Source organism: Triturus cristatus, chromosome 7, assembly GCF_964204655.1.
Source record: "Triturus cristatus chromosome 7, aTriCri1.1, whole genome shotgun sequence".
Taxonomy (NCBI): domain Eukaryota; kingdom Metazoa; phylum Chordata; class Amphibia; order Caudata; family Salamandridae; genus Triturus; species Triturus cristatus.
The window spans coordinates 531,996,499-532,284,856 of NC_140590.1; the positions used below are offsets into that span (position 1 = coordinate 531,996,499).

The 288,358-nt window shown below is 45.5% G+C and overlaps 1 protein-coding gene across 1 annotated transcript; it reads right to left on the minus strand.

Moving 5' to 3' along the window:
* Nucleotides 1-37,814: 37,814 nt before the first annotated feature.
* On the minus strand, nt 37,815-198,178 carry CYGB (cytoglobin). Its single transcript, XM_085616910.1, has 3 exons — nt 196,991-198,178; nt 80,732-80,963; nt 37,815-39,800 (listed from the first exon to the last, which is right to left on the minus strand). The coding sequence occupies exons 1-3, from the start codon at nt 197,134-197,136 to the stop codon at nt 39,636-39,638; spliced, it is 543 nt and encodes a 180-aa protein (XP_085473036.1). The 5' UTR covers nt 197,137-198,178; the 3' UTR covers nt 37,815-39,635.
* Between the last annotated feature and the right edge of the window lie 90,180 nt (nt 198,179-288,358).

Below are 288,358 nucleotides of genomic sequence, written 5' to 3' on the forward strand. Positions count from 1 at the left end.
TTTCCCCAAAAAACTCCTTATCTGCAGATAATTAAAAAAATCACCCCTGGAGAGATCGTATTTTTCCTGCAGTTTTGCAAATGTTAGTAATTGCCCATCTTTATGAAGGTCCCTCAGCGACCAGATACCTTTATTAGCGCATTTAAAGGTAACCCGATACCGAAATATTGATGGAAGTAGCTCTGTAGCTGCAAATGGAGTATATGCATTGAGATTGGATATATTAAATTTCCTCCGGATCTGTTTCCACACCTTATATGCTGTTTTTACAATTTTAAACCTAGTCTTTTTATAATAGCTAGCCTAGGCTTGAGGATCGACACTAAGCAGCCATTAACTTGACTCCCGAACCCAAATTCATATATAGACGGGTTATTCTCCATAGATATATCAGCCTTAGCTCCAACTAATAAAACCCCCATATGTTGTAGAATGGCGGCCCAGTAATACAGTAGGAAACTAGGAATAGCCAGACCCCACGTTGTCTTGGAAGCATCATCCATTTGGCCGCTCTTCTGGACCTGCGATAGCCCTACAGAAACCTAGAGCATACCCTTTCTAATTTTATAAAACAAGAAGAAGGAAACTCAAGAGGGATAGTCCTAAAAAGGTACAAAAATTTGAGTAAGATCGACATCTTGATGACATTGCTTTGCCCATAAAGAGAAATATGTAGGTGGTCCAATCTCTCTAGTTTCTTATTAGTGCTTTCGATTATTGGGCAAATATTTAAATCAGGTATTCTATCGAACGTGGCTGTAATTGTAATACCCAAATAGGTGGCTGTTGAGACAACTGGAAAATCCGGGGGGCAAATTAGCCCTGAACTGATGATTTGGGTCTTGTCCACATTTAGCTTATACCATGACAGGGCGCCGAATTTAACTGCTAGATCTTTCACCACTGGGAAGGCAGAGACGACATCACTTGTAAGAACTGCAATGTCGTCTGCGTGTGCCAATGCCCTGTACTCGAGCTCCCCAATCCTAACTGCTTTGATATAGGTACATAGCTCAAATTTTCTTAAAAAGGAATCTATATACTGGGCAAAAAGCAGGGGTGAACAAGGAAATCCCTGCCTCGTGCCTCTGCTAATAGTAAATGGCTTGGATTCCTGCCCTGCAATCCAGATTATCGCTTCTGGAAATAAATACATTGCCTTAACTGCCTGTATAAAACCTCTGCCTAACCCCTTCCAGCATAGGACAGACCACAGGAACCACCAGGATACCCTGTCGGGCGCTTTCTTGGCGTCCAAGAGGAGAACCCCCAGCGGTGACCCCGTGGCCTGTGCCCAGTCCAGAAGGGCAATCACCCTATGGACATGATCCGCCGTGTCCCTTCCTGGGATGAACCCATGTTGGCGTAGTGATACCAAAGGGGTGATGACATTGCCCAGTCTTACTGCTAAAAGCTTCGAATAGATTTTACTGTCGCAGTTGATCAGGGTGATAGGCCTATAAGAAGCTGGATTAAGTCCTGGCTTGTTTTTTCCTAAAGACAATAATTGTTGTCTTACGCAAGGAATCCGGAATAAGATTACTTTCCTGTGCATGTTTAAATAAAAGTATAAGGTTATGTTTAAGCACTTGTCGGAATGTTCTATAGAATTTCAGAGGAATACCATCTGGCCCAGTAGCTTTACCCATGGCTAGAGATGTTATTGCCAAGTCTATCTCCTCTCATGTAAACTGGGCTTCAAGTATCTCATTTTGATCCTGAGTGACTTTGCCTGTTTCCAGGCCATCAAAAAAGCCTTCCTGGGGATCTGTCTCTGTAACTTCAGGTACTCCAGCATATAATAGAACATCTGAAATGCATTCAGAATTCCTGCCGAAGAATCCTGGACCTGTCCTGCATGAGCCTTAATTTTGCAAATACGGTTGGCTATCTCACGCTGGTGCAGGCGTTTAGCTAAAACCCTACCGGTATTTTCCCCCAATTCATATGACTCAATCCTTTGCTGCATATATTTGGCTGCCACCTCTGTACCAAAATGGCGATGAATTTTAGATTTTATAATGGCAATGTGCTGGTGAGATTCCTCTATGCTTGTACCCTTCTGAATTTTGTTCATTAATTCATACTCTGCTATCTTTAGTTGTTCTACCAAGTTACTAATTTCTTTCTGTAAGGTTTTTTGACGAGTTATGGAAAAGCTCAAAGTTTCCCCTCAGACAGCTGCTTTAAAAGCATCCCACACAATGCAGACTGAGGCTGTATTCTGATTAATAGAAAAAAATTCCTGTAACCGTTTAGCCATATGAGTACAGTATGCTTCATCAAGCAGAAGTTTCCTTTCAAAGGTCCACGGCCGCTGGACCCTTGACATACCACTTAGAGGAATTTTAATCATTAAAGGATTATGATCTGATATGATTCTTGGAAAGGCCTCAACCAATTGATTAGACAAAAGAAAATAATCTAACCAAACTAATTTATTGTGGGGAGCAGAATAAAACGTGAAGCCAGGATCAGGTGATCTAAGTTTGTGCCAGCAGTCTAATAATCCAAGTTCCTTCATCATTCTTTGAAGTGCTTTGAAAACTCTGGCTTTCCTGCCTTGATATAGAAGGGTATCATATATATCAAATTTACTATCTAAATTAATATTAAAATCACTGCAGCATATAAAGGGGTGCGGCCATAAAGCAAGTTCGTCACTTAAAAAGTTTAAGATATCAGGGTCATCTAAATTAGATCCATAAATTGAGCAGAGTGTCATAGAGATCTTTTCCGCTATGATTTCAGCAATAGCCCAGCGACGCAGATTATCTGCTTTAGCTCGTTTACATAGGCCCACCCCATGCCTAGCTAAAATCGCCACCCCCTTAATTGTCGTCCCCTGTCGGGTGCAGACCAACACTTCCAACCCGAGATCCCTCAACCACCCCTGCTTACACCACGCAATATGGATCTCCTGAATGCATAGAAAATCGATCTGCATATATTGGATCTGCTTAGCTAGCATACCCCGCTTTCTCCTGTCATTGAGACCACATATGTTAAGAGAGCAAATCCGCAAGCTACCCATCATCCTTGTAGGTTATGTACTCTAAATCACACACTACGCAATAGAACAGGCTGTTAGGCACAATGATAGAACATGCTTCAAGTTTCCACATAGTAGCAAGATAACAAAAGCAAGCGAACACAAAACAAAGCCCCCACACCACTCCCCCTCCCCTACCCTCCCACACCCTAAGCCCCTGACCCCCCTCCACCAAACCCCGTCCCTTCCACCCATCTCATGAGGCGTAAGGACCATCGGTCCTCTGTGACAGAGAACTGACTACACCCCCCCTCTCCCCTGAACTCTCACCCCCCCTATCCCTAAAAAAAAAAGTGAGAAGGAATCATCTTCATTATTGTGGATCAAGACCAAATGTGACAAGGGTTTTCATTAAACCATTATATGCTTAAACCAGCGTCAGTATACATTTAAATAAATCAGAACAGACCCCCTGCCTACCCTATAATGTATGTCAAAATTCCTTTGCTGCAGCTTCAGACAAAAAAAAATCACCTCCCCCTCAACCACTACTTTCAGCTTAACAGAGTTGAGCAAAAACATCTGAACCCCTTTTTCCTGGAATCGTGGAATTAATTGGCGGCCCTGCCATCTTTTCTCAATTGTTGCTGGGCAATAATCAGGTCTCACAAAAAAATCACATCTTTTCCCTACTCTTTTCCTGTTTGGTCTAGCTAGATCATACAGCACCTCTCTAGCCAAAAAGTTGTTAAGACAAATAAGAATAGCACTGGGTTTTTCAGCAGATAGACCAGTCTTTTTACGTTGATTAAACGGGAACCGGTGGGCTCTCTGGAGTTCCGTTTTCCAGTCCCATTGCTTCAGTTCTGGAAATGCTTCTGTAAAGAGTTCTGTAACAAACTGACGAGCATCTGTGCCTTCCTTGCCTTCTGGTATTCCCAGTATCCGGAGGTTATTTCTCCTTGAGCGATTTTCAACGTCAGTCAGTTTCCATAGTGTATCTGCTTTCTGGGCTTCCAAGGAGTGAGTAATAGCCTTTTGTGTTGTTAATTCGTCCTCCAAAGTGGAAATTCTTGTTTCGGCTTCTCCGATCCTAGCAGCAAAGTCAGAGCAGGTCTTAGCTACCCTGCATATTGAGTTCTGTAATTTCCAGTATGCCCCTTGGGTACGTGAACTTTCCACACGGGTCTCCTCCCTTTGGGCAAGGATGCTCTGATAAATGGTAGAGAGAGTTATTTCAGTAGGTATGTCTTGAAGTGAGCTTGAGGCTCCTAAAGCTGTTGCTCCATTGCTTACACCATTTCCACCCAGTTGAGAGGAAAAAGAATAATCCCAAATCATTGAACCAGCTAAATCAGAAGCCTTATCTAGAGCAGGAGTGTCATGTTCTCTTTTTCGAACGGTTGCAGAGATATGGGTAGAATTCTCCCCTAGCTCCTTCTCGCCCAGGTTGATACTACTTGTATCACTCTCATTCTCGGCAAAGTCCCCTCTAAAGCTTTCGTCCCCTGAAGAAAGTGATGGGTTGGAGATAGAGTAAAATTTGTTCCATGAATCCTCCTTCTTCACGAGTCTCACAGCACAGACTTCTTCATCTTGGGAATCGAAGGGAAGTTTCTTTACTGTTGGATCTAAACTTAATCCATTTGAAGCATCCCCCTGGCCGCCACTTGAAAAGACTACATTGCCCATAAGGCATTGTTCCTGTACTCTAGCTCTTGTCCCAGCAGTTCCTAGCTCATTATTCATAACCAAACCAGCATGGTTTATTCCAGATTCAGCAGATTTAAATACACCGAGTACTTCAGCCTGTCTCATCGCCCCCCGATGTTATCTACAGTTAGATTACTGAATTCTGTCCCATCAGTGATCAAAATACCTGGGTTCAGAACTTCTTCTGTTGATTCCAGTGTTTCTGCCGGTAAGACAGGGGGCAGTGCTTGTTTTGCTAAAAATGTATCCCCCGAAAGCGTTTCTTCAGTATTTTTTTATTTTTATTGTGCGCCTTAAACATTGAGGAAACTGTTTGGCGGGCGCACGCAGAGGTGCCTCCTCTGCCCGTGCGGCCCGCAACCCGATCTGCTGTTCCTCCTGCTCCCAACCGGACAGCTGTTGTCCCTGTGGCCGGTCAGGCTGTCTCGGCATCCTTATCGGCTTTTCCAGGACTTCCAGCACCCGCCGGGGTGCTTCGGGTTTTCGATCTCTTTCCCGTAGTTTTAGGCACCATCGCGACTGTCATGCAACGCCGAGTCGCATCCACCGCTATACGAAAAAGCAGACTGACAGAAGCCAGGCATGAAGGTGCTGGCAGCTCGAGACACCACAACCACGAGCGCCAGATCATGTCAAAGCGATTCCTTCTCTTCTGTTATCTCACCGCCTCAAGCCACACACATAGAGGGGGAGCGTTTAGTCAGGAGAGCACGGAGAGTCAACTCACTCGGACAGCAGCGCGGCCGCCATCTTGCCTCAGCCGGGTCTTTGGGGATTCCCAAGCCAGAATGGGATTGATCTTGGCCCAGAGGGGTTGCACCTTGCCTCCTCCCACTTGGTGTACCAAGTAGACCACTGAACCTCCGGCACTTACTGGCCTTGATAGTCAGGCCTCCCCTCTGCAAAGCCTAAAGCACTTCCTTGAGAAGGTACAGGTGGTCATCCAAGGTAGAATTGAGGATCGCAATGTTGACTAGGTAGGCAGCACTGAGGTTCTCCAATCCAGCCCAGACCTGGTTGACTGACCTCTGGAAGGTGGTAGGCGAGGTCTTCAACCCAAAGGGCATTACCTTCTTGGGTTGAAAATGCAGACCTCTCTTTGTCCCCCTCAGTCAAGGCAATCTGCCAGGACCCAGGCGCCAAGTCAAACGTACTAAGGAACCTAACAGCTTCAAACCAATGTATGAGCACAGCAGCTCCGGATGGAGTGCACATCAGTCTTGGTGACTGCACTGAGCTCCTCGATAATCCATGCAGAACAGAGGTTCTGGGTACCTGGAGGAGTAGGCATGGGGCCCAGCACCACTGGTCTGGACCAGAGACTGTTTGAGGGCTCAATGACCGTAGCGCCAGCATTTTGGAGACGTCTTATCAGACAGCCTGCAATTTTACTTTTCACAGGCATACTGTCCACAGTATCAATACCGTGGGTGCACAATGTACTGAGTCCTGGGGTAAGGGAGAAGAAAGAGGCAAACTTCCCAAGCAACTGACGGCAGCCCCTCTTTTGCTCCAGGGTCAGGGTAGGGGAGAGGCTGACACCCTCCACTGACCCATCCTGTTACTTGGAAGAAAGGAGGTCAGGGAGAGGTTCACTCTCCTCCTCCACTCCATAATTCTTGACCAGGAGCATGATTACTTTGGGCCTCTCAAAGTGGGATTGAGGTGATTGATGTTCAAAACTCTTATAGGGCTCCTGGGAGTCTTGAGGTCCAGCAGGTAGGTGACCTTACTCTTGTGCTCTTTCACCTCATAGGGCCTAGACCAGCAGTCTTGCAGGGCCCTGGGCTCCACAGGCTCCATCAACCACACTTTTTGGCCAGGCTGAAACTCAACCCGAGTGGCCTGCTGGTCATGCCATCACTTCAGGACCACCTGGCAGGCTTCTAGATTCACTTTGGCCTTCTTGCAGAATCACTTCCAATAGGTACAGAGTGCCACCATGCAGCTGACCACATCCTGGAGGGCTTTCTTTAGAGATTGTTCCCAACCTTCCTTTACCAGACTGAGAGGTCTTCACACATAGTGCCTGTACAGAAGCTTAGAGGGGCTCAATCCAACCACCTTGTGGGGTATCTCCCTCTTCGCAAACAACATGCATGGTAAGAGGACATCCCACTTCTGCCTCAAGGGCTCCATTAGGCCTATGATCATCCCCTTCAGGGTCTTGTTGAAAATCTCAAAAAATCCCATTCATCTGGGGATGGTAGGGTGTGGAGAACTTGTACTTCACACTCCTTCCAAATGGACTTTATATACTCAGGCATCAAGTTGGTAGCTCGGTCAGTTATGAGCCCTTTAGGGAAACCCACACAAGTAAAGATCCCCACCACAGCCCTGTCCACGGAGTTGGGGACCAACGCGTCGCTCTGATCCGCTGCCCGCCCTCCACCCCCTTAGTAAGAATTAAAGGAATATACATTATAAGTAAAATAATAAACATTCACCTTGCCTGCGGCATTCCCGGGCTGCCGTCCTCCTCTTCCTCGGCGTTTCCCGGTAATCTACGCATGCGCCGGCGCATGTGCATTTCTCAGCGTTTCACAGTGCTCTGCGCATGCTTGCGAGCCCGCGCATGCACATTTCTCGCAAGGAATGCGGGGGCCGCACGGGCATGCGCAGATCACCGTAAAACGCCAAGGAAGAGGAGGACGGCAGCCCGGGGATGCCGCAGGTAAGGAAAGTGATTATTATTTTACTTATATTGTAAATTTGTTTAATTCTTACTTGAGAGGTTGGAGGCGGGGGCTGGTCAACTCCGCTCCGCCACGGAGTGTGCAGAGATTTGCCTACTCCGCGTTCTTCACAGAACATGGAGTAGGCAAATCTCCACATACTCCGTGGGCGGAGCGGAGTTCTCTGCCCACGCTTAGTAGGAAGGCCCTGTAGCACTGGGAAACCACCAACACATAGGTTGCACTAGGCTCACGAACCTTAGGCCTGCTATACAGAAGACCATTCTCCCAATAGATCAAGTGATGATCAGAGGTGTCACTAGCTGCCTGGGCCTTAGCAGCCGACGTAGTAGATTACCGTAGATGTTGATGTCATCAATGATGTAATTTAAGATGTCATCAGTAATGTCATAAATGATGTCGTAGACCATGTCATGAGTAATGTAATATGAGATCATAAGAAGTGCATGGGGCCGGCGCAGGTCATAGCTCTGCAAACTATCACTGAACTCATTACATTGTGCACCCATGATATTGATACTGGATACAGTATGCCTATGAAAAGTAAAATCTACAGAGTGTCTGATAAAGTGAGAGCCAGCATAAACGAAGACATTTCCAAAATGCTGGTGAATTTCTGTGTTTTTATTTGTTCAAAACGTTGATGTTGTCACTGAAGTATTCAGTATAATATTTTATCAACATACCTAAAGCCAACCCCCTTCCGCCGCGGCCTGTGGTCAGACCCTTCAGTATAACCCCCACAGGCAGCCAACCACACACTGTGCATGACCTTTGGCTATGCACAGCAGGGAGTTGGCTACAAGGCCAGAGGCCTCCCCACTTGGAGGCATCTTTCCCCTGCAGGTAGTCAACCCCATGCTGCACATTGCCTTTCGTTGCATGTGGCGTGGGGCTGGCCGCAGGGCCTGGCTTGCAACCAGACCTTGTGTCCAACTCCATACAGGCAGCTACTCGGACGCAGCCAACCCCATGCCCCGCATGGCCTTTGGAGTTAGGACAAAAACCATGACCTCGCAGACAACAGGTCACAAATAGGTGCCATCTTTAGTCATGCATGGCATGGAGTTAGCTGCAGGGCTTGGCTTTCAGCTACCCACCTTACAAATACCAACCATCCGACACACATGCACACACACACTTTCACACAGACACAAAACAGTGAGATACACAGTATATACTAATGCAACATCCATACATACACATTAACATACACATAATTACAGAAACATATTAATACCCACAGGCACAAACAAATCCCCTCACACCCTCACACAGACACCAAAACAGATACACTATCAAAAACTCACACATCTCAAACTTCCACTCACAAATAAAACATTACGCCCACACACACGCACACACACACAGCAGTACTCATGCACACACACAAACACTCACTCACAGATCTGCATGCCCATTAACCATAACAGATATATCTATGCCCACACATTTACATCCTTACGCACATACATCTGTACTCACACACACACTTACAGACACACAAAATTTAATTTATTTTTCTTTGAACCAGAATAGGTGGTTCTAAAAATAATCTTTTTTTCTTTTGGAACATTTTAAAATGTTTTGGTTTATATTTTGTGATTTTTATAATGGGATTAAAAATAACTAAAATGAGGACAATGCAACTTAGATGTCTTCGGAATAGAAAAAAATACTGCTTCCCACAGTTGTGGTTAATCACCATCTTCGCAAATGCAGGGATTGGCTTCTCCCCAAAACTGATGATCTTGCTGCCCTTTGAGCAGTATGTTTTCATTATCTTCAGCTGTGGAACCGTCTGGGGTATTCCTTGCACAACTACTGTTTGCCGGTATCTCTGGATGCTACTCATGTTCCTGCAGATGACGAGGACGCTTCTGCTGTTGCTGTGTCCCCTACAAGTTCAGCTCTGGCAAGGTGTGTAGGGCGGATAGTACATAAATGCTTTCACATTCTGCTTGTCCCATGAGAATATTTTTTTCCTGTGCCTGGGGGGAGTTGATTTTTTGAAGATGTTACACTTCACACATTTTACTTCTGCCTTTTATTTTTACCAGATGATAAGGAAAAGAAATTCCATGCCAATGATTCCTTCTTAGGTGATGGAGTGTCTTCTTCTTCTTCTACTTAATGTTCTCTTTGATCTCCTGAAGCCATTTTTAATCCCCTTAAAACAATTACAAAAATAATGTCAGGAAAAACGTGGCAGGGTTCACCACACCGACTGATTTCAGCTCAAATTAGTTTAAAAGGGTGTGAACTTCCCGCCCCTAATGAAGTCAGTGATTTCAAACAAACGGAAGTCTTTTCTATGTGTCATTAGCTTCTCAGTAGCTCCATGATTCCATTGCGACTCTAGCATGGCGCTGAAAAAAGTAAATAAAGCAGTGTTGCATTAGAACACACAATGAATGTTCTTAAAATGATCTAGTTAGTAAACATTAGCATCAGCTACATTAAAAATACATTTTTCATATCAAAAACAACGTATTTAAATTTTTGCCCGAGTTGTGGTGCCGTCGCAACACCTGGAACAGGAAGTACAACCCACTCAGAATTCCTACAGGGGCTTGCTATTGGCTCTTTCAGACTTGCCATAATACCACTGAACTTAAAAAGGAGCAACTTAAAGAGTTGAAAACATAAATGTAATACATATTAAAAGTATGATTTGTTATTTGGCTCTAAAAATACAGAGAAAAGTTAATTGTTTGAAATACAAATTTCTTTTTTTTGAAATCCTAGAAATTCACTGAAAAAACTAATGTTAAAATGATGTTATATTTAGGAAAACAGTTAATAGTGTAATATAACTGAAAGAAAAAAGCATTCACTGAAAAAAACAAAAGGTTAAAATGATGTAATAGCCAATATCCATTATAACATCAATTTTTAAATCTGAAAAACCACAGATATTTGCCAGTAATAGTTCTGCAGTTTAACTGTAACTCATACCCTTGCCGCATTCTGCTTATGACCTCACATATTACAGCACTCATGAAATGTTTAATGACATCATTGATGACATCTAAAATTACATCAATAATGACATCATCCACCACACTACTCCTCAAATTGCAGTATAAATGGCTGAAACAAAAGGTGTCAGCTGAGGTGCAAGACCCTTACCAGATCCTACTAGGCACAGCCGCTACCGTCCCCTAAGGAGGTCTAACAGGAGATATCAGTCTTTTGCCACACCCTATTAAGCACAGCCATTGGGTTGCTAAAACCTCAAAGTAGAAAGACCATCCCTTCATCACGCCCAACTACTCACAGCCATCACCCTTATTGCAGGACTTAGCACAGCGACCAGTCCCTTACCACACCCTGCTAGACATAGCAATCACTGTGCAGCAGTGCTTTAAATGGGGGAAAAATAGTGCAGGTACTCATTTAAATGTGGCGAGTGTGCGGGGCTTGGGGGCGGGGCTTATAAGTCATGCCCATACTTCTCGACTTCTATATTACTTGCAGCACATACCAAAACACATGAGAAATGTCTTTCACTAAACAAAGAAGGTTTGTTTACTCATTACACAAGGAAAGCCAAACGCTGTGATATTTTAACATTTCCTTGTTTTTTAATATGTGCAACATCAATACTGTCAATTGCTGTTGCTTGGCACAATACTATATATTCTCCAGCGACACAGAAAGAAACAAGCAGACGTGCACACACAAGCATTCCACACATTTCCTCTGATATGCCTTCCATAAGTGTTTCTATTCTCTCCCCCTTTCTCTCGTATTTCTCTCACACAAAACAATCACAGGCAAGCAGACAGGCATAAGCAGACACTTAACAAAAGAATCAGGTGGGATTAAAGCTATTTGAGCCTGGTTACCTCCCACGGCTTTCTTAATAGCGCTGTCACCGGCTGCCTCGATTTCTGTGTTTACAACACGGCGTGATGGTGAACACCCCGACGGTATGGAGATGAGCCCAAGCTGAATAGATCAGCGGGGGCTTGGCTCAGGTCTACAGAAGTGCCTGGGCTGTCAGAGACAGACCGCCAGCACCAGCGTTTCATGAGTACCGGTACTCTCCTCGGCAGTAGAGAAGTGCCGGTACTCGGAGAGATAAAACTAAGAAGTGCCGGTACTCAGTACCGGTGAGTACCTGCCCATTTAAAGCACTGCTGTGCAGCCAAGTCTGGGTAAACAGGTCAGTCCCTCACCTGAACCTACTGCACACAGTTGTGTCTCTGTGAGGCGATCTCAGTAGACAGAGCAGTCCATCACACTATACTATTATGCAAATTCATCATCCGAGAAAGATGTTTCAGCGCTAACACCACTCTGTCACCACACTCTACTATGCACAACCTTCATCCTATACAGTACTCTTTAAAATAGCCCACTCCCTCAAATCAGCCAAGCCCCATTACCTGGGGAAGCAACTAATGTGCACAGCATTTGACTTCTGCACACCTTATTTCAAAAAGTCATCTACCTCCAGACAGAGATGCACCGTTAGGTGGGCAAACTTCTACTACACTCAGCTTTTAACCTGGTCAAAGGTCTTGATGGACAGGCTAGGTTTTCCAGAATCCCAAGCTCAATTATGTGGCCAAGCATCTACTGTGGACAGCATTTGCCTGTATATAACTCGACACAAAGTAACCACTTCTTCCAGACCTTGAATCCTCTTTAGGAGGCCTACAATTTTGGTAAAACGTAAACACATTCCCACTAGAAATCATACCCAAACAAGCATTTGCAATGCAATAGGTCTCGCATTTATTAGAGTTTCAGCTATTGGCATTGTAAATCACAAAGCCATTTATTTATGTGTTGACCTAAAAAGGAGAAAAAAAAGCCTAAAACTCAGCCAGGCACGTCACTTTAATGGAGGAGACGCACAGTAGAGCTGTAAGATGTGGGAACCAGAAAAGGACAAGCTAAAGCCTGGCATGCCGATATTGCTACATAAGTATACAAATGGGAAAGAAATGCGGCAACTGCCTGCTTTTTTTTAATGTATTTACTTTTTTTTTAATAGAAATGCAGCCCCACGTTCTTGGCTGCCCTTCCACCTTGCATGACACGTTGTGCTTTCACCCTAAGAGTTACAAATGAGAATAAATCTGCGTCTGCAAACTTGACGCTCAAGAGAGACTGTCCCCTTCAGCAACCCAAGCACAACAACCCATGCACGAAATAAAACAAGGAAATAGTTTTAACCTTCTGTTTTGTACACGCTAAAGTGCTCCACCCAGACAAAAAACGGACTCGTGTATTTCTGTCAAGTGTTCAACAAGCGGCGCCAAAGGACGGGCTGAGCCGTGGCATCAGGGTATTTACACCATGGTTGGAGGATAGCGCCTGACTGGGAGGGAGGCACAAAGGGCAGCTGCAGCGCTTGTTTGCCTTTTTCGTTTCCCCTCCTCCCCCTGGAGACTTGGCATCTGTGAGAGAGGAGGTGGGGTAAATGCGGAGGCAGCGCGGACCTGGGAGTGGCTTCACCACGAATGAAAACACATGAAACAAGGCAGCATCGGCAGCCTCACGACACGCACCGCAGGGGAGATAAAGAGTAAACGACGGGGAGGGAGGGATGTGCGTCGCACTGAAATAAAGTAAACCTAAAAACACTCCCTTCATTGCTTAGTCTGCAACTTTCCAGCACTCCCATCCCCGAGTGTGTACAGAACACATTAACCAATGTTACTTTAGTTTCCAGACACTCAGTAAAGGAGGCCGGGAGGGAACACATGATACAGATGTGAGCATCGACCCCAGAGCATACAATGCAGGCCACGGTGCAGTTTAGATGAAAGGCTGCGCCCCTCACTCCTTTTAGTGAGTGATGAGGTGTAACACAACGGACCTCGAACTGCTCCCTTTAGTTCAGATGCTTTGAACCTACGGAAGGAGGGTCACAACACTGACCCAAGGTGCAGCCAGCGTTACCTGAATCAAAGCCAGCTCATGGCCAACTCAGGAGAAAGTCTACCGCACGTGGGGTCTCACACTGACAGCCGGGACAGTCTGCGCTCCAAGAGAAAGGTCCATATTAAAGCGAACGACGCAGCAAGAGAGTGAAAGGCTCGTAGACCCCAGTGCTCAAGGACGTGTGATGATCCCGATGAAGGAGGCCGCCCGGCTGTGCCGGCTGTCACCCTGGGACGGATCAAAGACTCACAAGCAACTGTTAACGCGTATAAACAAGCGCGCACTGAAGCTGAGGGAGTGGGAGGGGGAGTGGGGGCGGGCACGCAGGCTGCCAAATGGTGCGATGAATCACGGCTAAAGTGAAAGCAAACAAGTGGTTGCAGGACTCCAAATGGTGCGCGCGCCCGGACGGGTCACATGCACTGTAGTTGGAGGCCTGCAAAGCCACTGTTTGCACTTCCAAAACGCGCTTACTATAAGTCTCGCCAGAGCAGCGCTAAAGCGCTGGTCAGGCGAGACCTAAAAATTGTCCTATACGAAGCTCGTTAATTAGCCTACAGTACATAGGCCCCGCACAGCAGGTATATGCAGCTCAATAATTACTTTACAGTGAATCGGTCAATCAATCAATCAGGATTTGTAGATTGCAGCTGCTTCACCCGTGAGGGTCTTGAGGCACAGCTGTGAATGGGCTGAGACACTGTGAATAGGTTGAGCCAAGCAATTGCATAGGCCCAGCCCTGACCTAACATGAGACCAGTCCCCTGACCGGTCAATGTCCTTGCAGAACCGGCTCCAGAGACTCAAGGCACCCACCTCACCTCTCTCCCTCCCTTTCACCTCAATCTCTCTCTCTGTGACGTTTGTGCCACTTCTCACACTTTTTCTGCCTTTTCTCTCACTATTACTGCAACTTTTCCGTATGGTTTTTCTTGCTCTTTGTGCCACTTCTCTCACTCTTTTCTCACTCTGTGACCTTCCTGTGCCAATTCTCTTGCTCTTTTTGCACCATTACTCTCAGTCTTTTCTCACTCTTTCTGTGACTTTCCTGTGCCGTTTCGCTTGCTCTTTCTGCACCATTTCCCTCACTTTTTCTCATTCTTTTTTTAATTTTCTGTGCCATTTCTCACTCTCTTTTTGTCTCTTTGCGGCATTTCTCTCATTATTTGTGCCTTTCTCTTTGTACCTTTTAGTCACACTTGCTATGGCTTTCAGTGCCGTTTCTCTCACTCTTTTTGCCTTAGTGTGCCATTTCTCACACTCTTTCAGTGGCTTTTCTGTACAGTTTATCTTGCTGGTTTTGTACATTTCTCAATTTCTTTTCTTTTCAATTTCTTTTCTGACTTTTTGTGTGACTTTTCTGTGTTGCTTTCCTAGCTCTTTTTGCCACTTTGTGCCATTTCTTGTACCCCATTTCTGGCCATTGCCGTCTCTCCAGCTCCTTTGCACCCCTTTCTCGCGCTTTCTATGCCCCATCCCTCACCCCCTGTCACCCGGACCTCCTCTTCCATATGGAAACAGTTGTGACTACACCTTTAATACCAGACATTGCCACCTTTATCACCTCCGAATAAAAGATCACCTGGCAAGCATGCCTACACATGCCTGGAGGGGGAATCGCCATTGTCTACAAAGACACCTTCATCTCTGCCACTAACAAAATACAAAGGGCACTTCAAATCATAGCAAATTTCACCCCAGGTGAAACCCTAGTCTACCACCCCACAGCCCCCTGAGCAAACTTCTTAAACTACATCACGGACTTCGTTGCCCCCTAGTCCGTGACTCAAGCGCTTTCATTCTCTTAGAAGATTTCAGTTTCAATCTTGAATATCAGACCGACCCCTTTTTGACAACCTCTGAAACCTCGGGTTTAGGAAACGTGCCGCGGAGCCCACCCTCAGCGGTGGACACATCCTAGACCCTGTCTTTACATCTTTTGATAACATTACAATCAGCACACCAAGACCTACCAACTGGACAGCCCACGCCATGATTAGCTTTACAATCAACATCCATTAACCCTGAGTGGGGCCAATATGCTGACACTGGAAAAATCTAAGAGAGGCAGACTGAAAACCACCCTCCTAGAGAACAAACCGGAACCAACAGGCACCCTGGCACACAACTTCAAGAACTTCAGCAATTGGATTACTAACTGTGTCAACACTCTGGACTTCATGATACAAAGCATCACAGCTAAAAACAGACCACAAGCCAGCTGGTACAAAGAAGTTCTCAAAATGAGAGAAGGCGTTACTGCAAACAACTGGAATCGAAAAGGAAAACTAACAGATGTGAGGTGGAGAAAGACACCTTCAAAGCCGCCCAGAGGAGATACCTCCAGCTCATCCAAGAAACCAAGAGGAAGGCCCTAGTCAAATAAATAAATGCCATCTCCAACAGCAGCACAGTAATCTTTGCATTTGTCAAAGATTTCACCACATTCAAAGTTGATACCAGAAACATCAACCCATCACAAGATCGGTGCATCCACCTCTCAAACTTCTTTTGCAGCACAATCACAACCATATACCACAACTTCCTCCCAAAATCGGACCCCTGGCCCTCTCCTAAAGTCTCCAAGTGATCAACACAATCACCACATGGGACAACATTTCACAGCGGTAACCACTGCAATCATGAAGACCATTTCCTTCGAGGTCCCATCGGACCCCTGCCACCACCACTCCTTTGACAAAAAGAGCAGTCCCATCAAGGCCCTCACCCCTATCCTCAACACCTCCATTAGTACAGCAAGCTTTCCAGAATGATGGAAACACACAGCCGTCAATGCCCTTCTAAAGAAACCCTCACCAACTAATGACCAATGTGCCTCCTTCCCTGCCCAGCAAAAGATCTGCAAAAAGCAATCAACAAGCACCTACCTGACCACCTCAGCAAACACTCGCTTCTCAACACCACACAATCAGAATTCAGACCCAACCACAGCATGGGAACTGCCCTTACAGCAGCAACATATGACATCCGTATGATCCTCGACTGGAGGGAAACTGCAGGCCTCATCCTTCTAGACCAATTAACAGCCTTCAGCACCGTCTCCAACCCCATCTTAAACGTACAGCTATTCAAAGCAGGCATCCAGGACATTGCCCTTGAATGGATCTGCTCCTACCTCACAAGAAGGCCCTAAACCATCAATACTCCCCCTACGCCTCTGAAGCACAAGATCTTATTTGCTGAGTCCCGCAGGGTTCCTGACTCAGCCCAGTGCTCTTCAACATCAACGTGACCCCGCTGGCCAACGTCATACGATCTCATAACATAAACATTCTCACATTCGCTGATGACACGCAACTGATACTGTCCCTCTCGGACGAACCACTCACCACCAGAAAAACTCCCCATATGAATGTAGACCTTGGACCCACCCCTTCATCCTGTTCACAAGCGAGAAACCTCTAAATCATCATAGACAGCAAACTGGACATGACCGCCGAAGTAAAAACAGTGGTCTTGTCCAGCTTCAACATGCTAAGGAAAATCTTCAGGTGGCTACCAGACAACACCAGGAAAACAATCAAAAAAGATCTCATCAGCACAGACTAGACCATGGAAACACCAGCGCAGACACTTCAAATTCCTCACCTACAGCTGCAAAGAACTCCACAACACTGGCCCTGCCTACCTAAAGAGCTGCATTCACTTCCATGAACATTCCAGACACTTTCGCTCTCACTGGCACACACCCTAGGCATACACAAAAGCAGAGCAGTGGGTTGTGCCTCCTTATACCTGGCGCCTACGGCCTGGAATGGCCTCCACAACAGATCAAGGTCTCCTCTCTTCTTGACTTTTTTCAAGAAGCTGGAGACCTGGCTTTTTGAGTAAGCTCCCAGGACTAGCCTTGCCTGCTACTGACCATCTGGATACCCTCACTATTGATTAGTGTGCTATAAAAACATAAAAAATATAATATGTGAGGTCATAAACAGATTACTAAACTGCAACTGCCGAATATCTTTGTTTTTTTGTTTCAAATTCAAAACATCATGTTCTAATTGATATTGTCTCCAAATTTCTAAGTTTTTTTCTTTAAGTTATAGTATACTATTTACTGTTTTCCTAACTACGTCACTTTATAGTACACTATTTCTGTTTTCCTAAGTATAACGTCACTTTAACCTTTGTTTTTTCGGGTCTTTTCCAGCTGACTCTGATACATATAATTATATGAATATCATGAGTGATGTCGTTTGACATGTCATTAGTGATGGCATAAATGATGTCATAGAGCATATCATGAGTGATGTAATATGTGAGGTCATAAGTGGTGCACAGCGTGCGCAAGGTATAGTTAGCTGTGTTAACTATAAGTAGTGAATTTCTGTGTTTTATTTTAAAGTTCAAAATGTTAATGTAGTCACTGACATATTCACCTAACTATAATGTTACTTTAATCTTTGCTTTTTCAGTGAATTTCAAAGTTTAAAAAAAACCATAACAGATCTTATCACAACTAACCATACTGTTACTTAAAACTTTGTTTTTCCAGTAAATATAAATATCTTTATATCTGCCTATCTATATATCAATCTATATAACTGTCTATCTATATATCAATCGATATATCAGTCTATATCTACAATAAATATATATCAATATAAATATATATGTATATATATATATATATATATACATATATATCGCTATAGCGATAGATAGATAGATAGATAGATAGATAGATAGATAGATAGATAGATAGATAGATAGATAGATAGATAGATAGATAGATAGATTGATTGATTGATTCAGGGGTGTGGATTTTAATAAAATATATACTTGTCCATGGGACAGTTGGCTTCATTAATCTACTTGTCCTATAACAAAACCCAAATGTCCATTTGGTGTCATGTAGTGGAGCTGCAATTAATGGCAGTAATCTCATTATATAAGAGAGCTCTGATAAAAGTATCTCTGATTATGTCGAGGCGAATAGTATAGAAGGGCTTGAATACCAGTAATTCCCTTATTTTGCCACCTTTCCGCAGATCTACTTACTGGGGTTGGAGCTAGTGGTAAGCAATAGTTCCAGGGTTGGATTGCCCTTTACACTCTGTGCAAACCTACTAACTAGCATGTTGTACGGGTTTTCACCAGCTCTTCTCTAATCTTTTCCCATACTGAGAAAGTTTGGAAATTTACTCCTGACCTACAGAAGTAAAATTTCTTTCAGGGCTGGGAAAAATGTGGCTGGAAATAAAGTGAACTTGCAAACGCTCAACAGGTGCAAAACTACACATTCAGATTTGCGTGTGCTAAAACATAGTTCACAAATATTTTCTAGGAGTACGATTTACTGGCCTACTGAAGGAAATGCATGTGACTTCAAGAAAGCCGTAAATCTGCACTAATGCAAGGGCATATACAATTGATGCACTTTTGTGGTTTTCTTTATGAATTGGGCCTCTAATTAGGTCAATATTAATCAAGACCTTATTAAAACTCTAGCTATCTATCAGTTCGCTTCACTGTGAGTGATCGCATTTGACTCTTTTACACAGAGCATATCAGCACCCTAAGTAGTTTTGATCAGTGCCGGGAACTACTGTGGCAATGTGTGCTTTTTGAGCCTAAAAACTATTTTTCCAATGTTTATTGTAATGGTTAAGGCCCAGCAGCTCCCACAACAATAAAGTTTTACAAAAACCCTGTCAAACCAAGACATACATTGACAAAACCACAAGACTGACCACCAATGTCAGACCTATTCGCTTTGCCAATAATGTTTTATTTTCATGTTCCCATAATCTTTTTGAAACTGGTTACACTGATTTTCCATTATGAATATTTTTTGGGAAATATTAGCATGCATCAACACATTTTACTCAATGATCCTTCACAGAAATGGTACCTAAAATGTTACTGCCTTTTTATCAAAATGTTTTTTTTTCAGTTGTATGCTTTTGTGAATATTTGTCCCAAGAACAAAATAAACATAAAAAGTTGTTGCCCTTGACCCAGACAATATGTCCTGGGCATCTGGCTATACAAATACTACACGATCCCAAGCCCACGGGACCAGGCGAACTACAAAGGGGTAATCCAGAGGAGTCCTGGATCCCTTCATGAGGCCAGTAGACTATTCTCCCATCCCCAATCCCCCAGGAGGTCCTTCTATATATTGGGGCTCTCCGCACTCCATTGTGCCACATATTGAAGGAGAGCCACGAGATAATAAAGACAGGACCGGGAGGCCTAGTCCCCCCAGATCTGCATCCAACTTAAGAATCAGAAGTTTTACTCTGCTATGTTTCCCGGCCCACACCAGAGAGACAAGGAGCCTGTTAAGGGTCTCAAAAGCCGACCTGGGAATAGCGCAGAAAGAATTCTGAAGGACATATAGGCAATGTAGTAGCAGGGCCATTGGGTAACGGCCACACAACTCATAATAGATAGGGGATGCTGATTCCAGAAGTTGATAGAGGACTGCAAATCCGTGAGGACTGTGCCCATATTCAAGAGGTATTGAGCATCAGTTGAGTGAGCCACTTGAATTCCTAGGTACCGGAAATTATCGCATTCCCATCGAAACTCCTTTGGGAGGAGGTCTGCTACCTCTTTACCAACCAATGCGGCAAGTGGGAACATAACCAATTTCTGATTATTAACCTTCCAGGGCCGGACTGGCCATAGCAGGCACCGGGCGTTTCCCCGGTAAGCCGCTAGGGTGGGGGCCGGTTTGGGGCCCTGGGGGGCCGTTTTTGTTACCGGGGGTCAGCATATCGGCCCCCTTTAACAAAATTGGCTGAAACCTGCCCTCACAAACTGCTCAGCTGCACTCTCCCTCACCCCAGGGGGTGGCGGCTGAGCAGTTTGCCAGGGCCGGTTTCTGTTCCCAGTCCGGCCCTGTAACCTTCAGTCCAGATAACGCACCAAATCCTGATAGGACATCCAGACGAACAGGCAATGACTCCTCAGGGTGAGTTATATAAAGCAAGGCATCAGCTGCGTATAGGGATATGACGTGAACCCAGACGGTCACTCCGACGCCACAGTGAGCCATGCTCTGTCGCAATCGGATCGCCAAGGGCTCCATTGACAGGGGACGTAGCCAGGAAATAATTTCCTGGCTCAGGCTCCTTCGTGCAAGCGCCTTCCACAAATAGTCCCATCTCAGAGTATTAAAGGCCTTTTCGATGTCTAGGGCCAAGGCGACAGCGCTGATGTCCATAGCCTTCATGGCATGCAGGACATTGTGAAGATGTAAGGTGTGGCAACATTATGATGTCACATGGAAGGATAAGAGAAGAATGTTCTGGGATAGAAGGAAGGGGGTCTTTCAAGGAAATACAGTTCAGTTAAGATTAGGGACTAGGAAGGTGATGAAGGAGAGCGTGGTAAGCTCTACTAAACCAGTTTATAACCTCCTGACTGACTCTGTTACAATGGCGACGAGTGGAAGAACCTGAACAGAGAAGTGGAACTGAAATTAATGTAAAGGGAGCTGACCGTCTCTGACATCTTCTGATCTGTGCTGCTAGTAACCACCTTTGGATCTTTACCAGTTCCGATGTTACCTGACGCGCTCATGTTCCTGAGGAGAAACTGAGAGGAGCGGTGAGTGAAACGCTGAAATTATGCGTATGCTGATCTGTGTTGCCTGAGAGCATCTTTGTATCTGCGCCAGTTCCGATGTTGCCCGAGCAACACCGATGCCTCCTGACTGACTCTGTTACAGACATGGGACAACCTACGTAGGTTCATGTGTGTACCGCGACCTGACATGAAACCGCATTGATCTGTGTGGGCTAAATGGATTACTACTCTGCTCAAACGGAGTGCTAATACTTTGGCCAGTATCTTGGTGTCGACGTCCAGCATTGATAAGGGCTTATAGGAGTCTGGCATACACGGGTCCTTACACGGTTTAAGGAGCATCACGATTTGAGCCTCTCTCATCGATGGTGGTAGAAATCCCACCTGCCTGGCCTCTCACAGGGTCCTGAGTAAAATGTCCTCTGGGAATATTATTGATAAATCTAATTTACGTGAAATTCCTACACAGACAACAACGCCACTCATAAATCCATAATTTATATTGACCTCATAGAGCTCCTACAGGGAGCTGGGCAGTCTTCGATTTACCGAACAGATAGTCAACTATTGACCTTTGAGAACTATAGGATTAAATATATAAACTGGACTTAAGGACCCGTTTTCAAAAAAAAAAAAAATAGTAAACCATTATACATGAAGGGAGTCCGGCTAATGGTCAAACTATACTAGCAGACCTTGGCGTTGCAAGAGGAGAAATAAATCCCTATTTGCGGACACGAGCAATTGGATCCATGTAGCAGTGATCCATTAGTCCCTAATTTACAAAGAATCAGGAAATGATAGATATTGTATGCATCGAGAGTATTATTTTTGTTGTCTGGAAAAAGAAGGTTCTACCATTATTATACCTTCGAAACGCATCGACGCCTGTTTTCCACAAACTCACCACTCTCAAGGCACCCTAAATATTGATGAACTTGGAATTATTGGGGTGTATCTTGATATAGACAGTGGTTGTGGTACCTAATGACAAAACATTTTAATGTCTTGGTCATCTCTCGGTTTATGTTTGTAATATCAACTGTGTCCTTTTCTTTTTCTTTTTCTTCTCCTTCCTTATGTCCCACATTTGTGGTTATATGGAATGTTTTATATTGTGTTTTATAATTTTAATAAAGTCAGTACATTAATACAGCAACTGTAAGTCTTTGTGCCACCACTTACGTGTTTGGTATTCACAGTGCTACCCAAGAATGAATGTGGAATAATGGATTTATGAGTGGCGTTGTTGTCTGTGTAGGAATTTCACGTAAATTAGATTTATCAATAATATTCCCAGAGGACATTTTACTCAGAATTTCTGTTTGAATCCTAGTCCTTTGGGTCACAAAGGGTTCCTCTCGTGTTTAAGAACTCTCACAGGGTCTCCAGTAGGTGATTGAGCTGGAGTTCTGAGTCTAAAAATACTCCACCGGCAGACCATCAAGGCTATGAGATTTGCACCGAGCCATTTTGGTCACTCCTTCTTTCAGATCTTCCAAGCAGATTTCTTCACCTAGACCTTTGTGTTGGCCTTCAGTGAGGCTGGGGAGATTCAGATCATCTAAGAAACCCTCCAATACTTCTGGGGTTACTCCCACCTCTTCACTGTACACCAACGATAGGTGAGCATGCTTGAGAGAATTAATACCATGCTGTGTAGATACATGGCTACCATCCGCCTGCTGGAGCAAAAGAATAATCGGGAGGGGGGCGTTCCCGCTTAATATGCCATGGCAGTATCCTACCTGATTTGTCTCTGTCCAGTGGAGCAGTTGCTGATATTCATGCCATACCAGGCAGTCCACCCTATCTTATATTTCTCATACCCTATGTTGGGCATGCAGCAGTGCCTCTCACTGCACTTCCCTGCCGGGCTCTGCTTCCTGCACATTAGCCAGACCCGCTAGAGATCGCATCGCGGTCCCTACTTGAGGAGTATAGGTGCATGGTCCGAGAGGTATCGTCCCAACACCTGTGAATGTACTGCCATCACTGCTGCCTCCCCTGAGAGTAGGAAACGGTCCAATCTACTATAAACTGGATGTGCTGGGGTGTAGTAGGTGTAGCAGAGAACATCTGACCTCTTTTTTTATAGAGCTTAGAAACCTCTGATTATGTTAAGTGTGTTTCCTGAGGCATAGCTATATCAATGCCGTGTCTATGAAGGTAGGTGTGTACCCTGTAGCTCTTTAAAAGGAGTAATGGCCCCATACATTCCATGTTACAATTTTAAACTGTGCCATCAGTCAGGCTGTAGTTTTGCACCATCCTATCACATATGCCCTGCCAATGCTGACAACTAAAGCATCCCCGAGGATAACCCATCCCTCCCACCACCCGGGCTAACACTATAATACCAAATGGGGCCTCCCCAATCATACGTCTGATCCTCCCAACTTTAACTAAGACAGGTTATGATCTGTCACAACAAAACTGATTCACAGGTCAAATTGTTATCGAACTATATACCTACTAGTCACACAGCAGATAAGCAAACACCAAGACTGTTGCGAGTACAGGAAGAGCCCCAGTACAGCACCAGAGGCGGTAGCTCGAGCCTACCCTCCCCCTCAGCCACACAAGCACATGAACACTTACTCAATGCCCTACGCACTCAAGCCCACAGCATGGGAAGAGGGGAATAAGGGTAAAGGGGAGAAGGAAAGAAAGAGGGGGCCCTCCTATGCAACCATTCGTGCCCCTTCCTCACCAGCGTGCGAACCACAGATCACTCCCAGCACACATACTCCACATATGCCCTCAGTGAACTCAACATTATGCACACTGGCCGAACCACGCGCCTACTACGGCGCCATCCAAAACAGTGCAAATGTCCACAATGAATCTGCAACAGGTCAGGGTACCGCATCATGAAAGGTATCCTCCATGAAGTCTCCAGTACTAGTGTCCCAATTTGAGGCTGTCACCACCTCCACTGGAGCCCTGGCTTCCTCCCATTTAATTTGCAATCATGCCGGATCAATGTGAGGCATACGTTCATCTTCATTGTCTGAGTTCCAGTGCACCAAATCCAAAGAACCATCCTGTCGCACTACTACCCTCTGAGAGGAACGGGATGATTGACTATTATACTTTCATCATCTGCTAGATCTATTTGAGCGCTGCAAACCTCAAGACTGGGCAGCCGCCCCTCTTGAGGCCAGAGGTCGCCCCTTGCCTTGCACCTCCAGCCAATCCAACGCGGGAGTCGGGAACAAATGGGAGCAACCATCATGTATAACTTTAAGCTTGGCTGGATAGAGTAGCATATATTGTAGCTGCATTGCTTTCAGTTTCTGTTTCACACTAGTGAAGGACATTGTTTGCTGTTAAACCATCTGTGTGTAGCCGGCAAATATGCGGCTCATGTGATTTTAAAAGACAGATTCTCCCATCCGCCTGACCTACCGATGAATACAGTTGCATTCCCTATAATTCAGGATTTTTGCAATAAGAGTGCAGGGAACAGCGCCAACCAGAGCAGCTGGAGTCAGTGTCCCGTGCTCACACTCAATCATGAACAAGAAGGATAGGGAGGCCTCCGGGAATGTATCCGTAATCCATTTTTTAAGGAACAATTCAGGGGTCGTACCCTCAATTCCCTCAGGGAAACCAACAAATCGCAAATTACATCTGCGGGATCGACCTTCCGCATCTTTGCCCCTGCACTCTAGGAGCGCGGTCTTTCCAGAAAGTTCTGAAAGCATGGTTTTCAATGTTGAGACATTTGACTGCAGCTCAGTGAAGGTTTGCTCCGTGGCTAAGGACCTCTCCGCCACTGCCCAGAGGTTCACTCTCAGCAGGCCCACATCGAGAGATACAGCTTCTGTGCTGTATCTGTATCTGTATTTAGATGGGGGTCTTGTGGCAATTCCATCCACGGCGGTGCACCCTGTGGCGTGTATTGATCCATTGTAGTCTGTTGCATCCTATCTTTCCCCATGGCTCCACTCAAAGAGTCACACACGACCTCCCAAGCACAGGTTACCCCCACTGCAGCCAATGTTTTGGACACTTCCACTGCCACCTGTATGTGGCAGCCGAATCTCAGGGCAGCATCGCCCCCAGGTGCAACACAGGAGATCTGCGTGACTTCCTCCCATGAAGAGGAGATCAAGCGCAGGCACCTCGGGCCACAAGGGGAACTACCCACCTGTGAAACTGGGGTTGCACACCCTGCTCCAGACACTATATACCACCGGCCAACAGGGTCCCCCTTGCGGCGATCCACTGTACCCAGTGAGTGCATCAAAGAGGGGGCACAGGTGAAGCCAGGTAGGCGGAACGGCACAGTAACAATTTTGGGGGATGGCAGGTAAACAATCGCCCAGCAGCTCACCCTCTGTGGTGCAAGGCCCTCACCAGCACACCGACTGCGGAAGCCGGTGGTGTCCCCCAGCCTCAGCCATGTTCAGGTCTAGCACGAGCCAGCTAACGAGACATGGGGCTGGTGACAATCGTGTCGGTGCTACACTGCGCCGCCTGGACCCTCCACAGCTCTTATGGTACAAATTTAGTCCCTGGGCGAACCCCTATGACTTCAGTGCATGCTGGGTAGGGGTGCAATCCAGGGTCTCCCACACGTCAGGAAGGCCAGAACAGGCTCCATCGCTGCAGCATATTTAGTCCAGGGTGCGGTCCCGCGACAGGGTGTCTGAGTAGCTGGGACTGCCGTTGTGCCCTCCTAGCGGACCGCCCCTTAGTGTATCTTGAAGTCCTCAACACGAGGACGGGGAGCACGCCAGCACCTTGGGCACGTCAATAGTGATATCACCTCTGCCAGCCTCTAGTTCATGTGGGGCCCATGGCACAGGACAGACGTCCCACAGCTGGGGTGTCAGCGCGACTGGGGCTGCAGCTTTGCCCTACTTGCGGGCAGCCCTGCAGCTTGGCGTTAAGTCCTCAATACGAGGACGGGGTCCCACACCCAGCACCTTGGTAGCGTGGGTGAGATCCAACTCCTGCACCGTAGCGGCACCAATGATGACACATCAGCCGCCGGCCATCAGGCTACGCAAGGCCAGGGATCCGCAGTCCCAGCAGGCCGACGACGACCAGGTTTGCCACCCCTGTGGAAAAACAACCTTTGACCTCGGCTAATGGCACAACAGCGTCTCCAGGACCTCCACCCAACTAGAGAGGTAGTTGTCCGGCTAGAGGAGAGATGCAGGCACTATTGCGGGCCGGCACAGAGCTTCCTAGAGTGCGTCCGCCACAGCCACCATCTTGGCCATGCTCACCAAAAAGAGATCTTACAGTTAACACAAGTCTCACCTTTGCCCTGAGGTTTTTATGGGATGGTTACACCAATACCTAATCTATAACAAGCATTGAAAATGCAATTGATCTCGCCTTTGATAAAGTTAAAGCCATTTGCTTTGTTAATGGTATTGTATAGCAAAGCAAATGGCTTTACCTTAATAAAAGGCGAGACCTATTGCATTTTATTATGCTTGTTACTCTTTGTTACTTTTTTGTCTTCCATCTTTGCCAGTACCGCTGGTGCCCCGCCCCCTGTCTGAATGCAGTTGATACCCTATCAACTGCCTGAGTGTTGCTGGTGACCCTGCCTGCGTGCTGTTGGTGCCCCGCACCCACCTGAGTATTGTTGGTGCCCCGTGCCCTGCCTGAATGTTGTTGGTGACCCCCTCTCAGTGTTGTTTGTGCCCCACCCCCTGCCTGAGTGCTATTGATACCCCGCCCCCTGACTGGGTGCTGCCGGTGCCCCGTCCACCCTGCCTGCCTCCTGCTGGTGACCCCAGCCCTGTGTCTGACCCGCCCTCTCAGCGTCCCCTTGGCCGCGGTGTCCCAGCACACTGAGTTGCCTCCCAGTGATATAATGACTCGTATAGCTGTGGGATGACAGCTGAGCCCCCAGACCCAGCTGGCTTTGATCACAGACACATTCTGCCCTCCACTTGCTGCAGGTCGGAGAGACGGCTCCCTGCCTGAAAGAGCCAGCACGGGAGGGTGGAGAGTGTCTGCGAGTATTCAGGGACCGAGGGCAGAGAGAGACAACGGAGATCAGAGCAGTGAGCTTTGTGGTGCTTGAACTCAGAGCAGCGAGAGAACGTGGAGAGAGAGAGAGAACTGGGCAGAGAGCCCTACCTCGGACAGATCCTTCAGAGGAGTAGAAAGGGCAGAGACCTGACCAGAGGAGCACGCAGCACCAAGGACACACGGAGTCTCCAAAGTGCTTCCTTGTTGAACCCCTGACGTCAGGGGCCCGCCGCGCTGGTATTGGACCCAAAAGTGGGCGTTGCCTGGTAACGAAGGGGCTCGTCTGGCCGAAGCAACGCTGGGAGTGGAGGAGGCGCAGGGCGTCTTTTGGCAACCAGGCCTCTGCGCTTCGCCCCCTGTCACCGCCGAACACCGTATCTGCAGCCGGAGAGCAGCGAAGGAAGAAAGCTGCTTAGCCCAGGGCCGGCGCCGACAACAGAGACTCCCTTTCAAACGTAATTGGAGCCGAGTGGCATTTCAGGGGCTGACAGTAAAGAAGTAACAGTCACGAAGCGCACTCGTGCATGGGGGCTAAAAGAGTTTTTGGTCAGCGCAGTGGGGAGCGCACGCTTGCAGTCGAGCGCCATAATTATTCCTCCACGTTGGGGCAGTGGTTTGCGATCTGTTAAGTGGGCCAGTTTACTCAGTCCCCACGCGCTGGTTGCCATGACAATGGCACAGCAAAACAAGATGGCGTCGGACTGTCCACTGTCCATACGTACGTGTGCACGTACGTGTGCATGTTTACCTTTGGCTGAATGGTGAGAGCAGCCATCTTTGTCCATCCGTACGAGCTTTGGCTGAATCGATTACAAAAGGCACTTGCAAGGGCGAGAGCAGCGCATGCGCGCTGCTAACGCCAGGCAAGACCCAAAAACTGATAGGGAGCCCAAGGGTTACAACGTGAGACAGTTATGGTCTCTTACATAATACAGTTTAACATGGAAGAGGTGTTCAATGAGGATCCATTGATGGCTTGAAGGAAGAGATACATGTGGACCTAGGGGTTAGGCGGACATTTTCAGAAAAAAGGGGTATTGCTGGGGTTGGGCACTGAAAAAGGATGTGAGTAAGACAGACCTAGAGGGATGATAAGTGACAGTAAATCATGCACATAGATGGATGGTGGGAATGTTACACTGGAAGTTAGAGGTGTGACAGCTGATGGAGTCAAGGCACACATTATAGGGCCACACAAAGGGGTCACAGGGGTCCCATTGGAGGGAGACACCAGGCACAGTCCTCAAGTGGGGGGAGACAGAGCCAGGAGTGGGGCAACCTGGGCCCGGCACCTGACAATGCCAGGGGTCTACCATTACCCATTGCAGTGTGGGGTGGTAAAGCAGGTAGCAGGGCATCAAGGTCAAGGAACCCAGCCTTAGTGGGGCAAGCACCAGAGGTTTACATGAGGCCCTAACCAGGGCAGCCATCAATGGTCACAAAGACAACCGGTTTGGCGAGTCTCATCCCATTGGCAGTGACAGAAATGATTTGAAGGAAGGAGTTTATTGACATCTTTACATTATTGGAGGTCCAGCTAGAGGGTTTAGACGTGAAAATGTGTGACAAGAAAGAGGAAGACAGGAGAGAAAGAGGGTAATAAAGCAAAGAAAGTCTGAGAACTGGATTCATGCATTCAGGATAATGGCAAGCATTATTGTAGAAATGTTCCCGCAGTGCGCACGCAGGAGACCTCTGGCTTTATAAGTCCAAAATACATGAAGCGCACAGGCAATTCCCTGGGGAAGCCTGGTTGGATTATGACAAGGGCTTTAAAATAAATATGCAGACACACCCTGACATTGAGTGGGATGAATAGGATATATCCGGTTTCATCCATAAGATGATGGTGGCAAAAGAGGCCAAGGGTTGAGCTGGTAAAGGAGAGAAGCCCTTTCAGAGCACCCCTTTTGGGGAAGGCAGGATAAACAGAAGTCATTTTACAAGGCAAAGTCATACCATGGCTGGAAACAAGTAGCAGACAAAGGGACCGCAGAAATATGCTGGAAGTACGATTTAGATGAGTGCATATGGGTGTGTAAGGGGGCTCTGACCTCAGAATGTAAGGCCACAGCAACAAAAAAGAGAAGAAAAAGAAGCAGGAGCAGAAGCAGTTGGGTGGACCATGAGGGATGGGCAGATTTCCAGCAAGCCAGGTCCCACATTAACACACCAGCTCAGGAAGCTAGTCAGCTGGTACAACAATAGAAAGAATGTCGCCCTACCGGTGAAAGGTTTTGAGGAGGGTTTTAAAATTCTGTTTGAGGGATCCATCTCCACAGACATAGTGAGGAATCTGAAAGCTGCACAGGAGCTCCCAGAGTTAGTCCAGCAAGAGATTTAAAAAAAGGGTAAGGACCTGTGGCTAATAGAGGGCCCCCTATCCCCCAAAAAAGAGGTAGGCCAGTTCTGACTCATATACCACCTGTCTTTTCTGGAGGGAGCATCTGTAAGCGGTAGGATCAGCATAGAGGCATGTACAGTGGGGTACTCAACAGTGGGGGATGCTATCAACTTGGTAAGGGCAACAGGCAAAGGGTCCCTCATGGCAAAGGCAGACATTGAATCCAGTTTCTGGCTCCTCCCTGTACACCCAGATAGCTTCCACCTCCTAGGTTTTCAGTGAGAGAGAAAACCGTATTTTGACACAGCAATGCCAAAGGGTTGCTATGTATCTTGCTCATATTTTCATCGTTTTAGCACGTTTCTAGAATGAGCACTTTAGAAATGACACCCCTAAGGAGGCAAGCTGCACTACCTTGATGATTTCCTATTCGTAGGGCAAGCAGGAAAATGGGGAGTGTGTGGATACACTTAGGGCAATCCAGGAGCTAGCCACAGAGCTGAGCATGTGACAGGCAGCAGAGAAGACAGTGGGCCCAGCAGCAAAGCTGGTTTTCCTCAGGACTGAGCTAGATTCTGTGGCAGGGACATCCAGGTTACCAGATGGCAAGGTACTTGAGATGAGGGAGACGATAAGGGTGATGTGCAGCAGAGAATAGGCTATGCTCCGTGAGCTACAAGACTGAATGCCAAGCTCAACTTCACGGCAGAAGCATCATCACACTAGGCTGGGGGTAGGATTGAAAGGAGATCTGGTCATGTGTTACTCCTTTCTGGACGATTTTAATGGGCTCTTTATATGGAGAAAAGGATGGGTGATGGCCAGACAAATAGCCCTCCTCATGGACACAGCAGGCAGCAATGGGTTTGGGGTAATATTAGGAAGGGAATGGTGCACAGGAAAATAGCCTAGAAGACAGGAGTTGGGCATCACCAAGAACATCACCTTCCTGAAACTGTTACCCATGTTGTTGCCCTGATGGTTTGGAAAGGAAGGCTTAGGGACATGAAACTCACACTGTGGCCAAACAACCAGGGGGTGGTGCAGGCAATAAATAAAGCGACAGCCAGGTTCCCAAACATATTAAGGCTAATGAAGCACATGGCAAAATTACAGTAAGAGGGAAACCTCGACATAAAGGCAAGACACGTCCCTGAGATGGAGAACTCACTGGCAGATGAGCTCTCTCATACCCAGATGAGCAAATTCAGGAATTTAGCACCAGAAGCAGAGCAGCAGATGACCCCTTTCCCGTAGGAGTTGTGTGAGCTGGCAGAACAGATCTGTGAAGTCTGATTGATCATGCACTCAAGCCCGGCACAGCAAGATGATATAAAAAAATATGCAGGCCTAGTTATGCAGGTGGGGGGGGGATGCTCCAGACGCTGGGGGAACCCTGAGCCACAGCTAGGGCAGTGGGACGCTTAATCAAGGGGGAATACCTACAGAAGGAGTAAATATCTTGGGCACAGGCCCACTTAGCGGCAGTGGCCCAATTCTCAAAACTAAGCATGGGAAAGGACCCCATGGCCTCACATTATATCAGGGCAGCCATGAAAGCCTGGAAGCACTTAGAAGGGAAGAAAGAAGACACAAGATGACCCATAGATTTCACAAAACTGACACAGATAATGGATGCACTGGAGGGGGTGGCAGTTGACACTTTCGAGGATTCCCTGTTTATGGCAGCACTCCAACCAGCATTTTGGGGGGCATTCAGTGTGAGGGGAGCTCATGGAACCAGCAAGAAAGGAGTCAGGCACAGCATGTTTGCAAGCATAGGATGTCAAGCCAAGCATGTCCAGGGTGGAGCTGCTAGTAAGGAATTCAACAAAATACTGGCAAGGCAAGGGGTCCTGAGTACAGCTACATTGCATAGAAGACCCCACATACTTCCCAGTGTGCTGCTTGTACACCTACATGGCACCATGACCCGCAGGGGAGGGCCCACTCTTTAGGCACAAGAACGGGGACCTGTTTTTTCAGTTCTGCGAAAACATGCACAAAGCCCTGGGTGGACAGACCTCCCATCCGCCACATGTGGTCCCACTCAATCAGGATAGGGGCTGCAATAACTGCCACACAGCATGGGATGCCGGAGGCTGGGATCAAAGTTGTGGGAAGGTGGTGCTTCAATGCGTCCAAATTCTATTCTATTCTATTCTATTCTATTCTATTCAGTGGGATTTCTTGAGCACTTGCCCACCCAGAAGAGCCTTCCAGTGCTATAAATGGTTTACCATATAGAAGTTTGTAGTGGAAAAAAGGAATGTTTTTAACAGTTTCCTAAATGCTAGTTCCGATTAGGTTTGCCTTAGATTCTGAAGGAGTGTGTTCCAAAGTTATGGTACTAGGAAGGATCTTCCTCTACTCCTAGTCTTCGTTATCCTGGGGGCTGCAAACAGTTGCTGAGTTTTAGAATGCTGCATTCTAGTAGGATTATATGGGCAAGTAGATTTTGAATTAGTCTAGGGCCCTTTAAAGCATCGCCTTGTGGAGCCATACACAGTACCATAAAGTGCATCCTTTTTTGCACTGGCAGGCAATGAAGGCTTACCAGGGCGGTGGTGGTAGAGTGACGGCTTGGAATTTTCAGTAGGATACGTGCTGCAGCCTTTTGAATGACTGGGAGTCTTTTTTATAACAGATTTTGGAATGCCTAGGGGTACAAGGAATTCACATAGTCAAGTCTGTAAATGACCAAACCTTGTGCCACTAACCTGCACAATGCCTCTGGTAACCATCTGAGCAGTTTTCTCAAAGTTCTTAGTGTGCCGAAGCATTTGCTGGTAATTTTTTGGCTTGTGTTTCCATTGTCAGCTTATCATCAGGTTTTTGATTTCTGATTTTGAAATAGGATGATTACCAAGGGATTCAGGCCAGTTCAGTTCCTTCCATCTGCAGGGGTTGTTTCCAACCATCACCTCAGTTTTCTCTCCGTTAACTTTAAGGCTGTTTGCTGCCATCCACTCCACGACATGCTTAATGCAGGTGTTTGGGGGGTAGGGGTCAAGGTTATTTCTGTTTGGTTGGAAAGGGAGATGACAATCTGAGTGTCATCAGCAGCATAGGATATTGAAGAGAAACCATGACGTTTATGATTTCTGCCAATGCGATGACACACAGATTAAACAGTGTAGGGCTCAGTGAGGACCCGTGAGAGACCGCACAGTTAAGAGATTAGGTATTTGACAGAATGGTCTCCACACAAACTTGAAAGGTTCTATTATGCAGGAACAAAGTTAGCCGCAGGAGTGCGGATCTGGAGATTCCGATTTCCTTTTTACCTTGTGATAAGCACCTGGTGTCAAACGCTGCACTCAAATCCAAAAGGATCAGAGCTGCAGTTCCACCCTTCCGTGGCTGCCAGCAAGGCTGTTTCTGTGCTACTGCTTGGACGGAAACTGGTCTGTGACTGATGTAGGATATCATCAGTTTCCAGGTATAGTGAGAGATTATTATTAACATATTTCCCCAGGACTTTACTGGATCCTGGCAGAAGAGGTATTGGCTGGTAGTATTCACATTTTTCCAGGTCTGACTATTGTTTTTTCAATAGCGGCTTTACAATGGCATCTTTCCATTCTCTTGGCACAGTTCCGGAGCTAAGTGAACAATTAAACATATCTGTCAATGCAGAGATTATTGCTTTCCCTCCTTTTAACATGATATCAGGGGGCTCCGGGGCTGAGGGGAGCCCAATTTTAGGGATTTCAGAATCTCTTCAGAAATCATACAAGAGGCCCCAACTGTCATGAAAAGTGAGGGGCCGTGCCACAAATGAATTGACAATTGTTCTCGTAGCCTTGGCAGAGGCCTGTCCCATAGCGGTTTTGGTGGTCAGGCACTCCTTCATTCACCGGATGCAGGCATGGTGGACCCACTTTGACAGCAGACGGGCAGGCCCACCAGAAGCCACAAACACTATGGGCCTGATTGGGATCTTGGCGGAACTAGTCCTGCCATAAACGTTTTCAACAGTTTCATTGCCCGCCTACTTGGTGGTCTGTCCACTCTATTTAGATGTTGACGGGTCTATGGACAAAAGACCGTCCAAGTGTCACCTACTATGGCAGGTATCTTCACCCGCATCAAAGGCGTCATAGGGAGAAGTGGCTGTCAGCGGGAATCCAGCCAAGATTACTGCTGGGGCAATCACAATGTGCCTTTCCATCAAGGAAACAGTGGCGAGAATACCTCCTACTTTGAGATGGCCGAATTAAAGGAAATGAGGTAGAAACGTACCTTTTTTATATTTGCCACTTCCATTTCCGTCTTGAACCCCATTGTCCGAGTCCTTCCTTTGCTGAGTCTACTTGACCACGCAGGTCATCAACTCCGTTGTCACCAGAATTTACCGTAAGCGTCTTTTACACTTGTCTTACTATGAATGTTTTGACAATTGCTTTGGCCTCATTTATTTTAACATTGCTTTTTACATGAATTGTTTTATGTGTAATGCATTTGTGTTTATTTTACAACTTATCGAGGAAAAATTAACACACCGGTATTGACACAAATAATTATATGTTGTTGTGGTGGTTGTGGGTGTTCTACTTGTGGTGCCTTTGGGTGTGCATTAAATAGTGTATGTGTTGTTTGCATTCAAAGCCATGTGTAAAATAGGGACATAACAAATTACCTAAATATATTTTACAAGCAAACACAACATATATGTGTATTGACACATTAATCAGTAGTCCTTACCAGTCTCCACTCCACCAGGGACTCACTCCATCAGGAATCCGCTGCTAGAACAACGCCAGCACAACGGAGACATTTAAATAGGCTCATGAACACCCACCAGCTTGTCGGTGACGGAGTGCTGTCAGCCAGCAGAGGAGTCCACTGCATCGAAAGAGGTGTGCAGCTTACATGACGGTAAACAGTCTGTTGATGCGTACGGTGGTTCAGCCAGCCCACATCTAACTTTGGTGGGCAGTACTCTGTCAGCTCGACGCAATTCTTGAAACCGCTGCCACAGAGGGGTTACAGGGGTACCGCCAAAATCAAAAATAGCCCCTAGATGATGAGGCACCCCGGGGATGAGATGGGGGAAACTATTGGCAACCTTGGCACAACTATAGTCAAAGGTAGCCAGTTACCCAGATGTCCTGATAATACACCTGGACGGCAACAACCTCACTCAGCTTGGGAGGAAGGACATCCTCTCCTCCACGACATCTGGCTCGGCTGACGGAGGCAGCAGGGTCAATTGGCAGCACCACCATCATATGGTCAGACACCATCCCCAGGCAAACATGGTGTGGGACCTTGTCAAATGGGGGCAGTGTATATGGCCAGACACCATCCCCAGGCAAACTTGGTGTGGGACCTTGTCAAATGGGGCAGTGGATAACTCCTGGAGGAAATTAAATATCGCAGTGAACAAGTTCTGCAAGCCAAATGGCTATGAGAGTGTCAGACATGGAATGATGAATCCAAGGTGCCCAGAATTGTACGTAAACGATGCAGTGCACTTGACAAAAGAATCAAGGTGTTCTGGGCCAACCTATGGGCAGCCATGTCAATAGCGGGCTGTGCTTAAAGGAGCCAGGGGTGTCCCTCTATTCAAAGGGGGGAGCCGCCTGGAGACGTGAGCCCCACAGGTGGCATGGCAGAAAAAGGGGAACATTTGTCGGTAAAGGGTGCACACCAGCAGGTGACGGGCCTCTTACCTGGGTATGCCTCACGGCAGGGGGAGTCAGCTGATGGGGGAGTAAGCAGAGCATGGTACTTGAAGCCCAGACCCGCTGTGTGGCAGGGCACAAAATGGACAGGCAAGGTAGAGAGTTGAGCCTAACAGCGGTGAGAGTATACCCCCCTCACGGTCAGAGAAAAACCAAACACTAAACTTTATTACCCCCCAAAAGTGGTGTATATGGTTGATTTCATATCAACATTATTGCAGGTAAATGACAGGCCGTGATTGATTATTGGCAAATATGATTTATGACCGGTCACCTGTTTATGACCCTGTCCGAAGGATTTATTTATGATACAGTCAAAATGTTATCGGGATTTATAACTGGCCAACATAATTTATGAATGCAACGACATGAAGCACCAATCATACTTTTTAATAAAACTGCGGCCAAGAATTCCCAAGAAACACAACCCATGCCGTGTGTGTTTTATGCATGAGCTATTTGTACTGTTTGGAGTAAGCCAAGTGTGGGGGTTAACCAGTTATCAAACAGTGCATGGGTTAACCTGTTATCAAACAGTGCGGGGGTTAACCAGTTATCAAACATTACCTAAAGCAAATGTATATTGCTAAACAGCACAGGAGCACTGGGTTTAACCAGAACTTTATTAGCATTTGCAGGGATGATGAAGAGTTTTCAAGGCTTACTTATCATTGCTGTAAATCAGAAACAGGTGCAGCATACTGGGATACTGGTGGGTGTGTTTTTTTTTAGTTTGACAGGATGTCCTCTTTCAATGAGAACTGAGTTAACCACGCTGCAGTCCCTGTGAAAGCCTCCATTCACCTATCCTGCTGCAGATGTAGTCTTTTGCCCTGGCACTTGAAGAGATCACCCTCCGTTTAGCACCCCAACGTTTCCTTGAAGCCATGCTTGGCAGTGCACCGAAAAGCATATACATTCACTCGGTTCGAAGACAAGGTTTTGGTAACACCAGGTAATTGAAATTAAGATTTACCCTGGGTGCCTTTCGTACACATATCATCAAAGAACAACTCTGGGGTGGAAGAGAGTGGACCGAGTCCCTTACTAATCAGAGGGGAGGCTGTCCTGCTTTGTCCAAGGCAGAAGGAAGCTCGGATGTGTCCCTATTGCAACTATATGAAGACCCATGAAATTACTTTGCATTTTCATTACAGTTCCCAATGGGAAAAGTATGCCTTTGTGTTTATTTTCGATGTGGCTCACAGTATTTCATTGCTACCAGACAATATCTCCCTTCTCCTCTAGAGGAGCCCAGGATGGGGTTAACTGGTTGGGGTACTGATCAAGATTGGCCCATTTGTTTCTTAACGATGTTGGGAATATGGTGTTTTGCGGTTTTATGGTGGTATAAATTACAGCAGAACACCAAACAATTGTTTCTTTACAAAATATTCACCTAATACCTTTTATGTACTCACTGAAAACTGCAGTTTTTGGCTTTATCTAAGAAGAGTCATTAAAAATGTTGTCACATTGTGTACCATTTTTACAGTGGTGTCTGGTAGGGGACAGTGGCGGGAGCGCAGGGAAGGTGGGGGGGGTTAGGAAATAAAAATAAAAGTAAAACTTACCTGATCGCCGCCACCGCCGTCGCCAGCCGCCGCCTCCCTGCCACAGAAACCAGGAACTGGAAGCACCCAGGTTTCCAGACGCCCCCAGACAGTCAAGACGCTGCTGATAGCAGCGTCATGATTGATCTGATCGCTGTGGTTCGATGCTCAGACAGGGGCTGGGACCCTGGGCATATTCTTCCCCCCGGCTTTAATGCAGCCTGGGTGGAGAACATACAAAGTACGCATGACTGTTTGGCTGGCCGGATACGGCCAGCCAAACAGTCATCTGCACTTTAGGTGCAGCAATAGCCTCTCCTGCTCCCTCTGGTCAAGGCGCCCAGCCTCACCCTAATCTGGTGGCAATAGGAATACAAAAAGGAAAATGATAATAACTGTTTTTATCATTTTATTGTTTCCATTGCACTGCTTCAGCGCAGTGGGGCGATGCTCCTCTGCCTTAGCGGAGGAGCCCCGCCTCTGTGTTTTTGTAGTGTCTTGTAAATTAACAATAAGGGAACCCTTTTGGCTCCTGATGAACTCCATAGAGCTATGACATAATGAAAAGTGTGTATTGCCATGAAGGCTGCTTTAGAATGCTGATTTTGCAGTTACACAGAGACAAATACATTTGTAAACCACTAAGCTCTGTGAGTGGGGTAGTCAATGGTGGGCACCCCAGCTAGGGAGACATTACAAAAGGCTACGAGGTAGGGGATAAGTAACCCAAAGATTACCAGTGTTTTCTCAGAGAATTTGCCGAGGTCCAAGCAAACTGCTCGTGCGTGCCACGTGTTCCGTCATATACAAGAATAATACAAACTGAGTTTCTAAGCGTCCATTTCTATCATTGCTCTTTCCACTTATTTTCTCTTTGTCTTATATGTATTTTGAAATCACCTTCAAATGTCCTAGGCATGCTGCAGGTAGGCACATTTACATATGTCTCTTTATTGCCTTTGGCACTTATTTTCAGTAACTCCTTTCATATTTGGCAAGTATCTTAGGATACACTTTAAGACATCTTACAACCCTCTTTGCAATTACTATTTATGTGATAAACTTTATTGATGGTTCTCTATATTCACACATCCTCAGAGATACTCTGATTTTATCAAAAAGATCAAATTAATACCTTTTTTTGGCCAAGTCATTCTTATATTCTGTGTGCAGCGAATGCGAAATAAGGAGAATTTACATTTACGACGAATTTTCACGAGGTAGCCCTAAATGTGTTGGTATGAAAATAGGTATGCAGTGGTTTACCTAATGTGTTTTAACAGTGAGGAACCGAACTATTCCAGAGCATTTCAATGAGCACTTCATTAGCCACATTACAGAGTCATTAACTGGGTCATTGCAGACAGTAACACATATGCATCTTTAATGACAGTATAACATACACATTTAGCCGTTAAAAAATACATGAATATATGCACTGGAAACGTACAGCAATATAGACCTATAACTATGTATAAAGTAGTATCTATAAACTAAAGAATGCAATTGGTTAGACAGGGTCATGTGATGATACAGCACAAATGCGCAATTATAATGTCCATTGCCTGTGGTAAAGGATTTATATGCACCTCCCAGAGGCTGAAGATACAATAAAAGTAGGGTTGAAGCAAGAATCCACCACTACTAGCTGTGCTGCGCACTATTGCTCACAACTTTAGTATTCATGTGTCCAGCTCCTGCACATTTCGAATCCCTGTGATTTAATTGAATCAGGTGAGAGAACTATAAATGCAGATATATACTCCTAATATTCTTAATCCATGAAATTCATTGATGCCCAACTCAAGTGGGATCTCCCTTTACACGTCACATCTTAATCTTGGTTCCCTTTTTCTTTTTTAAAAGAGACCACTGGAACCCTCATTTAGATGATTGCTTTTCCGCAGAAACACTCCCTTGGGAAAATGTTTTGGCTTTTATATTAGCTCTCCATATTTTTTATTCCTGAATCCAGACTCCACTATGGCTTCCCGATTTAAGATCACATTTTCACAGTTCTAAATCATGGACAAGGAGCTGATATGCAGGTGTGTGGGGCAGATATCATGGAATTTGATTAAGTCTCCTGCAAGTGAGGATCACTGGATGGGAATTTTATAACCATTGCCCAGGTTGGCTAAAGTATTTTTTGTGTTCTACTCATTCATACTCTAGCTTTGTCTTTTGGTGCTACAAATTCCCTATTTTTTTCACTTTTGTGATCAATTCACAGGTAATGAGCAATGTGAAGAACCCGAAGGGAAAAGTGCAAACATCTTACTTACCTTGGTATCTATCTCATGCGGTGGTGTCTCATAGACTTATTGATATCAACTTTTCCCACTAGTCATCCTTTACTGAAATCTGGACTTATTTGATTATTCACACTGGCTACAGCTACGACTTGCAGAATGGATGGAGGAATTGAAAACTGTATGGAGTACTACCAATGAGATGTCCGCCAGGGACATGAACCTTAAACCTTTACTTGAGATTTGTTGTCCGGTCACAAAGGTAGATGGAAACCAATCTGTTTGCAATGTGAAGAAGCCCACAGACTAAAGTTTCTGAGTACGTTTTGCCTTCTATAGGAATACATATATAGCAAATGGGAAATATAGATATATTTGGAATTAGTGTTACATACTTTTATGCCACCAAGCACTTCTGACTGAGGGAGACTAGGCATTGTTGTAAGGGATCCATTGTTCCAAATTCAAGTTACAGACCAAATAAGTATATTTCAACCCCACCAACAGTCTTTTTACTGTGTATTTCACAGAGGACTATACAACATCTGGTGTGGACAGAACACGACACAGCACACAAAGCATGATGCTTCCCAGACGTGATATGCAGCATCCTTGCTTGGGCCTTCATCCCTCAGCATCGAGATAGAACCTGGAAGTGAAAAATCCATCTCCCAGAAGATGGATGGCCCACAACTTGGGTCAGGAGGCAGGTCATCTGCCAGTCTCTAAACTAAATGGTGTCACCAAGTGAAAATGACCCACCCCTTGTTTTATTTGCCACAGTGCAACAAAAATATTTGACCCCAGCCAACCCACTCCCTGACTCTGATATGACAGCTCTAAATCTAGCAGGCTACTTTGAGATGTGGGTCTTCTGTGGCAAAATGCAATGGCGTCCTATGGTGTCCTCTGACCACCAGTGTCCTTTGGATCACATGGTCGAGTTTGGGTATTGGGGCCATCCAACCTCCTTGTAGGCAGCGGTCACTTGAATGTAGATTAGACTCTTCAGCTTGGTCCATGCTCTTTGCACCTCAGGAGTAAAGTCGTTGGTGTACTCCTCGATGAGAATTTCCAGAATAACTCCAGTGATGATCTAAGAAAAATGCAAGGAGACATGAATATGGAGAGAAACATGGGTAGAAGCCAAGCAAAACTGTAAATCAAGTCATTAGGCAGGTTCATTCAAAGTCTAAGGGCCCGATTCACAAAAGTAATCTGAGACAAAATCCTAACTTTACGACTTTCGTTATTCACAAATGGCATTTAGTAGTAGTAAAGTTAGGATTCCTAACTTTACTATTACTAAACTGAGAAAATCCTAACTTTACGACTTTCGGTATCCACAAAAGGCATTTAGTAGTAGTAAAGTTAAGATTCCTAATTTTACCACTACTAAACAGAAAAAAATCCTAGCTTTACGACTTTCGGTATTCACAAAAGGCATTTAGTAGTAGTAAAGTTAGGAATGCCTTTTGTGAAATTTTCGGTATTCACAACAGGCATTTAGTAGTAGTAAAGTTAGGATCCTACTACTACTAAATGCCTTTTGTGAATACCAAAAGTCGTAAAGTTAGGATTTTTCTCAGTTTAGTAGCAGTAAAGTTAGGAATCCTAGCTTTAGTACTAGTAAATGCCTTTTGTGAATACCAAAAGTCGTAAAGTTAGGATTTTGTCTCAGTTTAGTAGTAGTGAAGTTAGGAATCCTAACTTTACTACTACTAAATGCCTGTTGTGGATACCGAAAGCCATAAAGTTAGGATTTTGTCTCAGAATACTTTTGTGAATCGGGCCCTAAGACTGTGCTAGGTATGTCTGCTACAATAAATTAAAAAACCTGTGTCCCTCTGTAGATCAGAGCAACAACATATAGCTGGTCTCCACCGCTGAGCTACCCTTCTTATTCCACTGTAATCTATTTTATCAGCATGCTATGTTTGGCATGTTCAGTGGCAAGATCTGCCAGACAAGAGACCTTTTTAAATTGTCCCTGCTGAGTCCTCCATGTCGTGAAAGGAGAATCCACTCACACCTCCATATGACTTGAGGGTCTTTGATGTTTTCAACTTCATTAAGAATGATTGATTGTATTCCACAGTCAACTGATAAATCCATCCAATATGTATGCCTTGTAGCATTTCCTTTTATATATTATCATATCATTTCACATATTTCACCAGGCTTCTTTAATAACTGTAATGCATTTCAGACTGGTAGAGTCGTTCTTTTGGAGTGGGTTGCCAACAATGCGACACATAAGTCATCTTAGAATTGTTAAGCAAATACAATTTCAATATAATTACATTGTTATAACTATAAAAAGTGATCAAACTAACATTAGAAGGTCCCTTTGCATTAATTTGCTATATTCTGTGCTCACTGGTTAACGTTGCGACCTATGGCATCTTTGGGAGCCATTTTGGAAAAGCATCTTTCGAATTGGATATGAAGGCCACACTATATTGAGTCCTTTATTGCTGTTGACATGTAGACCCGCCTTGTTGGAAGTGATGTTTTTAGTAAACAATGGCTGTCTTCATAGACTCTAGAGCGGTATACATAAGTCTTGTTTACATGTCGTCTGGCTAGTTAAAAAAAATGTGCAGCATTCAAAGGTCCTTTCTCTAAAATCCTAAAACTCTAATGCTCTTGAGATGTACCTTGTGTAAGGTACACACCACTGTTGTTTGTTTTTATTGTCTATTTCTAGAACAATGTATGTGTTTCTGATTTATCAAATCCCCGCTTGAAGAAGGACCCCTGGGGTCCGAAATGCATTGAGGTTGTCAAAACATGTAAAATGATAATCCGCATATGGAAATAATATGAGACATATGAGTTGCATAGAATGGTCAATTGACTGAGGAAAAAAAATAATGCATTTCCTAATGTTGTTAGAGCTCAGACAGTTTTCTTAGAAATAATTAGATTTTACAAGAATATGCAGATTGTTATACTTCCGAAAAAAATATTGACGACCAAGGGTCATAAGGCCGCACGAGTGGGAACACCTTTCAAGATATGGAGGGCACAATGAGAACACTAATAGACCAGACTCATGTTAGAAATGAAAAAAAATAGGTAGTAGTGTCCCTAAGAATAGGGAAGAACGGCACACCACACTAATTATGCGTAATAACTAAGGCACATAAAGTTAAGGCGTCAAAAATATATAGAAAGATAAGTAATGATTGTAGGGTGCTCAAAGCTTCAATTGATGTCCACTACCTGGGGACATCATCCATATGTGCAAGACATACATACACTAATTCTTGCAAAATTAGAAGACTAAAGTAGCACTCCCACACAATATACGGGTTGAATACCCAACTAATATAAGTTGTCAGTTCTTATTCAGGTCACATATGCCTGTCCTGTTGCAAAGAAAGATAGGGTCAATTCCTTCAAATAATTAAGCTGTCACGTGATAAATCCAGGACCCCTTGGATATTAGCTGTTTTTCATCATTTCTTTATTGATGCAGGATTGTAAGTTCCAAATACACGGACCAGCCGACACGTGTTTCGTCTTACAAAATACTTTTTCAAGGCTGGAAAAAGTAAATACAAAGAATAAAATGCATCCATTTCTTGTACAAAATCTTAAAATCGGTTTGACAAATCACTATATAAAAAAAGATCACAACTAAGTGTTCACCCATATCGGTGATAGTCTGAAAAAAGATGTGCATAAGATCCCTTAGATGGTGTGATCGTACATATGATGTTTATACTTTGGACCTCGCGTTTATGAACTACAGGACTGGATACATTATCAACTACCATATTGAATTTATTGGTGGGTTGAGATATCAATCTTTTTTTAATGTATGTCTTGAGCACTTCAGGTTGTATAACACATGTCTATTATTCTTTATTATGGCTTTGTCCATATTGACTTACTAGAGCGATTTGATTTGGGCATTACTAGTGGTGCATTTACTTATTTCAACTAAAGTTTTCATATCTTCTGCTTGTTTTTAACATCAATAATATATTTTGGGAAGTTTGGTTCTCTTCTTATGCACATCTTTTTTCAGACTATCACCGATATGGGTGAACACTTAGTTGTGATCTTTTTTTATATAGTGATTTGTCAAACCGATTTTAAGATTTTGTACAAGAAATGGATGCATTTAGTCTTTGTATTTACTTTTTCCAGCCTTGAAAAAGTCTTTTGTAAGACGAAACACGTGTCGGCTGGTCCGTGTATTTGGAACTTACAACCCTGCATCAATAAAGAAATGATGAAAAACAGCTAATATCCATGGGGTCCTGGATTTATCACGTGACAGCTTAATTATTTGAAGGAATTGACCCTATCTTTCTTTGCAACAGGACAGGCATATGTGACCTGAATAAGAACTGACAACTTATATTAGTTGGGTACTCAACCCGTATATTGTGTGGGAGTGCTACTTTAGTCTTCTAATTTTGCAATAATTAGTGTATGTATGTCTTGCACATATGGATGATGTCCCCAGGTAGTGGACATCAATTGAAGCTTTGAGCACCCTACAATCATTACTTATCTTTCTATATATTTTTGACGCCTTAACTTTATGTGCCTTAGTTATTACGCATAATTAGTGTGGTGTGCCGTTCTTCCCTATTCTTAGGGACAATACTACCTTTTTTTTTTCTTTGTATGTATTGAAGTGTTACGTGCACCCGAAGTTCTTCTGTAGGCGTGTCCTGATACTATATCAAAATCAGGATAGTTACTTTTCAATAGTAATAATCACAATGGCAAGTTTTGAAGATGACCGAGATAAGATGTTTAACGAAATTTTCCTTGGACAGGGATTACAGTCTAAAAAAGTGATTAATGTGGATAATAAACCCCTTGGATTAAAACAACTGTTTAACAAACTAGAGAGATTGCGAAAATCTGACCTCTCCCGTTGGTGGGACTATACTACACTGAAGAAGTATATTGAGATCAAACAAGTCCCTAGGGGATTAAGGGTTATTATTTTTCCCACGTTTGAGGACTTAGATCCAGATCTTCTCTCTGAATGGGAGAAGCTGATTTCCTCATCCTCATTTGGTATGATGGATCTGTTAATTAGACATGCTGAAAGAAAAAGAACTAAACTACTAGAAGAAATTGAACAAGTGGAAGATGAAATAAAAAAACTTAACCTGACAGAAGCAACTGAAAAAAACTTCAAAATATTGAAGGAAGTGCTTAACTCGCATCAGGCATATATCAGAGAAAAGAAAGTACGCAAACTAAAGTGAGATGCCAATGATTACAGTAGTGGCAGGCTATTTACTTTTACCAAAAAATTTGATGAGGTCAAACCCCGGGGTGGTGTGAATGCTTCAAATAAAAGAACAGAAAGAGATGCATCTATCAGTGGGTCAGATATTTCAAGCTTCACAAGTGAAACTAGTGAGGTGAGAAGTGAGAATGTTTCAGATAGAGGGTCAGTAGAGAATAATCCCTCAGGTTCATCTTTTTTATCGGAATTGGAGAGATACCGAAAGGGAACGAGATTGGGGTACAACAAACAGAACCCGGTAGAAAGAGAACAAGGAGGGGTGGCAGAAAGAACAGATACAGAACCAAACAAAAGAGTCACAAGGTCGGTGACACGTGTACAGAAGAACTGAGGGCTCTTAAATGTATGGATCCCAATGATTTACCTGTATTAGATGCCAATCATGGAAACGATTTGAGTGTTATCAATTTATCCAATAAAGTACTTAGTACTGCTGAAAATAATGTTCTGAAAAGGGGCTTGGGTTTTTGCCCTATGGCAAAACCGAATTTCACACAAATTCATGTGGATCTTTTTCGATGTACGCGTAAATTGATATTAAAGAAATTCTTTGAAAACAATGAAAGAATGTGCCCAATTTCCGTATATACAACTGGTCCTAGTGGACAAACGATTAAAGATATTTAAAACATAAGAATGTTACTGTCAATGGACGACAGCATTGAGTGTGTACCAAGTATGAATGATCTATTACAGGACTTGAACATTGATACCAATACAGCTACTGATAGTGGTTTGAGGTCAAAGTCCACTTTTACTCCAGTCTTGTCACCCAATAACATGATCGATTGCTTTTACAAAGCTGTCACTAAAGATCTATACAAACTGGAAGATAGGATGTCCGATAAACCACGCAAGTTTAAGGACAATCTAAGTATGAATGAAAGGAAAGCTCTACGAGAACTGTCTGATTGCCCCAACCTTGTCATAAAAGAAGCAGATAAGGGGGGCAACATTGTCATCATGACACAAGAGTACTATATTGGGGAAATTGATAAACAACTATCTGATATCAATTCATATACTAAGGTATCCACTAGTCCAATGAAGGATGTCAATAAACTCATTGAGAAAACGCTTGGTTATTGGCAGAATGCTGGCATTCTTTCAGACGCTGAGGTCAAATATCTGTATAACCCTGCACCCAAGGCAGCATATATTTACATGCTGCCTAAAATTCATAAGAACTCCAATACTCCCCCTGGTAGGCCCATTATATCTGGGATAGGGGGGCCTACTGAACGTATTTCTGAATTCATTGATATTTATCTTCAGCCGATAGTAAGGAATCTTCCTGCTTTCATTGAAGACACTAAGGACCTCCTTAATAAACTAGAGGAAGTATTATGGTCTAGGGATTTGACCTTTGTCACTTTGGATGTGAGCGCTGTATACACGAGTATCCCGTTTACTAAGGGTATGGAAGCTCTTACCTATTTTTTATCTAAACGAGATGCTACTTTGTATGAACATACTGCGATGCTTCTTGAACTTACTCGTCTTGCATTAGATAACAACTATTTCATGCACAACAACCACTGGTACAAACAACACTCTGGGGTGGCAATGGGCGCAAAATTTTCTCCATCATTCGCCAATATTTACATGGGCTTCTATGAAGAACACCACATTTGGAAACAATGTCCCCATGAACTTACCGACTGCATTGTCTATTGGGGAAGATTCATTGATGATGTTATCATGATATGGGGTGGGAATGGAGTAACATTGGAACGCTTCATTAATCACCTTAACATCAATGAATATAACCTAAGTTTCACACACGAGATTGACACCAAGCAGATTAACTTTTTAGATGTTACACTCTACATCGAGGATGGTAAACTAGAAAGTAAACTGTTTCGAAAAAACACAGCATGTAATTCTGTGCTTCATGCCAGCAGTGCCCATCCTAAATCTCAAATCTGTGCAATACCTTTTGGTGAGATGACCCGTATTAAACGTAACTGCAGCAAAGAGGACATATTACAGAGAGAGGTTAAGAATCTTAAAGATCGCTTCAAAAGTAGGGGTTATGACCATGATACTCTTGAAAAAGCACATACCAGAATTAATCATACTGAACGCAAGAAACTGCTCAAATTTCAGCATAAAGTCAAGAACAAGAAAGGTGAGACGCGTTCTAAACAATTGACACTCATAACAGAATACAACTCACATAGCAATTTGATTTTCAAACTAATGTCCAAGCATTGGCACATACTTAAGTTAGACTCGGATATAGTCCCCTACATTGCGGATAAACCAAGAATCACCTATAAAAGGTGTAGAACTTTACGCAACTGGCTTAGTCCTTCCATTATTAAGGACAGCAAGGTAGAATTGAAAAATACTTGGCTACCGGAACAACCCAAGGGTTTCTACAAATGCACTATGTGCAGTGTGTGCCAATTTGCGGAAAACAAACTAAAGAGCTTCAGCTACAATAATGGGCAGACACATACACTTTATCAGTTCATGAACTGTAACACCAAGTTCACAGTGTATTGCATTATTTGCCAATGCAAACTGATTTATGTGGGGAGTACCATCAGGCCACTTAAGGAGCGGATTCAGAAACATATCAGAGCTATCCGCAACAATAACAGGGATTATCCACTAGCAGCACATTATAGCACCATACACAAGGATTCTGAAGTTCAAGGAATTAGATTCCATGGGATCGCGGCACTTAAAGATGATCCCAGAGGTGGTGATAAAACTTTGGCCTTGAGGAAACTGGAAGCCAGATGGTTGATAAAGTTACGATTGGTTGATTTGGGTTTAAATACAGATAGAGAACTTCATGTATTTCTAAAAGATTAAAGGAAGATAAGGGAAACGAATCTCCATTTACTTTGTGACTCCTGTTCTAATTATTACATGATTGGTTGCATTGTGTTTCAACACTCAAGTCATGTTAATCTTTATCTACTATCTGATAGGTCCTCTCTGCTGATGACGTTTGTCAAATTAGAAGTGTGTTCACACTTGACGTTACACATATACTGTGTTTTGTTGTCAACTGTTCAAGTAATGCATTCATAATCGACTGTATGCGTTAACTGTGTCAATTTTTGTCAATTGCTTGTACGGTCACCTCTGTTGATAACTCTTGTCAATTTAGAAGTGTGACCATATTGTAATGTACGTGGAAATTCATTGCATTATATTTTTTGAGTTGTCTAATGAAATCATTGAACAAGATTATAAATGATATGCAAAATGTAGGTGGTGTTTAATATTCTAACACTTTCAAGATGAGCACCAAAACTAACCACCATGACACTTGATATAGATTTCTCTACTTCTGTTTTTTCTTCTTTTTTGACTTTTTCTTAATCTATCAGTGCTCCATTTTTGATATTATCAAGTATTATTGATTCTAACTATAGAAATAATGCACCTGTTTTTTATGCTGTATATGCGTTAGGGCTTACATTATCCCCAAAAGCTGACCCCTATAATATGACCCTTGCATTTTGGTGTCTGTGATATTCGATTACGAGTAATCATTTACTAATTGGTCAACCTTCGTGGTATGTGGCCTTGTTATATTGGCTCGATTTATTTTATTAGGAATTTATCCAACAGGACAAGGGCATAAGGTGATTTTTCGTGTTGACTTTATTTTTATAATTGACCCCAACGCAATTCGAATTATTTTTTATATATTTGTTACATACCCTCATGTACATACATTAAACTGTGCATCGTTATTATTTTATTGCGTCAGTATGTTTTCAGTATATAACATATTGGGAGTATTTATCACTCCAATATGGCGGCGATGTTTCTATGCAGTCCTTTTTTCCTTTCCGCACTCTGTTTTATGAAATCCGAGTACATGTGACTCTATGGTGTATCACGTGATACCGGCATTCTTACATTTTTAACGGATGCGCTTTTCGGCGTTCACTGAGTAGTTGAACGGTGCGGGAGGTGACCAGATCTTCTCTTCAGGCTGTGACAAGTAAGAATCATTGACCAGTTTGTCAAAACTTAAGGATATTGTTTCACTGTTAACTTAAAAAGTTACGGGATGACTTTGCTTTCGTTTATTGTGTTTGATCCTAGGTAGTGAGTGCACCCTTATCAAGGAGGTAGCACGTCACGCATATTGAGCAGTACATTGGCGAAATTAACTGTTGAGTGTGTACTTACTTTTCATCTTGAAGATACGACAGCGCATACATTTTTTCTGGGTATGTTTATTTATATAATTCTTTATTACGGGACGACTTTGCTCTCGTTTATTGTGTTTGATCCTAGGTAGTGAGTACACTCTTATCAAGGAGGTAGCACGTTACACATATCGATCAGTACATTGGAGAAATTAACTGTTGAGTTTGTACTTACTTTTCACTTGAAGATACGACAGTGCATATATTTTTTCTGGGTATGTTTATTTATATAATTCTCTAGAATGGGTCATTTATATCGCTACTTTCCTTGGCATTGTTGGTTTATTAACTTTACACTAATTCTTATGCGCTAGACTATTAAACACTAGTCGAATCTCCTCTGTCTTTATGCGCACTTATGTATATGTGGCAAGTTACTTCTTTTGTTGTTTATTTATGGATGACAGATTGCTACATAATAAACAGCAGTTCTTATGTTCGTCGCGTATAGTTAATACAACCTATGTTGTGACATCACTTAGTTTATGTATAATCGGGCCATACAACATGACTTTTTACTGAGAGTGATTAGCTATTACTTATTGCTTTGTCCATCCCTTAGATGGTGTGATCGTACATATGATGTTTTTACTTTGGACCTCGCGTTTATGAACTACAGGACTGGATACATTATCAACTACCGTATTGAATTTATTGGTGGGTTGACATATCAATCTTTTTTTAATGTATGTCTTGAGCACTTCAGGTTGTACAACACATGTCTATTATTCTTTATTATGGCTTTGTCCATATTGACTTACTAGAGCGATTTGATTTGGGTGTTTCTAGTGGTGCATTTACTTATTTCAACTAAAGTTTTCATATCTTCTGCTTGTTTTTAACATCAATAATATATTTTGGGAAGTTTGGTTCTCTTCTTATGCACATCTTTTTTCAGACTATCACCGATATGGGTGAACACTTAGTTGTGATCTTTTTTTATATAATGATTTGTCAAACCGATTTTAAGATTTTGTACAAGAAATGGATGCATTTAGTCTTTGTATTTACTTTTTCCAGCCTTGAAAAAGTCTTTTGTAAGACGAAACACGTGTTGGCTGGTCCATGTATTTGGAACTTACAATCCTGCATCAATAAAGAAATTATGAAAAACAGCTAATATCCAAGGGGTCATGGATTTATCACGTGACAGCTTAATTATTTGAAGGAATTGACCCTATCTTTCTTTGCAACAGGACAGGCATATGTGACCTGAATAAGAACTGTCAACTTATATTAGTTGGGTACTCAACCCGTATATTGTGTGGGAGTGCTACTTTAGTCTTCTAATTTTGCAATAATTCATGTTAGAAATGCTCAAGCTGTTACAATAATATACAAGATGTCATTTAGACCTGTACAATACCACTGTGCCTTCTCTGATATAAGATCATGCTAATTCTGTCCTTACCTATACAAAGACGATTCTGCAAGTACGCATGCCAATGTAAGAACTTACCTAATGTATTAACCATGACCTATAAGATATTTTCAGCTCTCAATGTACAGCTATGCACAGTGTGTCATGGCTGATTTTAGGTTATACTGATATGTCAATACTTCTACCAGGACAAGCCTAGGCAAGTGTGTGAGAAGTTGGCCTGATATGTAGTGCTCACTATTCTAGTGATCACTGTGTATCATTCCAAACGTCCCTTATTGATGATTGGTTGTAAGTCAACCTTATAGACCAGCTATCCTAGTAGCGTGGATATGAGCAGTCTTAGGCTAAACTCTAGAGGGCGTGTTAAGCCAGCTGTTTACCATCACATATACCCCTTGAACACCAAGTGAAAGGACACCACACAAGTTGTTATGAAAATAAAAGGGTATTTATTTATAACAAGACTACCCTGGCTCTTTATGAGTCAGGGAGCTAAGCACACTACAAAACTCTTGGGAAAATACTTCAGTTGCACAATTTACACAAATGCCCGAGGGGCACGAGAAACCATCTACACTAACAGTGAAATGCGAATGGTTAGAGTCTGGAGGTACTGATTCCGGAGGGTTCCGATCAGTGGGACTAAACGAAAAAGGAACTGGACACTTGTAGAGCGAACCTGCGATGGAGCACCGAGATGCTCGATTTACCTAGCCCGGAGGCTGCGGCTGCGTGAAGGTCGTCAAGATGTCGGGAGTCCTCGTGTAGTCTCAGGAGCCTGAAAGAAGAAGTTGCTGGCAGGCGACCAGTGACGATGTTCAGAGCGATCCAAGCCTGGATCGGTGATGAAGGAAAACCTGAAAGCAGAGGGGACTCAGTTCTCAACCGCTAGCCAGCGATCGTGTGGGTACCAGGAGGGTACCGGCTGAAGTCACCTCGACCAGGTGAGTGGGTGACGTCGGACTCGGCTGTTCCTCGGACCAGGAGGCGCGGCGGCGACCAGGATGGAGGGCGAGCTGTCCCACGAAGGTGTCTGCTGTCGATGATGCTGGGCCCAGGAAGGGGCAGCGGATCTTGGCAGTGGCCACCCAAGCGGGGGAGTCAAGATGGCGTCGGGAGTGGACCAGGAGGGTCCAGGGTACTCCTCTGTTGAAGGGGAGCAAGTGTCAGTCTGGAGCAACCAGACTAGTGATGAAAAATAATCTTGGAGCGTCGTGAAGAGGGCCACAAGCCGGACGGCAAGTGGTCGGACAACGCGGTGAACAGCAAGGAGCGGAAGGGCCCCCCACGCAGATCTCGCGGATGCTGGGGAGACAGACTTCGATGCTGGAGCTGCTCAGGGTTTAGGGCTTCTCAAACCCTAGGTGCACTCACTCGAGGGTCCCTCGGTGGGCGTGCTAGATAAGCGTCGTGCAGGTTCTGAAGATAGCCGGTCCCGCAGGTCTCGTCACACCTACGGCTCTCAGCTGGGCTGATGAGGGAGGTAAAAGGTCAGAGATGGCAGGGAACTCGGGTCTCGTCGAGCTGGGCAGTCTTGATCCGTAGGAGAGACTTACAGCAAACCGCAAGCGCTTAGTTGGTGCCTGCTGGAGCAGGGTGGCTACTCCTTAGCCACAAGGGAGAGTCTTCAGAAATAGTCAAGAGTTCCTTTCGTGGAAAGTGGTTCGTGATTCGGAGGTATCCGATTATCTGATTATCCAAATTGGGAAGGGGACTCGCTCCTACCTTTATTCTAAGAAAAAGGGGTTGGCCCGTGACTAGGTTCTACCTATGGGTGGAGCCAGGAGGGGGGTGGTTACACCCCTATCCTTTGTCCGGCTTCGCGCCAGCTCAGGGGCTGGTGTGCCCCCGAAACTGGTTTGAGCCGGGCTATGCACAGTGAGCACCGGGGTGCCACTGGCAATCACCTTCCTTTCAGCCCTGCCTACCTGGGATACACAACCCTGTCTGGGACGGTGCTAACACCGCCCTCGACAGGAAACCCTTTGTCCAAACTCCCTTCGCTGGAAGGTCCCCCAGCAGCAGGAGGTCAGACTTGTGTCTGGTGGCAGCATCCATTTTGTGATGCTGAGGCTTGAGTCAACTTTAACCGGGGTTCAGGGTTACTTCCATGTCGTGCCCCTCTAGAAGGGGGGAATGCTAACCCCGTCGCCAGAACTAGCGAGGGGTTCGTATTCCAATTCGTATGACACCTTACGCGACATGTGTAGGTGATGCGATGCCAAAGTTAGCAAATAGTTGGCCCGCGTCACCATGGAACGGCTATTAGGACTTGGTTCCGCAAGCCGTCGACGGGCTCGGCTCGCGCCAGAGCACCATCCCACATGACTCCCCGCACTCTGCCTTCAGGATTGATAAGGCCTGCCATAGGAGTGACTGATAGGAATCCATGTGTCCATTTTAGGGTTAGGTGTAGGAATACTACACCTACAGCAACGGGTGATTACACCACGTGGCCCCAGCTGTCGTGCAGCCAGTTGTGTCAGATTTGGGCGGCCATTCCAGGAGTGGCATAATACATGCTGCAGCCCCTGGTAGGCCCTGGGTACACCGATGCCCTGGATACCTGTGGTATGCTGAGACAGGGACTGACAAGGCGGCCCAGTTCCAATTAGTGGATGCCCCTAACGTACATGTGTGTTAATTTCGAGAGAGAACAGCTAGGCTGTGGGTCTGATTGGCAGGCCCACAGCCGGAGAAAGTCGTAAACCAATGAAGCAAAAGCAAAAAAAATCTGGGTGATCATAGGATTGCAGACCCTACTCTCCTACATGACCCCCCCCCCAAACTTTGGGACAATAAGCTAACCTTGACCAGGTGAGTCTTCTTGCTCTAAGTGGAAATACCTGGAGAGCCCATCTGCATTGCCATGATCAGTGCCAGGTCTATGCTCCACTGTGAAGTCCATCCCCTGTAGGGAAATGGACCACCTAAGTAGTTTGGGGTTTTCACCCTTCATTTGATTTAGCCACAAGAGGGGCTTATGGTCGGTCTGAATCTTGAAGTGAGTGCCAAACAAGTATGGCCTCAACTTCTTCAGGGCCCAAACCACAGCAAAGGCCTCCCTCTCAATAGCTGACCAATTCTTCTCTCTGGGGGTCAGCCTCCTGCTAATAAAAGCTATGGGCTGGTCATGACCATCAAAATTCAGTTGCGATAGAACAGCTCCCACACCCAGCTCCGAAGCGTCTGTTTGGACAATGAATGGTTTGGAGTAGTCTGGACTCTTTAGGATAGGTGCTGTGCACATGGCCTGCTTTAGGTCATCGAATGCCTTCTGACAGCTTGCTGTCCACTGAACTTTTTTTGGCATCTTTTTACTTGTCAGGTCGTTTAGCGGGGTCACAATGGATCCATAATTTCTGACAAATTTCCGGTAATAACCAGTCAGGCCCAAGAAAGCTCGAACCTGAGTCTGGGTGGTTGGAGGAGCCCAGTCCTGTATGGCCTGTATTTTGCTCTCCAACGGTTGAACCTGACCCCCTCCTACAAGGTGGCCCAGGTATACAACCTGTGTCTGCCCTATCTGGCACTTGGTGGCCTTGATAGTGAGGCCTGCCTTCTGCAGGGCCTCTAACACTTTCCTCAGGTGGACCAGGTGATCCTCCCAGGTGGAGCTAAAGACAGCGATATCGTCCAGATACGCCGCACAGAAGTCGTCCAACCCAGTGAGAACTTGATTCACCAGCCTTTGGAAGGTGGCAGGTGCATTTTTCAAACCAAAGGGCATTACCACGAACTGATAATGCCCACCCGGGGTAGAAAATGCTGTTTTGGGCTTGGCCTCCTCAGCTAACCTGATTTGCCAATACCCAGCTGTCAGGTCAAACGTACTTAAGTAGTTGGCCGAGGCCAACCGGTCGATAAGTTCGTCTGCTCTTGGTATCGGGTGGGCGTCAGTCTTAGTGACTGCATTGAGACCTCTGTAGTCCACGCAGAACCTCATCTCTTTCTTACCGCCCTGGGTGTGAGGTTTCGGCACGAGCACTACGGGACTAGCCCAGGGGCTGTCCGAGGGTTCAATGACTCCCAGCTCCAACATTTTCTGCACCTCTGTCTTGATGCAGTCTCTGACGTGATCAGGTTGCCGATAGATTTTACTCTTTACGGGTAGACTGTCCCCAGTGTCGACCTCGTGGGTACACCAATTGGTCTGACTGGGTGTCAGAGAGAACATACGTCGAAAGGATTGAAGAACCTGCTTGCAATCCTTTTGTTGATGTCCAGAGAGGCTGCCACAAAAGACAACACCATCTACTGATCCATCGTCAGGGTTCTGAGAGAGCAGGTCCGGGAGAGGGTCACTCTCCTCCTCCTGTCCCTCATCTGTGGCCATGAGCAAGCCCATGCCCTCCCTGTCGACATATGCCTTGAGCCGGTTTACATGGAGCACCCTGTGGGGGCTCCGGGGAGTTCCCAGGTCTACCAGGTAGGTGACCTCTCCCTTCTGCTCAATGATCGTGTGGGGCCCAGACCATTTGTCTTTGAGTGCTGCTGGGGCCACTGGCTCCAGCACCCACACCTTCTGTCCGGGCTGGTACACAGTCAGGACAGCCTTTTGGTCGTGCCAAGCTTTCTGTAATTCTTGGCTCGCCTCAAGGTTTTTAGACGCCTTTTCCATGTACTCCGCCATCCGCGAGCGGAGACCGAGCACATAGTCCACAATGTTTGATGCCGGCTTTCTGAGAGGTCTCTCCCATCCTTCCTTTACCAAACAAAGGGGTCCCCTTACAGGATGTCCGAACAGAAGCTCGAAAGGGCTGTAGCCAACCCCCTTCTGCGGGACCTCTCTGTAGGCGAACAAGAGGCAGGGTATCAGGACATCCCATCTCCGCCGAAGCTTTTCAGGTAGTCCGTGAATCATCCCTTTTAGGGTCCGGTTGAATCTCTCAACCAGCCCATTGCATTGTGGGTGATAGGGTGTGGTGAACTTGTAGTTGACACCACATTCCTTCCACATAGCAGTCAGATATCCCGACATGAAGTTTGCACCTCTGTCTGAGACGACCTCCTTAGGGAAGCCCACTCTGGAGAACACTCCAAGTAGGGCCCGTGCCACCACAGGTGCTGTAGTGGTCCTAAGGGGAATAGCTTCAGGATACCTGGTGGCGTGGTCCACCACCACCAGTATAAACTTGTGCCCTGATGCTGTCTGGGGTTCCATTGGTCTGACAATGTCGATCCCCACTCGCTCGAAGGGTACCCCCACCACTGGTAGTGGTATCAGGGGGGCCTTTGTCGTGCCACCTGACTTACCACTGGCTTGGCAAGTGACACAGGAGCGGCAAAACTCCTTCGTATCCTCGGACATGTGGGGCCAGTGAAAGTGTGGGACAATTCTGTCCCAAGTCTTATTCTGGCCTAAGTGACCTGCAAGGGGAATCTCGTGGGCCAAGGTGAGAAGGAAACCTCTCAGAGACAAGGGGATGACCAGCCTCCTGGTCGCACCAGGTTTGGGGTCTCTTGCCTCAGAGTACAGGAGTCCATAGTCCCAGTACACTTTGTGGGTACCTGTGGCGTTCCCTGCAGCCTCAGCAGCAGCCTGCTGTCTGAGGGGTTCAAGTGAGGGGCAGTCTAACTGTGCCTTTCCCAGGTCTTCCCTGGAGGGTCCCCCTGAGCCCAGAAACTCAACCTGACCAGGTTCAAGCTCTTGCGGCTCAGTTTCCCTCAGTTCCTTAAGGTCAGCCTCCTCGGAGACTTGATCCACGACCTGGGGCAAGGGGGAAGGCGAAGCCTTACCCTTACTGCTCCTTTTCTTGGAAGGTGTCTGGTCCGTTCTTCCAGGATCCAGCACCTGTTCAGTGGGGCATCTTTTGGCCTGTGACCTGGTCACAGCAAGGACATGTGCTGGCAAGCCTAACATCTCCATGTGAGTCCTCTGCTCCACTTCTGACCATTGTGACGTTTCCAAATCATTGCCCAACAGACATTCTACGGGGAGGTCTGAACTAACCACAACCTTTTTCGGGCCACTTACCCCTCCCCAGGAGAAATCAACAACTGCCATACTGTGATTGGTAGTGACGTTGCTGGCATTGGTCACTAGGTAACTGGTACCTAGCATGATCTGTCCAGGGTCCACGAAGTTAGGCGTCACCATGGTGACACTGGCACACGTGTCCCTGTAGGCCTGAGCCACTTTTCCATTGATCAAAGGTGTCTGTCTGTATTTGCCCAAAGTATTGGGACTGGCATCAGGGGACATATCCATATCCCCTGTACAGACAAGGACGGCCTGAGTGAGCGTGCCGACTAAGTCGTCACTCCCCTCGGTTCCCAAGGTTAACCCAACTAATGCCTTGGGAGGCGCACTACCACTGCTGACTGTACTAGGGGGCGCAGGTGCCTTAGGGGCTGCAGTGGTAGGAGTTTGCCCTCCTTTCTTGGTGCACTCACTAAACCAGTGAGTCTTACTTTTACAGTACTGGCACCACCTTTTTGACTGGCCTTCTTGAGTCTTCTTCTTCTGTGAAGCCTGACCCCCACCCTCTTTGGTTTGTTGGGGACCTGTCGAAGACTTCTGGTCATTTTGTTCGTTCTTGTTACCCTTTTGGTCTGCTTTCTTCTGACCACCCTGGTTCTGATTCTGGTTCTGCTTGACCCTTGTTCTGACCCATCGGTCTGCCTTCTTTCCCAATTCTTGGGGAGAGGTCAGATCCGAGTCGACAAGGTGCTGATGCAACAATTGGTTCTGACAGTTGTTTAAAATCTGTTCTCGCATGATAAGATTGTACAATCCTGTGTAATCAGTAACCTTGCTACCCAGCAACCAGCCTTCCAAAGCCTTAGTGGCACAATCAACAAAGTCAGTCCAATCCTGAGACTGAATTTTCTGGGTGTCCCGGAACAGCACCCGGTACTGTTCCGTGGTTAAGCCGAACCCATCAATCAGTGTGTTCTTCAGGACTTGGTAGTTGTTAGCATCCTCAGCTCTAGTAGTGAGGAGCTTGTCCCTTCCTTTACCTTCAAAGGAAAGCCACAGTATAGCTGCCCACTGACTTGGGGGGACGCACTGGACAGTGCAGGCCCTCTCCAAAGCAGTTATCCACTTGTGGATGTCGTCCCCTTGTTTAAAGGGGGGCACTATTTTACTCAGGTGTCTAGTGTCTATACCCCTGTCTTTCTCTCTATTGAGACTGCTGCCACCAGTGGGATCTAACCCACTTAATTTCTGCTCTCGGGCCAGGGCAAGTCTTTCTTTGGCGAGGGCAAGTTCTTCCCGCTCGATCCTCAGATTGACTTCCCGCATCTTCGCTTCATGCTCCCTCCTCTGAGGGGAAGTCATTCCTCTCTGAGAGGATGCCTGAGAGACATGTGTATGAACCGATCTGCCGGAGCCTCTGGAGAGAGACCTAGCTCGTCCGTTCCCAAGGTTAAGCCTGCTTGAGCGTGGGCCCGGGGCTCCCCCAGTTCCATTCTCATGCCTGCTTAAGTTGGTCCTTGTAAGCCTGCCGACTACCGCTGGACCTTTGTCTGCCTCGTCTCCCGATAACTCGTCCTCGTCCTCCTCCTCTGTGTGGAGGTCGAGGTCGGGGTCACCGAGGGTTCCCTCTAAGGGAGGCATGTTCCCATCTGCACTGGGGGGACCTGTGTTAGAGGACCTCCTAGCATCGTACGCCTCTAAGAGACCTATCAGAATTGCGATGGTAGGGTTAGAACCCTGGTTTAGCTTCCTGGAGGCACATAGTTGTCGCATCTCCTTGAAGCTAAGGGTTGCATATCGTGACACGACCTGTGGAGGGTCACTGACCACTAAGGGAGTCTGCGAGGACTCTCCGTGGACCGACATGCTTGTCTAGTGCGGTGTAAGTGTTGCACCTACCTACACTATGTGTTTACCTACTGATCCCTTGCTAGGAGTTGTAGTCAGGGTGTGCTAAGCCCTGTTACACTACAACAGCCGGTTCAGTAGAACTCGGAGTATTCTAAGTTAAGTTATATGTACCTGGGTACTTATGTGATCTTTCACTGCGATATTCTTAGGATACGTGTGTGGTAAAACAACAGCAAGCTCAAATCCCAACCGCTGCTCACCAATGTGAGAAGTTGGCCTGATATGTAGTGCTCACTATTCTAGTGATCACTGTGTATCATTCCAAACGTCCCTTATTGATGATTGGTTGTAAGTCAACCTTATAGACCAGCTATCCTAGTAGCGTGGATACGAGCAGTCTTAGGCTAAACTCTAGAGGGCGTGTTAAGCCAGCTGTTTACCATCACATATACCCCTTGAACACCAAGTGAAAGGACACCACACAAGTTGTTATGAAAATAAAAGGGTATTTATTTATAACAAGACTACCCTGGCTCTTTATGAGTCAGGGAGCTAAGCACACTACAAAACTCTTGGGAAAATACTTCAGTTGCACAATTTACACAAATGCCCGAGGGGCACGAGAAACCATCTACACTAACAGTGAAATGCGAATGGTTAGAGTCTGGAGGTACTGATTCCGGAGGGTTCCGATCAGTGGGACTAAACGAAAAAGGAACTGGACACTTGTAGAGCGAACCTGCGATGGAGCACCGAGATGCTCGATTTACCTAGCCCGGAGGCTGCGGCTGCGTGAAGGTCGTCAAGATGTCGGGAGTCCTCGTGTAGTCTCAGGAGCCTGAAAGAAGAAGTTGCTGGCAGGCGACCAGTGACGATGTTCAGAGCGATCCAAGCCTGGATCGGTGATGAAGGAAAACCTGAAAGCAGAGGGGACTCAGTTCTCAACCGCTAGCCAGCGATCGTGTGGGTACCAGGAGGGTACCGGCTGAAGTCACCTCGACCAGGTGAGTGGGTGACGTCGGACTCGGCTGTTCCTCGGACCAGGAGGCGCGGCGGCGACCAGGATGGAGGGCGAGCTGTCCCACGAAGGTGTCTGCTGTCGATGATGCTGGGCCCAGGAAGGGGCAGCGGATCTTGGCAGTGGCCACCCAAGCGGGGGAGTCAAGATGGCGTCGGGAGTGGACCAGGAGGGTCCGGGGTACTCCTCTGTTGAAGGGGAGCAAGTGTCAGTCTGGAGCAACCAGACTAGTGATGAAAAATAATCTTGGAGCGTCGTGAAGAGGGCCACAAGCCGGACGGCAAGTGGTCGGACAACGCGGTGAACAGCAAGGAGCGGAAGGGCCCCCCACGCAGATCTCGCGGATGCTGGGGAGACAGACTTCGATGCTGGAGCTGCTCAGGGTTTAGGGCTTCTCAAACCCTAGGTGCACTCACTCGAGGGTCCCTCGGTGGGCGTGCTAGATAAGCGTCGTGCAGGTTCTGAAGATAGCCGGTCCCGCAGGTCTCGTCACACCTACGGCTCTCAGCTGGGCTGATGAGGGAGGTAAAAGGTCAGAGATGGCAGGGAACTCGGGTCTCGTCGAGCTGGGCAGTCTTGATCCGTAGGAGAGACTTACAGCAAACCGCAAGCGCTTAGTTGGTGCCTGCTGGAGCAGGGTGGCTACTCCTTAGCCACAAGGGAGAGTCTTCAGAAATAGTCAAGAGTTCCTTTCGTGGAAAGTGGTTCGTGATTCGGAGGTATCCGATTATCTGATTATCCAAATTGGGAAGGGGACTCGCTCCTACCTTTATTCTAAGAAAAAGGGGTTGGCCCGTGACTAGGTTCTACCTATGGGTGGAGCCAGGAGGGGGGTGGTTACACCCCTATCCTTTGTCCGGCTTCGCGCCAGCTCAGGGGCTGGTGTGCCCCCGAAACTGGTTTGAGCCGGGCTATGCACAGTGAGCACCGGGGTGCCACTGGCAATCACCTTCCTTTCAGCCCTGCCTACCTGGGATACACAACCCTGTCTGGGACGGTGCTAACACCGCCCTCGACAGGAAACCCTTTGTCCAAACTCCCTTCGCTGGAAGGTCCCCCAGCAGCAGGAGGTCAGACTTGTGTCTGGTGGCAGCATCCATTTTGTGATGCTGAGGCTTGAGTCAACTTTAACCGGGGTTCAGGGTTACTTCCATGTCGTGCCCCTCTAGAAGGGGGGAATGCTAACCCCGTCGCCAGAACTAGCGAGGGGTTCGTATTCCAATTCGTATGACACCTTACGCGACATGTGTAGGTGATGCGATGCCAAAGTTAGCAAATAGTTGGCCCGCGTCACCATGGAACGGCTATTAGGACTTGGTTCCGCAAGCCGTCGACGGGCTCGGCTCGCGCCAGAGCACCATCCCACATGACTCCCCGCACTCTGCCTTCAGGATTGATAAGGCCTGCCATAGGAGTGACTGATAGGAATCCATGTGTCCATTTTAGGGTTAGGTGTAGGAATACTACACCTACAGCAACGGGTGATTACACCACGTGGCCCCAGCTGTCGTGCAGCCAGTTGTGTCAGATTTGGGCGGCCATTCCAGGAGTGGCATAATACATGCTGCAGCCCCTGGTAGGCCCTGGGTACACCGATGCCCTGGATACCTGTGGTATGCTGAGACAGGGACTGACAAGGCGGCCCAGTTCCAATTAGTGGATGCACCTAACGTACATGTGTGTTAATTTCGAGAGAGAACAGCTAGGCTGTGGGTCTGATTGGCAGGCCCACAGCCGGAGAAAGTCGTAAACCAATGAAGCAAAAGCAAAAAAAATCTGGGTGATCATAGGATTGCAGACCCTACTCTCCTACAAAGTGCATAACAAATTATTAGTTTTGCCAGTCTTAGGGCCCTGCGCTGGTGCTCAAATCCTCTAATGCAGGTAACCCCACTGGATCACCATCCACAATATACTATTAAGGGAGTATATTTTTAAATTAAATTATTCCGGCATAATGTCGATTTATATACAAAATTGCTCTATTCCTAACTATCAAAGTATTACATCTTAAAATTTGTCATAAAATATACCCTCATTCTCTTGTGGGATAATTTGCTTTCCAAATTCGTTTTTGGTTCAACCTTTTTCAGTCTTGCATTTCATACATTTCCTTTATTTTTCTTATGGTTGAGTAGTTTTTAGTTGCGGATATTTTATCTGTGCCAGAATGTGGAGAATTGATAGCATGACCAGACCTTTTTATCTGTGTTATGTGCGTGGGCCTATTGCTTCCTCTTGTGTAAAGTTCCTCAATGATGAGTGTGCCTAGAACTTAGCGTTGACACACTGTGTGTATGTTGAGTAAGTATGTGTGTTTAGTCGGGGGCATGGCTTGGCTGAGCAGTAAGATGGTCACTCCCTGAGAGGGCTCTGCCGGCCGGGTTTACAATCTGACATTAATCCTGCTACTATGGGGCTCTCAGAAATTCGTGAGACCGGTCCAGCGAACCCAGCGGGATGCGGTGAGCTGTTCATATCTGCCTGAGGCTGATCTGTGCAACGGTGGTGGTATGCACGGCCTAGATTCAACGTGCCGTGCAACCCTACCTGTGATGGCGGACAGAGCTGTGGTCTCCTGCTGAGCCCCGGGATGGAAAGATCCATTGGTGCTGCATGGAGTCGTGGACCGGGTGGCGGCGGCAGTGGTGTCAATTGTGGTGCCCCAGGCCCAGAGGAAAGACCCGGTGGCGCTGCGCGCTGTGAAGAAGCGTGGGCGGTGCCGTAACAATACACTGCCTGCAGCTGCCCCTAACCCCATGACGTACAAGCCGGGGTGAGTGGAGGCCATCGCAGCTTCCCAAGTGCCAGAAGGTGTGGGAAGCCCTTGGCTGTGCCGCAATCTGTAGGAGGCGGCCCCCTGAACCGCATATTGCCGGGTTACGACGGGGGCATAATGAAACTCCTGACTGCTACCTGCTGCTGCCCCAGGCCGGTCCCGTGCCGGCTGTATTTGTATCGCGGCCACCTGGTCACTTCACCTGGGCTGGGGCCGAGGTCAATGCACCCTGTGGGGGGTACGGCGTGTCGCCGCTGCAGCCTGCCAGTGCGGACTCGAGCCGCGTTTGATGCTGGGGCACGGAGCGGACCGGCTCCTCATCAGACCATGGATTGCTGCTGCCCTCGCCACTACAGACTTGAGGCGGCCGACACTGCCCATCTGCCGGGGCGAGGTGAACAACCATTACAACGCAACTTTTACAACGCACTGCCATTACAATGAAACTGTTACAACACAAATGCTGTGACATTACAACGCAAGTCTTTACATCGACTTGCACTAGATGGCGTGCTAACATTAAAAATAGTGTAGTTTACTATCCAAACACCTTCCCTACTGCAACGTGGACTGGAGTTAGAATAGTAAATTACCCTTTTATAATGTTAGCACGCCATCTACTGCAAGTCGATGTAAAGACTTGCGTTGTAAAGACTTGCGTTGTCACAGCATTTGCGTTGTAAAACATTTGTTGTAACAGCATGCGTTGTAAAAGCATGCGTTGTAACATCATACATCCCTGGGGTGAACGTGATCTGCCCACCCTGCGGCTGCAGCCGAAGGCCATAAACAAAAAGGCGTGAGGAGGAAAACAGCACTGCTGGCGTGCAACATTGCTCAGGCTCCTTGATCTTCACTGACACCGTGAGGCGGAGGATCTGTTGAAGCCCTGGTGTGACTGTGAGTAGGCCATTAGGCCCTGGGGTGCGGTTGGCTTGGGGCGCACCTCCCCCGCCATTGGGGCGCAGTCTCTAGATCTCCCCTGACTGCTGGGTGGTCCGCGGCCTGTGAGCTGGGTCGACGGCCCCGTAGGGCATGTGGAGCTGAGTGGGGTGGCGGCGGCCGGCGCTGACGTGGGCTAGGGATTTCATGGGGCACCGGGCACCCAGTCAAGATGGCCTTCCACTTGTGCTGGGGCTGGGGTGTGACTGAGTCTTCCCCCCGCTGGGCGCTGGGGTCTGGCCATCACCCTCCCCTCTGGCCAGACGGAATGCGCAGTGAGCCGCCTGGGACTACACCATGCTGTGTGGTGACATTGTTGAGAAGAAGACCGCTGAGACCCTGTGCCTGGGTGGCAATTATTGATCGCATCATGGGGAAGACCGACCCAAAACAGTCCAAACTCCCGTTTGAGAACAAACGTCATACCCGCACTGCAGATACGAGCTCTGAACCCGAAAAAGAATCCACAAATTCAGGAGACAGGCAGGAGGAGGACTTACGTACAATAATGCTGGTGGTCCGCTCAAATTTGAAGTCTAGACACCAAGCTGCAGGTGGACACGCATGAGTCAAGAATCGACGCACTGGAAAACCGCGCCTCGGAAGACCACAAATTTCAAGTGGACTCAAAAGAACATCTCCTCAACATGGAAAAAGTTCGAACAGTAATTACGGCGAAGAATGAAGATCTGGAGGCATGGTCTCGGTGCAACAACCACTGCCATACCCGAGATGGAACCATACGTCTAGTCCCAGCTACGTGAACTTTTTCCTGCTGTTCTCTCGACTGTCTTTGTAGTGGAGGGCGCGCATAGATCTTTGGGGCCGAAACCGCCTGTCGACGGCACACCAAGACCCATCATTGCGAGACTCTTAAAATACCGCGACAGAGACTCTATAGTAAAGCTGCCAGAGAACACGGCCCCATTAACCATCAAGGAAACAATATTTCCATCTTCCCGGACTTCACTCCCTTGGTACAGGCTGCACGAAAGGAGTTCCTCCCCACAAAATGCCTTCTGCAATGTGCCGAAATTCCGTACGCTATGCTCTACACGGCAAAACTGAGAAGTTCGTACGAGGGTGAGTCCCATTTTTTCATGGATGCAAAATCTGCCCACAAGTTTGCTAAACACGTCTGCTCTAAGAGACAACCTTCCGACTCACCCGTGTGCACCAGGGCAGAGAATAGACTGAGTGACAATGACTAATTATAAGACGGCTGCTGGGCGTGGATCTGTGTGCCACATCTATCATGACCGCCTTTGCTGGAACTCACTATATCTCCTTGCTCTGTTGCCCCGTGTTATTGTACAACCTGGCCACCCTGCCATCCATGCAGGGCAGTTCGCCGGTGACCCATGACCCCAAAGGGAAATCTCCCACGGTTTGATAAGTTTTTTTTTTTCCTGGGTTGTTTGGGTGGGGTTGGGAAAACACAACCCAATTGGGGGGTTGTGTGGGCGGGGGGTAGGGTAGGGCGGTTGGGGTTGGGAGAGGTATCACAGTAAGCAAGTAGTTTATTGCATTCACTATGGTATGCATGCGAAGCACCAGAGGGCACAAATTGACAGCGATGCCTTATTTTGTGAAGAGCGGTACTCACCTATTGGAGCACATACAACCAACAATTCACTTCAAGCACGCAAGCAGCACTACTAATCACACAAGATGACAGCAGTTCCATTTCTAACGTGGAACAAGCGTGGTCTAAATGATCAAAGGAAGGCGAGATTAGTTCACGCCTATCTAATTAGGCACAAGATTGATATTTGCTACCTTCGCGATGGCACTGACCCTAAGCTACACTACAGGTACTGGGGGAGGCATTCTCAGCAGCGTATTCTAACTACGCGAGAGGCACGGCAATCCTGATCAGACGCAATGTGGGTTGGGTCACTATCAACTCAGCTGTTGACCCCGAGGGCCGTTATGTCCTATTGAGAGGCAATCTACACTCAACTCCGTTAACACTGGCTGCTGCGTATGGCCCTAACACTGACGACCCACCTTCTTTGAATTCATCTGGTCTAAAGTTACACTGCTGGGCACTGAGACAGTGATATGGGAGGGGGACCTCAATGCTGTCATGCAGGACTCTCTAAACCGGGTGGGAGCATCCTGACAATAGCATCCCAAGGCTACTAACGTTCTTGCTACCATATCCCAATAATACGGGTTGACAGATATCTGGCGTGCCTGGAACCCGGAGCTCAGAGAGGGCACTTGCATATCCACATGCCACAATGCGTGGTCTCGCCTAGACTTTTGGTTGGTTTCCAAGGATGCTGTGTCTTAGTCTACGGCCATAAAGCAAATGCCACGCACTCTCTCCGATCATACCCCTGTCCTGTTTTGCTGGACTATTCTGATGACTATACCACAGGCTTTCAGTTGGCGTCTCCCGCCGCATGCGTTGAATGATACAGCATTCAGAGAAGAGATAAGAGCAGAGATATTGCAATATTTCGCCACTAATAAAAAATAGGTAGAATCCCCCTCAACCTTTTGGGACGCCTTTAAGGCCGTTACAAGAGGGGCCTGCATTGCTAAACAATCTGGTGTATTAAAATTAATCAGGAATACAACAAAGAGGGTCCCTGAAGCAATAATTAGGAGGGGAAGATAGTCAGGGAATAATCAATACAAAGAACAGAAATACATTCCCCCCACTGACACAATATATGTAGGCAATAAGTCCATAAATTAACTTGTGTCCACAGACCAAACAAACAAATTTTTTTAAATTATTTTTTTCACATTTTCATTTATTTTCCTAAAATGATGCTGTACATACTACTGTAACTGTAGTAGCAAAATTGCTACTGATGTTCAATTATTACATATACATCAAATGCATTATAAAATAGACTTTTACACAATAAATTTTATGAAAACAAAACAATCATATGCACAAACCCAACTGTAATTAGATAGCCAAACAATATTTAGAGTGGATTCAGACATATCAAAACAACAACAAAGCATAAAGAAATATTGAGAAAATACAACATAACCAAGACAGTAAAGCGCTGACGCGCGTTTCGGAGATCCCAAGCTTTGTAAATGAGCTCCTTCTTCAGGGCGCAAATACCTTTAACAGTCTCAGAGAGTAAAACCAGGTAATTTCTTTCAACACTGAATAATAATTTACATGTCGGGTATGAAGCACAAAGTACGTTGATGGTTTAGAAACTAGGGGTCTTCCCGTCGGAGAGTATAAGTCCAAAATGTAAACGTGACTTAAAAGTCTGGCATATCTCTCAAGAAAGAAGGTTGTAGCCGGAAGGTCAGTTCTTAGCTGATGAACACCCCATGAGCGGCGTCAGATGATAATGATATATGAGTAGAAATATAAAAAATCGGGATAGTATAAAGTGCCCCGAAACGCTCTATGTTCCAAAAGGACAATGAATTTGTGACCTCAATTCTGAGGCAAGCACGCACAGTTGGTAGATCCACAAAGATGGAAAATGCAGGGTAGTATGATATATCCTCCCGTGTCCTTAGGGGTCAAGTGTGGTTTCAAAAATAAATCAAGCGTGGCGATACGAATGCTTCCAGGGTCCTTCGAATAGCTTCAAGATCGCAGGTGTCATCCAATAGCCAAAAAGCGGGGTCCCTCAATCAAGCAACGGCTGTGTGAACCAGCCGTTGCTTGATTGAGGGACCCTGCATTTTCCATCTTTGTGGATCTACCAACTGTGCGTGCTTGCCTCAGAATTGGTCTGTGGACACAAGTAAATTTATGGACTTATTGCCTACATATATTGTGTCAGTGGGGGGAATGTTTTTCTGTTCTTTGTATTAAAATTAATCAGGACCACAATGGAAAAGATAGAGAGAGAGATACGTCAGGCGGAAACCCTGTATTTTCAGAGTGAACTGCCCACGCACTTGCCGACTATACACACTAAAATCTCCGAATATGATACTGAGGCAGTTTGTGAAACACAGTTCTTAGGGAAGAAGAATTCCCGAGCCCCCAGGTACGGGTAGGGAGACCGTCCTGGTAGAGCCCTTGCTCTCACACTCAGGCAACCTCGCACCTTGTCTTATGTCACTGAACTCCTCGACGATCACTCTTGCCCAGATCGGGGACAGGTCGACACGCTGGGAAGAATGAAGGAATTTTATGCATCCCTCTACACTGCCACACAGAGCAGCCCGCACCCGGAGCTGCAGACATACCTAGAATCTATTAAACTGCTGTGGCTGAGCGATACTCACTGTAAATACCTGGATATGCCCTTTACAGTGGAAGACATTACGCAGGTTATTAAAAGTCTGCCTGGGGACAACGCTCCTGGTCTGGACGGACTGTCGGCCTCCTTCTATAAGATGTACATGGAGGTGCTCACTCCTTATCTACTAGTGGTCTATCAGGAGTCCCTTGAAAAAGGCAACCTTCCGCCAACAATGCGAGAGGCCGTGATCATTACAATTTTAATACCAGATAAGCCAGCTAATAAGTGCGACTCCTACCGCTCGCTCTCCCTCATTAATATAGATGCAAAGATACTATCTAAGCTACTTGCTAAGAGACTGCAGCCCCTACTCCCGATTATTGCCAGGGCCGGATCAATCCGGCTACATCCCGGGGAGATCGACCACACATACCTTACAAACTTTCTTTTCCATCCTCCACCAACTGCCTCCTGATTTACCTGCACTCTCGGCCTTCCTGGACGCAACTAAGGCGTTCGAGTCCCTCGAATGCCCATATCTTTTTGCGATATTGTCCAGAATAGGCATTAGTGCCAATTTCCTGAAACTGATACAACTGCTTTACACCCTCCCTAATGCCAGACTCAGGGTCAACGGCCTGGTATCCGGCTCGTTTCATATACTGCGAGGCACCAGACATGGGTGCCCTTTGTCGCCCCTATTATTCACGATAGCGATTGAGTCTCTCGCCGCTAGGATTCGCCAACACCACATGGCTAGGGGTCTGGGCCTCCTGGACAGAGGACTAATTATCTCAATGTACGTCGACGACATCACGCTGTACATACGCGAGCCGGAACTAAACCTTAATCCTGTGCTGAGGGAGATTTCCTGTTTGGCGGCATGTCTGGTGTACAGGTAAACTGGTCTAAGTCAATCAACGTTGTTATCCCTGACATCTGCCCCAATTACGCTTGACATGGATTTCCTTTGACCTGGGCTGAAGGGGCAGTTAAATTCTTAGGGATCTGGCTCAGTAGAGAGGTGCAGGAGATCTGGTGAATGAACTACGGCCGGCTAATCACCTGGTTGGAGAGTAAAATAACCCTTTGGGCCAAATTACCACTCTCACTGGCTGGCAGAATAGCCATTGCTAAGACGATCATTCTGCCCAAATTCTATATCTCTTTGTCAACATTCCTCTTCCTATCACACAAGCCTTTTTTAAGAAGCTACGCTCCCTTCTGGTGACACACGTTTGGGCGGGAAAACAACCACGCATCAACTGGGAGGTGCTGACTCTGCCACTAGCGCAGGTAGGACTGGGGGTGCCGGATCTCGATCTCTATGCTTTAAACGCACAGGCCCAATACCTCCATTACTGGGCCCACCATATTCCTTTCCAGCCCCATGTTGTGGTCGAGAAGATGTTGACTCATCTGCCCCTCTACCATCTGCCGTCTACTATATCTACAAAAGACCAAACAAAGAGATAAACATGGTGGAGGCCTTGCGATGGACATGGGAGGATATTAGATGGTGCGCCAGGGCCCCCTCGCTGTACGCACCATCAATGCCACTGGCACACCACCTGAGGTTACCCCCATTGCATGACACTGGCTCTATCCAATGCGCACACCGGATGGGACTTGCCACTTTTGACAACCTTTATCCTGAGGGGGTGTTTCTGGTTAGGGGTCCTGACGGTGCCCGGATACCCGGGCTGGAACGCCTTCTATATTACCAGCTTAGACCCAATTGTAGAAAAGCCCACACTCCCTTCCCCTCGGCACCACCAACGGTACCTGCGCTGGAAAATATTCTGGCGAACCCGTCGCCTAAGAAACTGATTACACACATTTACAACGCCACACAAAAAATATCTCCGATTGTCACTCCTGTGGTGCTGGAGCAATGGAGTGCTGAGCTAGACCCACCAGCCACAGCGGATCAATGGGCCTTCTGCTGCGCACAGCTCCAATACCTCTCCCCTAACTACAAACTGAGACTCATTTACTTCAACTATCTCCATAGACTTTACTGCACGCCCCTCCAACTATTTAACATGGGTCTGAGACCTGACACCAAATGTTGGAGATGCGCCCACGCCCAAACATCCTTCCTCCACCTTCCGTGGTCTTGCCCACCTATCTCGTGCTTCTGGAGCGCAGTATTTGACACTATACTTGCGGTAACGGGCAACAGGTTAGACTGCTTCCCGCTGATTGCCTTACAGGGGTATGTGGCGGACGCTTCCTTGGGCACTAGCCGGTTATTGGCCATGATGCTCCTCCTGGTCCAGCGCCACATTACGATGCACTGGGGCACACACAGGGTTCCCACTGAAGATGTTATTACGTACTGTCAGGAAATGCTCTCGGCATATTGGGATCTCATGCGTACGGCGTCAAGACCCAAAGATATATGTGAACCATTTGTGACATGGGCTAACGCACGCACAATGGGGGCACCCCCTGAACCATCGCAAGATACGAGGACATTCCCTTCTTTTGCTGAGGTACCACCCCCCACTGTCCCAACACTGATGCAAGATGGTTAGAGAGGATATGATATGATCACAAACACATCACTCCCAGGTTACCATGAACATATCATGACAGGATTTAGCTTTAAGCAGGCGCTGTATATGCCTTGCTGTGTTATTACTGCCTACTACTTGTTGTCATTTCTGTAAGTCGACCGCTATATGCTGCTTGAATCTTTGTAATACTCAACGTGCTGTGCACCTTTGCTCAATGGTCATATAGACATTTAACTTGCCCGCAATCGCTTATGCTCATTGTGATGGCTGCAGATTGCTCTGTCATTCGCTGTAAACTGTCGCTAGCTGCAAAATCAATAAATAAAAATTAAAAGTAAAGAAAAAATTATGTGTGTGTAGTCTGCAAGTAGCACATATATAATAGTGATGCCTGTGTGTGAGTGAGTGTGTGAGCGAGCCTGAATAAAGAAACAAGTGGAATCCATTTTGTATACCCCTAGCTTGGAGCAGCACAAGATGGAGGATGAGGACACCTTCCCCTAGCAGTGGCTGGCTGGAAGGTGCACTGAAGTGAGACAGGGCTACCTGTAGAAATCCCATGACTACTTTTGTTATTTTTTTATTTAAAGTTTTATATAGCGCGAACATGATACAAGACTGGGTATCAGAGCACTTTACAAATCGTCATGAACAAATGAGAAGGAGACAAATATGGCCAAACAACATTGTCGTGTTAGATACAGGCAGTCACCTCAGAGCTGGTGGAGGAGGACCAGTTTAACGTAAAGTCCATAGGTCTATATACAATAGTATAAGTAACAAATAAAACATGTGTGTTGAATACAACAAAATGTTCAGGAACGATACAGGATGTAGTTACGCCAAGCTGCGTATGGAGGCCCATACAGAGCCAGGCTGACAAGACAATAGACACTGGCTAATTTCCAGCAAGTGACTGCTTATTGGTTTTTTCTGAGCTCTACCATTTGATAGAGGGGGAAGGTGAAGGGTTGGCCTGCAGTTTCTATTGCGTTCGGTGAGGAGATTTTCAGGCCAGGTCTGTCCTTTTATCTATCCCTGACTACAGCATCAGATAGGCTGATTGTAGCCAGATGCTGGGAGATGCCTCACACTTCTTTGCACCTGTATTCTGTGTTCTTCCGTTTTTCTAGACAGCCCCTCCTACCTGCTCTGTGAAGCATCAGGCTGTGTCTAGTGATCAGCCTGAGGACACTTGAAGAGAGAACACTCTGATGTGTTTCTAAAGTTGGAGACAGTAGATACACATTCCATCTCTAGAAAATGTGTATAAATGTGGGAACCAGCTGCCCCACATTTTCCGGTTCCAAGTTCTTCATAACCAAGGACGGGATTGCTTCATATAGTACTCCAAGGACTGCACTGCTGTGGAACCACGGCTAACATCAATCTGACAGCCAGTTTCCCAGAGATGAAAGGGCATCATCTGAAGTCTACACTTTCTGCTAGAGGACTTGGCAGCCTCCAAATGGCCTGGAAGTCTGCCTGCTGAGTGAGTGAAGGGGTGGAAGGACAGCAAAGCAAGTGAATTTGCTATGGAGATTAAACCCATCACCCGCTACATGCCCACGATAAGAATCTTGAGAAACGTGACCTAAGTGCTCATTTTACTTTCCGAGGTAAGTGACACAGCTAACCTAGCTGCTGGTAGTGGAAGCTGTAAAGGGGTGACCCGGTTGGGATTAGCATGAGGGGAATCAGCAGATGTAGCACCACAATGAGAATCATAACAAGGATGACTGTCCTGTATACTGGATTGAATTGAGTACTATTTAGTACTGCTGTGCGTTTAAAATAGTTCTTGTTTTTTCTTAAAAAGATGAGCTCTGGGCTCTACATTGAAGTTATAGTATATATTGATTTATTGTTGAGTTCTAAGCTCAATACTACCTCTCTGAGAAGCCTGTGATTGCTCAACCTCGCTAACCTGAGGGACAAGTGTGGAAAGGGTTGTACTTGGCCTAGATTGTAGAGCTATAGTTGGGGCCCAGTAGCTCCTAGCTGCCATCTAAAGCCCCCCTACTCTAAGTGAGTCTGTCATTCATTATGGCATGATTCAATTTTTGGAATGCAGTTAAAACTGTGCATATCTGCAGACTGTAATAACTGCAAGCCAAGTGGCTAGACTAGCCCTTGAGGACCACTTCATATTGCCTTGTAAGTACTACATTGGCACCCAAGGGAGCCTAGACTTATATTCATATGCAGTAAGTGTTCTGCATTTTAAAACAAGGAGTGAGAATGCCTGCTGGCATCCCAAGAGTATCCCTCAATTCTTTGAAGTGGCCTACATATAGCAAGCAGTCTATACAAGCATACAATAGCTTTCTGATATCAAAGACATGTCTTACTCTTTCTAAAACTCTTGAAAACTGGCCTATTTAAACATCACTTAAAATGCAAACTGGGATTGTGACCTGGAAAGTAGTAGGACTACTAGACTTGCCATTCTGTAACTTCTACATTCCACATTATAGAGTCCTCTTTCTATTCCCGAATCACCACTGCTTTGTGCACTACAAATGATCCTCAATTCAAGGATGTCACAACAAGGAGCCAAAATGAATAGGCTTAACTACTACATCCTGAGTCTTTCCCGCTCTCAGTCTGGGGGTACCCTAATCTCTCTAGCCAATGCAAAAGCCATCCAGCGATCAACACCCTGGTGAAGATGGAGAGCGGAGGAGATCCCATGCTGTAGGAGATGTCTGATTTACTTTTAAAGAAGAGGAAGCAAGATGTACATGTGGATGTTTATCAACAATAGCACAGTATCAAACATGTCTACAATCAGTGAGGAAGCAGGGCACCCTATCCAAGGACCTTCCTTGTGGAGGTCACGTTCACTAGTCAAATGTAATGAGTGCTAGTAAATCAGAGAGAGTGAATGCCATCTTCAGATTTCCAACCAGTCATTACACAAAAGATCAGGACCTTCCTCTTTGGAAAAGCAGTACTTTGTAGTAGGAGATCAAGCCCTCTTTCATCCATTGGCACAGTTTGGACAACCTAGTTGCATTTTACCCGATTGCTCTAGGTTTTTGACCCATGGAGACACGCCTCCCATGTGAGTGTACTTTAGGTCAGTCACAGTCTAAAAATGACGTTCATTCCAGACCTCTTCTTCCCAGTGTTGATGTTCCTCTCTTACTTAGTGCTGCACATATTTGAACGCTGTGAGTGGGTGAATGCCTGGCACAAGAAAACGTGGATGAAGCAACAGTTTCTATGGTGTCAGTCAACTTAGTAGTTCTCAGGCACCATCTAAAGTAGTGCAGGAGGCTGCTCAGATTGTATCAGCCTAGCCCCCCTACCGACATGCCAACCAGTCGTGCTGGAAGGTGATACATATCTCTGACCCACATTCACAACCTTGGGAATACATGTCCCAACATCCTCTCTTACTCACTATATCATAAAGAGTAACATTGAAGCTTGTGTGTCTTCCCCCAATGCTGTGGTGCTGGAGTAGAGCAGCACTTCACTGTTCTCTGTGCACTGCCTCTGTCAGGCTTCTTTGGTTCTCCTTAGGCTTTGCCCATGCACTGAAAGGTCTGACTAGAGAGAAAGTTTCAGGTTGTTCTGAGGACTTCAACACACATAACACTGAAAATTAAGTAGATCTGAAGTACAGACTTCACTAAGCCAGTGTACGTTTGCCAGCTTTTAGTCATTCCTGGTTCGGATCAGATTCCTTCCTGGATGCAGTGAGCACCAGTTGAGGGCCAGTAATGTGAAGATGTCTTCAACACCTTTCCTGATCATTCGAGCACTTGTGCCTTCCCTGCAATGACAGTTCCAGTAGCTTGGCTAATATCCATGTGTCAGTGCTACATGCCTGGGTACTCATGCACCCAGCCCTGACCCCCATGTCAGTCCCCAATCTGGTTTACGAATTCTCTGGTAGGGTCTTTTCCACATGGGAATCACTAAAACAGACCCAGTAGTAACCCAGTTCTGTACTACAAAAAGCCAAGCTTAGCAAATCTGAAAACAGAACACAGAAACTGATATTACCAGTAACAATGAGCCATAGACTTGCACTTTAAGAAAAGGCAGTAGCTTTCAGATAGTGCAAAAACGATCTAGGTGCCATTCATTGTCCCTTGCTGGAGAATGAAGGCATCTATGCCCTGGATCTAGCCTTGGTGCACCAACCACAGAATTTTCTCTGTTTGGGACAGGAGCCACAGACATGGAAGAAATCAAATTCTGAACCAGCTGTGTCCACATCTCTGGACAATAAATATGGGGCCTTTTTATGTCAAGGATTAATCATCCAACTCAGCCCCTTGAGGTTATGGCAGCCTCATTGAAGGTAAATGTATTCTCCCTCCATATAGATGAGGAGGCCAAATACCTCAAAAGCTAAAGTAGGTCTGATAGAGACTTCTAGGCACAGATTCCTTACCTTAGAATATTCCCCAGGCATCAGACTGGATCTGGAAATTTTCAAGCTGTACCCTTGCGCTCGGGTAGATGGCATTGTTTGGCTCCATGTCGGCATCACATTTTAATGTGCACAGTGACTATATAGGTTCTCCTGTCAGAGCTTTAAACATACTATCCATCCAAGTACATGCAATTTCTTGCCAATACAATTAGCTTGTTTGGTAACCTCTACGACAATCTGAGTGTCGTCAGTGTATGATGTTATGGCAAAACCAAAAGATTTGATAATCAGTGCTAAGGCTGCAATATAAACATTAAAGAGGGTTGGACTGATAGAGGATCCCTGTGGCACTCCACAAGGGAGAAAGAAAGACTATGGCTTAAACAGTTCTCAGGCTACGAACTGCATCATGTTTTCCAAGAAAGACTTCAGCAAATTCAGCGCTGCCGGAAAAAAGAAACGGGAAGGTGCACTCGAAATGAAGTCAGTCAATCCAGTCCAATATAATCCAAGAGGTTCCTTCATTTATTGGGTTCAATTTAGAGAAACAGCACACAGCCAACGTGTTTCGTCACAAAAGTGACTTCGTCAGAGCACTCGCACATCCAATCAATATGTTGAAAAGAATAAGTAGATCTAAATAGATAATTAACGCGCTTCACAATCTGGCAAAATAGGTCATGAATCAGTCAAAAGCGAAAATTTAAAAGCATAATGTCCGAGACATTTTTATATGTATATTCAGTGGGCAATGGTCTTGTAATCACTTTCCAATTGTGAAGTATAGTTCCATAAATTCGAGAACTAAAATCAAATCTGGTATTCTTACCGGAGATGCCACCTGAGGTATTATGCCGTAATGCGCCACACTCTACAGATTTGATTTTAGTTCTCGAATTCACAGAATTAACTTAAGACAAAATCCTAAACTTCCTACTTTTGGTATTCACAGAATGCACTTCCTACTTTTGGTATTCACAGAATGCACTTACTACTTTTGGTAGTCACAGAATGGATTTACGACTACTAACTTTACGTCCGCACTCGGGCTGGATATTCCGGCCCGGAGGCGGAGCTTCCGGCCTGGAGGCGGAGCTTTCGGCCCAGAGGTAGAGATTTCGGTCATGGCTAAATCTCTGCCACCGGCCGGAATCCTCACCTCTGGCCCAGAAGCTCCGCCTCTGGGCCGGAAGCTCCACCTCCGGGCCGGAAGCTCCGCCTCTGGGCCGGAATTTCCGGCCCGAGTGCAGACGTAAAGTTAGTAGTCAAATCAAATCAAATCAAATCAATCTTTATTCGGACGCCTGAGAGGCAACCATAAAAGCACATAAAAACACATTTAGCAATGACATCTTCAAAGTTTACGGCGTAGAAGAAGCAGGAATACTAATACAAACATATGTATAAAAGGTGCGTTGCCAGTGGAATAGTCTGGAATAATATAGGTGTATTAGCATGTAGTTTGTAAAGACTGAAGAATAAAATAACATGTCACAAATTCTGCCTGTGCCTCACTATCAATTTTAAGAAAATGACAATCTGTTTGGCAAACAGTTCTGTGTCCAATAGTTGAATAACAAGGAAAGCAGGGCGACATCTATGTAAGCCCCAGATTTTCAAAATCGGGATTAACCACTGCTTTCTCAATTCCAGTTAGTAGTCGTAAATCCATTCTGTGAATACCAAAAGTAGTAAGTGCATTCTGTGAATAGCAAAAGTAGTAAAGTTTAGGATTTTGTCTTAAGTTAATTCTGTGAATCGGGCCCATTGATCCCCTTTCTGCACGTTATTCACATGTTCTTCTATTTGTTCTTTCTTTGTCCCAGGAGGACTTTGCCATAGGCACTGTTAAAGGTTATCTCTCTGCCATTTCGGAATTCTTGGGGCTGTTGGACCAACCTTCTCTGTTCAAGACATCCGTTGTGACTAGGTTCCTGAGAGGATTACGGCACTTTTCTGCCTAGGCTATTCATCATGCCCCAGTAGGATCTTAACCAGGTTCTTACATTCCTCAAGTTCTCTCCCTTTGGGCAGTTACACAACCACCTACTTTGCTTGCTACTATTAAAATAGCTGTTCTAGTAGCCATACTATGGGCCAGGAGGGTCAAAGAACTGCAGGCCATCTCTGAACAACCTCCTTCTACCATCTTTTACCCAGACAAACTGGTTATGAGGAGCAGTGCTTTCCTCCTCCCAAAAGCTGTGACACTCTTTCATGTAGGCTGAACCTTCACCTTGCCTACCTTCTTTCCTCTGCCTCACCGTTCTAAAGAAGAGAGAGACTCCACCATCTGGACTCAATAAACTTCTATATTGATCGCACAAGAGAGTTCCGGGTGGACAAGCAATGCTTTGTAGGCTGTGTTGGAGCTAAGAAAGGGAAGGCAATGCAGAAACTGACCATCTCATGATGGATAGTGCTCTGCATAAAAATCTGCTAGGCACTGGCCAAAAATCAACCCCTTGAGGGCTTGCGTGTGCATTCTACCAGAGCCGTGGCTGTGACCATGTGCGGAGTCCCTGTCCTGGACACTATTAGGCAGCATCGCAGACATCATTGCACACGTTCACAAGCACTACTGTTTGTATGGTAAAGTCCGTTGTGATGGGCACTTTGCCTGTTTGATCCTGCAGGACTTTTCAGTCTAACCTGTAAGCAGACCCACCTCCTCAGAGGTATTATTTGGGTATCTATTCTAAGGTAAGAAATCTGAGGCTAGAAGTCTCTATCAGATGAACAAGTTACTTGCCTCCTTCGGTAACGTCTTATCTGGTAGAGACTACATGTAGCTGAAGATTCCATGCCTCCCCACTTTGCGAACTGAATCATTATGGTCACCCTTCTGAGGGCCTTAGTAATGAAAACCAGTATGTCAGCATTCTCCGTGGATCCACACTTCTGGTGTGGAAATCAATGAAAAGAAACTGACGTCAGCATGCTGGAGCGGCACCTATAGGCACTGTGGACGTCACATCTGGTGCGAATGACTCCACCTACCAGCACGCAGGGGTACTTCTTGAAAATGTCCACTGATGCCAGGGGAGTATTGTATGGCAAGGAATCTGCGGCTAGATAGTCTCTACTAGGTAAGGTATTACCGAAGGTAAGTAACTTGTTCTTCATGCTTAGAGTTGCTATGGTTGTCACTAAGACAAGCCAACTCTGTCATGACAAGTTAGGGTTTGTACTTCAGTTACACATTTGACCAATATCTCACTATGTGCCCCAAACATGCTCAGAATGAGTATAAGTCATATGCATCTTTGGAAACTAGGTGGCTGGGTTAAAGCTGATGATGTCTGTGGCCCTCATGAATGTAAATCGAGTAATGTTAAACATAATGAACGTTTTTGGACTATATAAACAGTGCATGCCCAGGACAAGGTCATTGGCTTGCCATTTGATGCAAAAATCCTTCTCATCCACCCCAGCAGCATAGAATTGCTGCAATCAAATCCCTGAGCTCTATCAAGCTAGTCTGGCTGGTCCCCAGACTCTTCACCAGACCAAGATATTTTAGGGCTATTGTTCATCGCAAGCTTTCGGCCAGCACCTCTTCCTGCTCTGCCTTTGGCTCCCTTTTGCCCAAAGAGAGACATAGGGAAATGCATACAGCACCAGCGGCCTCGAGACATGTCCTCACTGCTTCATAGCACAAGACACATATCTTTTAGTGAGAGACGCTCTACTTCTTCAACCATCACTAGACCCAGATTACTAATGAATTCTTGGTGGTCAGACGTAATTATTCTGTCTACCCTCTACAGCTGCTGCTTTCTAGGCCACATCTTCTTCAGAATACTTCCTCTGCCCGAGGAGGCAGTGGGGTGTAGGGGATCATCCGCTCCCTTTTAGGGACAACAAAGTCTTCCACGCTGTCAGCAAAGTGGCAGGGCTACCACTAGTTACTTGTGTAAAAGAAGATACAACTGCTATCCCTCATAAATGGTTCATATGTGGTAAACCAGTCCCAACAGTGACTGACTATTCTCAGTAGACCTCCAGGATGCAATTTTTCATGTGCCTTGCATTACCACAACAGAATGTGTACCAGTAACCCCAAGGCAACTGTGTAATTAGTTACAAACCGTTTAGCCTTTCCATGGCTGCAAAAGGTCCATTGTCTAACTTTGTGTCTGCCTGGTAATGTCATCCTCCAGAATGCTGGCAGCGATCAATCGAATTAGTTCTCTGAACCCCTTTGATCACAGTAAACTTTAAAAACGGACACTCTAATACCATAATAATGTTTAAGTTCGCAGCAGCAATAGATGTGGCGACATACTTCCCTTGTTCCCTTGCCTAATGGAGCTAACATCCACCAAGGAGACATGGATACTGGCTTAGAGAACAGCTTCACAGGACTGCATACACAACCTTAGGGGGACTCTTCACAACAAGATGAAAATGATACATCCACAAAGAACACTGGAATGAGCGCTGAAACTAAATTATTAAATAATAGTTCACTTACTGTGTTAATTAAATAGGGCACCAATCTCTGACGATCCTCTGTTGTACCAAGGTTTGCATAAAGCTGCCTACAGCTGATGGAGGGTTAGGCTGGGGGCTGAACAAGTTTGAACAAGCCCACTGCAGAAGTGTGCATCTCCTATCCCTGCAATGGAGCATTTAGCAGGCATGGGGAGGTTTGGTTTTGATGCTGCTGATGAACTGGGATATGCGCACTGTTTCGCGGACGATACCATAACACGCCATTAATTGTCACAAGAGGAAACACAGGGTCAAGAAGCTAGGATCACTGTTGATGGGGATGGAGCTCAACATGCAAGACTTGACAGCTAAAGAATAAAGGATGCGCTCCCACAAGCCCCTTCAACCAAAGCTAATGATAAAGGTACAATTTCACCGCATACGGATGGACCTTGTTAGTTCCCTGAATCACTTTTGAAGAGGGAGTTTCCATATTCATTTACTCATAGACAGAGCCACCAGTTACCCAAAGATGTTTCCAGTGTGAGGAGTCACAGCAGTACATATATGTGATTTGCTGATTCAGTGTTTTTTTTCAAGACTGCCATCGGTTATCATTACGGACTCAGGGGCCCCATCGGGCCTTTGCCCCCAGCATGACTTCTCCAAAGGACTCCTACTGATCAGTGAAGCATTAACACCCATCCTCAACACCTCCATCGACTCAGCCTCATTCCCGAACACCTGGTAACACACCTCCGTCGCACCCCTGCTCAAGAGACCATCCACCTACCCAGCCACTCTCTCTTTACTGTTACTAGTTAGTTGGTCTTGGTATGTACAATAAGCGATCCTCCTTCAGCATATAGCAGTTGTGTGTTTGGCCATCTGGTGTATATATGGGCTAATTGTTCTCCCTCCTTTAGTGTGTAACCATTACAACACTCCCTCCCTTAGTTCAGGGTAGTTGTGAAGTCCCCGATTCATATAGAATGGTTGGATAGCTAGTCTACTTGTATAGATGAAGTTGGTTGCCGAGATATATTTTGATGTTCTGATATGTTTGATGGGCGCTCTCTCCCTTATATTATGCCTTTGTATTAGATCACATTTGTGACCTTTCTCTTTTATCATAGAAAGCCTCAGGGGATCTAAATTTGTGGCATAGATTCTCTCGGTAGGGACGGCTTAATTCAGAGCCCATCTTCAGCACCAAGTATTTAAGTGGTCACCCTCATTTACCCATGAAAAGTCACCTAGGAATAGCCTGGGGTCACAGCTGCTACACCTTTCTGCTCCTATGCTCTTGGACGTTAATGAAAGCAGCAGTAAAAATGGAGAATGTAAATGAGGCTTGAAAAGCCATGTTTACTTACTGTAGTTTTCACTCATTGCTTTTCCCTTAGATCCTTAGCAACAAATGGACTGCTGGGTATTTCAAGATATGAAGGAAATCACTTTCACTACCCTTTGTATTTTTGGTTAATCAACATTCATGCCATACCTTTTGTAAGGGTGGGTTATATGGCTTCCATCCCATGCCTTAAGGAGTTAGGAGGATAACATACTATAACTGAGATTTGGTTCAGGTTAAAATGCCTTCCACACAGGTTAAGGTGTAGTTAGGGATCCTCTCCAAACATAAAGTGTAGAGGTAGCCAATTTCCCCCCACGTGGTAGGATAGTTTGGATAACTCCCTTTGCGTGGAATAACTGTTTTTCCCTCCTGAAGCTAATGGCAAAAGGTAAAGTTTCCATTAGGCCTGGACGGAGTTCGTGGAGTTGCGCTATGCGGAAGTTCGCGAAGGGACCAAGAAACTCTGCCGCACTATGCAGAGTTCTGCAAGTGGCAGAGAGCGTTAGCTCACGCCGTTCGCGCTGATTTTTAACACTGGGTGCTTGTCCTATGCTGGGAAATCAGGGCGAACGGCACCATATGCAGCGCAAGAGGGCGCTGCTTCTTTCTGCCGCTCGAGTAGATGTTCTGCTATCGTGGCAGCTTTCTCAACGTGAACGGGCTTCTCAATGCGAACGGTCGTGACCATTCGCGATCAACAGCATTGAGAAATCTCATTTGGAGAATGGTCTAGCGTTTGATTCTCCATGCTCACCCTCGCCAACGTAATGTTGGCGAGTGAGGAAAAAACGTGGCTCCGCTTCGTGGAGTGGAGTTTTTCTGAACTCAGCATGCTCCACGGAGTACGGAAAACTCCAGAAACTCTGGGAACGGAGTGGAGCTCACTGCTCGGGCATAGCTTCCATTCATTTAATGTGAAAAGGTTTGGCTAGATCTGTAAAATGGAATGCTGTTTGGCCACCCGCTAGAATAGAAGGAGGAAGTAATTTATAGCTCTTATTATGAAAGACTTGCGTGTTCTTTCTTTAGCATTTTGTGTTATAGTGGTTTGCCTTCTTACTATTAAAGTGTAGGTGATGTCCCCCTTGCTATAGTGGCATTATATGCACTCTTCTTTAGCATGAGAAAACAATGTTGTCTCATTTGTTCAGTATTCAGTGGTGTGGTAGTCTGTCTACAGCTCTCATAAAATCAGTGAGGTAGGTGGTCTACCACATATTTTTCATTTGGTGGGCATCCTTACTTGGCATCCCTCATCTTTAATGAGAAATGTTTGTAGAGCCCCTCCTTAAGTATTTGAAAAGCCAGGGTTAATGTACAGTTTATAAAGCACAAACAGTGCCTCCTCCTAGAAGAGGGGCGACTTTACCTTTTCATCTCTATGAGGGGGTTGTACAAAGCTCACTTATTGCTTCAGGTCTTGCCCAAGGTTTTATTATTCTTGTTTTATCTTGACTCAAAAAAAACTGTTTTATTGTTTCTTTCTTGCAAGGAATTATGATGGCCTCTGGGATAGCAGTGAATGTTTGAAAACAAATTATTATTTTTGTATTGGATGAGGGGTCAACTCCTCAGCACAGTGCAACTGCAAGTCTTGCCTCTTGTTGAGAAAGATTAAGGCAAATACATATCTTTTCATGCATAGGAGGAAGATGCATTCAGTCCTTTAGCCTCCGATATATAGTGTATGTCACAGTTCCAACTCATGCTCACATTTTGGAAGACAGCGCTCTGTGGCCTACGCCAACTAACCATATGCTTACCTGGAAGTACACAGGCTCCACCTTATGTTTCAGGGCATGGCTCCTGCCCACCAGGGATAGGATGGTAGAAACCTTATCCATGTCATCAAGGTTTTCTACGACATTGTTGATAGCGCCCATGACTCGTCGAGCATGCTTCCTTAGCTGCACGCTCCTCTCCATCTCCAGTGTGTCTTCCATGTGCTTGAACTGGCTGAAGTACTGCTTGGCCGATGGGAAGTTGACAAAAAACCTGGTCAGGGCAGAAAATATAATTAATTAATTTTTTATAGCACTGTCACTTTATACCCTTTTAGCTCCTAGCACTCCGCACAACACAGATTTTGATCAATTTAGGTGCACATAGATGATATATGACACATGAGTATGCAAACGCATTATACAATTAGGATTCAGTAGAGACAGGTTCATGCCATTGGTACACGGTACATCTAGTAGAAAGTGTTACCCTTTTTGTTCATCTAAGGTCATATATGTTACGGTTGATTAGTGCGACAGTCCATTAGCATTATTAGCACCAACTCTACTGTATGATGGACACATGTGGCTAGAGTTAGTGTTGGGAAAATGTGGATTAGGTTCTTAATCAGCTTGAAATGTTAATGTACCAATTTAGGAATGTTGTCATCACGTTTTAGAAATATTCATTTCAGGGAATAACTACAGCTGAGTGCTTTTTACTATACTTGGTGCTGATTCACATGCGGAACCGTACATCTGCACATATAAATGGGTACTTGTTAGAAATTGGGTAACTGGTTGACTGGGGTGTGAGCCCTGGCCATGCCGCAACCACAATCCTAGTCCAGGTAAGAGTCAGGCAAACCATAAATTGACCTGTGACACCCTCATAACTGGGCATAGAGCAGTCAGGCTTAATTTAAAAGCAGTGTATAAAGTATTTGTGCAGCACTTCAAACAGTGAAAACACCACACAAAAAGATCCCACACCAAGTTAGAAGAATAGATCTGACTTTATTAAATAAAACAATCGCAAAATAACAAACATCCAATTAATAGAAGCGTAGATATTAATTTTTAAAGTTCATAGAGACAAATAGTGCCACAAAGCACGATTGGGGATATCTGGTCTTGCCAGACTGGGACACAGTCCCAATGAAGCGCGAATCAGCTAAAGGGACCCAGTTAGGCGCGCTGAACAACTATCTTAAATACTGGTTGCAGAGCGTTGCGTGGATCGGTGCCGAAGATGTGTTGCGCAGCAGAGGCGATGCATCAGTTCCGAGATAACGGCACTTATTCCTGTGTAATTGTATGCAGTTGTGGCATATAGTTTTGAAGGAACTGGACTGATGGACTAGAAAACTTAATCAGATATTCCCCTCTTTAAGGTCTTCTATAAAGTGTGCGTCACAGGGTGTGGTTCGTGACTCACATGTTGGGACAGTTCTCCCAATGCCAAAGAAGATCAGTTTACTCACGATTCATTTATTTTTGCAGTTTATCTTACTCGAAATTCTGTTATTTTTGCAGTATATGCTATTCTACAGAGGAGAGGGTTCCTTCCATTCAGGGGTAATTTCCTGTTGCTTGCTTGATACTGGAGTGAAAAACCAAACAAAGCATGATGAGTTCCGCTTGTTCAGATGGGGCCCTTAATATAGCCTTAGAGTCTGCCGTAGCGGGCTCTATCAGCCATTAAAGGCCCGCTCTAGCGTTAAAGGCCTGAGTGATGCCCTTTAACAAGGGAGCAGGCCTTTAATGGCTGATAGAGCCTGCTATGGAGGGCTCTAAGGCTATTACAACATTACGCCCCTAGAGAGCAGTATGTTCTCATTTGTAAAACAAAGGCCTCACGGAGCCCGAGGGGATTGAATTCTCCTCAGGCTCCTATCAGGCCTTTTGTTCACAGCAGCAGCTGTGAACAAACATTGGAATGTTGGAGCTCCGGGCTTCTACCGGCCATTACAAGCCCAGAGCACTCCATTGTCTTCAATGGACCTCCCATCACTCCAATGTTCGAATACCTTCTCAAAATGCTTGATTCGTAGTCCCACGTTTCACCAGTCCCCCCTGTGAAGCATGTGATTTCAAGAAGGCACCAATCAGAAGGGACTTTGAAAGGCTGCAAGGACTGGAAGAGAATAGGTCACATGTTGATCTGACTCATAACAAGTCTTGGTTCATCTGAAAGGGGCACAGATCTGGGGTTTAGTCAACTCCCACTAAATCTCCCACTTCTCCTAACTGGAAAGGCCTGTTGTGGGTGGGTGAGCACTGACGTACGTGAGCGCCACCTCCAGTTTATACTGTAATCAATCTAGTCATTCTAGCGCCTTTCCCAAAACCTACATGCACTTCCTGTCTACTTTTCAGAGTATTAAGACATATATAGAATGAGGTTATGCAGCATCCGGATTAGGCTGGCTGAAGGCCTTCATTCCATCTTTATGTGCCCAATTAACCTCGGGCCATTTTATTCCACATTAAAGGAATACTTCTTGCCAGAGTGTACACATCTCTGTATAATCTGCTCATAAAACAAGGATGTAATGCGAGAAGGGAGACATGGGTCTTAAAGGGAGTGGGAAGTGAATACTGGCAGCTGGCGAGGTAAAAAAGAAAGAAAGGAGCAGAGACAGGGGAAGAGAAACGCGGTAGAATGAGGGAAAACGTGCAGAGGTCCGATGGAGAGAATAAAGAGGGCTCTAAAAACAGAGTTAGAAGGAGAAGTAAGAGTAAAAATGCAAAAAGGAGGGAAGGAGGGAAGAGAAGTGGAAAGAGGGGAGAAACGGAGGAGGTAGAAGAGGAAAGAGGAATAGCAAGGGCGAGAAAGAATGAGTAAAGAGGAGTTATTTAGATAGTAAAGAAAGGAGGAGGAGTGAAAAGATGTGAAAAGATGTTGGTGATAAAGATGCAGATAAAAGGGGAGCTTACAAAATAGGGATGATAGAGGATTAAAGTATATGATAAAGGAAAGAAGAAACACGCGAGGAAGAAAGTGATAAAAGGAAGAAATTAGATGTGTATAGTATCATCACACGACTGCTTTTTCACATAACAACTGTAATAAAGTTGGCCGAGGCACGCAGAGAAGGTTAAAAGGTTGTTCTTTACTTGAAGTTAGGCATTTACAAGGTGAAACTTCCCATCCTCGCAGAGCCAGCAGCAACTGGCCCGCTGGAGGTCCAATCCTAGCACTCAGAATGTAATCCATGACATGCTGGTCATTGCAACAACCTTTATTCAACCCAGTAGAGAAAGGATCTGCCTGCTCCACAGTTGTCCTCCTGCTTCTGTAGTACCCTCCTTCAATACATTCTAGAAGGGAATACAACAGTGCAGTAAGGTAGCCTTTCCCCTCACATAATTACAAAAAATAAAATAAATAACAGAGAGTCCCAACGAAAAAACTATAGGAAAACATTTTCATAGGGATGCTGTACCATTTGTTTAATCACAAATAATTTGCCCATACGTCCTGTCCACCAGAAAAAGTGGTTTCTGGGTTATCTAACCATTCAAAAGTACTCTTCGCATGCTCCCAGGATAGCAAGTTACTTCCCATTCTCACATCACTCTTTTTGCACCCGGAGAACTTTGACATGGGCCATACCTTATTTAGCACCACTGAAAAAGGCAGAATTGTATTTCACTTCCTTGACACATAGAAGCTCAGTGTGTTTACTTTCTCCTTTCTTTACTCTTTTATCTTTCTAAACCTTGACCCAGCTTCCTTCCTATGATTTGACTTCCTCAAGCCAAGATTTATATGCTGCCTGCGCCTTACTTATTCTTTCCCTCACCTCTTCAGGTGGTCATTCTGTTGGTCTAAATCTAGACAGCCAATCAAAATTGGGTTTAGTTAATGGAATCCTTAATTTTACCAATTTAAAAGGGCTGTGATCTGTAATTTCATTGATTAATTATATATGCCCACAGCAACCACCTAATCTCCTTCTCCCACTTAAGTTTGTTATTGTTAGCCAATTGGATGATACCTTTTAAAAATCTGTTGCATTATTCCACACATCTATTCCCTGTAGGATGATATACAGAAGTGGCAATAATGTTAATGGTGTTCCTCTTCAAGTCATTTTGAAATACTTTGGATGTAACTTGCAGGCCATTGTTGCTGATCAAAGTTTTGGTTAACCCCAGGCAAACATACCACATCCAAAAACATCACAACCGCTTCACTCTCTGCGTTATAAACTATCTTGACACATGGCCACTAAGAAAAAAGATCAGAAAACACATTAAATTGCATTCTGCCTTCTTGTCCGGGAACATAATTAGGAGCTTACAAAACCCAGCATTTGAATTGGTACCCTGTGAAGCTTTCAGGTCTGATCTTTGATGCTTCTGAATCATTTTCTAAAACTTTTACAAATTTGCTCACCCAAACTTACAATGTATAATAGTGCATGCTATTCCCATGAAACAAATTAATATGTGAGGTTCTGGGTCTCAGAGTATGTCAATTCCAAACCACTGTTCAGAAAAGCAGTTTCTGTAATGGAAAAATGGACGCGACTCTTGCTTTCTTTTATTGGCACAATTGCATTGGTTAAGATGTCTATGCTACCCCATTCATGTTTGCATTTTCTACGGTGTCCTGCTATTTGCAGGCTAGTTATTTCACCAGGATTAACAGCACCACTGGGGATTTAATCTGGTCTAACAAGAGACCCAGGATAAATTCAGTAATGCTACAAAAACAGTGCATAGTGGAAGGCGGTCTAGATCTACCTCATTTTAGAAGTTATTATGCGGCAGCTACCTCTCAATACAAGAATACAAGGTTTTTTTCTCCCTAATAATCAACATTGTTTCGCTATTCATCTATTAGATAGAATACTAGCAAAATGTGTTTTGCTACAAGATTTTAGAAGAAGCTTGGAAGTGATGAAGATCTGTACATAAGGCCAATACGAGACCTATGATCCATGCTGAGAAACGGTTAGATCAGAGGAAGAAGGGGCACTAAGAATTTGGTAACGAGTTAACATACGACTCATTAAGCACTTTTCTCTTCACAATAAGACCACATGGGATTTTGTGAAAAAACCTAAAAAACTAATTGGATAAAGGGGATCATAGAAACATTTCTTTCCTATAGTCAAATAGCTTTTTGAGAACCCATCCAACAAGTGAAAACAACGTTTCCGCTGACTATGTTTCAAAACTATTTTCTGAAACAATTAATGTGTGGTATTGGACAGTGATAAAAATGTGTTAATGCTATTAGACAGTCACCTGGGAAAGGGCCTGATGGAATCCTGACAAACTAGTATGATCCGAGACTAGTAAATTTACTTTTTCCTTTCTGAGAGGTACTAATCTCAGAGGCGTGCAGGGACTTTCTAGTTGGATATTATGTTACACAGCCTAAAAAACTAAATACATTTCAGAGCACAATTTCAGATAAGTGCAGCTAGTATTGCAAAAAACAATTTCGGATGCTAGTTCCACATGATCTGGACATTTCAGCAGCTTAATACATATTATGTGGAAGTTTATAACTTTATTTCTGCATTTTAATTCTAAAAATCAAACCCTATCCACTGATCAATATGCTGGGGTGTACTTTTCAGGGAATTAGACTGGATAAGGGTTAGTGCAGATGATTCTCATTAGCATGCTAATTGCTCAATCCCTAATTGCACAGCGATGAATGGTGTGAGATCCCTACGTTTTTCCATTGCTTTAAAAATGTTACCCCAACCATAAAATTTGAATACAGCTATGACAAACAGAATGGGGCCACTAATAAGTTTAAAGCAATGTGGAATACGTTAGAAATGTATTATGATCTACCAATTTAGGCTGATTCAAATTGTGGGGCAAGATTTTCTTGTGGGGTAGAATTCCTTTGCATGAGACTGCGGCAGAGTGCCGTCCAGTATCGCACTTTCATATTTTTTCCCTTTGAAATAAATAAATGATAGTTTTTTTTGTATTTGCTTTTCTTGAATTTTTCAACACCAAATTTTATTTATTACATTTTTACTTCTTAAATCATTTTTTTTTTTTTTAAAGGCAGAAATGAGCCGTTATACAGAGAAAGAAACTTTATATCGGCAAGGAGGTTTAAACATGAAACCTTCATAGAGAGAATGGCAGTGTAGAGAAATACCATGGGAAGCAGTGTAAGGAAAGTAAAATGTTACATACCCTGTAAGCATCTGTTCGCTGCATGTAGTGCTGTAGATTCACATGCTGTGCATACTTCTGCCTTCTAGTGTTGGGCTCGGACATGTACATCTTGTTTTTCTTCAAAGGAAGCAGCATATTTATGAGCCCCTATAGCCACAGGAATGTCACTTTTTGCCACGAGAGGGTACCCCAACAGACTTGTAAAAAAGTCTCTCAAATGTGCCTGGCACTGCCCCAGGGAAGAATTTCTCAAGCCAAAAGAGAAACCCAATCTTAACAAGATTGTATGTGTCACCACCTTTGGCACACACACCAATCAAGTCCGCAACCTGATCACGAAAAATTGGAATGTTATCCAGAGTATTGATCCTACAATAGACACCTCTGTTTGCCTGCAAATGAGGAAAAAATATAAAAGATCACCTGGTCAGGTCATCGACAGACTTAATCACCGACAGGACAAACACATTGGTTACTGCATGGGGCCTCCCCAAAATGAAAGGACACCACAAATGTGGCAATTGTGTTTCCTGCAATTTCACGTTCAATACCAACACATTTGAACATGGTAGTGTAAAACACGATTTACAATTATTCTCTGACTGCAATACAAAGAATGTTGTTTATTGCATATGGTGTCCGTGTGGCCTCCCCTATATTGGACAAACGCAACAACCGGTCAAGGCTCGCATTGGTCAACATCACAGCCGTATACGCAGATCAGTGAAAAACGCACCACTTGTGTCTCATTACAATGTAGAAGTTCATACTGCTGATGAAATAAAGTGGCAAGTAATTGAGATCGCCACTCTTCCAGAAAGAGGACGTGACATCCTTCAGATACTCCAACGGAATGAATGCCGCTGGATAGATAAGGTGAATTCAATAAATGAAGGGCTTAACTCTGCTGAGGAATGGAGAGGATATGTCACTACCCTTCGCTAAACAACTGCATGTGATATAACAATTGTGGCCTGAAAACACTTGTATGTCATCAGACATCCGACTATGCTTGCTCCAACAGCTTTATTTACTTCATATTTGCTGTAACACTTGAACTGTATACATTAGAATCACTCTTATGCAATATCTGTTCACTAACTAAGAATTACAGTTGTGAAATGTCTGCCCTTATACAATGTCCACACTCCATGAAGTGCCCAGCATGCGAGTTTGCATATTATGAACATTGGCGAAATTCGAATTTTGTAAATATATAAAGTGTATATGTCATTTTATCTGCTCTTCCCTATTTAATGCCTTAACAGAGAATTCACCACTGTCATTAGTGCAAAAGCCCCACCTTTGTGCCATACATTCTATCTCTTCACCTCCCACTGAGGTCTTTTTTCACTCTTTACCGATCACGGAAACAGAGCACCGGATTGATCGGTGCAGCGATTTTCCCTAGTTAGATCTGCCGGTTTCCCTTGGCAAAAAGAGCGGGAAGCCCTGTATATAACAATCGTCTCTGGATGAGGATCTCTGTCATTGTACCTGATCAAGCTGACTGACGCGGCTTTTTCTGAATCTACACGCGGAGCGCTGTCCCGCTTTTCCATTCTTCTACCGAGGTAAGAATTGGCACATCCAGGCTGCTTAGCCCTTGCGCTCAGCCCTTAATTCAGTAATCTGACCCCTTCATTATTTTTAATTTTCAGAAATACTCTCAGTGCATTGTTACGGCTGTGGCGTAGAATTAATTGAGCCCCTCTGGCCCACATACATACCCCATTGGATTGACAGCCTGTCTTCAACCTCGGTGAAACTTGTAATTGATTATACATGGGCTCTGGATTCAAGAGATGCACACAGATTTTGGTCTCTAATTAACACAGGGGAACCAAAGGCTGCGGTAGAATCAAACATTGATGCCTTAATTTGGGAGTCCCATTTTAAGGCTCTTTACTGCGAAGAACCCTGTGTACAAACTGCTACTGGTTCAATAGATTTAAATGTTCAATACGACCCCTTGGAGTTTACTTTGGGTGAAGTGCACAAGGCGATAGGGAGACTCGCGATGGGTAAGGCTCCAGGTTTAGATAGACTTCCTGGGGACTTATTTAAGCACGAACCCGAGATTTGGGCTCCTTACCTACTCATCCTTTTTGGTGCAATTGTAAAGGGTATGGAGGTTCCTTGCACTTGGCTGGGGGCGGAGATAGTCCCAGTTTTTAAAAAGGGTTCTCCTCTGCTCCCAGCCAACTACAGGCCAATAAGCCTGATCGATGTCCCCCAAAAACTCTTTGCATGCCTTGTATTGGATTATACATAGCGCATTGTCCAACTATCAGTAATTGCATCATTCTTCTTTACGTCTTTTCTCACAATCACAGTACCCCGACGGGTCTTCATGTGAGTAAACCTTTTTCCTCTTTTCTTCACGTGTGGCGCATCATTTTCACAAGGCTGCGCAACCATATATTCAGGTACCTTTTATCCAACTGCCTTATTCTATTTATTTTTCCTATTTTTCGCATTTGTGACGGTATATGGGCCTTATGCTCTCTTTATATTTCAATCCCATTTAGATGTCCCTTCATCAATAGTCCTGAAGAGACCCCACATTGTTTTGAGGGTCGAAACGCCGTCGACATACAGAAGAAGCAAACCATTTCCCCAGCACATATCACTGTATATAGCTGCTGTTCACATTGAATTATTATGATAATGGTCGACTTGTACAAACTGTGGAAAACTTGTATTTAATATCCACATTGTCACTTAGGTTTAGGTTCCCTTTGTCACTTGGGACACTATGCACAAATGTTGTTTTGATGTATAATGTTTATTCCTAACTCCAGCCCCAGCTGCGTTGCTGTGGCTGGAGAGAGCAGGCACAGGCTCCCAGTCTGCCTGGGAGTGCATTATTCCAGCACTCAGGACAATCCTGATGCTGCTGCTTTCAAGCAGCGTCAGGATTGGCCGTAGTGCAGTCTGGGAGCCAGTACCCAGAAGCAGGAAGAGCGCGATGCGTCGAGAGGCAGCAGCATTGCGGCTGAGTTCAGGTAAATATTTTTCATTTGGTTTTTATCCCCACAACCTCCCCCCCCCCCACCCCCCCACCTCCCTTCCTCCTCAGGCACACCCAGCCACTTTGGCAGGGGATGGGCTGCTCCTGCACCGGTGTACATCACCGTATTGGCTATTGAATTGTCAAGTCGATAATAAAATGCGACTACTCTGCCACATCAATTTTCTTGCTCTTCCAGTCGGGAGGAGGTGCATCACCTGTTCCCTGAGTGTTGGCATGCTTTCTGGCTGTATAAACAATCTTAGAATCTAGAGGTAGTAGGCCACAAATGTATACAGGGTAATTGGGGGAGGCGTTATACTTCCTAACCACCCTAGATGTGATCACTCTCGCCTTGACGGGGTACATTAAAATCTCCGTGGCAGGCTTGAGGCCACCCTTAAGCTTGGGGGGATATTGAAGAGAGCATTGGGTGGAGTAGAGGGCTTCCACAAGGAAATCAACCTTCTCTGGCTGCATATGGAGTTCTACATTATGGAGAGTGGCACCTCATGGTACGAAGTGACATCATCACCCTTCTTTAAGCCCCCTGTGAGCCTTCTCTCCCACATCTCCTGCCCACTCCTCCCATTTCTTTCAAGTGCCATCAGGCTAGTATAAAGTGCTATTCAAATAAGCAACTTGACAATCTGCGCGCTCAGACACCTATGGACCACGTGAGAGCCAGAAGCTTCTTTTGCCCCCTTTGATGCTGTATCCATCGATCGATAAGTGGGTTTGTCTGGAGACTCAGGAGCTATTTATTGGCTTATCACCTCTGATCGCATGATGAGGGTGCTCGAGGCCTGTGTAGATGTGCATCCCTCCCAGGTATCAGTGTTCTCTGCTTGGACTCAGGTGTCGGAGACTACCAGGCTGAAGATGCTTCATTGAAAGTTGGGAGAGTGACAAATGGGCTCATGATAGTGAAGTGCAGCATTCGCAGCCTTGGGAAAATGTTGAAGAAGGCACAGCAGCGATGAAAATGCATTGTCTACCGCATCTCAGCCACGGGGAGGAACCAGCAAGTGTGCATATGATGACTAGACTACTGTAAACCTGTCCGCAACTGAGTAGAAGAAAATAATGTATCAAGTGTCGAAAATACAGAACATCATTGGAATGGAAAAAAACTCTTTAAGCCAGACCTAAAATCGGTACACTCCAGATGGAGCCATACTTTCTACGGCCAAAACACTTATTGGGGCACCGAGCACCGCTCAAGACCTAAACACCCCTCTTAACCTCCATCACACTGCTCTTCCCAAGGAATCTACGACCAATCACAAGCAACACATCTGTGACGAGGGCATGAATCACGCCATGTTTGGCTACTTAGCAGCAGCGCCCCCATGCCATGTTTCGTCCAATCTGGACTTTTTAGCCAATTGAACATTGAATTCTGAGAAATGTGTGTGTGTGTTTTAAAGAAAACAGTTATGAGCAACGCAGCATGCAAAGTGCTGCTGGCTGTAGCAAGGACAGAGTGAAAGTGCCTCTCAAGAGACGGGGCCTCTGGGCAGCACGCTGCTGCTCGTGGAGTGGGCTGTGCCCGCCAAGAGACTTGTTCTCTGCCAAATCAAACCGCAGGCTGGGGGGAAGTTCTCCTACCCCGTGCGAGGCAGCTAGTCCCCCAGCACTGGTGCCTTCGGGCCTGTTTCACCCTCGCTGCAGGCTGGCCTGACTCTGGGATTGTATGTCACTGCACATATTTAACATATTCTGTACACAGCTGACTATTCCATGTTACCCGCGGGCCATTAAAAGGCAGGAATGCGCAGGAATAAGTAACGAGTGGTGCGCTACAGTTTGCTAAGTGAAGTTCAAAGGTCAATCCCACATTAAACCCCATGTTCCCCAGAAGCCTGGCTGCTGCAGTGATTTTTAACTAACAGTTTTACCACAAATGCTGCATGGCCTGTGCCCCAGCAAATAATATCTTGAAGTGGCTCTGAAGGGGTAACAGCGTCACAGAGATATCACCCCAATGCAGAGCTCTTGACCTCTCCAAGCACCTGCAGTGGCTTCCTTGGTTCAGAAAATAAAGTAGAAGTCCTGTTTCTTGATATTGGACACGAATGCTACCTCGTATCTTTCACAAATGAATTAAATAACGACCCCCCCCCCCCAACTCTGACCCTTCGCCCCCCCCCCCTTCCACCACACACTCTCATCACAGCAGAGCCGTTCCAAGATCAGTTTATGTTTTTTAACAAGATTAGCCAGCGGAGGAGGTTTGGTTGTAAATTGGCCTTAAATCAAGCACGGTGGTTATCTTTCAAACACAAAAGTGAGTTAAGTGGTAGAACCCGGCCCCAGTGCGCGCGGCTGTGAGGAATGCCGCGCGCGCTCCCTTCCAACCCTGCATTTAGGGCCTTGTTAAGGGCTGTGTAATAGCGCTTAAGGTTTACTAGATTCTTATTTCCGGGGCGCTTAGCATATCCAGCTCTATTCTTCTCCTTCTATAACAGCTTTATCCATGTAAAATTATGCCACGTGCTGGAACTTTGATGGAAAGTAGCTACGCAGAGGCAGCAAAAATGCAGCGAGACGCATTTGATCCCAAACCCGGACTGAGACGAGGAGAAACTATTCAGGAAATGTTAAAAAAGGTGAAAATCAGAGGAGTTCTAATGGCTCTTCCCACACAGGGGCTCTCTCTGGATATTCACACAGAGCGCACGTGACCCTGGCTTTTTCAACATTTACAGACTACGGGGCAGATTTACAAGCCCCTTGCGCCTCTTTTACGCCGCCGTTGCGTCAGCAGCGGCGCAAAGCCAGCGCCATGATGCGGGTACTTACAACATGACGCATCTGGGAGATGCGTCACGTTGTAAAGCCCTGCGCCACAAGTAGGCGTTCCGGCGCAGGGGGGGCGTTCCGGCGCAGGAACGCCTCCTAAAAGTGGCTGAGTGAAATCTACAAGATTTCACTCAGCCACTTTTAAGGCCATGCTGCGTCAAAACCCTGCACCTGCTTGAAGCAGACGTAAGGGTTGATGCAGCATTTTAAAGTTAGAGCACTCCCGAGCCTTGCTGGAGCTGCGTCGCACTTGCGATGCAACTCCAGCAATGCGCCGCCTTTACGGCAGCAGATGCGTCACGCATCTGTCCATTTTTGCCCCATGGTGCACCACATTGTAAATGCGGCGCATCCATGGTGGCGGAGCCGTGACGCACAATAACTGGCGCATCCCTGCTGATATGCAGGGATGCGCCAGTTATTGTAAATCTGCCCCTTCAACTCTTTCAGAGCATTGCAGCTGAAAAACGGCTTGTTCTTTTTCTGTTTTATATCATCCACTTGCCCTCGCAGCAAGGAAAACCTGAGCCTTTCCCCTACATCTTTCATCCATTTGTTTGTTCGCTTTCCCCTTTCCACTGCATGCTTCTCTTTATCCAGATGTGTCCCCGATGTGCAGCAGTTAGTCTTAATAGCAGTGTCCTATGCGATAGCCTGCTCTTTCAAGGTTCGTGTTTAAATAGAATGGAGCTGCATTGCAAGGTCTGCACTGCATTGAGCCCTAAATGTGTGCGTGCGTGGGTGCCTGCGCCCGTGGGCCTCCATGTGGGCACGTGCGCGCTTCTGCGCATGTGTACCGTCGCGCACGTGGATGAGGGCGTCTGAGGTGACATTTACCTTTAATTTAAGAATAAAACAACTCTCCCATTCTCTTGTATGGTGCCGTTCTGCATATAAAAGACTGCTGCCCCCACCTTGCTATCTCCCGCACTAAGACAGCAGTGAAAGCGGATCCGTTTGTTTTTAAAAACAAGCACGCGAGTGGTGTGCACGCGTGCCACAGTGAGACTTCTGTTTTGCATTATCGCGCACACATCTGTGCATGATAATTCAAACAGACGTGGCCCATGCGGGTAACCGCAAGCAATAGGCCGTGGGCGGAGCAAAGGCGGGACATGCACCCGCCTTTGCCCAATTGCGTGCTGTCTTTCTCAGAAAGACGCACGTAAAGGCGAATAGTCTCTGAAGGAAACAAACCACACGCACAAGCGTGTGGTGAGCTTTCCAAAGCCCTTTTACTATTTACATAAAGTCTCGCCAGAGGAGCGCATGCGCGCTGCTACAGGCTCGACCTAAAAACAAAAGCTTCCAACACTATTAAAGGCCCTTTCCTGGCTTGGAAATTCATCAAGTGACGTTTCCATTTAAACTGCATCACTTCATTCTCACACAGAGTTCCCAAAAGAACTAATGGAACACTGCTGTTTCCACACATGAAACTGGCACGTGGAAGGATAAATTCCCGCGTTAGGTCAAAACGCGGCTGTCAGAAACTCAAGCCCCAAAAAGCATATCTGTAGGTATCCGTCAACTACTTTTGATTTGTGTATAGCTCCAACTCTTAATGTGAGTCATGGATAGGAATCCAAGCCTGGGCACGTGGAAGAGACGCATGCACTTCACTCCTTGTGAAAAATGTGCGCACACCATCTTTTCAATAAAGTTTTTTTGGGTGTATACCTTCACAGAAGTGGTGTAGCCAGTGTGTCATGGCCCTTTGGGAAAAAAAAAGGAAATAGGATTGCATATAAGCCTCTTCATTCATTAAATAGTGTGAGCAAGCCCGGGCCCCAGAGAGGCTCTTCATTATAAGTAAGATAACATACATCTCCACACTATTTTCCTTTTCTTTCCTCATTGGGTCTTCCTATTATACCCCATCCTTACTGGCGCTCATCATCATCTTTCTCCCCACTACCTGCACTGCTCACTTGTGTCATTGTTGTTACCTTCTCACCCCTTTTCTCCTTTTCATCTTCTAGGCTCTTCCATCATTTCAGTCCATTCACAACCACTCTTCAAGATCCCCTCATCTGGTTCTTCTTTTCTCCTCCAAGTTCTCATTCTTTCTCTCCCTAGTGATTCCCCTTCATCTCTTAACCCCTTCGCTGCCAGGCCTTTTGCCCTCATGTGCCACGCCCTTTTTTGGCTATTTGGGGTAGTGCGCGCTGAGGCCCCTGTAACTTTTTGACCACATAAGGTATCCACGCCAAATTTGCGTCCTTTTCTTCCAACTTCATGGGGATTCTGAAGGTACTCAGGGTTTGTGGATTCCCCTGGAGGAGTCACAGAAATGAGCCAAAATACAGCAAAATTTAGTTTTTTGGGGGGAAAATTGGAAAAACGGGCTGCAAATGAAAGCATCTGGGGTTTTCCCTGCAAGTGTTATCAAAAAAGGGTTTGTGGGGCTGAAATCATCATTTTCCCAGCTTTTAGGGGATACCAGACTTTTGTCAGAAACCCAACATTTTTTACACAGTTTTGGCATTTTTCTGGGACATAGCCTATTTTTGTTATTTTTTGTGCTTTTGACCTCCTTCCAGTTAATGGTAGAAATGGGTACAAAAGCAATAATGGATCCTGGAAAGCTATACATTTTAGAGAAGTAGACAAAATTCTGAATTCAGCAAGGGGTCATTTGTGTAGATCCATCAAGGTTTCTTTATAGAAACTAACAGTTAAATATAGGATAAATTGAAAATTTGTTTAAAAAAAGTGCCTTTTGTGTCAACGTTTTCACCTGTAACTTCTTCTAATTTTGACAGCTCTTTGAAAGCAATATACCGTTACATCCGCTGGACATTACTGGTTGTGGGGATATATAGGACTTGTAGGTTCACCTAGAACCCGACAAACCGAGAGCCAAAAACTGCCATGGTTTTTTATTATGTACCGGGTATATAGTAATTATTCTGTAAAAATGTGTACATGGAAAATCGGTATGAAAGACACCTATGTATTTCTGAAATGGGAACAAAATATAGAGTTTAGAAACAGTAGATATTTGCACATTTCCGAAATTGGGAATACTCATACTAGCATGAGAATTATCAGTCATTTTTTAGAATGACTTCTTTTTTACACAATGTCTTTCATTTGGAAGGCAGAAATGCATCGAAAGTCAATAGGTAATAACAGTTCCTTTACAAATCTGAATTACCCTAAGTCTCCCTATAAAAATGGTACCTCACTTGTAGGGGTAGGCATAGTGCCCACGACAGGAAATGGCTCAAAACCCAACGTGAACACACCACATTTTCACAATGCAAAATTACCCTTTTTTAGCAAAGTGCCTAGCTGTAGTTTTTTAACCCTAGATCTGCCGGCACCTAGGGAAACCTAGCAAACCTATACATTTTTGAAAACTAGACACCCAGGGGAATCCAGGATGGGGTGACTTGACTGCCTCCCACCAGGTTCTGTTACCCAGAATCCCTTGCAAACCTAAAAAAAATGCCAAAAAAACACATTTCCCCACATTTCTCTGGTGGAAAGTTCTGGAATCTGCATGGATCCACAAATTTCCACCCACCCCGCGTTCCCCAAAATCTTACGAGAAAAATGGTACCTCACTTGTGTGGGTCAGCCTAGTGCCCGCGACAGGAAACGGCGCAAAACGCAATGTGAACACACCTCAATTTCGCTGTGAAAAATGACCCTTTTTTGGCAAAGTGCCTAGCTGTAGTTTTTTAACCATTGCTCTGCCGGCACCTAGGGAAACCTAGCAAACCTATACATTTTTGAAAACTAGACACCCAGGGGAATCCAGGATGGGGTGACTTGACTGCCTCCCACCAGGTTCTGTTACCCAGAATCCCTTGCAAACCTAAAACATTGCCAAAAAAAAACACATTTTCTCCACATTTCTCTGGTGGAAAGTTTTGGAATCTGCATGGATCCACAAATTTCCACCCACCCCGCGTTCCCCAAAGTCTTCCGAGAAAAATGGTACCTCACTTGTGTGGGTCGGCCTAGTGCCCGCGACAGGAAACGGCGCAAAACGCAACGTGGAAACACCTCAATTTCGCTGTGAAAAATGACCGTTTTTTGGCAAAGTGCCTAGCTGTAGTTTTTGAACCATAGCTCTGCCGGCACCTAGGGAAACCTAGCAAACCTATACATTTTTGAAAACTAGACACCCAGAGGAATTCAGGATGGGGTGACTTGACTGCATCCCACCAGGTTCTGCTACCCAGAATCCCTTGCAAGCCTAAACAATTGCCAAAAAAAAACACATTTTCCCCACATTTCTGTGGCGGAAAGTTCTGGAATCTGTATGGATCCACAAATTTTCACCCACCCCGTGTTCCCCAAAGTCTTCCGATAAAAATGGGACCTCACTTGTGTGGGTCGGCCTAGTGCACGCAACAGAAAACGGCGCAAAACGCATCGTGGACACACCTCAATTTCGCAGTGAAAAATGAACCTTTTTTGGCAAAGTGCCTAGCTGTAGTTTTTGAACCCTAGCTCTGCCGGAACATAGGGGAGCCTACCAAACCCACACATTTCTGAAAACTAGACACCCGGGGGATTCCAGGGAGGTATGGCTTGCGTGGATCCCCCAACGTTTCCCTACCCAGAATGCCCTGCAAACCTCAAATTTAGCTGAAAAAATCACGTTTTTCACACATTTTTGTGTGGGAAAGTTGTGACAGAAAGACTGTCATTTTTGTGGGGGGGAGGGTGGGGGCATTGGCGTGCCCATTTCGGGCAGCCCACACCCTAAAAACAATTGCGCAAAAAAAATCCCTTGGGTTTAGTGGGCTTTCTGCCCCCCGAAGGGGCAGATTAGGGGCCAATGCCCCATCTGCCCCCCAGGGGGGCAGAAAGACTGTAATGGTGGTGGGTGGGTGGGGGCATTGGCGTGCCCGTTTCGGGCAGCCCCGACCCTAAAAAAACCTGAAAAGAAATCCCTGGTGTATAGTGGGCTTTCTGCCCCCCCGAAGGGGCAGATTAGGGGTCAATGCCCCATCTGCCCCCCGGGGGGGGCAGAAAGACTGTGATTATTGGGGGGTGGGGTGGGGGCATGGGCCTGCCCGTTTTGGGCAGCCCCCACCCCTATTGGTATTTATGAAATTCCCTGGTGTCTAGTGGGCTTTTTGCCCCCCGGGGGGGGCAGATTGGGGGCTACTGCCGGGGGGGCAAAAAGACTAAATAATGCCCAAATAATTTGGGGGGAGCAAAGGCCCTTGCCCAAAGGGCCGCTCCCCCCACCCTGGTGTCTAGTGGGTGGATCCCTGCTTGGGGATCGCCCTCCTGTGGCTATCCCTAAGCACTGGGGAGGGGTACCATTGGAAAGGGGAGATTCTCCCCTTTCCAACGATACCTCTCCCGTCTTTCTACGTGCTCAGGGGGCTGAGATAGCCACCTGAGCATGTAGAAAGTGAAACTGAAATGAGCCTCTTGGCTCATTTCAGTTTCACTTTCACTGTAATGACATTGGCGCGCCGTGCGCGCCGATCGTCATTACAGTGAAAGGGGGGGGCCTCGGGAGCTGGGGAAGCTCTTCCCCAGCTCCCGAGGCTATTTTGCATGAAAGGGAATCCCTCTGGTGCCCGCACCAGAGGGATTCCCCTGGGAATGCCTCATGACGAGCTGGACTCGTCATGGGCACAGTGCGACTGTGCTCCATGACGAGTCCAGCTCGTCATGGGCATACAAGGGGTTAAAAATCGTTGTTTGTATGTAGTGTTTACGACTGCAGGTGCGTCTTTTCATATCAACAACAGATTTAACAATGCACAGTTTTAGTATAATAAAGGGCTACTCAGTGACCACAAGGTAATGTGTTGTGCAATAGAAAACTGGTCCTCTGATTACATACTAACTGAAAGTTACTATAAGTAATATGTCACAGTGTTTTGATCCCAGAGAGATGAGAGGCCAAGTAGGCCCCGTTAAGATTTAAGTTGGTAACTTGTTTGCTGAGGAGCACAGAATGCACAGGATGCAATATTTACCTTATGCACAGCACCGACTTCTCATTATGTAATGCACCACGGCATACCTTTGTAATCTGATTACAGAGGCTTAGTTTTTTTCTGGTTCCAGGCAGTGCCCCCGGGCCTATTCCGTACATTTGAAAATTACATTTACTGCTGTAGTGTGAGAAGGCATTTCATGAAAGGGAATATAAAGTAGGGTTGCCAAAAGAAAAATGCCAGCAATGTGTTGTTTAAAGACACTGAAAGACCTCGTCTTGACCCTAAATAGGGTTATAAATTAAAATGTATGTATTCATTTGTAATGTGACTTTTCTGTCTTTGTTCCCTTTAATTATCAGTCATGGATCATTCAGGCGGCCCTAAAACACAATTAAAAGTGTTTTCTATTTATAATTGCTGTTCGAAGTATGCACAGATAAGTGCTGAAAATATGGCTTCAGGTGATCCTTATTTTTGTCCTGTAGGGGCAAATACTAGATTTGTGGGTGGTAGGGCAAAGTGGTAGGTGGTGGGCCGACCCACCGGGTTGGGGGCCCCCCCTCCATCTGCTTTGCACATTTTTTTTGCAGCAGTAAAACATATTCTTGCCCTGCTGTATTCGATGGCAAGGCTTTTAAGATGGTGCAGTTGGTGACGAAAGACAGGATGATGGAAAAGAAATAATCGACAGTCTGTTTAACTTGCACATCATGATTACATTGGGCAACTCATGCAGTAAGAGTAGAAGTAATAGTCCTTCAATTCAATCTTTATTCAGATTTATAAACAAATCCATAAAAGAACAACATAAAAGTCAAAATTGTATATAAAATCATTCAATAATATAAAAAGATAAAAAATAAACATTTCTTATGAAAACACAGTTGATTACTCATACAAGTACTAGTCAAATATTAAAATAGGTTGGCAAAACAGCAAATCAGAATGAACCACGTCACAGAATTGCAAACACAATTCTTAAAGGCCATGCCCCTCGGTTTTTAGCAGACAATTTAATTTGCCAATAAAAGACAGGTATACAGATTCTCAGATATCCTCATTGGTTACTTCGAAATGCAAATCATCCAAGTAAGTTAAGGAATGTCATCTGCGAAGGGCCTTCTTGATGTATTCAAGAATAGCACAACAGATATGTTGATTTGTCAAATCTTTTAAAAAGGTGAGAGCTAACGCTGCCGGCCTCAGGGTTGTAGGCATACAGCTGTGTAACTTTGCAAGATGTACGCTCTGTCGGCCTTTGGATGTAGGCAGGAAGCTGTGTTCTTTTGCTGTGACTCTTTACCAATAACAAGATTGGTTCCATAAAAAAGGTGAGAGCCTTCTCATGGTATATTATGTAAACCTTGGGATAAAAAAGAGGGTGCCGGCCCCAGGGTTGTAGGCATACAGCTGTGCAACTTTGCAAGATGTACGCTCTGTCGGCCTTTGGATGTAGGCAAGAAGCTGTGTTCTTTTGCTGTGACTCTTTACCAATAAAAAGACTGGTTCCATAAAAAGGTGAGAGCCTTCTCATGGTATATTACATAAACCTTGGGATAAAAAGAGGGTGCGCAATGTTGACGACCTAATATCCCTATAAAATCTACAAAACATAAAAGTGTGTGGTTGTCTGTTTCGCCTGTCCATTACACGGACACCTGGGCAGATTCGGGAGCCATGCATGTGTTTTGGGGAAAACCACTAAATGATGGTTCATCTCGAGGCGAAGCCTCCTTAAAATAAATCTGTCATAAGTGTTCTTCACTTAGAGCAAGTAACCCTGAACACCCTCATGGATTGTGCCTATGCAATATCTATCAACTGTAGGTTTCTTTTTCTCTTGAAATTCCCTAAGGACAACCCTTTTTCAAACATGATTTCATTTCACTTTTGCTAAATTGCAAAATGCTATAGGGTCTTAGGGGGTTAAATCTATTCCCATCTCAAATACCAAAGATTTTAGTACTGGAGCCAAGGTATTTTTCCAGAGTGGTCCAAACCCAAACAATCCTTAATAATTTCCCTAGTGAACTTAACGTCCTGTTTTGAAAGACATACAATACCACTTTGTAAGTGATTTAAGGTCAATAGTATCCTCCAAAAACTCTAAACCTAGTTCTTTATGAGCAGTGAATGTTGAGATTGATTTCGTCACTGCCAAAAGCCTACGTAAGTAGATGTTTTCCCGCGATTGTAATGCTTTTCTCTGTTCCCTGCCCCATGCTGGTGAATCATAAGGGGGCATTGAGAGGCATCTGTATAGTTTGGTGATCTCTCTCAGGAGGTTATTACCTACTGTTTTTAGCAAAGCTAGATACTGCAGGCATGGCCCTTATAAATTTGGACCTGGCCGATTTCAAGTGGGGTGACCAATCCCCTTTCTGAGAAAAGACAATAACCAGGTAAATTCAATTTTAGATCTCTACTCTCCATAAAAACAATAACATTTATTATTAGTCGCTGGAGGCCAATTGCCATCCTAGATACAAGTACTGCATTGTCTGCATAGAGTAAAATCGGGGCAATTGGGGGCCTACCTTGAAGGCATCTGTATTTATATTTTACAGGAAGCGGTCCACACCATTCATGTAAAGTGAAAATAAAAATGGTGTGAGTACGCACCCCTGCCAAACCCCCCCCCCCTCCCGAGTCACTCGAAAATTACTTGTATTCTCAAACATCATTTTGTTTAGGGAGCTTAGTGGCTCACCAATTGCCAGGTTGTCTGGATTAAAAATACTTCCGAAACGCGTATATCAGGCACCTGGCAAAACCGATGAATCCATACTAGGAGTGGTACTTTTTTAAGAAAGGGGGAATTGACTGTTTTCCAAAACTGAATATTATTTTCAGTTCCAGCTGCCAAGCAATAGTCTGTTTTTCTTTCAGCAGTAAAAGAACAGACTTTTACAAAGGGTAAAATCACATTAATAGTCCTACCACTCACTGAATTGTATTAATTGCTGTGATTAATGGGTATATGTCCTCTAAACACATCGGCACCACCTACACCAACAATTGCATAAAGTTCACATACCTATCCAACACCTATGCTCTGCTGGACTCCTACTTAGACACATCTCCTGCATACGCAGAACCAAATCCCGCGGCAGGGCCTTCTCTTCTTCTACTTTGGTCTAAAAGCCTGGAAAGACCTACACTAAAGAGCTGCCTCCTTAGTTCTTGAATTTCACAAGAAACTGAAGACCTGGCTTTTCACCTTGTCTTGACCTTAGCTCAGCCAACGCCAAGCCTGCTTTCAGTGCCAGGTACAGGTGAGTCGTGCACTATACAAATACGCAATATGCATAGCGTAGCATTGCGGAGCACCAAACCTACTTTAGTAGGGACTTTCATTTACAGAATGTCGAAGGGCTACCTCATCTGTGCATGTTTCATCTTTAAATTCTGTGCAATTGCTTTTGTTGTAGGGGTGGGATTGCTGTACCTGCTGCAAGATAAACACATGCTTGATGGGAAAGTGGTTTATTTTCAGACCTTCTCAAAGCATTGAGTTAAAAATATAAACACTGGATTTCTTAGGGGCAAATACTGCCCTTCCTATGACCCCCTCCCCTTCTCTTTTTTTACAGGTTTATATAGCACAAACTAGACCCGAAGGTATCGGAGCGCTTTAAACAAACACCAGTTACATTCCTATTTTAGGCACCTGGAGATTAAGTGATTTGCCCAGAATGACAGGATGTTGAGCCGAAGCTAAGACTTGAACCAGTTCTAAAGTCGGCAGCTCTGACCTATTGACACATCCTCTTCTCCTTCTTCCCTCTGGAGACCCCACTTTTTAGGTCTCGCCTAGCGTTGCAGCACGAATACGCTGCCATCGCTTTGCGAGGCATGCAGTATACACTATAGTGTGGAAGCTCCGGCCCATCTTCTTCATTTGGCTTAGGTTATAAATGCTGCCTTCCGATTGGTTTTAAGCTTGTTAGTCCCTCCCCATGACAGCCATGTCAGTCATTTGTATCCTTCCATAGTTACTGGCCCCGTGACTTCTTGGGGCCTCCCCGCCCCCCTGCCGCTCACTCCCGGTCATGCTTGTGCCTTCTCGCGCCTGCCCGCACTCCCGTTTTAAATGCAATAGGTCTCGTGTAAATGCGAGTCCTATTGCATCTTCACCTCAGGGCTTGGATGTCAGTGCAGTGAAGTGCTTTGTAACCCTTTGAGGGAAGGCTGAGCTATGATCCACACACCTCCTCCGGATGCGAACAATTGCTTTTTTGGACTTCTTTCAATGTAGTATTCTTGATTTAATCGCAAGAAGTGCTGGAGAAACAGCCTTATTCCTACAATGGAAATAGATTGTGTTTCGCCACTGAGTGGAGATGTTGCTTATGGTTGTAAGGAAGCCGTTTGTTATTCTTGCGTCCCTTATCTCATAATGCTGCCACACAGAGCTTAGTTCTAGCGAGGAGACAACTACTACGTGCCCGTTGAAAAGTCTGTTTCTAGGCACAGACGAAAAATGTGTTGAAGGTGATCCGTGACTGAGCTATGCCGGGTTCCGTTGTTCTCTAGTGCTTTGCCCTGTGCATATTGACGCGCACATGCCATTGGGTATATGCCACGCATTACAAAATATCAAATAGCACGCATGGTACGTATGCACAGACTGGATGCAGCTGTCCAATACGGGATAAGAAATCGGGGGATGTATGTAGCTGGATTTCTACTTTTCTTGTGATGGCGAAGGTCTGCATTCTGAGACAGGTCACAGTCTGCTCTGTCTTGCAAAGAATGGCAGTCGAAGCACCACCCATGGCCACTTCTGAAATAGTCATCTCTAGGAGGCAGGTGCCAGTTTCTAATCGTATTTGGGCTCTCGTGCTTGAATGCTCAGGGGATTAGCTGAATACCTGGAAACAGTCTAGGCCTGCACTGGCCCACTTACATTTATTATACTATCTTTGTAGGCCAATGCACTGGTTTTACCCCCACCGTTTTCTTGACTGTTGTATGGCAAATGAGAGTGCGAGAATAAATAACCCCTGTCACGAGATCTCGGTCCCAATATGATGGACGCTGACAACGAAATGCACCGAAGTTTTACTTAATTTATACATCACCAGTAGAGGCTTGCTTAGCTGCCCAGTTTTCCGATTGCTTATATACTGGGCTTTAAGTGGGATGAAAAAACTGGGGGGTCTCTCAAAGGGGCATGTCCAATGTAATTAAGGGTGTGGCTTAAAACACGCAAGCTAAACATCTGTGCTTAGCATAGTGTGCCGCCCGACTTGTATTTTGCTGCTCCTGTCATTGCATCCAGATAAATGATACAACAAGTAACATCATACCTACAACAAGTCAGGACTATTGTCTTTGTCACTGGTTGTTAGTTGTATAACATAAATAAGCAGCAACTATGGCTTGTATATAATATTGGAAAAGTTTCCACTTAAAGCCCTGGTGACACCATGACAATGTTGCTGCTCCTGAGTTTCAAAAAGAGAAGGGAAATCCAGAGAGAAAATGACTCTCCTTAGAGGATTTCCCTTCCCCTACAATGCTCACCTGGCATGACGTCATGCCATAACATCTCCACTAGTAAGAAGTGATCAGTGTGAGTAGCGCACGTCGATGTGCCCGCTGTCACTGCAGTCTGCCTGTGCCAGGGCACAAAACAGAGCCCGATAGAGACCCGTTTTGAGGCCTCCTTTAAACAAGCATTGGCATAGCCAATAGGTCTCGCCTTTGGGACCTTACAAGTATTTAATTATGCAGCACAATATCCTTGGTGCAACATCAACTGTTTCATTGCTAAACACTTATAATGTCCCAAAGGCGAGACCTATTGGCTATGCTTGTCTTACCAGGCCACAAATTTCTGCCAAGTGTTTCCACTAGCTGTAAAAATGCTATGCTTACCCCTCAAGCTCTTACCCCAGGGACTGGCAAGGGGATGCAACAAATTTTGTACGACATCTCATTGCAAGCACGCAACACATACCTTTTATTTGAGGGAATGGTTTAATAAGGAGTTATGTTGTAATCCCTTATTTCAAGAACAAAGAACTTGCTACCATTAACCCTTCTATTGTTTAAGGAACTGCAAATGTGAAGTTAAGTGCTTTTTGAGGTAGATAAAGAACACCAGCAAGAAACAGACATACTTTAACAGCAAGTTTAATGTTAAAAATATACCTAGCACGTTTTGATTACTCCCTAGAAGCAGTTTAAGAATGAAGTGCACATGCTTCACATGGCTGCTTTAAATATATTTTCCTTTTAGTCAAACCAGAGCTCAGTAACACCTTTGATATATGGAAAATAAATGTAACTTAAAAAAAGGAAAATCAAAAAAGTGCTATTTTCATATTTCTTTTTGCTTGTTAGTTTGCGGTTTCTGGAAAATGGGCCCTAGACCTAGTAAGTAAGGATTATTAAAAATGCAAGGCGTCACTTCTTGTGACCTCACTTCCTGTGTCGTCATTTGTGATTTGCATATCATAATTAAACCATCCACTGTTTGCTCAGCCTGTGGGCTGTCTTCAACATTGTTTTCATGAGCTTGTCTTCATCATCCTTCAAACATGTTCAGCACATAAGGGCACTTGGACGTATGATGCTGTGACAGAGTGAACCTCACACCGCTCAAGTCACCCCCATCTCGTGCTGCCAGAGCGCGCGGCTGTAAATAATGGTAAGTATGCAAACTGTTTAGTAGGCATTGAGAAAAGGCTTCCATTAGTGTGAATGAAGTTCCTAAGTGGGTACTTTAGACGCGAACAAGCGGCATAGCAATGAGAACAACGCCACTGCCGAGGTCACTGTTATCAACTTACAAGACTAGGAAAGGAATGGGCCCGCAACGAAAATGTATGGCGTAGAACAGAGTGGCGGTGTTGGCCGAGCAACGCTGGATACGTTTACATATAGCCGTGTTTGTTTTTGCTCTGAGCACCGGGTTGGGGTCGGGATTAATTTTATGAGGAAGACAACTGGAAGGAGGGGTCCCCCTGAGAAAGGAGCGAAGCTTCTTTCCTGGAAATTCCAAAGGAAGGCAAACGCGCTAACACTGCATTCTTGCTCAGGGGGAAAATATTAGAATCTAACAGATACTTACTGTCTGGGTATTTGCTCTCAGTCATTGCTGGGGCAGATTTATGTGCACAAATGGAAATAATTTAGCATGCATGGCCACCATACCTCAGCGGTGCAGATGAAACTGCCGGAGTGCTTGAAACGCTGTCATCACCGTTTCCTAGACGCTGTTTGGTTCAGTGTAAATACTACTACCAATGCTTACAACGAAGAAATGGAAGGGGGGGTGGGGGGTGGGGGGCGGTGAGTGCTAAAGCATTCAGGGAAGGCTGGCATATGGTGAGCACTTTCGCGGCCGCTTTGATGTTCTCAGTGGCCGCGCTGCTCACTGAGAACATCAAAGCGGCCGCGAAAGTGATCAGCAGGCAAATGGTGTGCCTCCATTCACAACTTTTTCTCACATATAAAAACCACCCCCCCCCCCCCTCTTTACTTCCTGTTCCTTTTATTGCTGCAAACAATCCATGGGCAGTCGCGGTGTGCATGCTCCACTGACTTTTAGCTGCTCTGTTCCCTAGAGAAGTATGCACGCCTCGGTTTGCACGGCTGTAGGGCAGCATGTTCATGGTGAGTGGATCGTTGGCCATGTGGCATTCAGTGGGAGCGAGCAATTCAGGTGAGTGAAGGGGGAGTGTATCTGCCTGCTGTGCGGCAGCCAGGTCCGTGCTCCTGCCTGCACACGTATCATATGGCTGTGCCATAGGTCTGCGGTGCTTGCCTCTGGCCAACTGGGGGCGTTTCCTTGTTGCCAGGAAGACTGAGTTTCTTCCGAAATTGTCTGTTGGCTGGACCCGCCTCCAGAGGAGGATGGTGGATGCAATGACAGGCTGGCTTATGGCCCTGTTGCTTTCTGCTGAGGGACTTTCTTTTTTTAATTTTCCTGGCAACTGCCTCTATTTAACTTTCTTGATACAAAACGACCAGCAGAGGTCAGTAAAATACCAGAATCACTTTAGCATTCTCTAGATTCCAGTTCATAGAAATTGTCTTCCAGGAGCACCTGTAGACAATACTATTTTTTTTAAATCTTGTATTTTCAGTGATATGACCTCCGAAGGCCCTGACAGAGCTTCGGACTATACCATTTCCTGCTGAAAGGCAATATTTCTCTCCATGTGTTCCCATACCTGCTGTGTCACACAGTTTGGTGCTTACTTTCCCTCCATGTTAAAGAACAGTAGATGTTTCAGCACCCAGGCTAATGTGCTGCATAGCTAAATACATATAAGGTCCCAAAGGCGAGACCGATTGCACTGCAAATGCTTGTTGTGTCTGGTCTGACATCTGGGAAGAGCTGGATACCCACATGGCACAGAAAAGTGAAAATCGAAAAGTCAAATGGGAAAGATAAAACCATGTCCATTCGTTGAGCCTTGTAAATAAAGCTGTACATTTACGGCTGCCACGGCTTAAAGCTGTGAGACTTGTGGTGAGAGAAATGCACTTATTTCCTGTTTAATGCAACGCATTAATCCAATCATGTTTTTATGGTCACCAACTTTATATTCTTGGACTGTTATCATGTTTTTTTAATAATATCAAAGTACCTCCACAAACTGAAACACGAGTCATTATGTGACGGAGACATCTGAAATGTTTGGACAGCTATCAAAAGACTACTTACAGTAGTCATATTGTGATCTATAAAATGCTTATTAATAATAAATGTAGGCATAATAATAAAATAAGAAAAGTCCCAGCATCCACTAATAGTAAGACAAGCATTGGCAAAGCCAATAGCTCTCGCCTATGTGAGAGCTATTGGTTTGTTAATGTGTATTAGCCATGTTGTACACCAGCGTGGCTGCTGTGCAGCTTCTCTGAAAGTAAAGAACAAGCATTTATAATGCAATAGGTCTCGCATTGACATTATTTTGAGCTATTAACATTGTAAATGACATTGTTTTTTATATTGTTTTTCTGTTGTAAAACATAAATAAAAGGCATTGAAATTTAAAATGCAAATAGTCAAAAGTTTTGTAAATGCAAAACATATTGCATTGCATTTACATGAGTGTGAGATTGTCCTTTAATTTGGCCGGTATGTGTTTATTAATTTAGATAGCATGTTGTTTATAGAGCGGTGGCGACTTAGCACTTTACCCTGTGCATGTTATATTTCCACCTTACAAGAGTGGACAATGTATATACACCAGTGAGTGCATGTCTAGTGAGACTTGCAATCCAGCGGAGGCGGGAAGCGGCGCCCATGTTTATTGTGTACATGACGGCCTGTAAAGCGTATGCCGTGTCTACAGGAAGAGAAACGCTTTCACTTTCAAGAAAAAATATGCTGCTTCCATTCAGTACATATCTGTAGGAGACACAGTGGACGCGTTAGAAATATACAGGGGCTAAACTTGTGCGGGCTGTGCACAAGGTAGAGTGGCAGCTTTACTTAGTTTATGGTTGGTGTGGGCCAGCTGGGGTGCAGACTGGAGGACTGTTTTTACGCAGCTCGATGCAGACTGGCGCAGTGACTCACTGTTTGAACATGCTTTCCATGCTCTTGATCTGCTTCCTGCTGAACTCCTTGAACTCGGTGTAAGGGTTGAGGACCCGCAAACTCGGCTGCTGCTGATCGCCTAACTCCTTGTTCAGGCCATTGCATCACTGCAACTTAGTGCTGAACTCCGGTCCAGCACGTGTCGGGGGTTCCCTGTTCTGCCGCTCCGACTCTGGTTCTCCGCCATTCCCGAGTCCCGGAGGCTCTCCGCCGGCTTTCTCCACCTTCAGCCTCCGGTTCAGCTTGGAAGCCAGCTCATCAGTAGCCATGACTGAATGCGGAGGATCAACACTTGTTGCTGTTGATGACACCTGTAGCTCGCGCATTTCGCCGAACACGAAAACAACTGGCAGCCAGCCCGAGCTGTAAATAACAAGAAAGGACGGTGTGACGTAAGACGCCACGCGCTGAAGCCACACGCCCAGTCTGCAGTGGTGTGTTGCATTAAAAAATATATATATTTAAAGTTAAATCAAGCATAGGGGAGCGCGCAAAAGTGCTGAGATCACCAGAGAAGAGAAGAGACGCTGCGGGTGCACATCGACTGTCTGAAAGCGACGCCGTGAGCATGCACATGGGCTGTCCAGGCGCCATGTGCACATGTCATGTCCTGCCGCTTCAGCTAACGCCGCCGTACGCGTTCACAGCTGATGTCTTTCAAGCGCGTGCACCTATCCTGTCCCGCATTGCAAAGCAAGTCAGCGAAAATAGATCTCGCTAGCGAGCAGCTTCGCTGCGTCGCTAACCGAGACCTAAAAAAGAGCTATGATGACCTCGGCACTGACAGCATTGTATCCCTTTTTTAGGATCGAGCCTACGATAGCATAATCTAGCGCATGCATCTCTCTTGAGAGACTCTATTATTAAGAAAAAGGGCTTAAAGCCCACCCATTGCTTACCATTTGTTGGCATTGTGTGGCATTTTCTTTACGTCCTCGTAATTGGTCACTGCAGGCCAAACATTATTTCCGTTCCTTTGTATTTTTAACTTCTAGTGTCCTGCAAACAAAAGACAACGGACTGGGGAGTCTGACCCCATGTATAATGCACATAATGGGACCAGAACTGTACTTAACCCAGGATTCAGGATTAGTGAACTCGCTTTTAGCTGCAGGTCAGCATTATTGGCAAGCCAGGGAGCTAAATTGGCACATTCAAGGAGGGTCCCCAAATTATTTTTGAAGATCAGTGTGAAAGGCAAAAAAATTCCAAGCAGGAAAAGCAAAATTGCAAACTTTTATTTTCTGTAGTTAACTTTCTTTCATTTTGCCAAGTCTTCTTTTCTCACTTCTCACTTGTTTTGTTTTTGCTGGTGGGCACTGTTCTCAAAGATGAAGATTATTTTGTTCAAATATTGCAAAGCAACATTGTTTCTTTCTTATGTGTAATTTATGAAATTACACCTGAACACAATTCTCCCCACGCCAATCCTACCCACCTCAATCCACCTCCACCCCAATCCACCCCATCCCAATTCACCCCACCTCCGATCCAATCCACTCCACCCCTCTCCAATCCACCCAAATCCAATCCACTCCACTTCAGACCAATCCACTGCAATACTAGCCACCCTAATCCAATCCAATCTGCCCCAATCCAATCCACCCTACACCCACCCAATCCACCCCAGTTTCCAGTCCACCCACTATCGAATACAACACACTCCTATACAACCCACTACAGCCCAGCCCAATCCAATCCAATCCACTTCACTTCAATCTACTCATGCAAATCCACTCACCCCAATCCACCACACTCCAATCCAAACTACCACAATCCACTCAACTCCAACCCACCATATACCAATACAATCGACCCTACACCAATACAATCCACCCCACTCAAGTCCAATCTACGATTCTCCATTCCACCCCAATCAAACCCATCCCACCCCACTGCAATCCAATCTCCCCACCCCAATCCAATCCACCACAATCCACTCCACTCATTAAAATCCACCCCACACAATCCAATCCACCCCACCCCTATCCGATGCACCCCTCTCCAATCCAATCCAACCGGCTCCAATCCAATCTAACCCACACCACCCCAATCCAATCCTTCCCACTCTAAACCAATCCACCCCACTACAATCCACGCACCCCACTATAATCCCCCCCACTCCAATCCACCCAACCCCAGCCCGGTCCACTGTACTCCAACCCACCCAGCCCTATTCATTCCACCCCATTCCAATCCACTCCATTCCAAATCAATACTCCTCCTCCAATCCAGTCCACCCCACTCCAATCCACCCCACTCTAATCCAATGGATCTCACTCCAGTCCAATCCACTGCAATCCAATCAACCCACTCCATTCCAATCCACCCACCCACCCCACTCCAATCCAATCCACACCAATCAACCCACCCCAGTGCAATCAAAACACCTATCCAACCACTCCAATCAACCACACTCCAATCCAACCACCCCAATCCAATCCACCACAATCCACACACTCAGTCAAATCCACCCCACACAATCCAATCCACCCCACTTCAATCCATTTCACCACTTTGCAATCCAATGCACCCTACACCAATCCAATCCACCCCTCTCCAATCCAATCCAACCCACAACCACCCCAATCCAATCATTCACACTCTAAACCAAGCCACCCCACTACAATCTATGCACCCCATTCTAATACCCCCATTCCATTTCAATCCAATGAACCTACTCCAATCCAATCCACCCCACTCCAGTCCGGTCCACTGTACTCCAACCCACCAAGCCCTATTCATTCCACCCACTTCTGATCCACTCCACTCCATTCCAATTCAATCCACCCCCTCCTATCCAGTCCTCCCCACTCCAATCCACCCCACTCTAATCCAATCCATCTCACTCTAGTTCAATCCACTGCAATCCAATCCACCCACTCTATTCCAATCCACCCACCCCACTCCAATCCAATTCACACCAATCAACCCACCCCAATTCAATCAAAACACCTATCCAACCACCCCAATCAACCCCACCCCAAACCCCCACCCCAATCCAATCCACCACAATCCACTCCACTCAGTCAAATCCACCCCACACAATCCAATCCACCCCACTTCAATCCAATTCACCACTTTGCAATCCAATGCACCCCACACCAATGCACCCCACCCCAATCCAATCCACCCATCTCCAATCCAATCCACCCGGCTCCAATCGAACCCACCCTATTCCAACCCAATCCATTCCATCCCACTCCAGTACAATCCACCCCATACCACTCAAATCAACAATTCACTTCACTTCAATCCACTCCACCTCACTCCGATCCACTCCACTCCAAACCACCAACTCCCAATCCATGTCACATCACTCTAATACACCTACCCTAAAGCACCCCAACCCAGTCCAATCAACCCCTCTCCAATCCATCCCACACCAATCCAATCCACCCCACACCAATCCACACTATTCCACACACCCAATCCAATCCACATCAATCCACCCACCCCAATCCATCCCTCCAATCCACTCCACTCCACCCCAATCCAACACAATCCACCCCACCCCACTCCAGTCAAATCCAACACACACCAATCCAGACCACCAATTCCAAACCAATACACCCCTCTCCAACCCACCTCACTCCAATCCAATCCACCCCTCTCCAATCCAATCCCCCTCACTCAAAATCCACCCCCACCCTACTCCAGTCCAATACACCCCACTCCAATCCAATCCACCTCACTCAAATCCAATTCAGCCCATTCCAATCCACCCAACCCAATCCAAGGGCGGTAGAACGGGGCAGGGCGGGGCGATGTCTACAGACGAAGGAATAAAATCAATTTATTTATTTAATTTTCCCTATTCTTTTGTCCAGCCCACTTAACCTGCAGGTGCCGCGACTGCTCCAGTCCAATTCACCTCACACCAATCCAGTCCACCCTACTCCAATCCACACCTCCCTAATCCAATCTCCCTGCACTCCAAGCTAATCCACCCCTCTCCAATCCAATACACCTCACTCAAAATCCACTCCACTCTAGTCCAATCCACTCTAACCCACTTCAATCCAATCCTTCCCACACCAATTCAATCCACCTACCCTAATCCACCCCACTCCCATTCAATCTACCTCACCTTTCTGCTCCAGCCAACACCAATCCAATCCACCCCAATCTAATCCACACCAATCCAATCCACTCCACCCACCCCACCCCAAGCCCCCCAACCCAATCCAATCCTTCACAATCCACCCCACTCCAGTCCAGTTGTGGCTCCTGCAGGTAAGCACGGTGGGGCCGTGGGACGGGGTGGGACGGTGGGGGATGTTGACGGAATAGGATCTACTTATTTATTTAATTTTCCCTATTCTGTCATCCCACTCCACTGAATTTACCTGCAAGAGCCGTGACTGCTCAAGTCCAATCCACCCGACACCAATTCATTCCACCACACTCCAATCCACTCCTCTCTAATCCAATCCAATCCACCCTTCTCCAGTCCAATCCACCTCACTCAAAATCCACCCCACTCTAGTCCAATCCACCCCACCCCACCCAACTCCACTCCAATCTACCACACTCCAAACCAGCCCACTCCAATCCATCCCACTCTGACCAACCCACACCAAGTCAATCCACCTACCCTAATCTACCCCACACCAATCCAATCCACCTCACCCCCACATCAATCCAGACCAATCCACCCACCCCAATCCAGTCCACCCCACTCCAATCCTATCCACCCCTCTCCAATTCACCCCACTCCAATCCACTTCACTCCAATCCCACCCACTCCAATCAATCCCACTACAATCCACCCGCCCCAATCCAATCCACGCCACACCAATCCAATCCATCTACTCTAATCCACCTCACTCCAATCCAATATACACTACTCCAATCCAATCCACCCCATCCCAATCCAATCCACCACAACCCACCCCACACTAGTCCAATCCAATCAACACCACCCCAAACCAATCCACCCCCTCCAATAAAATCCCCCTCTCCAATCCAATCTACCCCACTCCACTCAAATATACTCCAATCCACCCCACTTACTTTCATCCCACTCCAATCCACCCACCCCAAACCACACCACTCCAATCCAATCCACCTAGCCTGAGCCACCGTACTCCAATCCAAGCTACCCCACTCCAATCCAATACAACCCACACCAATCCAATCCATCCCACACCAATTCTCACTCCAACGTAATAAAAAACACCACAATTCACACCACTAAATCCAATCGACCCCTCCCAATCAAATACACTCTAAAAAGACACCCCAGTCCTATCCAATTCGCCCCATTCCAATCCCCACTCCAGTCCAATATAATCCACCACAATCCACTCACTCCAATTCACCCAAATCCAAACCACCACAATCCAAATCCACCCACCCCAATCAACCCCACACCACCTCACTCCAATCCACCCCACCCCAATCCAATCCATCCCAACCCAATCCACCCTACTCCAATCCACCCCACTTCAATCCAATCCCCCACTTCAATCCAGCACAGTCTAATACAATTCACCCCACCCCACTTCAATCCAATCCACCATAGTCCAGTCCTCCTGACTGTGCTTATCGCACTCCAACCCTCTCTACTCCAATCCACCCGACTACCCTCCAATTCACCTCTCTCAAAAACCTCCACTCCAGTCCAATCCACCCCCTCCAGTCCAATTCACCCCACCCACCCCACTCCAGCCCAATCCACCCCACTCCAGTTCAATCCACCCCAATCCACTCCAGTTCAATCTACCCCACTATAATCCTACACACTCCAATATATCCCACCCACCCCACTCTAATCTGCCCACCCCAATCTAATCTACCCCACCCCAACCCACCCATTCCACCCACTCCAATCCACCCAACTCTACCTCAATTCAAGCCAACCCACTCCACCCCACTCTACGCCACTCCACTCCACACAACTCCACGCTATGATACAACAGTCTCAACCACAGATCTCTACTCCACTCTACGGCACTCTACTCCCCCTACTCCACTTTACTCCAACAACTCCACTCTATGACACTCAAATTCCCTTACTCCCCTCTATGACACTCTTCTACACTCTACAACGCTCTGCGCCACTAATTTTCAGCCATGCTGAAGAGCAGCCACACAGGTGTACAACATGGCTAAAACACATTGCCAATAGCACCTTGCATAGGCGAGACCTATTGGATTTGTCAATGCATGTATGTTTTGATAGGTTACTATAAACAGAGGTCTTGTCTGCATCCGCCCTTGCACACACTGTATTGAGTAAAGTAATTAGCAGAGGTCAGATAAGCTGTAGCAGAGTGCTTTGGTCAGCGTACTTTCCAGACACACATGAATGGGCATACCCACGCACGCTCACAGCCTGGCAGGCATGCCCCCTTACCAGCCGGCGTGCAATTCCAATTTAATGAGCAGACGCTAATTAACTACTTAATTATACCATCCGCCTTGAGCTGGTTCACAAAGCGTCCCTGGAATGCCAAGACAGCAGCAGGATTCCGCCTGCGGAGAAGGAGAGAGAGGCAGGAGGGAGTGGAGAGAAGAGAGGGGGCGGTGAAGGAGGGTAAATGATACAATGCAGAAGAGAGGCATGATAAGCCATTCCAAACGAGGAAAGTGATAGAAAGAGAAGAGATACAGGGTGCTTTCAAATTAAGTGAATGTCAGGGGGAGAGAAAAGACCATCAACCACAGCTAAGGGGAATCTGGGGCAGCAGCTGCTAACAGTGGATCCTGATGCCCCTGGGGTCAAAGATCATGAAGGTAGTGACAGGAACAGAAAGATAACAGTGTACCATTCTGCAGCTTCCATTCTGTAACTTCTCCCAAGCCCATAAGCATCAAAAGGGAGATTACTGAAAGGTCAAGGTTGGCATCCATGAAAAAGACAGTATTAAAGAAATAACTAAGTTTCCAGGAAGGGATAGAAAATGTACAAGTAAGGGGGTTGGAGTTTGCAAGTGGCCAATCTTCACAAAGCGATAACCAGATCTTTCTAGGAGACTTTAACCGTCACTGGGGCACCTTGGAACACTCAGCTGCCAACCAGCTTGCCACATTTCTCTACAGAAATTATCTTTTACAACACAACTCTAATCCAACGCACTCCAGAGGCTCCAACTTGAATTTATTATTTCCAAAGATGACCTGCTCATACTAGGTGATCCTATACCAGTAGACTGGTCCGATCACATCCTCATCCCTTTCTCTCTTCACCTGATTGCAAGTTGCATTCCACGGGCCAACCTAAATGGAGAACTACTTGGTTTTGCAACACAAAGAACATCAATCTCAACACTCTCAGCAACACCGCTAAGAAGTTAGTACCAGACCCAACTCTGACATCAATGACTTGAATACTCACTGTTTCACCAGATTATCTGTCTTGATAGACAATGTAGCTCCACTACAAAGCAATTCAATAAATCCCTCTATCATGAAAGGAAACATCTAAGAATCCTGGAGATGAAATGGAGACAGTCACTGTCTGTCAATAATCTTGTATATCTCTGATATGCAAGATTGCGTTATCACAAACATATCATGTTTGAAAAATCAAATCACTTTAGAACCCTTCTCGACTCTGCCAAGAACATACTAAAGAAACCCTTTGACCTGATCAAAACCACCAGCAACCCCCCTCATTTTCAACCATCACATTTGACGACCCACCCAAGAAAGCAGAAGAATTTGCACTATTCTTCAATGCGAAAGTTAAATCCTCCCCTTGATCATGATACACATTTAACCCACCATGAGGTATGCAAATCCATATTCTCCTGGAACAGTTTTGACGTCATCACTGAGGCAGCCCACATCAAGAAAATCTTGAAAACCAAACCTTCTAACCACTCTCTAGACCCTATCCCAGGTGACATTGTATCAGACCTCTAAACTCACACGTTCCCCTACTGGACAAATCCGTTCAACCTCTTTTTCAGCCAAAGATCCTTTCCTTAAGCCCTCAAAACTGGTCAGGTTACCCCACTACTAGAAACCGTACGCTGATGTGAATGACCTTAATAACTTCTGCCATATCATCGAACTCCCTTTCCTCAACACATTCACTGAAAGATGTGTAGCGGAACAACTCAACCAAAACATCAAAGATAACAATCTTCTAGACAAGTTTTAGACTCAGGCAGCTCCTGCTTCCGGATCCTTCTTGACCTTTCTGCAGCCTTTGATACTGTAAACAATCTAGGGGTGGGCGGAATTTGCAAAATCCACTTTCGCAAATTATCGCGAAAATGTTAAAAATTATCGCAAACACGCGGAAATATCGCGAAGATGCGGAAGTTCTTTTCTCGCATGTTCGCGAGATTTTCTGCATGGTTGCGGCTCGCCAACTTACCCATGTGGTTGTTCGCGGGCGCGGCCATCTTGTTTTCAGTTGTCTCGCGGTGCATGATCGCGAGAAGAAAGACGTGATCGCGCGACGCATGACGTCACTGCGGGCGCGAACTGTCGCGAGACAGCGCAAATGGCTAAAAACAATACAACATCTCATGGAGAACGCGACCGGATCAAGAAAACTTGTCGGCGAACGCAGGGATTCAGGTAAGGCGATCGCGCACGTGCGAGAATGTATTATTTTACAGCGCGAGCAAGAACCAAATTATCGCTAAGCTGCGGAATGCGGAAATTTTGACATTTTCGTGCTTTCCGCGGAACACGAAAATGTCAAATTATTGCAATTTCCGCGAACGCAACAAAATTTTCGCCCAGGCCTAAAACCATCACATACTTCTCAACACACTAAAACAAAGAATAGGAATTGAAGGCATAGTACTTCAATGTTTTCAATCTTACCTCAAAGGGAGATCTCAGATTATTCAAATTAAAAACGATCTCTCAACTACAAAGGCTTTGGAACAAGGTGTCCTTCAAGGCTCTAATGTTGCTCTGACCCTATTTAATCTTTACATTGAACTGCTAGGAGTCCTATTTTAATAGGCCAGGATCCTTTGTCACCTCTATGCTGATGACACCCAACTCTACCTCAAAGTATCCTAAGCACACAACATCTTACTTCCCGCTACCACCCTCAACTCCATCCAAGAATGAATGATGTCTCATCACCTAAAACTGAATTTCTGTAAAACTGAATTCCTTCTTATCTCTGCCTCAAACACTCCACCTCATGTTCAATCATGGATGGATAATCTAAATAGTCATAACAGTAAACCTGCCATTGTTTACAGTGCCAAATCCCTAAGTGTCACTTTGGACAACAAACTTAACCTCCAATCCCAAATCAGCGGCACGGCCAAGGATGCACCCTTCCAGCTGCGCCTTTTCCGGGGGATGCAACATTACATTGCTTAGCAAGACCTCAAAACTCTTATCCAATCTTTAATACTCTCCTGACTGGATTCCTGTAATTCTCTCTTTTTGGGAATCCTCAAGACCCACACATCTCTTTTAAAATCCATCCTCCACTCAGCCGCGTGCTTCGGCTACAGGGCTAAAAGGAATGACCATATCACACCAATACTGCTAACGCTCCACTAGCTTCCTATTGAAGTCAGGTCTATATACAAGACTGCTTGTATCACCCACAAAGGCATTCACACTTCCATCCCTTGCTAACTAGCAAACAATCTCAAGAAATCAGGTGGCTCTACACATCGTGAAATGCTGAAAATCTGCTGCTCAAACCTCCAACCTTCAAAAGGACAAGACTCATGGCAGAATCTTTCTCAGGTAATGGCACTAGAATTTGGAATTCGCTACCTTCAAACCTTCGCACCACCACCTCTTTTCGGATATTCAAAACGGACCTTAAAGCTCTTCTCTTCGAAAGACATTTTTCTCAATAACACTCTTCACCAAGCTCAACACCAGGTATATGCCCTCACATTTATGGTGTAACCCTGACTGTAACATGACACCTTCTAGAGCTCTAATGAGTTTTCCACTACAACTCTGTGAATATGCATTTAGGTAACCTTAAGTGATTTACCTTTTCTAAATATATCATTTGCATTGATTATGCAATATGTAAATATGTAGCTCTCACCTTGAGTAACCGTAGTAGCTACACGTCTTATCATCTACTACCATGTTGCTCTAAATTTCTCATGTAACGTTCTTTCACTCTATTGAAAAGTGCTCTGACACCTCTGGGTAATGTTCACGCTATATAAAAATGCATCAATAAATACATTGGGGAGAAGAAGGAAAAGTAAAGAAGTAGGAAAAAAGACAACCAATAAGGGAACAATGAAAGTTAAAAAAAATTCTAAAAACCGCACAATCAACCCTAGATCACTATTCCATTACACATCTTGAAAAAACTGACAAGACAGGAGGCCGTCATCCACAGTCACCCGCAGAGAGTCCTAAGAATGCAGAAAGCTCCCGAAAAAACTGTTCACTTCATGTGAATGTCTAGCAATCAAGATTCATTGATTATCTCCAATGCCATCAGGTTTTATGCCATCTGTCATCCCCCTGGCAACTGAACTTTCACTGAACAACTAAATGAACTGTTCATGTAAAGTGAAATCAAGACAAACTGTGGCATTTTAATTTGCGAATTCAACCTGCACTCGGTCAATCAGACGGGGACAACAGTTTCAGTGGCGGCACGCAAAATGATGGCTCTGCCCCCACAGAATGTTCTGAGGGGTCTTTCAGTCTCTCTTATCTCACAAATATTCATTGGTCTTGGAATCAGTAGGAGCCCCCCTGAAGGATAGCCCCCCCGCCCCCACAAAGTGTTGAGGACCCCGATATGCCGCAGGGGCTGCAGGGCCCTGTGCTACACATTTGTACAGTATCCCTACAATCCACCTGCCTAACCATCAACAACAACAGTCTCAGGGGCTTATTTACAAGCCTCTTGCGCCACTTTTGCGTCATTTTTAACATGGGAAAAATGACGTACGGGCGAAGCAAAAGGTTTCAATGCACAACCTTCTCAACTCTAAACAGGCAAACTATCTAACTCCAGTGAACTTGCCAATCACTCCCTCAACATCCTCTTCATGAAAACCATAACCTCAGGCCAACCAATTAGACCCAAACCCTGGGACAAAAACATAAGAAATTTGACCTGGGACACCGTTTCTTGGAAATAATAATCTGTTCTCCAAAACATTCCCACGTGGCTGGATCTCAAGGAACTTGCAAACAGATATAATGAAATCTTGAAGGGATCATAGATTTACTTGCTCCAAATGACTCTGAAAAATACAAATAACAAAGAAATCAGCCTTGTGTTTCTCCAAGGAACTGAATTAAGATAGGAAGACACTTTGAGTGAACGAAGATGGCGGCAAAATTCCACGCTAATGAACTTGGATTTTCTTTGCTCAGACAGGTCTTCAAAAAGCAAATTTTGTCTGCAAAATCCTTGTTTATACATATGGAAATCGACCAGACAAAAACTGTCCAATAAAATCCTTCCAACTCCTTTCACAATGGCAAATGGTTCTAAAGAAAAATGCAAGCAGTTCTTCAACGTCCTCTTGACAAGGGTATATATTGATAGAGCTCACTTTTGTGGATGTATCAAAAGAGCAGAAACACAAAGCTCTAACACAGAAATCGAAAGGCAGCTGCTCCTCATCAAAGAAATTATCCATGATTAATTGATTAGCACCAGTGGTTAATTTGTAAAAACAAAATAAGTGCTGGGGCGCTCATCAGGAGGCAGCTTGCACCAGCTCATTTCTCCTGTTAGTGTGCCTAAAACATAACCCACTACTAACCATGAAAGTGGGGAGAGAATGTGGCATAATGGCCAGAGCTGCCAACTTAGGAGCCAGAGAACCAGGTATGCCTCTCTGCATCGGCCATGTGGTTCTGGGCAAATGACTTAATCGCCCTGTGTCCCATACCAAAATGAATGTATTGTACCTGGTGCTCATGAAAAGCGCCAGTGTTGATGATTTGGTGCTGAGCAACGATTACGACCGGACCAAATTAAGCACTGATTAGCGCCATTGCTAGGACCTGACTGTCTTCTCAGTTCCTGGTCACCTCACTTTAACAGGCACAATGCATGCCTCCCACTGCAGTACTTTAGGAGCCAGTGATGCATTATATGATGCTGCATGACAGCATGCATCGATCAACTATATAGAGCTATATTAGAGCATGCAGCGATGAAGTATATGAAGTATATGAAGTTTGCAGCCTGCCTTTCTCAAGGCTCCGTGTCATACTCAGAGAGTATAATCCACAGGCAGGCTGCACTTAAGGGAATGTGTAGAGTAGTTATGCTGTATTAAAACAGTAATAAAATCAAAACACCAAAAACGAAAATTCCAAAACAAATTAGAAAATAGAGTAACATTTAATACACTAAATGACACCAAAATGACAAAAAATCTAATAAAGGGAACCAGAAAAAGGATTTTTTTATAAAGTGTTAAGTAGGAATAGCACCAATGATAGTCTATGCTGGTTGTAAACTGAGACCTAAGCACGAGTTGAGGCTGACCGTCATGGAGTGCAGGTCGGATACATGAACCAGGTTCTTTCTGGTCAAAGATTTCACCTTCTGACTTATGTTATTTTTTTTTAATTATTTTTTTTATTATTTATCCATGAAATAACAACAGAAAAGTAGAGATTAAACAATACCCGCTAGGGCCACAACAACCGCTTTTTCCCCAGACCGTTTAAGCCTACATAATGCTGTCTCCATCTGATATATAGCCAGAATCCGATTTTGCCATTCCGCAAAGGTCGGGGGATCAGAGTCTATCCATTTAGAAGTGATACATAATCTAGCAATGGCCATACAAATAAACAAGAAACAAACTTCAGGATTACATATCTGACCTTCATCAAAATTTGAAGTAACCCCCAACAATATTACCTCTGCAGTCAGGTTGCAATTTAAACCCAGCGAGACATTTACAAAATATTGAACCTCAGATATGAAATAAGCCAATTTAGGACAATCAAAAAACATATGTACAGAATCGGCCGCATAAAAATTGCATCTAGGACATTTACCACCCCTTCCAGTTTTCCACTTGGCTATTTTTGATGGTGTATAATACAAATTGAAAACGGACATGTAGTGCTGGCTTTTCAAATTCCCCGCCAAGAGAACAGAATTAGCCAATGCAAACAATGCTTGTAAATTGATCGAACACCCAACTCTACGATTCCAGTTATTTTGCTGAATATCTAGATCGTCTGCTTGTATAGAAATAAAGCATCTATAAAGCAGACTGATCTTTGCCTTAATTTTTATTAATTTAAGAAAATCACCATTCCCTTCCGAGAACAAGCCTTTCAATCTAGCTTGATCCAGAAAGCTATAGATTTGCAAAAGTTTAAAAAAATCTCCTCTAGGAAGATGAAATTTATCCTGGAGCTGGGTAAAAGATAAACGTCGTCCAGATTCGTACAGATGCCCAATATTCTGAATACCTAATAGGCCCCACCTGCGAGCGACCATGTCTTGAAAAATGTCGGGGAGTACCCCAAAAGAATCAAAAGGGGTAGATAATACGATTTTAGGAATCTTGTACATAATTCGAATCCTTTTCCAAATCATGAACGCCGACTCCAACACCTTAAATCGAGTCTTTTTATAGTAACTAGGTTCAAAAATCCTTAATAACAGATTTCGGGCATGATTACCCAGAATCATTCTATATATTGAAGGGGTGTGCGCAAGATCATACACTTCCTCTTCTCCAAAGATTAAGTCCCCAAAAAACCGCAGTTGAGAAGACCAGTAATAGAACCTAAAGTTAGGAACATCCCAGCCACCCCATACTCTGGGCAAGTACAACCACATAATTGCCCGCCTCGATCGCCTATATCCCCACATAAAGCGTGCACACATATGTTCAATACGTCCGAAAAAGACATTGCTAAAAAAAAGAGGAATCGACCGAAAAAGAAAGAGAAATTTCGGAAGTACAACCATTTTCAAAACATTCGATCGACCAAATAATGATAAATGTAACCTATCAAAATTATTGAGGATTTTGTTCGATGCATCAATGATCGGATCAATGTTGGCCTCTGGGATCACACTAACATTAGCTGAAATACTGATGCCTAAGTAAACCGCCGCTGGAACCGTGATAATCTGTTGGGGACAGCCGACCGCAGAGTGTAAAACTTGTGTCTTACCCATATTGAGTTTGTACCCTGACACCCTTCCGAATTCATAGGTAATATCTTCAATTCTACTTAAAGTATCTTTGATATTAGAGGAGATAACAGCCAAATCATCCGCATAAGCTAACACCCTGGGAGCCCCGATCAGAGAAACTACCGGGGGAATCCCAGAGTCAGACTCTAGTTTTGAAATCAAAGGTTCTAAATATAATGCAAATAAAAGAGGGGAGCAGGGGCAACCCTGTCGGGTTCCCCTGTTCACCCCAAATTCCTCGGATTCATCACCAAGTAGCCGAATAGTAGCTGTAGCATCTTTATAAAGGGCCTGTATTGCTTCGATAAAAGCTAATGGGAAACCCTTCCAAACAAGGACAGCCCATAAAAATTCCCAAGAGACCCTATCGAAGGCCTTCTCAGCATCTAATAAAGCGAGCCCCATTACAGATTCCGTCGCTTGAGCCCAATCAAAAAGGGCAATAACCCTTCTTATATGATCGACCGTACTGCGGCCCCCGATAAAGCAATGCTGTCTAGGAGAGACCAACGGAGTAATAAACTTCCCCAAACGATTAGCAATGATTTTAGAATAGATCTTGCTATCCGAATTAATTAAGGAGATAGGGCGATAAGATGACAATTCCATAGGATCTTTACCTTTTTTCCTGAAAACAACAATCGTATTCTTAGACCAGGATCTTGGTGGCAATCCAGAGAAAGCACTCTGAACTATAGAATACAGTTCACTTTTAAGGGTATTACGAAAAGTAATATAAAATTCTAAAGGAATTCTATCTGGACCCATTGCTTTACCCCTTGAAAGGGAAAGGAGTGCCAGTTCCACTTCTTCCCAAGTAATTAAAGAACCTAAATATTCCTTATTGATTTGAGAAAGAACCGGCCCCCCAATCCCCGCTAAATAGGCTTCGGGTACATCAGTTCCTTCATTTATATAGAGCCTCTGATAAAACTCCCTAAATGCCAATATAATTTTCAAGGGAGATGCCTGTCGGTGACCATAAATATCATTGACCTCCGAAATATTATTCTGAGACTCCCTCTGACGTAATCTAATAGCAAGCACTTTACCAACTTGCTCCCAAAATTCATAACAATCCCTCTTATAGGTCTCAAATTTAAGGGCAGCCTCTTCTGCAAAGTACTGATAAACCAATGATCGTTTGGCTGCAAGTTTATTTTGAGATTCAACCAAATCTATATTATTCTTTATTTTTTCTATCAGTTCTGCCTCTGCCTCCGCAAGAATTCTAAGAGACCGATCCATTTCTGCTTACGTTTTTTTCGCTTTTGCCCTACATAGCTCAATGTCTCCCCACGGACCCCTGCCTTGAAAGCGTCCCATACTATTGGCTCCGAAGCAGATCCCTTGTTCGATAAAAAAAACATTGGGATCCATTTTTCCATATGCTTGCAATACTCCGAATCCAAGAGTAATTTTCGATCATATGACCAATTATTCATTAAAGGAGGGGAATCAAAACCCGAGATATCCAATATTAAAGGGTTATGATCAGAAATAATTCTCGGTAGCATCCGTACATCTATCCTAGCCAACAAAGAATAAGAAACCAAAACATAATCTAAACGAACCAGCTTCCTATGTGGTGCAGAAAAAAAAGTAAACCCAGGCTGATCAGACCTTAATTTAGCCCAGACATCAAAGAGCCCTTGATCCTGCTTCAACAGGTGTAAGCTTTTGAAAACCCTAGGTTTCTTCCCCACATACGGTTGCCCAGTAAAAACATCATCCCCAGTTCCCAAGTGTATATTTAAATCACCACATAAAATGATGGGCTGAGGCCATTGTGCTAGTTCATTAATGATTGAATCCAGGAGTTCAGAGTCGTCTAAATTAGAACCATACAGACTACAGATTGTAAAACACTCCCCCTTCAGCCTCAATTCCGCTATTACCAACCTACCCCAAGAGTCCTCTTTTTTCCTTATGCATTTACCCAAACCTTTTTTCGCTAAAATAGCTACCCCCATAGTGTTTGTGTTTTGTCTTGAGCAGCCCAAAAGCTCCATACCAAGCATGCCCAACCAACCTCTATGAGCCCATGAAATATGAGTCTCCTGGAGACACAACAAGTCCCAACTCTGAGACCGGATCAATCTGGCTAATACCCTCCGTTTATTAGGATTGTTTAGCCCTGAAATATTCAGTGTGCACAGAGTTAACTTCCCCATTCGGAAAAAAATATTTTTACAGTCACTACCCCCGTAACACTAAATCTACATAATAGCAATAGCAGTAGGGTACCCTCTGTCAAACAATATTGCGACTCCTGGCCCCAATTATACAGCAAAAATAAAACCAACCAACACATAATATTCTTGAAAAAAAGATTCATGGATAAACATTGCCCCCCCCCCTGAACCCCACCCTACCCCCCCACCTGTGCAACCCACCCCCCAACAGTGGACACACCTTACCCCCCCCCCACTCCCTCCTCCACCACCACCATAGAGCCCGGGGACAAAAGTCCCCTTTGATATGGAATCGATTTCCAGCACTCCCTCCTTAATGAGTCAGCGCAGCCCCCACAAAGTTATGCATAGAAGCAAATCAAAAAAAAAGATTCAACCCCCTATAGCTCACAAGATCCCTGCTATCCTTTTCAATCAGGTTGACTAATACCATACCAAAGCTAAGTTTGACTAAACAAAAGAGGAGACATTAAGGTCCTAAAGTTTGAAGAAACTCCTGAGCTTTAACCTCAGAATAAAAGATGAGCGTAACCTTCTGACGTTTGACCCAATTTATTTCTTGGTGGTAAGGATACTTCATCACAATGGTGACAAAGTATCCTCACCTCCAAGAATATAGTCTGTCCACCGCATTTAGGTGCGGGTGGACCTTCGGGTTAATCGCGGTGGAGACTACTCGGTTTCTGCCAGGATTAACCCCTCTAAAGGTCCTGGGGAGAAATGGCCGTTGGAAAAATGACTGCATATCCATCCATCCAATTTGGATGAGCAACATGTAGTAATTTTTTCCTGTTTCTAAATGCCAGGTAAAACCTGGATATAAGGAACAGTAAAAACATGTTAATGCTCTCCCCGCAATGGGAGAAGCCTCCTTTGGTGAGGGGAGCATCAATGTTTCTTTACAAAAAGAAAATCCAGTTTTGAAATTTTCTTTTTGGAAAGAAAAAAAGATTACTGTTTGTTACAGGGATATAACAAACAGTAGAACACATTGACAGGAACTGCCGTGACGATGGTTCCTGAGAATGCCTTTATAAATGCCCTCCTGCTAGGCGGCCCTTTATAAATTTGGCAGGTGCAGTAGTCTCGGTCTGGCAGACATAAAGTCTTCTGCCAGGCCAATGGTGACTACTCCAGCCACCAATAATTAAATAGGGCCCTTGGTATTTTAAGTACTAACTGACTACACAAGTACATTTCTAAGGTGTTCAGGACCTCAGGGGAAGCACTCAAAGACACAGAATGTCAGGCAGAGGACAACAGCAGGGTCTAGTTGCCACTGGTCAACTGGATCATGCTAGGAAAAGGCCACTAGGAGCTTTGTGTCTCTCCGTTGCAGCAAAGGAGGTCAGCTAACTGACCCTTGGAGTCCAAATCTTTGATATCAGAGGGAGCAGACTCACTCCTTCAGGGCTCCTCTCAGGTCACAGACAGTATGTTCAGCCTTCTTTTGATCTACTGCAGGTCCAGAAAATGATTGAAGAGGCTGCCTCGGGGTGCCACATTTATGCCTGGTACCAACCAGTGTGTGAGAGTGACCCTGGGGCACATCCTAACTAAATGGGTTAAAAGTTCTTGGCCCAGCCCTAACCACTTTACAGTATTTCCTGTTTTCTTTACTGCAAACAGGTAAAACATGCCATGTGTCAGGGCATTTTCAAGATGGCAAAAGCATTTGGTCACACTAGCCTTAGGCTCAGAAGGCTGTGTGTGGGGGAGAGAGAGGATTGTACTATGGTAATCCTAGTGTCCACACACATCGAACACTAAAATCTAGTTTAAAGAAGGTACTGCACCCACAGCAAGTACTGATGGACAGAAGTTTAGTAGGACAAAAGCAGGGTCCTTCAGCATCCTAAAAGGGGATCAACAAAACTTGTGTTGGCATACTGTTCTGTCCCTTTCAAGTGTGCCCCAACAGACCTTTCAAGCTGGATTTGACCTTGTGGTGTCACAGAATGCCCACGATCACCACTCTGAAATACTCTGCTAATCTCTGCTCATTCTTGTGAGCCTATTGTTTGCTTCAGGGAGGCATATGACACCTCGTTCCTACTTATTCAAGACTGAGCACTGACTTAGAGCTGTTAGAGGCTTATGCTAATTCACATTCTGACAGCAAAAACAGGTAAGAGGTAACTTTCCTAAAGTTACTTTTACCGAAAAAAAAATTACATTCAACTTTAAATAGATTTTTATTAACTATTAACAATAGTGATTTAATTACTTTTCTATCAGGAACCATTCCCGAGATGCAGTGTTAGTATTTTAATCTGTACTCAGTCTTCTATGTACAGCTACAGCAAAAATACATTCTAGGGCCTAGTCACTGTAGGGACATGATAATATTACTTTTCTGCATGTCTATCTTTCAAAAACAATGCACCCTACCTTTTTAGGTACAAGGGCATCATATGGGTTACTTACTAATATTTAAAAGGGGAGGTTGATTGTCAAAAAGCGTTATTTTAACAGGTTGCACTGCAGGTTTTATACTGCTGTGGTCAGGCTAAAATGGTAGTCTTGAAGCCGTGTTTTCTTTTCTCACACTCTTGGATGGCACAATAAGTGCTGCAGTCCACAGACCACAGTTACATTTTCACCCCCTCCTCTCCATGGTGTGCAGTGGATGAGATACCTTTAAAACTGGGATAAAGTCAGTCACTAATAAGGCATGTTGGTGTGGGAGGCCAGTAATTATGAAACTGAGTCCCACTTCATACTCCTGCCTCTGAAGAGTCATTAGGGCTGGGGTAGACAAGCATTTCTGACATGTGGCCAACTCGTATTACTTTCTCCCTGCTCGCCCTTGAGAAACATGACTTATTGAGTAATGTACTATTTCCTTTGGGGTTGATCACCATTGACAAGCCCCTCCATTCAGAAAGGGCACCCAGGTGGTGAAGTCTGCTGGAGACATGGCTCTGCAGCTTTCTGCCTTAAAGGGTGCCTTTAAGATGGATGAGCATGATTAGACTGGACGGAGGCCTTATTCTGCAGTCTGCGATCACACAGAGGCACAGCGGGAAGCATTAGTGCAGCATGATGGACCCCAGCGTCTGCCTTAGAAGGGTTAATTATCTCAGATGTCAAGCTTCATCATTTTCCACCTGAAATATATTGCTTTTTAAAATTCAAATTTCTGGAAAGAGTTGGATGTCTCAGTTATTCACAGCATTGCAGAGCCTTTTGCATCTAGGTCACTGCTATAAACGTAACCATGGTGCCTGACGTAACATTTCTTCACCAAAATGGTTTTAAAGGGCTACAGGGTTCAAACAGCTGGCCCTTAAAACTGCTCCACTATCCTGGCTCTTTTCAGATGTATGGAAAGGCTCTTTTCAGATTTATTGTGTGTCTGAACTTCGTGCTGCGATCCCTCAGAACCAGTTTTAGGATCAGACAAAGGGGTGTCCCCCACTCACAGGCTGGCAATGAGCAGAAAAGGGGCATCCCCAGAGCCTGAAAACAGAACATGCCTGGACCTATGGAGATCAGAAGAAGGACTATCCTGCTGTCTGACACCTGAAGGGACACTGGGCCTGCTTACCTTGAACCCAGGACAGCAGAAGTGACTCTAGGGATCGGTTTGAGGACCTCCTGTTTGAGCTACACAACAAGTTTCCAGAGACCTTTCACTGCAACTACCCAGGTGGCCAGATACAACTGAATCTGGCCTGGTCCCTACCCTCTGCTGCCCTCTCTAAAACTGAGTCCTGACTTCAAGGGCTGCCCTCAAAATCCTGGGCCCTTAGCTGAAGTCAGAGCGCACTTCTCCCTGCCTAACTGTAGGTTTCAACGGATCTGAGACAGAGTCCCACAGAGCTGTGCAGTTCCCAACTGAAGGGTTACCGGATCTGACTCTGAACAACGCAGAAACCTGCGGAGGCACATAGCACACCTCCTGACTAAAAAGTACACCTGAACCGACGCAGAGCTGCTCAACTGTCAACTGAAGCCTCACCTGATCCAACACCGAGCTCCACAAAGCAGTGCAGCACCGTAGTCAGAAGGTAAAACTTCCAGCAGGATCGCATAGTCCTGTATCTGTCCCGTGCTCCACCACAGTCGGCCTAAACTTGTAACTTTGTCCTGGTTCTGTGCGACCAGTTGTGTTTTACCTAAAACAGTTGTGTTTACCTAAAATGTTTTAAAAAACTCATGTATCCGATTCTACTTGTTGAATTTTTTCAGTTTGGTGTCATTTTATTTATAAAAATATACTCTATTTTTCATAAATTCTTTGAGATTTTTCTTATGATGTGTTTGACTTTATAACTGTTTGAGCAGTGCATAGATACTTCACACATTACTTCTAAATTAAGCCAGCCTGCTTGTGTGCCAAACTACCATAGTGTTAAGCACAGATTCATTTAGTGCCTTTTTTGGTTCACCTTGACAAGGATTTCAAATATTATTTGAGGTGAGTTCTCACCCTTATCAGCTAATACTCCCAATTCATACAGACTTTATTACTGTTTTGATACTGCATAAATACTTCACACACTCCCCTAAGTGTAACCTGCCTACTCTGTGCCATAGCTATCAGAGTTGGGACTCTGATGTGTGAATATTCCTTGAGGTGGGCAGTCGCACACCCCAAATAATATTCCAATATCTAACAATCATCAACAGTCAGCTAGAATTTATAAAAGTAATTTGTGTTGCTCTCACTTGCCTGTGTGCCTCTTGTCCACCCTTTCTGTTTTGTGCTCTCTTTCTTGTGCTTCTCCTCCATTGCTTTCTCACTCGTGTGCTTCTACCCCATCTCTGCAATCCACGTCTCTCTCTTTCGCCCCTTTACAGAGACAATATTGTTATGACCTAACACGTTAGAAGAGAGAGGTTGAGATAGGACCTTTCATATGGGTTCTTTCCAGACGCTGAGAAAAATTCAAAAGCTGTGCTGCTTTCAGGCAGCATCATATAGTTAATTACTGGCACCTAAAGTATTGAAGTGTCAGGCATTGTGCCTGGTAATGTGTGTGTTCACCAGAAACTAAGACACACCTTCCTGAATGACACACTTATGTCAAGAACACGCTAGTGGTCCACGACTGCTTTAAGGTAGGCGGAAATGTGCACATCTGGGTAGGAGCTACTTCCCAAATGCCATAGGCCAGTGTGGTTTTACGCTATGGCTTGTATGCTGCAGGTGGCACAGGCAAAGGATGTTGGATAGAGGACCAGGCTGCACCGCCTGGGGTCCAGGGAAGCATCACTGAATGCAAGTCATCGAATAAAACATTGCAGGATACTTATGAAGCGCTATCTAGAATTATATGAAAGACCTCCCTTCAGCACAACGGCATAACGATGAAGTTCTAACGCCAAGAAGAATTGATTCAGGCTGTGCGACAAAGGTCAGCTTTGCTACTCATTCCTTCAACAGCTCGATTTTCTCCTTTTGACAGTTCAATCGGAACCTGTATTTGTTGTACTATGTTTTGGGTTTGTTAAGTAATCAAACAGCTATTTAATCAAAAGAAATCACAGGTGTGGACATTGTTACTGTATTGACTACTGTACTGCTGTTTGATGCAGCTTTTTAGTCGTGGATCACTACTACCTCAGATAGTAGTATTGAGAATTTACAATGACTATCAGGCTGCAGAAAAAACAGCCTTTTCCCTTTTTGCCAAGTACACACCGGAGAAAAATGTGCATTCCCAGGGAGCGCTCATACTGGTGCCCACCATTTTTACTTGTAATCCCCATTTCCTCATCTTTCCTCTCATTTTGGTGTCAAAACCTTCCATCTTCCACAACTTCCAGAAAATAACTCTTCCACAGTGTTTGAGCACACCGTTATCCTGTAGCGACCATTTACCATGTATGATGTCATGTATATCATGATGGTTTAGAAAGACTAACCAAGCTTTACCAATTAATGCTTTAGAGATTGAATTAAAATACACATGTAAGTTGTTTTTTATTTTGCGAATCATCTCTTTCGGAGACGGGGCTATCATCACCTCACTGATGCGCATCTATTCTGGTTCACTGACAAGATTTCAAGTTATTTATTTTGGAAAAGCTGCAAGTGGCCTTTCCTTCAACTGGCCAGCTGATCAGTGGCAACTGGACCTGGACAACACTCTGCCTGCCATCCTGTGAGTCTCTAAGTGCCTCCCCTGTAGTCCGGGGGCTTTAGAAGTGTACTCTTGTAGGGGATTTGGACTTAAGGGACTAGAGTCAGGAGGCAACAGCTTTGGCCTGGACAAACCTGATTAGTGTATCCAACCCACACTCCATTGCAGTCAGCGTCAAATTGCGCCTAGGTTGTGATCTACAGCGACCACTGACTATCATTGGCACTTTGGGCTTCTTTGTGAAATTTGTACTCAAGCCTTTAAGCATTCATATCTCTGGTTCCCTATATCATTTTGTTGTCATTTTGATGTCATTTTGGTTATTAAATGTCCCTTTATTTTCCAATTTGTTTGGCGATTTTTATTGCATTGCAATGTTATTGCTGTTTTGGTACTGCATACATACCTTTTGCATTGCCTCCAAGGTAGGCCTGCCTGCTGTGTGCCATAGCTAGCAGGAAGTTGAACTCGGATTCATTTAGTGACTTTGAGGGTTCACCCTGACAAGCATTGTGGGTATTGCCTGAAGTGGATACCTACCCCCCTCAGTAACCAGATTTCTTACAATTTTTGAATGGACACACACTTTCCAATTTTACAAAGTCTATCACCATCACAAAACTTGCAAGTGAGGTTCTTGGCGTGAGTGGTGAGGGTGTATGTAGGTCCTAACTCTGCTGGCCACCAGGTGAAGTCTCAAAATGTTGTGTTGTTCCAAAGATCATGATTTCGGTCTTGTCGATGTTTAGGTTTACACAGCTGGTCTTCATCCATTGGGCGATTTCAGTCATGAAGGCATTGAACTTGATCTGGGTACTAGGGGCCATATGTAGGTAGCATCACATTTACCGATTCATAAATACCGAATTTTACCGATTTGGTATTTATGAATCGGTAAATGTGATGTAGGTAATGAATCGGTAAAGTTTACCGAATCGGAAAAATTCGGTCATTATGAATCGGTATTTACCGATTCGGTAAGGAAGCATACCTTCCCATTGATTCCTATGGGCCTGGAGGCCCATAGGAATCAATGGGAAGGTATGCCTCATTACCGATTCGGTAAATACCGATTCAGTAATGGGGGGAGCATATTCAAGGGTGGCAGGGTGTCACATTGACACCCTGTTGCACCCCTGAATCTTGCATGTGTGCACATGTGGCGCACATACATGCCCGAAGGGCATGTATGTCTGCCACATGGCACTCTTAAATCTGCGTAGATATGAAAGTATGCTGTTCCTAGAAAGAGCTACTAGTGAGTAAAAAGATGTACGTGTCCCCGAAGTCAGGAGGAGAGTCCTCCTTCAGGAAAAAGACCCTCACACATCCGGCAAACTAGCTGTCATATGTCGTCAGCATGTGGCCCAGATGTTAAGTGTCATCATCGGGTCTGCTCCGAATCGGGGCGGCGCTGCAATCCCCGATCGGCGACCCCAGTGGCGCCTTTTGGTGGAGATCTTTATTCCATAGTTGCCGGTGGGTGAATGCAGGTGAGGGCCTTGAAGTGAGGAAGTGTGTGGTGAAAGGAGTGTATTAAAAATAAGTAGTGGGGAACCTAAATAACGTTTATTAAATGACGGGGGTCCCACTCTTATCCTAAAAACAATAAAGTGCGTAATATTACAGTTAAAATGACTGTTTTACGCTGTGGTCATAAATGGTCAACATGTTTCTTGCTTTAGTAAAGTAACCGCAATTCTTCAGGACCAGGTGATTCACACACTTATTGGTAGTGGTAGTGGCTACTGTGGCACTTACCACACGTACAGCACCCTAATAAGTGGTGACTAGTGGAGGTGAGGTACAACGCCCTTAACTGCAGGGCTACGATATCCAACGAGCTGGCGCAAAATATTACTTTTTGCAAGGTATTCGTTATTGATCACCAACCTCCATTTGGTGGTAAATAACGAATTCTTAATACTAATTTTCACTCTTTAGAGTGCTCCCTACATTGCATTTCTGGATTCGGTATTTACCGAATCGGTATTTTACCGATTTCTTAATTTCCGATTCGGTAAATACCGAATCCAGAAAATCAGCCCCCTACATCGCAAATGCCTAAATACCAGTCGGTAACGGGATATTTACCGAATTTCGGCCGTTACCGACCGGTATTTGGCTTCCTACATGAGGCCCATAGTGTCTTATGAGGGACAGAATGAGTTAGGTTTCATCCGCGTAGAAGAGGAACGCCATCACAGAGGATACTTTGTAAATCTTTCCTAACCAATCTTCTTGTAACTGCATAGATTGCTTTTTTCAGCTCTCCAAGCTGACTACCCCAGTCGAAATCTTACAGCTGGTCTTTTAGAGTTCATTTTCCCTGTTAATCATAAACATTCTCAATATGTCTATGTAACTATCTCAGGATGCACAGTCATCTTTAGATGCCATATGCTTTGTTTATGAAGAGGCATCAAGACAGTGGGTAGCTCTAAGTTTATAAAGTTATTCTCGCTGCATGAAGCGTCTCCTTTTTCAGTGTGAGTGTTGATGTCCTGGCATTGTTCAAAGTCCACGACTGCTGAATAAAGGGGCCAGCCAATCTAGCTCTGACCTATACATGCTCCATTTGCCTACATCACACGACTGCACAGTATACAGCACGTGCTAGCATAATAAATCTGATTCATGAGGTCTTGGGCGACTTATGGATAACCAAGTGAAAAAGACAAGGTGGAAACCATTGATGCAGGGAGTGACAACACCATTATAACTTCACATGGATAACTAGTGTTAGAACAGATTTCCTGGGTAATGAGACTCCCAAGAAAACAGGTAACAGTAAAAAATGTAGTCTGTCTCTTTCTTATTTTTTTATTTCAGAACTGTTGGGGCAAAATAGTAAGTACATTGAGTGGCGATATTGTGAGTCAAGGTAACAAACTGCAGACTAGAATTAAATGTGTATTAACAAATGCATGGAGAAAAGATATTCAACAGCAGACTTGGATTGGTTTAAAAGAGTGGAATATATGGAGGCGAAACTAACAGAAATAAAAACTTCGCGAAACAGCATAATAAATGCCTAAGTAGATTCAAGTCCACTCCGATGAAGTCTTACATCCGTAAAGCCAACTGAAATAAGAAAGCAAGGTTTAGAGGGGGAAGAGTAGAAGAGGGAGTATGCACCAAAGCACCAGCATCTATAAGCAAGAAAATGTTGGTACCGAAGGTGGATTAAGGGATACCTGTTTCTGCAATAAATCTCTCCAGGGGTTCCCATATGTTGGGTTATGGAAGATCCCGGCTGACACGGGGTGTGATTGGTGTGGATTCAGCAGAGGTATGTCACCGAAGCCCAAAATCAGAGGAATGAAATGTGGATAAATGATTTCCAGTCCAAAATAATCTGCTTAACCGCCAAGAGTGCATATTTGGTGCGATTTCGTGAAAGTGGGTGTGCGGAGGATAGTTCACCTAGGATCACTATGGGGAAATCCTGGGGAACTGGTTGTTTGAAAATATAGATAGACAGACGAATACCGGGCTCCAAAAATTACTCAGTAGTTTGCAGGTGGGAAACATATGTTCCTGGTCCCCTGGTTCTTTGCAATTCCAACATGTGTTTGATTCAATTCATTTCAGCTTCGCTAATTTACAAGGGGTCCAGTGGGTTAAATGCAGTGTGAATAATTTATTTTGTGTCCAGTGGGGTGGGGAGGAGGGAGGGGGTTAAACTTGTACATTGCATAGCTTTGGAGAGCATTTTGGACCAAAAGGATTCATCGGGGGCGGGGGGGAAGGGGATTTGTGTATTCAAGGATTTAAAGTATTTTCCCCATTTAGTTGGTAGGGGAGGGGAGAGTGAGGTCTACTAACAGGGAAATTTATGATTTATTAATTTCTGCAACCGCCCATTTTAGAAGTAGGGGGCTTATGTCTGCTGTCTTAAGTGGACCAAGTTTGCTGATTAGCACTTTGTTTCTTTTAAATTTCCGGTATGTGGCAAGTGCTTTACCCACATTATTAGGGTGAAGGAGTGTGTTTTAGCTTTCTGGGTCTGAATCTAGAAATCTGCTAGTTTTACTAACTATCAAATTGTAGTCATGCCTCAAAGGTTTGTTCATATACCGGAATTTTGAGTGTGTCTGTGTTGTTCTTCCAGTGCTTTGATTTCAGCATCTCAAGGCGAGCTTCATTTCCTGATTTTTCTTGGCCATTCTACTGATGGCTAGGACTCCAGTGTAGCATTTTCAGGTGTCCCATAATGTGAAATGGGAAGAAACCAAATAAATGTTCTCCTCAATGAATACTTTTATCCCTTTAGAAAGGAGTGTAAGCTCTCATTTTTGTGTTTAAGCACCAAGAATTGAATTTGATTGATCTTGAGAATATATGTAAGTCATTGTGACTTCTGAGTAATCAGAGATGATTATTGGTTCAATCGATGCTTCAGTTACGGATTCTAAAAGGGAAGAGTCTACAAGTAAACAATTTATGTGTGAATAGTTTAAATGTGTCGCGAGAAGAAAGTGAAATCATTTTCCGTAGGGTTTAATAGTCTTGATACATCATTAACCTTATGGTTCTTGCAGAAGTTGAGCATGGCTTTATGGGATTTGGGGGGATTAAATTTAGCCATTGAGTGAAAATTCAACTCTGGGTCCAAAGGGAGATTATCGCCCCCACATAGGATGGGTGCATTGATAGGGAGAAGTGCAAGTCTTAAGTTTAGTGACGTCCAAAATTACGGGGATGGGCATTAAAGGCATAAATATTTCAAACATGGAGATCTTTATCACCATGTTTTAGTCGGTTTAAAAAGCAACGGCCGTCATTGTCTTGCTCAGCAGAAATGACTGATAAGGCAGACAGGCAGACTTTTTGGAACTGAGACCAATGACTCTGTTCTTCCCAACCCACAGCAATGTCTTCCACCCAGCCCGATGTCACGAGGGCCATCCTTATACATATAATGCAACAAAACTGTAGCCCCCTTGAGTCTGCGGCGATATTCGCTAATTTTCCGCTCGTTGACGGGTGGGTTAGATTTTTCACGTTAAATGATATAACCTTGATGGTCGGCAGACCACAAGATTAGTGACTAGGGAAAATAAATCGGTTTTGGTTGTTGGAATGCTGAGAAACAAGTTTCTTACCACGGATATCTGCGCGTCAGCAAGTGTGTCCATAGTAGGCAGACCTATATAAACATCATAAAAGGCTTTGGCATTGGTACATAGATGATGCCCTGATTATTTGGTGAGAGGACACCACCGCTGCCCTTGAATTCATCACCTGGGTAAATGCAAAGGATTCATTACTGAGAGTCTCTGAAACTGAGTTCTCATTCCTTAATTTTGTAACAAATATTAGGATTGGTCGATTTAAAACAAAGATTTACCCCAAACCAGCTGACGAAAATGGACTTTGTTTTTGACTGTTACCCACCACACGCTGTTAGGGAGAAATATTCTCTACAGGCTGGTCCTGCATATTCGACGCAACTATGCAGATATAAACACATATGATAAAGAGAGCAAGAAAAATGACTCAGAATTACAATAGGGGGCACTACTGGAAAATCTTCATAAACCAACTTCAGACAGAATCACTTACATTACCACCTTTGCTTCTGTCTCCAACCAAGTCAAGAAGATTACCCCAAAACACTGGAAAATACTTCATACAAATGGCAACCACTGGTGACAACCCCTCATCTCCTTCAAACAGGCAGCAACATTGGGGGCAGGCTAGTCCTCACCAAACTAAAGAGACCCATCCCAGCTGTAAACAAGACGCTATAGGGTACACCATCAGTTATTTTTTTTAACTCTTTTTATTAAAGCATTCCTCATTATACAGTTTATAGAGGAGATGAACACAGCTTTCCACAAATTGAAGACAGCACTGGAAGGCCTTACAGTTCCAATAGTAGGTTCTGAGTTCAGATCACAAATGGCACTTTTAAGGCCTAGTATTTTACATGGGACATGCATTACTTTTAACACAGCAACATTGCAATGCCCTGTCTCTTGCACCCCTAGCAGAGCCCTGTATTGATGTCCCTGAAGTCTCGCCACGCCCCTACACTATCTCCCATTACTTAGGGCAGCCCCAGCTCCGATAGACCAGCTCTTCTGACCTCAGTTAAAGCCTGACTCCCATTCTGCAATGCTTGGGGGAGTATGAGTGCCCCATTTTCTTGCTATATTGCACTTCGCCACTCCAGTTGCCATCATTAACCGAACAGTTTTTCTGCTCTGTCACCATCAGTCACAGATATTTTGCATCTAGGGGCACATTTAAGGAAATAACTTGGGACATTACCTCTGCCACCTTGCCCCAAAACTCTTGTATCACTGGGCAAGCCCTTGGGATGTGAAGGAATGGTTGCTGCCTCTGAGGCACTATGGGGTGTCGGCCATACCTATCTTATGTAAGAGGGTCCTCGGGTAATATGTCCTTTGCAAGATCTAAAGTTGGACTAATCTGAACCTGGCCCAAATGGCTATTTCCAGTGGGCCCTGGAGAGCCTCTGTCCAGTCTTGGTCATCCATGTTTCCCCAGATTCTTAGTCCAAGCATTTCTCAGGGTTCCTAACAGGTTAGGGAAATTATTAACTAGTTTCTTGTAGATTGTGGAGATCCCTTTGTCAGGTATATGCTCTGTGATCAAACGATCTTCCAGAGATGAAGTCTCTGGCAATTGCTCCACTTCGAGGATATGTCACTGCAAAACATGCTCCAGTTGGAGATACCGATATTATTCAGTCTTCACGATCTCGAATTCTTGGTGGAGGATCTTAAACATTATCAAGGACTGATCTCTCCATACATGCCCCAGATGTTCTATGCCAATAATCACCTGGAGAAGCCCATCAGGGTTCCACCTTCATGGAGCAAGTCACTGTGCCATAGAGGAGTCAGAGCTGTGAATATGTCCCAAATAGCCCCGGGCTTTCCTCCATATCTTGGCAACTGTCCTAGTGTTTGGTGGTAGTCTTCTTTCCGTTCTCTTACAGTAGAAAATCGCATTGTGCCCACGACACTCATTGCATCTCTGTCGACGCGGTAGGCTTGTTTCTGCCTGTCTGGGAAGACCCAGTCATTGAACACCAACAGCTGTGATGGCCAGTAGTATTTCCTTTTGCCTGGGATTGCTAGTCCCCCATTGTATACTTTCCTCTACAATTTATCCATCTCTATGCACGGGGCAACTCCTTTCCATAGGAGCGTGCGGAGCTCCTGGTCTTCCTTTCTGAAGTTATCTGATGGAACCTGGAATGGTGTATTTTGAAGCACATAGTGGAGACGTGGGAGGGCCATCATCTTATGGAGAGCGGCTCTGCCCATCAAGGACAGAGGCAGGGGATGCCAGGGCACCACATCATCACGGTATCTATCAAGTTAGGGGACTATGTTCCTGCGCATAAATGTTTGTGGGTCACGGGTGACATAAATGCCCAGATATTGGAATACCTCCATCTCCACTGGTGCCGAGCATTCGTCAGTGAGCCATGGCACTGGCCCCGACAAGGGGAAGATTATGGACTTGGACCAGTTTATTCAGTAGCGCGAGTAGCTGCTGAAGAGATCAAAGTTTGTCAATATTCTGGCCAGAGAAATATGGTTGTGTGACGTACAGTAGAACGTCATTGGAATAGAGGAGACATGCTCCTCCCAACTTCTGTCCACCCTGATTCCCCATATCAGTGGGTCCTAGTGAACCCAAGATGCAAGTGGTTCAAGCGCCAGAGCAAAAACCATGGGCAAGCTTCTTTTTGCAGGGTGAACACACAGAACGCAGTTTAGTTGACTCATACCTGGGCCAAGGTGACTTGATATAAAAGTTTGGGGAAGGGGCAGAAGCAGCTGCTCCTCCGGGCACAGTCCCCCTCGACCCTCCCTCCCCCCCACTGAGGGCCCACTTACTTCAATTGGCCGAGGTGCCGCAAGTCTTCAGGGCTCTCCCCCTTGTCTCTGCGGCTCTATGGCAGAGCACGGCAGGCCCGTCAGCTGGTCCCAGCACGGCCCGGCAACACACCCAAAATGCTGCAGCCATGACCACTCACGTCCCTGGTCTCATTACTCCTCTCCCCTCAGTGCTTATGTGCACGCGGCTCTTCATGTGCCGTGTCAAACAACGGTCAACTCTGGGCCTCACCACAGGCCTCTGCCATGCTCATCCGGCCGTGCAACACCTGGACCATGAGCCTGCTCTCCGCCCCTCCTCCCCAGTGTCTCTGGTAACCGGGAAGTCCGCAGTAGCAAGCCAGGGTCACCACAACAGCAGGAAGACATTTTATTTCTGGTCACTGTTTGGATTGGTAACGGATGTCGTGGGATTAATCACTGGTGGCTGAGGAGCCTATTCAGTGTGCGGCCATCTTAGTTGGTGGTTAGCCACGCCTCCCTACACCACCAGTTATTGGTAATCAAGCCTGTAGCAGATGCTATATCAGTCCATTCACGAGTACTACTAAAGAGGTTGTCATCGGTACTGATAAACCTTGGAAGATAGTGACACACAGTGAAAACGTTAGTTATATGATCACTTGCCCCTTTAATTTAAAATACATGGCTGTGACCTCCCAGAAAATACTAGCATCTGCATAGGGGAGTACCACAGCAACACATATTTCAAAAGGTGTTTAGTGAAAATGACCGATCACTTCCTACAAAGACAGCATACAGAAGACCACATGAAATGGGTTCTCTTGGAAAAAGTGAGGCAAAGATCAACGATTAACACCCAACATACACTAATGAATAAAGAGCAGAGATGGGTGCACCGACTGAGAACACATATAGAAGGATTGAACAATGACATCCCACTGTTCAAGTCATTGCCTCTTGCTAACAACTACACAGCAGCATTCACGTTGTGCAGATGTGTGTCAAGGGCAATTGCAACGAATGACATTTATCATCTACAGGAACGCCAGAGGCCATCTTCATGCCCTCATGAGTCTGTGACACTCAATCCATGTGTCAGCAATACAGCTCTGTGACACTCTGTGATGCCTATTTCATTAGTATGTAAAACACAGCACTAACTACCATTTCAATACATTAATCCTTACCGTGGTTAGTCAATCAAGGTAGATATATCGGCCCTTAGCCGCATGACGTTGATCATTTACATTAGCTTCAGAAGTCAGGTTCACATACTAATGTTTTCAAGACACTCCATTTATGTGTCTGCAATACAATCCAACGAGATTCTGTGTTGCGTAAAATTAATGAAATTCTACTGGGGCATATTTACAAGGAAATCGCAGCGCTGCGCCAAATTTGACACCATTTCCAATACGCACCGATGTGCCGTATTTACAACAATACGGCGCACCCCAGTGTTTGTATTATTTATAATAATGATTGTTTATGTGCAGGAAGGTCTTCCTTCCTGCACATAAACAGTCAATGATGGCGATTTGTTACTTCTATGTGTGCTGCATTCTGCAACACACATGGAAGTAGCAAATCGGCATTATTAAATGATTGTTTATGTGCAGGAAGGGCAGGACGTGACACCTTCCTGCACATAAACAATCATTAATGGCACAAAAATAAAAAGCAAACACGAGGAGAAATCAAAGTATTTCTCCTCGTTGCGCCATTGTAATGCCTGCTATTGCATGGAGTCCATTTTTTGGCGCTGCCTGAGATTTACACATCTTTGTAAATCTGGGGCAGCGTCAAAAAGCCATGGGTGTTGTGGTGGAACGCTCACAGCAACACCCAGTGCATGCCCCTTTCACGCAAAGTGATGCATGTAAAGGGGCCGTATTTACAGGCAGCGATAAGCCACTCAAGGTGGCTTGGCGCTGCTTTGTAAATATGGAGAAGGGCACATCGCTAAAAGTGACGTTTTGATGGCACCATCTCCTTGTAAATATACCCCATTGTGTTCAAATATTCAAGGTAGAATTCAAGCTCTAGACCCATTTCTACCCACTTAATAGCTATAATATTGGTTTGCAGAATTGTTTTCAATGCGGGTGTATCAATGTACCAGCCGGTTATGTACACACTATATCTGCCATGATTCACTACCAGTGTGAAGATGTTTCACACATGCAAACACATCACACATGGAGTACAGCAACTCACATGGGCTCCCTTCCTCCATAAAATACAAAGCACGGCATAACAGGTTCCAGGCAGGGAGAATGCTTTGCCGAAGTGAGCATTAGGATGAATTTGTTCTCAGGGGATAACATAAGTCCCGGATTTTGTGTTTTTTACAAATCTATACTCAATGTCCTTAACAGTGTTTGACTAAGAGGGCCCCCTCAGGTGTTTCTCAATGGGGCATAGATCCCCTCTATATAGGGTTAGAGTGATTGCTATGGTTAGATGCCAAGTATGGCCCAACGACCACATATAGTCATGCTTCTCTGGTTTGTTGTGTTGTTTGCTGTGGACTCTTAACATGTGGGGTTTGCAGTGGAGAACACAGACATACAGCGATGTGACGGTATGCATTTCGCTACATGTGAGTTTAAGTTTTGTCTTATATATATGTTAATTTCAACATTTTGCAGAAATTCTCATTTCAATTACGCAAGTAAATTCAGTACTTGGGACATGAATGTAAAAAGAGTGATTTCTGTATGCTATACGAATGATAACTAATAGATGCATAGGGGTCCTGATGAAAGCTGGTGACCCCCTTTGGGGCTATACAATGGCTGAAACATGTTGACATACTTGATCCTGGAGGAATAGCGCTTCTATGCACCCCCATTCCGTTTTAATAATCTCCTTGGACCTCCAGTAATAATGTATTCTCTTGTGGAAGGAGCCCAAGATGTTTAGCTTGCAACTTTGGATCCTGCACTATCCCTACACAAAGTACTCACTGTAACCCGGGAGCCCATTCCTCATTATAATCCTTCTGAAGAAGGAGACAGCGTCTTGATGAAGCATAATAAGCAGGTAAGTATGCCAACAAGGGATTTGTTTATGTAAATAATATGAATTCTTTTTACTATTTTAATTAAAACAAGCTTTTATGATATGCTTGCAAATTAATTTCATTTGGAATAACTATCTGTGTATAAACAGCTCATACAGTTTCATTTCCTAAAAATATGAAAACATCTGCATATGTCAAATATGGAAAGAGTTTACCAAAAAATAATATATCAAATATATCAAAACACGGGTGTATAGTCAAAAAAGATTTTATCATAATTAAAAAATACTCAGGGGTACTAGAAAATTGAACACACAATGTAGCAGGAAGTTGTATACATGAATTGTTGTTTTTTGTACTTCTCAGTAACAATTGTGTACACTTTTTTCAAAGTAGAGATAAGGCAGACCCACAAGTAAAACAAATGATTATTGCCTATATTGACATTATACAGAAAATAAGTGTGGTCGTCGACATTTCGGTCGATGGGCTGTCGTCTATTCGACCATCTACAGGACTGTAGGAGTTTGCAATGGTTGACCCTCCAAAATCTGGAAAATCAGGTATTTGTTGAATTACAAATCATGTTTGAAGGATTGGAACCAAGTCTGAATAATATCGTAGCGGTTTTACTGAAAAATCTGTGATCGCCCATGTAGTCGGCGCGTGTTAGTATTCTTATAGTTAAATAGCACTCGTAGCAATCGATGCACGCTGGAAATAAATCTGAATAGTATTGTGGCAATGCGCTTCAAGGTCTGTGCTCACTCGTCGAAGTCTACGCTCGCTTGCAAACTCTTCCCATATTTGACATATGCTGATGATTTCATATTTTTAGGAAACAAAACTATATGAGCTGTTTATACACAGATAATTATTCCAAAAGAAATTAAGTTGCAAGCATATCATAAAAGCTTGTTTTAAGTAAAAAAGTAAAAATAATTCAATTTATTTACATAAACAAATCCCTTGTTGGCATACTTACCTGCTTATTTTGAACTACCCAAGCGGTCCAGGGTTTATTGGGTTACCCGTTATATTTTGTGTTTCCTTGATGAAGCATGGAGAAAATACATCCTTCTGTTAAAACCCTTTGGGGCAGATTTACAAGCCCGTTGCGCCACTTTTGCGTTGTTTTTAACAGTTACTGCCATAGAGTGTTCACTGCAGCCGATGCAAAGTTAAGTGGAGTGTTTTTTTGTATTATTCATAGCTCATGGGCCTCTGTCCCTCTTGGTTCTTAGGTCCACCTTTAGTAAAACACAGAGCAAGGAATCTTTGTCAGCACAAATGCATAAACATTTCTAGTTTTTCACGCCCTGGCTGTCACTAAACTCTCTTTCTCTGGCTGGTATAAACGCAGGCGCTCATTGTCATTCCTGCTGTCCCTCGTGGCTTCTCACTGTTCCGTGGCTGCCAAGACTTTCAGAATAAAACCAAATCTTTAGCTGGCCGGTGGGCACTATATCTCCCCGAAACTGTTCCAATGGAAAGTGAACATGTTTGCTCGGTTCGCTGACAAATAAAAATAACCCAAGCACTCTCCCTTAGGCTTCTGTATGCAGTGTCTGGAAATGGGTAGTCTGTAATAACTAGTCCAGAAATGTGTCACTTGTTTAAAAATACCACTATTATCCACAAACAGTTCCCCAGACATACTGTTTCCAATGGAACATAAAAACGCTTCTGTGAAAAGTTAAATAACTATATTGTTGCTTGGGGTTTAAACAGGTTTTGTGCAACGCAGGATTCTTGCCCCCTCTTGGGTTATACTCTTTGGTACCCAGGCAGAGCCCCTCCTAGGAGTCCTACTTACACCCTTTATGAGACCTCCACCTACCTTTTCCCATCCCACTTAAAGCAGTGGTGAAGTGGTTCAGAGAAGGAGGTCATACCAAACATGGTGCAGACCATAGATTCAAATGTACACACAATGGGAATGCCCCTGTGCCCCCAGTCAGGTTATGCTTTAGACCAAATAGATGGCACAGGTATAGCAGGTTCAAAGTAGCTGCACCATTGCCATGTGCACTGTTCTGCCTCACCAGGGTCTGGCACCCTAACTGTGAGCTTAGGACAGTGACCTGACTTCTGGCGGTGTCTCTGCTGCTGGGGCAACAGACTGCAGTGACTGAAGGCTGGGGGCTGATGTGTCCTGCATACTGTTAGAAGAGCAATCAGCGAGACTAGGGGCTTGCGGTATAGTGTGGCTCCATCCCTAGATCTGTGGCTAAAGAGCCCATAGATGCCACTATCCCTCACTGGCAAAATGGCATCAGTGCTACACTGCTGGGTGCTGGCTCTCAAAGCTGGCCATGTACAGCCTCTGCTCAAGTAAGGTGACTCAAAATCCAACCTACCAGAAAGCTTTATAACCATCACTGTCCTCCCTGACCTGGTAATGTTTCTTCAGACCAGATGGAAAGCCAGCTAAATGCATATATCATCACTCATTGTCTCAGAGAGCTCTCATTTAGAGTCGACCGGAGCAGTATACCCAGGGGAATTCTGTCCTGGCAGATTATAAGTGGGCTGGTACTTCTGAACCTAAAATTACCAGGCTCAGTTTTACCAGGTGCTTATTCGTACGTGTACCGTGCAAGACCCAAAACCCCTCCTACAGCATGACAAAGCATGCTGAGGTCCCCCAATACCCTTTGGGCCAGCCCTAACCCTGACACCCTTCAAACTCTTACCCCATGACCATCATTGGCTCCTCCCACTCCCATTAACTACCTGCTCAGGGAGAGTAAAAAGTTCCCAAAATCTGGGATACCATATGGAAAGGGTCCCTCTGATGTCTGCATGGTCATTTTCAATTTTGCCAACTTGAACTTGCAATGCCCTGAATTTGGGGTAAGGGAATATTAGCCGGAATCAGTATTTCTGACCCAGTATTCCCCCTGCCCCTTCTAATCAACTCGTAATAAGGTCCAAGGTCATTTTCATTCAAGTTTTAGATCCGACCATATACAGAAATAAGCATCCTCAGAATTGTCGAAATGCTTCTGCAGGTCTTTGATAAAGAAAACTAATTCCTACTAGTAGCACCATTGCTCAGATGCCTATGGCCAGTTCACCCCTCTCAAATAGTCTTTTGACTACCCCACATCCATGGCTTTACTATAAGTAAACGTGTAACTCTGGGTCAAACCCACTGCTATACTTTTCTCCCCGACAGTCTGTGTGCTGTCTCAGATGAGGCCTAAAAACACCAAGCATAAACTGAAAAATCATACAAAATATTCTACAATTCTTCCTGGATCTAATCAAAATATTAAACACTTTCTTCCTGAATTAGTTCAAGGACCAATCAGAGCATTTCTACAATCGCGTGTCTAACTAATCTCTAAAACAAAGACATTTGATCAGTAGTGGCTGCTACGGGGCAGTAGTGGAGGGCGGTGGTCTGGGGAAAGGTGCGGGGTTAAGAAAAAAATAAACATCCTACTGCTAGCCGTCGCTTCTCGTCCATCCTCTTCGATCCAGCAGGATGCAGATTCCCCTAGCCAATCACAGTGCTGCTTTCACCATGACAGCAGCATTGTGATTGGTCTGAGAGCCGGGGTTCGGCGCTTAGACAGGCAGTGAGAGCCTGTGCATCTTCTCCACCCAGGTTGTGCATTACAGCCTGGTGGAGAATATGCTAAGTGCGCATGACTGTTTAGCAGGCCCAAGATGGCCGGGCCAAACCTTCATGTGCACTTAGAAAGTGCTCACCACTCCTCCCCCTGCTCTGCGGGCAGCCCCACACCTTCAGAGCCTTCTGAAAAATAAAATGATAATAATGTGGAATTATTATCATTTTATTTTTCCTGTGGGGCGGCGCTCCTCCGCCTTAGTGGAGGAGCCGCTGCGGCATTTGATCTCATTAAACAACTACTGGCCTTATTGACATTTTTTCCAATAGATAAATCCAGCACTAGCAGGACCGCCCGCATAATATAATAAGCTTTAGCATAGCTAATAGGTCTCACCTTTGGGACCTTACAAGTGTTTATCCAGAACTATTGGCTTTGGCAATGTTTTTAAGCTATGTTACCCAAGCGGACAGATATGCCTAAGTAGAGAAGAGAGCTTTGATGTGCACAATGATTGAAGATCTTGTTAGTGTGGATTGATATGATCAGCTGTGGTCCATGCAGGTAACAGCGGTGGGGCCGGGTGGGGGGGATTTCAAGGGACAATGCTGAGGGAAAATTAATTATTTATTTAATTTTCCCTCTGCATCGTCCCTCTAAATACCCTCCCACTCACCAACCGGCCTCACCACCCCACTGCTGTTACCTGCTCGGACTGTGGCTGAAAACAATACACAGACTCTAGCTTGCAAACTTAGTTTGATGTGGGTGCAAATCATGCATTGCCGATTCCAGGTGAGTTGCGCTACTACTGCTGAAACAAGGCTAATTGAGGTACCAATGGGTGAGGCAGACTGACCTCAAGGGTCCTGTGATGGCAGTGACAGAGTCACTGTTGCAATAGGGAGTGCTGTTTTGCAGGTGAACTTCAGTATGGATTGTGGTGGAGAGGCCTTCAAGGATAACCCACACTTGCCACCGCAAGGGTCCACCTGCTGGTGCTAAGACACTGGGGCTTTTAAGGTCTAGCGGGCCTTCTATGGTCTAGCATGGAAATATGCTCCCTCAGGAGAGTTGTCTGGTGTACTGATCATGAATGCTGAACCTGGTTCCCCAGTTCCAAATTTGGCTGCTCTGGCCATAGTGTCACATACTCCCCCCCCCCCACTGCACACCATACTGCCCCACTGAGATAAACTCGCACTGCCTTCAGCTACAACCCAATTGTGCCCCGCTATAAACACCTAGATGCAACTCGATTCAAATTATGCACTAGACAAGAATAATATGCTGCCTGAAAGAAAAAAAAAAACATCATGGAAAAAGCAAACACTTATAGGAAATGCAAGATTAAGTAAAGCATGTGAAGTGTGAGCAGGAACAAAGTGGTTACCTTAACTCTTTTACACTCATCATTCAGAAACCAAGGAGTGTTTTTGGCTGAAAAGTCAAGGACATGACTACAGGACCCTGAAGGAGCCTGTTTCAATGTCCATTTCTTATATCCTCACAGCACATAAGCAATATGGTTTAAAAAGACCACATCCCTGAACACAGGGCCATGGTACACATGTTCCATATGTGAGTATTCATGGTCTATTGTGTCCACTTTTGTGGTTTGTCTGCATGTTGGACTGTCCAGATTTTAAGCTTTTGTATTTCTCAATAGGAAAAACATGTTTATGCTTATGGAACCCTCTAGTCCTACACCCTTACGGAATATGGTAGTGTTCTGTTTCTTTCACACCGTAGAATGTTTCTTAAGGCCTCAGGTACAAAGACTTGTTATACTTGCAGAGCATGCAGCAAGCAAAAAAACAGCATTTGTAAATGCGAAAAAGTCCTTAGCGGTCTGCAAAAGTATGTACGACTCTCATTTTTCACATTGTGTCACAATCTGAATCAGTAGGAAATGGGGCGTGAAATACTCTCTAATTCCTAGTGATTTGCGATAAAACGTGTCAGCGTTTCGTGGCCACTATTAGTTCACTAACCATTAACAAGATGCCAACACCTCAGAGGAGGAGGGCAGCAAAGCGGAAACTGTCTGTGAAGGGCAGCTCCCTTTTTAGGTCTCACCTGAGTCAGCGCGCATGCGCTGCTCTGCCAGGCATTTTGGCCCAAATGGGGTGCATGTCCCGCCTTCTCTGTTCTGTGGCCTAGGGTCCGCTGGAGCGAGCATGAGCACCATATGTTCCCAATTATCACGCCACGTCTCGCGTTCGGGTTAATTGGAAACAGATGGACAAATGCGGCGCTTTCACTTTCGCTGCGCGCGCACCACTTCCGGGCTTGTTTTTAGATCGGACTACTCAGAACATTATGAGGAATCAGCCTTCAATGATCGTGCTCCCGGTCCCTACACTGTCGCCCTGCATACATCAAACACAGTCCCGTTACCTGGTGAAACGGTGAGCAATTAGACAAGAGCTAAATGCAGATATTGTGCACTACCGACAATTTGCATATTTAAGGGCCACGGAATTCTCCTGGATGTTAAAAACCTCCTCTGTGCTGCTCTTAAACCGAATTTCCATGTATCACGCCCAAACTGGGATCACGACCCGACATGCTTTGGACAATTGAGTGATAACACATCATGGGCACATGCTAGCTCTGAGCCCCTGTACCTGCCAGAGCAGGTCTGCAAGGCACAAGCTTTACTCGAATACAACAATAATCAATGCTGCCCAAGGCTGGTTCATTTATCTCTGTGACATTTTTTACAACGCCCCCGTGTGAAACAGCGAAGTGTGGATCATTACTGTAAAATGTGTGTATAACTGTTTAAAATGCGTTCGCCGTGGAATGCCATTAACAAGGCTCAGTGGGTTAGGCGCCTTTGTAACTTACAGGAGACACCCATTCAAACATCAGCACAACCAACTCAACCGTTTACCCACAAAGAACGGTTGGAATTAGTGCTGTTCTACTGCGACAGACCTGGCGTGGGAGCGTGAGCGTCACCTGTGTCATACTATTACACATGTACAACAACGCGCCGTGCTTACCTTTGGGGACGAGGGGCTACCCGCTGTGTGGAACAGGCCCAGAGAGCCCGATGCAGGTCGCAGCCTGTAGAAGACCTCATGGGCCGTCTTAGTTCGGTTCGGTTTTGCAGTGAGGTAGTTCTCTTGTCTTGTTCCCCAGTGCCGACGGATCTCGTCAGGATCTGTAGGGAGGCAGACCAATTATCCAGTTCCAGTGCGGATTGCGTGCCTTCTTCTGCAGTGAGGGGTGGTGTTTTTTATTTGCGCCCAGTCATGGAAGTCCGGCACTGCAGTGTAGAACCTCCTGCTCTTCCTTGTTGCAGGTGGATGTTGTGCAGGGCTCTGGTTTTCAGGTGGACTCATTGGGTATTTCCGACTGGTCCTTTGCCCTGTGGTCTGTCTGTGACCCATGGTCACAGCTTTTCTACATTTTCTCACTATGGCTATCATCTCGTCAAAACACACATACACTTTTATTGTGAACTCTCTTTCTCCCTTCAGCTCAATCTCTTTACCCTTCATTCTCTCTCTTTCCTGTACTTGCACAACCTTCTCCTGCTCCCTCACACACCCTCTTTCGTAACAAAAATGCTTAACACTTTTTATTATAACTTTTCAACATGATGCACACAATGCTCTACAACATAGCCAAAAGTTCTGGCTAAACACATAAGGTGAACAGCAAAACACACAAGATGATGGATGGAATGTTGCACATTGGCAAAACATTCACCCCAGTCACAGATCTGGGTTTAATCAATTGTTATTTTGCTCACCACGCCACCCCAGTTCAGACATGGCCATATGCAAATCAGTCTTGACCCAGTGCCTCATGGGAACAATCCAGCCCGAACTGCCAAGTCATATCTTCCCTGGACCTGAATCAAGCATCCTAGGACCGGTTTCGGAGTTTCACCCCTCTTCAGCCAGGATAGCTGACTCCAGTGGCGTAGTGAGCACGGGACCCACGTCTGGGCATACCCTTCCCACATAGGGCGAACAGCAAAACACACAAGATAAACACATAAGGTCCCAGAGGCGAGACCTATTGGCTATGCCAATGCTTGTTGAGAAAGGCAGCTGCAGACATCTGGGAAGCATACAGGGCTTGAGGGCCACTGATTTCTCCAACCTTTTCGCCGTCTTCTTGTATAATGCCATTTGTTTTTAAGTGTTGCTTGACAGAGGAGCTGTCTGCAATCCTATTGTTGCAAAGTCTTTAAAATATACATAGAATGGGCTTGGGTTCCATCCACAGGACTATTTCTCTTGCTCACTCCATGCTACTGGCTGTTTAGTGTGAAATAATACATTGTCACTAGGACAAAATATGATCAGCAGAAGGAATTGTTTTCTTAAACCCTTATCCTGTAAATTAGAGTATGTTAGACTATGGAATTTTTCACTGACAGATCAGGTTTTTGTTCTCATAACTTCAACCCATGCCTCTCTGGCGCTCTTTTTCAGTCCTCTTAAGGCACTCGCCTTCAATCAGCACCAAGTGTGTTCCTCACTCTTTCATAGACAGTCTCAGCTATTCCTGCATAGTCGCTTTTAGGAACTTAAGAGCGGATACTCTCAAGTAGTTCACTTCAGTCACCTTACTTCTCTCCTGGTATACTCACTCACTGAAGCCAGACACTGTCACTCACTTCTCACCATATATTCTTACTCACTCTATTCCAGTCACCTTCCCTTTACTCTCACTCACTGACTCCACCACAGGTCCCGTCACCCATTCCCACCACGTAGTCTCACTCCCACCAGGTGTTGTCACTCCTTCCTTTCCTCTCCAGGGGCAGTCTCCTACTTCTTTCTGGCCCCTGTCATTTACTACTTGCAAAGCCTTCTCCTTTGCTCCCCACCAGGACTTTTCACCCACTGCCCTATGTGTCTCATTTGCTGCGCTTTCAAGACAGAGGTCAAATGTCAGGCTGTCTTCTGACAAATTGCTGCTTTTTATCATCGGATTGGTGTTAACAAACTTCTCATACTTTGATTGGTGCTTACAAACTCCTCTTACTCTTCCTGGTAGGTCGCTCCCCCCCGCTGCAGCTCCGCCGTCACCCCGCTGTCTCCTGCCGCCGCCGGTGATTCGAGGCCCTCCACCACCCGCAGGCTTCACCTGCGCCTCATCCCTGGTGGCCAGTGGTGGCCTAAGGTTCGTTTCCGCTGTGTTGCCTGTCTGCCCACTCCTCTTCTGTGCCCCCCTGCCCCCCGCTCGCCGCTCTGATCCCATGACCCCTTCTGATTCTGTACCCCTCACCAACCTCTGTGCCCCCTTATATTCTGTACCACTGACTTCTGTACCCCGCTGATCTTGTGCTGTTTTTGTACTTGTGTGCCCCCTTACATTCTGTACCACTGACTTCTGTGTCCCTCTGAATTTGTGCTGTTTTGTACTTCTGTGCCCCTGCTCGAGTCCGTGACCCGCGCTGGTCTCCTTTTCCCCGTCCCTGCCGCTGCCTCCCCTGCAGCCCCGCCCCCTCCGTGTCCATTCGCTCCACCCGTCCCTCGCCTCCAAGCTGCTCCTCCCTCCCCACGTCCCCATATATGGCAGCCGCTGCGCGGTAAGGAGAGCGACCCTTGACCTTCCTGGTAGGTCGCTTCCCCCCCGCTGCAGCTCCGCCATCACCCCGCTGTCTCCTGCTGCCGCCGGTGATTCGAGGCCCACCACCACCCGCAGGCTCCACCTGCGCCTCATCCCTGGTGGCCAGTGGTGGCCTAAGGTTCGTTTCCACTGTGTTGCCTGTCTGCCCGCTCCTCTTCTGTGCCCCCCTGCCCCCCGCTCGCCGCTCTGATCCCGTGACCCCTTCTGATTCTGTACCCCTCGCCAACCTCTGTGCCCCCTTATATTCTGTACCACTGACTTCTGTACCCCTCTGATCTTGTGCTGTTTTTGTACTTCTGTGCCCCCTTACATTCTGTACCACTGACTTCTGTGCCCCTCTGAATTTGTGCTGTTTTGTACTTCTGTGCCCCTGCTCGAGTCCGTGCCCCACGCCGGTCTCAATTTCCCCTGTCCCCGCCACTGCCTCCCCTGTGGCCCCACCCCCTCCGCGCCCATTCGCTCCACCCGTCCCTCGCCTCCCGCCTCCCAGCTGCTCCTCCCTCCCCACCTCTAAATATATGGCGGCCACTGCACGGTAAGGAGCGCGACCCTTGACCTTCCTGGTAGGTCGCTCCCCCGCTGCAGCTCTGCCGTCACCCCGCTGTCTCCTGTCACCGCCGGTGATTCGAGGCCCTCCACCACCCGCAGGCTCCACCTGCGCCTCATCCCTGGTGGCCAGTGGTGGCCTAAGGTTCGGTTCCGCTGTGTTGCCTGTCTGCCCGCTCCTCTTCTGTCCCCCTACCCCCGATCGCCGCTCTGATCCCGTGACCCCTTCTGATTCTGTACCCCTCGCCAACCTCTGTGCCCCCTTATATTCTGTACCACTTACTTCTGTACCCCTCTGATCTTGTGCTGTTTTTGTACTTCTGTGCCCCCTTACATTCTGTACCACTGACTTCTGTACCCCTCTGATCTTGTGCTGTTTTGTACTTCTGTGCCACTGCTCGAGTCCGTGCCCCGCGCCGGTCTCCTTTCCCCCGTCCCCGCCGCTGCCTCCCCTGTGGCCCCGCCCCCTCCACGCCCATTCGCTCCACCAGTCCCTCGCCTCCCGCCTCCCAGCTGCTCCTCCCTCCCCACCTCCCCATATATGGCGGCCGCTGCGCGGCCGTGCGCAGCCGGTGTGCCGCTGGCGCGTCCACGCCTGGACCGCGGCCAGTGCCAGAACCCCTGGCCCCCGCACCAGCCATGAAGATCGCCTTTGTTACGACGCCAGCACCCTCGTCGCTCTCAACCCAGGAAGAACCCACACCTGCTGCAAGGCCGCCCCGAAGTGCACCCACGGTCCCTTCACCTGCCGGAACTGCAGCTTCTCCTGCCTCGAAAGCGCCAAGACGCCTGTCACGCCGGAACCCAACCAGCTTAGATGCATCCTGATCAACACCCGCTCCGCACACAAACATGCCGTCGAACTCTGGGACCAACTCGACACCACATCACCGGACGTCGCCTTCCTAACCGAGACCTGGATGAACGAAACCTCCTCGCCAGACATTGCCATAGCCATCCCAGACGGGTGCAAGATCACCCACAGAGACCGCACCAACAGGGCCGGAGGAGAAATCGCCATCGTCCACAAAAACACCATCAGGGTCTCAACAAACACCAACGACACCCTCAGCACCGCCGAACACATCCACTTCCAGATCCACACGGACCCCAAGACCACCCTAAGAGGCACCCTCATCTACAGACCACCAGGACGGCGGCCTCAATTCTGCGACTCCATCGCCGACCCCATCAGCACGCACTTGCTGACCTCCACCGACTACATCCTCCTCGGAGACCTGAACTATCACCTGGAGAACAACAACGACAGCAACTCCTCCACACTGATCGACAATCTCGCCAACCTCGGACTGAAACAGCTCGTCACGACGCTGACCCACATCGCCGGCCACACGCTGGTTGCCATTTTCTCCTCAAGCCCCCACGTCACCTTCAGCCACGCCTCCGAACTCACCTTGACAGACCACCACTGCATCCACTTCTCCTTCAAAAAACTCCTCACACACCACTGCACACTAGAGACCCCCCGCCGCTGCTGGGGCAAAGTCACCCAAGAACAACTTCAGACAAGCCTCGCACTCAACCCTCCGACGAACCCCACCAACCCAAATGAAGGTGCACTCACCCTCGAACGCTGGATGAACGACTGCGCCAACACCGTCGCCCCGCTGAAAAACCCCACCAGCAGAGACACCAGCAGAAGAGTCAGCTGGTTCACCCCGGAACTCCTCGACTCAAAACGCACCTGCCGGAAACTGGAAAACATATGGCACAGCGACAAGACGCCAGACAGCCGCACTGCCCACAAAGACGCCATCCGCAACCACCACCACCTCATCAGGACTGCCAAAGAACCTCCTTCACAGACCGCCTTGACAACAACGCACACAACAGCAAGGAGCTGTTCACCATCGTGAAGGAACTCTCCAACCCCAGCTCCAACGCCAACGACATCCCACCATCCGAAGCCCTGTGCGACTCCCTCGCCACCTTCTTTCACCGGAAAATCACTGACATCCATGACAGCTTCAGACGCCGGACAACCCCTGCCGACCACACCGCACCGAACCCACCGCACCCCACCGCCCACGACACCCTGGCAACCTGGGCCAACGTGAGCATCGAGGACACAAACAAGACCATGGGAACAATCCACTCCGGATCCCCGTCCGACCCTCTCCCACACCACATCTTCAACAAAGCCAGCAATTCCATCGCACCCCACCTGCACAAAATCATCAACCTCTCCTTCGAGACCGCCACCTTCCCTGAGAACTGGAAGCACGCAGAGATCAACGCCCTACTGAAAAAACCCAAGGCGGATCCGAGCGACCTCAAGAAATTTCCGACCCATCTCCCTGCTTCCGTTCCCAGCAAAGGTCATCGAGAAGATAGTAAACATCCAGCTCACCCAACACCTCGAAGACAACAACATCCTGGACCCGTCCCAATCAGGATTCCGCAGCAACCACAGCACCGAGACCACCCTCATCGCCACCACAGACGACATCAGGATCCTGCTAGACAATGGCGAGACGGCGGCCCTCATCCTCCTGGACCTCTCCGCCGCCTTCGACACCGTCTGCCACTGCACACTACGCACGCGCCTCCACGACGCAGGGACCCGAGACAAGGCCCTGGACTGGACCACCTCCTTCCTCTCCGGCAGAACTCAGAGAGTCCGCCTCCCCCCGTTCTGATCCAATGCCTCCGAGATCATCTGCGGCGTCCCTCAAGGATCTTCCCTCAGCCCGACGCTGTTCAACGTCTACATGGCACCACTAGCACACATCGCCCGACAACACGACCTCAACATAATCTCCTACGCCAATGACACCCAGCTGATCCTCTCCCTCACCAAGGACCCCCTCACCGCCAAATCCAACCTCCATCAGGGAATGAAGGCCGTCGCAGACTGGATGGAGGACAGCCGCCTCAAACTGAACACAGACAAGACGGAAATCCTCATCCTCGGGTCCAACCCCTCCGCATGGGACGACTCTTGGTGGCCCACGTCACTGGGGCCCCCCCGGCCCCCACCGACCACGCACGCAACCTGGGAGTCATCCTCGACTCGAAACTCTCCATGACCAAACAAGTCAACGCAGTCTCCTCCACCTGTTTCAACACCCTCCGCATGCTCTGCAAGATCTACAGATGGATCCCGACAAACACGAGGAAAACAGTCACCCAGGCCCTAGTCAGCATCAGACTCGACTACAGAAACGCCCTCTACGCCGGAGCCTCGTCCAAGCTCATCAGCAGACTACAGAGAATCCAGAACGCCTCTGCACGCCTGATCCTTGACGTCCCATGCCGCGACCACATCACCCCCCACATGAAGAACCTGCACTGGCTCCCCGTCGACAAAAGAATCTCCTTCAAGCTCCTGATCCACGCACACAAGGCAATCCACAAAACCGGCCCAGCCTATCTCAACAGTCGACTCTCCTTCTACGCACCCAACAGGAAACTCCGCTCCGCTGACCACGCCCTGGCCTCGGTCCCACGCATCTGGAGAACTACTTCCGGAGGCAGGATCCTTCTCCCATCGCGCCGCCAGGACCTGGAACACCCTCCCCCTCTACCTGCGACAAACCGAAGACCTGCTGACCTTCAGGAGACAACTCAAGACCTGGCTCTTCGATCAATAGCAGCAGCCCCCCCCAGCGCCATAAAACCCTCACGTGTATGTAGTGCGCCTTACAAATTATGTGATTGATTGATTGATTGATTGGTGCTTACAAACTCTTCTTACTTTGCAGTCAGAATGAAAAGTAAAGTGAATTATGTGACAATCTTTCTACAGGTGTGTGAAAGGAAAGGCTGTAGGATGTATTTTTTGTAACAGTTAACAAACTGTAAATTCCATTAAATCAACTGTACAAATTCAGCAGTTAGGAAAGCAAAAATGAAGCAAATTTTTTTGCAAATGTGAAGTGTGAAGGTAACAATGATAGAGTCAAAACAAATCAAGACACAATTATAAATATACACTGAAACCCAAATTCCACTCATCATTTGTGTGCAATAAAGTGTTATGAGCAGCCTCGGTTGGTAGTGGGAGTAGCTGCCGGGCGGTGACATGGGGAGGGGGGTAGTAAACTATGGATTACGGAGGTTTTCAGGTAAGTACACATATAAATAAATAAAACGAATTTCGTTGCTTACACTGCATCGCATTTGGGGATGCAGTGTGTGCAACGAAATTCGTTTTATTTATTTATATGTGTACTTACCTGAAAACCTCTGTATTCCATAGTTTACTACCCCACCCTGCCCCTCCCCCTCCCCACGTCACCGCCCAGCAGCTACTCCTACTACCAACCGCGGCAGGTTATGAGTATAACTGCACGTCTGTGCAAATATACTGCAAAGAATGGAAAATATGCTGTCTGTAAATGACACACTGTGCTTTAGTTGCATTAAAAAATCGCCTCCTCGTGCCCAATAAAGTTAGGTTGGCTCGAAGGTTTGTTGCTCTAAAATCGGGTCGTGGTTCTAAAAAGTTTGGGAAGCCCTGCTCTAGCTCATTCCGCTATCCCATTGGCCTCCCATTTACTCTCCTCCAGGCGCTGTCATACCCCTCCTAACTCACTCGCTCTTATGCATGCGCTCTCATTCACTGCCCACCAGGCCCTGTTGGTCGTTCGGATTTGCTCTCAATCAGTCCTCATTCACTCGTTTCGGGACTCCTGCAGCTGTCTCCCGCTCTCACACTCTGAGAGGCCCGTCTCCTGGGCCCCACCCCTCGCGCGCCGGATGCTTCCCAGGCAGTCGTGATGTTAATCTTCCGCTCCTGCCGGACAGCCGAGGTAATTTTTCCATGCAGAAGTGGGAATAGTAAAACATAGAGTAAACATCAGTGCTGGCCGGGCCTCGACTCTTCTCTCTGTGTGGGACGCAGCACGTTCACTCTCCGGCGCGGGACGGGGGAACAACCCTGCCGTGGGCGGGGGTCACTGAACCCCTCTTCTTAGTGCTTGGTTCCCATGGCTAGAACAACGTTTCTCCAAAGGAAGAGGTCAATGGAACTGGAGTAGAGGCTAGGCCCACCAAAGAGGCCTGGACACCCCATCTGATATCTTTCAAGGCATGCTTCGGAAATAATGGCCGGCTGCAGCTCCCACAATGCCTGCAGCTCCTATATTTAGTATGCTGTGCCTCATGATATAGTATACTTTGACACGAATTTCTCTGATATCAACTGCTTTGTTAGTCTTGCACAGTTTCCCATGCCACCATCCTGCCTCCTTGTTTTCTTATTTCTGGGGAACCATCCCAGATCCAATCCATTCTATTCATCAGGCAGTCAGCGCCGTAGGGTATTGTAGATGGGTTCAAATATCACGTCATGCCCTTGACAAAACTCAAATGGACTTTACGTGAATGGGGAGCACACAACTCTGTTAGTTGTGCTTGGTTGGAAGTGTGCAGATTTGTAATATGGCCCGCGTGGGGCGTGTGTGATGCGCTTGTTGACTAGTGTGATCTTACTCTGTGAAATGTAAGTACAATCGTGCATATAGTGGAGCCATAACAAGTAAGAGAAAGAACAGTTCAGCTTATACAGCTCTATTGTGAATGGTTAGAAGGGTGTGTGTTGCGTGTGTAGCCTACATGTGAAGTCTTTTAGCGTTAAGTGTGATGACCAGTGCTATGCACCACTCAGAACTGGAATCTGCTTCCCTTGGAATTATAACCTGCCTCCTCTCGTTTGAGTTCTCACAAGCTCTAAAAACCTGGCTTTTTACTAAATCTTAATTGTGGTCTTCGTGTTTCCTTGTTCCTTCGCACCCAGACTCCTAAGGGTATTTGTTTACACTTTACAAACCTGAAATCATATCAGTCAGTCAAATAATCTTTATTTCGGTCATAGACCCTAAAAGATACATACTTACAGACAATATCATTACTAGTATTCATATCAAATCTTATTATGGCACTATGATTGTACAGCTTCGTTGTGACGTAAAGGAGCGTGAAAGCTAGCTAATCATGCCATTGTGCGTACCAACCTTGTGTGTGGGGTTGGTTCTTCATCCTGGGTAGAAAGATTCCTTGATCATCAGTAAGGGACGAGCTAGATCCTCAGCAGAGCCAGACTGGCTGCTCTGCCTCTCTGGCATTCCCCAGGTAGGCTACCAGCTAGCGGCCTGCTTTCAGAGCTGGCTGGGCTGCCATACCTCAACAACGTCACATTGGCCACATTCTAGTCAAATCCTCCTACAGTGTTAGACTGGTTTGGACATCAACCTAGGGCTGATTTGGATTTTCAGTCTAACCCTGGTGTTTGCTGCCTTATGGAAATTCAGTTGGGCGTGGGTGTTTTTTGTCTTTTCCCATCAGGTGTTGGTGAGTTGTAAAGAACTGAGCGCCTTAGACATGAAGATCAAAGACTTGGCCTTCCGAATGAATTGTCTCTGCCTTTAACCTGGCAATATTATTTGCCTGTTATTAGATCAGATTAGCTGCTGCAATAGAGTGGTTTTGACTACTTTCTAGAGGAGAAGAGTCTTTGGCGCTCCCTTGGGGTGCAGATGGGTGGTAGTTGAAACATATGTTTGATTTCTAGATACATAGACTGGGGTGAACTCATAAGGCACTTGCCTGGAGGGCAGGAGTTTTGAAAATGCGTTTGCTTTTCACTGGGAGTAGGAAGAGCATTCACATGAGTGAGGGGTAATAACCCCACTCTTGGAGGCCAAACAGTTACACTCCTCCAATGAGTACACATTGAAACTTCTGACTTAGGTAAGTTCGCAGCCCAGGATAGCTAATATTGCTCTAGCCCCCACGGAGGGAAGATGTTGCTCGCCGATGAAATGTGGCAACAGCCAACGAAACTTTAAGAAGGAGCAGCTCTGGACCACTGAGTGGATCCGCGATTTGAGCCCTAGGCAGAAACACTAAAACAATAATTTTACTTGTGGAGCAAAGAACTTAAGATAGCTAAATAGGACATGGCAGAAGTGGTCGGAAGGCAAGTGGCAGGGGAATTAAGGATTTATGTATCACCGACCCAAGACCCACTCCTCGGATTTGACGCATTCAACTTGACACCACCTTTATCCTATTTTGACTTTCATCAGGGTCAGGCTGCCTGGCACTCTGGAAAGCCCTCCCCAGGGCTACTTACATACCAATATATCTTCATGTCATTGGACTAAGAAATTAAACGGGGGCCACCGTCTCTTAGCAGATGCTATGAGGTAGATGTTCAAGCGCAGCCAAGATGAAAGTGAGCCCTGAGGCACTGCAGGGTGCACCAGGGACCAAACAAAGTAAACCCCTCAAAGGCTGTTAAAGTCACACGGGTAACTCTTTCCAAAACTCCATTAGAAGCCACTGAAAAAAAACTGCCAACAGATCCAGCATAACCACAAGTGAGTGTTATATTGGAACAAGATTAGGTGTCTTAAGGAGGTGAATGAAAGGCAGATATCCCAAATTTTATGAAGAAGTGTCTCATTTGGCCATCACAGTAGCAGCCATTTTGAATGTTGTGGGGTCTTTCTGCTGGCAGGTAGGATGAAGTCAATGGATTCGAGAGACGTTCTCAACAGAGTTCAGGCTTAAAGGCAAACCAAGTAGAGCTGTGAGTATCAGACAGGCTCATTCTGTCCAATCAGAAACCTGTGGTGATAAGTGTGTAGTGACAACTGGGTTCTCAGTGCTCTTTGAGATAAAGGAAAGGTATTGAATGTTTAACACTGAGTATGCACGTGTCTCAGAAGTTGCATCATATACTACAATTAATGAAGACTGGACCCGAAAGTATTTCCACAGTTTGCTAATTACTTCATTGATTTTCTACCATTAAAAAAAATTATATTTGCTTCAACTTCAATTAACAAGACAGTAGCGGCAATGAGAAAAACTTGCTTGCCTCGTGTTTGGGCACAATCAAAGCTCAGGGTGTGAGGAGCCCACAATTATGGCTCTTTATTACTAGCCAACCAGGGCTGTGGAAGTTCCCTTCAATGCTTACATAGGCTTCCCTAAATTTCCATGAGGTGTATGCTATTCTCCTGGGCATAATGGATCATTAGGAAAAATATCCCTCTTGATGTGAAAAGCTATTAAAGCATTCCAAGCTTGGAAGACTTGAAGACCTTTAGTGCCTGAACACATCTTCTTTGTGGCCGAAAGTCCCTGGCGCATTAAACCTGCGCCATAATCATCCTGATTTAATCATTTCTGTCACTGCCTATTTTAACCTGTCCTTGATAGTGTCACTCAACCCATGCTACCTTCTGAGCAGGTCTGGGTGGTCAGCTGTACAAAAGCACCCCACCTGGGCCCCCTTGTTCCAGACACACATAGCTTGAATCAGAACCTTGGACTTTATGCAGATGCCAGCAACATGTGATGACTACACGACAACTCCAAGGGTTGACCAGGAGATACTGCAGGAGGTAGGTTAGTTCTGCATGCTGGATTAAACATAGTTCCCATTTTGCGCCATCTGAACGCTAGTATTCGCCACATAAGCACCACCACGGCTGCTCCACAATGGGAGCAGGAAGAAGGAGCAGCCTGGCATGATTTCAGATGCGTATTCAGTAGCGTATCTCTGTGGTGCATTGTAACAGCGGTCTGCTCTTATGTGTTGCTGATCTTGGTTGCAGGACTTTTTTATAGCTGGAAATTATTTATGCCTGGAAATGAGTCTCTTGGCTTTAGGTCTTTCACCTAGCAGTATTTCCTAGATACCACACATCCAAAATCTTTTGGAGTTCTCTTTTTTAAAGATGTGGCTCTTCCCTGGAATATCCTGGTGACTATCATGCAACAAACATATTGTTTATGATGGACGCATCTCGCATGAAGTAAGAACTCGATGGATCTTTGTCTTCTGACTTTAACCTATTTGCATTTTGTTTGAGTCGGTAGATCCTGCCTCACCCTTGAGTACTCCAAGCTAGGCTGTCTAATCTCCATCTGCATTTGTGTGAGACTTTCTTTCAGTGTGCCGTTTGACAGGCTACTTCCCTTCTGTGCAGGAGTGAACTTCATAATTTTGATTTGTGCAGTCTTCCCAAAACTGACCTACATATTTACTCAGGCATGTTGTGCATCTATCCAGGTTTCCTAAATATGTAGAAGGTTTCATTCTATGGCTGACATTGTCTGGAAGAGTCATATGTTTTGCTGCTCTGGAAAACAATGCCACGAGTCGCGAGTGCCGCTCCACATTAGCTGATGATATGGTGCTTTTCAGCAGAGTAATCAACCCTGATAAACATACGAGTGCAGATACCAACACGGAGTTGGGGCTGAGGCTCCACTAAGTCAATGAAGGCCAAGTCTGGGGTGACCGAGCCGGATGATTTTTGCCAGGTACCTCTCAGCCCATGTCACATAGACCTCCTCCAATGGTAACAGGTGAGGGATATTCACAGTCAAATGAAATTTAAGTCAATCCAATATTCCTAGTTTTGCTATTTTTCTGGAATCTATCAAGATGTGGAAAGTATGAGAAGCTTACTCGGCTGTTGAACAATATCTTTGTGAATAAATGAAATAATGGAGTCAACCTGTGTGAAAAATGTCTACAACAAACCATATCCTAATACTGTATGCACTAATCAAACAAACCACTACAACTAATTACCTTTAGTAGAAATGGGATTTGCCTCCCTCATCAAAACTTTGAACCTAATCCGAACCCTAACCTTAACTCTAGTCCAGACATTTGAACAATCCTTAACCCAACCACTAACCCTGACTATAACTTTAACCCTATTATGTTGTCTTACTCTAGCAGTTTTAAAACCTTTGCACATATTGACAAAATGCAGATGAAAAAATATAACGTTTGTTATGGTATTTGTAACCACTTTTTCTCTACTATAGTTTATCATAGAGAAATTCTTTATAGGATATTTCTAAACCAATATAGTCACCAATGTTAACTGTAAAATGTGGCTTCCAGCTTTATTTCAAGAAATGCCAGTACTTCAAGTTGTATCACGTTCACAAAGAAAAAAAACAACTTCAAAGAAAAACGTATGTTCAATTTGCAAACAGTTATCAACCATTAGCCCTCAATGTACCAGTCTTAAAAAATTAAAGGCTGATGATATGTCCTTCTTGGATTTTATCAGAAAGATGAACGGCTGGGAAAATGTTCTCATTAAACTCTCAAAGAAAGCTGAAAGACCCACGGTATTTCAAGTTTACAAAGAAGGATAAAAGGCTGCCAACATGTCCTCATTACACTTGATCACAGGATAGGATGAATGGCTATCAGAATGTCTTCATTATATATATATATATATAAAAGTGTAAAAACACTAGAGCCCCCGTAACCATCACCTAAGGTGGGCTACCCACATCAGGCTACCTCTCTTCATGGTGCGTGATCCAAACGCTGTGGTGGGAGGTCACTTCGCGTGCCGTTTTTATCCATTTGGAACTCCCTTCCCCTGACCCTATACCCCAAGGCAGAGTTTGGGAAGAACCAGAAAGGAGTGAGAAAAACACCTTTTCTGTCAAATATATGGGCTTATACCCACCTGATCGACTGCGTATGCCTTGCTTGTTGTTTTCTCTGACTGCTGCGTGCTACTCTTCTGATGCAACCAAAAGTCATTACAAACACATTACAAGAAACACAATTCATAAAGTAATCTGTGGGATTCAGGAAGTTCCCAGAGTCCACACCCTCCTAACAACTTCAGGTCTCCCCAGGAACACTGGAAATACATAGTACAACCCAGAAGTACTTTTAATAAAAGTGAAATGCAGTTCCATTTAAGTCGGTTCTGTGTGATAATATTGGCATGTATCATGACCATACTATAGAATTAAACACAGGAGAATAGAGCTGGCTGTGCAAAGCACATTTTGTTTCTCTGCTAGGAAGCGTTTATGCTCTTGGAGGAAGCCCATCTTCTATGCCCCAACCAAATGTGGGTTCAGCCCATTCCCTTTCGCCACCATCGAAGAGGATTTTCAACCACTTCCAGATTGTGAAGCGGTCTCTGATAGGAGTCTGTGAATGAACACAACGTACTGGTTGTGGGATTTTGTAAACACGTAAGACTACCCATGCCTTGTGATGCCCACTTCCCACTCCTTGCATCAAATGTACTATTGCGGACTTCTTTTCACTTGTGGCGGAAAAATCCGCAGTAGCACATTTATTTAATCCTACCATGAAAACGTTTGTGAATTCCTGGTTGGTGTAAACAGTATATTTGTAGCTGTAAATGTGCGTTTACAGTCAAAAATACCTATGTGATTCGGGTCCATGGTATTTCTCTGTAGTCCATCTCACGATCCCATAAGTGTAGTGTATGAACGCTTTTGTGTAGATAGTGGTCTCACACCCAGCAGGGAGCAGAGGTGCTGGAGAGAAGGCACTGGTTCCCATCCAGCCCTGTGTGGTCTGTGGACGAGAAGGAAGGATGGATTGTGTGTTCTTGTACTTTTAGCTTCTGTAGAAAAGGAGGAAGTGTAGGTGCTGGCTAGGATGGGAATAGGTTCCCAGCCCAACATATAGTGGCTTCCTGAAATGTTTGTTTATCCCCTAATACCGACAAGAAAGTGGGGAGCTGGCTGGTTGGTTCAAATAATGACAGGATGCCAACACATATGCCCAGAAACTCTTCTTAAGTGCGAGCTTTAAGTAACTTTGGCAGAATGGCTCAGTGAGAGGTGCAAACCTCCACCACAAACGCTCCTTTTCAGAGAATATCCTTTCTTCACCTGGAGTTTAAAGGTCAGAAGCTCCTGGGTGTTCCCTGGAGCAAGCCCTCCTCTTCAGCTGCCTGGGATACAACAGACCTCGGCTGTGTGGTGCCAGACAGCCTGTTCTTCCGTCTGCCCAGTCTCACCTAGGCTATTGGTCAATTTACAGGTGGGCAGCACAGGACTTGAGTCAAAAAACCTGCCCGTCCACCTGTGACTTTTCTCACTCTTAAGGTGGTGGGAAGGCCGCTTTCCTGATGGGAAGCCGTCACCTACTCTGCCACTATGAGTGTCACGTGATAGGTGCAGATGTTGACAACAGCTGCTACCCAGTTTAGATCGGCTTGTTCGTCTCTATTTTGGGCCGCCTTACATGAAGCGGCATGCAAGTGTCCTTGAGGTACTGAGAGAAAGTTTCCAGCATGACATGTCCCATGACGTGGCAAGGTGACATTTATATTGAAAAAACACGGCTGATACACTTTGAGAAGAGCTTGAAACTTCGCTTTTAAACTATAACCTGTAAGGTTATGCTAGGCGGCGTTGTGTTTGTTTCAGAAGAGGGTCTGTGCACACAGCTCATTAGCAGAGAGCAAAAGTAATTCTAGAATTAAGCCTCCTCTCTTAGGGCAATATTATTTCAATCAGATCTGACAGGAGAGTTGATCCTTTTCTTGCTGGGCCTTGGTCTACCCTCCAATTCACCAAGAGATTAAAAAAAAATACCTCGTGGCTACCAACATCACACGCGCTTCTTGTAGATTTTTCTGGAAAGTGTTCCTTTCATTTTTCGGGCGGTGAAACTATTTTACAATCAGGCAGCCCAGTGGCAATGAAATGAACATTTCCCGCTGGCTGAAATCCGGGCAGTGTTTCTCGTTGCAGTCTTCCATGGTGACCCCTTGGTCTCTTCTTCTAGAATAGTCTGGGCCTCTTAAGTGACAACTAATGTCAGCCTCAGAGCTCGATGGGCGTCTAGGCTCACGTCTGGAGGAAAGAGCCTGGGAATATACATTTCACCGATTCTTCAAGCGTTGCATAAGTTTCCGGTCCGAAACGAGGTCTTTGAGCTGGAATGGTTCCACGGTGTTATGGTCTTTAACTTGCTCCAGACAATAGTTTATGTCTTCATCCATTGCTATCTATGCGTGAGTGTCTAATCCTCTGTCTCTGTTCTACATGCATGTTCAGTCAGTGCATTGAATGCCCCTATGTTCTAGGCCCCTCCATTCTCACAGTAGTCTCCAGCAATACACAGGTACAAGCCCTGCAAAGGGACACTTCACTAGCAACCTGCAAAGTTTTTTTCTTACATCCTTTGTATATTTCTTGCAAAAAGAATATACACTCATAATGAATTTCTGCTTGAGTTGGGCTTTCACTCTTGACTTCACAACACTTTAGTATCATATACTCGCCATTTTCAACATTTTGTACGTAAATGTGTATCTTTCCCTCATGAGTGTAGAGTAAGCCACAAGAAAATGTTCAGGAAGGTACACACTCACATACGAAACATTTGTAAGCTACTACCAAGTGTTCTGCTGCATTTTAGAATATGAGAGTGACTAACATGACCTGCAACGAATGACCTGCAGCATATCAGAATATGAGTGACTAACATGACCTGCAGCATATCAGAATATGAGAGTGACTAACATAACCTGCAACATATCAGAATATAAGAGTGACTAACATGACCTGCAGCGTATTAGAATATGAGAGTGACTAACATGACCTGCAACATATCAGAACATGAGAGTGACTAACATGACCTGCAACATATCAGAATATGAGAGTGACTAACATGACCTGCAGCGTATTAGAATATGAGAGTGACTAACATGACCTGCAGCGTATTAGAATATGAGAGTGACTAACATGACCTGCAGCGTATTAGAATATGAGAGTGACTAACATGACCTGCAGCGTATTAGAATATGAGAGTGACTAACATGACCTGCAGCATATCAGAATATGAAAGTGACTGACGTGGCCTGCAACACATGACCTGAAGCATATCAGAATGAGAGTGACTAACATGACCTGCAGCATATCAGAATATGAGAGTGACTGACATGACCTGCAACACATGACCTGAAGCATATCAGAATGAGAGTGACTAACATGACCTGCAGCATATCAGAATATGAGAGTGACTGACGTGGCCTGCAAAACATGACCTGCAATGTATCAGAATATGAGAGTGACTGACGTGGCCTGCAACACATGACCTGCAGTGTATCAGAATATGGAAGTGACTAACGTGGCCTGCAACACATGACCTGCAACATATCAGAATATGAGAGTGACTAACATGACCTGCAACATTTCACATTATGAGAGTGACTAACATGACCTGCAGCGTATTAGACTATGAGAGTGACTAACATGACCTGCAACATATCAGAATATGAGAGTGACTAACCTGACCTGTAGCGTATCAGAATATCTATAACTAAACTTTTGTCTTACTTAAATATTGTTTACAACATATAGCTTCATACTGTGTAGATTTTAACTCTAATGGAGCAATGGTTTTGTAAATGATGTTTAGGACATAATATTTTTGTCAGGCGATATTTTGGCAAATCCTGCAAGAAAAAGGCACTGCCTAAAGTTCATCACCAACAACACTTGCAAGAGAAAAATATGCCTGGCCATAGACACCAGGGAATTAGAAAACTGCAAACTACGGGAAGGCAAGTAATCAGAACCTAAGTGAAACTTTGGTTGCATGCAAGGGCGACCCGTCACTTTGGGCGGCGAGGCTCCACTCCACTCCGTCCATTTTCCAAAGCATGATGAGTGTCAGTCAGGCTGAGTAAAGGTCAGCCTGACAGACACTCATCATGTCAGGGTCAGGAAGGCAGCCGGGCGCTATATGTACATTAATGCACAGGCGCTTTGCAGCCTAAGCCAAGCTTTGTTGGGATGAAGATTACACAGCCCTGAGGGCAGTGACCACATCATCTGGACAAAGCCCTGTCAGGGGTCAGGGGTCCCTCTCATGATGAGAAAGAACATCACCAGGTTAATCCCTGAAGTGCCCAGGGCTGACTGTCTATCATGGACGCCTCGTAACAGAGTGGGGTGGGGTCAGCAAGTCTCACTGACCCCACCCCAATCTGTGAGGTGTTACCGAAGGTCCTCCTCTCATTGGCTGACACACAACAAGGTTAGTCAATGAAAGAAGGTTGTGGGATGTTCTATTTTCCCTTCCCAAGCCCCCAGCTCCATCCAGTAAGTACCTTTGCTTCTCTCCCCTGCCCCTCGCTGGTCCTGCTGTCACTGCCACAGCCTGATAAGTGCTTTTTTGCTAGTGTGGGTGTTTGGGTGTATAGGTGAATGTATGTGTATTTGCACACGTGTGGATACGTGTGTACATGTGTGTACGGGCTTGTGAATGGTGGGTGTGACGATATATTATCCTTGAGAATGGATGGGTGCATATGTGTGGGTTTGTGCATGGGTGGGTGTATGTGTGAGCGCTTGTGGATGGGTGGGTGTATGTATGTGTGTGCGCTTCTCAATGAATGGGTGTGAGTATGTGTGTGTGCTTGTGAGTGCGTGGGAAGTGAGTGTATGCAGGTATGCATGCCCGTGCCCAGCCCATAACTCATCAGAATTATGAGCTGCCACTGCAATAAAAACGTTGCGCTCTCCTAGACTTCATATTATAATGATGCTAAGCTGGGGATCAGAAGGGCCTTGCCTCTGGTGCTTGCTTCCAAGTTATTGTCATTGGTTTGCAGCGATAGGTGAACACCCAGAATCTGTCACTGAACTGTGCTGGCTCTGAGGTGTAAGTCGTCATGCCTTCACACCTGCATATGCAGCCCCTGCCCAGCACAGAGACCACCTCAGAGCACGGAGGGGGGAACCCAAGAGCAAAAGAAGGAATCGAGAGAGTGAACAGGAGAGGGGAGGAAATAGGAGATCCACATGGTAGGATCATGATGGTTTGGCCTTTTTATTGTTGCATAGCAAGTATGCCACCATCAGCCACCCCCCCAAAGCCCAGAGGAGAAAACAGAAACGAGGGATGACAGATCAGTAGAGAGGTAAGTAGGTGTTGTATGATGTGGGTTTAGTTTGGATCCCTTTCTTGTGGCTTGACACTTTTATAAACGAGATCTGAAAATGTATCAGCATCTGCAGACTGTGCAGCAGGTTACTGTGGATATTATAGGGGAGAGGTTGGTTTCATGTGTCCTATTTTGCAAGAAAATCGGTTATCGGCAAAAACTCTAAATTACCCAGGAACTGCAGATATGCCTTGAGCATAAATGTGTATTCCCTCCAGCGTTCTTGCTGCTGTTTGTTTTACTTACTCTGTTGTTCCCTGCTGTTTGTGTTTTTCTTATTACGTTTCCTTCCTTTGGTTTTTTGCTGTGGTTACTTCTTTTCCTGTTTGTGGCTCTGCTTCTTCTCCTTGTGGTTGTTCCCTGCTGCTTCCTATGGTTGGCATTTGCATGCATATGATGCCTGTAAGTGTGTTACAGTGGCAAAGTCTGAGTTTGTGGACCTGTTTAGGTCTACTGTAGAGACAGCTTTAACTATTTCGGCAGCCTCAAGTTTAAAAAAAACAACAACATAAAAATCATGGTAAAAATACATACAAATACACATGCCTACAGGGGCATCTGGCCAGCCCTGTAATTCAGAAGCACGGTATGAAGTGTTATATAAAATAAATGATATTATTATTACTGTTACTAGTAGCAATGTAATTCAGGGCCTGGTATTATGGGATGATCCTGTTTTAGGCAACTGGAAGATAGTAAATGTCTCAGGGAAGGGTGAGTTGAATTAAATTCACTGCAGAGGCGTGTGCTGGTCTGGATAGGAAACTATTGAAATGTAAAGTGAGGACAGTGGAGTGCTTATCCCTGGTGGGACGTGGCAAGGCCTGTCAGATGATATTGGGATCTGCCCGTGAGGGAGGTTCTGATATCTTGATGACTGTTATGTTTTTAATACTTTGGCCTGTATTACAAGTAGAGAATAACGAAATGAGAGTGAGAAGAGTAACGGCTCGCTTTACTTCCCTATCAAATATAACAAACACATGGAAGGGAGCCTGCTTCCAAAGTTACAAACCTTGTGAGGCCCCTCACTCTCATGCGTTGGGTAACCCTTCAGGTTTTTAAAAGAACCCTCACCCACTAACACTGGTTAGTGACATGCTTCATCATAGGGTTCCCACCCGTGATGCCTAGCTGATCTGCGTGTGCTTTAATGACCGTAATACATCAGAGTGGGTATTTCTGGGGCTTCACAGGGATCCTATGATTAAAATTACCTCAAGGTTTCCCACCACTCAAGGTAGTATTTAATCATGGGAACCTTAGGTAAGATTAAAAACATAGGTGGATGTGATAAGAGAAAGTGATGATCTCCCACTTCCTAGGTCTACATGTTTCAGCCATCTGCAAGTGTGCCCGCCCGCTCATAATGGCCTTCTGCAGCACCAAGATGTCCCTGTTAGTACTGAGTTGCTCCTAGTCAGTGCCCACCTGCACACTAAGGCATGGGGTACAGGTCTGATAGTTTGTAACTTACAATCATCCTTATCACTCTGTTTGATTATCCGTAGTAAATCAAGTGAGAGAGACATTATAGAGGTTATTTGATAGCTCTTTGGAATGCCATGCAGTCAATTCCAAACATGCTGGAAACATAGAAATCACAATGGATATCTCTTGGGAATTGTCTGCCAAGCCATCACATTGACCTACATGGTAAGCATTCGTAATGTGCCTAAACGAAAATAATATGTATCTCCCTGCACAGCGTTAAAACTTATCAGTGATTATTTTCAGACAGTCCGATACATGTATTTCAGAGTACAATGAGGTTTTTTGTGAGCACAAGTAGACAGTCAAATGCATTTCATGTGTCACTTTATCTATGTAATCTACTTATAATGCAGTATTTTTTTGGGACATGGATTCTCTGTAGTCACACACTGAGGGAGTGGAAGCGTGTCAGATAATGCCCCGATCCTTTGTGAAGTAACCCATTCCGACTTACTGCATCATGATGTCACGCCTGTATACTATCTCTTTGGTCCCCCAACTTCTGCATTTTAATAAGCCCCTGTCCCATAGGGACTAAAAACAGCTACCGGCTGTCCATGTGTGTGCACTTTGACGCACATCAGCACATGACATCAGTCGGTGGGCTGGGATTCGCGCATTGTGGCATGTGGGCATGGCGGCCGGCGTTAGAGTTAGGGCCTCGGTCACACCCATGCATGTCTAAGAATGGGCTCATTCTAAGTGGGGTCTGATTCTCGACCGCAGTCTATCCCTAATCTCATAGAGATTATGTCGAAGTCATATTATGATATTAAAAGCGCACTCGTTTTAAAAGTGTGTCCCTCTTTAAGGAAGTAGTCAGTCATTTTGTTTGTATTCAGTCTGCACCAGATGTTGCCTGGATTCTCTTATATTCTTATTTAGATTTTTCTGCTTGCCATACCCACTTAACAGAGCCCAAAGGGACAGGTTATCATGTAGCTAATGTTAGTGGAATTACAGTTAGTGTGTATTTTGATGGTCCACACTTTTGTTATATGTGTTCAGCTTTGAAACGAAACATATCCTACATACCAAAGGTAAGTAAATGGAATAGAGTTAGATTGTGAATTAAATAGCACCTCTAACCAAAGTCCGGTTGCCAGAAAAGCATAAATATTTCCCAAGATCTCGTCAGGCGAAACTTAAGTATGAGGTCAGACAAGTTGAAAGGAAATGGCTTGCACACTACTCGCCAGAATCTAGATTCATCTATAAGAATAACCTATCAGTGTACAAAAAGGCAATTGATAATACGTGCAAACGGTATTATTGCACACAACTTCTGGCTGCAACTAACATTCAAAAAGTGACTTTTAAGAGCATTAATGAAGCTCCTGCTAAAGCCTTGATTAGTCCGGAAGCCATATCTAAAACAAAGCTTTTGTGATAAAACGTCTCTGCTTTTTTCACAAAATTGCTAAATAATCTTGTGCCCCTATACCTATCAAAATTCTTCAAAAGAATATCCCTAAACTTAATAAACATATTCTTCCGATTATCTCTCTCTCTCTTACTTCTGCATTGTTTAGAATTACTTAAAGGTTGTCCCTGCTAAAGAAATCCAACCTCGATCCCAGCATAGACCATCAGTTATCGACCTATTACCCTGCTTCAAGTTATAGCCAAAATCATGGAATCTACTGTGGTCAAACAATTCTGTTCCTTTTTGGAAGGCTGTGGGATTTCGGATGAGTCTCAGATTGGCTTTAGACCAAACCACATCAATGAATTCACTTTACTAGCATTACTAGAAGACTTGAAAATAAATGGCAACTGATAAAAATGTTATGAAATACACGATTCTGTTAGATCAGGGATCTCCACCCTTTTCTGTAATAAAAACTACTTATCTTCACTGAATATCTTCCCAAGCTATTGATTGTATTAGAGTTGTCATAGTGAAGACGACAGACAAGATTACAGTAGGAACCACCACGTGCAAGATTATCAGCAGTGATCACATCAGAGCATCTTGCAGAGTTGCCAGCAGTAATGTAAACAAGCATTGGAAAAGCCAGCAGATCTGGTCTTTACTTTCCTCCCGCTGAGCTATTAGCTTTGCCAATGCTGTGTACATATAGGTAGCCATCTTAAAACAGGGTTACATAAACTATTTTTAAATAGTATAAAACATTGATCTTTGAATGGTCGTGGAATACTTTATAATTCTTAACTGTTCCAAGGCGGCTTACACACTGCTTTACTGAAAACATTGGCAAAGCAATTTGATCTTGGATTTTTATAAAAATGCTTCTTCTCATACTGACAGGTTTGTGCACATGTTTATGTGGATGAATGAGTGGGTGAGTGTAAGAATGAACCTTGAATGAATGGATGAAAGAGTGGGAGAACAATTGGGTGGATGAAATGGTAAAGGGAGTGCCAACGTAAGTAAAGTGGTCAGTGTAGTAAGGGCTAACACACTGTCTGTGTGTGAGGGCAAGGGCTGTGTGTGGGGTGATCTCACAGTGTGATGGATTATATTTTGTGGCTGGGGAAGTATATAGTGGCAAATGTGACACTGACTGTTTGAAACATATTGTACTGGTGCGTGTAAAAGGGGTAGTTTTTCTCAGTGTTTTGAGAGAATATTCTCCTTCTGTAGACAGGGGTGTATTATAGCATTATTTTTGCATTGCATGTGAAAAACATTTTAAAGATGAGATATGCTTTTAACAAAGCCCTAAAAAAGGCAGGTTTTACTGTTTCTAAGTATTGGACATAATTTGTTACCATTATCTAATTTCATTGTACTGTGTTCACAGAGATCAGGAGATTAAAGTCCGTCTAAGCCTTTCGGCATTCAAAGCCTTGATCCATAAATCACTGCAGATGGCAGCAGCGAGTAAATACAGATATTCAGCACATATGCACCCAAAGAAACACGCTCATAGAGACATATTTAAAAAATGCAACATACTTGCACAAAAGTATGCCAAAAACAGACTCAGGCAAACAGAGGAACACATAATTAAAAAAAGCACAGAAATGCACCCAGACTACAGCAAGGAGATGTTAACATACTAACATGGGCACAGGAATTGTAATGGCCAAACCCAAAGAAATACATGGTCACGAAACACAAACAAAAGCATAGACACGCTCATACTCAAACCTGCAGATTATCACACATGGGGACAAACAAACAAAGGGACAGGCTGTCACAAACAAAGAGAAATACAGGCAGAACAGCAGTCCCATCCCATACAAGAGTTTTGAACTCTTTTCAGGTTCCAGATCGGTGGCAAATGTCCTTATTCTCTCTGCAGTGACAGCGCCACACACTGGACAGGGTGAGCGTCTGAATCACACAAAACAATGTTGCGAAGAAGAGAAGTACCACTTGATACAACCCAAATAATCTCAATGACAACAAATTCTTCCCTCTCCTTCCTCCTCTCTTCAGAAAGGCACACATACAAAACAGGGAAATAGAGAGATAAGGAGGGAAAGAAAGGAAAAGATGGAAGGGAGAAATAGATCATTTAAAAATGAAACAGCTAGGGGGGGCGTGGCTTCGGCGCCTAAGAAGATGGCCGACGCTCCCTGAGGCTCCGTGGTGGTGTGGATAATGGAGGCATTTTTGGGACGTTGTTGCTTTGATGTTTCGCTGCCACAGTGACAGCGAGTTGAAATGAAGCTGTCCTGCACATCGGGGGTGAGCATTTTGTTGTTTTTTCTCACTGACATTGTTTCAGTCAGCTCAGTTCAGCTTGCGGCCGCCATTTTGAGCGCCGTTATCGCTCGATTTTTGGTTCTATGCCTGGCGGTCGTCAATAATCCGACAAATGTGCGCTCCCCCTTTTTCATGGCTGGCTACTGCTCCTCCTTGCCGTTTCTCCTCATTTTTGGATAATTTTTAACTGTTTTTGCCATGTTTGATGGATTAATATGTTCTGGAGTCCTGGAAAAGTATTAACTTTCACCTCATGCGCTTTAATATAAAAGTGGTGAGTTCTACCTGCAATACTGGACTTTCATGTTATTTTCTCTTGAGGACGAGCGCCCTTAATTCTCAGTCTGATACTTCCTTACATGGCAGCTTTGGGATGTTAACCCCTTCGATGCGCATGACGGAGCGGTTCCGTCATGCGCATCGGTTGCGCTGTGCGTATGACGGAACCGCTCCGTCATGGCCCCGCCCGCGCAATAGAACCTTCAGCACAGCGCGGTATTCCGCGCCACGCTGAAGGGGTTAAACTGTCGATTGTTTATGGTATTGCTCCATATTACTTAAATGGGATTCTTTTTTTTAATGCTGTTCTCTACTCAACGCTTGTGTAACGTATGAAGCTAGTTCGCCTAGTTTTGATAGCTTGGGACTTTTGTTGGTTTTGCTGAACTTTTTTCCAAAAGTTGCTTCTCTCTTTTGGTACCATCCAACTCTTTTCCAAGAATCTCAACGTTATAAATCAACATTTGCTATTTTTTACAAGGGTGTTAGCATTATTGGTGTATAGTTATATGGCGAAAGCACGAGCTACCCGTGGTGCAACCTCTTCTCTCGATCCTCCTACCTTGGTTGACTATAATCCTTTCACTATTCTACAAGATAACATGGAGGAGATTGACTTCAACTCTGCATCCTCCGCCACAAGTGGAGCTACTCCTGCTACTTCACGAGTTGCGCCTCAACCAGTCTCTAAGCTACCCTCTGTATCATCATCGGTAACAGGGAAATGGGTCAAAAAGATCCCCCTTCCCCTCCCAGCTCTCCAACATCTATATCTATGGAACTACTTCTTGATGAAATTCGTGCTCTCAAACCTTATATGACGGAAACAAATGCTCGTCTCCAAAGTCTCGAAGATAATTGGTCCCATACCAATCAAAAAGTTATTCATTTGGAGAATAGAGTTTATTCTGTTCAAGTGATTGTCAACCAAGTGCCTTCCATGCATCAGGAAATCTCTCGTCTAAATCAACAAGTGGAAAACTTGAAAAATAGAAACAGGCGTAACAACCTACGCATTTATGGCCTTGTGGAAGGTGTTGAAGGCTCTGACCCTCTTGTTTTCTTCCAATCTTTTCTTCCAAAGCTTCTAAACATTTCAGATTCTCCACCTTTGAATATCCAAAGAGCACACCGTCTGAGTCGTGTCCCGCAAGCCTCTTCCTCGTCAACCAAAGCAAGAAGCGTTATTTTGTACTTTTTGGAATATAATGATTTGTTTAAGGTATTACAGGAAGCCAATTTTTTTTTAAACATATTTTATTGAAATTTGGTCAATACAATCTCTTTCATAGACATAATGTATGGCTGCAAACCTTAAGCATTTCACTATATCCCATGCAATGTGTCCATCATATCAAATGACTGAGTCACAGTAGTTTTCGGTGCATCATAATCTCTGCTTACAGTGCCCGTCGTATCATTACCATAACATATGCATTAGTCTCTTCGCAGAAATGCAGGTAACAACACCGTAGTAGTGTATCCTACAGTCTCGTCCTCGGTTTTGCATATTAGACCAACTTTTCAACATAACATAACCCACCTCCCTCCCCATGAACTCAATAAAGCTTGTAGTCTTTACAGTAGCATCGCACATCGCACCACACACCTAGTATATATATTATCCTTCTGCGAACAGGAGATTACTATTTACAGCATTTTAATAGTTACATCACGGTTACCTTCCACATTATACAACCTTACAAGAGCCCCATTGCTTATTTTACATCACTTGCTTCCAAATTGTTAGATCTCTGTTGCAATAAATTCTTCCATTAAAACATTCCAGTCAAGTGATATAGGCTTTTTGCGCAGTCCCCGCTGCTCCTCTCTTTGTAGTTCTATACCTTCGGCTCTGCCCCATCTAAGAACAGGAAGCCAAACTTAAAGGTAAAATTTCTTGGCAAAATTCTAACCTGTTTTTTGCTCAGGATTATGCAAAAGTGACAGCAGATCGTCGGAAGCAATTTCTAGATATGAGGCCTGCACTTCGAAATTTGAATGCCAGATATGGTTTGTTTCATCCTTGCCTCTTTGATGTGACTTACAAAAACAAAACTAATAACTATGAGGATCCTGTCCTTCTACAGCGCTTTTTGGATACCTGCAGGGAAGAAGACATGGACATTCCTCGTTCTTCGTTGATTTGAATGTTGTATTAACATTGTTGTTCCATATTTTTCTCCTCTATTTTCATATTTTTCTAGTTTACTTATCTGTAGAAGATACGACATGCTGTTTTACTAGTTTTTCCTTAGATCTCATTGTTCTGTCTTAACCTGTTGTCATTTGTTTACCTCTAGCTGATCTATGTTTCAGATTATATGGTTACGGTTAATATATTCTTTTTTTTTTTATCACTAGGTAAGATTTCTGTGATCCCCTGATTTTGTGACCGTTCTCCAATCTGGTTGTTCTCCTCCTTTTCCCGTCCTGGTCCTGGAGTTTTTCGAGTAACTATGCCGTCTTCCTTATGTGGCTCCACCACCCCCATTTCTCATTGTAGGTTCGAGGAATGTCTTTTTGTTTTGTTTTCCTTTTTTCTTCTTTCTATCCTCTTTTGGTCTTTCTATTTGACTATATGTTTATTTTCTAGCTCTTTTTCCTACTGTTATGTTCTCTCTATCTTTTGTTTTCATCTCTTTTCACACAGATTCTAAATTTTTCCTCCCATCCATTTCTTTCTGACTATTTTATTCACTGCTCTTCTCCTTCTCTTCTCATTATTACTCATTTTTTGTTTCACTGTGAGATTCCTTCCTACTTTGTACCTCTCCTCTGCATAATGCTTTTCTTCTAGGGTTCTTCTTATTTGGCGCGTTATCCATGATGTGTTATTACAGTTTACTATTTGCAATTCATATTAATTTTTCTTCAAAGTTTTTACTTGTATAAATGTCGTTAAAAGTTATATCCGGGAATGTTAAAGGTTTGGGTTCCCCCATCAAACGTCAATGGGTTTTATCGCATATTGCTGGTCTAAAAGGTGATATAGTTTTACTACAAGAAATTCACATAACAAGTAAAGAAATTACCAAGCTTCAACGCCAATGGGGGGTCACGTTTATGCATCACTGGGTTCAGGCAAACGGAATGGTGTAGCTATCCTTTGTCATAATCGTTTAGATATTCAACTTCTACATCAAGATGCTGATTCTGAAGGCAGATGGGTTTCAGTTGTGTTACTTGTTAATAAAATTCCTCTAACTATTTTTAACGTATATGCACCCACCACTCCAGATAAGCTCTTTTGGCCTCAGAATTTATCTAAATTGATGTTATACACTGATGATTACTTAATATTGGGAGGAGACTGTAATATGGTTGTGGGTCCCTTCCTAGATAGATGCTCCAAGTCTAAGTTTAACCTCTCTTCCATGCACACCCAATTTAAGTCTACTATTACTCAAAGATCCCTAGTTGATTCTTGCAGGCTATGTCACCCCACTCTCCAAGAATATTCATTCTTTTCGCCCGTTCACTCCTCACAATCCCGTATAGATTATCTTTTTATTTCAAAAGCCCTTACTCAACATATTTCCCACTCAGACATAGCATCTATATTAATTTCAGATAATGTTCCTATAACCTTGAATTTAGATTTACTCCCCCCCATTGAAGGAACTAGGAGATGGAGATTTAATATTGCTCTTCTATTAGACCCTAACTTTACACCTGCTTTTCAAACATTTGCAGACACTTTCTTTTTAGAAAATGAATCTCCTCATACCTCTCCTCCTCTCATCTGGGACATCTTCAAACGTGCTTCTAGAGATTTCATTATTTCATTTGTAGCTCAAAAGAGAAAGGCATCCGCCCACACCATGAATTTGCTTATTTCACGTATTAAGCAATTAGAGCACTCTTATTACTTCACAAAAGCCCCTTCTGTCTTGACTGAACTTATCAAAACCAAGTTTACATTTAACAAAATCTCCACTGAATCTGCCAATTTATACTTACTTAAGTATAGTGCTAAGTATTATAGCGCACAAAATAAGGCTGGCAATCTTCTTGGCAATTATCTCAAAATCAAGAAAGAACGCAACAAGATTGAATCTATTTTAACTTCAACTAATACACAGTTCAAAAAACGAAGATATTCTTTTAGAATTTTCAAATTTTTATCAACAGCTTTATACCCCCCAATCTCCTTCTTAGCAGGCTGATATTACTCGTTATCTATCTTCTATTCCTCCACCTTCATCCCTTAATGTAGATTTTTCCTCTTTGGAGGAGGATATTCACACTACTGATATTCTTACTGCTATTCATGTTATTAAAAAAAGGAAAAGCTCCTGGCCCTGATGGGTTTACCATTGAATTCTACTTGCACTTCTCTCCATTCCTTCTTCCCAAATTACATCAATTATTCACATATTTTATTTCTACTCAAAAATCGGATGGATCTTTTCAAGAAGTGTTGATTTGCCTGCTCCCAAAAGAAAACAAAGACCACTCACTCTGTAAGAATTACAGGCCCATTTCTTTAATTAATCTAGATTATAAAATCTTTGCAAAAAACCTTGCCCTTCGTTTGGACCCTTTTTTGCCTCAGTTGATTGGAAAGGAACAATGTGGTTTCATTAAAGGACGTCATTTGTCGGATAATACCAGATTGTTTTTTAACGTTCTAAGTAAATCTAAATCATATAAAAAATTGTTATCAGCTATCTCATTAGATGCCAAGAAAGCCTTTGATAGGGTCAGTTGGTCCTTCATTTTTTCAGCCCTTGTTTGGTTTGGTTTCGGCCCAAAATGTATTAACTATGTTTCTTTACGTTATTCCTCTCCCAGGTCTTTTATTTTAGCTAATGGTCTTGTATCAACCTCTTTTCCCCTTCTTCGAGGAGTTCAGCAATGATGTCCTTTATCTCCACTTTTATTTATCCTTTTCCTAGAGACTTTTTTGATAAAAATTCGATCGAACACACACATTACTGGTTTCTCTTACGGAGCTAATCACTTAAAATTTACAGCATACGCAGATGACATTTTATTATTCATTTCAAATCCACAATCCTCTTTACCAGCTTTCTTATCAGAAGTAACTGACTTTGCCCTCGTTTCAGGTTATAAACTCAATGCTGACAAATGTGAGATTCTCCCTCTGAACAAGCTTTGTTTTCACGCTGACTTCTTATCTTCTTCTTTTCATTGGAACACAGTTAAACTAAAATATCTTGGAATTTGGTTTACTTCCTCTATTAAAGATACTGTCACTTTAAACCTAAAAGAATTACAAACAACCTTACGTTCTTCCACTTCACGTTGGCACCCCTTATTTTTATCCTGGTGGGGTAGATTAGATTCTATAAAAATGATGCTGGTTCCAGTGATATTGTTCTACCTATCAAATATTCCCAGTAAAAGTCCTTTTATAAAACTATATATAGCATTCTTTCAAAATGTTTATGGCATGACAAACCTCCTAGCATGTCTATTAGTAGACTTAAAAAACCTAAACACCTGGGTGGTGTTCATTTTCCAGATTTTTACTCTTATCACACCTCATTTTTTCTTAGACATTCCTCCTTCCTATTGTATGTGAGTGAGACTGATTTTCATCTTTCCCCATTGTGGGTCGACATCGAGAGGGCCTTTTTTCACCCTTTCTCCTTCGAAGAATTTATTTCTCTTTCCCATGTACCCTTAGCATTTTCTCTCCCTATTCTCAAAAATGCTCTGAAAATTTTCCAACCACTTTTCTTATCTGTTCTAGATGAACATGCACAATTTTTCAATTTATCAATTTGGTATAATAAGCATATTAAACTCAACAATAAATATATTCTTTGGAAAGAGTGGTTATTCTATGGTCTCAAATGGACTAACCAACTTTTTCAAGATGTCATTTGTATGCCATTCTCTGCATTGCAATCTCACTTTTCCCTTCCCTCTTCATTTCATTCTAAATATATATCTTTAACAGCAGTTGCCCAGGCCTCTTACAATTCTTTCTCTACCTCTCATATCCCTACTCCCTTAACCCCTTTTACCACATAATTTTTAAGTAACTCTCCTTCTGTTTCTCTAATATACAAAAAATGTATGGATATTCCTAGGTCTTGTAATAAATCTGACGTAGAGTGCAGTTGGGAATCTGATTTGGGTGAATCTTTCCCTATTCCAATGTGGAATAAAATCTGGCCTAAGGTAAGGAGATCTTCTAGAGCAGCAAATACTACTTTATTTTTTATTTATAATAGACTCCTCATCACTCCAGCTAAACTACATAGGATTGACCCTAACATCTCCTCTAGCTGTTGGTCATGTAACACTTCATTAGCAGATCTCAAACATATGCTTTTTGAATGTCCAGCAATTCAAACTTATTGCACCCAAGTCTGGCAGCAGATTAACGTCATTTGTCATGCCCATATTCCTTTTTCTTTTTCACAAATTTTCCTCGGTAGCGTCTCTGACGTTTGGTCCCCTTCTTTTCATATTATTGATTTGCTCATAGCTGTCGCATTTCAGCAGATCACTAAATCATGGAAAGATGCCTCTGCAGTATCTTTTCAAGCATGGTGGTATGGTGTTTGCTATAATCATAGATTAGATAGAGTTTATGTACACCCATTCTCACTTGCTATTAAAAGAGAGACACATTGGATGCCTGTTACTGAATTCTTAAATGCTTCAGCTAAAAAAATATCAGTGCACAACCCCTGCATTGAAGAAGTACCCAAACCCCCTTGAATTTACACTTACTACTGTTTTAATTAAGATTTATGTTATGGTTATAGAATATTTCAGTGTATGTAGGAATTTTTATACATAGTTGCTGCTTTTTTGTATATCCTACATAAAATGGATGTTCTTCCCATTCCCTCTTTTTTCTTACTTTCTCTCCCTCTGTTTTTCCTTTCTTTACTTCTTTCTCCTTTTCCTGCTTATTTTTACAATGCTATTCTATGCATGTGTGTACATTTTTGTTATTGCACTATCTCTTATGTTTGTAACAAATACATTTCCTTTAAACTCAAAAAATGAAAGAGCTACCAAAATTAGCATTCTGGACATGTGTCACTGCCAAAATTGGAACAATTCGGGTGTTACATTACAAAAGTCAGAATATGGCGAAATAGATGGCACGGCAGCATTTTTCAGACAAAAAAGCAGCTTGACATAAGCCCCTGCAAGAATGGAGCTCACACACTCAGTGAGAATAAAATGTTTCCCATTGGGCTGCAATTCCGTCTTCTGATGTAGCACAACAGGAGGAAACAAATCCCACTTCTAACCACAGAAATAAAAAAATATAATTCATTATTTACAGATTATGCCTTTAATTTTTGATGCCCTCTGAAGGGTACTGCAATGTAAACCGAGCCAAATATCATGTGACCATAAAACATATTCCAAGCAAACAATGTCTCAACTCTTGTGTGCCAACAAACAAGGCACCCTCCAACACACATGTACGCCCAATGCTTTTTCACACACTCAGATTAAGTGTACAAATAGACAATTTAGTTAGGGGAATATTTATCAGTCGAGGAAGACTAGGATTTTGCCGCCTATTGACTCATACTCTCATTGAGCAGTGCAATAAATGCATCATTTAGATATACAGAAAGACATTTCAGATTTACAGCTACTAGAAATTTAGGAGACCAAACACTAACCACAATTCATCAAATACAAAATTGCAAGAAAAAGAAGACCGCAGTAAAGAAAAGATAAAACCAACACAGAAGAGAGATTACACAAGGCGAGTAGTGTGTGAGGAATAAACAAACTATTACAAACAACTGCGAGTTTGAAATCCCGGAAGTCCTAATTTGCGAGTTCATCTCTCTGAGAGGGTGAAACAGAAAACTATTAAACAGGGTAACATCATGAGCAATACAAATGATACAAAACAGTACAAACTGACACTTAAAATGATTAGACAATGCTAAATATGTAGTGTGTGGTGATGTAGAAAAACAATTCATTTATATTTAGTTATCTTCTCTTCCTACGAACTTTAGTCCACCAGTGCACAGGGAAACTTTCACCTGGATAGTAAATGTGTCCCCCCCCCCTTGCAGAGTTGCCAAACATACTGTAGTAGAAAGAAAAATAAAGGTAGCAGTTTCCAACCCCTGACTAAAATTCCACATTTACATCTGAAAAGGAAAGAAAGAAGCGACTATAGTGATCAATACAGTTTGAAGATTATTTATTCTGCACTGACTAGCAATGGTGAGTCATAGGTAAAAGGCATGGCTCGAATGATTGCAGAGTTTGGCCAATGTGCGTTTGTAAGTGAGTGCAGTCGCCTCCCTAATGTATAGGTATTGTAAGTGAGACCCACAGTAACCTGCCCATAATTTTGCCTTTTGTGACTGCTTTTAAATGACTGTTGCCTCGAGAAAAAGTGAATAATTCTGTTTTTCTTTTTGGGAAAAGTGCTAAAAATGAAAATATTACAGAGAAGGTGAAGTCAAAATGACACACGGGCTATAAAGCCGCACTGACAAACATGCAGAGCTGTCCTGTAAACACAGCAACACACCGTGTTAGGGTAAAACTAACTCATAGGCAGCGAGGCCGACACTCTCTGCTGTACTACAGAGTCCTCACAGCTCTGAGCAAATAAATATGTGCTCCTCCGCTAAGGCGGAGGAGCGTCCCCCCAGTGCGTGCAGCAGTGAAATAAAGGAAACATAAAATGATAACTCATTGTTATTATCATTTTATGTTTTCCTCTTGAGCCTGCCAAACATTGATGCACACTTTGAATGTTCTCCATTCAGGCTGCATTACAGCTTGCATGGAGAATATGCCTAGGCCCCTAATCCACGTCTGAGTGCATTGCAGCGTTGTGATTGGCTCTGGGGAGCCTGGGAGCTGAGTGCTTTCTGCTTCCCTTTTCCTGCTGGAGAGATGATGGAGAAATGGCAGAGGAGAGACCCGGCAATTTTTCTTATTATATATATCAGTACCATGAATACCAGTCAATCCCCGTGGAGTACTCTGATGGTAAGTGCACGTGGTGATGCTGCGTAGAAGCTAAATGCACTGTCGCCCTTGGGCTGGAGCAGGATAATTGGCTCCCAATGTCCGCCGGACCGCAACATCGCAAGTCAACAGCCATTATACTGCCTGGGTGAAATGCATGGCCCTCAGAGGCAATGTATCACGTTTGCTGACCAGGACACAGCAAGCCACACACAATTATACTGCGGCATTTACAGAACCCTAAGATGCCCGGTCATTGTACCCAATCACAGGCTTTTTTCAGCATCTGATTGCTACCGTTCTGCTCTCCCCCTGGGCAGCAGCCCATAGAATGCCTGGAAAAAACCTTTGGAGGCATTGTTTTTAAAAACAATATTTTAATGAATGTATTTCCAGAGGAACTTAAGCGACCTGACAAAGATCACAGTATGTACAGTAGACGCCGAGAAATCGAACTTGGTTACTGGGTTTCAAAGCAAGCTTCTGGAAGGAGGTGCTCTGTGCTATGTCAACCATCAGCAATTATATAACTCACGGCATAAATAATCATTGGAATGCACCGTTATATGTTGTATGGATCTGTGTGATGTTTGCACTAGTAAATCTAAACGTGTTCTTTATCATTAAGGAAATCATTTTACATTCCTCATAGCACAGGGAACTTTCTTTAATTGACACGCCATTGGAAGGGCCAACACCCCACCACCGCCCATGGGACACCCTGATTCCAATGTGCAACACCCCCGTACAATCCTAGACTACTACTCACAGTCCTCACCAGCTGCCACTGACAAGACTGTAGGTCATATTAGCACAACCCCCAGCCTCCCACAAGCTGGAACGAAGGGAAGCACACAGAACAGGTTTACTTTGTTTCCGACCTCCTGACACCCGTCAGAAACCTCTTCAGATACTGCTCTCTGGTGACATTCAAAATAAAGGAAAATGTTCAAACCATTCTTACCTATTGAAATGTAGTCCAGAAAGAAAAAGGCAGCACTGGGTGTTCTAAAAAGGGTTGCCTGCAGGCCGAGACACCTCCCGGAGGAGGCATTTGCTGAAGAAATATTGAGGAAACAAGTATTTGTAATGCCATAGGTCTCACATTTGCGAGACTTTTAGCTATTGGTGTTATAAAATTAAAGCAGGCGCCGTGCTGAAACAAAGCTTGACGCCCGTGCACATAAAACGTATGCACGTGGCAGCCCATGAAGTGGATGCCATGGTTACTAAACAAAACATAAAAGCGGGAGCCCAGATAAACATAAAGATAGGTGCCCTTGTACATAAAGGGTATACGCATACAAAGAAACATGAAAGCAGGGGTCGTGTTAAAACATAAACTGGGGCTCCCGTGTACATACAAGTTATGTGCGCAGCGGCCTGTGAAACGGCCACTGTGGTGATAAAATAAACAGTGAAAGGTACTAGGAACAGGTACTCACAGAACACAGTAACACTAGCAGGTAATAGAACAAGTAGCCCCCAAAGGAACACATAAACACCTAGAAGCATAAGGAAACTGTAGTTGGCCGGTGCGCCTGACCTAAAAACAGAAATGATATATCCAGAGTGCCGACAAATAAGGAGCCAGGAAATAAAAGTGACGCAGGAGTGAACCAATTGCAAGCAGCAGGCTGTATTACACTCTGTATAGTGATCACAGCAGGTCTTGCAGACAGCGCATGCGGGCTGCCTAGACTCGACCTAAAAAGGGAAGGGCAGGGTGCAAGGCACATTATGTCAGATATATGCTGCAAATAGATTCAGTAAATAAATTACAGAACAAATTTATATCAAAAGTGAGATTGACCACTGGACCTGCAACTGAACTGCACTTCTGTTCAAAAAGAGGTACACGTGCACAGGCAAAATGCACTCACTCACAGTGAACAGTGTCAATGACTGAAGTGGGCTGACCCCTTCCCCTATGCTAAATGCTGTGGTGGGTGGAAGAAAAATGTAAATAGCACTTGAACAGACGAATGAATAAAGCCCATTGACAAAAAGCCCTATGTGTATACATGTTATGCAAATATGTTTTTTTTTTAAATAATAGTCTAGCGAGACAGATAAAGCTGTCTCGAAGGCCAGACCTAAAAAGCCTTTATCAGTTTGAAATGCCTCTACATGGGTAATACATACAGCTATGGTTGCAGTGCACCAAGACAATAATAAGTCTCCCCAATGCCGCATAATTTGCCACTCCAATATCTGCTTTAAATATAACATAACGTGTATTGGTAAAACGCATGTTCATCCTGTGAGGTATCTTCTCGCTGAAATAAACATGTTTATTGTTAAGCAACTGGATTGTCGGAATGGTTGCACTAAAAATTCTATTGTAAATTCAACAATTTTAGACAAACATCAGCTAAAGAATTCGGAAAATACACGCATTTTCATCTTGAATGCATGCTTTTGAATTTTGTCATACATACATTAATTCAGCAAAGCAAAACCTTTTCATGGAGTAGGCTGGGCTGCACACAGGAAAGCTACTTACAAGTAGCTGGAGAGCAACCAATAGCTTAGAATCTACTTTTTGGAGTAGCCTTTGTTAGATCTTTTGTCTGCCTTTGACACTTTGGACCAAAGCATATTGATTGCCAGACTAGAACGTTCAGGTGCCAAAGGAACCACCCTAGAATTGTTTACGAAAGATACTAAAAAATGTTTTTCATTAATGTAGCTTTATCAGCTGTCCAAACTGCAACAGGAGTCCCCCACATCTCCCCCCACACCCCTTCAAAGTAACATCTATGTGCTTGCACTGACAACATCAGTTAGAAATGTTGGCTGTTCATTTAACACATACAACACCGATGGTGCTTAGCTGATTAGGTCAAGCATTCAAGACAGTACAGACTGTCTAGTTGCAAAGGACCTATTGTAGGCTCACTAAGAACTTACAAGGGCTTTCAGACTGTCCATTGCTTATTATTAGTTTTCTTTATTATCACTCGTTTGCTTGCTTCTTATTTAATGGGTTTCTTGGTCCCAGCTTGTCCATCTTATGCTTGTCCCTCACCTGGTATCAAAAACACAATGGTTGAGGAGGAGCCTAGCGCGCAACCAAGATGGCCGCGTAGGTGCGAGGCTCCCGAGGACCTCCGCGACCTCCTGAATTAATCCTGGCGATATCCTGTCCTTGTTGAGGGGACTGTGTTGGGGAACCGGAGCTGAGGCGCCACCCGTTTTTTGGGCTCGAATCGGACCCCGAACGCCGGTGGGAGCATCGATCGAAGGTTGCGGCCTTCTCCTCGCCGGCCCCCCGGATTGGAGTAGTGGGGCGATCCGGGGACAAAGTGAATAACAGCGGCGAGCGGGGCTGGGCGACTGGCGTACCCCGCACTTTCACTTTCGCTTTTGCGCCCTCCTAGCTCTCAAGCCGGGTCGGGCTGCGGAGCGGGGTGCGGTGGCCTTGTCCAGGAGCCCGGCTGACCCGCCGGCGGTGGGTTGACCCGCGGTTCGGTGGTCGCCCCTGCCCCCCCCCTGGCACCCGTGACTGGTATAGCGGCCCGTTTGGGGAGCTTGGCACGACGGTGGAAGAGCCAGCATGTCCACCAAACAAGATGGCGACCGGGCGAAGGTGAAGACGACCCGCCGTGGCACGGCGCACCAGGCCAACAGTATGGACCGCTACACGCTTCAGAAGGGTTCTCCGGAGACATCGAGTGCATCCCCGGTGGGCCCGACGGAGGCATCTGCTCATCCAGGGGATCTGACCCTCCGGGACGTCATGGGCGCCATCGCAGAGATGAAGGCCTCGGTGGACCAGCGTTTCGACACCTTAGCGCAAAAAATAGACTCGGTCCTTGTGGATGTGAGCCTTGTGAGGGCAGACTTGTCCAAAACAAACGACCGAGTCGACTCCCTGGCCCACACCACAACGAGCCTCACGACAGATGTGGTGGCCCTCCAGAAGGAGGTGCGCCGGCTTGGCCAGGCGAGCGCCCTGATGGACCGGCGATTGGAGGACTCCGAGGGTCGGGCCCGAAGGAATAATGTCCGTATTGTGGGGGTCCCGGAGGGACGAGAGGCGGAGGCGGCGGATCTTTTCGTGGAAGATTTGATCCTGACCCATCTCCAGCCCCGGGGGCTGAGTAAGCTTTTTGCGGTGGAGCGTGCTCACCGGGTCCCCGGGGGCAGACCTAAGACTGGTGCCCCGCCGCGGCCGCTCATTGCCCGGATTTTTAATTTTCGGGACAGAGATGCTATCCTCCAGACCTCCAGGCAACAGGGACCGGTCAAGCTTGACAACATGGAGATACATTTCTACCCAGACTTTACTCCGGCGGTCCAGAAGCAGCGACAGAGCTTTCTTGGGGTTAAACGTCGCCTAAGGGACCTGAACCTCAAGTACTCAATGCTCTTTCCAGCCAAGCTGAGGGTAGAGGTGGATGGTCGCACGCACTTCTTTGACCGGCCCGAGGCGGCTGGGGACTGGCTGGACACTCTGCCTGGAGATCGGGGCCGGGGGGGCGGGGGGGGCGCGGCTGGCGAGGAGGGCCCGCCGGAGCAGAATTGAGGGGTGACTGAATAGGCCTTGCTCTGGACGTTGTTCCTTCACCATTTATTGATTGCGTATGTTCCCCTCCTATGGAGGTTGCGTGGGGTCTGTTGGGGGCTTCCCTCCTCCTCTGGGGGTCTAGTTAGTATTTAGCTATGGGGCGACAGGCACACTGCACTTTGGGGGGGCTGTCTGGGCTCATGCAGGGGTGCAGGGAGGGGGGAGTTCTGTTGGGACCGGGGGGTGGGGGGGGTGTGTTGTTTGTTAGCACCGCAGGGCAAACCCGCTACTATGTTGTTGTTATTAGGATGCTCGATGGGGGACGACCGATTGATTCGACGTATGATGGGGGGGTAGGGATTTGACTGTGTTGTCATGGAATGTTAACGGCCTGGGGGATAGGATTAAGCGTGGTGTGGTCCTGCAGTACTTAAAACGTATTTCACCAGATGTTGTCTTCCTGCAGGAGACGCACCTTATAGGTAACTCCTTTCATGCAATGAATCGGCGGGGATATCGTTTGGTGGCACATTCCGGCTTCACCTCGGGCTCGCGGGGGGTGGGTATTATGATCAAGAACTCGCTCCCGTTGGAGATTGATGAGGTGCGCCATGATGAGAGGGGCCGCTACACGGTTCTGGTGGGAAGAATGGAGGGTAGAGTGTTTATCTTTATATCTGTGTACGTCCCGCCTGGGTTACAAGCCACCACATTCGCGGACCTGGGGCGCCTCCTTCTGGACCTTCCGAGTGGCCTGCTGGTGGTTGGAGGGGACTTTAATGCGGTAGCCTCTGGGTCTATGGATCGCCATCCCCCTAGGGACCTCCCCCGGGCACAGGCGTGGCTGCCCGGCCTTCTGGACACGCTGGGCCTGGTGGATTGCTGGCGATTAAAGCATCCCGCATTGCGACAGTACACCTTCCACTCGGGTGCCCATGGTAGCCTCTCGCGGCTTGATTACATCCTTGTCCCGGCGGCCCATGCAGGGAGGGTGGGGGAGGTGCGCCATCTAGCGCGGGGTATCTCAGACCACTCCCCATTGTTGTTGCATTTCGATGTCTTCCCGAGGGGGGAGGGCAGGGTGGCCCCAATCAATGCATGGTATTTGCGTGACCCCACCATTCGTGCCGATTTGATCAAATCCTTACAGCGATATTTCGACGAGAATGTGGGGTCGGTCTCTTCCGCCATCTCCCTGTGGGAGGCTTTCAAGGTAGTCCTTAGAGGGGAGGCCCTCTCCTTTATCTCCCATGCCCGGCGGCTCGAGCGGGAGGAGGTGACCCGGGTGGAGGCCGAGATTGCAGAACTGGAGGGTGACCTGGGGAGCGGGGTAACAGACGCCAAGTTGCATGTTCTACACCTAAAGCAGGCGGCCTATCGGGCCCTCGTCACGGAGGCGGCCAGGGGCCTCAGTAGAGAGCAGCAGGGGCGATTGTATGATGTGGGTGATAAGGCTGGCAAATTGATTGCGTGGTTGGATAAGAGGGAGAGAGCGAGCCGCGTGGTGCCTTTGATTGAGAGTGTTGATGGTGCGTGTGTCACCGAGCCGGAAGCCATTGTCTCCTGCTTCGCGGATTATTTCCGCGAAGTCTACTCCCCGGTTTCCCCCTGCTCGGAGGAAGATTCCCATGCCCTGCTTCGGGACATCGCACTGCCCTCCCTAACGGTGGAGGACAGGGACTCGCTTGACACCCCTCCCACCTCGGACGAAATTGCCTTGGCTATTCGCTCGGTTGCGTCCGGCAAGGCCATGGGCCCCAATGGTATTCCCATCGAGCTCTACAAGCTACGCCCGGATGTGTTGGCGCCCCACCTGCGCGCGATGTTCCTGGCGGCCCACTCGCAGGGTTCCCTCCCGCCGGACCAGCGCCTGGCCACAATTGTGGTGATCCACAAGGAGGGGAAGCCCCGTGAACGGGTCACATCCTATAGGCCGATTTCGCTTTTGAACGCGGAGCCCAAAATCCTTGCCAAGGTGTTGGCCAACCGGTTGGTTGGCGTGGTGGGCGACCTGGTCCACCAAGACCAATCTGGCTTTATACCGCACCGCAACATGGCGCTCAATCTGCGGCGCTTGCACGGGGTGCTTGCGCGTGTCCCATTTGTGCGGGAGCCGGCCATCTTGGCGTCCTTGGACGCCACCATGGCGTTTGATACGCTTGAATGGCCATACATCTGGGCGATGCTGGCGAAATTCGGGTTCGGCCCGGGTTTCATTAGCTGGGTCAAATTGCTATATTCGGGCCCATTGGCGCAGGTGGTAGTGAATGGGCAAGTCTCGGCCCCATTCGCGCTGGGGAGGGGTACGCGACAGGGTTGCCCCCTGTCGCCTCTCCTGTTTGCCCTGGCCCTGGAGCCCCTGGCGGAGTGGCTGCGGTGGCACCCCTCTATCCGTGGTCTCCGCTGGACCCCCGAGCATGAGGACCGTGTGTCCCTCTACGCTGACGACATCCTTCTGTATCTCGCCTCCCCGCGTAAATCACTGATCGTCCTGGTTGATGTTTTGCGCTCATTCGGTCGCAACTCAGGCCTGGTCATCAACTGGGCGAAATCCTGTGTCTATGTGCTTTCCGGGGAGGCTCCGGCCCTACCACGGGACTGTCCGATCCAGATTGCCCCCCACGGTTTTCGGTACCTGGGTATCTATATCACACTTGACCCGGAGGCCCGCTATGAGCGGAATTTGCTGCCCCCCCTCCAGCGCTTGAGGGAGGACGTGGTGCGCTGGCGGCGTCTGCCGCTCTCGCCGCTCGGCCGAGCGGCTTTGTTCAAAATGATGTCCCTGCCGCGATTCCTCTACGCCCTCCAGAATACTATGGACTTGGTCCCGGCACGCTATTTCCGTGAGGTGGAGGGCCTCCAGCGGCGCCTGTTCTGGGACGGGAGGCCGCGCATTGCTCTGGCTAAATTGACGCTCCCGTGGTACGATGGGGGGGTCGCCCTCCCGGACATTAAACGGTATTACTGGGCCTCCCAACTAGCTGCAATTAATCATGGCCTTTATGGGCCCGCCTTGAACCCGGCATTTGAGATGGATAAAAGGCTCCTACCCGGTGGCGATTACAATCGCGCGCTCTACTCTGGCGCGCCCGACTCCCGTTTGACGGGACCGACGCGTGTTATGGTGCGTGTCTGGCACGCGGCTAATGCAGCTATGGGGTGGAAGGACCGTTTGACCCGGGCGTCACCGCTGTATGCGTCTGAGAGGTTGGGCTCCCTATGGACGTCGAAGGGCTTCGAGAAGTGGGACACGATCGGAATCAGCACGGTGGGAGATCTCTGGACGAGGGGGGGATTCAAAACTTTTGAGACGCTGCAGGCGGAGTTTCAGCTGCAGGGCAGTGAGTACTTTCGGTACCTACAAGTCCGCCATGCGCTGGGCTCCGTCTTCCCGGACGTCGCATCCATTCCGGAGTCTTCCCCCCTGGAGGACAGAGTGCTGGACGGCCATGTACCGGACAGCACGATCTCCCTCATCTATAAAAAACTGATCAACGATAGATCGTGCCTGCTGACCAGTCTCCACGAGGCCTGGGTTGCCGACGGGCTGGAGCTGGACGACGAGGATTGGATTTCCGCGGTGGCCTCCCCGAAAGAGGTGGCCATCCCGGCTCGCCTTCGTTTCGTCCAGCTCAAGATCCTTCACCGGGTTTACGTGACGGGGCCAAGGCTTCTGCGTATGGGTTTTGCTGGTGACGGACTGTGTAAGCGTGGCTGTGGTGCGCTGGCGACTTTCATGCATATACTGTGGGAGTGCCCGAAGGTGGAGCGATTCTGGCGTGGTGTGCATGAGGTCCTGCGTGTGGTTACGCGTGTCGCGCTGCTGCCTGAAGCGAGGAGATGCTTGCTGAATGTATGGGAACCGAATGACTATTCGGTCCCGCAGACGCGGTGGGTGACTCTGGGATACATGATAGCTAAGCGTGACATTGCTCAATTGTGGGGATCCCAGAGGCCCCCTGCGGTATCGGCCTGGAAAGAGCATATGGATTGGTGTATGTTTCGTGAAAAGGTGGTGTATGTGGCGAGGGGTAAGCCTGGGGCGTGGGTGAAACTCTGGGGCCCCTGGAACGCCTACCGCGGGGGTATTTGTGAGCCACCACTGCTACCGGCTGCCTCACCTGCTCCGTCTCCCTAGACGGCCCCCCTCCCTCGGCCGCGGGCGCGCGGTCCCCCCAGTCCCTGACCTACTCCCATTCCCCTCCTCAGAGTTCTGCTGCTGGTTTGGATCCCCCACTTATGGAGCACGTGCTGTCACTTTGGATCGCGGGTTGCCTTGCGGGTGTGGTTTTTTGGTGTTGTTTTGTTTCAAGAAAAGGGAACCGTACTGTGGGCTTGGAGCTGTGTGGCCTGCACCATTGATTACTACTGTTTCACTGCTCTGCACTGCCGAGAGACTTTTACTGTATGTATGCAATATGCTTTTGTTATTCTAGCGGCCGGCCGGGTGGTTGTAGGCCCATACCTGTAACTTTCACAACCTGCAATAAACGGTTTCAAAAAAAAAAAAAAAAAAAAAAAAAAAAAAAACACAATGGTTCTGTCGGGTAAAACCATATCTTACTAAATACACAGCAAAATTCTGAGTGAGTCAAAGGTGACAAAAGGAACAAAAACCAAATTTTCTAATATTTCAGTTTTTATATAAATTCATTCATTTATACGTTTTACCTCCAAAGATTATTTGCAAAGGCCATCACAATACAGAATCATAACAAATAGTGACAAAAGTGAATCTTAGTGCTCAGTGAATAAAGTGCAAGACAAATACAGTGTAATTTAAAAGGTCTCAGTTATTATTGGCCAGCGAACAAAAGATTTAGAGTAGTCTTGCAAACTAAGGCAATTCAATAGTTTAAGCAGACTCTAATTGCTGGTCCAGGGAAAATTGGCGACGTTTCAACCCTGTTAAATGCACTACTAGCAAGTCGGTGCGGGTCTTCATCAGGACAAAAGCAACGTGATGATGCCTATAATATAGGCGGGGTTTTCAATCGAATGCGAAAGTCCCAGCTAGACATGGACAAGCTGGGACTTTCGCATGCTGTTCTTTGTGATACTCGGACCAAGATCGAGTATAACAGCAGTTTGAATGACGTTACATCGCCTCAACCGAGCCTTAAGAGATTGGATCGCCCTGGACCATTCTTTTCCTGAGAAATAGTAGACATAGAGACATCCTCGTGACTGAGTAATAATCACGACGCCCATTATCGAGATACACTCGATCCTAATAATGAATCACTAACTGCGGAAAGGATTGAAAACCCCGCCTATATTATAGGCCATCATCACGTTGCTTTTGTCCTGATGAAGACCTGCACCGGCTTGCTAGTAGTGCATTTAACAGGGTTGAAACGTCGACAATTTTCCCCGGACCAGCAATTAGAGTCTGCTTAAACTATTGAATTGCCTTAGTTTGCAAGACTACTCTAAATCTTTTGTTCGCTGGCCAATAATAACTGAGACCTTTTAAATTACACTGTATTTGTCTTGCACTTTATTCACTGAGCACTAAGATTCACTTTTGTCACTATTTGTTATGATTCTGTATTGTGATGGCCTTTGCAAATAATCTTTGGAGGTAAAACGTATAAATGAATGAATTTATATAAAAACTGAAATATTAGAAAATTTGGTTTTTGTTCCTTGTGTCACCTTTGACTCACTCAGAATTTTGCTGTGTATTTAGTAAGATATGGTTTTACCCGACAGAACCATTGTGTTTTTGATATAAGTTTGCCCAGGTTCTGAGGGATACTGGGTTACCCCATTGGTTGCTAAAATCATGTCCTTCACCTGGAGCATAGTGTCTTTACCATCTGTCTGACTGGATAGCTTTTATTCTTCCACTGCTCACTTTTAGGGAACTACTTTTTTCTTAAGCACTCCATGATAGTGCATGTGTTTTCTAGCTATCTCTCCCTCGTGTGCATCTCCCCTTGCCAAATGTCCACCCTGGAACTCCGTGCTGCTGTCTCCCTCGTGTTCTAAACTCTCTCCCATGTGCTTCTGCCCCCGCCAGACTACCTGCGTCCCCGCCGATTTGTGTTGCTTATTTGCTTGCGTGCTTCTCTCAGCCCCAGTGATGCTCTCCCTCGTGTGCTGCTCTTTCCCAACCCATTAAGCTCACTGTCTTGTTATTTAATGCTGGGATTTTTTCGGGGGGGGGGGGGGCGGCGGGGCTTGGTTGGTTAGGACCAACAAAGAATGTATTGTAAGACTGTGTACTGTGCACACATGCCTCAGTGGACATGCCCGTGCTTCCTTACCCGAACATGGTCCCACTAGATTATGCGCTTCTCTCACACTACTCTCCTTGCTATGCCAAGTTTCAAGTACACTCGTAGAGCCAAATCTTTTGTCTGTTAGCTTCCCATCTTTGGAGCAATCTTCCCTCCTCTGTAAAGAGGTGGTGCCTTACCTCACTTAGGGAAAGCCACAAATTCCACCTTTTTACCTCAGACGTCCATTTCTCACTTCTTTGCTTAGCGCCAATAGACCTACGGGCTGTTGTGCTCTCGAAATACTGTTAACAATGCGCATGAGTGAAACATTCCACATGAATGTACGGCATCCAGGCAATTCCACTCTGTCGATTCATTCTATGGGACCACCATATATCATTCTGACAACCTGATTAGCACAAACACCAAGCAATGGGGTTGGCACAAATACCTAGTATTGTGGTGGGTGGGCTGCTTGGGACAGAGCTGAGCGAGGGCGCACCTGGCCCCAGGCTGGCTACTCTACTAGGAGCCTCGGATAAGCTCCCTCTCAGATCTATGGACACCTCTGTAGATGACATGGACCCCAGCTTTGGCCCATGAATGGAAGCTTCATTCTGACTGTGTGTTTTATTGTATAAATTGTTTCGGCATTCCTTTTGTTTATGAATGCGCTGTGCTTGTCTCTGTTTGTTATCCTGTCTACGGTGCCCTTTTTTATATGTGATGCGCGTTGACGCTCTTTCAGATGGAAAAAACGTTGCATTTGAATGCATTATTGGAAAGGAAGAATAGTCAAACTACAGTCTATATTGTATCTTGCTTTCTCTCTTATAGGTTTTTTGGTGGATTAAACATGCTTCATTTGTAAACAGGCTTGCTGCAGAACCCCTGGTCGTGTCTTATTAGGTTGAACCCCTTTCCTTTACATTATCTACCGGCAGTGCCTTCATTGATGTAAGTATCGCTTTGAATATCTCACCTTCTGTCCTTGCCTGACCTGGAGTTTAGCACACACTCTGCCGCGTTCACTCGCCTTGGTGGACTGGTCCAGTGCTCAACGCCTCATGCAAGAATAACTTGACATGGTGGGCATCCTCGCTGAACCACCCAGGCGATGGGTTTTGGAGGGACAGCACCTTCGCTTCATATTGGGACTTCTAGCACCACAGGTCACTTTGCATAGCTAACAATAATCGTGCCGCCTCCATGCCAACCAATGGGTACTTTAACAATACCAACTCTGCCCTCAATATCACCAGCTAACACTAGTAATTATCAAGGTACTGTCTTGTGGCTGCTGCTTGAATTAACATTAGTCTTTGTGGGATAGTTAACCGAGTATTACGATGTAAACTCCGACCACATCACGAGCAATCTCTGGGGGTCCCAATGTTTCTTGTTCTGATGGTGATGCTAAAGATGTGCTCAATCTCTGTGGGGTCCCAATGTTTCTTGTTCTGATGGTGATGCTAAAGATGTGCTCAATCTCTGTGGGGTCCCAATGTTTCTTGTTCTGATGGTGATGCTAAAGATGTGCTCAATCTCTTGGGGGTCCCAATGTTTCTTGTTCTGATGGTGATGCTAAAGATGTGCTCAATCTCTGGGGGGTCCTAATGTTTCTTGTCCTGATGGTGATGCTAAAGATGTGCTCAATCTCTGGGGGGTCCCAATGTTTCTTGTTCTGATGGAGATGCTAAAGATGTGCTCAATCTATTGGGGGTCCCAATGTTTCTTGTTCTGATGGTGATGCTAAAGATGTGCTCAATCTCTGTGGGGTCCTAATGTTTCTTGTCCTGATGGTGATGCTAAAGATGTGCTCAATCTCTGGGGGGGTCCCAATGTTTCTTGTTCTGATGGTGATGCTAAAGATGTGCTCAATCTCTGGGGGGTCCTAATGTTTCTTGTCCTGATGGTGATGCTAAAGATGTGCTCAATCTCTGGGGGGTCCTAATGTTTCTTGTTCTGATGGTGATGCTAAAGATGTGCTCAATCTCTTGGGGGTCCCAATGTTTCTTGTTCTGATGGTGATGCTAAAGATGTGCTCAATCTCTGGGGGGTTCTAATGTTTTTTGTCCTGATGGTGATGCTAAAGATGTGCTCAATCTTTTGAGGGTCCCAATGTTTCTTGTTCTGATGGTGATGCTAAAGATGTGCACAATCTCTGGGGGGTCCCAATGTTTCTTGTTCTGATGGTGATGCTAAACATGTGCTCAATCTCTGGGGGGTCCTAATGTTTCTTGTTCTGATGGTGATGCTAAAGATGTGTTCAATCTCTTCGGGGTCCTAATGTTTCTTGTACTGATGGTGATGCTAAAGATGTGCTCAATCTCTGTGGGGTTCTAATGTTTCTTGTCCTGATGGTGATGCTAAAGATGTGCTCAATCTTTTGGGGGTCCCAATGTTTCTTGTTCTGATGTTGATGCTAAAGATGTGCACAATCTCTGGGGGGTCCCAATGTTTCTTGTTCTGATGGTGATGCTAAACATGTGCTCAATCTCTGGGGGGTCCTAATGTTTCTTGTTCTGATGGTGATGCTAAAGATGTGCTCACTCTCTGGGGGTCCCAGTGTTTCTTGTTCTGATGGTGATGGTGATGGTAAAGATGTGCTCAACCATTTGCCTACCAGTAGCAGTGGCTCCCTACCTTATCTTATACAGATTTATAAAGCGCGCAGCTATAGGAGGACTTCCAAGCACTAGGTGAGTCACCTCTCATCCTTAATCAGCTGGAGCTATACCCTGCAATGACTACCGAGGGTAGCACCATGTTTTGGGCATTTTTTCAACTCTAATCTCGCTAGATTCAGTTCTTAGTTCCGTTGGCATAGAGTCCCATAGTTTGGGGGACAGGCAGGAGAAAGCTCCTGACGCTGTTTCTGCACTTAATTGGGGAATTAGATTTCTTGTGTTTCCTCCCCACTTTGGCAGAAGATCAGAAAGTTGGGGCTCACATCTTAATAGAGATTTGACCATAGCAGCTTTGTCGCTTGTCATAAATACCCCCTCTTCAAACACTGCAATGCCTTGAAGTGCAGAACACAATGATTGGATCCGGAGAGGAACACATTCGGAGGTCCCTGGCATCATACTTAGGTCAGGGGATGGTGAATTCCATCGAACATGTCCTTACACAGTGTGTGATGTGTTCAGACATCAATGTTCTCAAGCCAGAATGGAGCATGCAGAGGTCCCCGGCCTTAGGCTAGGATCAGAAACCCTGTGATCCCTGACCACTTGTCCGCTGTGATCCCTGTCCACTTGTCCTGTCAGACTGACGCATTCTTAGATCGATTGCCTTGGCTCAGATTCTTTCATCTTTAGGTCTCTGACCTCCGCTCATGTGATGATCATTATATTTCGGTTCTCAGGTCTCAGTGATACATTCTTCAAGTGTTAGCCTCAGGTCGGATGCTCAGACCTTCGTATCAAGATGCACCCTTAGATCTCTGACTAGTCCTCAGGTGAGGGTGATAACTCGTGAGATCGCTGGCTCCTCAGGTCAGGGTGATCCCTGTTTTTTTAGGCTGATGCCAGGCACATTTACCAAGGTGGCAATGTAAGTGAGGCTTCTATGCCCAGGTATCCGGGTCCCTGGGGTGAACTTAGTTACACACAAGGAATGTGAGGACCTCCTCGGTGCAGACAGTGATGCAACCGAGCTTGATGCTAGTGATAGGGGCTGGGGCGACAAGCGCTGGGGTGATATCAGTGACTCTAGTGTAGAGGAGGCGTGAGTTCCTAGCCGGGGCATGAGTGACACTGACCACCTGGATGTGTGAGGGTCCTTGTGATGTATCAGTGATGTCTGGGTTTAGGTGTGGGTGAGCAGGTCTCCCACGACGACCCCACTATACACTCATGCATGCTCCGCATCCTTCCCCTCCACCCGGTGCTGGCGTAGGGTGTCTCAGATGAAGAGACCGCAGAGATTATGGTCAGTTTAACAGTGGTAACCTGGGTCCCACCGCTCCCAGTGTCCTGCCAGGGACGGGCATGCATAGAAAGGGACTTCCAGGCCTTGGCTCTGCCACTCCACCCCTCGGTTGCACTACCAACTTCACCAGCCCCTGGCACTACCACCCCAACAGCCCCTGGCACTACCACCGCCACTGCCTCTGCTCAGCACATCTCTGCCTCTTCCCCAACACCCGACGATGCCACTTTCTCCAGGTACTATGTCTACCAACTCCCCAATACCTGGTTCTTCCCCGTGCCACCCCCTGACTCTGCCACCTTGTGCAATACCTGGATCTGCCCCAGTGCCACCCCCTGACTCTGCCACCTTACTTAGTACCTGTCTCTGTCCCAGTGCCACCCCCTGACTCTGCCACCTTTCGCAGTACCTGTCTCTGTCCCCATGCCACCCCTTGACTCTGCCACCTTGCGCAATACCTGACTCTGCCCCGTGCCACCCCATGACTCTACCACCTTACGCAGTGCCAGTCTCTGCTGCCGCCTGCTGTTCCTGACGCTCCTCCACTCCTGCAGAATCAGCCCTCGAATCTGCCACCGTTCCACCATCCTCCATCGACTGACCCTTCCGCCTCGCCCTGCCATCCTCTTCCAGCCCTGACCCCAACTACTATTCACTAAACCCTGACCCTGCTACCTTCCCAGTAAGCCCCAGCACGACCTGTCCTCCGGCCCCAGCCCCGAACCCCACCACCTCTCCGGCGGCCCAGAGCCCCCGAAAGCGCCACCAAGACTTTGAATTTCGCCCCGATCTGTCGCCCACCAGCCCCCCACTCTGCCTTCGCTACTCCGGCAGTACTTGCCCCTTCTATACCTGAGGATGGAGAGACCCCTCCCACCCACATAGCCATGAGACAGGACACCCTTTCCCATCGGGTGCACCCTGTGAACACAACACATCATCGTGTTTCTCTCGCCTGCTCTTGACAAGGATGAAGACCCCCTCAAGTCCCCTCACCCCGGCCTCGTACCTGATGAGGATGGACACCCCCACGTCCTCGCAGTTGACGTACACCCGGCTCCATGTCTCGCGGATGAGGCGCTTCTCCACCTCGGTGATGTCCTCGTCCCGCTCCCACCTCTCCGTCCCCACCTCTCCGTCCTGGACCTTCTCCATGGAGGAAGCGACGAGGGGCGGTGGGGAGCGCAGAGAGCCGCGCGCCCTGCAGGCTGCGGGGGTGCCGGGCAGGGTCAGCGCGGGCCGAGGAGAGCAGGAGCAGGCGCGGTGTGGGGGCGCCCCAGAGATGGAGGCTCCACAGAATGGGGGGGCTTGTCAAGAGGTAGGGACTGCTCTGGGTGAGGGGAGCTGTATGGTGTGTGCGGGGGAGGGGTGCTGTGAGAGATAGGGGTGATCTGTCCTTCATATAAGGGGGCAGCTTCAGATACGGGGTGCTCTGGACCACGAGGTGCTCCGACTGGGGACTGTCCTGAAGGTGCGAGTGCGGAGTGCGCTGCAGTGGGGCTCCGCCCGTCGGTCTCTCTGAGAGAGGGATGCTTTCCTCCGGGTTTGCTCTCTCTGTTTATGGGCGGGGAGATGCGCTGAAAGCAGGGGTGGTGGACAGGGTGCTTCTCGGTGGCAGTGTGGGTGATGCGGGGGTGCTCTCGTGTGGGTTCTGTGAATGGGGGTGGCTCTCTAAGTAGAAGTGTAGTGTGGTCTTCACTGTTGCACTCTGGGTTGATATCTTCTGAGGGGGAGGGTTTCTAAAGATGGGACCACTGTCCTGGGAGTTGCCGTGTTTGAGAACGCTTGGGTCCTGGGGGGCACCTAGCACTATAAGGGGGGGGGGCTTTTCTGTGACCAACGCACTGTCTGTGACAACGTTGGCTGATTTCTCTCAGTGGCTTCTCTCGGGATGGGTGATACACTACTAGGGTATTCTAACAGATACACTACTAGGGTATTCTAACAGGAGGTGGGGGCTAGGAATGGGGTCTTCCCTCGGGCAGTAGTAGTGTGGGCTTGTCTCTCCGAGTGCTGCTCGAGAAATGAGAGTTCCTCTAGAGGCGGCTGCTGTGGAGAGGGACGCTGCTCTGGGTGGTGGGGCGAATGCCTGTCGGCTCTCAAGTCAGCAAACGTGCCCTCACCCAGACCTCCCCACCCAAAGGACACTGCCCTCGGCTGGCCCTGCAGTGTGCGCTCTCCGAAAACACTGAGCAAAAAGTGCTCGCACTCGGGAGCCTTTAAGTAAGGGCTGCCAGAGCTCCGGCTGTGGCGCGTGGTGTTTCTCCAACCCGCCCTCATCACCCTCCGCCTTTAGGGCACCCTGCGCTCTCCAAAGGGGCGGGGGAGCAGGAAGGGGCTTGGGCTGCGCAGCTCCCTCGCCCCACATTTCGAAAACCAGCCGGGACTGTTCACAAACTTGGATACAGAGGAAATAAAACAGCCCCCGTTCATGTATTGTATTGTAATTGCTTTATTTAAGGCGCTTCACACCCCTCACGAGGCGCTGAAGTGCATGAGGGGAGGAGTGGCACGCTTCATCTCGAGGGACTGATGCTTGGTTCGAAGAGTGTTGAATACGCATAGCATACGCGGAAGGAATCTTATGGCGTTTGCTTGGCCAGAGCCCCCTTATCCCGTTTTAGGTCGCAGAGTTTATGAGTGTAATGGTGCCAAGAGAAGTGTGCGATAGAATGCAAGCGCTGTATAGCAATTGATTGTTGTTGTGCATCGTCTTTAGAGGCAGAGCTCACAGCATGCGCCGGATAGAGAGAGGCACTTATGACAACACTGAATAAAACCTCGGAGCCAAAGGCGAGTCACTGCGGGCATGGCCAGTGACCTTGAGGGTCCTTCCAGGGGCGACGACGACAGTGGTGGCTGGTGATGTTTCAGAGTGGTAGTGCGTAATAGTAGTGCCAAATTACTGCAAGAAATTGACGCGAGTGAGCACAGCAGGATGCGGGACTCTCCCCCACCGCCCTGATACATTCTTGAACAAAAACGGGCTCACATAGTACATTTGTTGCTCCAGCATTTTGCCGAGGGAACCCCATATTCCAAGAAGTCTCCAATATGCAAACACTGGCATTTTGACACAGCTATCCATACGCCAAGAATAACCTCTAGTGTGCCAGTGCCAGCACTATGCCATGGATAACACGTATGCCAATAATTACTCCCAGTATGTCAGTTCCAGCATGTTTACCATGTATTTGTATTTGGAATTTGTAAAGCGCACAACTCATCCCCAGAGGGTTATTCTGGCACTGTACTGAGTCAATGACTGGTTCCCTTTATTCCATGAATTACCTCCAGTGTGCCAGCTTACACATTTTGCCATGGGTTCCCCATATGCAAGTTCCTGTATTTCGCAGTGAGTAATCTATATGCCAAGAATTGGCACCAATATACAAGTCCTAGCTTTGTGCCATTGATATCCCACAGGCTAAGAATACCCTGTAGTGTACCAGTGGCAGCATTTTGTAATTTGTAATCCATAAGCCATACATTATTTCCAATATGCAAACTCCAGTATTTTGCTGTGGGTACCCCATATGCCAAGAATTTGCCCCAGCATCCCATGGTGTACAATATCAACATAGATCTATGGGTATAAAGGATGGACATATTGAGATATAAGCACAGAAAATGGACATACAGCGCAGTATTTGCTGAAATGGGCACTGTCAGATAGGCATAGAAATGGCCATACATTGATGGTCCTAGAGTTTGATCTGCAAAAATAGACATGCGTGCAGGGACATAAGGAAATTGAACTCGATAGGAGGTCATAAAGAGAATGAAGAATCATGTCGATATAAAGAAGTGAGTATAAAGACATGGCCACAGAGAAATGGGAACGTAGGGATTGACATTCAGAGGTGGCCAAAGCGAGATGGACCATATCAGGGAAGGTAGCCCCTAACAATACTTTAAGGTCCAAGAGTAAGGGGGGAAAAGCAACAAAAACTATAGAAATACTCTTGCCAGACCTATATTACTTTTCTAGTGGCCTGAAAATGGCTCTTTACCAGGGCAGTTCCACAACATAGAGTCTTTCTAACACAAGTGATACAAAATTCGTAACTTTTTATTAAAAGATTTTTTCATGTGCACATAACAATTTTTGGGAGATATATTTTGCTACTTTTCTTAGAAGTTCCATATGTGAAGACATGTACAATTGATTTCAATTATCAAATTATTTAGAAAGACATATCAATATTGACAAGCATAAAGTGCTATTATTTACAGATACATATTTTTTACAAAAGAATATTACACAAAACATACAAAATTGACAAAGAAACCTCATATGTATACCCCCACACACAAGCATCCATCAATCCCTCTCACCAATCCAAATACTCTCACATTCACAGCACACTCACACATGAAGTAATCCTCTGGAAACTTCTGTTTTCTCTTATGAACATACACTATGAAAAAATTCAGTGGATTAATTTAATGAGAAAAATGTCCGCTGATGTGTTGTCATTAGATTTCCCCCATATGGTCGGTCAGCGTACGTTTCGGTGGAAAGGAATTATAACCACCTTCATCAGGACCACATATAACGAGATTCAATTCAAGGAAGGTGAATAGTGGTTATCTGTGGAATAAAAAAAGAATTTCAGTTTGTATTCTTAGTACTGCAGGGAACTACCCAGGGCTAACCGAGTCATAATAGGTATCGATTTGGAGGAATAGTATCCATTGGTGGAACAACACAACAGGCGCTCTCAGCTGTAAACCACGAAGTGATACACGTATTGTGAAATAACAGGCCTCGTCACCATTAGGAGTGCTCCCAAGTGCTGCTCCATATCACATATCTTGATTGAAGCTGAAGCCAAAGGTGAAAAAGATATGGTATGATGATAAAGTGGCCCAGGCAGAAAAATGAGAAAGAAAGGAAAAACAAAAAGAAAAGAGAAGTGAGACAAAGGCAAAAGAGGGAGAAGACAACAGGTCTCTGTTCTGTCACCTTAGTTATAGAAGATGAACGATCTCAAATCACATTGATATATATCTATATGTAGCAGGTCGCAGGCAGCAGAGGTGACCCTATTGCTGCGTGTCATACAAGTAATTCCTTACCACTAAGGTGGTGTCTTAAGGTACAACTATATCCAGCTCTGCAAGACACTGTTAGAAGCATGAGCCTTCATTGAGTGTTCCTGGTAACATGCAATGATTATATGTACCTCTAGGTATCTTACCACTATATTTAGTGAGCAGGCGCCTCTGTTGGCAACACTGTGACGTCACAGACCAAAATGTTTAGTATGGCGCTGCCCCAGAATGGCAGTTTATTGTATCTGCCGGGCACATAGTGAGCAATTAATGATATGGCAGTGGCCACTGAGCTTTTACGATGACTAACATTGGCACTCTTGCATTGCCGGGCAGTGCCCTCAAAGGACCAAAGTTGGGATAGTAGTTGCCAGGAAAATCCCGTGCCTGCAAATTCTATATATGCCGTGCGCAATATTTAAGGCGCTAGACATATCCGATCATTCCTCCAGTACCACGGAAACGGTGAGCCATTACGTGCTGAATGGAATAATATGAGGAGAGATGTCGAAGAGAATCTAATCAGGCAGGTATGGGGCCGGCATTGACATAAAATGTCGCAAATAAATGGAACCCCCCACACTAGACGTCAGAGCCTCCACAGTGCTACTCGAGATGGATACATCTTTGGATGGCGACATGTATTGTCTAGCCATATAGGTGCGGTTGGGTAACAAATAAAATAAAACAAAGCAAAGAGGGAGTTAAACACAGGCAAAGACGGCTCAGTGGATGGCTCAGGGCTTCACGTGGGCCGGGTCTCACCGGGTCTGAGCACCGGCAGATTTTTTAAAGGCGGCCTGGAAAAGGGTATCTATTGGGCCCTGTTTTGAGCCCTGGCACAGGCGGTCCGTTTTTTCCAGACTGCAGTGACAGCAGGGGAAGGGAAATCCTTTAAAGAGAGTCATTTTCTCTCTGGATTTCCCTTCTCTTTTTGACACTCAGGAGCAGCAACATTGTCGTGTCATGGAAGCATTTTCAATATTATATACAAGCCATAGTTGCTGCTTATTTATCTTATGCAGCTGACAACCATTGACAAAGCCAATAGTCCTGACTTGTTGTACTTATGATGTTACTTGTTGTATCATATATCTAGATACAATGACAGAAACCACAAAATACGAGTTGGGCGGCACACTATGCTAAGTGCAGATTTTTCGCTTACGTGTTTTGAAGCCACGCCCTTAATTAATCAATAAAATTGATTAATTTTGCTGGTTTATTAAGATCTATGCGAGGGAATATGTGTGAATTTTGTAATTGTTTTTAGATGTTTTATTGTGTAAACTTTTATGATTCTAATGAATCGAATAAAGTTATTTGAACTGAACTGAACATTGGCCACGCTCCTTTGAGAGACCTCCCAATTTTTCCATTCCACTTAAAGCCCCGGGACAGCTTATACTTAACACTGACAGCCCATCCGGGTGTGGAACATCGGCCCGCCCAGGTTAGCAATATCATCAAATTGGTAACAGGTAAACAGAGGGGGAGTTAATCACAGGCAGAAACAAGCTCAGTGAGGAGCTGTACTTAAAACTAACGGCCCGCCCGGGTTAGGGATATCAGGGTTCCCTCCCTCTATGTAGTTTGTACTTAAGAGAGCGAGATGGACCTACAGAGATGGGGAACAACCTTTACAACGCAACTTTTACAACGCACTACCTTTACAACGCATTTTTTACAACGCATAATCCATTACAACGCATGACATTACAACGCATGACACTACAACGCATTTTTAAAAACTACCTTTACAACGCATTCCATTACAACGCATACTACCATTACAACGCATACCATTACAACGCATAATATTACACTACACTATCCAACACTTACCCTACTGTTGCACACCCTGGAGTTAGAATAGTAATTTTTACCCCTATACTATCCAACACTTACCCTACTGATGCACCCCCTGGAGTTAGAATAGTAATTTTTACCCCTATACTATCCAACACTTACCCTACTGATGCACCCCCTGGAGTTAGAATAGTAATTTTTACCCCTATACTATCCAACACTTACCCTACTGATGCACCCCCTGGAGTTAGAATAGTAATTTTTACCCCTATACTATCCAACACTTACCCTACTGATGCACCCCCTGGAGTTAGAATAGTAATTTTTACCCCTATACTATCCAACACTTACCCTACTGATGCACCCCCTGGAGTTAGAATAGTAATTTTTACCCCTATACTATCCAACACTTACCCTACTGATGCACCCCCTGGAGTTAGAATAGTAATTTTTACCCCTATACTATCCAACACTTACCCTACTGATGCACCCCCTGGAGTTAGAATAGTAATTTTTACCCCTATACTATCCAACACTTACCCTACTGTTGCACCCCCTGGAGTTAGAATAGTCATTTTTACCCCTATACTATCCAACACTTACCCTCCTGTTGCACCCCCTGGAGTTAGAATAGTAATTTTTACCCCTATACTATCCAACACTTACCCTACTGTTGCACCCCCTGGAGTTAGAATAGTAATTTTTACCCCTATACTATCCAACACTTACCCTACTGTTGCACCCCCTGGAGTTAGAATAGTAATTTTTACCCCTATACTATCTAATACTTACCTTAAATGTAATTTAATATAATGCGTTGTAATGGTATGCGTTGTAAAGGTAGTATGCGTTGTAATGGCAATGCGTTGTAAAGGTATTTTTTAAAAATGCGTTGTAGTGTCATGCGTTGTAATGTCATGGGTTGTAATGGATTATGCGTTGTAAAAAATGCGTTGTAAGTGCATGCGTTGTAAAAGTGTGCGTTGTAACGTCATACATCCTACAGAGATGGTCACATAAAAGATGAGTAAACATGAATGGACAGAAGGTGACAGATATACCAGACGTATAGAAATTATTATGCATAGATGAACATTAAGATAGGTATAGATAGATTGACAATGTGCCTATACAGAGATGGGCCTAAAGAGATGAACATACAGCAATAGGTCGACAGATATAGCCATACATATATGGATTTAGAGGGACTGGTATATTGCTTGGCATCAAGAGATATACATGCAGAGCTTAGTCAAGTCACAAACCGTCATGTGGAGATGGCTGTGGAGAGATGTACATGGGGAAATTGACACATGTAGATGGAGATATGCATAGATTGGCAAAAATATGGTTACACAAATATTTACAGGCAGAAATTTGCCTATGGGATATGGTATGAAGAAAGGGGCATACAGAGACAGACGTACATAGATGGGATACTTAAATTGGCAAAGCTAGATGGACATATAGCGATGGGCACAGAGAGATGGAGCTAACGAGCTGGGATTAGAGAGATGAACAGACAGTGATGGAAATCACAGAGGAATTTAGGGAGATAGAAGAACTCAAATGATCTTAGAAAGCTGACCACAGGGATGGGAATGACACACAGAGAAATGGAGGTGGGTACAGAGAAATATTAACATAAATTGATGGCAGTTCAGACACAGACATGTAAAAATGAGCATCAAGCGAAGGGCTTGGAGAGATGAATGTGCAGAAGCTGGTCCAGAGAGATTGAGGGGTGGGCTTCGAGAGACATGGATAAAGAGCTGGCAGTTGTGGGGTCATATTGAGAGATGAATGGATGGAGAGGGTCATTGCTAGAAAGATACACAGATGGGCTTAGAGATTTGGGTTTGTATAGTTAATTTAGAGAGATGGCAATGTAAAATGGACATATGGTGATGGGCATACACAGATGGTTGTAGTTGTAAAGGTGGGCACACAAAATTGTATGTATACAAACATGTCAAAACAGAGAGGGATAGCCATGGAAAGAAAGGCATGCACACATGGGGATACAGAGATAGGAATAGATGGGTACATACATATATGTATACAGAGATGGCACATACTCCTCTGAAGCTATGACTCCCACTGTGGCTTACATGTCCTGGAAGGCAGGCAGCAAGCAGGGTTGTGGCCACATTCTAATAAGAGCAGCCAGACAATATTTACCAGGTGTTTGTCATTAATGTGCATCCATTCTTAGCTGAACGTGGCAGAATTATGTGAGAAGGCGTATAGCACAGAGTAATACAGCCTCAAGCAGAAAAGGATGTCCAACCTCAGTCAAATGCGGAAAGCCAACTTAATGACTGGTATGACAAGTGTGCCACTTTAGACCACAATGGTCTATAATACAAGAGTTAGGTAATATTATTTTGGAGATTGGTACTATTTTTTAACATTTCCCAGAAATAATTGTATCCATATATTGAAAGATTGTCTGTGTAACCTAACATGAGGTAATAGTGCTCAATTTGTGCCAGTGGTTGCAGGTGGTGGCCGCTGACCAGTGCTGGAATTGGAAACGTTTACTCTAGGAACCTATAAATTGTGGGTACGGTGTGGCAGAGGTAAGGGTATGGAGTCATAAGGGGCAGAGCTTGACAAGCAGAGCCTGACAGTCAACTTATATATGTATTTTTAAAAAAACTTTGCTTCAAAGAAATAGCAACAAGGGCAAATGTGTTATCAAGACTGTTCTAGCTTACTTAATTGGACACAAAGAGGCTGAATTTTAAAATATCTTACAGGGTTAAGACACCTGCTGCAGAGATCATTGTAGGTGCAGCAATTTTTAGGGGATTAAAAACCAGCAGTAAGATAACTATGGTAGCTAAAACAGTTCTGGGAGAATTCCGTGTTTTGTCCAGTCACATTTTATATTTATAAAGTAGCATATAGGGTTAACGTGTCTGCTGCAAAGCACATCATGTAAAATACTGATCACAGATGTGTTTTTTCGTAGCTAGGTAAGCGGGCTACTGCTTTTGGCACTTAGACCGTTTTGCCACTTCCAGTTCATAAGTTGCAATCCTTCTAATATATCACAGTGATCTATTGACCTGCATCAAGGAGCTGCATGTAAACTGTGAATATTGGGTTTACATCTTTATTATTTTTTCTCAATCTGTTATTCTAAGATTGAAAAGAAGGACTCCTCTTGGATTTCAAAAAGTCTTGTTACTACAGACCAACCTAATCACTGTGTAACATTTGATATCCTGTTTTTGTGTTTCTCCGAACATTTTACCATATATTGTCTACACGCATGGACTATTTGTGATTCTTACTACACATTATAAGCCTCATTTCATTAAGTAACATTTCCTGTACATTGATTTGCACACTTTTATGATGTATTGTGTCTCTGTGTGTGATATAAAGTGCTCTGACACCATACACTGGGATGATAACACTATAAAAGAACTAAATAAAACATAAATTAGTGGGTGCCATTAAAATTGTTATCAGTGAGTAGTAGAATTTCTCATTAAAACAGATAAATCTTGCATTTTTACAATGCATGCACATAGAGGGGTTGGATTAAGTCAAAAACCTGCCTCCAAGACACAGTTTCTTTAAAGTACTTGTGAAGTGGTAAAATATGTACCTGTGTTTCCTTCCATTGCATTGGAATCTAAGTGTTAGACTCTACATAGCTCCCAACCAGGCTGATGGCCCTTTAAATCAGGCCTTTGTTTGTGCTCTGCTGGAAGTGACAATAAGAAACCTCCCTCTCTGCCTGCAGGCTGTTGCACCCGACAGAGTCCAGGCAATGTGCTGGCGCTGCTGAATTGTGTCACCAGGAAAAATTCAGCAGGTCTCCTTCAAATAGCTGCTGGAGCAGGGATCCGGCGTGAGCCCCCTACTTTCCAGCTCTGCCGCTTACATCCATTTTTTGGGAACTTGAACTTACTTTTCATTATGATACTGAGACCCAGGAAAAGAAGGAGAAAGTCAGGGAATAAGGAAAGAAGGAGGAAGAGAAAGGTGGAAGTGAAAAAGGAAGAAAGCAGGAAGAAAAAGAAACAGCAAGAGTGAGACACAGAGTCAGGATTTGTAGTGTGGTGGATGAAAGGAGTACGCAGTGGAATCAATATTTGGCAGCATGGTATTGGTCATCCACAGAATTTAGTAGCGTCAGTGGTAGGCCCCGCAGAAAAACTTAGGGCCACCGTGCTGGTATTTATCATTTAAAAAAATAAAATAAATAAGTACTGGCTATTGCCAAAAGTGAGCTCTGTCAAGTGTTTGCCTTACGTTGGGACACACAGATGGTGTACCACAGAGGGGCCTCCTGTGCTATGCCCGTGGGCAGACGAAGCAAGTGTTTCAGTGGGTGCAGAGCTTTTATTATTGAAGATTACTGTCTTAAAGAGCGGTGTTGTGATAGGTGGGATCTTACAGGCATATTACAGGTGCAGATTCTTAAAAAAAATCAAAATCTAAGTATTACCAGATCACATCAGACCTAAATTCAAAGAGGCTGACATCCACCATCACCTGTAGGGGACTGTCCGCAAGGCTTCCTGCCCTCTACAGCTTTAGTACTTCAGCACAAGCTAGATAAGTTTATGGTCAGAAGAACAGTTTGTGTTTTTCAAGACATTCTGATAACAATTGGAACTATAGAAAGGGGACATAATTCAGTGCCACGATCTACTCCACAGATATTGTGTGCATTGATATCTACCCTATGGAAGAATAATGCAGGTTCCAGTGGAAGGAAGGAAGTGTCCGCCGCATGTTTACATCAAAGGCAGCCATGGTGCATGCAGTATGTGGCTCGCAGTAGAGGGAATAGTGGCCAGTTATGATGATTCATTGACAATGCCAGAAAGAGTACCAAGGTTAGTTCTCGTTTGCAGCAGTATCAGTGCAAAGTGAAATATGCACCTGATAGGGCCCCCACATGGGGGAAGAAGTCAGGGTTTTTTGTCTCAGGGCCTGCTCTTTTCAGGGCCCCTATGCCTCCACTGCTAAATCTATATATCACTAAAGTAGGCATAGCCTCCTTTTGTGAAAACTCATCTTTAAGGCTGATGAACCTAGCTGCCACTTGGTGTCGCCAAAAATCTGAGAAAGTCACTGCATCATGCTTGTGATCAGAGCTCCATAAAAGCTGCTTGGAAACCTAGTGCCTGGTGAGAGGAGCAAGCAGACTGACTGTCAAGGTTACGGAGGAGTTGAGAACGCATAACAGAAACGTTGACTGACTGCAGTGGGATGGGGTGTGCCCTGGTGAGCCCTGATGATGTGATGGAGCAAGCAAAGCGTGCCACAATTGAGGAAGCTTGGAAAAAGGCAAGTGGGGCAGCTGCGGTGCTGGGTGGAGGTGCAGCCAATGAGTTAGGAACGCTGGAAAAAGCCAGCTTCAATGGGGATCTGCTTAGTTGTTTTTAAAGTGAGAGAGGAGTTGTCTGTTAATAATAGATTGTGGATGTGTGGTGTGAGGTCTCTGTGGCTAGAAGGAGTTAGGTGAACGCTTAGTCAATTAGCTCTTGATAGGCACCTGGGGCAATCTTAAAAAAAAAAAAAAAAAAAAAAAAAAATAATCATGGAGTGTACAGTTGCTTGTTTTTCCTTTAATTTATTTAAGAACTTGGCATCAGATACAGAGTCTCAATACATGGCAGGGCAGTACATTCAAACTTAGACTTTCCATCTGTGCTACACCTGAATGGTAATTAGATGACACAAACTTTAGAATAGGCAACTTCTCTTTCTTTTAGGATTCGGCAAAAGTCCATGTTGTGAGTGCCTTCTTCAGGAATTTTGCCCATGAGCGTGCAGGCTCTGGTCTGTACCTGGTTCCAAGCTGCCCTCACCATATGTCTCCCTTCTGGCACCCCTTAATGCAGTATATTTTACAGCACCCCATGGCACAGACTCTTTTGATGGCCCTTGGTGATACAGAGGTGGCCGGCCTGCCTCAATGTGTGGCAGGAGGACCTTGGCAAAAATAGGCCCAAATTCTGTGTTGCCAAAGATCTCTTTGAGAGAGAGAGAAGGGTTTGCTTTTGTGGTGCTTTACCCCCCCTCCCCTCCCCCAAGATAAATACCTCTCACCGGGTCGGGGAATGGGGCCATATACCGTCAATGCCTCACCCTATTCTGCACACCTTTGATCAAGGCTTCATTGCAACTCTGTTAACAGGATTCATACTCAATGGGTTATTAAGATAATAAGAGGCTAATTCCAAACGTAAACCTTTTTAGTGCAGGAAGAAGAGAAAAGAGGAAACAGGAGGGAGGAGGGAGGAAAGTGAGATTTATTGGGAAGGGAGAAGGGAGGTAAAGTAATAAAAATCAGGACTTACTTGAAACTGAGGTCAGGCAACCATGGTGCCTCCAAGTTTTCAGGAATATTCTGGGCTAGTGAAAGTGGCATTTCTCTTGCAAGTTAGTTAAAGTGGAATAGCAGAGGGTGACCTTTCACCAGAAGAGAAAGAGGAAAAGGTGGCATTGGAAGAGGTGACTGGCTGTGGAGGTCACGGTAGCCCTGGGTGTAAGTGCCTTTTTGTTGATGAGTGATGAAGAGGAGGTAAGGAGTGGAAGTTGAGTTTGTAGATATTGTGCAGTAGAAAGTGGGTGATGTGTTATAGTAGAAAGGGGGTGATGTGGTTTGGTGAAGAGAATGCCTACAGGCCTGCAGTATTATGTGGTCTATATATTGAGGGGGGATGGAAAAGAGTTTTCAAATTACTTTTGAGCAATGTCGGTCCAACATTCTCTATGGTGTCATCCTGGACTGTGCCATGTTCCTAATCTAAAGATTCTGGTGTAGTCTTGACTGTCTTCTGCTTTCTGCCTCCAGGCAAGTTGTTGAGTTGTGCTGCTCGGTAAACCTCTCTACATCGCCCTGCCCAGAGCCTTCTCCCCTGGAGGGCCTGCTACAGTCTGAATAAAGGCGGTGGGAAGTGGACCGCACATGTGTTGTTTTGTATGGTAAATTACATTTTGAATGAAATAAAAAAACGCCGATCATGACGTGTCGATGGCCTGTTTGGTCATTTATATAGGAGACCCACAGCTGACTTTGAAGACTCTTCAGTCTCGATACAAAGATTCAAGGCAGCTCCCCTTCTCAAGCCCCCTCTCCGCCCGGCGCACAGTGTTTTTACTTCTCTCTCTTCCAGGTTCACCCTCCGCCGCGCTCTCTCCGCAGGAGCCGGTGAACGGGCTCCGGCACAACGGGGACGAGCTGTTTATTGTCAGGGTTCACACGCAGCCACTTTCAAAGGAACGCGCCTCCCGCCGCGGCCGCGGATTGAGTCGGTCGCTTTTGGAATTATGATTGCGCCTTTCCTATAAATATTTATTACACATTACAAGTGAGGGTTGCAGCGAATAGAAGCGCTTCAAAGGCTGAGCCTCTCGGCGGTGGCAGCATCATAAAGCGCTGTCTCATTTCTACAGCATCATACCCATGCACCCGCTTCCCTTACATCCTATCACATCACAGCATTTCCTGTACACGCTGTCTTTTTACCCCCTAGAGTAGAGGTGGACGAGCCAATGGAGGCCGAAGCCTAACCCCGTCCAGGCGGCGAGCACTCCCTCCCCACTCCCCCATGTTTGCTGCCATCGCTGCGCGCTTTTCCCTCAATTAGCACTTGACCACTTTTTGGTGCCTGAAAAGGTCGCAGTTTTATTTTCACAACAAACATTTTGTTAACAGGAAATCTTCATGTTTCAAATTTCAACACTCATGGTCTTATTATAGTCCTTCAATGACCATGTTTCATTTTATCCATTGTTCATCATTTTCTATTCGCATTCTGGACCCAGCCGCCTCAATTGCCTGGGAGAGGGGAGAGGGGCCCCCATCCCTGTGTTTCGATTCACGGGTCTAGGCTTCAACTTGCTACCGATTTGGAGGGTGTCCCTTTCTGGGCATGCCCGGGCTGCAAGTGCCGTCCCGCTCGCCCTGTATCCTTTCAGGGGCCCTCCCTTCTCCCAGCGGTCTCTGCCGTTTGGCATCCCAAGGACCTTACTTGAGCATCTACTCTATTTTCCTGCGGCGGGGTCCTCGTCATTTTCTCCGTCTGTACCCCTGCCGTAAGGCATCCCCGGGGTACTGCGGGAGTGTCATCTTTGTTCTTTGTCTGGCGGCACGCCGCCCAATGGCTCCCCCAGTGCCCCTGACGTGAGTCATGACAAGGACACCCTGCGAGCCTTTCATCTATCTCCTAGTAATTTTGTTCTCTACTAGGTTCCTCGTGTCAGCTCCGCTACCCTTCCCCCCTACGGCTGCGACGCCCGTATCCTTCGGTGTGGGTGGGTGGGCTTCTCTTCTTGTTTTGCGGGGGGGGGAAATTCGAAATGTGGCTTCCCGGGCCGTTGGCCCTTCTTAACCCCCCCCTTGCCTATCCTTCTCGCCCCCTGATTGGGGGGGGGGAGCTTCCGTTGTTTTCGGGCCTATCCCTGCCCTCCCCGGCCTAGCCGGGTCTTTTAATTGCGGGGGGCGTGGCGTGGGGGGGTCCCGCCGCCGGCCGGCGTTTTACCCGGGCCTCGATCGGGTCCGGCTTTGCCTTCCCCGGCCCGGGTCCTAACCCCGTCCAGGCGGCGAGCACTCCCTCCCCACTCCCCCATGTTTGCTGCCATCGCTGCGCGCTTTTCCCTCAATTAGCACTTGACCACTTTTTGGTGCCTGAAAAGGTCGCAGTTTTATTTTCACAACAAACATTTTGTTAACAGGAAATCTTCATGTTTCAAATTTCAACACTCATGGTCTTATTATAGTCCTTCAATGACCATGTTTCATTTTATCCATTGTTCATCATTTTCTATTCGCATTCTGGACCCAGCCGCCTCAATTGCCTGGGAGAGGGGAGAGGGGCCCCCATCCCTGTGTTTCGATTCACGGGTCTAGGCTTCAACTTGCTACCGATTTGGAGGGTGTCCCTTTCTGGGCATGCCCGGGCTGCAAGTGCCGTCCCGCTCGCCCTGTATCCTTTCAGGGGCCCTCCCTTCTCCCAGCGGTCTCTGCCGTTTGGCATCCCAAGGACCTTACTTGAGCATCTACTCTATTTTCCTGCGGCGGGGTCCTCGTCATTTTCTCCGTCTGTACCCCTGCCGTAAGGCATCCCCGGGGTACTGCGGGAGTGTCATCTTTGTTCTTTGTCTGGCGGCACGCCGCCCAATGGCTCCCCCAGTGCCCCTGACGTGAGTCATGACAAGGACACCCTGCGAGCCTTTCATCTATCTCCTAGTAATTTTGTTCTCTACTAGGTTCCTCGTGTCATCTCCGCCACGCTCCCTACGGTTTTTCGATCGGAGGGAGCTCCCCCCTTAGCTCGACCTAGCCTCGCGACCTCCTCGCCCCCTCCTAGTTCGAATATGCCCGCGATGTTCCGCGTGAACTTGTCTAATCCTATCCCCGAGTGGTGTACCCCCTCCTCCAGGTGTTACCGCAACTACCAGTTTTCAGCCGATGCTGCCTGACGTCCACCCCGGGGCCTTGCATGCTTTGGCCCTGGTGTTGTGTAGCTCTCTTCTGGCTTTTTCTATGCCGTCTAGCTTCACCTTCTCCACTATGCTCGGTGTGTGGAGCGGGTATACTGGACTAGCTTTTCGCAATTGACACCAGGGGAAGTGGATTACCCATTTTTTGCCACCAGGCTGGTTGATTGGTGGTGTGCGCCTCAGCGCAAATTGAAGTAACATGTCGTTGTGCCGTTGACCGCAAGCAGATGGTCATGCCTCTCGCGGAAATCCCTCACTATGCAGACTAATTGTTTCCTTGCTCGCTGGGGCCGCACCTGTATTCTGTCACCAAGCACGTCTCTGCTACCCTTCCGCCCCTAGGAAGGACGTATCCCCCACTCCCCGTCCGTTTACGCGGTATTTGGAACTGTATGGTCAACTTTTGCCCCCTTTGCCACCTCCGCCCTGCTTTTCTCCCTAGTTCAGTCGTGTGTTCCTTAGGTTGGCCATTTTGCTCCTGGGTGCCCTCTGGTTTGTTCTAGCTACGGAAGGTCTCTCAAGAGCCAAACCTCCCCCCGGGTACACCATGTAAGTGTGTTTATCGCTGATGGTTTGGTAATTTAAACCGGCGGTACAGGTTGTTTCTTTTCTGAATGGTATTGTGTCAGGTACTGGGACTTGTGGGGTGGTTGGGTCATTTGTCCTGCTGTGTCACCAGCATCGAATTTGTTGTCAAGCTTCACAACCAGGTGCTTTAACGCTGACCTTGTTAAGCGAGCCAACCGTTGAACCCCGCTATTTATCTGCTGGCGGTGGATGGATTGGATTGGCCTTGCCCCTCCGGTGGGGCCCAACAGGGTGGGCACCTTGCGGCATAATGCCGCCATAAAGACTCTTGATTCTGGGCGCTAGCCTGTCACAGCAAGACCCAGTCTTAGGTTTTCAATCCCCATGCCCGGAGCCACTAGACTTGCCTCTGCTTGTGAATGTTTGTCCCCAATGTACCCAAATTAGTTTCACAGGCGTGTCCCCGACTGAGGCTCGGCTGAAGCAGATTATTCACCTCCCCGGCTCTGGTTGCCTCCTCCTAAACATTGTGGAAGCGGTTTCTATGGTTATCCAAGTTACGGGCCCTCCGCTCCTGACTGCGTCACCCTCTGTTTGTGACACATGCTTGCCTCCCCGTGCGCCCGTGCGTGGTGCCCAACCCTCCTCACTTTAGCTTGCTGGGCTAACTGCGCAGCGGGTTAATATGCCTGCTGCCACGCGCGTTTACCCCGTACATTACAGACTGTGTATGATGTAAACGGATCCGCAGATTACTGCTTTCGAAAGATCCATCCTTCCGTTACTTGCGATTTAACCTTAAAGTCCCAATGTGGCATGGCGAGCTATAAATTTTCCTCCCAGAACTGCATGACCCCCGCCATATTCACCTTATTATAGCAAACCCTTAATGTTGCAACAGGGTTTATTTTGGCTACAGCTCGATTCTTATCTTTAAAGATAAGCTCCCGCCTATGCTATTTCTTTTCCGCCTCTGCGTGCGTGCTTCGCCACCCCGAGCCCTCGTAAACTATACTGCCTACCGGTCTGAATGACCTGTGACTTCTACCCTTTCCGTCCCTTGGCCTATGTGTCCTTTCCTATACGCGGATTTACTCCTATGCTTGATAGCCTTTGACAAAGCATCCCTGACCGTTATTCGTAACTGCTATACCACCGCTATACCCCCGGGTGCTGGCACCCTAAAGGCAGTTACCCGGCCTCACATAATTGACAAGAGAAATCGTGTGATCAATTCTCTTCTTGGCGAGAGAGCAGTGCTTTGTAAAGCCGGGATTTGACTTAGGTGAAGGTAGTGCCGAGGGCTAATATGCCTGCTGCAAAGCGCGTGTACCCAGTAGATTGCAGACCGCATATGATGTAAACCGATCAGCGGACTGCTGTGTTCAAACGAGACATCGTTTGTTACTTGGACTTTATAACTTAAAGTCCCAATATAGAATAGTGAGCTATTAACTCTCATCCCGGAACTGCATACCTACCGCAACCTATAGATTATTGGGGTTACATTGGCTAGAACCCTAACTGCGGAGCCCCGGAGAGCATCAGTGGTTTTTTCCAGGCTAAGTGAAGTGTGCAATTACGCTCTATGGCACGGTGCAGCCTGCCTGGCTTATATACACGATTACAGCGGGAGGGGTGTTTCACTCGAGGCGATGGTCTCAGTCAGTAAGCATGTGAGCAGGACTAATGTGCCCCCTCCCTGAAACTAATACAAGTTTAAGAAGTTTGGTTAGCGGGAGCATAACATTTCCATGCTTGTGGCTAATTTCCTGTTGAGGGTTCCGTCCAATTCGGACCACGAAGCTTAATTGAGTGGGGTATCCTGTCCTAATTGCGGTTCTAAATGCGATGTAGCAATGATTTGTTTCCTCAATTATGGTTGAAACCATTTATAGGACACCGACTCCCAAGTAGGGGACAGTATCCCTTTTGAGAATCACGTAGGGCAGTCTCTGAAGGACCATGCAGTGGTTCCCTGGTTTTCGTAATATCTTGTCAAACTAGGTTCGTTCTTTAAAATATAAATTGGTTTATTTCACTGGCCTGTGCGATTTAAACAAAAATGGATGCCTTGTTTGGGAATATGAATGCAAGAATGGAGGTCTACTGTCCCTCGTAAGCCACCATCCCTATCACTTCGTCATAGCCAATCCCTGGGGTTTACAAGTAGCAACCTGCCTAATTAGGGGCTGGCCGTCCGGCGTGAGATATTCATTACACAGGCTGTTTTGTGAACTTGTGCGAAGGGGAATTTGTCAATGTGTCTTATTAGTACATTGCAAAATTACAGGTAGGTTGCAAAACGCTGCTGAGCAATTTGCAGAAATAATTTGGGACCTACCTGTACACTCATTGGACCCCTGGTTATGTAACAGCAGACAGAGAAGACGAAATAATGCAGCCTGAGTTTTAAACAATTCATTCTTAAAATCCCTAACAGTTTAAGAACACGAAACATGGGGTTCGTGCATGGTGTATTATAACAAAGGGGAAACCGCGCTCCTATGTCATAGCCGCCCTAACCCTGGCGCTTGTAATATTATTTAACCAAGTATAATACTGTAACTTCCCATCTCAGAATTCGAAATAAAATTGGGACTGGATCTGGGGGACGTGGCAGTTATGATTTCCAGACCCTCTTCATGTTACATACAGGCCATCTGGATCTTTGGACTGTGTTTGCTTCCTGATAGAAATGAACGTGTAAGTAGTGCCCTTGGCGGCGTTCAATATCAGATTCGGTGAGTTTTTTCTTGGTAGAGAATACATTCATAACGGAATATGGATTTCCTAAAACGTTACGCTTTCGTGTTACCGGCGCTGCTCTTTAGATGTGCGCTCGTGTGGCCCACGAGAAAATCTTTGTCTGGCTGCTCCCTCACCGTTTGAACCCCCGTGTACCTTTCGTTTTGCATTGATTTGCTAGGCTTGACTTGAGCTGATACGCCTTGCTACTGATGCGATACACTGAACTCCGCACTTAAGCTCTCGGCGCTCAACAGGTCACGAATAACAAGAAGCTAGAGGTAAACCCATTTGCGTAGCGGGGCGCCTTCCCCTCCCGGAGCAAATTCTTGCGGGGCTTCTCCGGTTTTCAAGAACCAGGAAGAAATGCTGCGTTCAATTAAAATTCATCTGGGGCCGCGATGCAGGACGGGAAGATCATTAACGCTGGCTCGCGATGAGGACAGGCCCGCGGAAAGGCACCGCGCGCTTATTGGCCACCTCTGCTCACACCAGTAATTTAACCCTTCTTCCCAAATAGAATCGGCCGTACCCCTGCTTCGCGCAGCCCCGCTCCTTACCTTCTCTTTTTAATCTTGCTTCCGGGCTCGCTAAGGGGGCACTGCCGCCCGCACCCCTCTTTCTCCGTTCGGGGGCACCGCCGCCCGCACCGACCCCCGCGTGGTTCGTGTACTCCAATCTGCTCCTGTTGCTCCGGGCACCGCCGTATTAGCTCCAAGTGCCCTTGAGCCTGAGTCGATCAAACGGCGCGAAATGCCGTGTAGCGTCCTTGCATCCCCTTCCCCGGTCCGGTCCGTCAGCTTCCCCGGCTTTCCTTTCTGCCTCTTCCGCTTGGATCATCCCGTCGCCTGGAGCCTGTCGCCTGCAGGGGCCTTTGTCCGACCGGTCTTTTCTCTCTTCTTGTTTTGCGGGGGGGGGAAATTCGAAATGTGGCTTCCCGGGCCGTTGGCCCTTCTTAACCCCCCCCTTGCCTATCCTTCTCGCCCCCTGATTGGGGGGGGGGAGCTTCCGTTGTTTTCGGGCCTATCCCTGCCCTCCCCGGCCTAGCCGGGTCTTTTAATTGCGGGGGGCGTGGCGTGGGGGGGTCCCGCCGCCGGCCGGCGTTTTACCCGGGCCTCGATCGGGTCCGGCTTTGCCTTCCCCGGCCCGGGTCCTGACTCGAGCCACATGTTCGCCTCTGGCTCGGCCCAGGTTACTTTAGGATCCTCGATCGAAAAACACGCCTAGCTTTCTTGGAGCTTCTGTCTCCCAACGCATGCTTTTACCCCATCATGTACCTGGGTAGAAACCCTCTGAAATGTCCCTAGTGGGCATGGCTCATACACAAGTCTCCCTCACCAAAGACACTGACTCCACCAGATCGAGATTACAGAACGCCATGACCGACGCCGCGACTGGATGAGAGCCAACTGCCTCCAACTGAACACTGACAAAACAGAAGTTCTCCTCTTCGGAAGACCCCTTCACCGTGGGATAACTCCTGGTGGACCTCCGTCCTCAGACCCTCACCCACGACCACTACCTATGCATGCAACCTCAGAATCATCATCGACAGCGACCACTCCATGAGACGCCAGGCCAACTCAACTGCCTCCACCTGTTTCAACACCTTCAGAATGTGTTAAAAAGTCTTCAGATGGATCCCTACCGACACCAGGAGAACCGTCACCCACGCCCTCATCACCAGGCGACTCGACTACGGGAACACCCTCTATGTCAGAACCACCACCCACCTCCTCAATCGCCTCCAAACCATCCAGAACGCAGCTGCAAGATTCATCCTGGACCTAGCCAAATGGGCCCACATCACCCATCACCTGTGTAGCCTGCACTGGCTCCCCGTCAAGAAGAGATGCCACTTCAAGCTGCTCTCGCATGCCTACAGAGCTCTCCACCACACTGGACCAGAATACCTGAACAACCACCTGACCTTCCACCAGTGCATCAGACACCCACGGTCTGCTACCCTCCCATGCATCCATCACACAATGTACTGGAGGTCGCTTCTTCTCCCATCTCTTAGCCAAAGCCTAGAACGATCTCCCCACCCACCTCCGAACATCAAAATCCCACGCCGAGTTCAGGAGTGGACTCAAAACCTGGCTATTGAAAAATACTCACATCACGCTAGCGCCTGGATACCCCTCTGGGTGATTAGTGTGCTATACAAAACTCTGATTGATTGATTGATTGACAGCTATGCAAGCTTCATCTACACATGTGCACACGTCACTAGATCGTTTTCTTCTTTGTGTTTCAAGTCTCTGATCTGTGGAATGAACTGCCTATACTCCGGGTCCATGTGTCTGTCTCTGATTCCCAACTCCCTCCTGTGTAAATCTCCTACTTCAATCAGAATATCACGACAATAAGACAAACTTTAGGATTGGCTTTATGAATGCCACCATGCCAAAACCTCTTGGACATACAAGTGTTGTAAGTTCCGTTGCTAGTTTTGCAGGTCAGGAATGTTTTTTAGACTCTGCACAGCAATTTTCTCCTGTTTTCAGTGTTATGGTGATGGCAGAAATAAAGTTGTCAAGAAGGAATATCAGTGCAGCTGGCTGACATTGGGAAAAAGTAATTTAAAAGCGCTTTTCCATCTCCCATATTCTTTTATAAAGATGTACTGCATGAGATGTGTTTTTACTTGTGAATGTACACACCCAATGACTAATGTATATGTTTGATATCCTAGCCCAGTAAAATTATTGAAAGATTTGATGTACTTTCTTCTGAATTGTCACAATACATTTCTTCTTTGACAAGGCTCTGTTCTTCTGCCTTAAGCCCACATGAAATATCCTCCTCTGCATGATTCCCAATGAGTGTCTGTACACGTCTGCTCAAGTAGGGCCAATATCCCATTTGTGACAACTCTGTCAATGTCCGCCTATCTAAGTCACTCATTTGCAACAAGCACTCCCCATACTCTAGATCATGTCACCATATTATTGCATTACATTTGATGTACCATCTGCTACGTTTCCAACACACTCCTTCATCACTTATCGATACAACATTGATAATCCATAGTTCTCATTATTAAAAGCGGCCTTTGTACAAATCTAAATCTGATTGCTTCTTAGTGATCACATATTTGTTGATCAAACATTTTTTATGTTTGCCCATGCAGGGGAAAACCGTTTAACAAATATGTGCCCATTAAGCAGCAATCTGATTTTTGTTCAAATAAAGGAGGGTTTTGCAAAGGGTACATGGTTTGACCGCTCTCTTTCAAAAGATGAGATCAAACCCAAATATAATCTTGTGGAAGTCTTAAAGAAGGGACAAGAATCCAGAGACAAAGAAGTGCTTAAATGTTTTTTAGGGCTCTCTGAACACTATTCCAAAGTCCTTAGGAATTTTAAAATGATTGGCAGCCCTATGAGATGGATTTTAAAGAAAAATCTACTTGCTCTGTATAGATTAAAATGAGAATACCAATGCTCCCATGATTGAGTGTTTTGAAGTGGGAAAGATAACTATTCTGATAACTACATCTGCCTCACCTTTTGAATATCCCCTTGAGCATCTTGGATCGGAAACGTTTCCATTGCTCCCCCACTCTGATAGGGAGTGTCAACCTTAAGATGGATCTGCATGCGGCCGTACGTAATTTCATTGGAGCTATAAATCTCCCTCATTGGTGTAGTGACGTCTTTGGTCTCTGGATTTGGACTATGATGTTGACGCTTGAACAGACTGCCAACATATCAATCCAAAAGCCTTAAAATAGAGAAGCCACACTTTTCATGGCCAAAGCGCAAGATGAAAACAAAAGGTAAACAAAAATCCCATCCAAAATCAAGATCACTTACTCTGCATTCTGGCAGATCTTCAAAGAAAAAGCATAAGAAGAAGCGCCGCCATGAATCCTGTTATAGATCTTCGAAAGGCAAATCTCTGACATCGGTGACCCCTCAACCACTCTTCAATGAAGATTAAGAAGACGTCACCCAACACCGATTCAAATGATTCCACCTCGATCGTTGCCGTTGGCGCTAATGCTACTGTGCCTGCTGCGATGCTATGACCAGCACTATCTCCAATGGATCTGCTAAATACTTAGGCGTCGTTTCCTCGACCCCAGGATGATACCACATACCCTCCTTTTCCAACCTCAATGATGGATCCGAGCCAATTTCTTAATGACATGTTTAGCATCTTTAATGCAGCCATGATGCCATCTGGTGTGCCTACAGGCCTGATGTGTCAACTGGCCTACTTCTTGGGAGGCGTTCCTGTGCCTTACTAGTAAGCACTCTTCTTACCATTTATGCAATTGGCCCAGTTCCCCTTTATGATGCCCACCTCTCCAATGCCACAAATGACGCCACCTCAGCTGGTTCTTCCATTGTCATCCGAGAGAGATTTCTCACTGGCTCTTCAACCACAACCAGTGACCCTGCAGCAGACAGCACTGGCCCTGCAACTGACACCACCAGCACAGTAACATTCTCTACAGACGCCGCTTTTGACAACAACAGCAACCCTACTGACCAAAGAGCCTTCTCAAGGTACATTGCCACTTCATCGATCTCAAAGAGAGGCACAAAGACTTTGGGAGGAAGAACGCTTCTTCTTAGGAAATAATGTTTCTCAGGAGGATATAGGTGATGAGGATAGCCAGCTATCAACTGACCCGTACTTCAAAGGCTTGACGGAAGTGATCGATCTGGACATATCCCCAGAGTGGTAACTCTTGTGCCCCACAGGACTTCCACCTCCAGAGGTAACATCTTATCATTCAGTGGTTTGCAAGACAGCATTAATGTGAGACTTACCTCTCCCAAACACTGAATTCAATTCTCACATATTAACTGACATTCTAAATTCAACGTCACAAACCTCAGAACCTCTGCTATGCTTTGATGAAGCATTGACAGAGCCAATCCTAGCCATATGGGCCAAACCTGCCACTGCTACAGCTGTCTCCAGATCAATAGCAAAATGATACAAACCAGCTCTTGTAGACCCAGTCTTCCTATCATCACACCCATCTCCAGAACTTGGCAGTCCAAGCCTCTTGCTCATCAAAACTTACACCTGGTTCCTTTGTGCCCGCCCCCTCTGAAGGGAGTCTAAGAAAATGGAATAGTCTGTCAAAAATATTTTTGGTTAGCATGGGACTTAAATTTCTGAATGTGACCTACCTGCTAGACAGATATAATCATGCATCGCTAGATTCAGCACAAAACATCATCCCCAAATTGTCTATTAAGGACCAAACTAACATCTCTGAACTAATTAGTAATGTTCAGGCGGTGGCTGACAAGTCGTACAATTAGGGCTTGATACTGCTGACTCAGTCACAAGGGTTAAAGACACAGTATCAGTTCACCACCATGCTTGGCTAAAAGAATCAGGGTTTCACAAGATTTACAGAATATTCTCATGGACTTCCTATTTAACAGTTCCAAACTTTTTGGAGCAAATGCAGATTCGGCTTTAGAACGATTCAAAGAGAGTAGAGCCACAGCATGATAATTTTGCCTTCAATCACAGAACAAAGACTGCCATCAGTTTAAAAGATTTCGAAGCCTCAGCTGGGGAGTCTGCTTCCTCCTTCTTCTTTCTGCTCCTCCTCTTCCTTAGCTAATGCAGGAAAGCAGTCCTAGTTTCCCCTTCTTGGAGCACACTCTACTAGTTGGGGGAAGGGTGTCACAATATCCACATCAATGGCGGTGCATAACATGACACCTTTGGGTATTATAAATTGTGGAATATGGGTATACCCTATCCATCCAACAATTTCCCTGTCCTTCCGCCACCAATTACACCCACTGCCTGAGGAATATCTATAGCTTCTTCAGCAGGACGTCCCGTGCCTACTCCTAACGAGCACAGTGGAATTGGTTTTGGAACAAGGAAAGGGTCAGGGATGATATTTTCGGTATTTCCTGATCCCCGTAAAGGGCGGTGGATTACGTACGATCCTAGACCGCAGAATTCTGAACTGGTTCTTCAATCAGGAAAAGTTCAACAGTAAAGACAACGGTAATTTCAAATGCTACACCGTGTGGGGAGCTCATCTGGAGGAACTCCGGATCAGTGGCATGTGGTCTCCAGAAGAACATGTTTTACACATTAATCTGTTGGAATAGGGGGCAATATTTCTAGCTCTCAAGGCTTTTCTCCCTCACTTTACAGTCATTCTGTCCTGGTTTTGATGGACAACACTGCAAAGTGGTAAATCAACAAGCAAGGGAGAGTGAGATCATCTCTTCTCTGCAGAGAAGCTCCACGAGTCTGGCCCTGGACTCAGGATCCCCAGAATTGGGTGCTAGCAAATCATCTAGTGGGAGTGCTTAATGAACGTGCAGACAGTCTCAGTCAGCGTCATCTAGTCGATCATGAGTGGCGGCGTCGCCCACAAGTAGTGCTAAACATCACCTGTGGGGGACTCCTCAGATAGACCTTCCGCTACTCACGAGAATGCACACGACCACACATTCTGCACCCTCCAGTATCCAATGCAGGGAGCATTGGGAGACGTGTTTCATTTAAGCTGGAGCTCTTAACTTCTTTATGCGTTTCCTCCCATACCCTCAGGTTTGGTAGGAAGATTTGCCTTGACCGGGCCCAAGTAATCTTGATTGCACCTGACTGGCCACTAAGGGTGTAGTATGCAGACCCCCTTCACCTCTCCCCGTGTCCTCCACTCTGTCTCCCATACAGGGCAAACCTCCTCTCTCAGACGCCGGGTTAGGTTCTACACCCTCACTTACAGAACTTCCACCTGCATGCTCGTAGATTGAATGGGACAACCTGAATTGCTATTCACTCCCCCTGGAAGTGATGGACTTTTTTGACTAGAAGACTCTCTACCAGCTCCATGTATGCTAGCAGCTGGGTTAAAATGTTAAAATGATGTGAGGACAATTACCTAGATCCTCTTAGAATTCATCTGTCCAATATACTTCATTTTGCTCTTTGATCAATCAGCCCGGCTGGGCTGTGCAGTTTCTACAGTTAAAGGTTATTTGTCAGCCCTTTTGGCTTTTATATGTTTGCCCGATCAACCTTCTCTATTCAAACGTCCTATTGTCATGAGATTCATTAAGGGACTTAGAAACAAATTTCCTTCTGCACTGTTTATTATGCCTCCGTCGGATCTTAACTTAGTCCTTGCATATCTTATGTGTTCTCCATTTGAACCCCTTAACTGCTGTCCTTTATGGCTGACCGCGTTCAAGACAATTTTCTTAGTGGCAATCACCTTGGCAAGATGAGCTAGTGAACATCTTTTCATGAAATGCACAGCATGGTTTTTATAGACCATTTCCATTGCTAAGTTTTTGCTCAATTCATTTATTTCGAAAATGACAATTTTATTTCTAAAATGACAATCTTAATTTTAATTTATCAAATGTTTGACAAGCAAAGTGATGTTAACATGCTTGCTTCAACTGATTATGCACATTTCTTCTATGTCTATGATATCGGCATGGTCCCCATGGCAACGTTTTAAATGTACTCACTTCAGTGGCGCTGACCTGTGTGAACAAGGTGGTCCGTCCACCGAAACGCGTCTCAGAGCCTTCTGTTCCAGTAAAATACTGTGAGTCGTTACTTCAGTGTGCCGGTGCCTGTTTCTTTGCGGAAGTATAGGATTGCTGTGTGTGTGTGTGTGTGTGTGTGTGTATATATATATATATATATATATATATATATATATATATATATTCACTTAAAAAACCATAGGTTTCACACATGTTATAGTTAGCTGGACATTTCCCTCGTAAAAAAACAATGAAATTCCCCCGTTATAGTTAGTGCAGGCAACTATAACTCACGCGACCGCAATCCTCTGCTGATGACGTCAGATATTACATCACTGTATTTAGACACCTATTTACCCATGTCTTCTTCCATTAATCTTTAGCTATACATATATTACAAATATTTATTTTTCAGAAAGACACATATGTAATCAGTGATGTAATATCTGACATCATCAGCAGAGGATTGCGGTCGCGTGAGTTATAGTTGCCTGCACTAACTATAACGGGTGAATTTCATTGGTTTTTTACGAGGGAAATGTCCAGCTAACTATAACATGTGTGAAACCTATGGTTTTTTCAGTGAATATATATATATATATATATATATATATATATTCACTATAAATATATAAAACATATTTAAACTTTACAGAAACACACAGTCACTGGATGACATCATCAGTGATGTCATCAGTGATGTCATTTGAGATGTCATCAGTGATGTCATGAGTGATGTCACTGACCATGTCATGAGTGATGTAATATGTGACATCATCAGCAGTGCATTGCGGGGGCGCGAGTTATAGTTAGCTGAAATAACTATAACAGGGGAATTTCTAGGGTTTTGTATGAGGGAAATGTCTAGCTAACTATATCACCCCTGAAACCTATGGTTTTTCAGTGAATATTCACTGAAAAACCATAGGTTTCAGGGGTGATATAGTTAGCTAGACATTTCCCTCATACAAAACCCTAGAAATTCCCCTGTTATAGTTATTTCAGCTAACTATAACTCGCGCCCCCGCAATGCACTGCTGATGATGTCACATATTACATCACTCATGACATGGTCAGTGACATCACTCATGACATCACTGATGACATCTCAAATGACATCACTGATGACATCACTGATGATGTCATCCAGTGACTGTGTGTTTCTGTAAAGTTTAAATATGTTTTATATATTTATAGTGAAAGGCCTGTGGAAGAATGAGTGGCTGTACAAGTGTGTGAATGGATGATTTTCTAGGTGCGTAACTGACTCTATAAGTGAGTCAGTAGTCAGTGATTCTTTATTCGGTGATTAGAAAACACCATAAAAGCAGTGAGTCATTAAATGTATCTTACTGCAGACTAGTGACTAAACTGTGTGAATGTCTGTATGTGTCTGTCTGTTGGTGTATAAGTGGCTGCATGGTTTTGTGAATAGCTATATGAGTGTCTATATGGGTTATTGATTGGTTGTCTGAGTATCTGTATGGGTGCCGGAGTGTTTGTGTGGGTAGGGTGTGTGTGACTCTGTGCATAGATGTGTGAGTGGGTGATTCTATGGGTGCATGGTTTTAAGAGTGCATCTGTGGTGAACTGTATGGTTGAGTGAGTGTATGTATGGGTGTATTAGGGATTGAATGCATATCTCAGTGGTACATGTGTGACTAATACATATGTGAAAGGCAGTATATATGCGTCTAAGAGTATATACGTGGGTATATGTGAGAGTGTGTGATTGTGAGAGTGGCTGTATGGATGAGTGTGTGCTTGTATCAATGATTGTTTAAGAGCGTAAGAATGTGGTACTATTTTTATGAGTAAGTGAACTTGAGTGTGTATAACTGCATAGGTGAGTAAATGGGAGTGTGATTAATTATTTGCATGACTGACTAGGTGTGAGAGTACCTCTATGGATGATTGGTGGTGTGTGAGTGTCTATGTAGGTGTATAAATGCATATGATAGTCTTGTACGGAGTGACTGTAAGTATGAGTGACTGTACAGGTGAGTGAGTGGAGGTGTATGTAGACCTAAGAGTTAATGAGTGGGTATGTAGTTATTGGTATTGGAGTATCTATGGTTTTGAGAATGTACGTCTGAAATTTTGAGTTGGTGTATCAACGGTTAAATTAGGGTGTGAGAAGATGCAGTAATTTATCACATGGATGATGTCATCAGTGATGTCATCAGTGATGTCACTGACCATGTCATGAGTGATGTAATATGTGACGTCATCAGCAGTGCATTGCGGGGGCGCGAGTTATAGTTAGCTGAACTAACTATAACAGGGGAATTTCTAGGGTTTTGTACGAGGGAAATGTCCAGCTAACTATAACACCCCTGAAACCTATGGTTTTTTCAGTGAATTTCTAAGGTTTTTTAAATGCCAATTCCTAACTATAACGCCCCTGAAACCTATGGTTTTTTCAGTGAATTTCAAAGGTATTTTAAATGCTAATTCCTATCTATAACTTATCTCTGAAGATATCATGTTTAATGATTTTGATTGGATTTGAATATTTTTCAAATTCAGTGTCAATTTCATTAATTACATTTTTTTAAAATACTTTTTTATCACCATTTTTTAAACTTATTTTTTCAATTAATTCTTTTAAAAATTAAAAAATATTATTTGAACTTAATGGGTTTTTCAAACATATTTTTTTTATATTTTTCAAAATATTTTTTTAACTATATGTTCAAAACTTTATTTTATATATTTTTTTCAATGTTTTTGGATCTGCGCACCCTATGCGCACCGTTCTCGATCCCTACGCGATAGCATCTGGGCATGGTATGCATCGGGTAAGTGGTTAGTGCGCGATTCCAATGCGACCGGTACGCGACTCCCAGCCTATACGCGACACGTTTGATGTACGTAACGCGACGTTTACGCGCTTCCGTGATGCGTCATCTGCATCTATGACGCGGTAGGTGCGCGGATCCCACAAAGTATTTAACATTAAAAAAACATATTTATGTATTTCATGTGAATATTAATTGAAGACAAACTCTAAACTAGTCTTAAAAGTAATATATTTTTACATCTAATCCTATAAATTTTTTTAATTCAATTTCGCGGATGCGCGCTGGGTGCGTGCTGCGTAAGCGCAGGGTGCGCGGATCCCATGTGACCTGCAAAAAAAGAGATTTGATTGGTTCATTACACTTCCTCTTCTAATTATTGAAAGACCCCACCCATTTCAATCATTCTTCTTTGACCTTCTTTAGAGGACCATCTCTTTGGAGAGAAGAAGATTTTTTAGACCAAGTTTACACTTAGCTCTAATTTTTTTCAACCAAAAATGGCTTCAGGGCAGCAGGCATCACCTGCATCTCCTCATACATCTGAGGATGAATTTTTGGAGGAGGCACCCTTCAAAGAACGTTTTTCTTCAGTGGTGTGGACATTTTTAACTTTTCCCGAGGGGCAGAATAAGACCAATGCCACCTTGGTCACATGCAAGATTTGCAAAAGAGTCCCGTCGCGAGGGGATCCTAACAAGAAATACTCGTGCGGCACTGCAAGTATGATGAAGCACATGAGGACCCTTCATCCAAACAATCTTGCACGAGAAGAGTGCCGACGGATGAAAAACACTCCTGCTCCTGCGCCTTCCACCTCATCGCAGCCGAGCACATCAAGAGTGCATCCATCAGCCCAAACCTTGGACATCCGTCCTCAATTTCAATTTTTAAAAGTGCTCTGCACTAAGTGCAATGCGACTTTGTGCTAAGGTGAGCAGTCAATCGATCTGATCTGCCGCCGGCAAGAAAGTCACATTTGCTAGTTTTTTTCCAATTTTTTTTTATTGTTCCCTGAAGTTCATTGTTTGGTTTCTCCTGTTTTTTTTTCTGAAAAACCAAAAAAATCACAAAATTGTTAGAAAAACCTAAAAAAAAATATAAAAGAAGAAAGAAGAAAAAAAAAGTTCTTGTAAGAACTAACTTTCCTGGTTGAAAAAAAGAGCTACATTTCTTTGTTAGTGTGTGAAAGTTTAGATGAATGTATGTGTAGTACGTAATTGACTGAATGAATGCATTAGTAGCGTATGGTGAATGTATAAGTGCAGAACTATGAGGAAGTGCTGCAGCATCACACAGTAACCTCTTTAACTACAGTGTGCTCTAGTACTTCCGAAGCACAGGGATGCAACATATGTACATAAATATGTTGCAAATCTATGCTTCTCTCTGCACGGCTGCTTAAACTGCAGCCATGTGGTGACACAGGCACCCTTGCACCATAGTGCAAGGATATCTGTGTCATGTGCTGTTTGTTTTTCTGCAGGAAGACACACCTTCCTGCACAAAAACAATGAGAAAATGTATTCGTCTCCTTCAATGTATGCTGAACATTTCAGCATGCATTGAAGATATAAAAATGTGGAGAAATGAAAACAATACTCCTTGTTGTGCTTTCCTACACCAATTTTAGAATGGTGCAGCATTCACACACATATCGAGATTCATGATTTCTGATAAATCTAGACATGTGTCTTGTTCTATGAGTATTCAGTGCAATCATTCACAACAACACTTATAGAACACCCTTTCAACGCAAAGTGGTGTGCATAATGAGGTTGTATTTACATGGAGTATAAAAAGTGCACAGAGTGCCTTTTCCTCTCTTTGTAAATATGAAAGATTGTCTTGCGCAATAACTATGTTACAAAAAGTGACATATTTCCGTTTTTAAAATTCCTTGCGAATGATAGAAGGTAAGCACAGAGTTTTGTCTGCAAAGATGTTCAAAGAAGAATGATTGAAATAATTGCGGTCCTTCAATAGCTAAAATAGGAAATATTATGAACCCCTCACATCTCTTTTTTTGCAGGTCACATGATATCTGATTATGGTCAGATTTTAAAACTACATAGGTGGGGAGGAGCCTAGCGCGCAACCAAGATGGCCGCGTAGGTGCGAGGCTCCCGAGGACCTCCGCAACCTCCTACGTTTATCCTGTCTTCATCCTGCCTCGGTTGAGGGGATTGTGTCGGTGAGCCTGAGCCGAGGTGGTACCCGTTTCCCGTTTTCGAATCGGACTTCGGGTGCCGGAGTGAGCACCGATTGAAGTTTGCGGCCTACTTCTCTCCGGACCCCGGATTTGCGCTGAGGGGTGACCCAGTGGCAAAGTGAACAACAGCGGCGGGCTGGGCCTGGCGAATCGGGTACACCGCACTTTCACTTTCACTTTCGCACCCCCTTGCCGTCTTTTCAAGTGAGAGCGCGGAGCTCTTTGTGTTGGGGTGGCCTCGCTGGGAGACCCTGCCTGCCTGCCTGCTGTGACCCACCCCGCCGACCTGGGGTGGCCCCCCGGAGCTCGTGGCCTTGATTGCCCGCCCTCAACGGCGTAGCTGGTGCGGGTGTGAGACCCGCGACGATGGCCACGAAACAAGATGGAGATCGGTCGAAGGCCAAGTCGACCCGGCGTGGCGCCGTACATCAGGCCAACATCATGGACCGCTACACCCTCCAGAAGGGATCTCCTGGCGGACCGCACAAGTCCTCTGAGTGCCCCCCAGATGCCCCGGATTTGCCCACGGATCTGACTCTGCAAGACGTCATGGGCGCCATTGCTGAGATGAAGGCCTCGGTGGGCCAGCGGTTTGACACCTTGGCGCATAAGATCGACGCGGTCCTCGTGGATGTCAGCCTGGTGAGGGCTGATCTCTCCAAGACCAACGACCGGGTCGATTCTTTGCCCACACCGCGTCGGGCCTCACGACTGAGGTGGCGGCCCTCCAAACGGAGGTGCACCGACTTCGCCAGGCGAGTGCGCTTATGGACCGGCGCCTGGAGGATTCCGAGAGTCGGGCCCGGAGGAATAACATCCGCATCATCGGACTACCCGAGGGACGGGAGGAGGCGGCGGCGGATCTCTTTGTAGAGGACCTGATCACTACCCATCTCCAGCCTCGGGGACTGAGTAAATTCTTTGCCGTGGAGAGGGCTCATAGAGTTCCCGGGGGAAGGCCGAAGGTCGGAGCCCCTCCGCGGCCTCTCATTGCCCGGATTTTTAACTTTCGGGACAGGGACGCGATCCTGCAAGCCTCCAGACTGCAAGGGCCGATTAAGCTGGAAAATATGGAGGTGAACTTTTATCCGGATTTCACCCAAGCGGTCCAGAAGCAGAGACTGAGTTTCCAGGGCGTCAAGCGCCGGCTTCGGGACATGAACTTAAAATACGCCATGCTCTTCCCGGCCAGGCTGCGGGTAGAGGTGGATGGTCGCACGCACTTTTTTGATCGTCCCGAAGCGGCCGGGGACTGGCTGGACACTCTGTCTGGGGGTTGTGATTGGGATGGCGGGGGGGGGGGGGGCGGCGGGAGGAGACGGCCCACTGGATCGAGACTGAGGTGTTGATATTGGGCCTCACTCTGGACGACTATGATGCCACTTTCGGCCAAGCTTCTGTCTTTGTTTTTTCCCCTCCCTTGGAGGTTGTGTGGGGTCTAGAAGGGGTACTCTTTCCTCCTCTAGGGGGTCTAGCTAGTTTCATTATATAGGGGCGACAGGCACACTGCAAGTTGGGGGTCTGTCTGGGCTCATGCAGGGGTGCAGGGAGGGGGGAGTTTTGTTGGGGCGGGTGGGTTGGGGTGGGGTGTTGTTTGTTTACACCACAAGGCAAAAGTATCGTTGTGCTATTTCTAAAGTGCTCTCTGGGGGACGAGTGATTGCCTCTGTTTATGATGGGGGGTAGGGGACTGAGTCTGTTGTCCTGGAATGTTAATGGACTGGGGGACAGGATAAAACGAGGTGTGGTCCTGCAGTTCCTGAAACGAATTTCACCCGATATAGTTTTTCTGCAGGAGACACACCTCATTGGCAACTCCTTTTGTGCTATGAATCGACGGGGCTACCGCCTTGTGGCCCATTCGGGCTTCACGTCTGGTTCAAGGGGTGTGGGCATTATGGTTAAGAACTCGCTCCCGTTGGAAATTGATGAGGTGCTCCATGACGACAGGGGACGTTACACGGTTCTGGTGGGTAGAATGGAGGGCAGAGTGGTCGTTTTTGTGTCTGTCTATGTCCCGCCTGGGCTGCAGACGACCACCTTTGCGGATCTGGGGCGCCTCCTCCTTGGCCTTCCGGAGGGGATTCTAGTGGTGGGGGGGGATTTTAACGCTGTGGTTTCCGGAACTGTGGATCATCACCCCCCTAGGGATCTCCCCCGTGCCCACGCGTGGTTGTCTGGCCTCTTGGATACCTTGGGGCTGGTGGATTGTTGGCGTTTGAAACATCCCACGCAGCTACAGTACACCTTCCATTCAGGGGCTCATGGTAGTCTCTCAAGGCTAGATTATGTCCTGGTTCCGGCGGCGCATGTGGGGAGGATAGGGGAGGTGCGCCATTTGGCACGGGGTATTTCAGACCACTCCCCGCTCTTGTTGCACTTTGATATTCTTCCGAGGGGAGAGGGTAGGGTGGTCCCGATTAATCCCTGGTACCTGCGTGACCCCACCATTCGCGCAGAGCTGGTTAAATCCCTTAAGCGATACTTTGACGATAATGTGGGGTCTGTGTCATCGGCGGTCTCTCTGTGGGAGGCGTTCAAGACGGTACTCCGGGGGGAGGCCCTGTCCCTTATTTCCCATTCCCGGAGGCGCGAGCGGGAGGAGGTGACCCGTGTTGAAGCTGTGATAACCGAGTTGGAGGGTGATCTAAAATGTGGGGTGACGGATGACAAATTACATGTTCTCCGACTCAAGCAAGCGGCCTATAGGGCCCTCGTCACGGAGGCGGCCAGGGGCCTCAGTAGAGAGCAACAGGGGAGACTGTATGATGTGGGTGATAAGGCTGGTAAATTGATTGCGTGGCTGGACAAAAAGGAGAGAGCGAGTCGAGTGGTCCCGTCAATTGAGAAACAGGATGGTGTGTGTGTCACTGAACCGGAAGACATTGTCTCCTGCTTTGCGGACTATTTCCGTGGGGTGTATTCCCCGGTGTCCTCCCGCTCGGAAGAGGATTCCCATGCCCTGCTCAGAGATATCGCGCTGCCTTCCCTTTCGGAGGAGGACAGAGTGTCGTTGGACGCCGCTCCAACATCCGAGGAAATTGCCCTCGCCATACGTTCGGTCGCTTCCGGTAAGGCCATGGGTCCTAATGGTCTTCCCATCGAGTTGTATAAACTGCGACCGGATACGCTGGCGCCGCATCTCCGTGCTATGTTCCTCGCGGCCCACTCGGCGGGTTCCCTCCCGCTAGACCAGCGTCTGGCTACTATCGTGGTTATTCATAAGGAGGGGAGGCCGCGGGACCGGGTCACATCCTATCGGCCTATTTCGCTGTTGAATGCGGAGCCCAAAATTCTCGCCAAGGTGTTGGCCAATCGGCTGGTTGGTGTAGTGTGCGACTTGATTCACCAGGATCAGTCCGGCTTTATCCCTCATCGCAACACAGCGCTTAACCTGCGGCGTTTGCATGGGGTGCTCGCACGTGTCCCGTTCCTACGGGAGCCGGCCATTTTGGCGTCCTTGGACGCCACTATGGCGTTTGACACACTTGAGTGGCCATATATTTGGGCGACGCTCGCGAAGTTTGGGTGTGGCCCAGGATTCATCGGTTGGGTAAAATTGTTGTACTCTGGACCGCTGGCGCAGGTGGTTGTGAACGGTAGAGTGTCAGCTCCGTTCGAGCTGGGCAGGGGCACGCGGCAGGGCTGCCCGTTATCGCCGCTCCTTTTCGCGCTTGCCTTGGAGCCCCTGGCGGAGTGGCTGCGGTGGCATCCTTCTATCCATGGTCTCCGTTGGACCCCCGAGTATGAGGACCGCGTATCTCTATACGCTGATGATATTCTCCTGTACCTGGCTTCCCCACGTAAATCACTGATAGTACTGGTTGATGCATTGCACTCATTTGGCCTTAACTCCGGCCTTCTCATCAACTGGGCTAAATCGTGTGTGTATGTTCTCTCTGGGGAGGATCCTATCCTTCCGCGGGGTTGTCCTATCCAGATCGCCCCGCGGGGATTCAGGTACCTGGGCGTCTTCATTACCCTGGACGCGGAGGCCCGATATAGTCAGAACTTGCTTCCCCCCCCTTCAGCGCCTGAAGGAGGATGTCGCGCGTTGGAGGCGCTTGCCGCTCTCGCCGTTCGGCCGGGCGGCATTGTTTAAGATGATGTCGCTGCCGCGTTTCCTGTACGCTCTGCAGAACACAATGGACGTCGTCCCGGCGCGCTACTTTTGCGAGGTGGAGAGTTTGCAGCGCCGACTGTTCTGGGAGGGTAGACCGCGTATCGCCCTGGCGAAGCTGATGCTCCCGTGGTATGACGGGGGGATTGCCCTCCCGGATATCAAACGGTATTATTGGGCCTCCCAGCTGGCTGCGATCAATCACGGCCTGTACGGGCCCGCTCTAAACCCGGCCTTTGAAATGGATAAGATGTTACTGCCGGGTGGTGACTATAATCGAGCGCTTTACTCCAGCTCGCTCGACGCACGTCTGACGGGCCCCACGCGTGTCATGGTACGAGTGTGGCACGCGGCTAATGTGGCGATGGGGTGGAAAGATCGTTTCACCCGGGCGTCGCCACTATACGCATCTGAGCAGTTGGGCTCCCTGTGGACCTCGAAGGGCTTTGAGAAGTGGGACATGATAGGCATCAGCAGGGTGGGTGACCTCTGGACGAGGGGGGGATTCAAAACGTTCGAGGTGCTGCAGAAGGAATTCCAGTTGCAAGACAGGGAGTACTTTCGATATATGCAGATCCGCCATGCGTTGTGCTCCGTACTCCCGGACGTTGCCTCCATACCGGAGTATTCCCCTCTGGAGGATAGAGTGCTAGATGGGCATGTACCGGACAGCACGATTTCATTAATTTATAAAAACTTATCAATGACCGTTCAGGACTGCTGACTAACCTTCGTGAGGCATGGGTTGCCGATGGATTGGAGCTGGATGACGAGGACTGGGTGTCTGCGGTGGCCTCCCCGAAAGAGGTGGCCATACCGGCCCGTCTTCTCTTCGTCCAGCTCAAGATACTCCATAGGGTCTATGTTACGGGGCCAAGGCTAATGCGTATGGGCTATGCTGTGGACGGGTTGTGTAAGCGTGGGTGTGGTTCTTTGGGGACCTTTCTCCATATTTTGTGGGAATGCCCGGAGGTGGCGCGATTCTGGCGTGGTGTGCATGAGGTTCTGCGGGTAGTTACGCGTGTGTCGCTGCTGCCCGAGGCGAGGAGATGTCTTCTGAATGTGTGGGAGCCAACCGACTACTCGGTGCCGCAAACGTGGTGGGCGACTCTGGGATATATGGTGGCCAAACGCGACATTGCTCAACTGTGGGGTTCCCAGAGGTCGCCGACTGTCTCGGCATGGAAGGATAACATGGATTGGTGCATGTTTCGGGAAAAGGTGGTGTATGTTGCGAGAGGTAAGCCTGGGACATGGGTGAAAGTATGGGGCCCCTGGAACGCCTACCGGGGGGGAATCTGTACCCCGCCGTTATTGCCCGATCCGTCACCGGCCCCGTCCCCTTAGCCAGTTTATCTTCCCGGTTCCAGGCACTGAGTCTACTTAGTCCCCGTCCTGACCTTTTCCCCCCCTTGATACTCCTATGGATTGGTGGGGTCCCCCTGTTAGGGGAGCACATGCTGCTGTTTCTGATTGTGGGTTGCCTTGTGGATTTGTTTTTTGTTGTTATTTATACTAAAATGAAACCGTTATGTGGGGTCCGGATGGTGTGGCTACCAACGCTTCTACCTCCTGTACATTTCCCTCTGCCGCAGCATGCGTGCTATTGTCTGTATCATATGCTCCTCTTGCTTGTTAGCGGCCGGCCTGAAGGTTGTAGGCCCATCTTTGTATATTTTTTGGATTCTGTAATAAACGGTTTCAAAAAAAAAAAAAAAAAAAAAAACTACATAGGTATAAACAGAGTGTTTTTAGAAACATGTTTCAACTTTGTAGCTTCTTGCAGACCTCCTCATTCTGCATATTAAGACTTAGTTAAACTTACCTTCACAGTAATAGGAATAAAAAATGGTACACATTGTTTTCACATTTTCATTCCAATCTAAATTCATACAAATTGCTTATTTGAAAATTTGAATCTGTGAAAGAAAAGGAAAAAAAAATTATAACATGTAACAATACATTTTTTACAACACAGCATAATTTCCACAAAGTAATTTTTTTGCCTTTTTTGCTGTTCTCAGAATATATTAAATTTCACTAAAAATAGTGATTTCAATCGTACTCATCGCTTAACAGTGGGCAAAAAAAAAAATCTCAAAGATTGTTAAAAAAAAAGCCAACATGCTATTCTCAAAAAAAAAAAAACAAGATACAAATCACAGATATATAAAATGCATACAGCTAACAAAATTTTATAAGTTTAACTTACAAAAACTGTAAATGTTGTCGCTTTAAAATATTCACCGAATCTAAGGATGAATTTTTGGAGGATGCACCACGCCAACAACGTTTTCCTTCAGTGGTGTGGAAATTTTCTACTTTTCTCGAGGGGCAAACAAAGACCAATGCCACCTTCGTCACGCGCAAGATTTGCAAAAGAGTTCTGCTACGAGGGGATCCTAACAAAAAATACTCGTACGGCAAGTATGATGAAACACCTAAGGACCCTTCATCCAAACAATCTTGCACGAGAAGAGTGCAAACAGATGAGAAACACTCCTGTTCTGTATCTGTAAAAAAGAATCACAAATAAATGTATATTAATAACTTTCAAATTGATACTATTCCATTACTGTACAAATACATTTTATATAAAAACTGACAAAGAAACTATAGCCCTGAACCACAAGTGTGACGATGGTTAAAACACTACATGCATAGTGCATACTACTTTGAAGCAGTTCATGCCCTAAAGCCTACCTCACTAAAAGACTACATGCTTACTGACTGAATGATTACAGTACTATAAGGAGACACACTGGGTGAGTGACAGGGTGTTTGCTAGAAGTGTATGAATACTAACTAGGGAATTGAAGGTGTGAAAGACAACTGTGTAGGTGATTAGAGGACTGCATCCATACTGGATAGGCATTTAAAGCAGTCCATGTGCTAAGGCCTGGCTCACTGCATGAGTACTTGGGTACTGACTGAATGATTAGAGTACAGCAAGGAGAGTGCCTAGGTGAATTTATAAGTGGTAGGCTTTTCGCACAGGGAATGGATTAGTACTTGGTACTGAATGGGTCACTAGAGAAGTGAAAAGAGAGTGACAGGATGTTTGCTGGACTGTATGGATACTGACTAGGGAATTGAAAGTGTGAAAGACAAGTGTCTAGGTGGTTAGAAGACTGCATACATAGTGGATAGGGGTTTGAAGCAGTCCATGTGCCAAGGCCTGGCTCAGTGCATGAATACTTAGGCACTGACTGAATGATTAGAGTACTGCAAAGATAGTATCTTGGTGAATTTATAAGTGTTTGGGTTTTGGCACAGTGAATGGATTAGTACATGGTGTTGAATGGGTCACTAGAGGACTACAAAGGGAGTTACAGGGTGTTTCCTGGAAGTGTATGGATACTGACTAGCGAATTGAAAATGTGAAAGACAAGTGTATAGTATGTTAGAAGACTGCATGCATACTGCATAGACATTTGAAGCAATCTGTAGGACCTGGGGTCTCCAGGCCCTATGGGGCGGTAACGTGACACGAGCGGTCGGGCCACCAAAGGTCTGTGTGTAAAGCAACCATACAACACGCACCTCACATGGGACGCGGAACACACACAATAAGTGACGCCACCTTGGAGGAGTTATGTAAATACTCAAGTTTATCCAAGTAGATCACGTTAGATGCAGTTCATGAGGTAGCAGTACATTTCATAAGCTGATAACACAATTCCTAGCGATATACATGTCAGTCAGGAGCTATAAAAGTTGGTCATACCCTAAATGCAATTCATGAAATATCAGTACTGCCTGAGATACAATTACCATTCACGTATATGTACTCGCGCGCTTCACTTTCCTGTAGCGCCTTAGGGGGGTGATTATAGCGCTAGGCGCGCTAATCGGTGACGACCTCAGAACGGGGCATCTAGCACAGAGAGCTACTCGTAGTCAAGGACCTTTAGCACTTCAATATGGAACATGAATAACAGAGCGCTACTCGTAATCAATAGCACGTAGCACTTCAATATGGAACATGAATAACAGAGCGCTACTCGTAATCAATAGCACGTAGCACTTCAATATGGACCATGAATAACGGAGCGCTACTCGTAATCACAAGCACGTAGCACTTCAATATGGCACATGAATAACAGAGCGCTACTCGTAATCAATAGCACGTAGCACTTCAATATGGTCCATGAATAACAGAGCGCTACTCGTAATCAATAGCACGTAGCACTTCAATATGGGACATGAATAACAGAGCGCTACTCGTAATCAATAGCACGTAGCACTTCAATATGGCACATGAATAACAGAGCGCTACTCGTAATCAATAGCACGTAGCACTTCAATATGGCACATGAATAACAGAGCTCTACTCGTGAGCAATGACATTCAGCATTTCACTACGGAGCATAGATATCATAGCGCTACTCGGAAGCGATGACATTTAGCACTTCAGAACGGAGCAGGGATATCAGAGCGCCACTCGTACTCAAGGACAGTCAAGGCTTCCCACGGGGCTGTCAGCAGGGAGTGCACAGGACTTGCGGAGCGAGTCTCTCGGGCTCCGGTGCAGTTCGTAGGGCACCACGCTTCAGTACTGTTCAAGGGGGCACAATGAAAGGATCCCTCGGCGGGGTCTCTCCGTCGCAATGACAGGGTGGAACTCCCACGGAGAGGGGACCCGGGCTGAGGGTGCGGTGTGGCTCCCAACCAGTAGGGGGCGCACCAGGGACAATCCCAGCCTCCGGGCTTACCTCGTTCTCGGCGTCGGAAGGCGTCCGCTCCAGCGACGATGGGGAAACTCGGCCCAGGCCTCGCGCACCTTCTCGCACAGCTGCGACGGCAGCGGCGGGGCCCCGGGCTTCTCACGGGCCTCGCGACTCTGCAGGGCACTTCTTCCGGCCGCCGGGCCGCGGCGGTGAGCGCGCTGGCTTCCACGTCATAGGGGGTGCTCAAGTTAAGGATGGGGGTTCCGAGCTCAGCGGAGCACGCTGCCGGGGGTCCCAGACCAGGTCAGGGAGCGCAGGGGTCACAGCGCTAATACCTGGTCGATCCCCGGTGGCTCTTCAATCTGCTTTGCATAGGGCTTCAGGGGTCAGTCTGGACACGCAGTCTCAGCGCTTGGCATATAAGTTTTAGAGTTCAATCTGGACACGCAGTCTCAATGCTTGACATATGAGTTTAGAGTTCAATCTGACACGCAGTCTCAGTGCTTGGCATATAAGTTTAGAGTTCAATCTGGACACGCAGTCTCAGTGCTTGGCATATAAGTCTCTGTTCTCAGATGTTAGATGAAGTCTTGTTGGCGCAGATGTATCTGGCGCCCTTAAAGGGGTTCTGTTACAGGGGGGTAGGGATGGAGAAGGCAACTAGGTCCTTCCTAGTCAGGCTGGGCAGAGGTTCTCTGGGTCCTCCTACTGCTGGGCAAGATCAGTGGGTTTCACAGGGTCCCTCACTCACTTAAGAGGCAGCACCTAAATCCTGTCACTCTCAGAGGCATAAGTCCCTGGCTAGGCCCTACCGCCTACACTCCTGGTGGATTCTTCCAGCTCTGCTTCACCCCACTGGCCAACTCACTACAAAAAGTTCCCTCCCTCACTTAAGTAGCCCTAGGTCAGGTGACCTCTAGCCAAGGCGGCAAAAGAAAAACCACACCTCCCTTCTAGAAGGTTCCAGCACATTCCAGGAGCTTCCCCACTCTACCTATGGGACAAAAAAGGCGGGCTGGTGTCGCAACATTGTTGTGGGGTTCCAGCCAGCTCCTGGCAGCTAGGGTGCTACTAGAACAGGCCACTCTGCAGTAGCAGGGGCCTGTGGCAGCCATCTTGGGTGAAGGGAGCACCTGCACCTGAACACTACAAAAACGAAAAAATTCTGGGAAAAAGTGCCAAGTCCAACATGACCCCCTTCCAGCCAAAAGCCAGGGTAGACCGATCAATGCCTTGATGGTCTTCCCTGCTTGGGGCGAGAAAAGGTGGACGCAGGCCCGCAACTGCAGATTCTCTTCCACTCTGGAACCCGATGGTTCCCTCTCAATCCTCCCTGGACCAACGAAACCACCCCACTGGGGCTCCCTAGCTAGTTGTGGCCAGGACCGGCCCCTGGGCCATCCAGATGTCTCTGGCCCTCGTGGCCTCGCAGAGTGGGGGGCAGTAGCCCCAGGCCTGTAGTGCCCGATGACCACTCTCCTACTCTTCCTCGCAGTCCTAAACTGCCTCTGGTCCTTCCACCTGGGGTCCACACCCTTAGGCTGACCAGCCTTCAGGGGCGAGGCTCTCCTCCCCCTAACTCTCCTTCTGGGGTTCCTCACCCTACCCTGCGAGGCACCCTCAGACCACCACTGTCTCCTCAGTTTAGGGCCTTGACCCTTCAACTGATTCCCCAACCTAGGGCCTAAACCCTTCGGCTGAGCCGGTGCCCGAGGCGAGACCTTCCTCCCTCTGCACCCCCTTCCAGATTTCAGCACCCTCCTAACGGGAAAAGTACCCCTGGAAGTCAATTTCGGGGGGACCCGGTTAACAGAGGCCCCACCCACCAGGTCAGGCAACCCCTGAGCCTGGCACCCCAGCCCAGGATCTAAATCCTGCAACTGGGCCAACCCCAGAACCTCAGGCTCGCTGGTTACAGTCGCCCTGGGTCCTCCTGACACTAGGGGCTCCCTTTCCTCGGGCGGCACATCGGGACAGCCTAGGCTCCCAACCTGGGGCTCCCTTGCGAAACTCTCCAGGCCCTGAGACTGCGGTTGGGGCACCTCGGGACACCTCCCCGTCTCACTCCTTCCTATGGATAGGTCGTGAGGCCCTACAACCCTCTCTCCCTGGGACCTAGCTGGGCTATCTGCCACCTCTCCCACCTCGCTGGGTTGGAAGAGCCCTGCACCACCCCCTTCAGGGTCACCAACCAATGCCTCCTCAGACACCCTGGTGATGTCATCCTGGGGTAAATAAAATTCTAGCTCCTGTGGAGCTTTCGGTATGCTGCCACCATTGTCCTTATTGGACGCGTTCAATTGAAGGGCGCGTAGCTCCAGCTCTTTTAGCTGAAGCTCGTGCGCCAGCTTCTTCTCCTCCATTGCCCATTTCTTGTTCTCTCTTTCCCTTTCTCTTTCATGTTCTAATTTCGCTAGCTCCCATTTTAGTTGCCTCTCTTCCCTCCTGTCCTCGTACTCCTCTGGGGACGCGCTCCTTCTAGACCCTGTCCTACTACTGGCCTCAGAACGTCTCCCTGGGGGCACATTTTCCGACATATCTACATTTAAGATGTCTAGTACTTCCTGGGCGCTCTCCTCCTGAGGTGCATCTGGCGCCTCCTGTCCCTCATCCTCTTTCCCTTCTGGGTGGGCCTCTACCCATGCCCTAATGGTGGTGCGGAGTTCCGGTCCTTTGGCCCTCCGTACCCCAGGCACCCCCATCCCCTGCCCGAACTCCCTTAGTTGCTTCACCGAGTACCCCTCGAGGTCAGCTAACCGGAATTCCATTCTGGCAGGTGGGGACCTAGACACTAAGGAGAAAAATTCCTAGGGGATATGTAACAGTTCTCAGCTAACCAGGCTTCTTGTACTCTCAACCTGGACAGTGGAAATAACAATGCAGCAATCAATGGTTTCAGAGCTCTGGAACAATTAGGCGTTTAATTGTGGCGCCCTCCGCCTCACGGAAGGGTGCTGTATGGTCACAGGTCCTAAGGATCCCACCGCTCGCCAACAATGTAGGACCTGGGGTCTCCAGGCCCTATGGGGCGGTAATGTGACACGAGCGGTCGGGCCTCCAAAGGTCTGTGTGTAAAGCAACCATACAACACGCACCTCACATGGGACGCGGAACACACACACAATAAGTGACGCCACACTGGAGGAGTTATGTAAATACTCAAGTTTATCCAAGTAGATCACGTTAGATGCAGTTCATGAGGTAGCAGTACATTTCATAAGCTGATAACACAATTCCTAGCGATATACATGTCAGTCAGGAGCTATAAAAGTTGGTCATACCCTAAATGCAATTCATGAAATATCAGTACTGCCTGAGATACAATTACCATTCACGTATATGTACTCGTGTGCTTCACTTTCCTGTAGCGCCTTAGGGGGGTGATTATAGCGCTAGGCGCGCTAATCGGTGATGACCTCAGAACGGGGCATCTAGCACAGAGAGCTACTCGTAGTCAAGGACATTTAGCACTTCAATATGGAACATGAATAACAGAGCGCTACTCGTAATCAATAGCACGTAGCACTTCAATATGGAACATGAATAACAGAGCGCTACTCGTAATCAATAGCACGTAGCACTTCAATATGGACCATGAATAACAGAGCGCTACTCGTAATCACTAGCACGTAGCACTTCAATATGGCACATGAATAACAGAGCGCTACTCGTAATCAATAGCACGTAGCACTTCAATATGGACCATGAATAACAGAGCGCTACTCGTAATCAATAGCACGTAGCACTTCAATATGGCACATGAATAACAGAGCGCTACTCGTAATCAATAGCACGTAGCACTTCAATATGGCACATGAATAACAGAGCGCTACCCGTGAGCAATGAAATTCAGCATTTCACTACTGAGCATAGATAACATAGCGCTACTCGTGAGCGATGACATTTAGCACTTCAGAACGGAGCAGGGATATCAGAGCGCCACTCGTACTCAAGGACAGTCAAGGCTTCCCACGGGGCTGTCAGCAGGGAGCGCACGGGACTTGTGGAGCGAGTCTCTCGGGCTCCGGTGCAGTTCGTAGGGCACCACGCTTCAGTACTGTTCAAGGGGGCACAAGGAAAGGATCCCTCGGCGGGGTCTCTCCGTCGCGATGACAGGGAGGAACTCCCACGGAGAGGGGACCCGGGCTGAGGGTGCGGTGTGGCTCCCAACCAGTAGGGGGCGCACCAGGGACAATCCCAGCCTCCGGGCTTACCTCGTTCTCGGCGTCGGAAGGCGTCCGCTCCAGCGACGATGGGGAAACTCGGCCCAGGCCTCGCGCACCTTCTCACACAGCTGCGACGGCAGCGGCGGGGCCCCGGGCTTCTCACGGGCCTCGCGACTCTGCAGGGCACTTCTTCCGGCCTCCAGGCAGCGGCGGTGAGCGCGCTGGCTTCCACGTCACAGGGGGGTGCTCAAGTTAAGGATGGGGGTTCCGCGCTCAGCGGAGCACGCTGCCGGGGGTCCCAGACCAGGTCAGGGAGCGCAGGGGTCACAGCGCTAATACCTGGTCGATCCCCGGTGGCTCTTCAATCTGCTTTGCATACGGCTTCAGGGGTCAGTCTGGACACGCAGTCTCAGCGCTTGGCATATAAGTTTTAGAGTTCAATCTGGACACGCAGTCTCAGTGCTTGACATATAAGTTTAGAGTTCAATCTGGACACGCAGTCTCAGTGCTTGGCATATAAGTTTAGAGTTCAATCTGGACACGCAGTCTCAGTGCTTGGCATATAAGTCTCTGTTCTCAGATGTTAGATGAAGTCTTGTTGGCGCAGATGTATCTGGCGCCCTTAAAGGGGTTCTGTTACAGGGGGGTAGGGATGGAGAAGGCGACTAGGTCCTTCCTAGTCAGGCTGGGCAGAGGTTCTCTGGGTCCTCCTACTGCTGGGCAAGATCAGTGAGTTTCACAGGGTCCCTCACTCACTTAAGAGGCAGCACCTAAATCCTGTCACTCTCAGAGGCATAAGTCCCTGGCTAGGCCCTACCGCCTACACTCCTGGTGGATTCTTCCAGCTCTGCTTCACCCCACTGGCCAACTCACCACAAAAAGTTCCCTCCCTCACTTAAGTAGCCCTAGGTCAGGTGACCTCTAGCCAAGGCGGCAAAAGAAAAACCACACCTCCCTTCTAGAAGGTTCCAGCACATTCCAGGAGCTTCCCCACTCTACCTATGGGACAAAAAAGGCCGGCTGGTGTCGCAACATTGTTGTGGGGTTCCAGCCAGCTCCTGGCAGCTAGGGTGCTACTAGAACAGGCCACTCTGCAGTAGCAGGGGCCTGTGGCAGCCATCTTGGGTGAAGGGAGTACCTGCACCTTAACACTACAAAAACGAAAAAATTCAGGGAAAAAGGGCCAAGTCCAACACAATCTATGTGGTAATGTATGGTTCACAACATGAGTACTTGGAAACTGACTAAACCATCAGACTACTGCTAGGACAGTGCCTGGGTAAAACTTTTAAATTTTCAGTTCTGGCACAGTGAAGAGAAAAGTACATGGTGCTGCACCTTAGTGTCAAACCCTGACTCATTTTATCAATGCATAAGCAAAGACTAGCTTCTAATGCTACTAAAACTTGACAACATGACCGATTTTAAAACAGTTATCTGTCATCAAATACACTATGTTACCAAATGCTTCTCTCACAATCCTGACTCATTTTATCAATGCATAAGCAAAGAATAGCTTCTAAAGCTACTAAAACTTGACAACATGACCGATTTTAAAACAGTTATCTGTCATCAAACACACTATGTTACCAAATGCTTCTCTCACAATCCTTACCCAAATGTACACAGACTCACAGTGTGATTTCAGACAAGCAACACTATCCCTAGCAGTTTACCAAAACTCATTCACTAGTCTAGAAGAGGTAATGGTACTGCACACAATCTACATATTTTCAAAGCATGACTCATTTAATCAACGCATAAGCAAAGACTGGCATCTAATGCTACTAAAACTTGACAACATGACAGGTTTTAAAAGAGTTATCTGCTAAAAAATACACGATGCTACCAAATGCTTCTCTCACAGTGGTTCCCAAATGCACACAGACTCAGTGTGATTCTAGACAACAACCACTATACCTAGGAGTTTACCAAAAATCATTCACTACTGTGGAACTGATAAGGGAACTGCACACAATCTACATATTTCAGGACTGCACTTTTGTGTCAAAGCCTGACTCATTTAATAAAAGCATAAGCAAAAACTGGCTTCTAATTCTACTAAAACTTGACAACATGACAGGTTTTAAAACAATTATCTGTCATCAAATACACAACGTTACCAAATGCTTCTCTCACAGTGGTTCCCAAATGCACACAGACTCACAGTGTGATTCTAGACAAGCACCACTATCCCTAGCAGCTTACCAAAACTCATTCACTACTGTGGAAGGGGTAAGGGGACTGCACACAAACTACATATTTCAGTACTGCACTTTAGTGTCAAAGCATGAATCATTTTATCAATGCATAACCAAAGACTGGCTTCTACTGCTACTAAAACTTGACAACATGACAAGTTTTAAAAGAGTTATCTGTCAGCAAATACATGATGCTACCAAATGCTTCTCTCACAGTGGTTCCCAAATGCACACAGACTCACAGTGTGATTCTAGACAACAACCACTATACCTAGGAGTTTACCAAACATCATTCACTACTGTGGAAGTGGTAAGGGAACTGCACACAATCTACATATTTCAGGACTGCACTTTTGTGTCAAAGCCTAACTCATTTAATCAACGCATAAGCAAAGACTAGCTTCTAATGCTACTAAAACTTGACAACATGACAGGTTTAAAAAAAGTTATCTGTCAGAAAATACACGATGTTACCAAATGCTTCTCTCACAGTGGTTCCCAAATACACACTAACTCACAGTGTGATTCTAGACAAGGACCACTATCCATAGGAGTTTACCAAAACTCATTTACTACAGTGCAAGTGGTAAGAGAACTGCACACAATCTACATATTTCAGGACTGCACTTTTGTGTCAAAGCCTGACTCATTTAATCAAAGCATAAGCAAAAACTGCCTTCTAATGCTACTAAAACTTGACAACAAGACAGGTTTTAAAACAGTTATCTGTCAGCAAATATACAATATTACCACATACTTCTCTCACAGTGGTTCCCAAATGCACACAGACTCACAGTGTGATTCTAGACAAGCAACACTGTCCCCAGCAGCTTACCAAAACTCATTCACTACTGTGCAAGGGGTAAGGAGACTACACACAATCTACATATTAAAGTACAGCATATTAGTGTCAAAGCATGACTTATTTTATCAATGCATAAGCAAAGACTGGCTTCTAATGCTACTAAAACTTGACAGGTTTTAAAACAGTTATCTGTCAGCAAATACACGATGTTACCAAATGCTTCTCTTACAGTGGTTCCCAAATGCACACATACTCACTGTGTGATTCTAGACAAACAACACTATCCATTGCACTATACCAAAACACATTTCCTCATCTAGAAGATGTACTACATTTTAGTATAGAAACATAAAATAACTCATTTCACAAATTCATAAACAATGACTGGTTTCTAATTCTACCAAAATATAAAAACAGCACAGTTATCTGTCTGCAAACACATGAAAAACACAAATGCTTATCCCAGAATGGTTTCTACATGCACACACACTGTCAATAAGATTGTAGAGAAAAAAAGTACTCCCTACACTTACATTAGTCTGATTAAAATCAAAATACTCTACATACATCCCCTCACAATTAAATAACTCACCTTTCAAGTTGTTTTGTAGATTAAGAAGTATATCAGTCACACACCAGATTTTCTTTTACAGAATCTCTGCACTGTGCACCTCTCAGCAAAAACAAAGAATGGAAAAGTTTCCCTTTCATTTTCCACACATATACATGTAAACATCAAATCACAATCCTTCACACATACACTCAAAAGCAAACACACATTTCTATTGGTTACACATTTCAACCCTTTCCAACTGAAATACATTTCAACCCTTCCCCCAATCTGCCTTCTGCCTCTTACCATAGAAACAGGTCATGAAACACTGCACTGAGCACACAGGTCACAAGTTCAGCACACAATGTTGCTAAACAAGACAGGAAGTGTGCTTGACTTTTCAAGATATCGGCTTATCATATATAATGTTCCTTACAATCTGTTTTTGTTAACCAATAAGAATCATACCTTTAACAAACAGAAATATACACCCTACCTTTCAGTGTAGAAAGTAGTCATACAACCAATGATTTCTTGTCTTTTTTCAAAAAACAATTCCGTGGATCCGTGCACCCAACGCAAGAGAATCCGTGCACCCAACGCGATAAGATGCGCGCACCGTGTGCGCATTTCTCCGTAAAAAAAAAAAAAAAAGGGGGGGCCCCAGGGGGTCCTTCTGGGACCCCCTAAGCACCTCTAGAGCGTCAGAGTATTTCCATTCTGCCCCCTTTATATGTTTTACACACTTATTCCCCTTGCTTCTTCAGCCTAGCTTCTACCGAGGCAGAAAATGGCTGCCAACAGTTCCTGGTTTCGAATGTAGACAGATACTCGACAGCCAATTAGCATTCAGCGCGCGATCGGGAGGGTGCGTGCTTGGTTCGGGGAGGGTGCGCTTACTGTGCGGGTAGGGCCCGCGGATCCTCCCCGGCCATAGGTATTTATGTACTTTTAACTCTAATTTTCTCAGGAACTACTGAACGGATTCACACCATTTATGCAAAAGGCAAGAGTCTGAACTAAGGACTATCTCTGCCAAATTTGGTGTCATTCCGTTCAGCGGTTTGGGCTGTAGCTGCGACAACAGATCCTATGGGAAATTGCATGGGGAAAACGTGTTTTGGGACCCCCCTTTTTTCTCGGCCCCCGCTTGACGAATCACCACAAAACTTTCAGGGTAGGAGCGGAGCGGAGCTGGCCAAAAGTTTGGACAATTTCACAAGGATTCCTCAACCGGCGCCAGACTTATTGGGAATAGAATGTTGCAGATTCCCTATGGAAAATAGGTCCTAACTCTAACTATCTACTGGCGACCGCCAGTAGATTATATATATATATATATATATATATATATATATATATATATATATATATATATACATATATATACATATATATATGTAATATCTGACGTCATCAGCAGAGGATTGCGGTCGCGTGAGTTATAGTTGCCTGCACTAACTATAACGGGGAATTTCATTGGTTTTTTACGAGGGAAATTTCCAGCTAACTATAACATGTGTGAAACCTATGGTTTTTTAAGTGAATTTGTACGTTTTTTTAAAATGCTAAGTTATGTATTTATTAATATTTCTTTTTCAGGTTCTTCACCGTGCCCGCACCGTGCGCTTACCGTGTGCGCTCGGTGCGCTTTGCGCAGCGAGCACCCACGATGCGTTGTGCGTGCCGTGCGCGCACTGTGCGCGCACCCCACACTTTTTCGAAAAAAAAATGTTTTTTTCTGCGTTGGGGGTCCTTCAGTGACCCCCTGACAAAAGCTAGGGGGTCAGAAACTGTCCACCCTGCCCCCTTTTCACATTCTCCACCTTTGTTTTTCACTGCCTCAGACTGCGAGAGACAAAATGGCGGCCGACACTTCCTGATTTCGACCGACTGGAATGTTTACTGTCATGTAACCACCAATCAGAATTATGCTCGCGCACGTCAGCGTGCGCGTACGGTAGGCATACCGTACGCGCACGCTGACTATAGATATATATGTACTTTTAACTGAAATTTTCTCAGGAACTACTGAACAGATTGACTCCAGATATTCAAAAGGCACATCCCTGACCTGAGGACTTTCTCTTTGCCAAATTTCAAATAATTCTGTTCAGCCGTTCGGGCTGTACCTTGGACTAAAGGTCCCTATGGAAAAATGCATGGGGAAAACGCGTTTTGGGACCCCTCTTTTTTCTCGGTCCCCGCTTGACTAATCACCCCGAGACTTTCAGGGTAGGAGCGGAGCGGAGCACCCCACCTATTTTGAAAAGTTCGCGAGGATTCGTCAACCGGCGCCAAAGTTATTCAAAATAGAATTTTCAGATTTCCTATGGAAACACGGTCCTAACTATAACTATCTACTGGCGACCGCCAGTAGATAATATATCCATAGACATTTTTCATGAACGTATAATTGATGATATCAAAAAATTATACTACAGGACCAACCACAACAAAGCTAGACTTAAACATCAGAACATACAATATGAGAATCTTATTCGTAAATTGAGAGACAGTAAAGACATTGTCATCAACATGTCAGATAAGGGTGGCAATGTGGTAATATGGCCCAGGGCAGAATATATTAAGGAGGCTCAGACACAATTGTCCAACACAGAATGTTACTTAAAAACCACAGTAACTGAATATCACAAAGCTAAGGATTACATCAAGAAAGAGCTTATGAACTGGAAACGACAGGGGCTGATTTCCAGTCAAGAATTGAACTTCATGCTTAATGATTATCCTATTATCCCAACCCTGTATCTAATTCCAAAAATACATAAAGGAATCAATCCTCCACCAGGCAGGCCTATAATTTCGGCGATTGGGGGAATGAGTGAGCACATCACCGAATACGTGGACCATTTCCTACAACCATTTGTACAAGGACTGCCATCCTACATCAGAGATACAGGGGATTTCTTAAATAGAATTCAAAATGTCAAATGGGAGAACGATTCTTTATTAGTGGTGATGGACATTGAGTCTCTATATACCAGCATCGACCATCATGCTGGTCTAACAGCTGTTAAACATTACTTGGATAACAGACCCTTAGGCCTCTATAACCACAATATCATGCTTTTAGAGATGGTGAAATGGTGTCTTTTTAACAATTTTTTCATGTTTGAAAATGCAGTATATCGTCAATTGCGGGGTGTAGCCATGGGGGCTTGCTTCTCTCCCAGCTACGCGTGCTTGCATGTGGGCTGGTGGGAGGAGCAGACCCTCCATGGCACTCTGGATAGGGTGGTTGATAAACACGTTTCACATTGGCATCGATATATAGACGATGTATTTTTTATTTGGAAGGGTGACCATGAGAGTGCTTTATTATTCATCGATGAACTCAATAATAATATCTGTAACCTTAAGTTTACTGCATCGATCAGCTCCTCTGAGGTCCCATTTCTGGATACTAAGATTTACATTCATGAGGGTCGTCTAGAATCAACACTTTTCAGAAAGCCAACAGCAGGAAACGCCACCCTTCATGCGACCAGTGCTCACCCCCGCCACTTGATACGTAGCATCCTCTACGGGGAACTACTCCGGTTGAAACGAATCTGCAGCACAGAAGGGGAATATATCAAATGTTCTGAACAGGCATTGTCCCGATTCAAAGAAAGAGGATATAAAAATGATATCCTTCGACAAGCCCAGGCGAAGGTGGCTCTCAAATCCAGAGAGGACCTTTTATCCCCCAATAATGACACCACAATACCACTAACAAGCAGTCACGATAACATCAATGCACCCCGTCTCATCATCACATTTAACAAACAACATCATCAGCTCAGGAGGATAGTTAATCACAACTGGCCAATACTAAGAACAGATGCAGTATTGGCACCCAGATTGCCATCTACACCTACTATCACCTTTAGACGGGCAATTTCGATGAGAAATCAGCTAGTGTCTAAACATATAGAAACCTCCACTAAAACCAATTGGCTGCAGCCCATTAAAGGTTTCTTTAAATGCGCTTCTTGCAGGGCATGTAAATTCGGAGTGAATACTTCACAGTATAACACTCCCTTTAGTTCCACTCCAGTACAAATCAGGGGTCATTACACATGCCGTACTGAGTTCGCAGTATACGTTTTAACGTGCACCTGCGGTCTCAAGTATGTAGGTAGCACCAAACTACAGGTGCATGCACGCATTTTACAACATCTTAGGGCCATTGTAAATAATGACACAACTTATCCTGTGGCCCGTCACTTCAGAGCTGTTCATGATAATGACTTAACCTGCCTCTCATATTATGTAATAGATGCAATCCCCAAACTCAAATATGGGGGGAATAGAGAACGCTTGCTCAGGCAACTGGAGACTCGGTTAATTATTGAACTAGACAGTAAGACACCTCTTGGGCTCAATACAACCGAAGATATGCACAACTTTTTATAAAGCTTCATGATTAATCAATAGACATTTCGGATATAATAATTCTTTATATTCAAACATCATGCTTTGTTTGTGCACTTACTGCGCTCTATGCACTTATACATGCTTGAAATAGGGACATCATGCCCATCCTACTTTAAGCCCGGTGTGTTTCATCGAGAGATTTCTGCAACCTCACTTTCTTGGTTATTATTCAGAATAGATAAAAAACATGCTTTCCATGACTACCCACACATTGAGATTATTGGAGTATATTATTCACAGTGACATTAGGATTCAATTGGTTCGCATTATTTTAATGTCTGTATTTTATCAAAGTTTTATATCTTGCACATTTATTGCGTATTTGCACATATGATCGATTTGCACTTTTGCACTATTTGCACATTATCAAATTGCACGTATATGCACTATTTGCACTTTAAATTAAAGGACTAAAATATTTATATATAAAAAAATAATAAAATAAGAAAACGATAATATCATTATAAAAATAGCATACAGTTCAAAAAGAAAAATTACAATACGCACCGATCTAATGTCACGCTATATACATTTACTGATTGGACATATTTAGAATTGCATCAAGTACATGAGGTACCTGCAAGCCGGATTTTATCCAGATGACAATTTGTTTTGATGTGTTAAATTGCAATGTGTCATTAACACAATATGCTTTTTCAACTTGGTTCGTTTTGTTTTGGAGAAAATATGTAAATTGCCCATTTTCTCCACACGATCTAACTTGGGTATTGTTTTGGGGTCATATGTTTGAATTTTCAATTATGCACAGTATTCAGACTGGGGATTTAGCATATGACTCGAACACGTTAGATTGTCAACAATGTATTTACTATATTTATTTATTTTATTTTAAGTACATTTACGAACACAATTATGTATTTATTCAACAAATTCATTACGTTGTTGTTTTGTGCAGAGCACTGATTTTCGATGTGATAGTATCTCTTCCATTTCTGTCCATCATGTGATGTGGGTGTCAGCATTTTTAAACGCCGTCATACGCCAAGTTTGTCTCATGTGATCAAGGCCGTTCGTCGGCCGAAACGCGTCATGACATAAGGGAGATTTGAAAACTGTAAAATAAAATAACAGTATCTACCGACGAAGAGGAGTTCGTGCATTCTTTCTTTTCCTGGAGAAAACCGATGAATGCTTTGTGTCCATATATATATATATATATATATATATATATATATATATATATATATATATACACATATATAAATATATATGTTGTATAATTCGTCACCAGCTTCCACGTTGCTCAGGAAAAGACGAACACAGACCCAGGTATCAGTGCAAGAATTTTCTATTTATTTTCACCCAGCACTGCCGCCATTACGCGTTTTGGCCTGCATAAGGCCTTGATCACGATAAATATATATATATACATATATATATATCTATATATATAGATATATAAATATATATATATATATAGATGTATATATATATATATATATATATATATATATATATATATATATGACCTACGCTGTTTTTTATTTGCCAATAACTTTGGCGTCGTTTGACGAATCCTAGCAACATTTTCAAAACTGATACCACGCTCACTTCAGCTGCTGTCTTAAAGATTTTGTGGTGATCCGTCAAGCAAGGGATAAGAAAAAGGGGGGTCCCATAACACTTTTTCTCCATGTTAATTTCCTTTGGAAACTTGAGACACGACTACAGCCCGAACTGCTGAACGAATTAAACCAAATTTGTCAGAAAGGTAGCTCTTGGTCCAGAAATCACCCTTTGTTGTTAAATGATGTAAATCCGTTCAGTAGTTGCTGAGAAATTTAAAGATTTTTAATGACTGAGGCCTTGGTGGATCCGCGACCCCTCCCAATCTTGTGCCTGAGATCTATTTGGCTGCCAACACTTCAAACCAGTAAGTGTTGGCAGTCATCTTGTGACTCTGTTGAACTGAGTCACAAGAAGAAACATTAAAAAAAAGGGGGCAGAGTAGAAACATCCTGACCCCCTAGACCTCTTGGGTGGTCCCAATAGGACCTCCCCCCCAGGGCACAAAAAGCATAGCAAAATATATATTTTCATGGGAGTCGCGCTGTATCCGCGACTCCCGCGGGACAAAAAAAAACAAAGCGCAGGCTCCATTGCTTCGTTTGAAATCAGCCCCCGGGTGGGCCAGGTCCAGGGGTCATATGTAAATATAGGAGAAGGGATTGGGCCCCACTCCTCGGGCTTTTCAAAACCTCGGGGACCCCCCCCCCCCTTGGGGCAGTCACATCATTATTAGCGAGGGAGCCTCGCGGGTCCCCACTGCCCCAGGGACCGCTACCTCCCCAGGGCTAAATATAACAGAGATGCATGGGGCACATGGCCCCCCGCAGCTCTGGGGCTATTGAAATAAATAAAAAATAAATTAATGTGGGGGAGGCACTTATAACTTCCACCATAGCCCCGGGGACTGCCACCTCCCCGGGGCACAAACATTAATTCTTTTAAAAAAGAATGCAGGGGAGGCCTTGCCTTCTGAGGGCCCCAGTACTAAAGTGGACTTCTTCCCCAAAGCAGCATTGCACCAGGAGGCGCATTTGCAGAGTGGTGGGGAAAGGGGGCAGTGGCTCTGACAACCTCTCAGCAATCCAGCTGTGTGAGACTTACTGGAGGTAAAAGGAGGGCTAGTTGGCCTCCAAGAACTCTCAAGAGCCAAGAGGACTTTAACCACCAACTAGTAGTGCACCAGGAGGTGCATTTGCAGAGTGGTGGAGAAAGGGGATGTGGCCACAAAAACCTACATACAGTCGCTCACACACCCACTAACCCCTCACACACCCACCTACAGACCCATACACCCACTCACACACCCACTCACAACACCACACAGCCACTCACAGACCCAGACATCCACTCACACACCCACTCACAGACCCATACAGGCATTCACAAACCCACTCACATACCTTCAAAACTACTTACACACCCATTCCAAACCCATACAGACACACACACACACACACACACACACACTCACAGACCCATACAACCACTCACACAGCCAGTTACTGGCCCATAGAGCCACTCACACACCCACTCTCAAAGTTTACAGGTTACAGTTAGGAAATAAAATTTAAAAAGCCTTAGAAATTCACTGGAAAAATACAACAGTTACAGGGACGTTATAGTTAGTAAATAACATTAAAAACCCTTAGAAATTCCCTGAAAAAAGCCAAAGGTTACAGGGACATTATAGTTAGGAAATACAATTAAAACTAAACTTAGAAATTCACTAAAAGAACCAACGGTTATAGGGACATTATAGCTAGGCCCATATTTCACACTTACAAAACCATAGAAATTCAACAGTCATCGTTACCTGAGCTAGCTATAACTTACGACCCTGCAAGGCACTGCTTATGACCTCACATATTACATCACTCATGACATGGTCAGTGACAACACTGATGACATCACTGATGACATATCAAGTGACATCACATATACCAAAATAATCCTGTTCACCTATTCATCTGTTCATTTATGAGTGAGTATGGATAGATAGATAGATAGATAGATAGATAGATAGATAGATTGATAGATTGATAGATAGATAGATAGATAGATAGATAGATAGATAGATAGATAGATAGATAGATAGATAGATAGATAGATAGATAGATAGATAGATAGATAGATAGATAGATAGATAGATAGATAGATAGATAGATAGATAGATAGATAGATAGATAGATAGATAGATAGATAGATAGATAGATAGTTGCGAAAATGCCAAAACACATCAAGCTTTCAGCAAAATAGAAATTTCCTAATGGATTCCAATACTGTCGTGCCTGTTTTGGAGGATATCTGGTCGATACAGAAGCAGGAGTTAAATTGATATATAAATATATGTATAAAACACAACATCCCACCCATGCCTCTATCCCCAATGATTGCAGCACATGCACTGGTGTGCGGAACCCGTTAGAACCCAAATTCAAATCCTTGCAGATAACAAAGAGTCTCACACACTCTACAGCTGCCGAGATTTCAGAGTATTTATTGTGCTGGCAGCAAAGCACTCGAGTGCTTCACTTTTAGCTCAATAAACACTCTGAAATCTCGGCATCTTTGTTATCTGCACGGACTTGGATTGGATATATACATATCCATCTATCTATAGCTATCTATCTATATTTCTATCTATATATATATCCAATTCACCGTGTGCGCCCCTCCTCCTCCTTCTTGGTAAATCCAAAAAGAAGGGCACGAACTCCACATTTGATTTACGCGTGTTTATTTTTCACCACAGCATACAGTCATTACGCGTTTCGGTCAACAAGTGACCTTGATATATATATTTATATATATTGACTACAAGAAAACTGCGCCTATATTTATTGATTTATCCGTTCACCTCGAAGGTATGTTAAAAAAGTGGATGGAAACTGACTTCATTACTCCAATGGGGACTTTTTATGGCTCCAGTAATGTCACACGGGGACACATGCAGAGTGGTCTTGAAGCCAGTGCCCCTGTCAGTGTGGGAGAGCTATTGAACCGTTTGCAGTCCAAGCTGACACATGGGGATAGTCAAAAGGTGAGGAATTTGCAGATAAATACTGTGTCCACCAGAAAAAGTGTTCCTGAAGGTAAATAACTTGTTCTTCTCACCACGTATGCACATATGAAAAGCCATAGGGCCACTCCTACTCAGATTATAAACTATAAAGAATATTTAGTGGCATTCTCATCCAAGTCTTTGATGGGGGCTGTGTGCAGCTATTCAGTAGCAGAACGTGGGTCCTTAGCTTGCTTTGGTCTGTAAAACGTTTGAGATTTTTTTCTATAAGGCACTCCCTTTGTTGTACAACCCAAACACAAGCCTCTGGTTAATGCCTTCACCACCTTAAGGGGTTGAATAGTGTACACCCAGAATTTCCAGTTGATGGCTTATGTTTGAGGGATGCAGTTTCACTATAGTGAGTCTCTATGGGCTTAAGAATGTAGTCGCTGATTGATTATTATTTATAACTCCAGACAAGAAGAGGAAGTGAATATGAGTGGCATGACTTTGAAAGTTCTTGACTACTGAAAAAAAGCAGTCAGACTATGGGGAGCTGAATGAGAAGGCTCTATAGGAAGTTAAAGAGTATGTTGATAAAGTGTGTTCCAATGAGAGATGACAACAACTTGTACTGGAAAGTCAGAAATGTACTGAGCATTTTAAATGATGTATTGAGGAGGACTGATATGATTATACCAATACAGCCCATGTGGGAGAAAATAGTGGAACCTGATGATGAGGGACATCAGAGAAGGAGTCTAACCAAATGCGCGCTCAGAGCTATTAACTGGTGGCAAGGATTAGACTTGACAGGCAAACAAAGTCCAAGACTGTTTCACTTGTGCCAGCAGTGACAAAGCCAAAGTAGTTCAAATGGCTTGCATGAAGTGGTTGCCCTGTAGAGAGGCATTGAAGAGATGAACATGAGATTATTTGGGCATGCACAATCCCTGCTGCAATAATAGGAGCATCTCCTTTCATGTAATTAAAAAACAGACTTATGGCATCCAAGGTGGCTTCCACTTCTGGTTGTTTGAACAGAGTCATGTACAAATGTATTTATTGTGTGTTTTATATAGCGCGAACATGACCCTGAGTGGGGTATCAGAGCGCTTTACATTTGCATATCTATAAACAGTTTTGTTACCAAGTCAACAGTAATTGTACAAATGATTTTGCGAAAAACGTTAAAGCTTAAAAACATATTTACAGTACCCCAAAGAGGTTAATGATCGAATGAGAGGTAGAATGCGTATGATCATGTTAGATCCCTGATAATGTCAAGTCTGCTGAGATTATGGATTATGGATCATGTAAAAAGATTTGGCTTCATTTTTGAAAGCAGAGATTGACGAAATTTTCTAATGTTAGGAGAGAGAGTGTTCCAAATTCTAGGCGCTGCATCAGAGAAAGCTCGGTTATAAGTTCTTTTCTTGCGGAATCGGGACAGTTTCAGTAGTAGCCCTCCCTGACTCCGGGGGACACGGCAACCTCCTGATAGTGTGATTTTCTGGGCTAGGTACGCTGGTGTTTTATAGTGTATAGCTTTATGAGTAAGACATGCCATTTTTAGTTGTATTCTCGCTTCGTAAGGTAGCCAGCTAAGCACTTTCAGACGAGGGGTGATGTGGTCGAATTTCCTGCAACCAGTCATGAGTCTTGTGGCTGCATTGAGACAGGCTTTTAGTGGGGCTGTTGAAATCTTGGGGAGACCAGCTAGGGTTGTGCAGCCGTACTCGATCCTTGAAATTACAAGTGCTTGGACTGCTGTTTTAAGGTCTGCCTTATTTAAGAAGGGTTTCAATTTTCTGAGGTAGCTTAAATGGAACCGGGCATTTTTTGCCATTGTGTTGATATGCAAAATCATATTAAGGTTTTTGTCTAGTATAATTCCCAGGGATTTGGTAGACTCAACAATTCTCGGAGTACAGTTTAATGCTGTGATTAGCTTAGTCCACTCCAGGATATTCGGAGCGCTTTTCTTGGGGGAAATCAGCAGGAATTCGGTTTTATGAGGGTTAAGCTTTAAGTGATTACTGGTTAGCCATTGGATGGTACTCTTTAGTGCTTGGTTCATGATATCTATCTCTTTCGTCGATGTAATCTTGATGTACAACTGTGTGTCATCTGCGTACATGTGGAAAGATATGTTTGCTCGTTGTAAAGTTTCTGTGAGTGGCTCTACGTACAAATTGAATAGTGCCGGGGATAGTGTTGAGCCCTGAGGAACTCCGATCTAATTTCTGGACGTAGCTGATAATGTTTGGTTGACTGTGAATTTTTGCGTTCTATTCTCTAAGAATGATCTAAACCATTTTAGGACTGTACCCTCTTATCCCGTCCTATTTTTCATGTGATCCAATATTTTGGCATGGTTAACCGTGTCGAATGCCGAAGAGAGGTCGTTAGGAGACAAGTTTCATTGCGGTCGAGGGCAAGTAGAGAGTCATCCACGATGTGCAGGATCGCTGTTTCAGTACTATGGTTTGGTCTAAATCCTGATTGGAAGTCATTCAACAGATTGAATTCAGAGATATGGTGACTCAATTGTTGTTGTACGCATTTTTCCAGGACTATGGCTAGCATGGGAATGTTAGTTACTGGTCTGAAATTGTTGGGGTCAGAGGGATTCTCTGTTGTTTTTTTTAAGATTGGGGTGACTTGCCCTGTTTTTAGGCAGTCCGGTATTGAGCCTTGTGCCAATGAAGCGTTTATGATCTTTCTCCATGAGGGGATGAGCAGTTGGTTTATTGTAGACCAACACTTTGTAGGTAAAGGATCGTTGAAGTGATTATTTGGTTTAATGGTCGAGATGATCTTTGAAATGTCTAGATCGTTGAACGGGCAAAAAGACAATGGTAAGGTTCAGAGCTAAGTACTTACCAATGAAAGTATACACAGTACTATGATCAGAGGCATGTGGTTAAATAGTGATGTGTTGGAGACTGGGTTTAAGTTAAGAGACCTGATTTCCACCACAAAAAGAAAGAGATTCTAAGCATGGTGGTTGAACTTCAAAATGGGAAATGTTGGAGCATTGATAGGTTATGCAAAATCATCTATATAATTAATTAAGTCCTGAATCCACAACACTGGCAGAAGATGATTATGACCGTTGTAATGTTATTGCGTAGGTCTATAGGGAAATCGCCCTTGCAGTCATCCCTAGGGTTCTATGTTCTTTTTGCTTTGTGATAGTGTGGTGTTTGGTTTGCCTGCAGTTGCCTGCTGTCTCCCGAAGGGAGCACCACGTCAAGAGTCGTAGACTTTACAAATAAAGGCCTGAAAACCTTCACCCAGTGTGCAGACTCGTTACTACATTTTTTGAGACGTTTGGCCAGTGCAGTAGGAGTATACGACTCTCTCTACGTGTGGATGCAAGGAACCAGTGTTACTGTATTTTATGAAACAGACAGTCTCAATGAGGCAGCTTTATCGCATTGACTCTTGGGAGGTGCAGGCATTGTCAGGTACACTCGTTGCCTTACAAAGAACAGTGAAGCTGTCGGAAGCAAGTCTGTGCCTCGCAGACTAAATTGATGCTTACCTTCGCTGCAGTGTCTTCAAACCACCCTACAGCTGTTCAACCCCGGCTTAGAGCTACTGCTCTTGGAGATCAGGTCAGATCCTTCATTTTGGGGGAATTTGTGTGAATGGCAAGGGACTGCAGTCAATGTGCAGTCTGTGAGCGCCAGTGTCGGAGGTCTCATGCCTGCTGGAGAGCACTGTGGCTGGTTGCTTGGATACCACAACATCTTTGAGTTGCTAACATCTCGTATGACGTCAGAAGCCTACATTATTTACACAGCTAGATACTCATGTACATGCACGTGCAGGAGGGTGAAGTCTTTTCTTCTTTATTGACACACCTCCGTTTTGCATTCCAATGGCGGCCATTTTAGGTTGGGCTTGAGAACCGTGGGAAAAAAAGACTTTGAAGAAGCTTTTACCCTTTCCAAGGCACTTGGTAAGTGACACACCGTACTTTCCTCACATTTGAAGAAGAATCCAAAGGAAGTGACATTAGTGAGGGTGGTTCTGCCTGCACATGGAGAAGGAATTTCAAGCACGTCAACTCTGGTTTGTCTTCAAGATTGGCTGTCAGGAATACATTTTGAACTCAGGAACGCAGAGATAGAAGCTACTTTTCATATCCTTCATCCTCATTCACAATTATCTCCTTATTGTTATTGTACTGGTGGTAGTTGTGTCAGCAATAACTCCACCGCGGTTATTCGTTTCACAACCAGGTACTTGATCAGTGGAATGGAAGGAGTGGGTGGATATGTTTGACAACTACCTGAAGGCTCTGGACTGCTTAGAGTTCAGTTCTGGTAGGAAAAGAAAAGAGCCTTATTGTTAAGCACTCTAGGGAAGGAAGGACAACACAGGTTTAAATATCTATCCAAAGCAGTGAAACAAGCAGGGTGACCCATAAAAGATGTGTATGTTGAAGCCAGGAAAAGGTTAGAACTAAGGTTTTCTAAAAGAGTAAATTTGGTCACGGAAAGACATACATTAAAACCCAACTGCAGAGATCGGGTGAGATGGTGGACGTGTTTATCACAAGATTTAGAATTGTCGGTCAACTGCAAGTTTGGGGCCATGTGTGATGAGATGATTAGGGATCAGCTCATTGTACAATGCATGAGGAAGAAGATGCAGGAGAGGTTATGGGTTACAAAGGACCCCTCCTTGAAGGATGCAATAGAGATAGCAAAGGTCGTAGAGGAATTGGAATACTGCATGAAGGAGATGGGATGGAAGGATGTGAAAGGGACAGGGGAAGTGTCAATGGTGGAAGGTGAGATTGCTGGAACGTGCAAATGGTCAGCTAAGAGCCTAGTTAAACCCATTAGTAACAATACACTGTTTAGCCAACATTGTGGCAGGTGTGGCAGTAGCTATCACTTATCTGAGGCTAAGAACTGTTATGCTATCTATAAGGAGTTTAGAAAGTGTGGGCGGAAAGGGCATTTTGCCAGGATGTGCACGGATAAAGATAACGGCAAAAGGGAAGGTAGCAATAGTGATGGAGGAGATGGCTGGAGTGTTTGGGACTGTCTCTACTGCAGAGTTTTGTGTATTGATAATGAACAAAGCATGGATGAGGTGACAGGAAGGTTGAAGAGACACAAGGGTGAGGTACGATTAAAAACAAAGCAGTGGAACATTGTTGTCCCTGGCTGGGGTATTGGCGAAGCGGAATGTTGCCCACTCATGGGGGCGTGCGCACTTCCTACAGTTGCAGTTTGGAAGAACGACCTAGACTGGTGCTATGGGGCAGAGCGTGTGATCTACCGGGGTTGCCCACGGAAAGACGCAAAGTTTGGGACTCATGGGTTAAATACAGGGGGCTCAGCTAGAAACGGGAGGATGTATTCTGGGGGTGGGATATGATTGTTATGTAGGGTTTCCTGGGAGGGTAATTGTGATATGAATGGTCTTTGTGGACATATACGCTGCGCTATGTAACTTTTGCACTGCCTGCCTCTCCGATTCTGTACCTAGCTCAAGTAACCGTGATGAAGCTTATTTTTGTTTCAATAAAAAGACTGTTTAAAAAAAAAAAAGTAGTAGAACTATTGGTGGATTCTGGTTCACTTTATACCATCGTACCCAAGAAATTGCTAATTAAAGATTGGCCAACGGTCCACTTGTTGCCAAAGGACATCAACCTGGGTGATTATCAGGGTGAACAAATCAACATCATTGTGTATATGAATACTGACAATAGGTTCAATGACAGGTGCATAAGGTATATGTGGCTGAATCGGGACCTCCCCTTCTAGGGTGGGCCCACCAATATGATTTTCTTATTATAATAAATCCACAAGTACCTACCCAAGTTATGGTTGTTGAAGATACCACACTTCATGACATTTTGCAAGGGGCGAGTAAAGTTTTCAGGAAGGAGATGGGTGAATTGGAGGAGTATGTACATGAGATAAAGTTGAAGCAAAGAGAAGTCCCTGTGCAGCACAAGGTCAGGAGTGTGCCCATTCTTGTGAGGGAAGAGGTTAAGAAAATTACGTGGGTCCCTTGCTCACTTTGCCACTGGATTCAAGCTAGCCCGGTCCCAGGGTGCTTGTTTGCGGTCCAGGGAAGACATGGCTTGGGAGTTCGGGCTGGACTGTTCCCATGAGGCACAGGGTCAAGACTGATTTGCATATAGCTGTGTCTGAACTGGGGTGGCAAAGTGAGCTAAAGAATGATGATGGATTCAACCCAGATCTGTGATTGGGGGTGAATGTTTGAAACGTTTCAGCACTCCGTCCATCATCTCCTTGTGTTTGCTTTGTTCGCCCTAAGTTGGCAGGATATGCCCAGACGTGGGTCCATTGCTCACTTTGCAACTGGATTCAAGCTAGCCTGGCTGAAGAGGCCTGTTAGCCCGCAACCGGTCCCAGGATGCTTGTTTCCCGTCCATAGAAGACATGGCTTGGCAGTACGGGCTGGACTGTTCCCATGAGGCACAGAGTCAAGACTGATTTGAATATAGCTGTGTCTGAACTAGGGTGGCAAGGTGAGCTAAAGAATGATGATGGATTCAACCCAGATCTGTGACTGGGGGTGAGTGTTTGAAAAGTTTCAGTACTCCGTCCATCATCTCCTTGTGTTTGCTTAGTACAACAATTGTGCCTTTTAATTTCTTTCAGCACTGTTTATTTTGTCCCGTGTTTCACAGTGTTCTTATTTGTAATATTAACGGAAAGGGATGTGTTGTAATGTTATTACTAAGGCTCCCTGTGTTCCGTTTTTACTGAATTTTACAGATAAATGCAGACAGAAAACCATTTATTTTCTTGGCTGTATTTATTTTTAAATGTGCATGAAAAATGGAAATTGGGTGCTATTTGATTGATTCTAAATACACTTTACCATGACTGCCAGGTCAATAACTGTGTAGATTGAAGGGTAAAAGGATAAAAAAAGGAATTTTAGTAAAGAGGCTTAAACAGCAGTAGATATGCACAAGGCTGATACAGAAATTTGCATATTTTCATATAAGTGCATTGATTTATCTTCTGCAGGTACTCATATCACTGAAATCTGGCAGTTATTCAAGCGTGACTGCATATTTATTGGTAAAATAAATGCAGAAATATACCAGTTTCAGCTTTATTTTTTTCACAAAACCCATAAGAAAAATGGATAAATACAGATAAAGTTGACAAAAAATAAATATGGATAAATACAGATGGAAATATCAAAAAAATAAATACCATAAAACCAGGATCCCTAGTTATTACATAGGTCTCAAGGGACATCGGCCTTGCAATCGTCCCTAGCAGTGCTTAATTTGAGCCGGTGTTTTCCCATACTCAGCACGGCACTTAATCTTCAACACTGGCGCTTTTCATGAGCACCAGTTAAGGACAACTTCATTTACGAAAGAGATTAAATGATTTTCCGAGAATCACAGGAGGTTGAGCTGATACTGATACTCGAACCTGGTTCCACAGCACCTAAATCGGCAGCTCTGACCATTACGCCACAATCTCTCCCCACTTCCATGGTTAGTAGTTGGTTCTGTTTTAAACGCTAACAGGAGAAATGGGCTGGTGCAAGCTGCCTCCTGACGAGAGCCCTGGCTCCTTGTTTTATTTGCTTTGTGTTACTGTGATGTTCCGTTCACGAACCCTATTGAGAGTAGTAGGCTTTACAAATTAAGGCCTGAAACTCTTTGCCCAGTGTGTGGACTTGTTACTACAGTGACACTAATCAGCGATATCTAGAGGCCCCTACTTGATACGATTATGTAAAATGAAGCTTTTCTGCCTGGCCGGTCTTGATTATTTGGTAATTTAAGTGTTCTCACATTTTGGAGGAAGATGTTCTACAATGTCTATTAATATATTGTCTATCTTGTTCTTCCAATTTACACCTATCCGTTTTGCCCGCCTCTCCTTGTATTTATAGTTTACTCCATGTGCAGCTCTCATTTAAAAGTTTGGGACGATTTCAACTCCAGCAGAGTGTGCCAGTTGGTCAAGTTGAGTGAATAGGTCTTGGAGGCAATGATGGTGTATTCAATAAACTAATACTTCCCTTGAACCTACAGAGTGAGGGTGACTTTTCTTCACCCTGTTTGCCCTGTCATTCTAGCCTATCAACGCACAATATATCCAGTTTTCATGCCAGCACAACATGGTATGCACCCACTGTGTCCATCAAAACCCAATGTGCCCTGTTATTCTGTATCATCACAGCTCTCTCTGCCTTGTCATTCTATCCCATCAGAGTCCAATATGCCATGCTATTTTATCCTGTCATTCCAGCACATGAGAGCCCATTATATATCCTGCCATTCTATCCCATCAGAGCACAATATATATTGCTATTGCATTCCATCAGAGGTCTCTATGCAGTGGCATTTTATCCCATTAGAGCACAATGCACCTACCATTCTCTTCATCCGAACACCGTATACCCTATCAGTCTATTACATCAGAACACACTATACCCTGCAGTTCTATCCCATAGGAGCCCTTGATGATGGCCCTTCTAGCTGATAAGAGTTTTTATGTCATGTGACTCTAGCCCATTAGACTCCAATATAGCCTGCCTCTCTATTCAATCATACCCCAAGACACCCTGCCGTTCTATTCAATAAGAGCACAGTATGCTCTGCCATTACATTTCACCAGAATGGAATGTGCCATGCCATTCTATCCCAGTAGAGCACACTATAGATAGCTGTTCTAACTGATAAGAGCTCTTTATGCCCTGTCACTCTAGCCCATCAGTGCCCTATATAACCTGTCATTCTATCCCACCAGAGAACAATACACCTTGCCATTCCTTCCCATTAAAGCTCTCTATGCTGTCATTCTATTCCATTAGAACACAATACACCTACCATTTTATTCAGCTGAACACTGTTATACCCTGTCAGTCTATCACATCAGTGTACACTATACCCTGCAGTTCTATCCCATTGGAGCCCTTGATGATGCCCTTCTAGCTGATAAGTGTTTTTATGTCATATCACTTTAGCACATCAAACCCTTATATAGCCTGCCATTCTATTCAATCATACCCCAAGATACCGTGCCATTCTATCTAATCAGACCCCAAGATACCCTGCCCTTCTATTTAATCAGACCCCAATATACCCTGCCATTCTAATCAAACAGACCCCATGGAAGCCCTGCCATTCTATTTAATCAGACCCCAAGAAACCCTGCCGTTCGAATCAATCAGACCCCAAGAAGCCCTGCCGTTCTATTCAATCAGACCCCAACAAACCCTGCCATTCTATTCAATCAGATCCCAAGAAACCCTGCCATTCTAATCAATCAGACCCTAAGAAGCCCTGCCATTCTATTCAATCAGACCCAAGAAGCCCTGCCTTTCTATTCAATCAGACCTCAACATACCCTGCCATTCTAACCAACCAGACCCCAAGGAGACCAGTCATTCTATTCAATCAGACCCCAAGATGCCCTGCCATTCTATTCAATCAGACCGCAAGAAACCCTGCCATTCTAGTCAATCAGACCCCAAGAAGATCTGCGGTTTTATGCAATCAGACACAAAGAAACCCTGCCATTCTATTCAATAAAGATCCCAAGAAACCATGACATTCTAATCAATCAGACCCCAAGAAGACCTGCCATTATATTCAATCAGACCCCAAGACACCATGCCATTCTATTCAATCAGACCCCAAGAAACCTTGCCATTCTATCCAATCAGACCCCTAGAAGCCCTGACATTCTATTCAATAAAGATCCCAAGAAACCCTGCCATTCTAATCAATAAAACCCCAAGAAGCCCTGCCATTATATTCAATCAGACCCCAAGATACCATACCATTCTATTCACTCAGACCACAAGAAACCCTGCCATTCTATCCTATCAGACCCCAAGAAACCCTGACAGTCTAATCAATCGGACCCCAAGAAGCCCTGCCATTCTATTCAATCAGACCACAAGATACCATGCTATTCTATCCAATCATACCCCAAGAAACCCTGCCATTCTATCCAATCAGACCCCAAGAAACCCTGCCATTCTAGTCAATCAGACCCCAAGATACCCTGCCATTCTAACCAACCAGACCCCAAGAAGCCCTGTCATTCTATTCAATCAGAACCCAAGATGCCCTGCCATTCTATCCAATCAGACCACAAGAAACCCTGCCATTCTAGTCAATCAGACCCCAAGAAGACCTGCCATTCTATGCAATCAGACCCCAATAAACCCTGCCATTCTAATCAATCAGGCCCCAAGAAGCCCTGACATTATATTCAATCAGACTCCAAGATACCATGCCATTCTATTCAATCAGACCCCAAGAAACCCTGCCATTCTATCCAATCAGATCCCTAGAAACCCTGACATTCTAATCAATCAGACCACACGAAGCCCTGACATTCTATTCAATCAGACCACAAGATACTATGCCATTCTATATAATCATATCCCAAGAAACCTTGCCATTCTAGTCAATTAGACCCCAAGATACCCTGCCATTCTAACCAACCAGACCCCAAGAAGCCCTGTCATTCTATTCAATCAGACCCCAAGATGCCCTGCCATTCTATCCAATCAGACCACAAGAAACCCTGCCATTCTAGTCAATCAGACCCCAAGAAGACCTGCCATTCTATGCAATCAGACCCCAATAAACCCTGCCATTCTATTCAATAAGGATCCCAAGAAACCCTGCCATTCTAATTAATCAGGCCCCAAGAAGCCCTGACATTATATTCAATCAGACTCCAAGATACCATGCCATTCTATTCAATCAGACCCCAAGAAACCCTGCCATTTTATCCAATCAGATCCCTAGAAACCCTGACATTCTAATCAATCAGACCCCAAGAAGCCCTGCCATTCTAATCAATCAGACCACAAGATACTATACCATTCTATATAATCATACCCCAAGAAACCCTGCCATTCTATCCAATCAGACCCCAAGAAACCCTGCCATTCTATCCAATCAGACCCCAAGAAGCCCTGCCATTCTATTAAATGAAACACCAAGAAACCCTACCATTCTATTCAATAAAGATCCCAAGAAACCCTGCCATTCTAATCAATAAAACCCCAAGAAGCCCTGCCATTATATTTAATCAGACCCCAAGATACCATGCCATTCTATTCAATCAGACCACAAGAAACCCTGCTATTCTATCCAATCAGACCCCAAGAAATCCTGACATTCTAATCAATCGGACCCCAAGAAGCCCTGCCATTCTATTCAATCAGACCACAAGATACCATGCCATTCTATCCAATCATACCCCAAGAAACCCTGCCATTCTATCCAATCAGACCCCAAGAAACCCTGCCATTCTAGTCAATCAGACCCCAAGATACCCTGCCATTCTAACCAACCAGACCCCAAGAAGCCCTGTCATTCTATTCAATCAGACCCCAAGATGCCCTGCCATTCTATCCAATCAGACCACAAGAAACCCTGCCGTTCTATTCAATCAGACCCCAACAAACCCTGCCATTCTATTCAATCAGATCCCAAGAAACCCTGCCATTCTAATCAATCAGACCCTAAGAAGCCCTGCCATTCTATTCAATCAGACCCAAGAAGCCCTGCCTTTCTATTCAATCAGACCTCAACATACCCTGCCATTCTAACCAACCAGACCCCAAAGAGCCCAGTCATTCTATTCAATCAGACCCCAAGATGCCCTGCCATTCTATTCAATCAGACCGCAATAAACCCTGCCATTCTAGTCAATCAGACCCCAAGAAGATCTGCGGTTTTATGCAATCAGACACAAAGAAACCCTGCCATTCTATTCAATAAAGATCCCAAGAAACCATGACATTCTAATCAATCAGACCCCAAGAAGACCTGCCATTATATTCAATCAGACCCCAAGACACTATGCCATTCTATTCAATCAGACCCCAAGAAACCTTGCCATTCTATCCAATCAGACCCCTAGAAGCCCTGACATTCTATTCAACGAAGATCCCAAGAAACCCAGCCATTCTAATCAATAAGACCCCAAGAAGCACTGCCATTATATTCAATCAGACCCCAAGATACCATACCATTCTATTCACTCAGACCACAAGAAACCCTGCCATTCTATCCAATCAGACCCCAAGAAACCCTGACAGTCTAATCAATCGGACCCCAAGAAGCCCTGCCATTCTATTCAATCAGACCACAAGATACCATGCCATTCTATCCAATCATACCCCAAGAAACCCTGCCATTCTATCCAATCAGACCCCAAGAAACCCTGCCATTCTAGTCAATCAGACCCCAAGATAACCTGCCATTCTAACCAACCAGACCCCAAGAAGCCCTGTCATTCTATTCAATCAGACCCCAAGATGCCCTGCCATTCTATCCAATCAGACCACAAGAAACCCTGCCATTCTAGTCAATCAGACCCCAAGAAGCCCTGCCATTCTATTAAATGAAACACCAAGAAACCCTACCATTCTATTCAATAAAGATCCCAAGAAACCCTGCCATTCTAATCAATAAAACCCCAAGAAGCCCTGCCATTATATTTAATCAGACCCCAAGATACCATGCCATTCTATTCAATCAGACCACAAGAAACCCTGCTATTCTATCCAATCAGACCCCAAGAAATCCTGACATTCTAATCAACCGGACCCCAAGAAGCCCTGCCATTCTATTCAATCAGACCACAAGATACCATGCCATTCTATCCAATCATACCCCAAGAAACCCTGCCATTCTATCCAATCAGACCCCAAGAAACCCTGCCATTCTAGTCAATCAGACCCCAAGATACCCTGCCATTCTAACCAACCAGACCCCAAGAAGCCCTGTCATTCTATTCAATCAGACCCCAAGATGCCCTGCCATTCTATCCAATCAGACCACAAGAAACCCTGCCGTTCTATTCAATCAGACCCCAACAAACCCTGCCATTCTATTCAATCAGATCCCAAGAAACCCTGCCATTCTAATCAATCAGACCCTAAGAAGCCCTGCCATTCTATTCAATCAGACCCAAGAAGCCCTGCCTTTCTATTCAATCAGACCTCAACATACCCTGCCATTCTAACCAACCAGACCCCAAAGAGCCCAGTCATTCTATTCAATCAGACCCCAAGATGCCCTGCCATTCTATTCAATCAGACCGCAATAAACCCTGCCATTCTAGTCAATCAGACCCCAAGAAGATCTGCGGTTTTATGCAATCAGACACAAAGAAACCCTGCCATTCTATTCAATAAAGATCCCAAGAAACCATGACATTCTAATCAATCAGACCCCAAGAAGACCTGCCATTATATTCAATCAGACCCCAAGACACTATGCCATTCTATTCAATCAGACCCCAAGAAACCTTGCCATTCTATCCAATCAGACCCCTAGAAGCCCTGACATTCTATTCAACGAAGATCCCAAGAAACCCAGCCATTCTAATCAATAAGACCCCAAGAAGCACTGCCATTATATTCAATCAGACCCCAAGATACCATACCATTCTATTCACTCAGACCACAAGAAACCCTGCCATTCTATCCAATCAGACCCCAAGAAACCCTGACAGTCTAATCAATCGGACCCCAAGAAGCCCTGCCATTCTATTCAATCAGACCACAAGATACCATGCCATTCTATCCAATCATACCCCAAGAAACCCTGCCATTCTATCCAATCAGACCCCAAGAAACCCTGCCATTCTAGTCAATCAGACCCCAAGATAACCTGCCATTCTAACCAACCAGACCCCAAGAAGCCCTGTCATTCTATTCAATCAGACCCCAAGATGCCCTGCCATTCTATCCAATCAGACCACAAGAAACCCTGCCATTCTAGTCAATCAGACCCCAAGAAGACCTGCCATTCTATGCAATCAGACCCCAATAAACCCTGCCATTCTAATCAATCAGGCCCCAAGAAGCCCTGACATTATATTCAATCAGACTCCAAGATACCATGCCATTCTATTCAATCAGACCCCAAGAAACCTTGCCATTCTAGTCAATTAGACCCCAAGATACCCTGCCATTCTAACCAACCAGACCCCAAGAAGCCCTGTCATTCTATTCAATCAGACCCCAAGATGCCCTGCCATTCTATCCAATCAGACCACAAGAAACCCTGCCATTCTAGTCAATCAGACCCCAAGAAGACCTGCCATTCTATGCAATCAGACCCCAATAAACCCTGCCATTCTATTCAATAAGGATCCCAAGAAACCCTGCCATTCTAATTAATCAGGCCCCAAGAAGCCCTGACATTATATTCAATCAGACTCCAAGATACCATGCCATTCTATTCAATCAGACCCCAAGAAACCCTGCCATTGTATCCAATCAGATCCCTAGAAACCCTGACATTCTAATCAATCAGACACAAAGAAACCCTGCCATTCTATTCAATAAAGATCCCAAGAAACCATGACATTCTAATCAATCAGACCCCAAGAAGACCTGCCATTATATTCAATCAGACCCCAAGACACCATGCCATTCTATTCAATCAGACCCCAAGAAACCTTGCCATTCTATCCAATCAGACCCCTAGAAGCCCTGACATTCTATTCAATAAAGATCCCAAGAAACCCTGCCATTCTAATCAATAAAACCCCAAGAAGCCCTGCCATTATATTTAATCAGACCCCAAGATACCATACCATTCTATTCACTCAGACCACAAGAAACCCTGCCATTCTATCCAATCAGACCCCAAGAAACCCTGACAGTCTAATCAATCGGACCCCAAGAAGTCCTGCCATTCTATTCAATCAGACCACAAGATACCATGCCATTCTATCCAATCATACCCCAAGAAACCCTGCCATTCTATCCAATCAGACCCCAAGAAACCCTGCCAATTTAGTCAATCAGACCCCAAGATACCCTGCCCTTCTAACCAACCAGACCCCAAGAAGCCCTGTCATTCTATTCAATCAGACCCCAAGATGCCCTGCCATTCTATCCAATCAGACCGAAAGAAACCCTGCCATTCTATTCAATCAGACCCCAAGATGCCCTGCCATTCTATCCAATCAGACCACAAGAAACCCTGCCATTCTAGTCAATCAGACCCCAAGAAGACCTGCCATTCTATGCAATCAGACCCCAATAAACCCTGCCATTCTAGTCAATCAGACCCCAAGAAGATCTGCGGTTTTATGCAATCAGACACAAAGAAACCCTGCCATTCTATTCAATAAAGATCCCAAGAAACCATGACATTCTAATCAATCAGACCCCAAGAAGACCTGCCATTATATTCAATCAGACCCCAAGACACTATGCCATTCTATTCAATCAGACCCCAAGAAACCTTGCCATTCTATCCAATCAGACCCCTAGAAGCCCTGACATTCTATTCAACGAAGATCCCAAGAAACCCAGCCATTCTAATCAATAAGACCCCAAGAAGCACTGCCATTATATTCAATCAGACCCCAAGATACCATACCATTCTATTCACTCAGACCACAAGAAACCCTGCCATTCTATCCAATCAGACCCCAAGAAACCCTGACAGTCTAATCAATCGGACCCCAAGAAGCCCTGCCATTCTATTCAATCAGACCACAAGATACCATGCCATTCTATCCAATCATACCCCAAGAAACCCTGCCATTCTATCCAATCAGACCCCAAGAAACCCTGCCATTCTAGTCAATCAGACCCCAAGATAACCTGCCATTCTAACCAACCAGACCCCAAGAAGCCCTGTCATTCTATTCAATCAGACCCCAAGATGCCCTGCCATTCTATCCAATCAGACCACAAGAAACCCTGCCATTCTAGTCAATCAGACCCCAAGAAGACCTGCCATTCTATGCAATCAGACCCCAATAAACCCTGCCATTCTAATCAATCAGGCCCCAAGAAGCCCTGACATTATATTCAATCAGACTCCAAGATACCATGCCATTCTATTCAATCAGACCCCAAGAAACCTTGCCATTCTAGTCAATTAGACCCCAAGATACCCTGCCATTCTAACCAACCAGACCCCAAGAAGCCCTGTCATTCTATTCAATCAGACCCCAAGATGCCCTGCCATTCTATCCAATCAGACCACAAGAAACCCTGCCATTCTAGTCAATCAGACCCCAAGAAGACCTGCCATTCTATGCAATCAGACCCCAATAAACCCTGCCATTCTATTCAATAAGGATCCCAAGAAACCCTGCCATTCTAATTAATCAGGCCCCAAGAAGCCCTGACATTATATTCAATCAGACTCCAAGATACCATGCCATTCTATTCAATCAGACCCCAAGAAACCCTGCCATTGTATCCAATCAGATCCCTAGAAACCCTGACATTCTAATCAATCAGACACAAAGAAACCCTGCCATTCTATTCAATAAAGATCCCAAGAAACCATGACATTCTAATCAATCAGACCCCAAGAAGACCTGCCATTATATTCAATCAGACCCCAAGACACCATGCCATTCTATTCAATCAGACCCCAAGAAACCTTGCCATTCTATCCAATCAGACCCCTAGAAGCCCTGACATTCTATTCAATAAAGATCCCAAGAAACCCTGCCATTCTAATCAATAAAACCCCAAGAAGCCCTGCCATTATATTTAATCAGACCCCAAGATACCATACCATTCTATTCACTCAGACCACAAGAAACCCTGCCATTCTATCCAATCAGACCCCAAGAAACCCTGACAGTCTAATCAATCGGACCCCAAGAAGTCCTGCCATTCTATTCAATCAGACCACAAGATACCATGCCATTCTATCCAATCATACCCCAAGAAACCCTGCCATTCTATCCAATCAGACCCCAAGAAACCCTGCCAATTTAGTCAATCAGACCCCAAGATACCCTGCCCTTCTAACCAACCAGACCCCAAGAAGCCCTGTCATTCTATTCAATCAGACCCCAAGATGCCCTGCCATTCTATCCAATCAGACCGAAAGAAACCCTGCCATTCTATTCAATCAGACCCCAAGATGCCCTGCCATTCTATCCAATCAGACCACAAGAAACCCTGCCATTCTAGTCAATCAGACCCCAAGAAGACCTGCCATTCTATGCAATCAGACCCCAATAAACCCTGCCATTCTAATCAATCAGGCCCCAAGAAGCCCTGACATTATATTCAATCAGACTCCAAGATACTATGCCATTCTATATAATCATACCCCAAGAAACCTTGCCATTCTAGTCAATTAGACCCCAAGATACCCTGCCATTCTATCCAATCAGACCCCTAGAAACCCTAACATTCTAATCAATCAGACCCCATGAAGCCCTGCCATTCTATTCAATCAGACCACAAGATACTATGCCATTCTATCCAATCATACCCCAAGAAACCCTGCCTTTCTATCCAATCAGACCCCAAGAAACCCTGCCATTCTAGTCAATCAGGCCACAAGAAACCCTGCCATTCTATCCAATCAGGCCCCAAGAAACCCTGCCATTCTATTCAATAAAGATCCCAAGAAACCCTGCCATTCTAATCAATAAGACCCCAAGCAGCCCTGCTAGTATATTCAATCAGACCCCAAGATACCATGTCATTCTATTCAATCAGACCACAAGAAACCCTGCCATTCTATCCAATCAGACCCCTAGAAGCCCTGACATTCTATTCAATAAAGATCACAAGAAACCCAGCCATTCTAATCAATAAGACCCCAAGAAGCACTGCCATTATATTCAATCAGACCCCAAGATACCATACCATTATATTCACTCAGACCACAAGAAACCCTGCCATTCTATCCAATCAGACCCCAAGAAACCCTGACAGTCTAATCAATCGGACCCCAAGAAGCCCTGCCATTCTATTCAATCAGACCACAAGATACCATGCCATTCTATCCAATCATATCCCAAGAAACCCTGCCATTCTATCCAATCAGACCCCAAGAAACCCTGCCATTCTAGTCAATCAGACCCTAAGATACCCTGCCATTCTAACCAACCAGACCCCAAGAAGCCCTGTCATTCTATTCAATCAGACCCCAAGATGCCCTGCCATTCTATCCAATCAGACAACAAGAAACCCTGCCATTCTAGTCAATCAGACCCCAAGAAGACCTGCCATTCTATGCAATCAGACCCCAATAAACCCTGCCATTCTAATCAATCAGGCCCCAAGAAGCCCTGACATTATATTCAATCAGACTCCAAGATACCATGCCATTCTATTCAATCAGACCCCAAGAAACCCTGCCATTCTATCCAATCAGATCCCTAGAAACCCTGACATTCTAATCAATCAGACCCCACGAAGCCCTGACATTCTATTCAATCAGACCACAAGATACTATGCCATTCTATATAATCATACCCCAAGAAACCTTGCCATTCTAGTCAATTAGACCCCAAGATACCCTGCCATTCTAACCAACCAGACCCCAAGAAGCCCTGTCATTCTATTCAATCAGACCCCAAGATGCCCTGCCATTCTATCCAATCAGACCACAAGAAACCCTGCCATTCTAGTCAATCAGACCCCAAGAAGACCTGCCATTCTATGCAATCAGACCCCAATAAACCCTGCCATTCTATTCAATAAGGATCCCAAGAAACCCTGCCATTCTAATTAATCAGGCCCCAAGAAGCCCTGACATTATATTCAATCAGACTCCAAGATACCATGCCATTCTATTCAATCAGACCCCAAGAAACCCTGCCATTTTATCCAATCAGATCCCTAGAAACCCTGACATTCTAATCAATCAGACCCCAAGAAGCCCTGCCATTCTAATCAATCAGACCACAAGATACTATACCATTCTATATAATCATACCCCAAGAAACCCTGCCATTCTATCCAATCAGACCCCAAGAAACCCTGCCATTCTATCCAATCAGACCCCAAGAAGCCCTGCCATTCTATTAAATGAAACACCAAGAAACCCTACCATTCTATTCAATAAAGATCCCAAGAAGCCCTGCCATTCTAATCAATAAAACCCCAAGAAGCCCTGCCATTATATTTAATCAGACCCCAAGATACCATGCCATTCTATTCAATCAGACCACAAGAAACCCTGCTATTCTATCCAATCAGACCCCAAGAAATCCTGACATTCTAATCAATCGGACCCCAAGAAGCCCTGCCATTCTATTCAATCAGACCACAAGATACCATGCCATTCTATCCAATCATACCCCAAGAAACCCTGCCATTCTATCCAATCAGACCCCAAGAAACCCTGCCAATTTAGTCAATCAGACCCCAAGATACCCTGCCATTCTAACCAACCAGACCCCAAGAAGCCCTGTCATTCTATTCAATCAGACCCCAAGATGCCCTGCCATTCTATCCAATCAGACCGAAAGAAACCCTGCCATTCTAGTCAATCAGACCCCAAGAAGACCTGCCATTCTATGCAATCAGACCCCAATAAACCCTGCCATTCTATTCAATAAGGATCCCAAGACACCCTGCCATTCTAATCAATCAGGCCCCAAGAAGCCCTGCCATTATATTCAATCAGACTCCAAGATACCATGCCATTCTATTCAATCAGACCCCAAGAAACCCTGCCATTCTATCCAATCAGACCCCTAGAAACCCTAACATTCTAATCAATCAGACCCCATGAAGCCCTGCCATTCTATTCAATCAGACCACAAGATACTATGCCATTCTATCCAATCATACCCCAAGAAACCCTGCCTTTCTATCCAATCAGACCCCAAGAAACCCTGCCATTCTAGTCAATCAGGCCACAAGAAACCCTGCCATTCTATTCAATAAAGATCCCAAGAAACCCTGCCATTCTAATCAATAAGACCCCAAGCAGCCCTGCTAGTATATTCAATCAGACCCCAAGATACCATGTCATTCTATTCAATCAGACCACAAGAAACCCTGCCATTCTATCCAATCAGACCCCAAGAAACCCTGACATTCTAATCAATCGGACCCCAAGAAGCCCTGCCATTCTATTCAATCAGACCACAAGATACCATGCCATTCTATCCAATCATACCCCAAGAAACCCTGCCATTCTATCCAACCAGACCCCAAGAAACCCTGCCAGTCTATTCAATCAGACCCCAAGAAACCCTGCCATTCTATTCAATAACGATCACGAGAAACCCTGCCATTCTAATCAATCGGACCCTAAGAAACCCTGCCGTTCTAGTCAATCAGACCCCAAGAAGCCCTGCCATTCTATGCAATCAGACCCCAAGAAACCCTGCCATTCTATTCAATGAAGACCCCAAGAAACCCTACCATTTTATCCAATCAGACCCCAAGACACCCTGCTATTCTAGTCAATCAGACCCCAAGATACCCTGCCTTGCTAACCAACCAGACCCCATGAAGCCCTGTGATTATATTCAATCAGACCCCAAGATGCCCTGCCATTCTATCCAATCAGACTACAGGAAACCCTGCCATTCTAGTCAATCAGACCCCAAAAAGCCCTGCCATTCTATGCAATCAGACCCCCAATAAACCCTGCCATTCTATTCAATAAGGATCCCAAGAAACCCTGCCATTCTAATCAATCAGGCCCCAAAAAGCCCTGCCATTATATTCAATCAGACTCCAAGATACCATGCCATTCTATTTAATCAGACCCCAAGAAACCCTGCCATTCTATCCAATCAGACCCCTAGAAACCCTGACATTCTAATCAATCAGACCCCAAGAAACCCTGCCATTCTATTCAATAAAGATCCCAAGAAACCCTGCCATTCTAATCAGTAAGACCCCAAGAAGCCCTGCCATTATATTCAATCAGACCACAAGAAACCATCCCATTCTATCCAATCATACCCCAAGAAACCCTGCCATTCTATCCAATCAGACCCTAAGAAACCCTGCCATTCTAGTCAATTAGACCCCAAGAAGCCCTACCTTTCTAGTCGATCAGACCCCAAGAAACCCTGCCATTCTACTCAATAAAGATCCCAAGAAACCCTGCCATTCTAATCAATCGGGCCCCAAGAAGCCCTGCCATTATATTCAATCAGACTCCAAGATACCATGCCATTCTATTCAATCAGACCCCAAGAAACCCTGCCATTCTATCCAATCAGACCCCTAGAAACCCTGACATTCTAATCAATCAGACCCCAAGAAACCCTGCCATTCTATTCAATAAAGATCCCAAGAAACCCTGCCTTTCTAATCAATAAGACCCCAAGAAGCCCTGCCATTATATTCAATCAGACCACAAGAAACCATCCCATTGTATCCAATCATACTCCAAGAAACCCTGCCATTCTATCCAATCAGACCCTAAGAAACCCTGCCATTCTAGTCAATCAGACCCCAAGAAACCCTGCCATTCTATCCAATCAGACCCTAAGAAACCCTGCCATTCTAGTCAATCAGACCCCAAGAAACCCTGCCATTCTAATCAATCAGACCCCAAGAAACCTTGCCATCATATTGAATCAGACCCCAAGATACCATGCCATTATATTCAATCAGACTCCAGGAAACCCTGCCATTCTAATCAATCAGACCCCAAGAAGCCTTGCCATTCTATTGAATCAGACCCCAAGATACACTGCCATTCTAATCAATCAGACCCCAAGACGCTCGTCATTTTATTCAATCAGACCCCAAGAAACCCTACCATTCTAGTCAATCAGACCGTAAGATGCCCTGCCATTCTATTCAATCAGACCCCAAGATACCCTGCCATTCTAGTCCATCAGACCCCAAGATACCCTGCTATTTTATTCAATCAGACCCCAAGATACCCTGCCATTTTAGTCAATCAGACCCCCAAGATGCCCTGCCATTCTATTCAATCAGACCCCAGGAAACCCTGCCATTATATCCAATCAGACCCCAAGAAACCCTGCCATTCTAATCAATCAGACCCCAAGAAGCCTTGCCATTCTATTGCATCAGACCCCAAGATACCCTGCCATAGTATTCAATCAGAACCAAAGATACCATGCCATTCTATTCAATCAGACCCCAAGATACCCTGCCATTCTATTCAGACAGACCCCAAGATACCCAGCCATTCTATTCAATCAGACCCCAAGATACCCTGCCATTCTATTCAATCAGACCCCAATATACCATGCCATTCTAATCAATCAGACCCCAAGAAGCCCTGCCATTCTATTTAATCAGACCCCAAGAAACCCTGCCATTTGAAGCAATCAGACCCCAAGAAGCCCCACCATTCTATTCAATCAGACCCCAAGACACCCTGCCATTCTATTCAATCAGATCCCAAGAAACCCTTCCATTCTAATCAATCAGACCCCAAGAAGCCCTGCCATTGAATTCAATCAAACCCCAAGATACCCTGCCATTCTAACCAATCAGACCCCAAGAAGCCCTGTCATACTATTCAATCAGACCCCAAGAGGCCCTGCCATTCTATTCAATCAGACACCAGGATACCCTGCTATTATATTCAATCAGACATTAAGATACCCTGCCATTCTATCCGATCAGACCCCAAGAAACCCTGACTATTTCTCCTGAGGCTTGAGCCAGGAGAATAGAGAAGAGCTGAGTGATTTTAAAAGGCAAGACACATCGTTTGCGTATTTTGCACGTATTATTGGTTTTAAGCTGGTTTTAGCACTATTACTTTTAAGATTCAGGGGGCATGTGATATTGACTTTTTAGACTGGCAGAGTTGAAGTGGGGGCATTAAAACACTCGGGAGCGAGGGACAGGAAGGGCCGCCATCTCAGGAGTATTCAAGGTCAGCAGACCAGGCGACCGAGTTTGCGCATAAAAAGGAAGCTTGCGCGGGCGTCTGCTGGCGCACCGCAGTCGCGCCGAAGGCGTGCCTAAGGCAAGCCCGTCTGCGCCCCGTCCGCGCCCACTCAGCGCACAGCGCCAGGGACCCTGGATGTGTTAGTACAGAATCTCGGCCTGTTCTCAGGTATGACAGCGCAATGCTGCTTAAGTTAAGAGGGGCCTCCATTACTAAAGACTGCCCCTGCATATTCCCCAATACTCCACCGTTAGTGACTCCTGAGAGCTGTGTTGGCTGTGGATCCAATTTACCGATGATCCTAAACCTACCGATCTCTTTTAAGAAGAAGAAGATGACAGGGACGGGTAGCAAGGAAACTCAAGCGATAAAATGCATTCTAGTTAATGTGAGGTCCCTAGTCAAGCACAGCTTAGAATGTGCTAGACTTATTGAGGACCTTGAGGCTAAGGTGGCCTTCATCACGGAGACCTGGACAGACCCTGCTTCTCGGCCGGATATTGTGAAAGCCACCCCTCCAGATTTTCTATGCCATACACTGGACAGACCGATTAGGAAAGGCGGAGGTCTGGCAGTGATCTATCATCATTCTATCAAGGCAGCCTTCCAGTCAATCCGTATAGACACCTGTGAGGCATTATTTTTAATCTTTCCCTCACCCATCACCACTCCTTTAAGGGGTGTCTTCTTTATAGGCCGCCGGGATCTAGGAATGCTTTCCTATCCTCCCTGGGTACCCTACTGGAAGAAGGGACTCTCGCAGAGGCCTTTTCAATCGTGGGAGATTTTAACGTTCACTTAGAGCTGACGGAGGAAACGGATACGATGGCTCTGAATGACCTGATGATGACCGCTGACCTGAGGCAGCAGGTAGTGGGGGCCACGCACAGGGGAGGGCACTCCCTGGATGGGATCTTTTCCAATCATCATAATCTCCATTTCAGGGGCATTCTCCCTTTGGTTTGGTCGGACCACTATGCGGTCCAATTTGAGATTCGGCTGCCGGAGTCATATAAGAAAAACACAGGTCCTAAGGAGTGTATTAGGATAAGAGCGTGGAATAAGGTGGAGGGAACTACCTTTAATAAATTGTTATTTTCCTCCACAACGCAACTGTCCTCCGAAGTGAACGAGGCCTGTCAAAGCTATACACGATGGTTACAGAAGGCCTGTGATATTATAGCTCCAAGTAAACTCCTGCGTCCCACGAGAACACACCCCTCAGCCCCCTGGTACTCGGAAGAGCTCAGGAACCAAAAGCTTACTTGTAAGCAGTCGGAAAGAAGCTGGAGGAGTAATTACTAGGACCTTGAGAAAAAAGCTTACAAAGCCCACCTGCTGTCCTATAAACAGGCAATTGCGGCAGCCAAACAGAACTACTTCGCTGCACAGATCAGTATATCCCAAAATTCTACCAAAGAACTGTTTAAGACGGTTGCCACTATGGCCTTGCCTAAGCCAGTGGTAGTCCAGCCTAGCCAAGTGCTTTGTGAGGACCTGGCCAAATTCTTCCTGTCCAAGGTAGAAGCCATCTACACGGTTTTTAGTAGTACAAGCGCTGGGAACACAGACGGGTGTAGGGAGACTCCCACTTCAAAGAGGCCTCACAGCCCGGTGTTTGAGAAATTCTTGCCAGTACTTGCCGGGGATATCCAAAAGCTCCTTTTGGAGGCTAATTCGGGATCTCCTCTTGATCCTTGCCCCGCTAAGGTGGCGAAACTGGCCTCGGGTCCAATAGCGGATTCTCTAACCTCTAGTTTTAATTTAATGTTTGAAGCTGAACTTTTTCCCAGTCAGTGGAAACTGGCCTCTGTCTTGTCCCTCCTAAAAAAAAAAAACCTCCCTGCCAATGACTCAAATAGTTTTCGTCCTATCTCCAGACTCCCCCTACCGACAAAACTGGTGGAGAAAGCCATGAATAGACAACTTAGCCAGTTTTTGGATGAGACTCAAGTGCTGGACCCCACCCAGTATGGTTTTAGGCCAGGGCATAGCACTGAGTCAGCCCTTATGAAAGCCACGGAAGAGATCAGGGCTGCGGTGGATCAGGGAGGGAGGGCAGCATTGATTCTGTTAGATCTGTCCGCGGCGTTTGATACGGTTCACCACTCTATACTGTTGACCCGATTAAATGCATGTGGAATTCACGGGAAGGCCTGGGATCTTTTAAGATCCTTCCTTGCGGACAGGAAACAGATTGTGGCCCTGGGGGACTTTCAGTCCAAACCCTTTTCATTACCTTGTGGGGTCCCTCAAGGATCCTCACTCAGCCCGACTCTTTTTAACATTTATGTTAGTGCTTTGGCCCCAGTTATAGACGCCTTTGGTTTTGGCCTCACATATTATGCGGATGATACTCAAATTGTGGTATCTCTGACACCGGAGGGAGAGGCTGATACGGAAGGACGCTTTCGAGAGTGCATGCTAGCAGTTGGCAGTTGGATGGCCAAAAATTGCCTTAAGCTGAAGTCAGAAAAAACTGAGGTGATATTGTTTGGTAATAGCACGAGTTTCTGGACTCCCTCCTGGTGGCCTGACTCAATGGGCAAACCCCCTGTCCCAACTAGAAAGGTAAAGAACTTGGGAATATTACTTGACGATAGATTGACCTTAGGACCTCAAGTAAATGCGGTAGCATCCAAAACCATCTATATCATCAAAATGTTGAGGAAAGTCTTGCCCTCGCTGCCCAGGGAAAGTAGACAAACGGTAGTCAGGGCTCTTGTGATGACCAGATTGGACTATTGTAATGGATTCTACCTCAATATACAACAGAGAGGGTTAAATAAACTGCAGGTACTACAGAATGCGGCAGTTAGATTGCTTACAGGCTCCTCAAGTTTTTCCTCAGTTTCTAAGGAGAGGAAAGCTCTACACTGGCTTCCAGTTAAAAGCCGAATACGATTTAAGGCGCTGTGTTTAGCATTTAAGGCCTTACACGGCATGGGTCCAGAGTTTTTGCAGCTTAGACTGCGATGGTATGTCCCAGGAAGATCGCTGCGGTCCAAAGTAGCCTTCTTGGCCAAGGTGCCACGTATAGAGAAAGCCCGTTGGGGGATCAAAAGCTTTATTTACGGCACAGCAAAAGCTTGGAACGAATTGCCCCGTTATCTTAGGACCATTACGGATCTCTTGCCTTTCCGCAAAGAATTAAAGACCTGGCTCTTCTCCTATGAGTAGGCGTCCTTCCACTTTTCAGCGGCTACTAGTCTCAGGGAATTTAGTCAGCGCCAGGACACCTCCGGGTATTTGTTGCGCTCTATAAATATCATTAAAATTAACATTAACATTCTAATCAATCAGACCCCAAGAAGCCCTGCCATTCTATTCAATCAGACCACAAGATACCATGCCATTCTATCCAATCAGACCCCAAGAAACCCTGCCGTTCTATCCAATCAGACCCCAAGAAGCCCTGCCATTCTAATCAATCAGATCCCAAGAAACCCTGCCATTCTAGTCAATCAGACCCCAAGAAGCCCTGCCATTCTAATCAATTAGACCCCAAGAACCCCTGTCATTATATTCAATTAAATAAAAAAAGGTATTTGTAAAGTGCGAACCACTCACCCTTACGGGTCTCAAGGCGCTGGGGCCCTCATGGAAATTAAGTGAGCTATTGCCCAGAGTCACATGGTGCTGACCTGAGCTGCAGCCGGACTGGGGATCGAACCATGAACCCATGGCTCCGAAGTCACCTGCCCTGGCCACTGCACCACACCTCTCACTCAGACCCCAAGATACCATGCCATTCTATTCAATCAGACCCCAAGAAACCCTGCCAATCTAATCAATCAGACCCAAAGAAACCTTGCCATTCTATTGAATAAGACCCCAAGATACACTGCCATTCTAATCAATCATACCCCAAGATGCCCTGCCATTCTATTCAATCAGACCCCAAGAAATCATGCCATTCTAGTCAATCAGACACCAAGAAGCCCTGCCATTCTATTGAATCAGACTCCAAGATACCATGTCATTCTATTCAATCAGACCCCAAGAAACCCTGCCATTCTAATCAATCAGACCCCAAGAGGCCTTGCCATTCTATTGAATCAGACCCCAAGATACACAGCCATTCTAATCAATCAGACCCCAAGAAGCTCTGTCATTCTATTCAATCAGACCCCAAGAAACCCTGCCATTCTAAAGATGCCCTGCCATTCTATTCAAACAGACCACAAGATACCATGCCATTCTATTCAATCAGACCCCAAGATACCCTGTTATTTTATTCAATCAGACCCCAAGATACCCTGCCGTTCTAGTCAATCAGACCCCAAGATGCCCTGCCATTCTGTTCAATCAGACCTCAGGAAACCCTGCCATTCTATCCAATCAGACCCCAAAAAACCCTGCCATTCTATTCAATCAGACCCTACGAAACCCTGCCATTCTAATCAATCAGACCCCAAGAAGACCTGCCATTCTATTCAAACAGACCCCAAGATGCCCTGCTATTCTATCCAATCAGACCCTAAGAAACCCTGCCATTCTAATCAATCAGACCCCAAGAAGCCCTGCCATTCTATTCAAACAGACCCCAAGATACCCTGCCCTTCGAATCAATCAGACCCCAAGAAGCCCCACAATTATATTCAATCAGACCCCAAGATACCCTGCCATTCTAGTCAATCAGACCCCAAGATGCCCTGCCATTCTATTCAATCAGACCACAAGATACCATGCCATTCTATCCAATCAGACCCCAAGAAACCCTGCCGTTCTATCCAATCAGACCCCAAGAAGCCCTGCCATTCTAATCAATCAGATCCCAAGAAACCCTGCCATTCTAGTCAATCAGACCCCAAGAAGCCCTGCCATTCTAATCAATTAGACCCCAAGAAGCCCTGTCATTATATTCAATTAAATAAAAAAAGGTATTTGTAAAGTGCAAACCACTCACCCTTACGGGTCTCAAGGCGCTGGGGCCCTCATGGAAATTAAGTGAGCTATTGCCCAGAGTCTCATGGTACTGACCTGAGCTGCAGCCGGACTGGGGATCGAACCATGAACCCATGGCTCCGAAGTCAGCTGCCCTGGCCACTGCACCACACCTCTCACTCAGACCCCAAGATACCATGCCATTCTATTCAATCAGACCCCAAGAAACCCTGCCATTCTAATCAATCAGACCCAAAGAAACATTGCCATTCTATTGAATCAGACCCCAAGATACACTGCCATTCTAATCAATCATACCCCAAGATGCCCTGCCATTCTATTCAATCAGACCCCAAGAAATCCTGCCATTCTAGTCAATCAGACACCAAGAAGCCCTGCCATTCTATTGAATCAGACTCCAAGATACCATGTCATTCTATTCAATCAGACCCCAAGAAGCCCTGCCATTCTAATCAATCAGACCCCAAGAAGCCTTGCCATTCTATTGAATCAGACCCCAAGATACACTGCCATTCTAATCAATCAGACCCCAAGAAGCTCTGTCATTCTATTCAATCAGACCCCAAGATACCATGCCATTCTATTCAATCAGACTCCAAGATACCCTGTTATTTTATTCAATCAGACCCCAAGATACCCTGCCGTTCTAGTCAATCAGACCCCAAGATGCCCTGCCATTCTGTTCAATCAGACCTCAGGAAACCCTGCCATTCTATCCAATCAGACCCCAAAAAACCCTGACATTCTATCCAATCAGACCCTAAGAAACCCTGCCATTCTAATCAATCAGACCCCAAGAAGCCCTGCCATTCTATTCAAACAGACCCCAAGATACCCTGCCCTTCGAATCAATCAGACCCCAAGAAGCCCCACAATTATATTCAATCAGACCCCAAGATACCCTGCCATTCTATTCAGTCAGGCCCCAAGATACCCTGATATTTTATTCAATCAGACCCCAAGATACCCTGCCATTCTAGTCAATCAGACCCCAAGATGCCCTGCCATTCTAATCAATCAGACGCCAAGATACCCTGCTATTTTATTCAATCAGACCCCGAGGTACCCTGCCATTCTAGTCAATCAGACCCCAAGATGCCCTTCCATTCTATCCAATCAGACCCTAAGAAACCCTGCCATTCTAATCAATCAGACCCCAAGAAGCCCTGCCATTCTATTCAAACAGACCCCAAAATACCCTGCCCTTCGAATCAATCAGACCCCAAGAAGCCCCACAATTATATTCAATCAGACCCCAAGATACCCTGCCATTCTATTCAGTCAGGCCCCAAGATACCCTGATATTTTATTCAATCAGACCCCAAGATACCCTGCCATTCTAGTCAATCAGATGCCAAGATACCCTTCAATTCTTTTCAATCAGGCCCCAATATACCCTGCCATTCTAATCAATCAGACCCCAAGAAGCCCTGCCATTCTATTTAATCAGACCCCAAGAAACCCTGCCCTTCGAATCAATCAGACCCCAAGAAGCCCCACAATTATATTCAATCAGACCCCAAGATACCCTGTCATTCTATTCAGTCAGGCCCCAAGATACCCTGATATTTTATTGAATCAGACCCCAAGATACCCTGCCATTCTAATCAATCAGACCCCTAGAAGACCTGCCATTCTATTTAATCAGACCCCAAGAAACCCTGCCCTTCGAAACAATCAGACCCCAAGAAGCCCCACAATTATATTCAATCAGACCCCAAGATACCCTGTCATTCTATTCAATCAGACCCCAAGATACCCTGCCATTCTATTCAATCAGACCCCAAGATACCCTGCCATTCTATTCAATCAGACCCCAAGATACCCTGCTATTTTATTCAATCAGACCCCAAGATAACCTGCGATTCTATTCAATTAGAGCACAGTATGCTCCGCCATTACATTCCACCAGAATGGAATGTGCCTTGTCATTCTATCCCAGAAGAGCACACTATAGATCGCAATTCTATCTGATAAGAGCTCTCTATGCCCTGCCACTCTAGCTCATCACAGCCCAATATACCCTGCCATTCTGTCCCATCAGAGCTCGTTATGCCTCTCATGCGAGCCCCACAGAGCCCAGTATGCCTCTGACCTTGTGCCCTGCCTAAACTGTTTATATTTTGACTTCCTACTCCATTACAGTCCTGAATACTTTGTCTTCCTAACCCGCACCCATTCCAGGAGAGCCCTCGTGCTTGCTGCATCACAGACTACGCGCACCTCAGGTTGCCCTTTAAGCTGAACGTCCTACTAACCTCGCGCGGTTGAGTAAGTGTCACTTCTGGGGAGCTCCGGGCATATTTATAGCCCTCTCAACAGTGATGACTAAAGGCCTCTACTCCTGGACTCGCGAGTGATAACGAGTCACACCTCCAGAATTAGAAACAGGAGCACAACTCTAGAAATCCGGTTAATTAGGCGGGAGAGGCATAGATGAGACGCAGAGACAGTCTAAGAGCCGTAGGAGACGAACTAAGGGACAGAAGGGTAGGTGAAGCTAAAGCAGGCTTCCCCGGCGAGTAGCTCGTGAGTAGGGCTCCCGTTTTTATGGTATTTATTTTTGCACATTTTAGTTTGTATTCATCCATATTTTTGTTCCTCATTTTATCTGTATTTATCCATATTTATTTTGGTTTTTGTTCATAAATGAAGCTGAAACTAGTATATTTCCACATTTATTTAACCAATTATTGTGCACTCAAACTTGAATGCCTATTAATTTTAAATGATATTAACACCCACGGATGATAAATCAATGAACATATATGAAAACATACACATTTTAATATCAACCTTGTGCATATCTACTGAGGGTTAAGCCGCGTTACAAAAATCCCTTTCTTTTTTGACTCCTTTACCTGTCTATCCGCACAGCTGGCCTGGCAGTCATGATTAACGTATTTAGAATCACCCATAAAACAACCTACTTTCAGTTTTTATCCACATTTAAAAATGGCTACAGACCAGAATATAAATGGTTTTCTGTCCGTATTTGTCTGTAAAAATAAGTAAAAAACGGAAAACAGGGAGCCAGCATTGTGAGCTACTGGTAGCTCTCCAGCTACCTGGAAGTAGATCTCCTGTGTGCAGCCCGACCTAGTAAATTAGAAACATTTACTTAGTTGAATTACTAGATGTACCCCACAACTGAAAAGCCTGTATTCAAAATAAAAACTGTGTACTTTCAGAACCCATAAACCGATGTTTGGAGAAAAATGGCTGAATTTCCATAATATAAATTTAAAGCTGATATTTGAGTGATATAGCATGTGGCGTTGGAGAGACCTATGACTATTAATATTATTTTGCAGCTATATAGGTTATTTATCATCCATATTGAGGCTTTCTACATTGACAAACCATTTTTTTACATTACTGCAGGCAACCATGCCTTATAACCAGAAGTGTTCACTGGTCGTATCTTGCAAAGGTTGGCCACTAATGTAATTAATATTGTTAGTGTTCCTCCAGAACATCAACTACAGAATATTATGGGTCAAAAATATTGCAGTAAAATTATTAAGTACGAAAATATTGTGAAGGTAAATTTGTAGAGTTGAGCATAGGCTTACTCTACCTAATTCTACATGTACATACCTTGGCAATATATATATTGTCAAGGTACACAAATGTGGAGTTAATAATAGTAAATCTATTAACCTGTGTGTACCTACCATCTCGGTATTTTGATCTATCAATATTTTTGGCACAATATTTTGTCCCCACAATAGTTTTGTGCTTGATATTTTGACTTTCAACCAATCTTGTGTGGCGTGGTAACTATTAAAACACTAATAAGATTAGTAGCCCAAGATGAGTTTCATTGATTTTATGTAGCTCTTATTACAGTAAAGGTTGGAGACACCTGAGTTAAAGAGTAGGGAGAATGTAACCGCGGGGTCAGACTGGAACTAAAAATACTCCTGGGCATCCATACAAAAAAATGTCTACAGCTGCAGATCATGACATTTTGTGAAACATTGCTATGTTAGTATCAGCAGGTTGATTTTGGGGCTAGTAACTCTGGTAAGCTTTGCAAACACCGTTATGACACTTTGCAACTCATCCGCAGGTCTCCTGATGCTCGTTTTCAAGTCTATAAATATCCTTCATATCCTCAGATCCCTGAATCTCCTGCCCACCATTCTTTCCCTTAGCCTGTGAACACGGTCAAATCTCTGAATGCTCTGCCTACCATCAGGCACACACTCTCATGCTCATTGCTAGTGATCCTCACTTCCCACTGAGCCAACAGGCCATCAGAGGATCATGCACTCACTACAGTCTACATACTTGTGTTCACCATCAGGGATCCATGGAAAGTCCTCATAATGTGTCTTGAAGCTCCTACTTATGACCAAGTTTCACAGGCTCCCATTCATTCTCATGTTCCTAGCAAGGGCTCTGCTCAGTGTATATCACCAAGGCATTGGATCTCCATCAGCCATTCTATCCCATTAAGCTCTCTATGCTGCATCATTCTATCCCATTAGAGCAGATGTGAAGGTGTGGACTTAGTTGGTGCTTAGCTTCTGCCTCAGGCTGTGCTCTCAGCCTCTGGTATTGTTGCTGTGGGTGGGAATGGGTGGGGTGGTCAGAGGTGGCTGGGGCTAGGCTAGGTTGTTGTCTGCACCGGGCCTCTTCCTCTGGCACAAGACCTTTGATGCTCCTGGTGGAAGGGGCTTGAGGTATCAGTAGGGTGTGGGCATGCTCCAGCAAGTTGTGGGGACCTATGACCATCACCCTCCTCTCGTTTTACTTGGAGTCAAGATGCGTATCTCAGCTCCAGGCCTCTGACTCTATATCTACTGTAGGGCGAGGGTCTACGGTCATGGGCAAAGCCTTAGTAAGTCTTTCTTGTTTTTGTTGTAGCACTGTTTTCTCCCCTCTTCCTGCTAGACTAGTCAGTCTAGGGCCCTGCCTGAAGCTTCTACCTTGTCAGCAGATAGCCTGGTTTTTCTAGAAGCAGATTCACACCCGATAAAATCATGTCGAGTGTTTTAGGGCAAAATCACTGTTGACCCAGTAATTTTAGGTTTTGGAACACGGGGCTGCTTGGAATAAGGCAGAGCGATATCTCTCATGAAGAAACCACTCCCCGACTTATAACCAGAAGCAATGTGGTTCCAGAGGTTCTTCTTTCACGATGATTGACTTGCTGCTCACTCTGGGACTCATGTGACTTCTATTCCTGGAATCTTCCAAGACTGGATGTTTTTTCTGAGACCAAGGCATACCGTGAGGTTGGCTTTTTGATTGTTCCATTGACCTAATGCCTGCTGCTGTGGTACCCTTTTGTTGGATCTTTTCTTTTTCACCTCTCGAAATGGAGGCTCTTCAGAAGTATATTGCCGAAAATCAGAAAAATGGGTTGATTGTACCACCTAACTTCCCTTATGGCGTTTCCTTGTTTTTCGTTCCATAATAAGATTTGAGAAAGCTTTGCCCATGTATGAATTGTAGGGGGCTTAACCAAGGTACGGTAAAGGACCAGTAACACTTACCTCTGATTTTTTACATCTTGGAAGCGGTAGAAGGAGCAAGGCTTTTTACGAAGTTGTATCTTAGAGGGGCCTATCATCCTTTTTGAATTAGGGTCAGAGACGAGGGGAAGACGGCAAACTCCACCCAGACATTTTGAGCATCGTTTTATGGCCTTTGGACTTTGCAATGCCTGAGTGATCTTCCAACGCTTGATGAATCTTAATATTTTCTGATTTAATTCTTCATTTAACTGTTGTCTATCTAGATGACATTGGTATTTTGCAAGAATCCCAGAGAGCATTCTAAATGTGTAGAAGAGAACTGAAGGCGTCTGAAAGGCACAATCAGAAAAGTATGTTTTTAATGTGGACTCCGTTGAAAACCTAGGCTATGTGATCTCGGCTGAAAGTTTTGCCATGGATAAATGAGTGGTGAATGCTATTCTACAGTGCCCTTTTCCACCCAATATGAAACAAACTCAAACTGTCTACTATCTCAAATTCATTACACATTTTTCACATATTATAATCCCTATAACTGATCTGCTTAAGAGGGGTATGCAGTTCGAATGAAACCAGGATTCCACCTTAGTCTTTAACAAAAAAGAAGAAAAAAGAAGAGTTCATAAAAGCTCCAATTCTTTAACAATCTGATACGTCTAAGCCTTTCATTCTTGAAACCGATGCGTCCGATCGAACTATCGGAGCTGTATTAATCCAAGACAGTCCGGTAAGCTTGAACGTCCAATAGCCTTATTTTTGTAGGAAATTTACTCCTGTGGAATACACCTACTCAGTGTTGGTGAAAGAAGTATTAGTAATTAATTATTGAATGGAGCAATTTCCTCTTGGGATCCCAGTTGAAGGTATCTCTCCGCAGTGACCATAAGAACCTGTAGGTTCTCCAACAGGCGAAATGGAGGAATAGTCGTCAAGCTCGTTGATCATTCTTTTTTCAACAGTATGATTTATTGATTACCTATAGTGCTGGAACATCTAATATCATCGCTGACAGTCTTTTCAGACAATACCCAAGAAGAAAACAAACTAGGAAAAGAGAAATGAATATTTCTCCTAATACCTTTGTGACCCCAACTTTAACCACTTACTTTTTTTGATCAAATTTGTTAAAGTCTGAAATAATCCACCTGCATCAACTCCACAAGTATGAGCCTGTCGTAAGTGTTACAGATGAGTTAATCTTTTACAATAAAAGATTTTTCATTCCTCAAAAGAATCCTCAGAAATTGGCACTTCAGCCATGTCATGACTCTATGATCTCTGACCATAGAGGGAAGAAGACTACTGAAGAGTAATTTATTTTTAGAAGGTAAAGAAAACATAAGCCTTCTAATTAAATTCAGTACCCAATGGTAGCTTCACTTTGAAGAAACCAGCTTCTTCAAGCTAACTACACCAAAATAAACATGCAATATAAAAGGTATGTAGGGGTGACATGTAGTTACTGGCCCAATCTTTACATCTTGGGGTTCTGGTGATATTTACAAACTACTTGGCCATTGGCCTCATGGTTTATGATGTCACCAGTACCCCTCTATAGCAATATTAAACCATATTATACAGTTACCGGTTCTGTGTCCTCTATAAATTACGTTTGCATGATTTTATTGTACAACATTCTGTGGCATAAACACCCATATTTCATAGGGGCATGTGAAATATGAAAAACACTTCACAGTTCCCTGTGAAA

Excerpts from the sequence above, each read along its gene's own strand:
- CYGB (XM_085616910.1), bottom strand. The coding sequence starts at position 197,136 with ATGGAGAAGGTCCAGGACGGAGAGGTGGGGACGGAGAGGTGGGAGCGG. Across the intron at positions 80,964-196,990 it reads GGGGTGTCCATCCTCATCAG|GTTTTTTGTCAACTTCCCAT; the intron begins GTACGAGGCCGG and ends TGCCCTGACCAG. Across the intron at positions 39,801-80,731 it reads TGGAGCCTGTGTACTTCCAG|ATCATCACTGGAGTTATTCT; the intron begins GTAAGCATATGG and ends CATTTTTCTTAG.